At 42.2% G+C, this 288358-nt stretch overlaps 8 protein-coding genes and 2 long non-coding RNA genes across 24 annotated transcripts in view; 4 read left to right on the forward strand and 6 right to left on the reverse strand.

The window, feature by feature from the left end:
• Positions 1-2185: 2185 nt before the first annotated feature.
• On the forward strand, positions 2186-38764 carry EZR (ezrin). Its single transcript, XM_081905715.1, has 14 exons — positions 2186-2342; positions 4209-4305; positions 17261-17344; positions 22049-22144; positions 23618-23892; positions 24048-24131; positions 25089-25235; positions 28504-28600; positions 31649-31812; positions 32697-32827; positions 33835-33995; positions 35337-35429; positions 36325-36576; positions 37331-38764. Exons 2-14 carry the CDS (start codon positions 4294-4296, stop codon positions 37493-37495), a joined length of 1761 nt encoding a protein of 586 aa, XP_081761841.1. The 5' UTR covers positions 2186-2342; positions 4209-4293; the 3' UTR covers positions 37496-38764.
• Positions 38765-39653: 889 nt separating this feature from the next.
• On the reverse strand, positions 39654-75372 carry SYTL3 (synaptotagmin like 3). 3 transcript variants are annotated; one of them, XM_081905713.1, is made up of 16 exons: positions 74593-75372; positions 71950-72417; positions 70972-71181; positions 69956-70020; positions 66914-66968; positions 63263-63329; positions 62102-62174; positions 54093-54220; positions 53457-53594; positions 52749-52927; positions 50158-50260; positions 48274-48444; positions 47584-47710; positions 46452-46560; positions 43938-44143; positions 39654-40575 (listed from the first exon to the last, which is right to left on the reverse strand). In XM_081905713.1, the coding sequence occupies exons 2-16, from the start codon at positions 72057-72059 to the stop codon at positions 40445-40447; spliced, it is 1872 nt and encodes a 623-aa protein (XP_081761839.1). In that variant the 5' UTR covers positions 72060-72417; positions 74593-75372; the 3' UTR covers positions 39654-40444. The 3 variants fall into 3 exon arrangements, with proteins under 3 accessions (XP_081761839.1, XP_081761838.1, XP_081761840.1); XM_081905712.1 differs by having other exon boundaries at positions 71950-72422; XM_081905714.1 differs by lacking the exon at positions 74593-75372 and having other exon boundaries at positions 47614-47710; positions 71950-73772.
• A 5040-nt stretch (positions 75373-80412) lies between these two features.
• On the forward strand, positions 80413-86232 carry DYNLT1 (dynein light chain Tctex-type 1). The gene is made up of 5 exons (XM_081904707.1): positions 80413-80580; positions 82241-82282; positions 84657-84780; positions 85052-85129; positions 85839-86232. Exons 1-5 carry the CDS (start codon positions 80554-80556, stop codon positions 85907-85909), a joined length of 342 nt encoding a protein of 113 aa, XP_081760833.1. The 5' UTR covers positions 80413-80553; the 3' UTR covers positions 85910-86232.
• Positions 86233-94314: 8082 nt separating this feature from the next.
• TMEM181 (transmembrane protein 181) lies at positions 94315-122122 on the reverse strand. 5 transcript variants are annotated; one of them, XM_081904702.1, is made up of 18 exons: positions 121540-122122; positions 111702-111746; positions 110033-110136; positions 106107-106162; positions 104820-104910; positions 104358-104488; positions 103488-103595; positions 103146-103226; positions 102616-102715; positions 101605-101735; positions 100970-101061; positions 100124-100181; positions 98694-98796; positions 98538-98589; positions 97155-97237; positions 96564-96653; positions 96104-96170; positions 94315-94597 (listed from the first exon to the last, which is right to left on the reverse strand). In XM_081904702.1, exons 1-18 carry the CDS (start codon positions 121683-121685, stop codon positions 94519-94521), a joined length of 1617 nt encoding a protein of 538 aa, XP_081760828.1. In that variant the 5' UTR covers positions 121686-122122; the 3' UTR covers positions 94315-94518. The 5 variants fall into 5 exon arrangements, with proteins under 5 accessions (XP_081760828.1, XP_081760830.1, XP_081760832.1 ...); XM_081904704.1 differs by lacking the exon at positions 121540-122122 and adding an exon at positions 119542-119641; XM_081904706.1 differs by lacking the exon at positions 121540-122122 and adding an exon at positions 118324-118348.
• A 1571-nt stretch (positions 122123-123693) lies between these two features.
• On the reverse strand, positions 123694-232575 carry TULP4 (TUB like protein 4). Of its 5 annotated transcripts, XR_014167182.1 has the most exons (16): positions 232344-232575; positions 199316-201623; positions 155184-155312; positions 154394-154555; positions 148080-148260; positions 144712-144846; positions 143777-143943; positions 143110-143334; positions 141625-141859; positions 140803-140947; positions 138649-138793; positions 138194-138287; positions 137239-137382; positions 131540-134196; positions 127186-129306; positions 123694-127103 (listed from the first exon to the last, which is right to left on the reverse strand). XR_014167182.1 is itself a non-coding variant. In XM_081906769.1 (15 exons), exons 2-15 carry the CDS (start codon positions 199565-199567, stop codon positions 129190-129192), a joined length of 4788 nt encoding a protein of 1595 aa, XP_081762895.1. In that variant the 5' UTR covers positions 199568-201623; positions 232344-232575; the 3' UTR covers positions 123694-129189. The 5 variants fall into 5 exon arrangements, 4 of the variants coding, with proteins under 4 accessions (XP_081762895.1, XP_081762896.1, XP_081762898.1 ...); XM_081906769.1 differs by having other exon boundaries at positions 123694-129306; XM_081906770.1 differs by lacking the exon at positions 232344-232575 and adding an exon at positions 232015-232207 and having other exon boundaries at positions 123694-129306.
• LOC309366189 lies at positions 159234-178425 on the reverse strand. Its single transcript, XR_014166561.1, has 4 exons — positions 177919-178425; positions 162750-162841; positions 161079-161175; positions 159234-159877 (listed from the first exon to the last, which is right to left on the reverse strand). It is a non-coding gene; the product is annotated as an uncharacterized lncRNA (long non-coding RNA).
• An 8868-nt stretch (positions 232576-241443) lies between the features above and the next one.
• LOC309367570 lies at positions 241444-241680 on the forward strand. Its single transcript, XR_014167227.1, has 2 exons — positions 241444-241511; positions 241542-241680. It is a non-coding gene; the product is annotated as an uncharacterized lncRNA (long non-coding RNA).
• Positions 241681-242649: 969 nt separating this feature from the next.
• Positions 242650-246140, reverse strand: GTF2H5 (general transcription factor IIH subunit 5). Its single transcript, XM_081906985.1, has 3 exons — positions 246002-246140; positions 244745-244802; positions 242650-243301 (listed from the first exon to the last, which is right to left on the reverse strand). Exons 2-3 carry the CDS (start codon positions 244777-244779, stop codon positions 243121-243123), a joined length of 216 nt encoding a protein of 71 aa, XP_081763111.1. The 5' UTR covers positions 244780-244802; positions 246002-246140; the 3' UTR covers positions 242650-243120.
• A 74-nt stretch (positions 246141-246214) lies between these two features.
• SERAC1 (serine active site containing 1) lies at positions 246215-269481 on the forward strand. Of its 3 annotated transcripts, none has more exons than XM_081906854.1 (17): positions 246215-246296; positions 248035-248126; positions 249701-249737; positions 252018-252154; positions 252634-252723; positions 253472-253603; positions 254762-254883; positions 255991-256119; positions 256844-256957; positions 257122-257284; positions 258362-258512; positions 260431-260572; positions 261041-261141; positions 262560-262657; positions 264871-265053; positions 265573-265716; positions 267705-269481. In XM_081906854.1, the coding sequence occupies exons 1-17, from the start codon at positions 246289-246291 to the stop codon at positions 267839-267841; spliced, it is 1980 nt and encodes a 659-aa protein (XP_081762980.1). In that variant the 5' UTR covers positions 246215-246288; the 3' UTR covers positions 267842-269481. The 3 variants fall into 3 exon arrangements, with proteins under 3 accessions (XP_081762980.1, XP_081762979.1, XP_081762981.1); XM_081906853.1 differs by having other exon boundaries at positions 246218-246375; XM_081906855.1 differs by lacking the exon at positions 249701-249737 and having other exon boundaries at positions 246219-246375.
• Positions 269482-273896: 4415 nt separating this feature from the next.
• SYNJ2 (synaptojanin 2) overlaps positions 273897-288358 on the reverse strand; it is a 52552-nt gene continuing 38090 nt past the window's right edge. For all 3 annotated transcript variants that reach the window (XM_081906780.1, XM_081906779.1, XM_081906781.1), the window contains exons 18-27: positions 287865-287982; positions 286153-286371; positions 284598-284676; positions 283258-283426; positions 282568-282747; positions 281377-281511; positions 279250-279362; positions 278206-278314; positions 277681-277883; positions 273897-276308 (exon numbers count right to left, since the gene is read on the reverse strand). In XM_081906780.1, the coding sequence (XP_081762906.1) occupies positions 275511-276308; positions 277681-277883; positions 278206-278314; positions 279250-279362; positions 281377-281511; positions 282568-282747; positions 283258-283426; positions 284598-284676; positions 286153-286371; positions 287865-287982 (2123 nt within the window). In that variant the 3' untranslated portion in view covers positions 273897-275510. The remainder of the gene's footprint in view (positions 276309-277680; positions 277884-278205; positions 278315-279249; positions 279363-281376; positions 281512-282567; positions 282748-283257; positions 283427-284597; positions 284677-286152; positions 286372-287864; positions 287983-288358) is intronic.

The raw sequence follows: 288358 nt of genomic DNA on the forward strand, positions 1-288358 counted from the left end.
GCCTGAGAGCCCCATCATCTCCACCATGGCCCGCTACTCAGGACCCCAGCCAGCACAGCATCTGGCTGAGCTGGCTTAACATAGGTACTATGTGCATTTGTGTATTTGAATGAACGGTTATGAGTCATGGGGCTGCAGAGATTGTGTGAATGAACTTAGTGCTTAGCTTCTATTTTAATTGCTATTTTGTTAATGTTTTAAATATTGTTTAAAGGATTCTAAATGCTGCATTGATTTGTTAATCACACGACCTGCCATAATTGTGAAGTTTAGCTTATTTTTTAGTTGCTGTTCTGTTAAGTTTTTATAGATTGCAACTGTTTTATTGATAATTTGTTAATTATTTTATATGATGTATGCTGTATTCACAATGTACTATTATGTTTTATTATGTTATGGTTATTTATTGGTTGTAAGCCACTTTGAGATTCATTTGAATGAAAAGTGGCATAGAAATACAATAAATCAAATCACTTTTTTGTAACTTTTCAGTTAGGGAATTCAGAATTTTTGAAACGGAAAGTGACACTTTAACATTTAGCCATGCATACCAGTATCACATCTCTCTTCTTCACTTATTTTGTGGGTTTCTCTCTTGGGGGGGTGAGGAATCTGTGGCACTCCGCATGTTGCTAAACTACAAATTCCAATTTATTCATTAGTTGTTGTGTTGGCTGAGCTGATGGGCTGATGGGAGCTGGGAGCCCAACAACATATTGAGGGCCAAAGATTCCCTGCCTCTGCTTACAATGATCCAGATTGATGGATCATAAGTTGTGCAGGTCTGGGCGAGGAAGTTCAGCTTCTTGCTCAGCTAGGAAACTCAGTATGTGACCTTGAGTCATGTGCTCTTGCTTAGCCTAGCCTACCACAAACACTTACTGTAAGAATAAATTAGGGAAACCCATGTATGCACCTGGAGCCTCTTGGAGAAGGGAGGGGCATACTGGCTTGTTTTCTGTGAGCATGTTATGCCATGGCACCCTTTAATCAAATTCCCAGGCTGATCAACATTAAAACGAAAAATGGCAAGTTTACATTACAAAACACACACAACTCTCCCCTTAAGAAGAAAGCAATGTCTCAAAGCAGCATAAACGCCGTCAATAGAATCAAAATTTAAAACTAATTGCACAATCCTGTGCCTCTACTTAGAAGTTATTTGAGTTTATTACTTGCAGGTAAGTATAAAAACCAATCAAAAACTGCAAAGAAATGTGCAAGATTTCAACTTCGGCAGAACCGGATGATGAGCAAATAAATAAGCAGTGAAGAAACAAAAACAAAAGCGTGGGAAAAGCAACTTAATCGTCCGTCCCCGCCCCCCCTTCTGTTTTGTTTGGGCTTCTTTTTCCCCCTGGTTGTGGTTTATTTTGGAGGAGCGCTCTATTTGCTCAGTGTCGAATTTGAGGAAGAGTTCTTGCACACTTCTCCTAATTTACAACCTTCTGCATTAATACCGCTCAGCTGGTGCTGATGCCTAGGTTGCAAGTTCGATCCCCATATGGGACAGCTGCATATTCCTGCTTTGCTGGGGGTTGGACTAGATGATCCTCAGGGTCCCTTCCAATTCTGCAACTCTTTTTTACAGGAAATGGGGCAGAACCGAAACTTAAACCTTCAGTTGTCTGCTGTCCGGGGACCTTTATACAGCACTATCAAAACTTCTGGGGTTCTGGTTTGTGCCTGTTTGTTCGTTGTCTCCAAGAACCCTGTTGCTAACGAGCATGATTGCTGACCCCTTAAAGCCTCGTCAAGTGGCAAAGGAGTTCCGCAGACGCCTGTTTCGCAGCAACAAAGAAGCGTGCAGATTAGGGCTGTAGTCTGGAAGATTAGGACGCCCTAGAAAACAAACCACGCGAGAGGGGGGCTTGCAGTGCAGACGCCGCGGCCGAGCTCGCTCTTTATTCGACTTTTCCGGCTCCTCCGTTCTTCCTGCAGCCGTCGAGCCCCTCCCTGTGCAAATCACAGGGCTTCGTTAGCAGGGCCCGCACCATCTTGCAGGCGCGCTCGGTCTCCTGCGGCGGCGTCGCCTCCGCCTCTTCCTTCCGCAGGTTCGCAGCGCTCCGAGCCGTCGAGGCGGGAGGAAGGCGCAGCTCGAGCGCGCGCGCGGCTCGGGCTGGCTGGCGGAGGGAAGGCGGGGTGAAGGGCAGGCGAGGCGAGACCTGTGGCGCTTGCCCGCGCAGCGGCGCGTCAGCCATATTGCAGCAGCAGCAGCCGGGGAGGGGCAGCAGCGACGCCCACACGCCCAGAGGACCAAGAGCGCAGCCTGAGCGGACGCCCAGTACCAGCCGCAGCAGCCGCCTTGCCTGGTCGGAGCCACACGGACCTGCCGCGGCGAGGTAAGGACCCCCGGACGAAACCCCGCCCCACCCTCGACGGTCCACACGGGAGTTGGGGGGGGGGGGACCGGGAAGGAAACTTGGCGGCGACCAAGTGGCGCGAAGTTGCTTTTGTGGCGCTGCAGCCAGCCGAGGCTTCGGCAACAGGTGGGGCGGCGGGGGATTAGCGCCCGGCTCTTCTTCCGAGAGAGGAGTTGGCGCACTTATTTAGCGCTTCTCGAAGCGGCGCGTTTGCATTCTGCCCAAAAAGCCTCGTTAAGTTTTTCTCCTCCTGCCGCTTTCCAGAGACTCTTTGGGCTTCTTGAAGCTGAACCGGAAAGTGCTGCTTTTCTGTTCCGCCTCGTTTGAGCCGCCCTGCCTTGCATAGCCCGGCCCGAGTCAGCCTCGTGGGAGAAGTAACCCCCCCCCCCCACTAGTTCAGCGCCTCTTACGCCCAAGGAAGTGGGGAAAGGATTTGCCGCTTAAATCCGCGCCCCCTCCCTTGGGAATGCCCGCAACAGGATTATTACTCACATCCTCTGCAAACCGGCCTATTTCGACTCTGGTCTTGAATTCTTTGGATCTGGGGGTATTAAAGGAGTGACCGAGGCAGCGATCCGAAGCGCGCTTTCCTGGGAGTCGGCCCCATTGAATCCCACGGGATTTATTTCTGAGTAGAGGTGGCTGGGATTGCGCAGCTTGTTCTTACTTGTCCCGGGGTTGGAGAAAGGGTGGGTCCCCTCCCTGAGCCAGGGATGAAATATTGGGGGGGGGGTCAGGTAAGCGATCACAATAAGCGCACGCAAACCGTTTGGATGGCAAAGTTCGGGGAGGGTGCTCCCTCGAATATCTCCTTGGCGTTGGCTCCTATGCCTCCCTCCCTTTCCATGCCATGCACGCAGGTGGGGGTGGCGGGGTGGGAGCGAGTTTTGCTTCCCGTAAACGGGAGTGAATACGAAACTCCGTCGGCGGCAACTCATTCCGGAGTGATTAATGCAAGTGCAAAAAGCAGAGCTACTGATAATACGCGGGCCGGTTCTTCCTCAGCGTTTCGTTTGACGAGGGGAGGAAGCTGAAGCAGTTCCTGTCTGTGGGTGAAAGACTGCAAGTTACATCAGACCTACATTTTGAGCTACCGGGAAACTCCCCTTGCCCTGCCCCGTTTCGAGGCAAAATGAAGCCTTGACTCTGTAAGGTTGTTCCCCGCCAGCTTCAGCCCTTTATTGAATGTGGGGACTCGGTAGAATCATTGCCTGCAACTTGCTTGCTTCAGAGCAGTCTATATGCGGGAAGGGAGGGGGGCGGGGAGGTCCCTGGTCTTTATTTAAAAGGGCTGTATACCTAGTGAATTACTGCTATGAGGTCTTTAAAGCAGAGAGACTTTGAACGCAGACCGTTTCCCTTTAAGGCTTAAAGTTTTAAGTTAAGGGGTTTAGTTGATTCCATGTTGCTTGGATACTTGTTCTGTAAGAGACCACTGTTTGGAAAAACTTGAAATATGATTAACTCTCCACACACACGCACACACATGCATGTCCTTGAACATTTTTGAAATTGTGGTTGTTCCTATGGGTGTGGCTGAGCAAATGACCTTCTCTCCTTGCAATCAGACTCCTCTTTCGCTGGGTGAGGTTGCTGGCTTTATGTTTTTTTCTATAGGGGTTGGCGTAACTAAGTAATTATTGGTCATGAGTGAATCATCCTTGCTTACTTAACCTGCTTAAAGCTGCAATCCTATGCACATTTATATGGGAGTGTGTCCAACTGAGCACACTGAAGAGTTACACCTGAGTAGGCTTAAGTAGAACTTCTCTATTGAACTTGTCTCCCCACGCCTTGCACCGTAGTTTAACTTTAGTGTGTTATTTATTTGGATTCTTTGCGCAGATCTTGTAGAAGAAAGGAGGAATATCCTTAGGCTGCTGCATGAATATTTGCTTTTGGACCAACAGGAACACTTCAAGAACCGAAAATGCCAAAACCAGTAAGTGCTTCCACAGAACCTTACACTGTTCATTCATTAGTGCTCCATTTAGTTGTTTTTCTTAGGACAAGAATTGTAGAAGTTACAGAATTGTAGTTGGAAGGGAACCTGAGGATCATCTAGTCTAACCCCCTGCAATGCAGGACTATGCAGTTGTCCCATATGGGCATTGAATCTGCAACCTTGGCATTATCTTAAAGAAACTATACTTTGAAAATTTATAGCACAGCTGTCCCTAAATATTGTTGAACTACATCTCCCATGATACCTGACTGGCTGAAGCTATTGGAGTTGAAATACAGTAATATCTGTCCAAATTCAAATAACATTTTTGTTCTGTCAAAAAGGTGACATAAATTATCCTTATACATTCTAATGAAATTATTATGAAAGTTAAAGTAAAAAATTCTTACCTCTATTGTAAAAAACCCCATTACCTGATTGAGGCTATATGGGATTTGCCTCTGAGTAGGCATGTTTAGGATTGCATTGTAAAAAAAGAACAAACAGCAGGAACTTGTTTTTTTCATATCCCACAGAAGGTAGGAGTTGTGTTTACATATGAACATCGGTCCATACTGATGCTTTTATGAGTCTGCCATGTTTTATATGTTTACTCTCTAACTTTTATACTCGCTGGCTTGAAAGTTAATTGAATCTAAATTTAAGTTTGTTATACTTCCCACCCCCACTGTGTAATCGCATTCAGCAGAATCCTAAACATGTTTACACAGAAGTAAGTAAGCACTGTTCAATAGGGCTTACTTCATAATTGCACTTAGGTTTGCATTTCAGTAACAAAACATCAAGCAACTAATACTATCTGTATTAGGGCTTAACATCTCCTCTAGCTGTGGCCCCTTTTTGACCTTGCACTGTGTGATCACACTGAGAGTGACTTTTCCTGAATTACTTTTCACACCAAGTCACAGGTTGCATGGAGACAAAGAATTTGCTTCTCCTGCAGAATTCGTATCTAAGGAGCAGTTTAATAATGAACTTGGATTTCAGAGGAATGGCAGAGTTCATTAGCTTGATAAAGGGTGTTTTCTTCAAGAAAGAAACTATAAAGTGTTAATTCAGCCTGCGTAAATGGGTTATAAAATGACTCAGTTACTTTACCTAGAGATTAACTGTACACATTGGATGTTCATCAGTTCAGTTAAAACTCCATGGATGCCATGTGAGTTCTTTGCCATGCCTATGGGGAGCTGGTTTGTGTGGCGGTGGTGTCTTGCAAATTGCCACACTCAAGTTTAAGTTCTGGCTAGCTACCTAAAGACTTGGTAGCACTGTAATCTGCAAAAATTATTGACACTCTTTTCTCCTTTGACCTCATAACTGTTGTGGCAAGAGGTTATGAATAGAGCAGGGTCGTTTTTTCATTCTGAGGGCCTTTTTCTTTCATGGACAGTTTTCCAGGGAGCTGCATGCCGTTGGTGGGCATGGCCAGAGCAGCCCATGTGTCGGTTGTACTATAAGCTACATTCCAGCTACACAAAAGTCAGAGGTTTCCATGCACGCATCCAGGCAAGCAAGAGGCATTCTCACAGTTCAAGGATACATTCCAGCCATGTAAAAGCACCCAAGGAGGGTGCAGAGCAGGCATAGTGATGGATTGGTCCGGGGGAAGTCCTGGGGGTCAGATAGAGTGGCCTGGAGTGCTGCATTTGACCCCCAGGCCTGAAATTCCCCACTCATGGCTTATTAGTTCTTCAGCCATTTATTTCAGCTTCCCACAGGGGGGAAGTTGTGGCTGAAAAGCTGTTTGTGCTACTGTTAAGCAAAGGAGCTTTTCTCTGTCCTGGAGATCAATCCTGTGCACACTTACGTTAGGTGTAAGTTCCGTTAAACTTGCTGGGACTTAATTGTAAGTAATGTGTAGGATTGAGCTGCTATAGCAGAGATATGTTGGTCTAAGATGATTTGATTTTGCAGAAAACATTGTGAAACACTTCCCTTCTTCAAGGAAGCTTTTGCCATTGCTGCTGCTAGTCTAAATCAAGGACATTTGTCACTACATATGTGTGAGCGAACAAACAGAATCAGTCCCCTCAAGAAATTAGGACCAGCTCCCAAGTCATTGAAGTCTGACAGGGCTTAGTGAAAAAAATGTTTTTGTAATTTTTCAAATATTAATTATTATTTAAAATGTTTTTAAACAACTCAACATCCTTACAGATCCCAAGGCAGCATACAAAGGGCATGGCTGACTAGCCATACCAAAATAAAACGCAGTAATACAAAAACCACAATCAAATGAAACAATACATGTCCCAGTCCTTTGTTGCTGCCAAAATGCTGGTGAGATCCATTTTCTTGATTTGAACTCTTTGATAAAGAGCCAGCAATAAATAAATCACTGTCATCTTTTAGACCATTAGGAGGGTGGGTTAAAATGGCAGGATGAGTTTTTAGTGAGAAACTACTTCCACTGTAGATGGGTAGGTTTTTTTCCCCCAGCTGCTGCATTGCTTCACAGGTGTGGCAAGTTGGAGTGATGTGGATTGAAATGGTTAAAACTTTGACTTGAGAAAAGGGAGATAAATATGTTTGCCAATTGCTGATAACTCCGTTTCCACCCTTAGAAACTGAAAGGTTTACTTCATTATGTGTGTGACAGCTAGCTCTCTGTTCAAGGCAAGCTACTCTTTTTGTCCACATTTCTATTAAAAAGTTGTGACTAGAGATGGAAGAGAAATTAGCTCTGAATTTTTACGTGAATACTTCAGAAGGGTAGCTTTCTTACCTTTGAAACAATCCTCAATAACTGTTCCCAGTTTAGAGATGAAGGAACTAAAACTTGAGTGTGAGCTGCCCATGGCTATCCAGTTAACTCAGAGTTTTGAATTGGTGTGTTCTCATCATGATTCTGAGGAGCAGCTAACCTGTTGCCCTCCAAGGGTTGTTGGACTCCAGCCAGCATGCTCAGTGGTCAGGCATGATGGAAGTTGTACAACAACATGGAGGGCCATAGGCTAACCAGGCCTGCCATACAGGTTTGTGGAGAAGGTGTGAGGTCACTGTAATAGAAATAGGTCATTGCCTGAAACTTGTAATGGGAACAGAATGTTTATAAGTCTGCCATAAGCACAAAATACCTTTATTAGATTAATATTGGATTCATACTGATACTTTCCAAGACAAAATGCTATACCTTAACTTCAAGGGTATCCATGCCCCCCTACATTTCCTCCTTCCTTCCTTCATACTTTTCCATTCTCCCACTCCACCCCACACCCGGATGTTATTGTAGTGATGTTAGAAGTCCACTTCCTATGTAATCTGAGGCTTTCTGCCATTTTCAATCCAGCTGGATAGAGCAGTTAGGTGAATTAGAAACTCAAGTTCTGTGAGAATGCCCTACCTCGACATGACCTCCTGGGCTCTGGTTAGTTACACAGAAACATTTCTGTAGGTTGAGGAAAAGTTCCTTCATCTAATCATCTAAAGCTGCTTACAACTGTGTTCTTAATTGTGCCTGAGCTTGACCTGTCAGCTGACAAGTAGAGCAACAGCTAGTAGAGGTGAACTTGTTCTTCCTTCTCTTGCAGTCAACAAATGTCTTGAGAGCTAAAATTCTGACCTGGTCTGCAAGGTAAATGGGGAAAGCCAGCTATCACCTTTCCAGTAATTTCTGAGCTGTGTGGTGCTGCTGGGGATTTACAGGCATGGATCTGTGATGGTTCCTACCAGAGCAGTGTGTGCACAGCTTTCTACATAATCAGCAGTTAAGTAGCTCTTTGACTGATACAGTTATTAGGAAAGGAGAAAAATCACCATGGGGGATTACCTAGCTTAAAGTTATTGCTGATCCACCCGTTTCAAAAGAGCGAAGTTTAGTTTCGGAATTCTCCCCTCTCTTTGCTCCAGCTCTACCCTCTGCAATTGCTAATACCGCTGAAGAGAGATGCATATTTGTTTACAGGCTCACAACTGGAAATAAGGTTGCCTTTGCAGAACTGAAGCTGCCCAGAATTCTTTACAGGCATTTGGGCATCCAAAGATTCCTTCCCTTGGATAATGGGACTGTCTCTATAACATGGGCTGGGAACCTTTGGTCCTCCAGATGTTGCTGTAAAACTCCCATAATTCCTGGCTATTGCTTATGCTAGTCTGAGCTGGAGCTGGCAGGTGTTGTAGGTCCAGCAACATTTGGCAGACTACAGGCTCCCCAAGTTTGCCACAGAGAAGCAGAAGCTATGGGTGCAACCCACCTTTATCCCAGCTTCAGTTCTATGAAGTTCATTGCCGTTTTCAGTTTAAAGATGAGGAAACATAGGCAAGTCACTCTGCCAGCCTGAGGCTGTGACCCTAAACACTAGGAATTAAGCCCAGTAGAACATGGGGGCTTATTTCCAAGCAGTGTTATGGGCTGAAAATCTCTCATAAGTTCATTAGTAACGATGGATAGATGCCAACTGTAAATAATACCATATTAGGCAAGCTTGGACGTTTCAACTTTTTTTTTTAGCTTAAGTTGTTAGGAGCTGGAATCGGGTGTAGGTCAGCAATAAAAAAACCAACAACAATAAAAAAACCAACAGCAATAAAAAAACCAACAACAAAAAACCACTGTGTCAGTTAAGTTAACTCCTTATTCAAAGAAACCAAAACAGCGCAGGGCTAGTGATCCCAGCCATGGGCGTAGCCAGGATTTATAGAAGAAGAGGAGGAGTTTGGATTTGATATCCCGCCTTTCACTCCCTTTAAGGAGTCTCAAAGCGGCTCACAATCTCCTTTCCCTTCCTCCCCCACAACACACTCTGTGAGGTGAGTGGGGCTGAGAGACTTCAGAGAAGTGTGACTGGCCCAAGGTCACCCAGCAGCTGCATGTGGAGGAGCGGAGACACAAACCCGGTTCCCCAGATTACGAGACTACCGCTCTTAACCACTACACCACACTGGGTGGTGAACCTCAGTTACTTAAGTATTTTTATTGATTTACCTTGGCTATGCCCATGATCCCAGCAACTCTTCCCCATAGGTCTTTCCCCAATGAGGCAGTTGTGAGAACTGAAGTCTGCCCCCCCTTCCCACAGCTGCTTAAGTCCCCCCTCTGAGTTACAGTCTCAGCAAATACAAGTAGATACTCTGGGATAAATTAGACTGAACTGATATGAATAACTTATTATTTTTTTTAAAAAAGGATAATCTAGCAAATAAAAATTGGTACTGCACTAGGGAACAAAAAGTTAAAGCCCATATCAAACATGAGGATATATTTCCCCATGGTAATCAGCTTCTGTAAACCACTATGGTATTTTTTTAAAATGGAAAACAGTTTAGACATAAGTACTCTCACCGAGGTTCCAATCTGCACTGGGCCCGTCACACCTCCTGTATAAAAAATTATTCCCACAACTGTCCATTTCATGAATGGCTTCATATCTGGTATGGTGCCTAGACATTCTTGTGTAAGACCGTCATTTAAGACCTGTCTGAAAATACCAAGTGCTAAAATAAAATTGTACACTGATTCACAGGGCAGAGCTTGTTGAAAGGCAGCTTAAACTTTAATTCAAAGCAAATGCATTGAAGTAAAGAAAATATTAAGGTACAAATACTAATATGAGACAGGCTCTAGAGATTTTTATATTTGCCTATGTATGAGGATATCTTTACACAGGCTGGGCAGAGCCTAATGAATTAGTCTCTACTTCCATGTACAATATGTCCTGCTTTTCCAGCAATAGCAAAAAGTGTGTACATGGAACACATGGATAAAATTATATTTGGCCCTGTTCCTTAAGAGGGTTGACTATACTGTTATGTTCATGAGAGCAGGAGGTACTGTTGAATTGGGCATATGGTGGAACAGTTTTTCTCTGCGTATTAGCCAGAAGGATGTAATTACTAGCCTATTTCCAGTGCCTGCCATCAAATGATTGCTGCTTTCTTTTCATTCACCACATAGTCTATACGCTTTCTTTGTATTTTAGAACACTTCCTAAATAAAGCTTAAGCCTCCATTCTTAGCATAATCATCTCCTTTTATTAATGAACTACCAATCTGCATACAGCTGTTGCAACAAAGAAATCTGATTAGGGAGGAGTTTGGTACAGTCGGCTGCTGCTTTTCTCTGTGTTTGGCCTCGTACAAAGAGTTTGTTTAGTCTCTTATAGTATGTGTGGCGCAAAGGCACATGAATCATTTGTCACCCAAAACTGGACAGTACTATCCTAATCTGTGTAGATATAAACATTTACCATTTTACAAAATGATGCAGCTAGCTTCATCAGAGTTTTCTTCTACATTGAAAATCAGTTCACATTAATTTAACAAGCTCTATGGGCTTGGGGGAATATTAATATTTTGCAAAAGTAAAAAGTCATGACTTTAGTCCCAAATCTTGGATGTTAACCACAGCAAAAAGTATCTCTTAGAAAATCCCATGATATTTGATCATGATACATACCACCAGGTGCTACATTCCCTGGTGACATAAAGTATGTAAGCAAAGATTTCTCCCAAATATGATGAAGCATCATAAGTTAGAATGACAGTTCTTCAGTCCAGGTGAAAGGCAGTTAAAAGGAGGTTTATAATTTTTTTTAAAAAAAAAATAAAACACCCGCTAACGGTGCCTCAGTCTTATATGAACTTTAGTTTATTGGCTCTCATCCAGTCCACTACTGAGGCAAGACAACTGTCCAGCACTTCCACCGCCACTCCTGCAGATCTAAAGGAGAAGCAGAGCTGTGTGTCATCAGCATATTGCTGACAACATACTCCAAAACTCCAGATGACCCCACTAAGTAGTTTTATATAGATGTTAAACAGCATGGGGAATAAAATTGAACTCTGAGGAACCCCACATTGAAGGCTCCATGGGGCCGAAGAGCACTCTCCAAGCATCACCCTCCCGAAGCAGATTATTCTCTTTTTAGACACCAAAAAGCATTTGATAATGTGGAGAAGCAGCATTTTAATTGTTTCTTGAACCTTTAAAAATTAGCTATTTTAGATGTTGGAATCTGTTTTCAGTAAGGGTCTTTTCAACAATCAGGTTTTTTTTCTGGTTTCTGTTATACAGAAGGGCATGTCAAAGTTACTCCTCCTCCTGTTATTATTTGTGCTTTCATTAGAGCCTTTGCCAATTGATACTAGGAAGAACAAGGTGACATTTGCAATATAATGTTATCCCTAGTGTGTCTGTGTTACCCGATCCTAAAGCTGATGGGGTTGAGGGGCAAATAAGTTCCAAAATATAAATTACAGTAAGGTTGTGGAAAATTCTGGCTCATTGACTGGAAAAAGAGTAAGCGAATTAGTTTATTGCTTAGAAAAATAGCAGCTATTTATTGTGTAAAATACTTTTTCTTATTTATGAATATTGCCATTCAGGTTAATCTTTCTATCTTGGAAATGTATCTTTTCTTTTTTTTAAATTTAGATGGGCAAATATGTCTCAACAGCTACTCTAGGAGGTTCTTTATCAAGTTAATAGAGGAGCCTAGGAGTTCTTTATATTTAAATATACCATCAAGCAGTTGAACTTGCTTCAGTGTATGACTGGTTTCATCCATTTGAAAAGCAGAACATGATTTATTTTTTTAATGACTCAACTTGTTTGCTTTGGTTTCAAAAATGGTTACGGCCCATGATGTGTCAAACCTGGATTCTATTATTGCCTTATTTACATTAGCGTTAACTTAGATCATGTTGAAGACTATCATTATTTACTTCTGTGCTATTAAAAAAAAACCAAGTCACAGAAGTTCTACAAAATCTTTGAAAACATTACAACATGGAAGCACATATTTAACTTTCCTGTACCAGGAGTAATGTAGAACTTGTCTGAGGTTGGGGGCATTCAACAGAACTCCAGATACCCAGTAAAGGAGTGTGTGTTGGCTATAGGTGGCAGTGGTGAGATATCGGGCCGGAATCTCTTTATCTTAGCAGTTCTTCTCAAGCCATTCTTAGAAACCCTGAGTGCTTCTTCCAGTCAACACAGTTAAAAGAAGCAGTGAAAAACAATGAAATAACATTGGATAATATCCTTCCTACATCCCTCTCCAAAGCACTGTCATTGGAAGTAAAAAGGATAAGCATTCCTTGGTTGGAAGCTACAATTTTTGTCACCAAAGTGCGTGCACGCACACACTTTCTTCCTGCCTACCATTTCCTTTTATGGAGAACTGGGGAAGAGTATCTATTTTTAATGATTTTCTGTGTCCCTCCAAAGCAGACTTTCCAAATGTGGTTCCTTCCAGACATTTGGCCTGCAACAGCCATCAGTCCCAAGCAGCATAGTCCATGGTCAGGGATGATGAGAGTTGTAATTAAAACCATTTGGAGAGAACCACATTGTAGAAGTGTCCCTTGAAACTTCAGGAGTGGCCTGGTTCACTTCAGACTGCTCTGGACAAGGTCTGAATCTCTGGATGTTGGTTTTGTCCAAACTGAATGCATAACCCTAGTTATTCCTGTTCCGGTAAATAACTACTGCAAGAAGAAGATTGAGGCTAGAGCATGAAAAAGCTGATCGTATGGTTGCATAGTAATTATTGTATTGCTAATAGGAGCTAATAAAGGTGACTGTTGCATTGTGGACAAGCAATGTCTGTAAGAGAGTTTTCTCCATTTGCAGAAGCCATTGTGAAGTGTTGTGTTGAGAACTGGTGACATGTGTTCTGTCTTGTAGCCATTATGCCCAGGAATAACACTGTGGTAGTTATGATGAGGCTTGTAAGCTTTCTCCTGGGGTTCCCAGTTATCTTGCTATTCCATTTTCAAGGGATATATGGAGGAGGTAGTCACTGGTCTTCAGTTACAACTTTTCCCATCCTGCCTTGTTCTTTGTACTGGTCTAAAGGGTCGTTGTAGATAGGCCCTGTAAAGTTTAACCTTGGGATTTTTAGTTCCATTGAGAATGCTGAAAGTTACATTTATTTATCTACCACACTAGTGTCCACAAAGGGTTCCTTCTGTTAACCTCCAACACAGGTATGTGGAAATTTTGGCCCTCCAGATGTTGGTGAAGTACAACTGCCATCAATTCTAGACAGCATGGCCAATGGACAGAGATGATGGGAGTTCAACAAAATCTGGAGGGCCAACTGTTCTCTATGCTTACTCTATGTATAGGAATCTGCTTTTGAAAACTGAGCAACCCTATCTATGGCAAAAAAAAACCCCCACACGTGTTATGTCTATCAAGGTACTGCTTCATTCTTGCTTAAGACAGCTGAGTAGGTGATAATGTTTTGGAGTGCAGTAAAGGAAACAATAAAGACAAGCATAAGTATTCACCAATTCTGTTTCTTGCTTCTCCACTAGCTCCATTATTCCTTCTCCTAATAGCCAACTGTTCTTTAACCTGCTCTCAGAAGATGGTCCACATAATGTTCCTGACCTTGATGGACCTGGTGAAAGGCAACCTTTGGTGATTCTGAGATGCTTTTATATTATTATATTGTATATGCCTTTTTATTTATTAAATTTGTATACTACCCTTCATCTGAAGATCACAAGGTTGTTCACAATATAAAAATACAAAATGAGAACACAAAATACACAATAAAACATAAAATCCCCCTCCCACAAATGCTTTTAAAAAGCCATAGGATTTAATCAGCCAAATGTCTGGTTGAAGAGAACCATTTTTGCCTGGAGTCTAAAGCTATGTAATGGAAGGACCAGGCCAGCCTTCTTGGGGGAGAGCATTCCCCAGGTGGGAATGCTCTTTTCTACCATAGAAAAGACCTGCTCTTGAGTTGCCACTCTCTAGACCAGTGTTTCCCAACTGGGGGCCATGACCCTCTGCCCCCCCGAATATTCCAAGGGGGGCACAGGTGAAAATTACGTAAATGGGGGGAGCCACAGCATGAGGCTAGGGGGCCACAGGGGGAAGTGAGAAGAAAAGAATTTTTTAAATATATAACTCCTGATTGGCAGGCTACCTGCTTAGCATGTAAGGAGGCAATCCACCAGGGGGCGGCCTAGAGCTTCTTTTTTGCCACATGCATTTTCTTGGAACAGTCAGTTTCCAGCGGGAAAGGGCAACTGCTGAGACTCCCATTTTGACCACTGCTTGTAGCTGCCGCCAGTGCTGGACCAGGTGGCAGCCTGGGCCTGACTCCACAAGGCAGGTACAATCCACCCTGGCGCCTAGCAGATGAGGGTCTTTGGATGTTGCCGAGGGCCATCAGCCTGGCTCTGCCTGGCGTGGGGCGAAATCCACCCCAGCGCCTAGCCGAGCAGGGTTGTCTGATGCTGCTGGCTTGCATCCAGTAAATAACTAAGTGTCTGCTCAGAAGAAAGCTGCACTGAGTTCAGTGGGCCTTACTCCCAGGTAAAGGTGCGTGGGGCTATGGTGTTTTATATAGACAGCCTGGGCTCCTTCGGATGACAAGATCTTTTTGCATCAGGTCAGTGAGGACCGCTTGTTTTTAAAATTCTCCCATATATGCAGAACTCCCTGTGCGCCTATTGCAGACCCTTCACATGTCCCTGTTTTCCAGGGACCAATCCCGGATTTACAGAAGTTGTCCCAGTTTCTGGTTTGATCCCAGACTGTCCCACTTTTCCTTAGGACGTCTCTATTTTCACCAGAGAAATGTTGGAGAGTATGGAATTATCTGACCCCCACAAGCCATCTGAAGGCTGCCCTGAATAGGGAAGTTTTTATAATGTCAAGTGTTGTATTATGCTTTTATATATCTTGGAAGACGCCCAGAGTGGCTGGGGCAACCCAGTCAGATGGGCGGGATATAAATAGTAAAATTATTATTATGGAATAGGACGTCCTTATTTTCATCAAGAGAAATGTTGGAGGGTATGCCTTTGGACTGTTATCTGTAGGTTCCCCCCTCTGTGTCAAATCACTGGGGTCAAATAAGTGTTGTTTACTTTTTATAATACATGGAAGATGGCTCTCCCTCGGGAGGTTCTGGACTCTCCTTCCTTGGAGGTTTCAAAGCAGAGGTTGGATGGCCATTTGTTGTGGATGAGTTTAGCTGAGTTTCCTACGTTTCAGGGGGTTGCACTAGAGAGAAGACCCTTGAGGTCCCTTCCAGCTCCATGATTCTATGTTTTCCTGATTCAACAATATTTCATTATGTTCCTATCATTTTATGTAATTGTATTTTGTATAAATTATAAAAGTTATAACTAAAACATGTTCTGTTTACAAACAAAACAGTAGTTGCTAACTACAATATTAATGTAACATCTAGTTTGACCATTTTAAAGCACATTTTGGATGGTCTGTATGTGTAGTGGGTTAATCTGTGCATTTATAACTAATTTCCGAGGTTGGAAACATTACTGTTGTATGTATGATTTCAGGTTTAGCAGGTAAAGCCTTTTTTGTTACATAAAATGATGGAATAAAAGGTTCAGCTAAGGAGGATGTCTATACTCGGACTCTTAAGGAAATGCATACGTCTTTTGAACTTTCCTTAGTGGTTTAATTCAAATTTGCTTTATGTGGCTATTGGTTTTCTCCAGGAAGTGTAAACAATATAAGGGAGTTGCAGCTTTTGTGCTCTGTAAGGAGTATGATTATGTGCATTCCTTAAGGAGAGGCTAGAAATAAATCTTATCAGACCTGATTATGTGGGGGTTGGAAGGAGGTTTTCTTAATTGAAACGCCTTTAAGATTTATATTGAGAAATGGTTTGCTAAAGCCTTTGGAATTTGTTAAATCCAGTCACTATATTTCATGGATATCCTGGGATACACACAGAGAGAGACCATATTGCTTAAAAATAGCCTTTGTTAAATTGTGGGGAAGTGGGTGTGTGCTTGGAATGAGGATTAGAAAAACCCAAACATTCTTTAACACTTCTTCACTCTTGGTTTATCACACTAAAGATTAGATATTGAGAATGCATAATTTGCATGTATTCCTATAATACCTTCTTTTTAATTTAGAATGCTCAGAATAAGAGTTCTGACCACAACTTTCTGATGCTTGAGAGTAATGAAAAACCAGTATGATTTATTTCCTAGTGTTAATCTACAGAGATATAGAACAGGACAAATGCTTGATTAACCCATTGTGCCATATTGTCTAGCAGCCACTAACAGCGGATTAGAACATTTATAGAGAGCAAGTTTAGGAATGGAAGTTGGCCACCATCTCTAAATGGAGTATTCATGTTCAGATATACTATACCTCTAAGATCCAAATACTAGGTACAAACAAGAGGTGGCCTTTACCTTTATACCCTCTTTGTGAGTTCTGTGTTGAAACATTAGGTTGGCCATTATGGAAAACAGAATTCTTGACTAAGTGGGCTTTGACCTGATACAGTAGTGATCATATTAACTTCTGACCCACTGGGGTCTTCTTATCTTGGATTGCAGAAACATAGGTTTCTCATGAACAACATTAGCTATACAGAAATGTCAGTTGTCATCACGCTATGTCCGCAAACCGCTCTCTGCTCATTTTCTGCTTCAACCATGCTCTTTTAAAAGAGGCAACATAACCGTATAGGGAGAATAATTAGCATGCTTTTACCTCTTTAAAAACCCAGAATAACTCCAACTCTTAATATAACAGGGAGACCTGTGTTGTAATTTAAAAGCCTTCCCTTAATGTGGTCAATTCCTTGCCCTAATTCTAAAGGGATGTTAATTAAGATGTCAGGCTTCATACTAATCGTAGCCCTGGCTTAGCATAACACTATGCACTGGAAGAATGAACACTAAAATGTCATTTTACTTAAACTAAAAAGCTCAATCAAAGCCAGGAGCTGCAAAGCAAGTAGAACACTCAGGATAATGTCTGGCAAATTACCTTGATAGACCAGCATCTTGAAATGTTTGTAGCACTTATGCGCTTAAACACTATGGTGATTTTATTTTTCAAAATTGTTTACTAGCACATAGCATCTTGTATACACTTCAAATCCTGAACCACAGTTCTAAAATCTGTTATACAAATTACAGTGCACACTGGCTCTGTTTTCATATCCATTACTTTAATTTCTCTTCTAGGTCAATGTTCGAGTTACCACTATGGATGCAGAACTGGAGTTTGCCATCCAGCCTAACACAACAGGCAAACAGCTGTTTGACCAGGTCAGTATATAGTGTGTAAGTTTTCATGGAAGTTTTCTGCAGGGAGGGTGGATCACCTGAGACTTTCTCCTTTGCTCAAGGAACCATTCACTGGGTGGCATGTTGCAGATCTGCCTCTGTACAAATCAGCAATAGAAAGCTGGTGTTCCTTTAAAAATCTTAAGTTTGCATGTGCCTGAAATCCTTAAGGAGAGGTAAAGGGGTTTTCCACCTACTCTTCTGGACATAAAGAAAAGGGAGAAAACACCAGCACTCTGGGTCTGTCAAGTAAAGTTGTTAGATCAAAATTTAATCCGTAAAGGAATATAGCAAAAAGTACTATGTATTCTGTGACCTTGCTGTGATTTAGAAAAAAGAAATCTGTAGTCTTCATTGAAGCTATATTGCTCAGGTGTGAGGGGAAAGCCATTCACTTCCAAAATGGGTAGGAAAATATTGTGTCAAGATTGTTTATTTGCTACACACACACACACACACACACACACACAACTTTGTAATGTAACAGTACTCAGTTAATAAATGTTTTTAGATTAATTGGCTGCTAATAAATTATTTCTAGGGTTCAAGTACAGGTTCTGTTATATTGAATCAACATGAGTAATTGTAGAAGTGTGTATTAATCATACTTAAACTGCTCAGCACCTGTCACTGCTGTGGGATTACCAAATGGGGAGAAGAAAATACCCTGTATTAAAGGGGATGTGGTAATGACTTAATGGAGCATATCCCAAAGAATATTGGAAAGGCTTTAATATGGTCAATCTGTATACTTTGGAAATGGGCTTCCACTTTGTCATTTCTGCTTAGTAAAGGTCACCACAGAATTTGCAACAGGAAAGCTATGCTATTCTGCCTTACTAGTTCCTTAAGGTTTATAAGATACGCTGTGTCTCTAAGGGATTTGTCTGTTATTGGTGGCTGTTGTAAGAAAAATGAAAGACAATTGGGAATGATCAATAGAGTGTAAACATTCATAGATATGATAGATAGCCCATTCACCTTATTACCGTGATTGAATACAGGTGTGGGTAATATTCCACCTGCATCCAGTTTGCCATTTATTTTGATATCCTCAGGCAGAGAGGCAATGACTGCAAGGCATTTGACCTATGCACATGTGGGCCTTTGGGTTAGAGACTATAATGAACTGTGTAGTACAGCAGAGGGTCTGTATATTTCTATTATTGTGAAGTCAGAGAAAATTGTACAGCGCTACAAAGAATAAAATCCAGTTTTCCTCTTAATATATCTTGCAAATTCCTATTTTATTTTATTTTTTACAACCAAGGAGGGAAAGCAATATTGCACCATCCATAGCTGTATATTAACTACAGTAAAGTTTTAACTATTTTTTGAAGTTGTGAATAGGGAGAGAGAGTTTTGTTAATAAATAACAAATATGAGAGGTTAGCAGTCACTTTCCTGCCAGCGATTTAACTCTTTCACAAGGTTTATGTAACAATATAGGATTTGAGAATTTAGCAAGTTTTCCTTATGTAGAAAGGAAAGGCAGCATGTTGTGGGGTGTCAGTTCTGTGCATTTTATGAGGGAAATAACGTTGGAGGCTGTCAGTGCCACCATTTCTCTCTGTCTAGCTAGGAAGCTGACCAGGTAGTGCCAGCAGCCTGCTTAATGCCGAGAAGTGCGAGGCAGAATTGTTTACAGGAATGGCAGATCGATAGTGGAATAACCCTCCTGGGTCAGAGGAAGGTTCATCAGTTCCCACATTCTGCCTCCCAGGGATGTAGAGCATGTGTCACATTGAGCGTCCTCACCTCCGGACCTGACATTTGGATGTAACTTGCTTCCATACAACCGAGATTCCTTTTAACAGCTAGTTTATTTAAAACTAAACTATCATGAATTGCCTTATCTAGTGTGGTAATTAATTCCATGTTAGGTTTTGGATGGGAGAAATAAACTTTATTTTGTCTGACCTGAACCTACTGGGAATCAGTGCCTTTGGATTTCTGTGTGTGTGTGTGTGTGTGTGAGAGAGAGAGAGAGAGAGAGAGAGAGTGAGAGAGAGAGAGAGAGAGAGAGAGAGAGAGAGAGAGAGAGAGAGATTTTCTACCTCATGCTTCCCCACCCACATAGTTGTCTCTTTTCTAAACAAACCAACCAACAAACAAAGCCCCAGTGTTTTAATAAGGGAAATGTCCTAAGGCCTTGCCAGTGACCCAACTGCAGCCCTGTACCCACACAACCCTGTCCCTGCATTTAAAAATAAGGTATTCTAGAACAGAGTCTGTGGAGGCCTGACAAGACTTCTCTGTAGAAATGATGCAACATCTCCTCTCATTTGCCAATATGTACAACCAGATCATAGTCGCTTTCCCTCCATAAAAGGGTCTCTTTCTTGGCTTTTTCCTTCCATACCATCACTGTGCCTTACGTAGGTATTTTCAGGATTTGGGTAGTATCAGTCTGTTTCTGCTGTTAGCAACATCAATAAGCCTGGAAACCTTGCCCGCCCCCCTAAAGATGTTGGAAGCAGCAGAGGGAGGATGAAGATATATGAACAGGCCTCAATTCCCAAACAAAGTGTAATAAATGGAAAAAAGATTAAGTACCACTGCCCTAAAGGGGGCAGATCTCTGAGGAAGTTGTCCTACAAGTGTTTGCCCCTTTGATCTATATTCATAACGAAGTTTATGCTGTCGGTTCATCCAGTGTGTTTAAAGCAATTATAGTGTTCATTAAATAATTTATCAGATCTGGAAAGAGCCAGACAACCCATGGTCCAGAAAGTCTCACTAATTATGCTCAAACTGTACTGGAGAATAGATTTAAACAAAGCCCTGCAGAACATAAATTAACTTAGATTGGTACATTACTGAGGCTAAATACTGCAGTTTCCCTTGGTTGCAAAACTAGTTCTGAATGCATGAGACTCGTCTAGAATATATAATTCCAAATGTTCATTTTATCTCTGGCACTGAGTGTGTGTTTTCTCCTACATTCAGTGCTTTTTACTGGCTTTGAAGATTGTATTGAAATGGATTCACATTGCCACCCTTTATTTCCTTGCCAGAAATATTTTGAGCAAATTCCATTTTTTGCTTCCTTTAAAATATGTTTTGAGTATCAGAGTTGTGAAGCAACAAAACTGCACTATACTTTGCAAATCTGAGTGGCATTCCTCTCCCACTATGTGTTCTGTACTCTTAATCTCAAGATTTTCCATAGCACGTAGTAAAGATTTGAAACTTTTCCAGGTGGAATATGGAATGCTAAGAGAATTATGTGATAGAATTGTAATTAAACATTGGTGCAAAAAATTTGTGTTACTTCACCTAATTCTTGGGCATATTTTTGGGAGTGAGGCATTTTATTTTGTTTTGACACTTGGTTTAAAATAGTATTTTCATTTCAACTATTTCAGTAAGCAAACTGAGGTTACATGAGGCTGGAAATTTTACTTAATTCCAAAATGTCAAAACAATTCATTCTCTCTGATGCATTTCCAGACAGTAAAAGCATAGTCTTGAGAGTTGGTCTTGTCTTTAAATAGGGCATCTTTCTTTTATCTTTTTGTAAGCTCTTCCTTGATTTCCATTTTGTCTCCCATTACCTGTCATTGATTTAATCTGTTAGATTATCTGTCACTAATAATCTAATGCAGCTGAAGGAGACAATCCCCACAGAGTGTTAATTAAAGGCAAATGGCATAAATATGTCAATTGGCTATCAGGGCAACTAGTAGATCACAGTAAGAGGAAATCACTGCAGAAGGAATGTCATTTTAACACATGGCTAGCTTTATGCTACTTTTAATCACTGTTACTATTTTATTATTGAAAATCACCCTGAAAATATATATTTATAAAAAATATGTGTGTGGTATAGAAAACTATTAATGGGGAAGTCTTTGACACCTTAAAGCATCTTCCACCCCACAAAGCAGATGCTGCTAATTCATTCGTTTTTGAAAATTTGTAGTATTGTAGTTTTCTTTTTTTAAAAAAATCTTATGTGATTGCTTTTGACGGGAGAGCAATTACAGTTTTGCATGAGCTAATAGTTGTTACACTTGGCTGCTCATCTTGTTTAAATTCCAATATCAGAATTAATTACAGGAAGCTTTTACAGCTTTCAAGCAGCTTTACAGTTTTTATTAAGGGAGGATCACATTTCAGAGATACAGCTCCTCCTAGCTGAGCCTTCTTTCTCTATCTGGGTCTTTTTGAACCCTGAGACTCTTCTTAAGAGAGGCATCTAGTTATGCTATTACTGATGATAGCTAGTTATGCTATTAGTGATGAGACTGCACCAAGCAGCTCTTAAATTTTGGAGTGCTTTAAAAAAAGAAAGAGCTATAAATACCTATCGGTTTCATTGTCTGTTTTGCCCACTGATTAATCTGACCTCTGATAATATGAGGCAGCAGGCAACTGATCAGCATGTCCTTTGTTCAGCCTTTCAAACCAGCATTTTTACACGGAAAAAAACCTTACCAAGCATTTGCCACGTTCTTCTCTCAGCCTTTTGTTTCTTTCCTGTATTGAATGGGATCAAATTCCATGGGATCAAGTAGTCCTGGCAAAGCTGGCTTTTAGAGGGTCTTGAAATTTGCATCTTTTTCAGAGGTTGGAGTTGGCAGTCCACATATTCAGGCTTACATGCTATGGCAGGAGTCTTAGAAAACAGAGGTGTTTGACCTTTTTATTTCAACTCTTCTGGCCTCCCTTCTCATCTTTTAGGTGGTCAAGACGATAGGCTTACGCGAAGTCTGGTACTTTGGTCTTCAGTATGTGGATAACAAAGGATTCCCAACCTGGCTGAAGCTTGACAAAAAGGTAAATGAAATGAACTGAAATGGAAAATACAGGCACAGCTGTGCACTAGCCGCCTTAGCTGCATCTCTGCATTACTTTATTATACAAGAAGGGCACACAGATAATATTGAGAGTGTGAACTTGGTCAATATTAGTCTGCAATGGGACTTACAGTACAATGAGACATTTGGTTGGGCCTGGCAGATACTAGGGAGCCATCTACATCGGGAGTTCAATCCAGTAAGCCCAGCAATTGCTGTGGTGACTTCCATAGGTTAAAATGCTTAGTATGGGAAACTCCATTTAAGAAAAAAGAGATGCAGTATTCAGTCCTCTGGTGACTAACGGCCTGGCAAACAAGAGTTCTTGCTTAATTTCTGAATACTGTCTGTTTGTACATAGTCTAGTCTCAGCTTGTCTGTTGCCTACTCCAAATAGCTGTCTATTGTGTTTATTTCAATTAGCGGAACTTCTCGGTATACATTGCTTAATCTCTGCAGGAGTAGTTGCCAAATTGCCTAGAATAAATTGTTCTCGCAGATTAGTGAATTACCATGTGGAGACTAGTATAGACCTATTCCTTGTTCTAAAGCCTTCAGGATTTTTAAATAAAACAAGCCGTGTGTGTGCCTGTGTTGTCATAGCTTTCTCTTTTCCAGCCTACAGTTGCTGTTACGGCTGATGCTTTGGTGAAAAATACAATAGCATTGTACTGCAGCTCTGTTCTGTCTGAGATAATTTATTTCTCTTGCCATCCTAGCAAACATTCAGCATGAGCTGTACATAATATTGATATACCTTAGGAATGCTGATGCACTAGTAATTTGGTCTGGCATTGTATAATGAGCAAAGTGGCTGAAAGCATGCACTCATTACTTCATCACACATCTAAGCATCTATTTATTTAATAAATTATGCTCCGTTTTTTCACCATGCATCTCAAAGCTGCTTAAGAAAAGGCAAAACATACATCGTTGCATCCAGGTAGTTACTATGAGGCTGCCCTTTGACTTAAATAAATGAACAGCCCCGATCAAAAGTAGCACCAAAGAATGGAGTACAAAGTAGGATGTGAAGAGCAAAATCGCCTCTTGGCAAGTGGGAAGCCTTATGGTCACAGTGCTAAGGACAGTGTTCAACTGAATAATTGTGTGAGTAGAATAACACCTGCTTGTGCAACTGGACTCCACCACCACCGTCACCCCATGCCATCCTCAGTTATACTCCAAAGGGATAGGGGAAACCACAGAACAAATTTAGGAGGGGTGTGGAGTAAGGGGAGGAGTCCTGGTGTGCAAGCAGAAGTTTTTCCTCTCACACAAGGGGCTATTTAGAGTTTCTATGCAACTCTAAGGCTGACAACCAAAAGACTTAGCTTTGAATAATGTGTTCAGAAATGTTAATAGTCAACAAGAAATTGCTAACATTCAATTGTGTTTTGACATGCTGCTCATGCTTTGCTGCTGCTCCCTCCTTGCCCCCGCTCCATTTCAGGTCTCTGCTCAAGAGGTCAGGAAAGAGAACCCTCTGCAGTTCAAATTCCGTGCCAAGTTCTATCCTGAAGATGTATCTGAGGAGCTGATCCAGGACATCACACAGAAGCTGTTCTTCCTGCAGGTGAAAGAAGGAATCCTTAGTGATGAAATCTATTGCCCACCTGAAACTGCAGTCCTCCTTGGGTCTTACGCTGTGCAAGCCAAATATGGAGACTACAATAAAGAACTGCACAAGCCTGGATACCTCAGTTCTGAACGCCTCATTCCCCAAAGGTGAGAACGTCTCATGGAAAACTTAGGGACAGGGCTTCTCTGGGGAATTTTAAGCCCATTCTTTAAAACTTAGACATACACAAGTTTAAACTAGAGCTTACAACTTTCTCACCTCATGGCTTTTTTTTTTGTTTTTTTTTTTTTTGTATATTTAGAGTAATGGACCAACATAAACTCTCTAGAGAACAGTGGGAAGAACGGATCCAGGTCTGGCATGCCGAACATGGTGGAATGCTCAAGTGAGTTATGGCACTGAGGGGGTCTGTCTGTTTTCTTAAGCCCACATTTTGCATTCCCATTCCTCACCAGTTCTTAAATGAAAGGTAACTCTGTAGAAAAGAACTTGCAACAGGTTCTTTACATATATCCTGCTCTGGCCCATCATCTTCTCTACATTCCTGATACATAATTGTCCGTTGATATATGTAGAAATTCCCGTGCTGGGCACAATGTGTGGGTGAAGCACAACATGATAGACTGGAATTTTTGAAATCCTCTTGAAAGTACACAGGTGGGGCTGCATTCAGTGAGTGTGTAAGCAAACACGTGTAGTGTTCAACGAGTGTAGTGTCTATGTACCTGTGCATACAATAGAGATGAGTTGTACAAATCAACAATTGCACACTCCTCCACCCAAACACTTGCACCTGTGTACAGGTAGTTTGTATCTGTTCAGTGTAACAAGCTTATAGGCAAAAGTTTTAGAGTATTAGCAAAGCTGGAAATTTATTTATGGAAGTATTTCTATTGTACCATATCATAATATATCATAAAAAATAAAAAAGCCATTAAAAGCAATAGAAAAAATAATTGTGGTGAGTGGCTAGTTAAAAAGTTGTGAAGGCCTGTTGGCATAAAGATGTCTTCAAGGGATGCCTGGAAATCCAAAGGGAAGGATGGCAGCCCATCACGGCTGGAAGAGTGTTCCACAGGATGGCATCAGCAATACTAAATGTCCAACTTCTAGTTAAGGCCAGTTGGGCCTCTGCTGTAACCCGGGTACAACTAACAGGTCTCATGTTAGACAAGAAATAAGTAATATTGTAATCGTTTTGTAGTAAGGTGGTGTTTCTGTTAGTCTCCTCCTGTTACCCCAATGAGTGCATTTATTTCCCCAATGGCACAAAGGTTTTGCATCAGTCTTAAAAGAGAAACATCATCTAACATTTCCTACTTATGATTTCCTTGTCACCCAGAGAGAATGCCATGCTGGAATACCTAAAGATTGCCCAGGATCTGGAGATGTATGGAATCAACTACTTTGAAATCAAGAATAAGAAAGGGACTGATCTCTGGCTGGGAGTAGATGCACTTGGGCTGAACATTTATGAGAAGGACGACAAGTAAGCGGATGTTTTATTATTCCTTTGAGGTTGAAGAGCAGGCATTAGTGCCAGATAATTCTCTCGTTATCTGTGCTTTGTATTTTTATGGCAGCCTTATCAAAGCAAGTCACCTTGGTGTGCTGAATGCGGTGGTGCTGGGAAACACGTGGCCTCAAAGTGACTTGCCTTTACTATCTCCAAACTGCGACCTGTTTTCCCCTTAACTCGTATACTAGCCCTTTAGAAGGGCAGGCAGGGGTCAAACGGAAGAATCCATTATATGGTGTAAAGGTAGGCCATATATCAGATCTTAATGATAGGGCTGGCAGAAACTTGGATCCAACTTCATCAAAACATTGTGCACAAGCAGAATTAATGGGGAGGAATTCAACATTGCACTTTGGCAATCATTCTGTCAGGGCAAGCATTTTGGCTTGTCAGATGGAATGATTCCCCCTTCACCTCCTGAACCCCCAGAGCCAATTTTGAGGGGTGGGGAGAAGGAAGAAAGCCCCTTTGTGCAAATTAAGTTATTGCATTCATTAGTTGAATCCTGCCCATTATCTCTTAACTGATCGCTGGTATGTGTCTACCAACACCTGAAGCAGACAGGACTCTAGGGCCATTCAGAGCCAATATACAATATATTCAAGTTGGAGAGAGCACTTTAACTCACTTTTCTTAGTGGCTGGCTCCAGCCGTGAGCCATTTGTGCGCACCTGTCCTTAGATGGCTAGGTCGGAGTCAAACTGGAAGCAAATTAGGTTGTGTTCTCTGCCATACACAAATTTGTAGCTGATCCTCTTTCATTAGGTAGCTGTGAGATCTCTAGTTTTGGAAGAAGGGTGGGGAAACAGCAGACTGGTAATCAGGGAGCAAAGAGAAGAAACTTAATGGGGACAAAATGTAAAAGAAAACTAGTCGTATTTACGTGCAGCAGAGTTAAAGGATATGAGTTTGGAAGAATCTGAAATAAAGAACATACCTTTCTGCCAGTACTAACTTTGCTTTGTCCTCTCAGTTCAAGGTAAACCATAAGCCCATATAACTAGAGATGTTCAAGCAGTTTATGGAAATAGGATAGAATAGGTCTTCATGTTGATTTTAAATGAAATAGTCTTGGGATGGTAGAGTAGGGGAGAGATTTTTCTGGAATGCTAAGGTGCACCATCACCCAGAAAACAAGGAGTGTCACTCTAGGTATTGCATGAGTGAAACTACTTCTAGTTTTAGTGTAGCCATAGTCATTCAAACAGGTTTTGCAAGCTATCTATGCTTCAGAAAGGAAACTTTGCCTCTGAAGGAAAATCGGGGGAGGGGCAAACATGCATAGCAAAGTAAGCGCTGGGACACCTGAAAATTAACTCATAACCTTCATGATATGAAGAGGCTGGATCCCACCCTCTCTGTTTATGAAGTTAGATGTCTGTGTGCTTAAATGAATTGGAGCTGGGTTGCATGTGAAGGGCTGTAGGTAGGAATGGCCAGGTAGGAAAAAAGAGAAGGGGCCCCTGCACATTTTATTAGTTGTTTAGAGCAACCTTCTCCAACCTGGTGCACTTAAGATATTTTGGACTACAACATTTGGAAGGCAACAAGTTGGGGGAAGTCTGGTGCAGAAAAGGAATTTCAGCAGGTTTAGCTTGCATAGCTTGTCATGCCTGTTGGAATTTCCTCTTCTACACAACTGTGTCAGAACCTAGCCTTCTTTCTTTATTTCCCCTTTCTTTTTTTTCTTTCCTTTTTTTGCATCTGGCCACCTTAGCTGCAGGGCAGAATAGGGCAGAACCACACCTGTGGTTAACAGAGCTTAACATATAAATATTAGTGCCACTGCTTTTCATAATGAAAACAAAATTATAGTTCTTCTGCACGTAATTATTGTGTTGGTCTTTTAAAGTGGCAGACAGAAGGGATACATTAAATTTTAGTGTTACGGTTATAATTTTATAGATTGTCCTTCTAGAGATGGGATTGAACAGAGGGAGCATTTTGACACCTTTCATCATAAGAGATGTGCAATACACATATATAAAGTAAATGGGTATCAACATACTGAGTGGGTCTTAATAGTTTTGCTTTGCTTTAAAGCAGAAATTGTGATAATCTGCCACTAACTGGAAGTGAATTTTTGACATGAATAAAACCTGTATAGAAATGAATTGATGGGCAAGGTGCAACTAAGCTTCCATAAGATAGTTTCTTTGGTTATTTTCAATCCGCTTGTATCAAAAGGACAGGAAATTTAGGATGGTTGAACACACAACAACCCCAGAAAAAGTATTGCATTAAAGCACCAGTGAATAAGCACTAAAAAATGAGGATGCAGATTTACATAAAGTTGCTATGCAAATTTGCATAAATATACTTTCAGAAATAATTGCCTCTCACCCTAACGGGGAACAAGACTTTGGCCATGTGACCTGCGCGTTCTGCAGGTGGGAAACCTCCATGGGCAAATTCAAAGCGACTGTTGCTGCTCACCCTTCATATGGTTATTTATATTTTCACCAGATTTGGACTGGACAGCCTTTCAAACAGAAGACTGTCCTCCCTAAAGTAGGACACATGGCTGCACAACTGTCCCAAAAGGCAAAAATCAAAAGTCACAAAAACCAAGCAAAAGTCAACCACCACAAAATACCCAAACAATAGCACCTCTCAAGAAACAGGCAAATCTCCACCCGCGAAGGGGGAAAGGAATACATATACCCCACCCAGAAAGGCAGCACACAAGTGTGCATACTCACAACAAAACAAAAGGCATTCTGCACACAATCCCCCAAGCAAGCACCAGTAGGATCCCTTTTCTTAATAATAATAATAAAAAGGTGACCAGCCCCTCCATTCCTTTGTTGAGAAGAAAGTCTTTGGTCTTAACCTGAGCCCCAGAGGTATTCCAAGGAAAGGAGACGAAGAGGGAAAGAGACTGAAGATCTGAACTTCTGTTTTCTAGCCAGCCCAGCACTGGCCAAGTTAAAAGAAGAAAAAGAAAAAAGGGAGGAGAAAGGGACCTCCAGCTGAGGGTGACATAATATCTGTGGGGCCCCAGATCTAAGAAAAATTAATACCTAGGTTTAGAACTACAGGCCCCAGCCCTGAGATGAAATTGAAAAATGGTTTGTTTTATGTAATTGCTTGTCTACATAGGACCAAATCTGATGGTAACGATGCTGTAGAGATCTGACCCTTTTTATATTTAAGCATTGTCATATTCGAGACAATTTATGTATAAAATCAATGTATCTTCTTGAAAAACAAAACCTTAATAATTTTGTGCTTGCAGATTAACTCCCAAGATTGGCTTCCCTTGGAGTGAGATCAGAAACATCTCTTTCAATGACAAGAAGTTTGTCATAAAACCAATTGACAAGAAAGCCCCAGTAAGTATAGCCGATGAGGAGTATTCCTGCCAAATCGAGAATATTAACTTCCATCTTTACTCTGATACTTTTTATGCTAATAGCTCAGTTGTGGATTGTATGTGTCAGCAATCCACCAGTACTTCAGCTCATAGGTATTAAATTGCTTATTAAAGGATTAAGAAAATAAATGGTGGCATAAAAAGTAACATTGACCTAATAGAAAATTATTGCTGTTCAGTTGTGTCCCCTCCCCCTTTTAGTATTTTCTCCAAAATGTTCTTTGTGACCTTAATCTGTAGTATGTACTTCAGAGACCACAGGAGCAATGACTCATTAACTCTTCCCAGTAACAACTCAGATTACTGTTTCCTGTATCTGATGGAAAGATTTCCTCCTGAGGTTTCTAAATATCTCACCCCATAGACCACTTGCTGTAAATAATTTGTATTTGCTAATTGCCTTTGCCTTCCCCCTAAATACCCCTCCAATGTATTGGTGAGAGGGCTTGGTGAGTGAAGTTGCCTCCCCTCCAGACTTGCTGCTTTGCTGCACTGAAAGCCTTTATTTCCATGAGATAAATCTGATTGGCAACAATGAATTCATGAAACGCTCCTTTATTCTTGTGTGCATAAGCTTCCCATGCCAGATAGTTGTTCATTATGTTGTAATTTATATACAAAATATTTCCTAATCTTGGGCATAGCCGGTCTTGTACAAACTGGGATGCACTTTTAAAAAGAGATTTTTCATGAGGCTATTCCAGAAATGGTTGTTGTAGCCCAGGGAAGGGCATTGAACTCACAAAATGCTTCGCAGTCTTTGACTCTGACACGCGATGAGTACTAGCAAGGTTCTCCTGTTGGCAATTGTAGAGGAAGAAAAGCCTTTGTGTGTGCAGGGCACTGGATCACAACCCACATGGATCTTGGGAAAGTGGGTCCAGAAATTCAAGGGTTCTCTTTTTTTTGAAAAAATTAATTTTTATTCAAATTTCCAATAACCATTCCGTTTATAATTAAACATCCAATTTAACTTATACATTCTTTTAGACTTCCATCAGCCTATCTGACAATTTTCATATTCATCACAACTTCTCACATTTCCTAAATTTATGTTGCACTTTAACAATCCTTATTTTATCTTCTCTTTTAAGCGACATTCCAATCTATTTTTTCACAGAGCTTCTTGAAATCCAACAAGCGTTATTTCCTGATCACACACAGTTTTCATATACTCTGTAAATTTATTCCAGGGTTCTCATGCCTTTTACTTAAAAAGAACTGCTATTAAAAGTCAATTTCATACACAGTAATCTGCATAAAAGGATACTCTCTCAAATGAAATGCACACGTCTTTATAGCCATTATGAAAGCTCAATGAATGTCTTTTCTCATGAGCATAGTAGTCTGTGAAAACCTTGGTAACAAAAGAACTCTCAACCACTGCTGCACTATTTATCCTATTAGGAGTGGGAATTGAGAAGCTGTATAGGCATCCAGTTCAGAGAAACACTGGAGACATGGTGACCTCTGTGCTTTTAAAAGAAACATACACTGCTTTGGATGATTGAGGCATGCCTTCTGTTAGGTTAATAGAAGCTTGGAATTATTAGGGAACTAAGAGCCATTGAGGTGTAGGAATTGGACTGAGGAAGTTGGACTGCAAATACTTAGCTCAGCTCTAAACAAACATGACTTGCCCCAAGTCACTATCTACCTCAGCCTAAATTGCCTCACAAGCTGTTAGGCTAAAGGGGGATTTTAATTCTCATTACTGTGAGGTCCTGACATACAAGAAAACGTAACTGCAGTTCAGGGGAACTGGCAAGCTGCAGGTTTGTGCCAAGTTTACTTTGGTGAAACAGCAGTGAAGTAACTTGTTTCAATAAAAACTCAGTGTTGGCAAAAAATAAATGTGATAAAAGTTATCTCCAAAGTGTTGGGACACCATTTTGTTTAAACATTTTTCATAGCTTTGAAATACACAGTCAGGGAGAAAGGCAAACTAGTAGTAATAGTATTAATTAACAACAACAACAACAACAACACTGTTTTAAAGCTGACTGCTTGGAGAAGTGGAATATTTGTTTCCTCTGCCACATGAATGGTTTTGTCCAGTTATTTGACAAAATGCTCTCATTTCAGTCTACATCCCATGCTGAGTATATTAATTGGTGCAGTATATCACTTCAGATTAATAGGAAGATTAAAGTATACATCTCATTCACACACTTAAAAACAAACAAACCAGAGTCATAGACACTTTTATTGTACTGTTTTTCTTAACTTTAAATTCCATTTCCATAGTACCATCAAAATCTCTAGTCAGCATTTCAATTCAAAATCCTTTATTAGGCATAACACACCACACATTAACTAACAAGCATCATATACAGACTGTATAAAATACGGGCTCAGCAAACACAGTTTATCCCAGTCTTATTCTTAACTCCAAGAAATAAATCGATGAACATAGATAATATAATACAACATAGCAACATCACCTACCAATAAAAACCACTAAGTCTCTTTATCATGGCCCATTCTTTCTTCATGGACAGCAATTAAAAATTCAGCTGCTATTAAAGTAATTTGGTCATCGCTGTCCACCAGCAGGTCCTGAACAGTTGGTTGTGTAAAAATCTGTCTATTAAATTTTAGAGCCTCAAATAATTGTCCTCTGGCACAACTGCCAAAATCACAGGAAAAGAATATATGCTCCAGAGTATCGGGTTCCTGCTTTCTGCATTTGCAGAGACGCTCTGATTCTGGGATAGCTAAGTATCTGGGATAGCTAAGCATTTGCTTCCCCTAAGTTCTCTTCTCTCTTCTCAATATTTGGGCCTTGGCTCATCATTCTAAAGCGACACACCATGTGTAAGTTTCAGGAAAAGAACAAGGCCCCATACAATAAAAACACATAAGCTGTTGTAATAGGTTGCTGCCTGTGTTTTCTATAACAAAGAACTAAGGACTGACTGAGTGGGGAAGATGAGAATGCTTGTGGGAAGCCCAAGTAGATGATGTTGTTTTTTTACTTACTTTCCCCACTTCCTCCTTCTGCCAGGACTTTGTGTTTTATGCTCCTCGTCTAAGAATTAACAAGAGGATCCTGCAGCTGTGCATGGGAAATCACGAGCTGTACATGCGCCGTAGGAAACCTGACACCATTGAGGTCCAACAGATGAAGGCCCAGGCCCGTGAAGAGAAGCACCAGAAGCAGCTAGAAAGGTGCCCCTGGTGGTGGTGGACAGTGGTGGGAAGGGTGTGGTTCACTTGAATGGAGAAAGTGGCTGGGCCTAATGTGTTGTCTTCAATAAAACTTGGCAGAGGTAGAGATTGGTGGTGAGGGTAAAATGCCACCACTGCAAGGGTAGAAATCTAGAGAACTCAGTTTTTCTTGCTAGATGTAGGCATCCACACTTAGCTGAGAAGAGGTGACATAAAGCAATAGATAACTATTTAAAGAAATTGTTGTATGCTTTATTTTGCAAACTGCCTTAGGTGCCTTTCCAAAAAGGCCATATATAAATGCAATAAATGACTATTAAAATAAATAATATTGGATCACAATAGAACTGTGACGTCCAGCATTTTGTATCCCATATCAAGGTGCTCCAGAGAGCCATTTTAATCCATCTTAACCACTATAATGCAGTAATATGGCAACTAAGCAGAACCAAACCAGGGAACTCATCCTCTTGGAATCTCTATTCTTCATCCTTTATGAACGCTTCTTTGGATAAACAACACTCATTATCAGTTTAGCAATTAACCCTGTAGCATATTCTATGTTGCACTGGTGCTGCCTACCACGCTCCCCCAAATAAACTCAAAGATGCATAGAGTCATCCCTATAATGTGATGTCTACCCAGAATGGAGCTAACAGAAGTCATATCTGCAGTGGGTAAAGCCTAGTGAGCAGCTAAATTCCCTGATTCTGTCTGGCACAGCTCCATACTTTGTAATTTCTTCCTAGTTTCTTAATTTGAGAGCTTGTGACACCTGATTGTTGCTGTCTCCCTGGATGCAGCCACAGGAGTGCTTGAATGCCATATTTTCAAGAAGCTTCTGTCTTTGTTTTGAAGCAAACTTATTTTTTGATCCGTTACAGACAACAGCTAGAAAATGAAAAGAAGAAGAGAGAGACAATTGAGAAGGAGAAAGAGCAGATGCTAAGGGAGAAGGAAGAACTGATGATGAGACTGCAGGAGTACGAACTGAAGACGCAGAAAGCAGAAAAAGGTACAATTTGCCTTCATTAAACAGGCAACCGGAATCCATGGTTCCACCACTTCCTCACATTCTGAGCCCTGCTTAGACAACCAGCATAGCAGTGTGTTGGCACACTATAATATCCTAACAGTGCTGTCGCATGAGATTTCATTGGGTTTCATGATAGAAATATACAAACCAGGATAACATCTACTTCACCAGAGCACAGGAATAGATTAATAGATGGAGGTTTTATAGGAGCTTCCTTTTAGTCCTTGAATCATTTATTGTGCATATTGCTCCATAAATGCAGCTGGCATTACTGCTATCTACTGTTAGATGGCTGAGCTAAGCAATTTCATAAAAACAACTTCTAAAATCTCCCTCAACTATTAATCAAACTATTTAAAAAATACAGTAGGCGCCTTGTAATCTTGTTTTACGATTATATAGATTATTCAAGATTAGATGTCTGCCATAATAACCCCAGGAAAATGTTATTGAAAACCCAATCTGATGTCCTATATTTGGCATATGTGGCTGTAAAGTTCCTAAAATGTCTGCACCCAGTAGTGGTAGTTCAATTGACAGGAAGCTTTTCTCTTTGCCTAAAGGGAAAATGTTAAACTGCCTGCATTGGCGGATGTTTTCTCAGCAGACCAGCCGTGAGATCTGATGCAGTGCACTGTAGTTTCCTTTACATCCTGATCTGGCTGAGCTGATATCTCTGAACAAGATTATGAAATTTAAATGCATAACATGCCACTGCCCTCCCTTTATCCTGTAACAATCCAGTGCTTTAGAATCCATACTTTTCCTGCATCCCTGTAAGCAGCATAATGCAAAGCTCTACCTATTAAGCTTCAAAGAAGAATGTTTTACATATTGATAAGACCTTGGAATTGTCTTGGCTTTCAGAAAGCAAGCTCCTCTTTGCATTTGCAGGTAGAAGACACCAGATTTGCTAAGTATCTTTATAAGGCTGGAGTTTACACAAACACAACTTTTTATTGTGTGGCTTTTTTCTCCCGTTCCAGAGCTCTCAGACCAAATCCAAAAAGCCAGGGAGCTTGAAGATGAAAGGAGAAGGGCTCAGGAGGAAGCCGAACGTCTAGAGAACGAGCGCTTAGCTGCTCTGCAAGCCAAGGAAGAACTGGAGAGGCAAGCAGCCGACCAGATGAAGAGTCAGGAGCAGCTGGTATGCATCCAAGGCACTTGGGAGATAAACTCTGACAATTATATAAACAGTAGCAAACGAGTTCGGCTGAATGCTACGTTTGGGGGGCAAGAAAAAGTTACTGACCAAAGTAAAGCAAATCCTACAATACAGGACAAATTAATACATGGCTGAGAGTCTGTATTTCTGAGCAGTGAGTCTTGAGAATGAAAGGGGGAAATCAAGATACTGTACAGTATGGACATTTGTTTTTCATGGAATCTGTGTCCTTCCTTGCCACTCAAAGCAAATTGCAGCATGTATAAAGTAGAGTAATAGAGGGAAGCATTATAACCAGAAGACATTCAAGCAATGTTTAAGAGACAGGACAAAGTGATCTCACAAAACAAATTCCATAATCTGGGCATTACCGTGGTGAAATCTCCCTCCTTGTTACCTCTAGTGAGATACGCAGCAGGCCCTAATAGTAAGTTAACTCCTGCTGGAGCATCGGGCCAAAGGGCACCTGATCCAGCATCCTGTTCTCAGTGGCCAGTCAGATGCATATGGGAAGCCAGCAAGCAAAATCTGAGTCGTCCTCCACTGTGATTGATTCCCAGTTACTGATATGCGTAGGCATATTGATCATAGCCATTGTTGCTGTTTTTATTTTCTTACTATTTAAGGCATTTATATGCTGCTCAATCATTAGCATTTCTAGGGGTTTGCATAAAAATAAACCATACAGGGGAAAATAAGAATTCATAAAACCAAATAGAAACCTGAAAGGCAACCTGAAAATGTCTGCAGGAATAAGAAAGTCTTTGTCATATGCCTGACAAAGGGTGCTTGTCTAATCTCAGGTGAAAGGGCCCATAACATTAAACACAACTTCTAGTAGTTGAGTTGTGCATCTAAGCTATTGTGGTGGCACCTAAGACAACCCCAAAGATCTCGGTGATATTAGGGATCAGGCAGGCATTAGGAAATCATGATCTCAGATTGTTAGCTAGTAGACATTCATAGCATTATTTTCTTAAATGCATCCAAGTTGGTGGCCCTCTACTTAAGGTTGTCCCTCTCCGTCCAACTGAAGGGCACTGGCAGAATCATATTGGAGATAAATACCCTTTCGGTATTCTAGCTCTAAACCACTTGAGGCTTTAGGGACATAACCAGAATCTTAAATTGAACCAGGAGTGGAATAACATGCTTCCCTAGAGCTGGTTCCAGCTAAAATGCAATGGCATTTTGTACCTGATTTTTCATCAGTAGAACAGCGTCATCCAAAATGGGTTGCTTCCCCGTCTCTAGATCTTACTGACCAATAGTACTTCCATCTTCTCCGGATTATGTTAAAATGCTTTTCTCTCTGTCAAACAGGCTACAGAGCTTGCTGAATACACAGCCAGGATTGCACTGCTGGAAGAGGCAAGGAAACGCAAAGAGAACGAAGTAGAAGAGTGGCAGCACAGGGTAAGTGCTAAGTTTCTTTAGAGCTACGTATCAGTCTGTTTGGCCTCCAAGGGTCTAGCAGTTTTAGTCCTGCCTTGGAACTTTCAGTGCCATTAATCTGAGAGTATGGGCTACACAGTTCTGTCGAACAGTAGTTTTTGCTACTCTTCCAGCCGTAGAAGCGTATGATGGGATTGTGTGGGATAAGACCATATTGTTTGTTTGTATAATGCTTCCGAGGTGCTTGTCTCAAAGTGGTTTGTATAAAAATGTTTACACAATAAGTATTTGTAAAACTGCTTTATTTATAAAATAGTTTACAAATAGCCTTTTACAATCCATCTCAAACCAGTGTGTACAAGTTAACATAAAAAAATAGTAAAATCACAGTAATTTACTATAACGAATGGCCCCCAGGACACCATTCATCCTGAAATTAAACCCCTGAAATGTTTTGAGCACTGAAATATGACCCGTATGGGTGCTTTCTGGAGCTCCAAAAGGAGGTAGTTCCCTAGGCTACCACCATAGAGGGGGCCTTCCCCATGGCGGCCATTGGCAGGATTACAATGCAGCTAAGAGAACCTCCAACAGCTGAGCACAATGTTCAGACAGGGCAGCAGAGAGAGAGGCTCTCTTTTAGGTATCCTGATCCTTGGTTTGGGGTTTTCGAAATTAAAACCAAAGCCCTGGTACTTGGGCTGCTAGCTTATTACTAGCCATTCACCTCTTTTAGGAGAAGTGTATTATGTCTGTGATGGGGCATTCCACTGAGTTACCTCACTGCACCACTTGTGGCTTCCAGACCAACCTCAGGCAAAGCCCCACAGAAGAAGAGTGCTCCTTGTTCTGTACCCACCGGAATCCTAGTAAAAAATATTTTGTCTAAATTTTCTTTCTGGTTCCATTACAATAGGCTATAGAAGCCCAAGAAGATCTTGTAAAAACAAAAGAGGAGCTGCACTTGGTGATGACTGCTCCACCTCCTCCACCCCCACCTGTGTATGAGCCAGTGAACTACCATGTCCATGACAACCTTCAGGACGAAGGAACCGAGTCCTCTGGCTACAGCGCAGAATTCTCCAGTGAAGGGATCTTGGATGATCGTAACGAAGAGAAGAGAATCACTGAAGCCCAAAAGAATGAGCGTGTGCAAAAGCAGCTGAAGGTAAGATACACCTAGATCAGTTTCACATGACTAAGATGACTGCTGCTCTTCATGGTTGATGTTTTTGTGCGAAATGGGGCTTCAGTCCCAGTGTTTCCATCTAAAACCATACAGTAGCCCCTTCATGAAACTGATTGTGTGGATCAGTAGCCACCCAGTTTGTGCTCAGCAGCATCCATGTTGCCCAAGCTATCATATGCAGCTGTCCTGCAGAAGATGCCATGTTCAGTCCCTGGCATCTCCATGCAGGACTGGGAGAGACTTCTGCCTTGAATGTCGGAGAGCTGCTGCCAGCCAGTGTAGACAAACAGAGCTAGATGGACTGAGTGGACTCACTCAGTAGAAGGCAGCTTCCTTTGTTGGTTGCTCCAAAGAGCTGAGAGATGTTTATATCTGCTTCTTTCACTGCCCTTGTACTGAATTCTGAACCTGTTAAATGCAGACGCTAATAAATGTACCAGGAAGCTCATATGGAACTGAGGATTCTTATATTTCATTTAATAACTGTGGGTCGTTATTGTAGGCCTCAATTGCCTATCTAAGGAAGCCTGGCATGGCTAGGATTGGAAGAAATCCAGAATCTTCTAAATTGCCCCCAGGCTCTTATTTTCCTACACTCCTCTTGTTGTACCACTTCTAGTTGTCCTATTACAAGAAACACCGTGGCAAAGATTTTCATATAGTCTTGTGTGCTACCTCATACTCCCCTAAGTATCTGTATGTCTGTGTAACTTGAGTGTTTTAAATATTGCAGACGCTGACTGATGAACTAGCCCAGGCCAGAGATGAGAACAAGAAGACACAAAACGACCTCATTCACACAGAGAATATGCGGCAAGGACGAGACAAGTACAAGACACTGAGGCAGATCCGACAAGGCAACACCAAGCAAAGAATTGATGAGTTTGAAGCTATGTAAATGCATAAGGCAAGACTCTGGGAAAGGCAGGTTTTCAATGCTGACCTTTCTTTCTGAAGGGTCACTGAACAGTCATACCAAAAAAATAAATAATCCCCAAACCCTCACACCTGTCAGATGCTACCTGATTTTAGCTTAATACAACATCAGTTTTAAGCATACAAGGATAGCCACCACAAGGTTTTCAGTCAAGACTTGGTGAAATTTGGTCCTATGCTAGTGCCAAAAGGCTTGTCAGAATTGTTTCTTTTCTGTGTTACTATTGTGCTGCTTGTTACACTGCTTGTCTGCACCCATTTCCATAGTGTGGTAGGTATGTCCAGATTGGGGAATCAACCTACTAGTTTGCTGCACCAGGTTGTTTCTTAAGCAGCACAGACAATTCAGGGTTGTAAAGATCTTCATGGCGTCCATCTCTTTCCCCCTCTTACACTGTTGACATTTCTACAGTGGTGACAAGTAGTAAGTCTGAGGAAGCTTATTAATTGCACTGTTGTATTGGAGAAGTTCCCACAGTGATCATTCAGAAGCTATGCATTACAGGCACAATTGGATGCTCTTCTTACATAACAGATAGGCAGGGATATTGTTGGCCTTCAATGTTATTGAAGTGTGGTACTCCAGCTTAACCAATCAGCTGTAGTGTAGTATTTATATATACCTATGTTAAAGATGCAAGTGACAGATATAATTCTAGTTTGAAAAGGGAGGATAAAAGTTTTTTGCTTTGTATATTTTGTTACTACTTTCAGACTTAATATGAAAAGAATAATGTAAAAAATAGACAATAATTTCTAGTCTCTGAAGTCAAGGCAGTGTAGGAAACTATTTTGATCTAGAAAACATTTGTAAAGATGATTTTTTTTTTTACTTTAAAACAAATTGTGATAACATGGCTGTGATTCAGTATATACAATTTCACTGTACCTATTTTTTTTCTAACAAATTTTCTAATTTTTTAAAAATGATATAGTTTCAGACTCCAACCATGAAGGGACTTTGTCAGCTTATTTTCTCTATTAAAGAGAATTTCTATGGATTTCTTCTACCACTGTGTCCATGTTAACTTCCACCCATGAAACAATCCCACCTCAGGCTTTGGAAATCTGCTAGAATGTCAAGTGAACAATACATTGTTAGCTCTGTTCAACATGTAACTCCCTATGCTGCTTTGTACTCAAAGACGTTTTAACCGTTGTCTCCTGATAACAGTGTTGTGGGATTTGTTTGTGTAATTCACCAACAAATAAAAAAAAAATCTGCAAGGCATCATGTGTTTGAAGTTCTGTGTGATTTCCCGCCCTCCCCCCCCAATACTTTCTATTCCTGCCATCAAAGATATTTGAAAAATTAATGGATGGCATTGGTAAATAAAATAGCTCATCTAGTCACACTACATTGGATCTCAACTTCCTTCTATAGAGTAAGTTAATGCCCACGTGTGCAATGGGTCGTCTTCCACATATCCCCATAATAGGCTCCAGAGGCTCAGACTCTGTGGACCAGATGGGGCGCATGCAGAGAACTGGAGGTGGGAGAAGAGAAATCAGAAGCTCCATTGTAGATGCTTCTTGTGTAAGCAGACTTGCTTCACTGGATGTCACTTGGAACAAATGAAACAAAGGAAGAACAGAAATCATTGTAGTGGTTGTAGTATTAATTTATTTTATAATTGACATATCCTGTTTCCCCCACCCTCCATTTTATCACAATAAATTAAGTCCCTTGCATATCTGGTTAAAAGACCCTTAGATTTCCTTAGACACTAGGGAGCAGATGCCTGTTAGGGTAGATAATACTACATTAATTGGCTTAATAGTACTGGGCAGTTATACAGTGGTACCTTGGTTTATGAACTTAATCCGTTCCTAAACTGAGGTGCGCTTTCCCTAATGAGGCCTCCTGCCACCGGTGCCTTTCTACCGTTCGACTTCCGTTCTTGGACCGAAGTAAAGTTTGCAAACCAGGACACTACCGGTTTTGCGGAATTCGTAAACCGAATAGTTTGTAAACACGGCTGTTCTTAAACCAAGGTACCACTGTCTATGGAACTAAGCAAAACGCCCTCTTTGTGGTATTTTCCAGTTAAAGAAGAAATAAGTGGTTTACAAAAACAACTTTCAAAAAAGGATACATGTGTGTGCTTGTTTCCCCTAGCCCAACTAATTACATGCATAGATAAAATGTCATACATTGGGGTTTTCTTTTACTTCTGTAGATTACAGATACCAATAAATCAAAGATTGATCTCAAACGTTCATTGGAGGAGTTCTGTTCTTTGATGCTGACAAGCAGAAAGAATAGGTTGTCCAGATGCTGACATATTTTGGCTGCAGTTATAGGCGTCATCTCAAGTAATTGGTGCACAGTGCTGCTGAATTTACAGGCATAGCCAGATTGATTTAGGAGAACAAAGCTGAGACTGTCAAAGTAGAACAGAAATATGGAGAAAGAAAAAGGTTTGGGCTGATTATGAGAGAGAAAGAGAAGCAGGCAGCAGTGAAAATGAACAAGGGTGTTACAGCAAACATTCTTGCATTGCTTAGTCCTAGCCTTTGGAGTTTCCAAAAAGAGATGCAACCATGAAATAGTCCATCAACAGCAGCATTAAATTCCCAGTCTAATCTTGCTATTGCTTGAATTGTGCCAGGAAATAATGCCTGCTGCTAAGGCTAAGATACCCAACTAGTTTCCCAGAGAAATAGGTGAACTCTAAATTTGTAGTTAACACTTCTGGTGTTTGTGGATCTGAGGTTCTTTCACACATGCACAGCCTGACTGGCTGTGAAGCTCCTGACATACACAGAGATCAGTAAAGTTGTTCCCTTGTTCTTTTCATTCATTGTTTACATTTCTTGGGGTTAAAATAACTGGCATACCATACTTGTCTGAGCAGGCAATGACCAATGCTACACATAGCTTTCCATATGTTGTTAAGGCAAGACACATTCAGAATTTAAAGGCAGGAGCATTAGGATACAGTGAAAGTGCTATGTCTGTCCATGTGTCTGGGCTGCTTAGCATCTTTTCCCACTGAAGACATGCTTGGGAGGTTGCATCCACTGTACCGGTTGATGTTTCTGGAAACATAAGAAAGGGAAAGTGACTCATCTTGACTTTGTCCATTTAATAGCTCTCATTTTGTTAAGAAAACCTAACACCTCATGTCCTGATAGAATGCAGTACATGAATTACAATCAAGAATTAGGCAAAGGCTCCTCACATCTTGAGTTTCAATAGATATCATTATGTTTGCAAAACAGAGCATATCTGGGGTGTGAGAGTCAGACCTAGCAGTTTCTTTGTTTATCTTACATGCAAACTTTGGAAGCAGAGCAAAAAGTTCAGTCTACTCTTCCAACTCCCTTTGCAGAGATGTCACATCTATTTATATGTGACAAATAAAACTTTGTGCTTTAAACATAGGTAGCCGTGTTGGTCTGCCATAGTCAAAACAAAAAGAATTCCTTCCAGTAGCACCTTAAAGACCAACTAAGTCAGTTCTTGGTATGAGCTTTCGTGTGCATGCACACTTCTTCAGATACCAGATTCCAGATGTAACTGGAACTATGGAAGGCACCACATTGAGCCGCATGAAATGAAAGTCCATGGTATCTGAAGAAGTGTGCATGCACACGAAAGCTCATACCAAGAACTGACTTAGTTGGTCTTTAAGGTGCTACTGGAAAGAATTCTTTTTGTTTTGCTTTAAACATGTTTACATTCTACAAAGCCCTTTCCTGAAACCATGTCCTTTGAAGACAGTACAGTGGTACCTCGGGTTAAGTACTTAATTTGTTCCAGAGGTCTGTTCATAACCTGAAACTGTTCTTAATCTGAAGAACCACTTTAGCTAATGGAGCCTCCTGCTGCCGCCGCACCGCCGGAGCACGATTTCTGTTCTCATCCTGAAGCAAAGTTCTTAACCCAAGGTACTATTTCGGGTTAGTGGAGTCTGTAACCAGAAGCGTATGTAACTCGGGGTACCACTGTACATTCGGAACCAGCTCTCTGAAATTTGTTCCTACAAAGTTTTGAGTACTGAGATTCAGGCTGCTTCATGCATTTATCTGGTCAATGGGTCTCTTTTGCATGGTGCAAGTACACAGTGGAAACACACACTCAAAGCAAGGGTCCTCAATCTTTTAAAATTCCAGGACCAAAATAATGGGAATCCCTGGCACCCCAAAATACCATTTTGCCAAAGAAAAAACTGGCAATACTCAGTGAAGCAAAATATTCATGCACACTCCAAATAAGCAGAAGAAACGGGCAAACAAAAAGCAAGTTAAACAATAAAAAGCAGCCAAAATACCAGGAACCTCTCCCCCCCCCCCCCCGCCACCCCAATTAAACAGCATGCAATCTGGGGTATGAAAAGGAAGAGTGCAGGGCAGCTGGAGGCCTGCACTTCTCTTTCCAGCAAGATTTAAAAGCTGGAAAGGAGCTCAAAAATGTATTCAAAAGAAATGGCAGGGGGTCTGGGGATGCCATGATGCCCACAGGCACCATGTTGGGGGCTCCAGAATTAGAGTACAATTGGCCAACTAAGTGTGTGGATCATGGTTGAGTATAATCTATTGCAAGCAAACGTTAGAAATTAATCAATGCTTGAAGTGTTAAGACAGACCTGTGTGTATTAAATTGTGTGCTGGGAAATGCTAAACCCCTGGAATTAACAAGTGATGAGAACTAATTAAGATAGGCTAAACTTCCCTTGTCCAGAAAATCATCTTGGGGTGGGGGGATGAGTCATTTCAAAAGCCAATGGATCAAATGAACTTTGTGTAAGATGGCAAATAGATCAACAGATAAAGAGGGCTTGCAGTAGCAAGAGTTAAGAGTGATGTCTCTGGAAAGTTATGTGGGCAGAAGCTAAAGAAAAGCTGCAGGCAGGCAGAGAGCCATGGCTGATGTTTGACTCCTAAGCTACACCTATGGAGGAAGCAAGAGCCTCTTGAAGTATAATGCTGGGAACCTCTCCATCATAGGGTCAGGTTGTATATATGTGTGAATAAACCATATAACATAAAGGCACCACAGTCATTGCTGTGCCTCATTCCTGAAACATGAACCTTAGGTAAGCATGCCTGGAACCCCTGGAATATCACACTGCTTGGCAATTGGGGTGGCGTGTAACAATACCTTTATAACAAATGCTGTAGTTCTCCCTCATTTACAAGAGATGTATACATTTTTTAATAAACTATCAGATTCTATGCAGTTTACGAAATGATCTTTTGCAGTTGAACTGGGTTTTGGAGTAGTTTGCTGGTCCTGCTATATTTTTTGTGTGTCTGTCCAGCTTTTAATTAGATGGGTCTTTGACACTGAGAAAAATAATGGCTTGCCACAGGGAAAGCTTAGCAGGATACAACGCCTGCTGCGAGCAATTCCAATTAGTGTTGCTAATGACGTGTCAGCAATGCTCTGTCCCTTTGATTGTTTGTCTCTTTGCCAAAGAGAAGGCTTTTATGACAAACTGAGGAGAGCCAAAACAAGGAAAAACAGAGAATACAGTGGATTAATTCAGCAAGCAGCAACTAGGTCAGTGGTTCTCAACATGTGAAGTGCTTCCATAGTGAACTATGGGGGAGGTTGGCGTTCCCCTGTGACATCCTCCTAGTATACTGTATGTTCTAACTGGGCCAGAAGGCAAAGTTCCAATGCTTGTGTTGATTGGCTGTGCCAGGGACCAATAGGGTGGCTATCAGTGTGTTCTCCAAAGCTTCCTTTTAAGGTAGTATGGTGGACTTACGTGCCCTATTTCCTATGTTTAAAAATTCATCACACGAAATGGTCCTGCTGAAGGGAGAAGTATCATATAATAAACCAGAGCATTCACATTAGTGTGTGGACTCCTGAAGCCCATCAGATGCAATTTTTAACTTCACCACTTTTTGAGGGAGTTATTATTTAAGTGAGGCTTCCAAAGGACTGAGCATCTGCATGAATGCTCCAGCTCACATGGTATCTCCTCAATGTAGCTATGGCAATGGGACTACTCTGTGTAGATATTTAAATGAATGAAATGGGGCTGTGGATCTCTGGGCCCGCTTCCTTTTCATGTATGTATGGCCAGGGTAGTTCTCAAACAGCTATGAATCAAGTCACCCCTGGTTTGAATATCATAAATTCACTGAGACCAACCTCAGACCTCTACTCCTCAAAATGAAGATAAAACTGCCCTCTCTTTACATGGGTGCTGTACAAATTACAAGAAGATAATATATGTGATATGCTCTGAACAGACTTGAAGCTCTGCATAAACACAATACTTAAATTGAATTACTTAATTCAACACACGTGTTGAGCTGGGGTGAGGAACCTGGGGTCTTCCAAATGTTGCAGGACTCTTGAACTCTCAATAGTAATGCAACACTGTGCTATGTGGGGTGACTGTGATATCTATCAGCACAAAAGTCTCATTTTTTCCACTTACGTTTTCCGAGTCTTGCACCGCCCAAGAACTGATCACGTAAACCAAACGATGCTTGATCCCAGACAGTTAAGTCCAGACAAGATTGCTGCAGCTGAGATGCGGTAACCCCATTAAAGACAAACAAGTGGTTCCATTGTGGCTGTGCTTGTTTCTTCAGCACAGGAGTCCTTTGTTTTAAGTCACGTTGCCCCAGGATGCAAAGGCAGCTTCCCAAAGAGAAAGTTAGAAACCATTCAGTGAGATTTATGACAGGGAAAAGGTGAGGGCACAATCCAGCTAAAGTTATGCATTTTCAGTCTCCTTGATTTCAGTGAGGAAGTTGAGCATGCCCCATTTGAAAGCAACAGGGACTTTAAAGTGCTCAACTTTGACTGAACTCTGCCCCTACTTTGCAGAACAAACCAGTATCTCATGGCACCTTGAAGTCTGACATTTATCGAGGCTTGAGATACAATTAATGCAGGCATCAAATGAAGCAGGCGCTAGCCTACAAAGGTTCATACTACAATTCATGAATTGTTAAGGTACCAAAATACAATGCCATTTTTTTCTTGCCACTGACTAACTAACGTAACTACTCTTCTTGAATTACTTCAGGAAAGTTTTATAAAATACCTTACAATCCTTCAATTCTGTTGGTCTTTCTGTTTTTACTATAGGAGACTTTAAATAAAGCAGGGGAAAGGAACCTTCCTCCTGCCAACCTAGCAGTTTGAAAGCACGTCAAAGTGCAAGTAGATAAATAGGTACTGCTCCGGTGGGAAGGTAAATGGTGTTTCCGTGCGCTGCTCTGGTTCGCCAGAAGTGGCTTAGTCATGCTGGCCACATCACCCAGAAGCTGTATGCCAGCTCCCTCGGCCAATAAAGCGAGATGATTGCCGCAACCCCAGAGTTGGCCACAACTGGACCTAATGGTCGTCCCTTTACCCTTTACCTTTAAGGAACCTTCAGTGCATGGGCATAATTAAACCTGGCACAGATCACAGTTTGGCCAGAGAGGCAGTTTTGCAGCTTTTCACCAAACCTTGCCCACCAAACCTTGCACATGATGTCATAAATGACATTGGGTGGGCAGATAAGGGCATGGCCACAAAAGAACAACCATGAGCTTAACGTGAGCTCTTGACTACTCCTTTGCATGTAGGGCTTACTGACAACATCAGTCAACTGATCAGTTGATCCCAGCTCATCAGGCTGTACTAACTGTACTAACTACCAGTACAGGGAGCCCCTTTGAACTTTGACAGGTGGGCAGGGCCTTTTGTCTGTTAATGCTGGAGGGGCCAGATTAATCTGGCCCCTGGCTGGATCCAGTTCCCCACTCCTGAACTAAGGTCTTGTCCCTCATCCACACCCACACCCACACCCACACCCACCCACCCACCCACACACACACTTGTCTTCTTGACTTTGGCAGTTACGAGGCTGTACCATTTTGGGGCTGCTAATCACTACAATTCTTACTGGGCAGTAGTACTGCTTCTAACCATTTCCCCAGGGGTAGCACACAAGGACCTGCATGGACAGGTACCATTCCTGTGCCACAGTACAGTGCACATCATCCCCCATCTCTTGGCAAAAGCTCTTTGCCTTTCATGACAAGTAGCTTCAGGGGGATTTTGCAGTGAAAAGCAGCGGGCAAGAAAAGAGTTAAGCACCTCCTCATTCTACTGCATCATTAGCTATGCCCAATTGTTTTTCTTTCCTTTTTTCAAAGAAAGTGTCAGGATTCTGTTATACATGTTTAAACTGGCTAAACTAAGTCTGGGAGGAAGGGAATACTAAGGCTATGAAAGCAGTCTCCTCTTTATATTCTCCCATACAGACAAGGCCGGCGTTTCTTAGAAATGCATGTCTGCCAGCCTTTTGGCCAAAATCAGGACCTGACATGCATGCGACTAGAAAGGAATCCAGCCTCTGGAAGAATGAAGCTGCATGCTCCTGGCAACTCTCTTTGCAGGAAGAAGGCAGCTATATTTTGCATCACTTACAGTTACTAGCCAACTGAAGATTTCAACCTTGATCACACCTTTATCTTCAAGGCCTTTTTGGTGACAAGGCGATGCTGCCAATTGATATAACATTCTTATCTTGTACATATTTTTACTTCCTCCATCTCAGACATCTGTCAACTACAAGCTAACCACCATGGTCACTATATCTTTTTGCATTTTAAACCCAAGTCACAGAATTAGACCAATCTTGGGCTCACTCTGTGATGCCCAGAAATATTCTGCCATGAAGATGATAATGTCTACAATCCAGCTATAGTTAAACAGCTTTAACGCCATCATTTTGACAGGAGATATTTAAGCCCATACTTAACTATTCCCACTGAAATGAGAAGAATTGCAAAGGGTGTACCAGTGGTTTGTTGAGCATAAGGTTAAGCTGCACACACTTAACAGTTACCTGATTTTACATATAAGGTTTTCTCTTAAACTAACTTTCAAAAAGTTTAATGCATGATAAATAATAAAACAATTACATTTTAAACAGCATTGCAAACCATACCCTTTAACAAATGTGTTCAATAGGCCATCAGGTCTTAGCATAGGCAAGTTGTGGGCTCCAAGAACTAGAAGTTGAAGCTGGTACTCAGGATGTGCTTTTTCTTCCATCCCTGAAAGAGGGCAGAAACCCGCAGAGAGTCATCACAGTGTTTAGGGTAAAATGTCTAGGTTCTATCAGCTGCCATTACTGTGAGCAAGGAGATTATGAAAAGAAGACCAAAATGCTACAATGTCTTACAGACTAACACAGCTCTCCAAACCCCCAATCTGCCATGCTAGAGGGAGGTTTGGAGTGGAAGTGTCCTTTCATATAGCCGCACCACTGGCAAGAGAGTTTTGTTGATGAGGAACACTCCAATGTGCCCTCCCAAATGGCAGACAGTGGAGATTCCAGAAACAGAGTGCTGCAGGAGTGTGGAGAGAAAGGGACGGGCTGGGCAGGCACAGGATGTGCTGGATCTTGAGCGGGCCCTGCTGCTGTCAGGAACAGTCCTGATCTGGGTCTCTTTGCTGTACCAGCCAGGAGCTGGCATAGTATTTTTCCTGACCCCACCCACCTTCCAGTGCCAGCAGTGAAACAGTGATGGCTAGGCTACTCCATTGAGACCTACTACTGCTAGTCAAGGGTTTGGATTGCTCCCTAAATAGTTCAGTGCGGGGGCAGCAAATAAAAAGTGGGTACCTGCACCCACACACAGCACTCAGAATCACCCACTTTAGGTGGTTGCCTTATTCTCTCTGATAGTAGGGCAAGTCCTGTGCCAGAGATGAATTAAGACTAATGACTTCCATCATAATCCATAGAATCATCAACACTGCTAGAAGCCACATCACAAATGGTGAATGCTATGCAAGAGCTATTTGGCAGTCTAAATCCCTAGAGTGATAAAAACCTAAGACCCAGGGACAGAGGGCTGAGTATATGTGTTGTTGCTGTGCCCCATGACAGCCATTTTGTGTTTTGCCACACACCCCACAGCAGCCATTTTGTGACCGGTGCCCACAAACTTTCCTTAAAATTCCAAATATGTCCACTGGCCCAAAAAGGTTGGCGATCCCTAAACAAGTGAATGTCACTTTTGAGGACTTTACATAAACTGACACAGAGTTTTAATAGCAAAGTTAATACATACGGTGCTTTGTATTTTCTTTCCCATGCTCACCATATTGGAACTTGTTACGTAGGGAAGGTGAAACCAGCTTTGCACGCACCAGAAGTTCTCCACTGTACTGGAGTACATTATCTCCAGGCTTTTCGGGCTACACAGAAGTTGAGAGAAGAATACACACAAACATAGTTGACAGCTTGTGATTGCCCTGTGCCTTTCCTCTCTTCTCATAATTAATTCATATAATCAGTTGTGACATTATTCTCAAATGATAAAACAGGTCAAGCCTGAAAGTCTACCTGCAATAATCACAGTTATTAGACACTAACAGGAATAACTGATCTCATATTTCAATGACCCATACTATAAAACTGAATAAGCAGCTAAACTTTCATCTAGGGCAAGACCACGGATCCATAATTTTCTTTTTGTTAAAAATATAGTGACAGGTTAGGATGTGACTCGAGGTGACTCAGCTATCAGGATGAATGTCTAAAGACTTAATCAATTTCTTTGATGACACTATCCATCTTATTATAGTGGACAAAGTAAGTTTGCATCAGAATGTTGGGATTTAAAAGCATACACTGTATATTCATATGCAAACATACTTCTCTCTCTCTCTCTCTCTCTCTCTGTGTGTGTGTGTGTGTGTGCGCACGCGCGTGCATGTTTGCTGGAAAATATGTAGCTCTAATACAAAGCTGGAGTTACCTTTGCTTTGAGTTGATACCAGTTGAATGACTGAGTTGAACTGTCTTCAAAATCCCAAGATTCAAATGGGATCACCACTTCTCCAAGGAATACTTGATGTCTAAAAGTTCCAGCATGCCATACAGATATTTGCAGTTGTCGACTTTCCAGCTGCGAGTATTCAATCTTGTACTGTAAGCATCAAAAGTACCACAGTGCAATGCATAAGACTAACATATTTTTATGAAGTTGCAGCATTAAAATCTGCCAGATTAATGATGGAATTCCCTCTGCTGTATAGCTATTAAAGATAAATGAGTGCTGTGCTCCAGTAAGATCAACCCATTGTGGTCTACTCACCTGGTCAGTTAATGTTTTAAAAGAAATCTGCCCATGTACTTAATCAGCATCAAAGCATGCAAATATCTTCTGAAAGTTCAGAAATCAAGTACAATTCCCTCCCTCTATGATATAAGGATGAGTATCCTGAAACACTGCACTGATGCATCACAGCAACAGCTAGTGGTACTGACTTTTCATAATGCCTTTTAATGTAACAGTTGGATTTTTTTTTTTAAGTTAGCAAGTTCAAACAGCAATGTTTGAGACATTCATTGTGAAAAGAGGAAGCTGGCACAATAGATTTTAATTCCTTTCAACTTCATAAATATTCCATCCAAATCATGATTCACTTCCTTTAACCTTTGAAAGAAGAGACATTTGCTCAGGCTCTTAAAAGCAAATAGTTGTCCTTTGAACAATACACAACCTTATTTTGGTTAGGATTTTTTCAAGTCCAGTCTATATAGCTCTGGCCACATCATAATTCAGAAGACAGGCAGCTATTTTAATAGAGCTATTTAAAGGCCAGGCTGATTCTGATATATTGGAAATATATCAGTATACTGATGATACCCAAGCTCAGTCAATCCAAGTTATGCAGTGAATCTGTGCAAGTGCTGTGCTGGTATCTGGAGGTACTAATGGGCTGGATGAAGGCCAATAAACTGAAGGTGAATCCAAACAAGATGGAGGCACTTTGGGTGGGAAATTAGGGAATAAACCTGTCAGGATGTGGTTAAACTCCTTCTGGAGAAGCAGGTCCATAACTTGGGGGTACTTCTTGATCCAGCTTTGTCACTTGAGACCCAAGTGGCTTCCATGGCTAGTAGTGCCTATTGCCGACTTTGGCCAATTCACCAGCAGCGCCCCTTCCTGGGTCAAGATAGCTTAGCCACACAGTGGCCCATGTTCTAGTGACTGCTAGGTTAGACTTCTGCAATGTGTTCTACATGGTGCAATCTCTGAAGATGGTCCAGAAGCTGCAGCTAGTGCAGAATGCTGCCACTAGGCTACTGTGTGGTATGAACAGCCAAAATCATATTACACCTGTCCTTCAGAAGTTGTGCTGGTTGCCTATTCACTACTGGGTTCAATTCAAGTTACTAACAATAGCATATATTGACTTAGGTCTCAAACACTTAAAGGATAGCCTCCTCCTATATACGCCTATTTGGCCAGATATGGGGAAGGCCCTTCTCATGGCCCCATTGATGGGCACAGCCCCATGTATAGAGCTATAGGATAGGATCTTCTCCATGGCAACGCCTCAGTAATGGAACTTCTTTTGGAGATATGATTCACAATCTCTTCACAAAGGCATTCAGGTGAGGACTGTGGGCCAAATGTTTATTTTAACCTACTCCTGAACTGTTTAAATGCTTTAACTGGGTGACTGCTATCAATTTTATATGTGGTTTCATCTTTCAGTTAAGCAACATTGATATCTCCTTCGCAGGAAGCTCTGCTTCTAGATCCACTAAAAGCAGGAGTTTAGCTGTGCACAAGAGCGAGGGTGAGAGTGGGAAACGTAGAAATCTGGATTATAAATGTTGCTTAGTGTACCTTTAATGTTTCTTGGAAGGTTGGATCCAATGTGTTCTTTTTCACAGAGGTCTTCCGTTTACTTTGAGAAGATTTGTCAGGCAGCAAGCGAGTCTTGATGTACCTTGCAAACAGAGATGGAAACAGCAGTTAAGAGCCGAAGAAAGAGAGGGAGAGGAAATGAAACTACGTGCTTCCTACTACTTAATCTCTGTAGCATTTACCGGTAATTTTTTTTCTTGCAGCATTTTAGGCCTTTCTACATTATCAGCTTATTGTTAGCTGCACACATCAATATATATTCCCTCAAGCTAGCTGTTCCATAAATATTACATTTTTCTGAGCCTTCAAAATGTAGTCTTTTGCACCTGAGGAAGAATAGAAGATTACCCCCAGCTACCACTGAGGGAATTCTTGTGCATCCATGATGATTTGTGCCTATGATGCTATTGGAGCAGTTATATGCAAACCCCCTTTTAATACTGCTTATGCTGCCAAATGTTTTGGGGCAGACATACTGCTTCATTTCCAGTCTTGTACACCCCATAGTTTCCTGCTGAAATCCTGTAACTTTTCATACCACAAAATAACCCAAAGTGGTTGTTATTTTGTCCTGCTTTCATTGAGTTACAGTGTAAGAGGGCTCCTCTAAATGGCAATAATGCACACCCAGGATCACACTCAGTCAGTACAGCAGGAGACTCTTAATCTCAGGGTTGTGGGTTCAACCCCAACATTTGGCAAAAGATTCCTGCATTGCAAGGGGTTGAACTAGATGACCCTTGTGGTCCCTTCCAACTCTACAATTCTGTGATTCTAACTAATAAAGCAGAATGAAGTGTGGAAAGTCCAGTATAAAGTCACCACTAATGCACATCTTTTTGCATCAGTGCCATGTTGCAGAATATATTCACACACCAGAAGCCACTGATCTGGAGGAGCTCTGAGTTTCTTTTTTTTTAAGTGTGCAGGTGCAGAATTCCCCACTATTACTCAACCCAGCACTATCATACAATCCTTTTATTAAGCCTGCCCCCTCCCTTACAGATTTGTTTTTTTAAAAAAAGATTTCCCCCTCAGCAATGCAAAGTCAATTTCTGAATCTGTTGTTATTTTATTTAACTTCCTTTTGTTCCTGTTTCTCCTATTCAGGGCCTTCCACACTTGCATTATGATCATCTTGATGGCCTGTAGGTTTGTATGAAGACCAAGTCCGTTTGGAAGGGCTCGTTTGATCACCTGGCAATGGAACAGATTCAGCACCAAACCCTGGGAAAGTGTTAGGGCAGTTTTGAAATTCCAGAATGCTTTCCCCATTCTGCTCAAAGGATGACTTAACATGAAGCTCAAGTGCTACTCATTACACACATGCTTCTTAAAAAGCAAAACATCTTGCTTTAATCCTAGCTTTAGCATAGTCAAGGAGTAGAAAGGGCTCTTGAGGTTCAACATGACTACAATCCTGCAATTAAAGTCAGAATCTTAAGCACTTATTCCAGAGTAAACTCCATGGAACTCAGTGGAACTTATGCCCAAGTAAAAATGTCTGTGGCTGGGCTTTAAAGCTCTCTGGGCTTAAACAATCCTCAAAAAGATACTTCCAGGGAAGTCCAGGCTAGACTCTACTTGATAAAAATCCATTTCCCTGGAAGTAATTTCTACAGTTTCACTTCTTAAAATCATTACAACAGCCTGTAGCCCCCTGATGGTCAGTAAGAGTTTGCAGTGAAATAAACTTCTGCAACTACATCCAAGCATACCTAGAAGTGACTAAAATATCTGCATTGATCTGTAACCTCTCTGGTTTCTAAACAGCATGGGAAATAGTTGTTTTCCCCTTCTGCTTGATGAATGTATGTATGTATGTAAACAATGAGGGACGTGGGTAGCGCTGTGGTCTAAACCACAGAGCCTAGGACTTGCCAATCAGAAGGTTGGCAGTTCGAATCACCACGACGGGGTGAGCTCCTGTTGCTCAGTCCCAGCTCCTGCCCACCTAGCAATTCGAAAGCACATCAAAGTGCAAGTAGATAAATAGGTACCGCTCTGGCGGGAAGGTAAACGGCGTTTCCATACACTGCTCTGGTTCGCCAGAAGCAGCTTAGTCATGCTAGCCACATGACCTGGAAGCTGTATGCCGGCTCCCTCGGCCAATAAAGTGAGATGAGGTGGGATGACAACTAAAGCCTGTATGAAGGACAAGAGGCAAAGTGGGTCATGCTTCAACCAAGAATATTTATGTTGGATGTTCACACTTAAAAATTGCATTGGACAATGGAACCAGACTGGGGAAATTGTTTGGTATAGACTTTTGTTGTTGTGTTATGGCCCTCTGTCAATTAAAAGAAAATATAAATAATCTACCTATTTTCTTTTAATTGACAGAGGGCCATAACACAACAACAAAAGTCTATACCAAACAATTTTACATAATGCAATTTTTAAGTTGTCATCCCACCTCATCTTTTTGGTAGCCATTTATATGAAAACTGAAAACCACTCCAAAGAAGGAGGGAGGGATGTTTGCAGGAGTCAAAGCTTCAAGCCCCAATTTTACTTGTATCAGAATTTCATGCCACAGGCTTTGGAAAGATAAGCCTAGACAAACTTACGGATTGCATTTTTTCTTTTTCTCCTCTCCATAAGCCAAGTTCTTGCAGGCTCTGATATATACCTCTAAAATGCCAGATTTGAAGAGATATCTGATGGCAACCTCTATCTCACCACTGACATCAGCTTGCTCAAAGTTGCCAGCCTCAGTGCAAGTGCTGTTAATGCTGAATAAACTACCCTGTAATGAAGAAAATGAATTAATACAATGAAAAAAGACATAATTGCTTGCTCTATAGGGTTAACAGTGGTGCATGATAATGTAAGAGCCTTGAAATATTACAACCATCTTCATTTCTTTAATAACAACAACTATTATTATTGTTATTGTTATTATATTTGTACTCCACCCATCTGCCATCTTTATCATAAGATTCTTCGTGTTTCTGGAATTCCCCAAAGATAAGCAATATGTTGTCCAATATAGAACATCACTGCATTTCTCTGTGAATTTTCCACTGTTAGATTACAAGCAGTGAATTGCTAAGCTTCTACAATCTAACACAGTGACAAAAAAACTGAGTTAAGGAAGAAATGTGTGTGTGTGTGTGTGTGTAATATCTATAACTTTCTTAAATTAATTTTCTATAATTTCCTCCCTTAACTGAGTTTTCTGGTCACAGTTTTTGGTTAAGAGTTACTTTTCCCTTAAGCTGTTTGCATATTTCCTTCCGTAGTGAACATAGGATGAAAACAGGATCACTACTTACACTTAGTTTTCCTGAAGAAAATAGGTCACTTATGGCACTGGATGGAATTAGCTCTTCACTGGATTTCCTTTTGGCAGCAACTCCATTGACACCTTGATCTCCACTTATGAGCCGTTGAAGACTTGGGGCATCATTTACCTGTAGAGAGATGTACTAATGGGTTTCTATTACTTTCCTCAATTAACTGTTCTCTGAAAATAGCTGCCCACTCCAGCAAATTGCAGCAGGTACAAGACATGCACTCATGCAACGTATTCTCCCATTTCAAAGGATTACCCCATGTACTTCAATGGAGGAACACAGATTTGCAAGGATATTCATTTACAACCATGGTTACCCCTCCATTAAAGTTCATAGGGCAACTTGCAGTTCACATGGACACTTCTTCTGATTTACATTCACTAGCCTTGGGGGGATCAGTGGGAAGGGAAATAAAACAAGTAATTCCTAATTATAAATCATCACAATCAAGAAAGGAGAAACTATGTGTATTTTATTCCATTCAAAGAATCTTCTGTGTTTTCAGGGAGCAGAATTAGCAGAGTTTACTTTCAAGTGCAGAAAGCTAAGCCCCGTGTGTATATTTGCTTGTAAACAGGCCTTTAAAATATACTGAATGTATATCCAACTGAATACCCTGGATGAAATATCAATGGCAGTGTCAGAAAGGCTTCTCCTCTCCTTCTTTGGATCCATTGCTTGCCCATAATCTGTTGTTAGCAACCCTTTCTCAGCTGTCATATCATTCTGGGACTTTGATATTTCTAGAATTAATAAAAGGAGAATTAAAAAAACAAAAAAACCCACCAAACATACTCAGTTTGTTTATGAAGTTCATCTATGGTCTTGTACACTACTTTGTACTATGCAAAAGATAATATTAGATTCATAACTGAAAGCATGGCTGATATTTATGATACAATGAACATACAAAATTGAGGTGTGAAGGAAGGGTTAGGTTTTCAAGACCTGATATAAACCTACTAATAAAGAAATCAAAGTATTGCCATAAACTGGGAATGTACAATACCCATATTTCCCCTAGGATTAGTCCCATATAGGTGAATAACATTATTTCATTGTATGTAATACTGTCCTTGTCACAAAGAATATCAGAGACTACATGTCATTTTGATACCGGAAGACAGGGCCTTGAGCACTTTTAAGTCCACAAAAGAAAGGAAATTCTGAGTCATGTCTGACTTATGAAACCATTCCATCATTACCCTTTATAACAATCAATATTTGTTTACCCATTGCTTGCAGTAAATGGCCCATGAGACACACAAACAGTTAAATCAAATCTGATCATCTCCTGTAGGAAATGAAACATGTCTGTTTAGTTATTATTCACTGTCTGTGCCCATAAGGTGGGTTGAAGCTGAGGGGCAGCTGCTGGTGGAGCAGCATATAAAAGCTTCTGCTTAGAGCCTCTCCACAAAAACACAAGGTCAGATATTGTTTGATGCTCTGTTGACATTTCCAACATGGGTGATACTGGAAAAGAGCTTAAACATACTGAAGTACAAAATGCAGAATTGATTACAGAACTGAACCAATGAGTGTAAGAGCAGAAAGTGTATTATGTCCAACAATCTGTTTTCTACAGCAAGCTCCTGTATTTGTTATAACAATGAATAAAAATGTCAATTGCAGGGAGGGGAAATCTTGTTCCAGACATGCTCTTAGGCAGTGTATGAGCGATACCTTTCAAGCACATTCAAGGCACATTTCCCCCCTCAAAGAATTTTGGACACTGTAGTTTGTTAAAGGTTGTTGGGAATTGTAATTCTGTGAGTCTACAGTGTCCAGAATTCTTTGAGGAGAAAAATTGGCTTTGCATGTGCTAAGATACAGGATGTATGCAGCCTTAGAGAGGCATATATGCAATCTTAATTTACAGGACAGCATTGGAATTTACATTTGAAGAAACTGGCTGGAATACATCACATTAGGTCACCTCAGCTTTGAACACAACACAGCTAGAAGTTAGTTCCATTTCAGTGGAACACAGTGCTTCAAGAAAGGGGTTCTCTGTTACTGACAACTTTGATGCACAACAAGCCTGGAGTACTGAAAACAGGAATAATGCTAACTGCCATTACACTGCAGTAGTACCTACTGTAAGTTTTCAAGTTACACATAGGGTAGTTATACATATGGGTCACATTCAGTGTTTTTCTAAAAAAATGTTTAGGGGTACTCTCATTTTCCTACTCATATTGAAATACTGCCCCTCAATGAGGCCAAACCTAGATTCACAAAATGTTTAGGAGTATGCGTAACCCTGTGTCCCCCCAGAAAAAAAGCACTGGTCACATTGCATAGTGGTTTTCAACCAGTGTTCCACAGAGCCTGGGGTTCCCCAGAAGTTTATCTTGGATTACTTGACCAATAAATAAAAAATAAACTCCAAAACCCCACACTAAGAAAAACAGCTTGTCCTCCATTATCAATTTTTCATTATCATGTAAGAGATGTGACTCCATCGCGATGAATGAACTAAAACAAAGAGAAGTGAATTTAAGATTCAGACAGATTCCGGAGTTGCAAAATGAAAATATAAAAGAAAGACTAATAAAGGAAGTTGCACAGTGGATGGAGCTAACGGAAGAGGAGGTAGCAAGGACAATACAAAATGCATGTAGGATGAAAATCAAATCAAATAAAGCAAGAAAATTCCCAGGCGATTGCCTAGTCACTTTTAAAGACAGAGACATGAGAAATTTGATTCTACAAAGGAACAGAGAGAAGAGACTGTACATCGATGGGAACTATGTAATTATTTTTAAAGATGTACCAATAAGGCTGCTGAAACGGAGAGAATCCTACAAACCACTGGTGCAACTACTCAAAAAGAACAGGATAGATTTTCGCTGGGAATTTCCGGAGGGCGTCTCTTTCTTCTACAAAGGAGTTAAAAGAAGATTAACAAACCCAGAGGAAATAGGAAAGTTTACCAGAAGATATAAAGAACTCCAACAAGGGGAAGAGGAACTGAAAGGAGCAGAAGGTGGAACAAGACAGAGGGCAGATTCAGAGTTGGGAGAAGAGGAAGAACAGAACAGAAGAAAGTTAGAGGAAGAAGAGGAAGACGAAGAAGAGGAAGAAGAAGAAGAAACAGGAAGAGTCTAGTACATAACTAGCCGGGGGGGGGGGAGGAGAAACAAAGTAAAACAGAAAATAAAGTAAAATGACGTTAAAGTTATGGAGTTGGAATATTAATGGGATGAACGATAAAAAAAAACGGAATGGTATAGAGCGTGTGTTAAAAAAGAAGAATTTAGATATTATATGCCTCCAAGAGACACACATTGCAAGGAGACATAGGAAAATAATGATTAATAAAAGGCTAGGGAATGAGTTTGTATCTTCAGATAAGGGGAAAAAAAGGGGTGTAGTACTATATATAAAAAACAAAATTGAAGCCCACCAATTATTTAAGGATGAGGAAGGGAGAATAATCGCGGTGCGCATCAGATGGCAAGGTGAAACAATGATAATCGTAGGGATTTACGCCCCTAACGGAAACAAGACAGAATTCTTTAGCTCACTGGAGGAAAAGTTATTCGAATATGCAAACCAAAAAATCATAATCATGGGAGATATGAACGATGTGGTCTCAGTAGAAATGGATAGATTAAGAAAAGCAAAGAATAACGAAGGGAAACTACCTAAGACATTTTTTACGTTGATTAAGAACTACAACCTCATAGACATATGGAGATTAAAACACCCTCTAGAGAAACAATTCACTTACCATTCGGAACCGAATCAGTCGTTCTCAAGGCTTGATCAAATATGGATATCGAGTGAGCTGACACCAAGAATAAAGAAAATCGAAATTCAGGCCAAAGTTCTAACAGACCACAACCCAATAGAAATGGAGATGAAGGGAGTAGAGGAACGAACTTTTAGATGGAGATTAAACGATAACCTATGGGATGACCAAAAATTTATAGAAAGAATTCGAAAAAAATTAGCGGAATACTTCTGGGACAATGTAGATAAAGGGGTGAAAATAAGTTCAGTATGGGATGCTAGTAAAGCCGTAATGAGAGGCCTCTGTATTCAACAAAATGCACTGAAGAACAAAAACAAGGAAAAGAAGTCGAAAGAGATTTTGGGACAGATTACGGAATATGAGCAAAAATTGATTAAAAATCCAAATAACGAAAAGATTATGCAGGAAATAAAATCCCTTCAAACCCAATTTGCAATGATGATAAATAAGGAGGTCGAGTGGAATATTAAAAGGTTAAGACAAAAAAACTTTGAATTTGCAAATAAGTCAGGAAAATGGCTTGCGTGGCAAGTCAAAAAAAGGAAAGAACAAAACACAATTAGTAAAATAATAATAAACGGAAAAGAAACAACTGACCCGAAAGAAATCAGAAAAGGATTTCAGGATTTCTATGAGCAACTGTACAGATACAAAGGAAGGAACAATAAGAAAAAAATAGAAAGATATTTAAAAGGAAAGACGGTGAAGAAGATGTCTTCAGAACAAAAAGAACAGCTAAATGCCCCAATTTGCAGAGAAGAGGTAGAAGAGGTGATAAAAGAGCTAAAAAGAGGAAAGGCCCCAGGCCCAGATGGATTTACATCGAGCTATTATAAAGAAATGAAGGATATTTTAATGACACCGCTAATCGATGTAATGAATAACATATTGACAGAAAAAGATATTCCCGGTTCTTGGAAAGAGGCCTTTATTACAATTATTCCAAAACAAGACTCAGATTTAACCCAAATTAAGAACTACAGACCCATTTCCCTATTAAATACGGATTATAAAATCTTCGCCGGAGTTCTTGCTAAAAGATTGAAAAAGATACTAATAAAATTAATCCATAAAGATCAAGCGGGCTTTCTACCGGGAAGGTCTATAGGAAACAATACAAGAAGTATAATCAATCTCATAGAGTATTTATCTGATAGATGTGACAAACCAGCAAGTTTAATTTTCGTGGATGCGGAGAAAGCTTTCGATAATGTAATTTGGGACTTTATGTTAAAAAATCTGGAAGTCACGGAAGTGGGACAAAAGTTCTTAAACGGGATGAAGGCAATTTATACAGAACAGAAGGCGAGACTGATAGTGAATAACGTTATTACTGAGGACATAAAAATATGCAAAGGAACAAGGCAAGGGTGCCCGCTCTCGCCCCTACTCTTTATAATGGTTCTGGAGGTGTTATTGAATGCAATAAGACAAAACAAACAAATTAAGGGGGTGACATTAGGCTCCAATGAATATAAGATTAAAGCTTACGCAGATGATGTGGTCCTTACGGTGGAAGAACCGCTAGAAAGTATAAGGGTGATTTTGGATGAGATGGAGGAGTTTGGGGAGCTTGCAGGTTTCAAACTGAATAAGAGTAAGACCAAAATGATTATTAAAAATATGGATCAAGATAGGGTGGTAATGGTACAACAACAAACCGAAATTGAGGTTGTCAAAAAGATAAAATATCTGGGTATCTGGATCACCAACAAAAATATCGACTTATATCAAAATAATTACGTACCGGTCTGGAATAAAATCAAAAAAGATCTGACACTCTGGGCCAGGATGAAGCTATCATTCTGGGGAAGAATCTCTATGGTGAAGATGATGCTACTACCCAAGCTGTTATTTTTGTTCCAAACCCTACCCATATTAAAAGGAACGAAAAATTTTAAAGAATGGCAAAAGGCGATTTCTAGATATGTCTGGGAGGGGAAGAAGCCCAGAATCAAATTCAAGTTGTTAACAGATGCATTAGAAAGGGGGGGCTTCGCCCTACCAGATATGAGACTTTACTACGAAGCCTCATGTTTGTGCTGGCTTAAAGAATGGGTGAGGTTGGAAAACAGAGAGCTACTAGATCTAGAAGGGTATGATAATAGACAAGGGTGGCATGCATATTTATGGAAGGATAAAAACAGAGGACTCAAGGGATTCGGCAGGCACATCTTTAAGGGCCCTTTAATAGAGGTTTGGGAGAGATACAAAAATATACTAGAGCCAAGAACACCACATTGGCTGTCTCCGCAGGAGATGACAAGTGTAAAGAAGGTTAATATGGAGGAAAATTGGGGGAAGTATGGAGAGATGGTAACTTACGAAGGAGGGAAGTGGAAAATCAAACCATACGATCAGATTAAAACGCTCACACAAGGCTGGCTGCATTATTTCCAGATAAATGAGATGTTTAAATCAGAGGTGAAGGAAAGAGGATATGAAAAAAAAGAATCAATATTCCAAAAAGAGATAATAAACAATGACCATAAGAACCTTTCGAAAATGTATAAAATATTACTGGAGTGGAATACGAAAGATGAGGAAGTAAAGTCAGTGATGGTACAATGGGCAAGGGATCTTGGTTATAATATTCAAATGGAAGATTGGGAAAGACTGTGGAGAGTGAATATAAAGTTTACAGCTTGCACTCAGTTGAAGGAAAACATAATGAAGATGCAATATAGATGGTATATGACTCCGGCAAAGTTGGCGAAGATATACAAGATAGATAATAAGTGCTGGAAGTGTAAACAAAAGGAGGGGACGTTTTACCATCAATGGTGGGAGTGCAGGAAAGTAAAAAGCTTCTGGGAAGATATCTATAATGAATTAAAAAAGATGTTTGGTTACACTTTTGTCAAAAAGCCAGAAGCTTTCTTATTGTGTATTATGGGAAAGGATATTAAGAGAAAAGATCGCAAGCTCTTCCAGTATGCGGTCACAGCAGCCAGAATTGTGATAGCCCAGAGATGGAAGCAGGAAGATATGCCAACTGTTGCGGAGTGGAGAGCAAAATTGATAGAATATGCTGAATTGGATAAACTAACAGGGAAAATAAGATATTTAAAAGATCAAAAGTTTATTGAAGATTGGGGAAATTTTGTGGGTTATCTGGAGTGTAAATGTAATGTAAATACAACGCTAGTGGGTTTCAAAGAGGCACTGTAAAAAACCAATAGGTATTGTCTAATAGAAATAAGATATAAATGGAGGAATGAATGGCAATATGAAAGGATGAAATGCGCTTAAAAGATCTAAACTCGAAGGAATGTCAACGGCGCGGAAGGAAGTCCAAGATGTATGAGAAGTGTTGAAATTCGGATTTTAATGTATTACAATGAATTCAATAAAATTTTTAAAATGCAAAAAAAAAAAAAAAAAAATATCATGTAAGAGATGCAGCAACAGAAAGGGTTGGCAGAGTTCTAGCTGGTCCTCTTGGTTTATGCAAAGTGTGTGTGTGTGTTGTACAGTACCTGCACACCTATTCCTGAGTATGCACAAGGCTATTTATTTATTTTTTCTGAAAATGAAGTGGGACACAGCTTTCCAGGTACAAAAGGCAATGTAAGGTAAAGGTAAACTGTAAAGTCCAGTCAAATTTGACTATGGAGTGTGGCACTCATCTCCACTTTCAGGCCAAGGGAGCCAGTGTTTGTCTGCAGACAGCTTTTCCAGGTCATGTGGCCAGCATGACTAAACCGCTTCTGGCACAACGGGACACCATGACAGAAGCCAGAGTGCACGGAAACACTGTTTACCTTCCTGACACAGCTGTTCCTATTTACCTACTTGCGCTGGTATGCTTTCAAACTGTTAAAACTAAGCCAAAACCGTGGTGGCCTTGGTATGCAATCTAACAATAACTAGGCACAACTAAGGCCCAGTTCTCACATCGTGATTGAATGCTCCTCCAGTGTGGGGGGGGGGCGTACACATACATACATAGAAAAATGTAATTTCAGGACCAAAAGAACTCTGCTGGATCAAATCACAGGCCCATCTAATGTAGTATCCTGCTGGCCACATGCCTCTTGTAAGTTCACATGCAGGGTTTAAGAACAACAGTTCTTTCTGGTTGTTGCTCCCCAGAAACTGGTATTCCAAGCTATAGTTCCTTTGAATCTGGAAATTTCATGCAGCCATCATGTTAATAGCAAGGAAGAAATCTAGGAAAGAACCCATTTCTCCAGTATTTAGCTTTCTGCATACATGGGGGGGGGGTCCGATTATGGAGAAGAATTTAATCATGTCAGCCTCCAACTTGCAACATTATGTCGTACAGTTAAGGTACAGGCTTACCACTTCACTAGCTCTACTAGTGAAGTTGAAATCAACTGAGTATTTGGGTCAGATGTGCAATCTATTCTTGAGGACTGAACTCAAGTAAATCACTTTTGCCAGCTTGCAGCAGAAGCTGGCTATATACAGTAGCAATTGACTGGCATCCATGCTGTTACCAAATAACGTTCCCTGGAACAGTTTTCAACTTTTGAAAACCTCATTGTTATTTTCACTAAAATTAAGGTGCTGAATGAATACTTCAGAGCATAAATAAACAAGCTGCACCTTAAGCAATTAAAAAATAGCCAGCATGTTCCAAACACAATGTGGGAGGATCACAATGTAAGACTAAAAAGTAGTACTGGAATCAGAAGCAAGTGTGCCTGTTATTTTCAAAAGTTTGCCATGGGGAGCTGCTTCCCTTCTTGGACCTTGGAGAAAAAACCACCAACTCCTCTACTTAGAAGAGGTTGAATTTTCCCCTCTGCTTTCCATTAAATGGCCTGACCCGTCCTCTCAAGCTGAAACATTTTACTGCTTGCTTTAGAATAGCAAAGTCCTTAAGAACACTTACTTTTTATATGTGATGTAAATGTCAGAAACAGATTTTCCATAGACCTGTGGAAACTTTTAGTCTGGTCAAGTTCCTGCAATACAGGGTGAAAATAAAAAGATAAAAGTGATAAAAGAAGGAGTTGTGTTTTCAAGGCTTCTCAAGTCACATGCTCTTAGAAGCCTACCAAAAAAAAAGTGCATGTGTGCAAACAGAGCTATCATATCTGTAGCTAAGCAATTAAGGGAAATGTTTTGGCATGACTTGAGCTGTCTGTGTTTGCAAAAAGGACACACAGGTCAGTTCAATCCTTTTGCATCTACCACAGCACAAATATGCTGTAATGATGTTACAAATAAAAGCAAGTAGCTTATCAAATGGAACATATTTAGGTGAAGAGGTGCAGCTCTGTGGTAGATCATCTGCTTTGCACGCAGAAGGTCCAAGATTCAGTATGGGAAACCCTGCAGAGAGATTATTTGACACTGATTGAACTTCTACTCTGATTGCTGGGGCAGTAATTTATTGATATATTTACTTATTTGTACATATAGCCTGCCCTTCACTGAATGGTCCCATGGCAAATTACATAAGATACCACATTTTAAAACAATATACAGCTTTCGTTAAAATCAGTAAGTTAAAGGGCCACAAAAATTCACATAATCCTCTGAATGGCAAAAACAACAATACAGTAGGAGGGGGAAAACAAGGGTAAAGAAGTATATCTTTACCACTTGCCGAAAGGTATGCAATCTGGTGCAAGACGCATCCTGGTGGCTTATAAAGAAACAAAACTAATCTGTATTGCAATCCTATATGTGCCCATTAAAAAACAAGTCCCACTGAATTCAATGGTGTTTACGTCCAAGTGAGACAATATAGGATTGCAGCCTTAACAGCCATTCAGTCAGTCTTCTGCTCCTTGCCACTGGTGGACAATAGGACCGAGTCAACCTTCTTCAATCATCCCTATTTCAAAAACATTCATATTTATCTAGAAAACTAACAAACAAGTTCAGTGGCGCTTACTGCTAGGACTGCACTCTGAAAAACATAAAATGCACTCAGTGGCACAAGTCTGTCAGGAAAACAAAAATTAAAAGAAAATGTGCTAAACGGGAATAATTGTGCTAAAAGATGTGGTGCCACATTGAATTGAAAGATAGAAGTATACATTACCACTGTATTATGTTCACTTGTGGATTCAGCAAATGGAGGGGGAGTTGGAGGAACCACTGATATGTTACTGAGAATTTAAGGAGAACAGAATTTTACCATAAAGATGTAAGTTCATTTCTGACATACTGTATTCACTATATCGCCTATACTCCATTTTAAAACCCATCAACCACCATTTCAATGAGATCAATCACCCCCCAAAAAATCAATAAAAATATAATAGCATAAAAATAATCACAAAAATCAATCAAAGCAGAACAGCACTAGACATTAGAGACCAACAATGTTATATTTAATGTAAAGGGTAAATAAGTTTATTTTAGGAAACAGAGATGGCTGCAAAATTAATCAATCGTTTACGTGTATAAAACAAAAAGCAGATTATGTTAGAAGTAACTGGATGCTTTAAAGGTTACTACAGTAGGTAACAGTAGTATTTCTTTAACAATGTTTAAACAATATTTATTGGCATTTAAATTTATACTTATATGGTTTATGGTTTATATTTAATAAAGCTGGAATATATTTATTTATAAATTAGGTGGCATATGAAAGGACAGTAACTCGAATTTGTAAGCACACTATCTTATCATTCCCTTTATTGTGTTGATCATTTAATATAATAACAAAACCCATGGTAATAAATAATTGTAGAGATTAAATATGAAAGGAAAATAACCAGGGGAATGGCAGACATTCCTAGAAAATGAATTTCATATCGGAGGTGACAAAACTTGTCATACTATAAATCCCTCTCAGCTTAACCTCCAAAACAGATAAGATCCGTTAGATAATCTGGTGCATCTATTGACTGTGAAATGAAGTATACCATCACAGTATTGGATGCAGCTTCTGTATATTTTGACATTGGAACGAATTCTGTAGGCTGTCATGGAAAAATACCCCAAAACTGAGCAAAGCAAATTTTATTAGGAAGTTGTGGGAACAACTAACATTCTGAGGTTAACAACATTGAAAAATAAGGAGAAATACCCTGAAATATTATACAGATAGAATCCAATGTCTTATTACTTTACAAGAAAATCAAGGATATTGGGAAGTCAGATAAATTATATGTTGCTGTAGAAAATGTTGACATTGTACAACAGTGTACTAAAATGTAAGTAAGAATTTTATTTTACTGTATAAGGAAAAAAATGGTGCAAATAAACATTTAAGCCACTTTATTCTTCTGTTATTGTGCTATTACTAACTGTAATACTGATTACGCTTTTGATTATTTTGTATTACATTGAATAATAATAAAAAGGTTTTGCTTTATGTTGTATCATGAAATCTTTTGAAAATAGTGGGAAAGGGAATCTACCAAATATTTATTCAGGAGAACTAAGGCAGATCCTGTGATATTTACCACCAACTAAGGGCCTAAGTTACATGCAGAGTTAAGCATTTTGCTGAGAAGTGACTTTTCAGCCTTAATGCTTAACTTAAACATTCAATAAGCATTCCCCCTACAACATATTTGCTGCTTGTCTGTCACATTCCTGACAGTCTTGGTAATTACTTTTAACCTTTACTCTTTCAGCAGAGCAAGGCATTGAGCAAGATTTTACTGAAAATTAACAAACCACTTAATCTGTCTCAGGGTTAAGGGCCACCATACTAATGTGTGAGGTCACAGCTAGCGGTCTGGCAGCGCAGGTGGGGGTGGGAATCCCTGCTCCACCACACTGTGAGCACTGCAGTTCCCCATGTGATCACCCCAAGAAGCCATACCACAGTGCCACATAGCGGTATCTGGCTGTACTGCAATATTGAGGGAGGCAGAGCTTTGTATGGGCATGGCTGTAATTGAGTCACAAGCCTACTAGGATCAAAGGAAAGCTGGCATAATTCCATGCTGGTCGAAGAATGGCAGACAAAGGTGATCGATTTCATGGGACTGGCAGAGATGACCAGCAGAATCCGTGACCAGGGGAAAGAGACAGTGGAAGAAGATTGGAAGAAATTTAAAATATATCTTAAAAATTGTTGTAAAGTTGAGGAGTGTTAAGATGTCAAGGAATAAGAAATAGAGAATTACAGCTGTAACTAATAAGTTAAAGAAAATTTAATGAAAGGGAATTAAATAGTTAATTGACTGGAGGAGTTGCTAAAGAAATGTAAAACAAGGATGCAGCGAAAGGGAGGTATGGGGAAGTCAGGGGAAAGAAGGTGCACGAAAATAAGATTATGAAATTATACATGTTTAAATGTTTGTATGTTTTTGTTTTGTGTTTTGTTTGTTCTTTATTATGTGTTTGGAAAATGAATAAAAATTTATTTTAAAAAATAATAATAATTCCATGCTGGTCTTCCCCAGGATTTAGGGAGCGAGATCAGAGTTGTTGAGTTGGGGTTTTTTGGTCGATCTCTGGAGATCAACAAGGATTGACCAGGGACGGCCCGCGATCGACGGGTAGATCGCGATCAACCGGTTGGACAGGCCTGCTATATTAGATACAGGATTGACTACACCACTGTAGCTAAAGTGAGCCCATAAAGCAGGCTTGCCTGTCCCACTGAACAAAACTCTCACTCTGAGACCCCCTTAAAAAAATCATAGAAAGCGATGAGAATGTAACCAGGACATTTTGCTGTCCCAAACCACTGATGTGTGATCCAATAGATGCCTCCCATAATCTTTGCAGTGTTGCACGAATTGTCAGCAACTGCTCATGATCTGGGCCTTCCGTCACATATCTTCTGAGATGCTGCAAGAGATCTTTTGCTACCTATCGAAAAACTGACTGCTCCTTCACTAGCATCTCAATAAATATCACAGCCTCCATGACAGTACCTTGGCTTGCTTGTACGGTGGAACTTTGATGAACATACACCCAAATGGAGAACAAGCTGAATGATCTGAAGCGTGGAACCACATGCTACGAAAAACATGGGGGCTACTACCGAAAATGGCAGCCCTGCGCTAAGCTCCCTCTTCTTCCTCCATAACATCTAGTGCAACTTGCCTTATATGACCTAACAGAATCAAGTGATTCTGCCTCATAATTGCCTACTAATGAGAGTGGCAGGGAAACAGACCAAGTAATGACAACAAGACATGGGATAAGTTGTACAGGACATTACAGGCAGCAGGTAGATAACTTGACATGGGAATAAAATAAAATAAAATAAAAAATTCATTCCAGTAGCACCTTAGAGACCCAACTAAGTAACTAACTTGACATGGGAATGTCATTTTTGGTGGCAGCCTTGCTTTTATTATATTATTACTTTTATACCCCACCTTTCTTCCAAGAAGACATTCATGGTTCTTCCACTCCCCATTTTATCTTCACAACAACCCTGTGAGGTAGGCAAGGTTGAGAGACTGTGACTGCCCTAAGGTCACACAGTGAGATTCACGGCTGAATGGGGATTTGAACCTTGGTTTACCAGGTCCTAATCCAATACACTAACCACTACAATATTCAGCCCCTGCTAGGTTTTGTAGTATGCTAACTTGTTTTAAAAGCACAGCAAAAGCACCAAAATTAGTTTTAGATTTCTGCTTGCTCTATTGCAAGCTTTTAAAATTAAACCTTGGCATCTGCAGGTAGCTTCAGGGGGCAGATTATTTTGTACTGCACAATACACTCCTTGTACTGCATCCACCTCTCTAGGACAAGCTCACCTTCTTGTCCTTACCTTAGTAGTGCTTGATAAGAGTCCAAGAGCTTTGCCCCAGCAGTTTCATATCTACCTGTGAAGCAAGAGAAAGAAAAAAAACCCACCAAGGTCATTTGCTAGCAATAAAATTCTATTCACAAACCAGTTCTTTGTCACAATTTTCTGTCATTTATTGTTGTCAATATACTTCAATTTTGCCAACCCTTAAAAGTGCTCAAGAGATTCTGTGACCATTTAGAAAAATGTAGTTTTACATTTACTTACTGGTATTGATTCAAACAATGTACAATAATGGATGGTGGAAACTTAAATTACAGCTGAAAAGTGCAGTAATATAAGCAGCACAACACTATTTTTAAAATTCAATTGATTCATTGAATTTACATTCCACCCTTCCTCCCAAAGGAGGCAAGGGTGACAAACACATTTGCAATTTTTAAAAAAAAGGATTCTAAAACAGGGAAATCATTCTAAAATAGTTGCAATTAAAATCATTATTTCATTCAATGATCTCCGGGTTGCCAGAAACAGTATTCTTCACCTGCAAAATGCCTGAGTAAACAAGAATGTTTTCCAATTCCTCCTGAAAGCTAACACTGACAGAAAAAGATGCACCTCATTAAGGAGGGTATTCCACAAACAGGGAAGCACCTCTGAAAACGCCCTGTCATTACACAATTTCATTTGTGTGCAGGAACGTAACTCCCACATAAGAGGGGGGAGGGACACGTAGGCCTGTTGAAATAAACAGGCTTAGGTTTGTTGATTTTAATGGGTCTACTCAGAGTATGACTTCATTGGCTATCACCCAACCTGTATAACTAAGTACCAACTATGTAAATCATAGTATTAAAAAGAATAATCTTTCTGCTTATAAAACGGTGGACAATCAACTAAGAGCAAGCGATCCTTCTGTCATCAATCACGTGTAACAAATGAATTGCACAGATATATAGATATATATATAGATATATAGATATATATATAGATATATAGATATAGATATATGTGTGTGTGTGTGTGTGTGTGTGTGTATACATATATAAGCACAGGGCATTAATCTCAATATGCTTTTACAGCTACTTACAAAGATAATAATTCTGCAATAGATCAATTATTAACACTGTATAAAGTAAGTCTCTGGCACAATCAACAAAATTGTTGATAAAAAATATTTTCTCACAATGACTGCCTGATATTTCAGGCCACGTTATGCCAGCAAATAGGGAAGTGGTTGCATATTTTACAAGAACCCTGTTGCAAGCATGCTCTTAATTCACTATCTTATGTCTAAAGGCCACTTCCTGCCCTTCCTCATGTGCCAGCATAGGTTGGAGGCCATTAAAGAAATGAAATGAGAAACAAGCAGACTTTTACATGTTCTTACGGGTTGTACCCAATGCTGATCTGTTCCACTTGTGCAAATGAACTTCCCACTCCTCTCCTCTCTAGCCCCCACTAACTCAAAATCTGTTCCCTATACTTGAGAGACCCTCCAAAGCAGATTGAGGGGCTGCATGCTTTGTGTGCAGAAGATCCCACATCCAATTCAGTCAACAACAATGTCTAACTGACAGTACTAGTTTCTAAAGTTTCCTGTTGAAATATTGTGCCACTTATGTCATAAGTTTGTGTTGTCTTTGAAGGAATTACCATGGACTGATTGGTCACAGAGGCAATTAACAGAGAACAACAGCTATAATTTTGGTTCATCACTGTTAATTTATTCCTGCTCCAAGAGAGTCACAAAATAGGAACATTGGCTGTAATCCTGCACCCAAACAAGCCAGTTTGAATTCCACTGACTATTGATTTATGCAATCCAAGCATGTGCAGGACTGCAGATTTTCACTGGATCAGCTTCAGCATGCTTTCAAATTATAGTTACCAGCCAAGCACTCAGACTGTCTTTCACCAATCGAAATAAACTCCAGTAAAATGATCTCATATTTTCTTTTCTATACATTTCTGTCTCATTCTCTAGTCTAGGGCAAAGAAAGCAACATCTCTCTGTGCAAAACTATTGGTGAGGCTGTTTAACGGTTTCATTTGAATTCTACAAAATGTTGACATATGGGCAGATGAACTTTCTGTTGTAAGTCCATAACAAATCATTTTTAAAATGGCACTAATAATATATATAATAATTAACTGCTTCAGGACTCATTAATACAACAAAAAACAAAGAGGGATTAGTATCTGAATCTGTAATTTAACACAGCATCAGTATCAGTTCAAAAGTTCAAAAGAAACAGTTATTCTTAGTAAGAGTTTACAGCCAGGGTAGAGTGCATTGTAAGGGACACGGGTGGCGCTGTGGGTTAGACCACAGAGCCTACGACTTGCTGATCAGAAGGTCGGCGGTTCAAATCCCCGCGACGGGGTGAGCTCCTGTTGCTCGGTCCCTGCTCCTGCCAACCTAGCAGTTTGAAAGCACGTCAAGTGCAAGTAGCTAAATAGGCACTGCTCCGGCAGGAAGGTAAATGGCGTTTCCATGTGCTGCTCTGGTTCGCCAGAAGTGGCTTAGTCATGCTGGCCACATGACCTGGAAGCTGTTCGCTGGCTCCCTCAGCCAATAAAGCGAGATGAGCGCCGCAACCCCAGAGTCGGTCACAACTTGACCTAATTTGTCAGGGGTCCTTTACCTAGAGTGCATTGTACTTAGTTAAAATTATTTTTATATTAAATTTGTGTAATGCCCTTCATCCATAGAGCCCAAAGCAGTTCACAACACAAAAATACAAGATAAAAAACACAAACAAAATACATAATAAATAACTCCTTCACTCCCACATCTAAAAGGGTATCAGAGGCTAATCAGCCTAAGGCCTGGTTGAAGAGGAACACTAATGCCTAGCACCTAAATACTTCTACATTGTAGCCAAAGGTAACTGTTATGTGCTCATATATTTACTTACTTACTTATTTACTTACTTACTATTACTTATTTCCGATTATACATATCTTGCGAAGAGAACAAATTGTGAAATAAAAATAACAGACCATCAATTTATCTTGCATTTAATAGTGTAGCTTCCTGCTACTTTTTAAAAGCATTACCTTCAGCTGGAAATTTCTTTGATCGCTGCTCAAAAAACCACTCGCCTGCTTTCACTTTAAGTTCCCTGCAAAACAAAAATCTTTTACTCAAAGATTTTGAAAATCACCTGTAGGCTCATCAAAAAAATTCCATCATTATCGTGTTGGAACCTCAACTATTACATAACCCAGAAGGACATTCCAGAATATGCACAAGAATAGAAAACCCATAGAATTTGGTACTGGGCATAGAATTCAACTTCCTGAGAATCTTAGCTTTCATTTTCATTTCATTTTTTAATTAAGTGAAAAATACCTATGTGGTTCTAGGCTTCAAATATACACTACATTACAGGAAAGAAACTCCCATCCTACTGAAGGTACATGCAAAGGAGTCCCATGGCTCCGACTACCAAGTGTTGTGTGTTAATTCCACAGCAATATTGCCAGTGTGCCCGCTGTGTGAACCTCCTTAGACGCTGCCTTGTCACACGGAGGGGGGAGGTGAGCCCAAAATTTGATGCCCCCCTACCTAGCCCTTCCACTACATTCCCAAACCTGGATAAGTGAGGTGCTGGGGCCGGGCTTTGGGAAGGATATAAGGCTCTGGCAAAGTTCTAAAGCCATCCCACCTCCTTCTCAAAGCTGGGAAAGTGCTAACTAAGCTTTGGGAAGATGGAGAGAGGGCTCTAGGACCCTGACAGAGCCATCAGGTCTCCTTCCCAAAGCTCAGCACTTTGCTTACCCAGCTTTGGGAAGGTGGTGGGAGGGCTGCTGTGGTGTGTGTGTGTGTGTGTGTGAAATGTTGCCAAGGGCCTCCAAAAAAGCCCTTGAGGGCTTCATGTGGTCCTCTGGCCGTGCATTGGATCACACTGTCCTACTCCCCACCAAAGTATATGCTGCCTCTGTCTCCTTCTTCCTTGATAGCAGAGGGCTGCTGTGAAACCCCTACAGACCTGATCCTCATGACATATGCAACTAAGGCATAAACACCCACAACGCAAATATTACTGAGCAATTTCTCTAGAATTTCTCACTCATGGGCGTAGCAGACAGTGCATTTCCACAGGTAGCGATTCCAAGTGATGCGACATCTGGAGCATACTTGGTGACTGCACCCATTGCACACTGCACCTCTGTTGATTAGCACTCCAAGAGGTTTCTGACAGCGAGCACAAGACTTATATTCCAGGTTTGTGTTTTTTGTCCCTTTCCATCGAAGTTCCTGCAGCTGCAGCTTCAGTTTCCTGTTCTCAGCCAGAAAAAAAAATGCACATATTTTATCAGGTGGGAGTGAAAAAAATGAACAATTATTCACACTTATTCTCTAAGTAGCTGCATGAATTCACTTTCATTAATAATATGCTGTACTTTGAATAGCCAATGTAAACCAAAAACAAGAGGTTAACCTGTAATTTCACCTTCCACCACATTTAAACAATATAATACCATGCTGAAATAACTGGCTGACCTATGGAGATGAGTGAGTGCGACTTCCTTCTGTGTTGCTTTCCTAGATAACCACCTTAATTTTTAAAAGGGGGTTGGAGGAATTTACTAGTGAACCTTCCTACCATACTGAAACATCATAATTGCTTTCCAAATCTTGCTTAGAGCCCTTGGCAGGAATTTGGAAAAACTCTAGCAGGTCAACGCTATGTTCTTGCTGTGAAAGATACATCTGGATTAGATTGGAATATAGGCTCACATTTTAATGCCAGCATCATATAAATGCTGGGGGGAGGGGAACTGCATGCATGAGGAGCATGCACAATAATCACCCATCTGAAAACACCCTTAGTGCAAGGAGTAGGGAATGTACAAAACTACTGTAATAATAGTCATGACAAAGCCATTCAATAAATTTCTTCCTGCAAAGTATTTAATCTAGAATTTAATCACTAGAATGGTCTAACAAAGAATCTGAGAAAAGGACTTTAGCAAAGAATAGATGAAAAGAAGAAAATAAAACAGGGAGATGCAATGGCACGCTGTATTCCAAAATGGCCACATACCTTATTCGTTCTTCGTCCACCTTCCTCAACATCTGATCACGGTTCAGGACATCTAAAACAACTTGTCGTTCCAATCCCTTTAGTACACTGAGGTCAAGTTCCTGAGTCATTTTCTCTTCTGATTCTTAGAAGGTTTTTATTTGTTTGTTTGTCTGATTGTTTTGTTTTTTAAAGAATTTTAATCTTCTTCAGCACCCCCACCAAGGAAAGTTGGAGCTTAAAGCTAGGGGCAGGGTTCAGCAACCAAAAGATCTATGAGTCCCTTTAACTGCTTGCATACATCTTTCATCAGAGATACGTTTGAACTGTGTCATAAGATGGAAGGGAGAGGAAAAGAAGCCTTTTCCATATACGCCATAATTTTCAGTCTCATCACCTGCTGAAGGCACTTTCTTTGCTGGATGAAGGCAGTTTATCGTCTTGTATAAATAAAATGACTTCAGGCTCCCAATTTGCTGCTGGTAGTTTCTAAACTGATAAAAACGAGAGAGGTTTGGCTTAGATCCACCATTCTGCAAAGAAAATTGGGGTATGATTCAAGCTGATAGGCAGCAGCAGGTGTAAGGGGGAGAAACTCCACCTCCATTGCTTTAAATTCACAAATTTCCTATTAGGAAATTAGGATTGCATTTCTTAGGAATGCAGAAAAAAGAACAACCTACTTCTCCTTTCTTATTCTGCAGTAGATCACTATCTCCTACTTTTCCTGGAAAACAAAAGCTACATCCTGTCAGCATATCGTTTCATAGTATGCTTGGGCCACAGTTGAGCTATGAAATATGATTCATCATCTTTCAAACAGCCTCGTTTGAAACATTGCCCATCAGCATGTTACTTACCCTGGTGTAAAAAGGCCTGTATAAAAGCCATTTTGCTTATGCGGATTGTGCAAAAGATAATGAAAAATGCGAATAACAATAATCCAAATAATAAAAGGTGTCATGAAAAAATTCAGTTGATTGCCTCCTAGTCAACCACAAAGATAAATGTGCCTTAACTGGAATACGATGCCCTCTGACTGCTAGCTGTTGAACCTTTTATCCCATGGAAGTAAAACTAGTATGGTGTGAAGGCGAGATGTTCTAAAGTAAGTCTTTAGTATCAATCAATTATTTATAGGCTTTAATAGCTAATGGGCCTGCCATCTGAATCGTGTCTAGTTTGTGTCTGTTCAGGCAGATAAAAAGGTCTTGCAAAAAACAGTGTGGTTTATCACTGAGACAACACACATCCCTCACAAATCTAGAAGATGTTTCAGGCATTATGCACCAATACCAGCTTATGGTTTCACTTTGTGCAGACACAAGATGAACAGGAAAACTCATATGGACATATAGATGACACAATAAAAAACCAGAAGGACTTTAAACAAGAGCCTAAGGCAGTTGTGAATGGATTTTGGAGAGACTGTGCCCCACTATCACCTGCCCCAAATGAGTGAAAAATAGATTCCAACTGACTGAAAGGCCACTCACCTGATGTTCTGCTATTGTTTAAGGTCTTTGTAGAGAGTCCTTCCTTACAAAGTCAGAGGAGGCACAAGATGTGGGAGGGATCAGGTGCATTGAATCTGACAAAAGCAGATTATGGCCCTGCCTCCATGCAAGTTACGGTAATTTAAACTAGATAGTTCCGTGCCTAGATTGATGCTGGCACTGTTAGCCAAACAAGGCAGATCACTTACTTTCTGCAGTTGGGAGGGGGATATTAGTTTACACCCAATGTCAAAAAAGCTTATTAAAACATGTTGCAAAATTAAGCAAATATTCTACCATTTGCTGCACCATCAAAAACAATTGGGTTCAGGACCACATGCTTAACCATGGCAACACAACATAAGATGAAAAGTTGGTGAAGAACTAACTCTGACGGAATTGTGTCTCTGTCTAATTACACCTAAATGTAAAGTCACTGGAATTATAGTTGTAGTATGATTTTATACAATAAATAAACTGATCAAAGGATCAATAAAAAGTTCAGAACGCATTACACACATTGATCCTATGCACAGCTTATTATAAGACGACATACTACAAATCCCAAAACTTAACATTTAGAAAGCAAGGCCTTCATGAAAGATCCCAGTGTCATATATCCTTCTCTGAGATTTTTATTGGGCTTAACACAGAAAAATTGCCTATCTTGGACACACCAGAAGATACAGTGTGGAACAATAAACTACTTATTATAGACACATACACATGAACAGGGTTACTCAAAGTACAAGGTTTGGGGGGTGTGCAGTGTTAGAGAGCTAAATATACAGTACAGAGGAAGGAATCAAAGTTGCACAATACATTAGTCCATGCTATGCTACCATGAGGAAATAAATCTCCATCTTTTAACGGCAGAAATTCAGAGGCATCTTTTAAATATTTACATAGCTTTGAGAAACAGATACACAGCAATAGTAGAACTTATTTATTTGCATTCACCAGTTTTTGAATGTTAAAGCAATAGAAATGTCTAAAATAATTTGAGATAGGGTGTTTTCCAATTCAATAACCCCTAAAGATCAATGTGTCCTATCTGCTAGGGGAACGAAACCCAGCAAATAATCACAAATAAGAGAGGAATGCAAGGCCCTTGCCTTGCAAACATTTAAACATTTTCTATGCCTACCTTTAGCAAACACTGACTTACCTTTTACTTTCATAGAAGAAATGCAGGATGCTAGTTTTACTGAAGAAAAAATGGTATCTTCTTTCTCTCCGTTTCCTTCTTGCTGGACTGAAGTTTGACACAGAATACTTCAGTGCACATCATCCTATGATCCTACAGCCCTCTGCACTGGAAGTAACTGCCACCAATGCAGTCTGCTATCAAAGAGAGGCTTTAAATAATGCCTTAGTGGTCTGGGAGGAAACAGTTCACTGCGAGAAAAGACAATGTTTTTTCTTAAAGTGTACATGAAACCTCTAAGCTAACAGGAAGAGTAGTGGCCATTAAGTATGATACTTTCATGTGGTTTCTCTCTGTGTCACTCGCTTATGTTAGATGTGTGCAACACTGCAAACCTCAACTTCCGCAAGATTCAGAGCGAGCATTTACTAGAAATGGCAGATCCCCCCTGACCGCTTTGATATCTCAGGGGGCTGTGGACTGCATGATAATTAATACATATTGCTGGTATTATTAATATGAATAATACAAATACAGTACCAGTAATACCAGCATAAATAGCACACACATTTTTAAATCCCCAATGCTTTTAAGCTATCAAAGGGAAGGCTTTATTCACCTATTTTTCAAGTAATATTACGTACAAATCAATCCAAACCCAAATCTAGAAATATCTGAATTGGAGGTTCCATTTTATCTTATTACATATGCTTCATAAGTTTAATAGCCAAATATTCATGTGTGTAGAAACCTTTTCCATTTTTAAAGAGAATATTCATATTCCAGGCCAAGCTCGGCTTTTTTTGTTATCTGTTTTGTTTTGTTTTTTAAAATATTTTTATTAGTTTTTACACATATTAATGACAATACAAGACAAACACAAACATCAAAAACAAACAACAAAAATTGACTTCCCCATGCCTTCCCTTCGCCACATCCTTGTTTTACCATTTTTCGAGCAACTCATCAATCAGTCTTTAGTTAAGTCCCTTTTAAATTTCCTTAAGGTTTAAGATTTACAGCTGTAGTTCTTTGTTTCCTACCCCTTAACATCTTATCAGTCCACAATTTTACAGTAATTTTTTAGATATGTTTTAAATTTCCCCCAGTCCTCTTCCACTGTCTCTTTCCTCTGGTCACGGATTCTGCCGGTCATCTCTGCCAGTCCCATATATTCCATCACCTTCGATTGCCATTCTTCCAGAGTAGGTAATTCTTGCATCTTCCAATACTTTGCCAACAGGATTCTTGCTGCCGTGGTTGCATACATAAAGAATGTCTTATCCTTCTTTGATACCAATTGGCCGACCATGCCCAAGAGAAAAGCCTCCGGTTTCTTTACAAATGTCCACTTAAGGACTTTCTTAATTTCATTATAGATCATTTCCCAGTAGGCCTTAATCTTTGGGCAGGTCCACCAAAGATGGTAAAAGGTACCTTCAGCCTCATTACATTTCCAACATTTGTTATTGGGCAGATGGTAAATCTTTGCAAGTTTGACTGGGGTCATGTACCACCTATAGATCATTTTCATTATATTCTCTTTCAGGGCATTACATGCCGTAAATTTAACACCGGTGGTCCATAACTGTTCCCAGTCGTCAAACATAATGTCATGACCAATATCCTGTGCCCATTTAATCATAGCTGATTTCACTGTTTCATCCTGTGTATTCCATTTCAGCAGCAAATTATACATTTTAGATAAATTTTTAGTATTGGATTCTAACAATTCTGTTTCTAACTTTGACCTCTCCTTCTGAAAACCAAGTTTCCTGTCCTGATTAAACATCTCATTTATCTGACGGTAGTGTAACCAATCTCGAACTTTATGCTTTAGCTTCTCAAAACTTTGTAGCTTCAGTCTTTCGCCATCATATTCTAAAATTTCACAATACTTAGGCCAATTAGAGTCCATGTTAATTTTTTTCACTGCTTTCGCTTCCATTGGTGACAACCACCTAGGGGTTTTACTTTCCAATAAATCCTTATATCTATTCCAAACATTATACAATGCTTTCCTGACAATATGGTTCTTAAAACTTTTATACACCTTTACCTTGTCATACCACAAATATGCATGCCAACCAAAACTATTGTCATATCCTTCCAGATCAAGAATGTCTGTGTCTTCAAGAAGTAGCCATTGCTTCAACCAGCAAAAGGCTGCTGATTCATAATAAAGTCTTAAGTCTGGCAGGGCAAAGCCCCCTCTATCTTTTGCATCGGTTAAGATCTTAAATTTTATTCTGGGCTTTTTGCCCTGCCAGACAAATTTAGATATATCTTTCTGCCACCTCTTGAAACAGTCCATTTTGTCTAGAATCTGTAGCGTCTGAAATAAAAACAACATTCTTGGCAATACATTCATCTTGATAACAGCAATTCGGCCTAACAAGGAAAGTTTCAGCCTAGACCATATGTCTAAATCTTTCTTAACTTCTGTCCAACATTTTTCATAGTTGTCTTTAAATAAGTTCACATTTTTTGATGTCAGATTTACCCCCAGGTACTTAACCTTTTTTTCTATTTCCAACCCAGTTTCACTTTGAAACCTATCTTTCTCCTCTTTTGTTAGATTTTTTTCCAGCACCTTTGTTTTCTGTTTGTTCAATTTGAATCCTGCGACCTGGCCGAATATCTCCATTAATTCTAAAACTCTTTTGGTGCTAGCTTCTGGCTGTTGCAAAGTTAGCACTAAATCATCTGCAAATGCCCTTAACTTATATTGTTTAGATCCGACCTGTATTCCTTTTACCAGCTGGTCCTTCCTAATCATGTTTAATAAAACCTCCAGGACCGATATAAACAGTAAAGGGGATATAGGGCATCCCTGTCGTGTACCTTTCTCTATTGGTATCTCATCCATTACCACATTGTTCACAATTAATTTCGCTCTTTGTTCAGAATATATTGCACCTATACCGTTTTCAAACCCTTGACCTACCCCCATCCCATGGAGATTCTTCTTCATAAATTTCCAAGAAATGTTGTCAAAGGCCTTCTCCGCGTCCACAAAGATCAGAACTACCTTCCTATTAATGTCCACCTCTAGCATCTCCAAAATATCTATAATGTTCCTCACATTTTCTGACATATGTCTCCCTGGGAGAAAGCCTGTTTGGTTCTTATGAATCTCCTCCATCAAAACTCTCTTAAATCTTTTTGCTAAAACATCTGCAAAAATTTTATAATCCACATTCAAGAGTGATATAGGGCGGTAGTTTTTAACTTGATGTTTCTCAGTTTCTGTCTTCGGTATAAGTGAGATAAATGCGTCTTTCCACGATTCAGGAGCCTTTTTCCCCTCTAGTATCTGGTTGCATACTTCCTTCAATGGCTGTATTAGCCATTCTTTAAGATCTTTGTAGTATTTTGCAGTCAAACCATCTGGTCCTGGTGATTTCCCCAATTTCGTATTCTGGATGGCACCCTCTATTTCTTGTTCTGTAATTTTTTCATTCAAAATCCTTTTATTTTGTTCTGAAATCTTTGATAGTCCATATTTTTTGACGAATTCTTCTATTTCTTGTTCATTTGTAGGCCCTTGTGCGTAAAGTTTTTTGAAGAAACTTTGAAAACAGTTGCTTATTTCATTTGGTTTATTGATAATTTTCCCATCTATTTCCAGGGATGTCACCGTATTTAACTTTTGCCTCTTTTTCAGTTGCCATGACAGCAGTTTCCCACATTTATCTGCCGATTCAAATGTCCTTTGTCTCATTTGCTTTATCTTCCATTCTATTTCCTGATTCATCAATTCCATGTATTGCGTCTGATGGTACTTTATTTCTCTTAAAATCTCGTGAGACTTCGGCTTAGATCTCAGTTTCTTTTCTCCTTCCTTTATCTGGTTCAAAATCTTTTCCTTCTTCTCATTTTGTTTCTTCCTTTTTATAGAATTTTGCTGAATTAGGAATCCACGCATCACGGCCTTACTTGCGTCCCATACTATTCTTTTTTCCACCTCAGTTCTCAAATTTATTTTTGTTATCTGTTTTGGACGTGTTTGTGTTTGATTGTAGAAACATCTGTAATAACCATAGCCAAACATTCTGTTTTCCACAGCAACCAACAAGAAGCATACTGCCTCTGAATCTGGAAGTCGTAATGACCAATAGCCATTGACTCATTGATTTATCTCGCCCACAGGCAAGGTTAGCTTCCCACACCACCTTCTCGTTCCTCACATTTTGACTCTGATATTGTCGTCAGTCTTACCTAGGCTACTGAAGTGCTTGAATGTTGGAAGGATGTGGAAGTATTCTTGAGAAGTATTGCAATTCTTTTGAAGCATTTGAGGAGACTTCTGTTGAAGCATTTGAGAAGCAAAGCCAAGATAGTAATCTACCCTCTCTGAGGGGGTGAGCTACGCATCCTGGGAAATGAAACGCTTCAAACTCTTTTGCCAAGATAGCATGATAGGGAGGGGGAAACCCAATTTTGTGTATAACTTTTAGTTATTTGTTAATCAATAAGCATAAATGTGATTTAATAAATATATATGGGGGAAATAGTTTTGAAGGGTGGAAAGCTTTGTTTTTGGATTCTGAATTGGGAATTTACAGCTCCCAAAGTATCGTTGAACTGTAACTCTCAATTCATTGGCTGTATTGCCTGGGGTGATCATGAGAGTTGGCATCCAACACCATGCAGGTTCTCCACAGTGCCGCATTATTGCACAAGACCCTATTTTACAAGATGACACTTCCTTCTGTAAAAAAAAAAAAAAAAAATGCCTCTTCTAACATGGTGTCTCCTGAAATCCAGTTTTTGTTTTTTGCTGTGGTGGCCAGTCAGGTGGTACACTATTCTGGCAGATAAAAAGCCTTCAATACTAAGCAGTGAAAGAGGTGATGAGGGCCCTACATTTGCAAATGGATGTTGCGAGTGCTGTTTTTCTAGAAAAAGAGGTGCTGGAACTCACCGTGAACGCCTCCCTTGTTCTCTTATAAAGGCAATGGTACCCACCTGAGAGGTGCCGGAACTGAGTCCGGTGAGTTATGGTTGAAAAAAAGCCCTGGATGTTGCAGGACAACAGAGGCATGGGAGCTGCTACATCTCAGTGTTGGTTATTGTTGACTCCCCTCCATGGTACTGACCTTGAAGTCTCCAGGGGACACCCTTGGATAAGGGCTTTGGGACCTCCCCCTCAGTTCACTGCTCAGCAGCAGTCTCTTTATTCCCCATTATACCATTTCACTGGCTGCTTCCATTTCTGTTAAGGATTTCTATTTAATTTTTTAAAAAATTATCTATAAATTAACTTTGGTCAGACCTCCCTTCTGCACCCTTCATTTTAAGGTTACTGACAAAATAGAAGGCATCCAGAGGAGGGTGACGGTCGGATATGAGGAACCCTGAGCCAGAGACTGCACTCCAGAGGGTCAGACTAGATGTCCTTTTGGGTTCCTAAGTCTACAATTCCGAGACTGGAGGAGCTGGATATAGTGAGCCTGCAGAAAAGGCTATTAAGAGGCGACGTATCATCTTCAAGCACCTGAAGGCCCAGCCAGCATGGAAGATGGGGAGTTCTGGAGGAGCCACTCCTGTATTCTAAATAAAGTAAAATAAGCGAAGAATGTGTGCTAACCCTCCCTCCCCTACGGTCGCTAAAGCGCAGGCTCCTCAGCTCAGCGCGAACCACACGCAAAAAACCCCCAGAAACGGCGACTGGGGGGGGCACTTTCCACACCTCTTATTAAACAACGGAAACCGCGCGCGCTCGCCCTTGATTGCGCAAGCGCGCGCGAGAGAGGGGGGGGAATAAAGAGAGAGCGTAGCTCAGCAACGCTTCCGGTACATTTGCCAGCGTCGGGTGATTGGTTGGGAAAGCACATGAGCGCACTGCGCAGCCGCGCAGCTCGAGCGAGAGAGAAAAGAAAGAAAGAAAGAAAGAAAGCGCTGCTGTCTGCGACCGGCGAAGAGTCGGTTGCGCATGCGCCGCGTTGGAGTCGCTAGGCTGAATTGCTGAGGAAGAAGATGGACGAGCTTCAGTCTGCAGAGGAGGTAACGGTTCCTAAGGACAGCGGCGTCCCTCCTCCTCCTCCTCCTCTTGGCGGGCGGGCGGGCATGGAGGGAAGGGACGGCGTGCCCCTTTCTTCCGGAGCTGCGGGGACCTCGGTGGGGAGGGCGGTGGCGATGGCGGGGTCCGCCCCTTTGCCCATTGTCGGCCACGTTCCCGTTCCTGGAAGGTCGCCTGGCCCTCCTCTCTTGCCAGCCCCGGCGCTCGCGCCGCTTCCAGCCCTTGGGCTGTGACGAGAGATGCCGCCGCCAGCCTGCCTTACAAGCCCCGGGGCAACTTTTCCTGCTGGCGGTGCTGCATCTCCCCGCTCCCCCCGTGGTAGGGATGGCTTGTGCCAGAAAGCGCCGCTCTTCGTGGCACGCGGGTACACGCATTTGGGAGGTGCGCCTGCAGCAAGCCGAATAAATAAATCTCTTGCCGGCTGGTCTAATGGCCCAGGTTCTTGTCCGAAGGGAAACTTCGCAAAATCGAAGAGGGAAGGGAATTTGCCCCTCTTAAAGGAGAAGAGAAGGAAACTGGCAGGTTTCATCTGGGGTGTGGCATTCAGAAGTTACTGTTCCATCAAATCCATGGTTATGTGGCTATAGAAAAGAGATCCTCAGACATTCTTTCAGTGTTCAACTCAATGTCCTAACCCTAATCATGATCAGGTAGTAAACGTGGCCCAGGGTCAAAGGTGAGATGGAGCCTCATGTACTCCTCTCTGCAGATGAGCTATGTGTCTCAGCGAGTCATAAACAAGTATTTCATAAAATTTATATACCAGGATTGAAAAACAAAAAACCACCGACACCTCAAAACCTTTATTATCATTTATAGTAATGTTTATTATATATGATAATAAAAATATAAAATAAAAAAGGGGGGAAGATAAGAGTTGCCTTGATGCATGAGTGCAAGAAAGGCCTCCACATATTTATGAATAGATTGTAAATGGGGAGTAAAGGTAAAGGGACCCCTGACCATTAGGTCCAGTCGCGGACGACTATTGGGTTGTGGCGCTCATCTCGCTTTACTGGCTGAGGGAGCCGGCGTTTGTCTGCAGACAGCTTCCAAGTCAAGTGGCCAGCATGACTAAGCTGCTTCTGGCGAACCACAGCAGTGCACGGAAACGCCGTTTACCTTCCTGCCAGAGCGGTACCTATTTATCTACTTGCACTCTGATGTGCTTTCCAACTGCTAGGGTGGCAGGAGCAGGGACCGAGCAACAGGAGCTCACCCTGTCGCGGGGATTTGAACTGCCAACCTTCTGATTGGCAAGCCCAAGAGGTTTAACGCCACCCGTGTCCCTAAAAGGGGAGTAGTTGTGGCCTTTTATGCGTTCCCTGGCCACCATATATGCCTGCCACCTCTATTCTATAAGTGTTTGAAGGGATGTTAAACATATGCTTTTATGTGACTGCTTAAGAAGTTCATTTGCTGCAGTTATAAGCATTAAGGAATCGCTTGGCACACTTTGCGATGGCAGGATTCTATGTCTGGTGAAGTAGAAACACAGCGTTAGATGCTTAGGGAAATAAATCAAATCTGATTGTTTGAAACATTAGCCTGTTTGTTAAAACTACATTTGTGTCAGTACTGCAAATTGCTTACTTGGTTTAAATGTTATCTCTGGCTTCTTTTTCTCTTCTTTCCCCCTGCAAGACTGCGTTTATTGTGGATGAAGTAAGCAACATTATAAAAGAGGTAGGATGGTGTTTATGCTACATATATCCTCATTCCACAGCACCTGCTATATTTCCACTGCACCCCGTAACTCCCTTTAAAAAGTTAAATATATCACTGCTGCATTGTGGAAAATACACATTGCACTGAATTGTAAGGCTGCAATCACTCACACATACCTAGGAATAGGTCTCATTGAACTCAGTGGTACTTCTGAGTAGACATGCCTAAGTTTGTGTTGTAAGCCCACATTTAAAGTGGCAACATGAGCTATGTAAACAGCCTATTAACACACATTGCAATGTGAATTATTTAAATTTTGCTCCGAAATATGTGTGGGTCTGTGTGCTCATAATTTTGTTATTGGTGTATACGTTTTGTACAATTACATACAGATACATATTATTTCATTTGAAACATTTCTAGGGGGTTGTGACTCGCTGGCTCTGTTTTGTGAACATTTCACCTCTCCAGCTAGTGATATAGTGTCTTAAAAGTATGAAAGCGGCAAAGCAGGGCAGTTCCCACAAGTGAAAGGGATGGGAGGGAGGACCAGAATCTGCAGAATCTCTTGAATACATAGAAAACATTTCTGCATATGCAGATTGTCTCTCCGAGGGGAAAAACCCACTCCCCCAACTTTACTTTATAGTCCCTCATGCTATGTTGAATTCACTCTGGAGGTGACTCCTGATCTGCAGGGATGATTTTTCTGGGAGTATCAAGAGCTGCAGTGGGAAGAGGAGTAGAGGCTCGTTGGCCTTATGTCATACTTTTAATCCCAGCCAGCCTGTATAGAAGAAACAATCTTATTTTGATATCCTCATAGAATTGCATTCATAAAGGTTTTTACCTCTCTTTTTAAATGATTAAGCATATCAGATTTTGGACTTCGTCTTGTAATATGAACTGACTTCTGGCCTAATCTGCAAGCTAGTTAAATCTACTTGAATCACCGTGGTGACATCAGTATTTAATGTATGTACCTTGGCTTAAATGGAGTGGACTGTTCTATTTCATGAGATTCCAACTTCAGGAATAATCTTTTGGTGACTTGCAGCTATAGAATTAACATAGTTAGTAGATTTAGAGCAAATTTACTCTAGTTATGTGTTACCTGGGTACCAGTGTCTTGTTTGCTAATCCTCTGTTGTGGCAACCTTCCTGGCGATTAGTGAAGGCTTAGGAGCACAAGCTAAATATGTTGTACATGCCATTCTTTGTTAAGCAAATATATGATTGGTAACTTACAACTCATCTGTGTAAAAAACCTGCATGCCTCCCTTGCATGTTTTGTGGTGGTGGTGGTGTTTATTACTCACTTTTCACCCTAAAGCCCCAAGGCAGGTTACAGCATTAAAAACATTAAGAACAATTTAAAATAATAGGGCTATTAGGTGCTAGTACACTCTGCTACAGTATTGTTTGCAAACATAGAATCTGCAGGAAAAAGCACGAAAGGACCACAACTTGGTGACATTCAATGAACAGCCACTCCCTTGTTCTCAGTCTTGGCACTAATGCTTTACAGAGTGTGAAATCTATGCCTACAACTGCAGGATAAGACTGAGTGAGCCAGACACCCATTTATTACAGAGGGTATTGATTTTGGCTGTTTAGCCTCTTGTTGCAAGATCTCATTGTCACTCCCTCTGTAGCTTCAGGAGTGGAAGACGTCTTCCTCCCTCTATGTGTTTCTGGTGATACATTAAATGTTGTTCATAACGTTCCTAATATTTTTTAGGTACTGGGGAAAGACCGAAAAGCAACACAGTCCCTGCCTCCATGCTTACAATCTGTCAAACACAGCACAAAAGAGATGAACAGTAACAGGTGCCTGTGCTCACCTGAACACCGTCACTGGTGGCACTGCAGCTCACCATGAGGGGTGAGGTTGGCACACTGCTTGGATCCTAGGTTGCCTCAATCCCACCCCTGCTGCACTCCCAGAACACCAACAGTGCAGTTACTGCCCACAGAGCTTTTTACATGCATGGCCTTCGTAGTGGACATTGTCTCCTACTGGCAGAGAGGTGTGTCTGCTCGACTGTAATTAGGATTGCAGTTGCCTCAGAATAAATATGAGGCGCCATATTGTTGGTTACCTGCCCAAATCATTCTTGCAAAGGTGGGAGGGGGGTCTTTGTGTGTTTGGAACTCTTGAGATTGATCCACCACCTCACAGATGGCAGCTCAAGCTAGCATTTCAGTGATCATTGCTTATCAGTATGACTGTTAATTGGTTCTGGGTTTTCCTTCTTGTTTGATGGTGTAATCTGTGTTGCTTGGAAAAAACATTGACATATTTATTCTAGCTTTTGAAATCAATGCATGCTTTTTAAAAAATTAAAATTCCATAGCAGCCTGGTGGTAATTTGAACCTCTTTGTTTGCAGGCCATAGAAGGAACAATAGGTGGCAATGCATATCTGCACAGCAAAGTGAATCAATGGACTACAAGTGTTGTAGAGCAAATTCTGAGTCATCTCACAAAGCTGGGGAAACCTTTCAAATATGTTGGTAAGTGAATGGGTTTCTGTGCTCATTGTATTATTGTTTTGACAAATGGTTTTGAGTAAAACCGAAAATTAAACTCTAAAATGGAAATTGCAGGTGAGGGGGCAAAAACTCTCGGTGATTAGTTTAATAACTGCTGTGACCCTAAAAGGTCATTTAAGATAAGAGATGTTTACATCGGCATTTAAGGCTAAAAACAGATGTGGATGTAACTGTGTAGCTTATGCCATGGAAACATTCCATTTTCTAACAATACTATATCTTCAATTTACAGTGACATGTGTGATTATGCAAAAGAATGGTGCTGGACTTCATACTGCAAGCTCTTGCTTCTGGGACAACTCTGCTGATGGTAACAAGAATGTTTTAATACTTTGTCTTAGTTTCTCCATTGAAATGTTTCACAAGATATTTGTGTGACTCCAGAAGAGAAAAATCAACACACACCTGTTCTGTGGTAATAAACTTCTAATACTAGAAGTTACAAGTGACCATGGGGCAGGTTGTTCTTGTTAGAAGTGCCTTATTCCCTTATTTCCATAGGGTAGCTAGTAGAGCATTTCTGCTTTAAAATTGAAGGATTGTAGAGTTGTAAGGGGCCCCGAAGAGTTGCCTCTTCCAACCTCCTGTAATGCAGGAATCTCGGCTAAAGCATCCATCACAGATGACCATTCAACCTCTGCTTTAAAACCTCCAAGGAATGAGAGTCCACCATCTTCCACTGTCGAACAGCTCTTACTGTCAGAAAGTTCTTCCTGATACTTAGTTGGAAGAATCATCATCACCAGTGAATAAACATATATGCTTCCTGTGGAAGAATAACGTGTGACTGAATATCGGTATAATGTGGTTCAATAATTTTAGTTTCCACTGCTCCAAATTATGGGATGTTGCCTATGTGGTACGGAGTTGGCTGAGGCTTAAACTTAGCAAGTGTGGCTCAAGATGCAATAGATCTGTTCTATGTGTTCTTTAAATTGAAAGCTATGAATTTTATGATCTGATGTAGTTCTTCTGTATATAGTATGGCCACCCTGATTGACTGACTTCTCTTTTTGTAGGAACCTGCACTGTGAGATGGGAGAACAAGACTATGTACTGTATTGTCAGTGCCTTTGGACTCGCAATATAATTGCCTTGGAATTCTTCAGCCTTTGTGTCATCCCTTCCATTTCATATATCCACTAAAACTGTGAATTCAGTGAACAACTTTGTTTTTAAAGAACTTCTGTCTTCTTCCTGTGAGAAAATGGGGAAGCAATTTCTATGCTGTTACATAAACACATCACCTCTTATCCATATCAAATCACTCTCTGTCTTAACACTTTAAGGACTCTTTTCTCAAGGTGCTAAAACCTGAAACATGCTGCACTTCTTCAGCTTTATTGCAACTGGTTTGAATAAGACTAATTTCACACAATGCTTTTGTTTGTATTAAATTATTGAAGTTCTGAACTTGTGTATGTGCATTCATAAAAGCTGTACATTCCACTAGCGTGAGGTTAACCTCACATGCCTTTAACAGCTTGGCCCTAATGGATCATTGTGAAGTAATGGGGATGCAGTTATTCCTTAAGCACTCGCTCAGCTGCTTAGTCCTTTTGGGGGCTTCTGTGGTACCCTAAAACTCCCAATAGAGCCACCAAAGCTCCAGTTGTTTACACTAGACAACTGTAGGTATTTTAAACATTCCCATATAAAGTAACTCCAGTTTTAATGGCAGCCAAAACTTTTAGGTGCATGGAGGGGCTAACAGCTAATTGCTCCAAGGTGCATAGTTCTCTTTAAAGTAAAATTGAGCTTTATTTTTTTAAAAAAATCAGTTTAGATGGCTCTTTGCTCCCTGATCAAACATATAATAAGTAGGAGCGGCCCCAAGTTAATTGATTGTAGAGAAAGTACTCCTTATTTTACTCCATTCTCAAAATGGGAGACCAGCACACCTCACAGAACAGAGGCAAGAAGCAGCAGAATGTTGATCCATGCTTGCCATAGCACAGGGCACATCCTTTGAATGTAAAAGATCCAAGGCTCCATCTCAGGGATCTCAAAGTAGGATAAAGACCCTGTTTCTTAGTACACAGAAGCTGTCACTTAAGGAGTGAACTGACATTTGAGAGCCTCTTATTGAGATGGTAGACTTGTACCAACCAATCAGAAATCCACTTCACTGTAAGTTCTCCTGGAACAGTAAATTGGGCTAAATGTTAAAATAGCCACATAATAAGTATTCCACACACCCCAAAGAATTGCCAAAATGCAATATTTTTCATCAAAGTGTTTTTCAGAACACTCCAGAATGAGTGAGCTGTTTTACTGTAAAGTGAAATTGACTGTATTGCTGCACTCTGCTTAAGTGTCTGTATAATTAAGTGGTCAAAAACAAGAACTGCAGTTTCCAACTAGTGGGATTGTTGCTAGCGTTTGTGAATGGACCATAGCACAGTGGGAGAGGTGCATGCTTTTCATGTAGCTTCAATCCCTGGCATCACTCATTCAGTGCTTCTTGGGTTGGCAGGGCTGGGAAAGTCCTCTGGCTGAGACTAGATGGAGAACAATTGTGTGATACAGTATAAAGAAGCATAATTTGTTCAGTTGGGACCCCTGGGAAAACTGAGTAGGACAGACTAATGTTAAATAGCATGTTACTAAAATAATTGTTTAGTATTTATGGCCTCATTGTGCTCCAGAGTTTCTGAAACCACAGGGTATTTAAAAGCCTAAGAACAAAACATACTGCTTTTCCATTAAAATAGCAAGCTTATCTGAAAAATTCAAGCACACAGGTGTTCGCAGGTGGATGAGAGAATTCTCCCCACCCCCACTCCAGGGCCAACATAGGCCCTGCAAATCCATATCGGCAAACTGACGTTTTTCTTTGTTTATAAACTCGTGCTCATTGGCAGTGCTCTCACTGCGGCAGTTTCTGGGGGAAAGGCAGTGGTGAGACTGGACCCCGACAATTGCAGCATCTATCATTCAGTTGCAAAGTTGGTGGCAGTTCAACAGCATGCACTTCAAGAAAGATTGTTTGCCAGTTATCTTCGCCGGGAAAGAGAAAGGGGGCGTGCACCCCCATTTATTGTCCTTGAGCACTTGGCAGAGTTTGGTGCGCATGCAAGTGAGGTTCCAGTACTGTGCCTGCTCATACCTCAGTTCCATCAAGTAGCATCAAGGGCCTTCTGCTTGTCCCCCTGGAATTTTGGCTGGTTGTCCACCATGCTTCCTGAAGATATTTAGAGTCAGACGTCATTATTTTGAGCTGTGTCATCATTTGATGTCACTTTTTTTTCCAAATATAGACAACAATTTTGTTTTCCTCAGATGCATTTATATCTATTTCCATAAAATTCAGGTCAATGAAAAGACAGTGAAATTGAGAGTTTTTTCATCCAGAAGCCAGAGCAGTTTTAGCTTATCTATTACATACCACCAAATGAATTTCCATACGCACACATGGAAATAAACGTGCCACCATTTATTGTGTATGGGGAGGAACAATACTGAGATAGGCACAAAGGTTCTATATAAAACTTTATTGTGAATGCATTGGATTGGAACGTAATTTTACTATGCACAGTCTCCAAAACATCTCTGCGCCCAGTAATTTACTGAAAGTAAACTGACTCTTAAATTCCTGCTCAGGGAAAGTTAATCACCAATGTTGCTAGTGCCCCATCATTACAAATAGCATCTACCCTGAAGCATGAAGATGACACATTAAGGTACCCCATGCATACCCTTCCAAAAGCAAAATTATAGTTACAACTTTTCATTAACGTAAACATATACTATGAAAAGGTTCTAGCCACGTTTTGGTAGAAAATATTTTCTAGAGGTTTATTTCATTTTACATCTATTTACAAATGTTGAGTTCAGTTGTACAGTAGCATAAGGAGCTTTTCATATCAATTACTGGCACAATTGGAACATATGGCTAAAAATGCAACAGATGTGACTACATCATTTAAATGCAGTAATGGCCTTGGGCACCATTTAGAACTCTCATTGTAAGTAAGGCTTTGTACCTCATGTGGGAGTAAGTCTGATCGACCCAACTTGGACTTGCTTCTGAGTAAGCACGCACAGGATCAGGCTGCAAATTTCTTGCTAAACTTCTTTCAATGTACCTTTATGTAAACACAGATTTCCTGTTCTTTGGCATGATTCTACTGGGTTTACACTTATGGCTGAGCCAAGATTACTCAGAAAAAAATTGTTTTCCGTGACCCTTTCGCCAGTGCTTTTTTCCCTCCTTTTCTATAATCTGTAGAAATCTTTGCTTGTTTAAACTTGCCGCCCCTCAACCTCAGCGATATTATAGCACAGCCACATCTGATTGGCTACAAGACAGTATGGCATCTTCCTCCTTCACTATCTCTGGCTGGAAGATGATCACTTATGTGACTAAGCCAGGAAGAAAGAAGTGGTGGGTGGGTGGGAAGATCCTAAAGCAGCAGCAGGGAATCCCACCACCAAAACCACTAGTTTCTATTTAAAAAATTGAGAACACTACAGGCTACTTTCCCTGAAGGCGGAAACTGAAGGTTGCAGCAGACAAAACACAAGATTATAGCTTGTCTGAATGTTGACCACAGTCCTAGTTACATTACTGCCTCTTAGCTTTACTGGCACATCGAAATTTTAACCATAAAAGCCAGTGTGTACAAACTGCATATTTACCTAAACAGCGCTGCAACTGACAATCACAACTGCTAAGGCAAAAGTGATCCATGTTAAACAAGGGCAAAGATAAAGTAGGCGAAAACTACAAGCACTTTGGGGGAGGGTACACCATATGTGGGGCACGGAGGGCAATGCTCATATTTTCTTTAGAGATGTTTTTCACCAACAGTGGGCATCAGCAAGCCTTTTTACACACACTACAGAAGCCATTTCAAAAGCAGCAACCTCTGCCAACAAAAAAGATGGGACACACATTTTTTTTAAAAAAAGAAAAAACCACAACAAAACAAAATATATGCTTTGTAGTGGGCGATGTTCTCCCACTGTAGAAGAATTACTGCTGCAGTTGTCCACTGGGAATTATTTTATTTGATGAGGGAATCTAGCTCATATTCACTCAAAAGCCCAGCTGAAGCAAAATTGCTTGGCAACTGATCCTTGTGGAAGCCAACTGAACACCATATCCAAAGGCACTTTCATTAACAGCTCCCTCATCCAGCTGCAGGGCAGTGATTCCCAAATGTTTCCCCCCATGGACCACTTGAAAATTGCTGAGGTTTTTGGCAGACCTCTAAATGGTTTTTCTGCTTGTAGCAATTGTAACGTGCAGTACTACATTGCTGGATGCTTTTAAACTGCATTTTTACAGACCCACTGCAGACTACCTGCATGAAGCTTGTGGTCCATGGAACAGAGTTTATGAAGCCCTGCTAAAAGGAAAACAACAGCTTTCCCAGCGACTCTCCTATTCAAAGGGAACCCCTTAGCAAAAAATAAAAATACAACACACCTTGCTCAATTATCATATCTGTGCAAAATAATTCCAATTAATAAACCTGAAAATAGTCTCTACTACTACCTCGTGTTTCCCTCAGTTTGCAAAATGACAATTTTAAATGTTCTGGGTGTTTAACACTGAGCATTTTAAACAAGTTCCAATGTGGCATAAGAACAAATGGCACTAAAAGTGTAATGGGAAACACAGCTGGATGCTTGTTCCTGGGACTCGTCAGATGAGTGAGATTAGTGGAGACAAATGCAATAGTAGCCTTCAATTCCTAAAGTTTAATGAACTTCAGGGACATTTAATTAAAAAATTAATTCTCAGTTATTCCTGAGAAATAACTCAGGAATTCATTTATTTTCTCCAGAACTAAGGGAAAAGGTAACTTAAGTAAAATTGAGTGATTGTTCTGTAAGGGCAAGCATTCAGACTTTGTAATGACCCCGCCCCCTCTTGTCCCCCTGAATATTGTTCTGCAAGCAGAAGTCCTCACACAGGGCTGACAGGACTTATTAATTGAATATCACCCTAGGTATTTAAAATGTAGAAGAAAAACCAACAATAATTTAAAAGAATATATACATCAAAAGACAAGTAGTACAATTTTTCCACATGATTACTAGGGGTCAATATCAAGCAATATAAAAGATTAGGAAAAATACACATCTAGTTTCCAAAGTTTTACAATGTATTTTAGGCAAAGTCATACTCAGATCCACTGAAATCAATGAACAAGTTACTGAAATCCATTGATTTAAATGGGTCTACTCTGAGTATAACTAACATTGGATATTATCCATAGAATATACTCCATGCCTTGGTTTTAATTTGCTGTTAAAAACAACAACATTTTACTAAATACATATTAGCACTCTAACTTGCTGATTGCCACAGAACAAAACATCTGAAATGGTTTATCAGAAACCTAGCAAAAGCAAACTATTACATTTAGATGATTATACTAATATTATGTCTTGTACTTTTGATATGCAAAGTGCATGACACTCTTTCGTAGCTTTAATATCAGTGTAGATATTTACTTTCAAAAATAGCCAAACAAATCCTTCACAGTGCCATAAATTCACATGTCACACTAAGCCAAACCGTGGTTTAGGACCAACAAGCTCCCAGAATGGGGATCACAGCTGCTTTGCTTGTCATGGCTCATTTTGCTGCTGAGCTAAGCCATGGTTTGCCTTATCGTGTTGTTCAACCCAGAGGTCATGGTTCAGAATACGCAGTAAGGCAAACCATGGCTTAGTTCAGCAGCAGCAATAGCAGCAAAATGATGGGGGGAGCAAAGCAAATGGGACCTCCTCAGGAGGCTGTATGTATACACTAAGCCATGGTTTGGCTCAGTATGATGTGCAAACTGGGTCAGTTTATTCGTAGCTTGAGGTATCAATCACCATATACTTGTCTATGGCCAGGATTCAAAGCGCTGTGTTTTTTTGCAAGTACTAACCCTTTCCCAGAGTAACTCCTTGCACATACTGAAGAGCCAATACTGAGAAAGTCCCCCCCCCCACATCAACTCTCTCATATACCCACAGAGGAAAGTCCTTTCCACTAATGCACAAGGTTCTTATTATCCCAGCCTATTTTCCTAAAAAACAGTAACAGCAGAATGAACAAGTAACTACAGGTAACTTGCATCTGACGCTTATTTAACAGGCACAGTCTCAGCATTATGCACGTTGCCCAAAAGTGGTGCAAAAATGGCAGGCACAGGGGGAAAATAAGAAAATGGTATGCAAGGGGGAAAGAGGGGGCATGAGAGCAAGGAGAAAGAGCCAGCAGCCTTCGTAAGAGTGTTTAGGCATAGAAGGGGTGGTTGCAGAGGGTGATCAGAGGTGGCCAGAGAGACTTGTGGAGGGGTTTGGAGAGACAACTAAAGGGTGTGGAGAAACTTCAGACTGCAGAGTTAACTGAGGGCCAAACAGGTATTGACTGCTGAATTGCTAAAGGAACTGGTCAGCTCAAGTTCAGTATGCGAGGCTGATGATGGAGAGCATGGGTCAGCAAGTTGGAGCCTACAGAAATTTTCTCAACTTTTCTACGCATATGATCTGATCCCTCCATGGAATGCATCCCCAAGATCATCTGTGGGAATACAGACATTCTGAGAGCATGCAAGGAAATGTTTGACGAGCCCAAGAGACAACAGCAGCACCTATCAATCACCGTGTTCCTCACAAAGAAACTAGCAACAGCAGATGTGCCCAGGCAACCCACCTCTGGATCTGAACCACAGCCAAGCACTTCTTCCGGCTACCAGTCAACTCTCCAGGGTCTTCGTATCATCTGCAGCAGCATCCAACAAGGGAAAGGATGCACAAGACGAAGAGCCACATTCGTCCCTCACCAGTTAAGTGCAGTGATTTTAAAAATGGTTGTTGAACGGCTTGCTAGGGGTCTTTTGGGGCTTTACACAATTTTGCTTGTACCTGCGATGGCTAGGAACGCGACCCCTGCATAAGATGCAAGTTACCTGTAGACTGTTTCTGCAGCTTGAATTATGTTAGGACAAGGTTTGCCAAGCAAGAGATGCAAATAGCAATTCAAGTGTGACCAGCAGAAATGCACTGAACTTTTACATTCAACTCAAAAAGGGTCTTCAGTCCTTGCATATTGGTCATTTTTGTTTTGGTCAGTGATATAACAAAGTGTTTCTGCAAAGGGAACCTACTGGAGTTATTTATAGGCAGGAACATGGGCTTGAAAAAGCACATGAAAATACTGACAGCTTCTGTGAGGTAGGAGGGCTATCCACGATTTCCCCATCATACTATTTTAATAAATCCATTCAAAACCAAAACTACCAGGGTGGGAGAATAAAGAGGCATTTCTCAATAAACTGTGATTGGAAGCACCATTCTGCTAAACTGTATCAACTTCAGTAGTGCACATTTCCAGCATGGGTAAGAATGGAATACACGAAAGCTGCCATTTTAGGTGTGTCTGAAGATGAGCTAAAAGAAATGCCTATCGCAAAACAGAACCCAAAATGGCTCAGATCATACCTTTCATTGAACCAACTACAGTCAAGTACACACATCACAACCACAACATGGAGGCTTCACCACACCATTGCTGCAATGTGTATAGTGGCTTGGTCCCATTGTATGCACGCAATGAGGATGATTCATTCCATGTTAGCCATTGTCTTCTGCATATGTGGCAGGCATCGTACAAAGGCTGTTCAAGTAGCCTCCACATGGTCATAACATTCCGTCACGTTCCAACAATTATTGCAGAACTCTGAAATCTGAAGACTTCTCTGTAATTTGAAGGCTCCAATTTACTTTTCTGGTTCAACAAAATGGATCATCCACCATTTTGGATCGTGCTCAGTTAAATGAAGAGAATTTCCTACCCAAATATCTCCAAGAGCCCACCTAGGTTCACATCCAACACATAATGTGTTTGTGTTTCTATACTACTGGCTATGAAATACCAAACTATTTAAAACACCCTTATTCGGGGGGAGGGGGAAAACATTTACAGAATTTAAGGGAATGTGTGTTAAAATTATATATTGTTCCCTCTTAATTAACAGCAGCAAGCAGCATTCAGTCATCATTTACACAGGCAGAAGACACTCAGGTGCAAGGCTATGCCTTTCACCGAATGTGACTGTTGTTTTAAGATAAAGCAGCCTTAGAACACCTTCTTTCTCAAATTATTTTGCTCTTCCAATCAATTATATAGAATTATGTCGGTCTCAGAAGAGGCTGAACTGGTGTGCTTAATCGCAATCACAAAATCAGATAACTGAAAAAAAACTCCTTCATTTAATTCAAGTCACATACAGTGCTGAATCACAATTGCAATTCCCTCCCACCACCTTTCAACCCCTGAATAGGAGAACAGAAATTGAGGTTTCTCAAGGTGTTGGAAGTGCCAACCAGATTCCAATCAGAGTAAGTTTGGGGTTGAATGACGTTGGGAGCTGGGGCATTTCCTCTCTCCCCTTCTCTGCAAACGCGGTTTGCAAATGTCAAAATAAAATTATTTTGGAGTAAAAAATAAGCATCTCAATACTAAATTCCAAGTAAATAGTTCAAAATAACTCTTCCCTAAAAATTATATTCTCTCCCCTCTCCCACTTCAGTTTTAGGTTTGTAAACAGAAAGGGAGAAACAGGAAATCCTTCCACAGACGTCTATGATAAGCTAACAGTAGACTTAGGAAAAAGACTTTTAGGGGGGTGGGGGGAAGAGTGTCAAAATTGCTTTTGTTCTCATAGAGCAGGTCACTTCTACGAAAACTTAATCGCTGTCTGATTCCTCCTTGAATTTGGCTCTGATGGCTTGACCGTTCTGAAGTGGCATTTCTTCATAATCACTCCTGTCCCCCCAAAAAAGAGATATTCAAGATCATCTTAAGACATAAATAGCATAAAACAACACTTATTCTGGGCAAGTAGACAAAATTAGTATGCTTTCAAAAGATTTGTTATTCCTTCAAACATGAACCCTCTTCAGGTAGGAATGAAAGCAGTATTCTTTAGCTTCCTTCCATTCTATCTAAAGAGTATGGCTTCAAAATCTGACCATATTGGAAAGTTGGTATAAGGAGCTTGCTTTAATTTTAGTGTTCAAAGCAATTCATTTGTTTTCAAGGCATCCTAAATGTAACACTGATGGCTCAGTTGGAAGTGTACACTTGTCTTGCTTGCTGCTGAATTTGAGACAGGACCAAAAGACAAGGAAACAAGCAGGGACACATGCTTTTCTCAGAAAAGAAAAGCAAAACTCCATGGGGAAGCAGCTGAACATCCCCACAGTAAGGGTTGTTGCATAGCTGCTTACACATAGGACAGGCTCAAAAAGAATAAGGCAGCAAATTGATACTCTTTCTGCCCCACACAAAGATTATTCATATGTTGGAAAGGGTTGGGGTAGAATTTGCAGCTGCACTTTCCAATACAAACTGTCATTACCCTTAAAATTACATTATTTTTGTAAACTGGTGCTTAAAAACTTTATACTTCTGAATTAAATGGCTAACAAGTTAGATAAATAATAGTAGGCACAATGTCTGTATTAGCACTTGCTTTCCCTGCCACACGTACATTTCACTCACGTGGCTTATCTCACAAATTCAGACCTCGCTCCCTAGAACGGCGCCCTCTCATCTTCTAACCAATTCTGTGGCTATAAAACCCTGCGGTCACAGAGGCTATAGAGAGATGTTAGGTTATATGTGAGCAAGTGAGCACACTGGGACCAGAGCAGAAGAAGAGCCTGCTGGACCAGGTCAGTGACCCATCAGGATGCCAATGAAAGCATCCTGTTCTCACAGGGGACAACCAGATGCCTGTGGGAAACCAGCAAGCAGGATTCAAGCACAAGAACACTCTCTCCTCGCATAGTTTCCAGCAACTGGTATTCAGAAGCATTACTGCCTCCAACTGTGGAGGCAGAGTACAGCCATTGATAGCCCTCTCCTCCATGAATTTGTCTCATCCTCTTTTCAGGTCATGCAGGCTGGTGGCCATCTCTGCCTCCTCTGGGAGTGAATTCAAATCACTGCTCAGCCGATGAAGCTCACAAGAGATCTACTGGCCTTTCACTCTCTCTCAGGCCAACCTACCTTGGTAAATTGCCATGAGGATAAATGGGGCAAGGGACCACATATGCCACTTAAGTTCCATGAGGGAACTAATGGAAGCTTTTAAAAAATGTTTGACCTCATACTATTCCTACCACAAGTACTAGATTCTTCATCATTTGCTTCCAATATACAGCTATCACCAGTGACAGGGCAGTCCTTTTTAAAAGGAAACCTCCACGGCTTATATGAGAAAAAATATTAAATTAATACTACTACTGTAAGCCTTACGTTACTTACCCATAGATCACATCATCATCTGAGTCGTTCAGCATAGAGAAGGCAGGATTATCTTTCAGCTGAGACTCTGAAAGTTTATGCAAAGGAAAATTTCACTTAACAAGATATCTCTCCATTATAGGACCTTTTCAGTTCAGCTTATTTGAACTTTCAGAAAGCTTTCGATAGTCAAGATGAGTCTTTCAAGAGAGACCATAAGCCTAACATTTTGGGGAGGAGGGGAATACGTCTTCTTATGGAGCACCATGGAGGGAAGCAAGACTCTGCCAGCATGGCGAGTGGTAACAAATGATGGGAGCTTGAAGACAACTTGTAGAAAGCCACAAGTTTCTTATGCCTGCTCTAGGGCTTAAATCCAAATAGAGATAATACCTGAATATGACATGCAACCTTTTTGCAATAGAATAGAATATGGCAGAAAAAGAGAGGGAAATCAAAAGCCGAACTGAGGCCAACTTACCATACAGGGCATTTTTTGATGGTGAATATACGAAGGCTAATGTGTATAAATAGAAGTTCAATAAGCCGTAGAACGATAAGAATTCTGCAGGTGGTAACGGTCAAGGATATCAAGTAAAACAATTCAAGATGCATACCTCGCAGCACACAAATGTCATTCTCCACATATATGTAGGCAGCTAACCTGGACATGGTCAAAACCCTAGCAAAACATCTAGGAAAAAGTTATCTCCAAATTTAAAAGTCAAATCTGCTTTACAGCTGCCTCACCTATAGGTAGAGTCACAGACAAAAGCAGTGCTAATGTTCAAAGCTGCCCCAACATACAAAAAGCTAAAAGCCAGCCTGTCTACTAAGATCATAGAGAGGCTCTCCTTCACATGCCACCAGCATCTGAGCTATGTATGCTTGGGATGCCGGAGAGGGGCTTTTCTGTGGGTGTGCCATTGCTTTGCAACACCCCGCGCAGATGTGCTTGCCTTGCCTATGCTTTGATGGCCTTCATTATATAAGGAACTACAGTATGCTAATCCCTCAAATAGAGAGCTTGACTGAAACATCTCAGTACCACGATGTCACAAGAAAAGGATATAATTATGATAATGGGTCGACAGTTCAGCCACAAAGTTGTCTTGCAGAACCTGGGCTCCAAAACGCAGATAAAGTATAACGATGCTGCAGTTAAGGGAGAAGAAACCAAAAAGCCACTCAACATTTTGTAATTACTTTCTAACCAGAGTTAAATGAAACATTAAATTAGTGCTGGGGCAAATGTTAAAAGGTAAAGGTAAAGGTAAAAAACCCCTGACAGTTAAGCCCAGTCATGAAGAACTCTGGGGTTGCAGCACTCATCTCGCTTTAATGGCCGAAGGAGCCGAAGTTTGTCCGCAGACAGTTTTTCCGGGTCATGTGGCCAGCACGACTAGGCCACTTCTGGCAAAACCAGAGCAGCGCACAGAAACGCCGTTTACCTTCTCGCCGGAGTGGTACCTATTTAACTACTTGCATTTTTTGGCGTGCTTTCGAACTGCTAGATTGGCAGGAGCTGGGATTGAACAACAGGAGCTCAGCCCATCACAGGGATTCGAACCGCCAACCTTTAGATCGACAAGCCCTAGGCTCAGTGGTTTAGACCATAGCGCCACCCGCATCCCTTAGGGCAAATGTTAGCCTAATTAAATCTAGGGCAAATGTTAGCCTAATTAAATCTACTGTCAATGCACAGGAACACCCAGATTCTCAAAAGATGAGTGCACGGGAGGGGATGCAGTTGTGAGAAGGATGTGGTAATTGTGCCAATGGAAGTTATTATTTCATATATTTATATACTACAATACCAAAACAGTCTAAGTGGTTTGTAAAAACCAAAAAATATTACATTTATATATGCCATAAAGTATCGGCATCTAATATAGTCAAACCTTGGTTGTCGAACGTAATCCATTCTGGAAGCCCATTCGGCTTCTGAAATGTTCGACAACCGAGGCATGGCTTCCGATTGGTTGCAGGAGCTTCCTGCACTCAAGCAGAAGCTGCGTTGGACATTCGGCTTCCGAAATACAGTGGTACCTCAGGTTACAGATGCTTCAGGTTACAGACTCCGATAACCCAGAAATAGTACCTCGGGTTAAGAACTTTGCTTCAGGCTGAGAACAGAAATCGTGCAGCGGTGGTACGGCGGCAGCGAGAGGCCCCATTAGCTAAAGTGTTACCTCAGGTTAAGAACAGTTTCAGGTTGAGAACAGACTTCCAGAACGAATTAAGTTCTTAACCCGAGGTACCACTGTACATTTGAAAACCAGAGCATTTACTTCTGGGTTTTTGCGTTCGGGAGGCAAAATGTTCCAAAACAGAGGCGTTTGGGATCCGAGGTTTGACTGTATGTGCTTTATCAGAAATTTGTAAGATGCTAATCTGCACCTCAGCAGAATGATTTCTGTATCTAGCACCTTTCAGAAAAGAATTAGTATCTTACCTAATGACAAGAACTACAAATGTCAATGCGGTCAAGAATTTTAGCCTGAGATCTGAGGAAAGGAGAAGAAAAATGGTTATCTGAAAGTGAACACAAATATCTCGCTGGTAGAACATTGCCATGCAGCAACCATGACTGGCACAGAACAGAGCTTACCGACATAGGGCATGTTACGGAGTTCTGAGCATGCCCTGATTATCAGGAACAAAAGGTACAAAATGTACACAGCTGCCACCACAAGGAAGAAGATTTTCATACCCTGTTACAAAAATATATACAAAAGTTTTAAAAATATTATTCTGATGACGATTATGACAACAACATTTCTTTCCTATCCTTCATGATGAGGTCCAAGGGCAGCTTACAAGAACGTAAAAATACAATATCAAAGACAGTTAAAACAAATTACAGCTATGAGAATGGGATGGGCCCTAAAATATATGTCTCCAGTGTCAAAGGTGCATATCCAGCCTTTCACTCAGGCAAAAGTGCCTTTAGATGAAAGCCTTTACATTTGAATAACCATGGCTAAACGTAATCCCAGTCACTATATGCTTCTTGGATAAGAACAGTTTTACATGATTTCCAAAATGCTGGTCAGGCTAAACATAGGGATGTTGTGCTATCAATCCTGTTTCTCTATGTGTTTCCCCTGATTTGCATACCTGATGCACAGGTGGTCACATGTTTTTAAAAGAAGCTGAGAACAGTGACTTTATAAGTCACTGCATTTTTCCTGTTCTGTTTCATTTTCTCTTAATACAATTATCTCCCAATATTTATTGTGTTGTATTAAGACATCCTCACGTGATCTTAGAAACAGCAACTGGACTTCTAAGAATCTAAATGAAAGATATGACTGATGACCAACAAAGAGTTATAGTTTACAGAAGTGGGCAACAAAAGTCTTTCAACAAAATTAGAATAATAGAATTGTACAATTGTAGAAGGGAAGTTGGAAGGGAGTCCAACGCCTGCAATGCAGGAATATCAACTAAAGCATCCCTGGAAGACGGCTATCCACCTCTACTTAAAGACCTCAAAGGAAGGAGAGTCCATCATATTCAGAAGGAGTCTGTTCCAGTGCGAAGCTGCTCTTACAGTCAAAAAATTATTCCTGATGTTTAGTCAGAATCTCCTTTTTTGTAACTTGAATCCATTGGTTCAGGTCCTATACTCTGGAGTGGGAGAGAACAAGCTTGCTCCATCTTTCATGTGACTTGATTTTGTTACATGTGAGATTCTCCTAATTACAAGAATCTGTGTGAGATGGTTTTTTGCAAAGCTTTTGTTGTGATCAGGGGAATCTTACGCGTAACAATTTCAAGCTTCTAACTCTGAATTTAAGTGGGTTCTCACCATTCTTCTGAAGGTTCTTCCAGGGATATCAGAAGTCCCTAGAAACTAAATGTAAGAAAACCTACAACCAATATTTAAGTGACAGCCTGTTACCTATCGTTTTGCAGTTGTGTCAGCATAGGACATCAGCTGGACAGATGGATCAAAATAGCTCAGTGTTTTTCAAAATCTGATAATCCACACAGCATTTCTCATATAATCAAAAAGGATTGTTCACACTAATTTACCTGAAAGTTGTTTGTGTCAATCCCATACTGGTATGTTGGGTCATGTAGTTCATTGACACTAAAAATAATAATAATAAGATCATTTAATGTAAGAATTTGTATGCACCATAAAACTAAAAATAAATCCATAGAAACTAACATGTTTAAAAAATTGGCCATTTCTTCCCCCTCAGCCTAATAAGATACAGATTTGGGCTCTCTCTACTACAGTTTCCAAGAAAAAGCCAGAAAAAATTGATTCCAATTTGAGTTTGTAATTATGTTTTCTATTTATGCAGAACTGAGAAAGCTGGAACAAACACATTCAAATACACATACACATAGCACTAGGAAAATGTTTTTTAATCCTATGACTACTCAGAGCTGAATAACGTTTGCCACTTCTTGAGTATCCAATGCAGTGCTTACCCATGGAAGAAAATAATTCCTCGGCAGAATAGGGGAGGGAGAGAATTTTCAGTGATTCCTCCTTACCATGAAGGTTCCTGGACTCCCTCAATCTGTTCCAGAGGGTACCTCAACTACAAAGAAAGTGGGCTCTCTCTATGTAGTAGGAAGACTTTATATTCTGATCATATGCTAACAGACTGAATAATCTATGCAGCTAAGGAAGACTTTAGTCAGATCTCAGGATACAAAGCTATCTCCCAATATTTACTGCAATTTCAACATGTGCTTTACATTCTCCAAATGGTGGACTTAGTCTTTGCTTTTACTAGAGGAAAAGCAAAAGATAGGAACTATTAAAAAAAATCCTGCTTTCTTGTTCAAGGCTATTTAGTGATCAAAGAATTTAGTGATCAGAGAAAGGAAAAGAGGAAAGATGAAAAGAGAGAAGTTACTCACGTCTGCCATATTCCTAATGTAACAGAAGCCAGCCACAAAAGACCAACAATAAGGAGTTTAGGAAAATAGAACGTTATGCACCTCCTTTCGCCCTAACAAAGAAAAGGATAAATTAAGAATATTAAACTTGGTTTTCAGACATCAGTTAATTTACAATATTGTGAAATATTGTTGTACTTTTTTTGGAGGGACAGCAGCAACAAATAGTTTAATTTTGAGAAACTCACACAGAGTTTCTGGGTGGAATCCAAACTGGGGATGCATGCAAGAGGGAAAAAATAATTCATAAAGTTCATAGGGTATTTGTAGGCTCTCTCTAATCTACTTGGCTGGGAAAGAAGGGGAGAGGCTGAACTACAGCTTTCTGAATTCAGCAGAGGAAGGGAAGGATTAAAAATGCTACAAATAAAGTAAGTTTAACTTGTTCTTTGACAAGTGAGACCATTTATTAACGTTATTTATTCCTTTGGTTTAAGATTTTTCCAAAACTGTTTATTTGGAATAGGTTTTAATGGGTGACTTAATGAGTGTTTATCCAGTAAAAAGCAGTAAAGCGCACACACATATGCACAGAGCAAGAGATAAGTGTGAAAGGCAGAATGTAGATAGCATTGAAATATGTGTCTCCTCCTGACCTGCACTCTGATCCCATGGTAGACACAGAGCCAAAACAGCAGCAATGCACATAAGAACAGCGACTGGAAGAGGTCATCTAGCATTCCAGGAAACCAACTGTTGATTAGGAATGAGAGGGGGAAAAATGGATCTGCAACAAAAGAAAAAGCGTCACAAGACAACCACGGAAATTGTTGTTCCACTCTACACTTGGACACTCTTTTGCAGCCTAATTGTGTGTCAGAGTTGCGACTCAACAGAGCCTTCTCAGTGGCTGCACCCAGACTATGCAAATCCTCTCCTAAGGAGTCCTGTCTAGCTCCCTCTCATATGGACTCTAACCAGCAGGGAAAGAGTTTTGGCTTTTTCAAACAGGTTTTTAGCTTGCCAAACTGATATTGCTTTCCTGCAACTCTATGATGGTAGATGGCGAAAGCCAGCTGCTGTTTTTTTAATCTGCTCCTGTTGTTCAGCCACTTGTTTTATACATTCTAAACCATTGTATTGTATTGTATTGTATTTTTGTAATAATTTCCCGACCCCCCCCTTTTCTGGCTGCCTTGGACACCTGACTGTGGAAAGGGAGGATAAATAGTTATTTTTAAAAGCTAGTATCAGTGAGAACTGAAATTCTCCCATGCTGACCCTGGGTGCAATCCAACTGGTACACTTGTACTCACACAAAAGGCTTTTTTAATCAGCAGATGCCTCTGCTAACAGAAGAGGGGGGGTGATTTTTGCCAGCCCCCTGCAGTATCCAGTGCCCCCAAAATTCAACTGCTGGAAGTTTTTTGGGGGGACCACCAGAGGGAATTGGCAAAAACTGAAGAGGGGTGAAAAGTCCTTCGTTGAGAAGAGGGCATCACATGGATCCTGCCCTTCCCCAAACTTATTTCAAAAGAAAGGGCTTGTACTTATTTATTTTTCCTTTCCTCCCCAATCTCACTTATGTGAGGAGGGCGGGGGAGAATCTGCCTTATAAAGCATGGCCCCAGGAGCCGATCACAGCATGATGTAATACATATAAATACCATTATAGAGCAACAGCAGGGGGAGAAGGATCGACATCCACTTCTGCTCTATTCCCCAATCTCGCATAGAGAACTTGCGCAGGGAGTGTGCAAAGAGACACTGCAAAGGAACATAAAAAATAATAATCAGCAAAGATTATGCAGTACCCGTTTGTCTTCAGATAAAAAAGGAAGAATGGCGGCAGAATGTAAGCTGCGGCACATGGGCTATATTAGGCAGCAAGTTCTGCAAGGATTTCTTGCACTTCAGAGAATAGGTTGGCTGATGCAGCCCCAGGAGAACAACAGTGCCCCAAAAACCCAGTGAACAGGAACCACCTCAAACCATGTTGGGGAGGCATCACATACCAGAAGACCTCAGTGTCTTATATTTCTCCTTGTATTCACTTCACTTTTCTAATAGCACTCCCTCTTTTGTATCCCACCTATGTCTCTTGCCATTATCCTTCCATCCCTCTAGCAATGAAGTCTCCCTTCCAGAGCAACGTCCGTATCTCATACAAAAATAAAACTGAACAATCGACACTCACTGTGACGATGAAAGTAAGGACCACAAAGACAAATCGGAACCAGATTTCCACTTGAGAGAAGGCTGAGTTATAGGTTTTCCACTGAAAGAAAGAAATTAGAATATTAACAAAAAAGCTAAAGGAATGTAGATGGCATCAGTCATAATAGTTTATATTCAGTATTTTATTACTCATTTATTTATTGGTGTGATGTTCTGGATTTAACACTGGAACCAGTATTTCTTGTGGGTCTAGCCACTGAAACTTCAAGGGGAAATAATGTGCCCTTTAATATTACAGCCAACGCAAGGATTTACAGTTAAAACTACACTTTCATTCTATGTTTGCCTTTACTTCACTTACTGTGAAATTGTAATGCTTGATTGGAGGAAGGTTTTCAAAGGCGACAGTGATCTCATAGCGAGTGTAGTTCAGATAACCAAGATGGACCACAATAAATTCAGCACATTGCTAGGAGCACACATTGGAAGAGGGGAAATTGGGAGGGGAAGGGAAAGAAATTCAACAGTGAGAACACCATACGCACACCAAGTACAATCAGGTTTTTTTCTTTCTGGGCTTTTGAGACATTTAGGGTTGGCCCAACCATTGCAAAAAATGAGTTAGCATATCAGAATTGATTTAATGGCGAAATTCAGTTAGGGTATCCCTGCCTTCTTGCATGATACTCCCTTAGACTTCTCTGCTGTTTGTAACAGCACAGCTGCCCTAAGCTCATAAGGCAAAGGAAGAATAAAGACTCATCTGGGACCTCTAGTTGCATTCAATAGAAGTGCTGCTTTGTAACCACTGGATTTCAAGGAAAACTAACAAAGCAAACACAGAAACTGTTCACTAGCAGATCGTTAACAGCTGTAACCTTGATTTGATTTGTGGATTCCAGAAAGAGGAATTGGAGGTTCATACTTCTAAAACATGCTCTCTGCAATTCCTCACTTTGTTGTTAACAAGAAACTAGAATCAAAAAATTCATCCACCTAATATAATATAGTCAATCCTGCCTGGCAACAATTTTCCAGGACCTCCAACAGAATTATTGCCCATGACTGCTTCTCGAAATCCAACGTTTGGAATGTGGGGTCAAATACATTAGCTGATATTTTGTTTATGAATTTCACCAACAGAGATACTTCCTCACCTTGCCTCAACTCTCTATCATGCTTTTAAACCACAGAAATAGCTCATCTGTAAGAAATGGTACATTGCCATTACCTGTGCACAGTTCAGTGTCCTTGTTCGGTTGTGAAGTTCCTTGTTAAAATACCTGACGCTTGCATTTTCTATTACACCACTTATTGTAACCAGCATATTGAAGTTTTTTTTCAAGCCATTCCATTTGTTATCTGAAAAAACAAAAGTCCATTCAGATGCTACAATCTACAGGCTAGAGTATACATATATATATATAAGATAACAGATGCGCTAACAATAACAAAATGAATGGATTCTATAACAGAATCAAGAGGACATTCCAACCCTCAATAACAACTGCTCACTGAAGCTAGTACATTGTGGTAACAAATTGCATTGTTTAACTACGCACTGTGTGAAGCACTGCTTCCTTTTATCTGTCCTGGTGACCTTACATTGTACAGGCAAGCAATATACAAACATTTCCATATGTGGTTGATATATACATAATTAATATAATCATATAAGCTAAGTAACACTTACCAAAACGTTGGTCCAACTCCACTACACATGTCAGCCATAATTGCTGATTATAAGTAGATAACGGCGGTGAACTTAAATTAAATGGCCTTATCTAGAACAAAATGGAAGCAAGAGTTAAACCACAGTCATTCATTTTACTATATTAGCTTCTCCAAGTTTTGTGAGCAAGTTTTGTCTGTGAGGTTGTTATACTATGAGATTCCACTGGGCTCCATTTTACCATCCATGCTATTTCATAAGTATAAGAAACTCCGAGAGGATTGGGAGATGTGGACTGAGATGTGGTGCAATCAATATGTGGATTACACCCAGCTTTCTCTCTCCTTTTCATCAAATCCAGACGAGGCAGTGGGTGTTCTAAATCAGTGCATGAGCAGAGTAAAGGACTGGATGCAGGTCAATCTATTCTACCAGGGGTTCTCCAGAAGACTGGCAGAAATCTTACAAGCACTGCTATACCAGAAATTTAACCGAATATTTTTGGGATTGAATCTGGGACCTTCTGCATGCATAGAATGTGTTCTGCTACTGAGTCATGGCCCTTCCTCATCAACATGCAGCACAGCTAAAATGCTTGTTGTAGGAAAGGTGCAGACACTGTTTTCTTGTTCATAGTGTTTTCTAGAAGAGCAAAGCAAAGTGAAGGAATTCTTATAAGGCACAGCAAAAAAAACTAGGACACGATGAAAAAGTGCTATCAATCAGTTCTTAGGCAAATGCATGCCTCTCTTTTCTGTACGTCACAACTGTGGCAGGAGCTCGGAGGAGCATCCATACCAACTGTTGATATCATTGAGATTAGACTGTTGAGTATGGCTACCTGCAGACGACCTTTGAACCCCACACCCTACACAAGGTCTGCAGTCTAGGTTCTGCTTCGCTCTACAGGGTCCTGAAAATGCCCCATGTAACATGACCAGCTCAAGAACTGATGAAATAAGTCCTAAGGCAAACTCCCACAGACCTAGGAAGGATTGTGTTGAATACACCAAAAACTTGAGGCTACGTGTGGAATTCAGTGTTGTACTCTTCCTATTGTACCAGCTTGCCAGGTGAAATGACTCTCCCTCTCCTCCAACTGCACACAGTTCTGGGGGTTCTCCCAACCTCTCTCTCGGAGCCCATTTCATGAGGCTCAGGTGGGAGTATGAGAGGAAAGCCCCATTGCACAAGCATAAGTCCTTGTGAAGGGATCCCCTGACAGGGTTTGTTAGGTGAATCCCACCCTGAAATATTTGTGTGTCAGAACAAGCATGCACAATCTATAAACAGTATAAGAAGACTTACCTTGGAGCCATTATTCAACTGAGATTTCACTTGAAAGGGTTCAATGACATTGGGACCTATACAATAGACAGAGACATGAGCTCAATATGCGACTACCTGTTGTAGCCTAAATTTTTAATGATGACCGTTATTAGCTGAAAATGTCAGGAATGATAGACAGATAGAGAATGTTAAATTACACAGAAGCTCCTGTTTTACACATGCATCAAAATTAAGGGATAATTTCTTATCCACATTGCCGATAGAATTCAATTGGACTCAGAGTCAAGTTCCACATTCACATTACCATACACTACAGACGTCAAAGGATCTTTAGACATATATCTCACCACAGAACAAAACTGGACTATAGACTACATAGCCAGAGACTGTTCTACTTTAGAGGGCGTTTTTGTGGAGGGTTGAATGGTCCTCCCACTTTTAAAGCACACTCTATGCACACAGGAAGCGATATGCCAGTGAAAAGGGTACCAGCCTAGTTCCCCCCAGTATAGCAGCTTTCTATAAGTAGGTTGTTTCCTCTGGTGGGAGAAGAACAGGTCTATCAATAACTATTAGCCATGATAGCTAAATGGCATCTTGGTATCAGGGTTGGGAACATGCATTCCTCCATATGCTATTAGACACCAACTCCCATCAAGCCCAGCCAGCCTGGACAATGGTCAGGGCTCATGGGAGTTTTAGTTCAACATTTGGACAGCCACAGATTCCCCAGCCCTGCTGTGAATTCAGGTCACATGCAGAATTCCAGATGGCAGGCACAAGAGACAGGAGATTTGATTTGCCTGCAACAGGTTTGCAACCAGATTTTCTTTTTGTAAACCACTGCAGCACAATGGAAGAGAGCAGCCTTGAGAAGGTTTCTATGATATCACAGTCCAGCAGCAGGAAGAGGGATTGCCCACTGCAGTATCTAGCATAGCCTCAGAAACAACTGGACTGAAATAATATTTGAAGAGTGGGAGCAGGTGGCATCTCTCAAGGCCCACCCTTCCTTCATGCTCATCACCACCCAAGGGTCTACAAATGCCAGTTTGCCACTGGCCAGAGGATGGTCTGGAAAATATGCAGGAGCCCTCCCCTATGCAGAGAGATTTCCCAGTGCTTTCCTGGTGTCACTGTGACTCAGTGCAAGAGGGAAAGCCCCTCAGCTCACTTTCTAGCTCAGAGGGCAGGGGACCACAGGAACTCCCACCACCACACAGTGACTTTGGATCTTGAACATGGCATGATCTCAGACGAGACCTTGCCCCCTATGTCTGAAGGGCAGGCTGGGATGTGTCAGCCACAATATGTGGACTCGTCTTTGCCTTGCAGAAAATCCTGCTCTTCTATACCGCACCCACAGCTATGCCTTTGAGCTCTCATTCTGCTACAGTCTGGATTCTCATCTTGTTTTAAGAAACAGAAGTCTCAAAAAAGTATTTTTCTTTTTTAAAAAAAACAGCTGGGGCATCCTTTATTGCTACTGAACTCTTTAAAAGTAAACTATGTATATCAGTAAACTGGGCTCAAATAAACCAGTCTGCCAACATAACAGAGTATGGATAAAGAAGCTACAGCATCAACAGTTTCACCACAATATCAAAGGTCAGGTCCACCATTCCAGCATGGTACAAAGTACCATATGGTGCTTGAGAGCAATTCTACATGATGGAATGTAGCTCAGATTAGTATGTAGCAAAACTATTGACTACACAGTTTCAGCAGAGAATTGAAATTTACTGAAAGCAGCACTCCAATCCCAAGTGTACCAAGGAAATTCCATTATAAGACACTTCTAAGTATGCGTGTTTAGAATCGCACGCAAGAAGCTTACAGGTTACTGTCTTCAGATAACTGTATTCAGTTCAGAGTTTGTATTCTTTTCAACAAGTGTTTTCAGTGTAGACTAGTCTCTATACTAAATATGTAAATAACATTTGAATAACCCAGCCGATAGAGAATAATCAGCAGTGGTCAACCTACTGTGGACCAGATCGCACTCCCTAGTGAATCTTATTTGGAGGGCAGGATAATATCTATTCAATAATAATGAGAAATTAGAACTGGAAGGTTCTTAACTTCTTTCCTCTATGTCTGTGCTGAATGGAGACAGGGGAGCAAGGGAGCCTGAGGCTCACTGTGGCTCAGTCGCATCATGACGCATCATGAATGGCTCACCTTTTGGGAGCTGATGGCCGCACTCTGATGGCCTAAGGGAACATGCCTAAGTTTCATGGCCAAAGTGTAAAAGTGGCTGTGATGAGAACTGCAGTTCTCAAGCTTGCCTTCAGACGATTTTTTATCATTCATTATTAAATTCAGTTAAAAATATAGGTTTTTTAAAGCCACGTTTTGGGGAAATTGGGTGTGTGGGTGTGACAAAAACCTTTTCATATCACAGAATCATAAAAGGGGTCCTCTGTGAACAGTCGGGGGAGGGAATAACTTTTAAAAACGGATGAAGTTGGGGAAGACTAAGGGGCAAATAAGCCTTTTGCATTACGGGAGCAGTAGAAAAACAAGAGGTTTTTTTGAGGGGGAAAAATATTAAAAGTTTTAAACAGTTTTGTATTTAAAAATGAAAAATTAGGTGACACGTTTTGGAGAGTCTTCCCGGGGGGGGGGCACAAAAGCTTACAGGAACAGCTGCCAGTTTGTCCCTCCCCCTGGTATAAACCATAGGTTACAGTGATGTTCAAATGCAGCCACTGATTAGCATCAATACAGCCACCCTCTTATGAATAGGGAGGGAGGTGGAGAGAGAGCTTGCAGGAATTATCCTGCTTGGCAATGTGACTAACTATATACATACATGTTTTGAATGGAAAGGCATTTCTTTGAAATGTACAAGATTTTTATAATATATCATGCACACATTTTATATTATGGGAGTTAGCCTGGTGTCCCCATAGTCAACTTTGACTGGACTTAACTGTCCAAGGGTCCTTTACCTTTTACTTTTTTTAAGCAGCCATATGTGCTTTACCAAATCTAAGCAAGCACACACATTTGGGTACAATCTGCTATGCAATTTCCTCACTAAAATTTATTTATAATATGTAAAACACAGTCCCTCACTTCCCCAAGTGTGTGGTCTGCATGGGTTTTTGCTTTCAATTTCAGTGCCATCCCTAAGATACAAGTACAGCAATGTACTTGTAAGTTTTAGCATTACATTTTGAAATGTCTCAAGACCTGCAGCTTGACCCTGGCTGCTTCCCACAAAAGTATCAAGCCAAATAAAAAGGGTCTATCACATCAAATGATTTTAAGCAGTTCAAAAGCTCAATTTGAAATCACCAAGAAATTGGATGAAATACCAAAATATCACCTTAAGGGGAAAAAACCATCAAAAGAATCACTTTTACTAGTGATTACACTTTTACTAGTGATTACTCAACCTCTCCATAAGAAATCAAGACATCACAATTGAGAGGCATGTCTCTCCAAAAGAAAGAATGTTCAAGCATGCACTAGCCACTTCTCACAGTACATAGTACATTTGAGAAGGACTATCAACGGCTGGATAAAATTGCTTCAAGGAGCAGCAAGCTGGTCCTTGACTACACTGTTTGTAGTTATGTTTTACTAAAATCTAAGTCCAATATAATTTCAGGACGCAGATTCTGGACTATGTATGGTGAGAATGGAGACACAGGCTAATTTGTAACCTTGCAGTGGTCAGGGATAAGACAACATAAAAGGGAAAATGGCTCCATGGCTGGGGCTAGTGTGTAGGATCTCTGCTCCTTGTCAGTTTTGGGTGGTGCCAGCTTCTTTTAAACACTTGATAAATTTCAATCCCCACCACCAACTACTCATTAAAAACCTAAGGAAGGGGCACAAATTCAAGCTGTATGTCTTGATAGCAAAACAATGGGAAAGAATAGGAGGCAAGTAAATAGAGAAAACAAGCATTAACCGAAAAGACAAAATCTTACCTGCAATACCTATTAAAACGGTTAAACCAAAACAAATGAAGAATACAACGAAGACCAAGACAAAGTGGCGTTTGGACAGCGTATACAATCGCATCGGGGCCAACCTGCAAACAAGGAGAGAAAGAACAAGTTAGCAAGTTTCCCACACCAAGTATCCAGTTAAAAACACTCTATGTTTTGTTTGATAAAATGTGCCATCAGAAAGTGGAAGGCTTTTTTGAAGGCTGTAGCCCTATACACAGTTACCGGGAACAAGTATCATTAAGCTGAACCAACAGGGACCAGGACTGGCAATAAAGCACTGCTTTGATTGGCAGCAGGTTCATTCTGACCACATACCCCACACATTGGTATGCCCCATAACAGAACCGTACATAAAGCTAAGCAGGTGATACGAGAAAGCACATTTGTATCTGTGGAATATTGGTTATATCTTCTCAAAGTCGTCAAAATTCTGAAATGTATGTGCAACCTTTTTTCTAACTTATACACTACAGATATGCAGTAGCTGTGATATCAGCTGCTTAATACAACTTGGTAACAAGAGGGATGAATTAACATTTTCTACATGCACAGTCATGAACTGACATTAAGATTGTGCTTGAATCAATAGGAAGGCAACGCCAAGATACATTATGGAGCAGACTTTCAAACTATAAACAGTTAGCCATCTATAAATTAACCCATCTATTACAGGGCAAAAAACAGGTTGGACACTTTTAGCATTCAGCCTATTGGGAACTCAAAACAGGACTAACATGTTATTTTGAAACACTTTCCTTGTTGAATGAATGCTTCCACTTCTGCGTTACAGGTATTCAAGGAAATCGAAAAGCATGTCAAAATACATAGATAAGAAATTAGGAGATTTTTTTGGTAATAAATAGCAATTCACAAAAAGAGGGGGGGAAACATCCTCTAGGAAATTATCTTCAAACTCAGCAGCAGCAAATATGAGGCAAAGGAACCAAACTGCAAAGCATGTAGTGAGAGTGAGACTGTCTCTGATAGAAGCTGTTTTCCTTTGGACACCCACCCAACTGTTTTTCTTCCAATTGGGTTCCTAGAAATGGGGGTGGGGATGATTGGGGTGATCACAGAAAGAAACCAGCAAGTGAAGTATATACACCCCGTTTCCCCTGCAAGTTATCCCTATACACCCTGCTTACAACGGATTAACTTTATTCCACCTCATAAGTAACGTAAACTTGCCCTAGTTGTCCATATATTTTGCCCTAGTTGTCCATATATTTTTTTTCACTTAAGGACAGCAGGACAAGAGCAAGGGAAGGTAACGCAAAGTGTGCAGAAGTCTTGCCTCTTTTTTCATACCTTGCAGGCAAAAAATGGTTTATATTGACAAAGCCGGGGTTTAGAGAGCGCAAAATGCCACTCAGCCCACAAGCAGCCTTTGGTTTGCTTCCTCCCATGCAATGCAGACTGCAATGTACAAAAGCAGAGGAGCAGAGATACACTGCAAGAAGGGCTTACAGAACTGCTGCTCCAGATCAGCCATGCAGGCCAGCCAAGCTGCAGTGAAAGACAGAGGGGAAAACCAACACCCTCAAAAGGCCACGATCCCATCTGATCCAAAAGGGGGGGGGAAATCGTTCCTAAGGATGTTAGACTGAACACAACATATCCACAGGTTTAACCGTCCTTGATTTACCTCTGATGCAACAGTCCTAAAGAGAGAGGCGTCTTAACCCCATCACTCAGCAGCATCAGAGAAGCAGGAGAGAGAGAAAACAGAAGATTTAAAGAAGGGAAAAGATCTAGCATTCACTTGGAGCACATGTAACCAGGAGTCGCACAGTACACCCGTACCTGTCCCAGGATCAATTTAGTATGGGCAATAAAGAAGCAGGACTATTTGTTATGTAGTGTAGTTTCACCCTGGGCCAACAGGGGGATACTGTATATAGTTTTCACTCAGGTCTGTAGATAGTTTTCACTCAGGTCCGCAGCAGTTATTTTAGGCGGGAACTCTGGGCTGTGGTTGTTACAATGTTGACAGCCGGCTGCCTATAAAAGCAGGCCGGCTGAGCTGTTTGCAGTCAGTTCTATTCCAGCTACAAAATAAAGAGCTACTTGAAGAAATCGCTGTGCCTGCTGCTATGTCAACCCACAACATAACACTGGCGACGAGGATGGGATGGATGGACATCAGAGCACAGCCAGATGCGGCCAGCCTCTGAACTGAGCTGAATCACAGAGCGAAATCACTGAGCGAAATCACTGGGCAGAACCAATTCAGAGCTGACTGTTCTGGCTAGAGCACTGTCTTCCATCCATCGCCCTTCACGCCGGCATCGGAATCATGGCTTCACTTGTGCCTCTACTGCCGTTTGCGCCAGCCTCTGAATCATGGGACTCCTACCTCGCTCGGTTCGACTGCTACCTCCAAGCCAACGAGCTGACAGCAGTATCAAAGGATCGGAAGCGGGGCCTATTCCTCAGCCTCTGTGGGCCTGAGGTGTTTGAGACGGCCCGAGCATTGGTTGCGCCTGAAGCAGTCCAGGCAACACCATGGGACACGATCCAAGAGAAGCTCCGCAACCACTATGCACCAAAGCCGTCCAAGATTGCTGCCCGCCATGCGTTCTACCACCGGAACCAGGCAGAGGGGGAGTCAATCAACAACTACACCACCGCCCTGCGACAGGCTGCAATGCACTGTGAGTTCCGAGACTTAGACGATGCCCTGATGGATCGAATCGTCTGCGGGGTCCGGGACATCCATCTGCAACGGCGTCTCCTAGCCAAGCCAGACCTCACGCTACAGAAAGCCATTGAGGAGGCTGTGGCCTCAGAAGCTGCTGAACGCTCCGCCCAGGAGATCCGCAAGTCCAGCAGCCCGCGTCTTGCTAGGGAGCCAGTTCCGGTGCATCATGAAGAGGCCAGCAGTGATGAGGCATCCTCCAGTGAAGACGATGACGTGCACCAGACAAAGCGGGAGCGCAGGAAGTTCCAACAGAAGTCCAAGGGCCAACCGGAATGTGCCGGCTGCGGAGGCAACCATTCCCGTGCCAAGTGTCGATTCAGAGACGCCATCTGTAGGAAGTGTTCCAGAAGGGGCCACATCGCTAAGGTCTGCCGATCGGCTCCGTCTGACACCCCCCCTTCATCGACTCGCAAGTCCAAGTCTTCACTCCAGTCTGCCAAGGAAAGTTGTTTCGCTCTCACCAACTGCCACTGCCCGTCTGGAACCACAATTGGCCAAACCGACTCGCCTACGCGACGCAAGCTGAACGTCACGGTGCTCATTGAAGGAGCTCCATGTGACATGGAGATCGACACCGGGTCTGCCCTGTCCATCGTGTCATGGAGCACCATCAAAAGACTGGTACCCAGAGTGTCCAAGAGGCAACTCAACTCCCACCGCGTACACCTGAGAGACTACCAGGGAAACGACATTCCCGTGGTAGGCGTTGGCCGGTTCCGGATCGCCTTCAAGGATTTTTCGGGCCTGCTCCGGTTGGTGGTGGTCGAAGGTCAGCGGCCAAGCCTCCTAGGGCTAGACTGGTTTGATGCCCTCGGCCTGGAAGTCACCGGCATCAACTGCATCTCTAACGCAGAGACTGAGGGTCTGGTCAAAGACTTTGCCGAGGTTTTTGACGGCACCTTGGGGCAATATACAGGTACGCCCATCTCCTTTAGCCTTGATCCACAAGTCGCCCCCATCAAGCTAAAGCCACGCCGGGTTCCCTTTGCTCTCAAGGCTAAGGTGGACGAACAACTGGACAAACTGATTGCCCAAGGAGTTTTGGAGCCGGTTGACCACGCCAAGTGGGAAACCCCCATCATCACGCCTGTCAAGCCAGATGGGTCGGTGAAAATCTGCGCTGACTACAAGTGCACGATCAACAAGGCACTTCAGCAGCACGCTTATCCGGTTCCTGTTGTCCAACACCTGCTGCATTCCCTGGGTGAGGGTAAGGTCTTCGCTAAGCTGGACCTTGCCCAAGCATATCAACAACTGCCAGTTGATGATGCCACTGCTGAAGCCCAGACGATCGTCACCCACCGGGGGGCATTCCGTTGCCGCCGGTTGCAGTTCGGGGTGAGTGTGGCTCCTGGAATCTTCCAAAGCCTTATGGAGCGTCTCCTGCAAGGGCTTCCGGGCGTGGTACCATATTTTGATGACGTCTTGGTGTCTGCAGACTCACACCAGCAGCTGTTCGAGCGCCTCCGTGCCGTGCTGACCAGGTTCCAAGAGGCCGGGCTCAAGGTAAAGAGGGAGAAGTGCCAGATCGCCGTTCCACAGGTAGAGTTCCTGGGCTATCTTATCGATGCCTCCGGCCTTCACCCAACCACATCCAAGATCCGCGCTATCCAGCAGGCCCCCACCCCAAAGAACAAAACGGAGTTGCAGGCATTCCTGGGGCTGCTGAACTTTTATAACATGTTCCTGCCCCACAAAGCCACAGTGGCTGAGCCTCTTCACCGACTCCTTAGCACTAAGTCACCTTGGGCCTGGGGTCATCGGGAGACAGCGGCCTTCAACGCGGTCAAGGCTCTCCTTTCTTCAGACAGTGTGCTGGTACAGTACAGTGAATCCAGGCCGCTGGTCCTTGCCTGCGACGCCTCACCTTTTGGCATCGGTGCTGTCCTTAGTCACCGTTTTCCAGATGGAAGAGAAGCACCGCTCGCCTACTTTTCCAGGACACTATCTCCGACGGAACGGAATTACAGCCAGCTCGACAAGGAGGCATTGGCACTTGTGGCTGGAGTGAAGAGGTTCCATGAATACCTCTATGGCAGGACTTTTGACCTCATCACTGACCACAAGCCACTCCTGGGCCTCCTCGCCGGTGATCGTCCAACTCCACCGGTCCTCTCGCCACGCATGCTGCGATGGACTGTTTTCCTGGCTGCCTACCACTACCGGCTCATCCATCGCCCGGGGAAATCGATGGGCCATGCCGACGCCCTCAGCCGTTGCCCTCTTCCAGCATTTGTGGAAGACCCGGCTCCAGCTTCATCGCTCCTTCTGATTGAGGATCTTCCGGCAGCGCCTGTATCAGCTACCACTGTGGCCTCCGCGTCTGCCCAGGATCGCACCATCAGCCGGGTGCTCAACTGGGTGTGGAGGGGGTGGCCACAAGGGCCTTTTGCATCGGAGTTCCAGCCCTTCGCAACCAGACAACATGAACTCTCAGCTCATCGCGGCTGTCTGCTGTGGGGAGACCGCGTCGTGATTCCCCAGGGACTCCGTCAGCGCGTCCTGGAGGCTCTGCACGTTGGCCACCCGGGAATTGTCAAAATGAAGGCATTGGCTCGGTGTTACGTCTGGTGGCCTAATATGGACGATGCCATCACTGCCTGGGTGTCCGCCTGTCAAGCGTGCCAAGAGTCGAGGCCTGCACCACCGGCAGCTAAGGGACACACCTGGGAGACGCCAAAGACACCCTGGTCGAGGGTGCACATCGATCTGGCTGGCCCCTTTCACGGCCGGACCTTTATGGTAGTGGTGGACGCCTATTCCAAATGGCTGGAGGTCGCCCTGATGCCCTCCACCACTACCGAAGCTGTCATCCGGGTGCTGCGAGGCCTGTTTGCAACGCATGGGTGTCCTGATGTCCTTGTCTCTGACAACGGACCGCAGTTCACGTCAGGCACCTTTGAGCGGTATCTTTTGGGACTGGGCATCCGCCATGCCCTAACGGCACCCTTTCATCCATCCAGCAACGGGCAAGCGGAAAGAATGGTGCGCTCGGCAAAAGAGGCACTGGCGCGCCTGGACCGGGGAGACTGGCATGAGCGGGTCGCCGAATACTTGTTCGTGCAACACATCACCCCTCATGCGGCCACAGGGAGGAGTCCTGCTGAACTGCTTATGGGCCGCCGCCTCAGGTCACCGCTCGACCGGCTACACCCGGACTTTGCCGTGGCTGAACCCCCAGGCTGTGCCAACGCGCCACGGTCATTTGTCCCAGGAAACCAGGTCTTTGCCCGGAACTATGTGGGGGACATTCCTTGGGTGCCAGCCACAGTAGTGGGAGTCACTGGACCTCGCTCGTACCAGGTGGCACTCGAAGATGGACGCTTGTGGCGACGGCACATAGACCAGCTTAGGCGCAGGGTTATTAGTGACTTAAAATTGTAGCTGGAAGCTCTAAGACCGTGTCTTAGCCAGTGATGTGGGATGGGGGGCGGATAATTTCAAATCAAGGTAATCTGCATCTGAACACCTTTTGATGCCCTAGAGCAGTGATGGCCAAACGTGGCCCTCAGCTGTTTTTGGACTACAACTCCCATCATCCTTAGCTAACAGTGGTCAGGTATGATGGGAATTGTAGTCTCAAAACAGCTAGAGGGATGAGTTTGTCTTTCACTGCCCTAGAGACTAATCCAATTTAGAATGTTTATTTTACCTGTATTTAGCAAACAAAGCTAAAGATTTGAAAGCACCAAGGTTGCCTAATATTGCATTTGCAGTTGGCATCCATTCATTGCTACTACTGAAATTATCAAATGGAACCTTTTTCACAGAAAAACAAAGAACTGGAAAAATGTGCCCTTTAAAAAAAAATTCCGCCCCACATCACTGGACCTAGCAGTCAGTTTCCCCATTGGCAAACAAGTATTCAGTTAGAGTCCACCCCCCTCACTTTGCCACACCTCCCACACTTAATTCTTAATTAAGTGCAATGAGGTTTTCTTCTGAGTCATATGCTTAGGGTCAGGCTGCACGTTGCATGAAAAGTGCAGAATGACACCTTGATGTGACTCAAGGCAATTCACATTATTTGTTTTACTGTGCTTTTTTCCTGCAGTACCACCAAGCTTTCTCCAAAAGTAAAACAAAGAAACACAGAGAGATTTTCCTGTTGTTCATGCTGATTATTGGATATCTGAATCTTCTTCCACATACTTGAAGATGTGCAGAGGTGGAGATGTAACTAAAAAGAGCATATCGCAAGTGAAGCAAATCATATATCCTGAAGCAAAGCATATATCCTGAAACGTAGTGACTAAGAGGTTGAGCTGTGTACCAGAAAGTGTGGATCTAATCCTACCTCTGGTTGCTACAAGAACTATTACTATTAATAGCAAAAATTAAAGCAATTTGTATAGTGCTTTCAAGTGTTCAAAGCACTTCAAATGCTTTATCTAGTTAAAATCCTTACAACAACCTGCAGGGTAATTCAGTATTATTTTCTTCCATATTGCAGGCAGCGGCCGGAGGCTAAGAGAGAGTGGCTTATGACCAAGGTGAGCTACGAACCTGGAATTTCCTGGTTTGTAGCTCAGATTCTCTTACCCACTATGCAATATTTTAAGTAAAGCTCTTTCAACACGTTAAAACACTATATAAATGCTAAAATATTACTCAATTCCTGAAGAACATGTCAGGTACCATGAGTTTTCAGTCCAGCGTGTTGTCTAAAACTTATCTACTTTATTCATGGCACTGGTTTTCAAGCAGCCATTGTGAAAATCTGCTGCGGACAGAAAGTAATACCACCTCTTACAGCCATGGTCATTTTGAGACACTGGTTAACTTGCTTGCTATGGCAGAGATTCAGTATGCAATAGAGAAGCGACCCAACATTTAAGTTGACTTTTCTACAGAGGAATCAGCCTTCAGGTCCTCAGCAGGAAACACAAAAAGGAGAGTCAGTTTCCTTGAAAGGAGAGCAAGGAAATGATCTAGTGGCCTTGAATCATAGCTTGTGTGTGTTTGTTTTAAGAACTTTAGAGCCAAAACCAGTTTTGTGAACTTTTGTCCACACATTTTATAAAGTTGCTTCTGATAATTAGGCAGAGAAATAATTCCATTCTCTCTAAAGGTCACAAGCAGAAAATAGGTATTTGTTAAATTTATGAAGTATGAGGAGAAGCAGAAATCAGAAGCACCCTGAACTCGGCTTATTAAACAGATCTTTCCTAAGACATTTGCAAACATTGTAAATACCACAGCAGTCCTACTAAGAGTTAGTTTCAAACTATCTCATAGACAGTTCATACATTTAAAGAAACAAGGAGTGCAAAAGAACAGCACTTCTCTTTAACGTGTGTGAATTGAAGCTTGAGGGAAGCTTTCATCTACAGGAAGATCTAGAGGGTCTCAGCTACTTTTTAAACTCCTGGATCTCATCACCAATAAAAGTCCACTTTAAATGCAATAGCAGAAGTTATAGAATCATAGAAGTACAGAGTTGGAAGGGACTCGTAATGGTCATCTAGTCCAACCTCCTGCAATGCAGGAATCTCAACTAGATTATACATGACAGATGGCCATCCAACTTCTGCTTAAAAATCTCCAATGAAGTAGAGTCCACCACCTCTTGTAGGAGTTTGTTCCAGAATACTGTTCTTCCCGGTGTTTAGACTGACTCTCCTTTCTTGTAACTTGAAGCCACTGGTTCAGGTACTGCCCTCTGGAGCAGGAGAAAACAAGATTGCTCCATCCTCCATGTGACAGCCCTTTACATATCTGAAGATGTGTGTCTTATCTCAGTCCCCTCTTTTCCAGGGTAAACAAACCCAATTCTATCAACTGTTCCTCATAAAGCTTGGTTTCCAGACCCTTTAGCATCTTGGTCACCCTCCTTTGCACACATTCCAGCTTGTCAATATCCTTAAATTGTAGCACCCTGAGCTGAACACAGGACTCCATGTGTGATACCTATGTTAAGACATGTGGTACCTGAAAATGTCTTATCCTGCTTCACTGTAACATTTGAGCTAGCTTTTGTATGTCATTATAACTCGAGCCAACAACTGTCCAGACTCCAGCCTTTACATTGGCATGGCTTTGGGGACGATGTGAGCATTTCTGAGCATTTCTGTCAAAAATAAGTTTACACTACCCAGCTCACCAAATGCACAAAAGGCCTTAATGAGTGGTACAAATATGACACACATGCTCAGACATCTCTCCCTGCCTCTCACAATCACTAAGCGATAAAGGAGCTAGAGGAAAGAAGGATCCATTCCTCAAATGATTTGTTTCTAAAACGAACGGGGCTGCGGCTCAAAGTCTGTGTCATATTCACCTGACACCGGTCACCTGCTGACCCAAGGCTCCGACACGAATTATAAAGGCAAAGGGGGTGGCGGCGACTATTCCACAATAAGCAAGCAGTCTGTGTATGTTCAGGGGAACTGCTGCCTTCCAAGCTTGCTCTGATTTAGATAAAATGGGGAGGTAGTGAGGGAGCTGTTCCCATTCTGCTCTGCTTGTGAGCTTCTGGGACACTGTTATTAGCAGGTGGCTGGGTTAGACAGAGTTCCTCGTACAGCCTAAGCCCCCCCCTCCCCAATTCTTGCCAGCCCCACAAGGCAGGGAAAGAGGAGCGTTTTCCTCCTCCAAATCTGTGCCTAAAGCACTACACGCTCCGGCTTATTACGCCGGGTGGGGCGGGGCAACACTCGCTCAGCAACCCGTGTGGTCCGGCCAGAGGAATAGGCTCAGGTCAGCCAGTGTTCCCTCCGCGGCCTGCGCAACTACCGCGCACCCCCCACCCCTCAGCGCAGGTCCCGCTACCCCCAAAACTCACAGATCCATATCCATGCTGCGCATGCGCGCCGCGCCGCCTCCACTCCGACAGCGGATCTCTCCCAAGCTAAGCGGCAGCTGCCCGCCCGCCGAGCTCCGTGGCAGCGCCAGGTGCGCACATCACTTCCGCGTACGTCACCCAACGTGCCAGCTCCGCCTCTCGGGCGTTGTAGGGGGCGGGGCCGTGACCGGAGGGGCGGGGCCGCAACACCTCGGAAACACACCCTCTGAGCGCCTGTCAGTATAGTGTGCCCGTAGGCACCGAGGGTGTGCGCCTGCGCGTTGCTCCTTCTGCGAACGGCTGTCAGTTTGAAAGCCGCCAGGGGCGAAACTACCTCAGGGCAGTTAGTTCCATTGGCAGTGCGCCTCGCAAGGAGACATGGGAATTGTAGTTTTCAAGTCTCTCAATCACAAAAACGCACACAGAGCTATCTCCCATGGAAAGAGAGGCATATATTTAGTTCTCAGCAACGCCACTCAAATCTTACCTTCTGTTTCCCCACACATACACATACTTTAAAAAAATTAGTTCGTTTTAATAATTAACCCTCCAATAGCCTTTATCTGTCCTAACGGTACAAAAGGCAAAATGTGACGTGCCACCCACCAGTGATTCAGATAGAAGCAGGCTTTTCCTAGCTCATAAGATTGGACCTGGTAATTACTTAATTTCTAATTTTATAATACTTCTTAAGGTTTGCATCTCCGTTTTTATTATACAGCAGACCCGTAATTTACAATACAATCCCTATTAAGCACAGTGAAACTTAGCTTCTGAGTAAATATGTACAGAGATGTGGCTTTCATCAAGGGATAAGAGCTAAGACTGTAGGTAAAGGATGCAATTCTCATTTTGTTGAAGTCAACAGCAAACCTCTCACTGGATTTAGCGGAGCTGGATTTCATCCAGTATTACAAGGAGGGCTGTTGTTTTTTAATTGTATTTCTTTATGGCTAGAGTTGCTGGAACCTGAACCACATGGAAAAATAAAATTCCGCAAAGACTTTAGTTAGTAATGCATGTAGTATGCATAGGTAACGGTAAAGGGACCCCTGACCATAGGAACCATCTATTTCATGGAGTTCCACACAGAGGACATTCCGTGGCTTGTGGCTCAGGGGGACACCTTGCTCCTGTGATTTTGTCGAACTCTGAAAATTTTGGAAAGGTAGTTTTCTTCTTCATATGAAAGGGAAATCAGCTATTAGGTGGGAGGAAACCTGAATATGGGCAGGAGAAGGTTTGGGGAAGATTGAAGAATGAGCAAAGAACCCACAGCTCTTAGATCCTGAGGACTCATGGGAGAGAAGGTGGAGCCCTGATTATTTACATTACAACCCCATGTAACTACAAGAGGATCGTGGGCTCTTTCGGCGGTGATGGGGTGGGGGAAATCCCTCTCAGCTTTTCCGGGCAGGGTGGTGGTGGAATATGATCAGAGTCGAGAAGAATCCCAGACCCAGATTCCACATTTAGAAAATGCCATCAGGAAGGTTACTCAAGCAACTCTTTTCCTCTCCCCCTTTTCCTTACACGAGCAACTCGTTGCCTTTCAGGGACTCTCTGAAGTGACTCATCAAAACCTAATCGCAAAAGAACCAAAAAGGGTAGCTCCGCTGGAAGAAGGTAACTCTCCTTTTCCCAGCAGCCATATTGAAACGCTGGACCATCTCCATCCTTGGTACTGAGAAAGCGGCGGCGCGGGAGGGAAAAGGCTGTCGCAGCCGGCCAGGAGGAGGAGGAGGAGGAGGGGTGGGTGGGAAGGCTTCACTCTGCAAATCACGTCCCCCAAAGTGCGTGCAAATAAGGATTCCCCTGGGGATTGCTCATAAATGAATAGCTGCTTCTGAATCCTACGTGCTGTATTTAAAGAAGCATTTTTAACAGGGCTTGGCCAGACCGCTGATGCAAACAGCTATTTCCCTAGAAAATAAAGAGGCCTCTCTTTCCCTCTCCATCCCTCCGCGCGCTGCTCCCTTCGCCCCCCGCTGCTCTTACCTGTAGTAGCGATCATCTTTGTAAGGGGTCAGGTCCTCTTTGATCTCCTTGTAGGTCTCTCTGATCCTTTTGCAAATGTGCTTGAGCTCGCCGCAGAGCGGGTTCTCAAAGGCGGGGTAATCCGCCTCCATCCCGCACCCGGACATCGCGCCAGCCCCTCCTCACCCAGCCAGCGGCCGCGGAGACAGCAGCAACCCCCGGGGGCCCCGCTCTAAGCCCGCCGCCGCCTCCCGCGCTCGGCCATAGAGACCCCGGTGGCGCCTGGGCCTCGGTCTGGAGCTCCTCGGCGCTGAGCCGGGCTGCCGAGGGGGAGAGAGCTGCAATGGCCGAGAGGCCGCCGCTTGAAGCGACCCTCCGCTTTCCTCTCTTCCTTTCTCGGCAGAGCGCCGCCACTGGGCGCCGAAGGGAGTTTTGTGGGCGGCGGCGGCGGCTCCAGCTCTGCTTTGGCTGCTGAAGCCCCATACATTTTCTAAGGGGACGCGGAGGGCTTCTGTTATTAAATGCGCGCAAAGAGCAGGCAAGGCGAGGCTGGCCGTTAATGTATAGCGGTGGTGGTTGTTTTTAACGAGATAAAATCCCCATGGTCCACGGACCAGGTGGAGCTGGAAAAGAATCAGCACCGTGGACAGCGCCACTGGGGACTGGTGGCAAAATGGCCCCTGGGAAACTGGTCCCGTGATGTTTTTCAGGCACGTTTACACATGGCATGGTTTGAGGTGGGGCAGAGGCCCTCATTTGGCAACTTGGTATTCCTCGCAACCAGAGCGGTTTCTCCATCATCTGGTATTTTGCCCGATATATGTTTGGTTCCTGCCCAAGGAAACGCCAATGCTACTGGTATATCACCTTTCAGTAACCTTCAGACAGTTCAGAACATGAGGCTTGATTCTGCTTTGAGGAACACATTAGGGCAGCATAGAAACAATACCTACAGCTGCCTGTCAATTTTAAAGCATCAGTTTCCAAGCAAAGACCAAGCAAGTGAGAAATGGGCAGTTCTTGAAACTGGTGTGTGTGTGGGGGGGGAGAGAACATAAGAGACCCACTGAATCAAACTAAAGACCCACCTAGTATTTCTGTTTTCAAAATTGTCAACCAGATGCCCACAGGAAGCCCAAAAGCAGGGCCTGAGTGGTTCCCAGCTACTGGTACAAAGGCATATTTCCTTCAATAGTGGAATTAGAATAAAGCTTCATCCTCTATGAATTTGTCCTGTCAAACTATAAAATTCTGGCTCCGCCTACATTTCAAGTCTGACCCAAGTGGCAGAATTCTACCACTCCAAATAGTTGGCTTGCATCGAGAGCAAAATCAGAACCTGTGGCCTATCACTCAAGCTGCTGCTTATGTGCCCACAATTGAAAGCATAGAATGCTATAAATTGAATTCCTAACCCTTAGCAGCGCAGCCAATAAAACCTGTTCCCCATTGGGGTTGAAATTCCACCCTCGTTTGAAGCCCTGCAGTACCAAGTGCTGTGTCAGTCTTGCTGTTTGACAGAGTCTAGAGAACTGAGACCTTGCTGTTGCTGGCACCTCAATCCAATCATCTGGGATTTTTATAAACTCTAAGGCATCAGCCTTACATAGTTATGTTTCTGGAGTGTGTGTGTGTGTCTCAGAGTTTTAAAAGGGCTTCTTTCCAATGGCATCCAAAGTAGGGCTTCACTACGGTGATTCAGAGGCAACAGCATATGGACTGTACTGGTTCCACTTGAGAAATATGTGTTGCATCTGCATCCAGAAAGGTTGCCCACTAAAAGAGGGTAACAATCTTGCACCCCAGTACTTTATTTATTTACAGAAAAGGAAAAAAATGAAGGCTTTCTTTGAGGAAACACTGCTGTTCCTTGCTTATCTACTTTTTAGTATGAAAAGAAACACAAATCCCATTGGGATATCTTCATCAACTATCCAGAGGAAACTGGCTGTTATCCAAAATTTGGTTATAGCAGAACATTATTACAAGGTTTCTGGTCCAGCATCATGCTGCAGGAATGACAGCAAGTGTGCATCAGAAAGAACAAGAGGCACCTAGATATGCAAATAAGAATAAAACAATCTGTTACGAATATTGAGGCTATACATTGCATACTAAAACACACAAACATTCAATATTCTCAGTGTGAGACAAAACACCAAAATCAACTCACAGTTTCTCTAGTTTGCCAAAACTTTAATAAGCAACACCTGGACAACTCTTACAATTCCAAACCATCAAGGAAAATAGGGCAACTGACCCCATCTCAATCATGTAGACAGTCAAAATTTTGGACAAACCACATTTTTGAAAGGAAACCATTTAATGCTTTCTAGGTACCTTCTTCACAATCTATTACACAGGGCACATAACAGGAGAGGCAGGTCAGGGCAAGGTTCAGAATTACAATGGAAACCCAGGTCTGAATGGCATATTTAGAAAAGAAAAACAAAACAAAGGCCATTAAAAATACTGCAGGTGGTCAGATAAGTGTACCATTTTCTCTGCAGAACTGAGATCATCATGCAGGCTTTGCATGGTTAGGAAATCCATGCACCTGACTATATATTTTTATTAAAACTTGGAAGAAAATAAAAATAAAACAAAAGCAATCCTCAAATAACATTTTTAAAGGCAAGTAATAAATTCAGAAACAATTACCAAAGTTACAGTACCCAAATAATGCATTTATAAACAAATGCAAAATTAAAAAATATCACCCTTTTCCAGTAAAGATTACAGTGCCTTTTCAACCCTATGTATCCCCATGCAATTCCACAATAATACAAAAAATTGTATCTACAACAAATAGCAAGAGCTTAAAACCCTCCTCTGCTAAATAACAGGAGAGGATAAAAACACAGACTGAGAGGGGTAGGGAAAATTAGAACAGAAGACCAAATGGAGACAAAAGAAAAGAGAAACGGACCTGAAATGACAAGAACAATGGTTATGACATGAGCTCATTGAGCACTATTTTAACAAAACACTGGAAATACAAGCATCTTCTAATATTTTTATCCATTTCATCTTAACACACTATTTCAATGCCTCTTTCAGTTAGCCATTTATAAAGACAGAGTAAACATTCAACAAGTGAAGACCTTCCTAACTCTCCAGAACACCTCGATCAGATTACAATCTTTTGGGTTGTATGCATTGGTTTAAACAGAAATCAAATTTATTAAAAGGTTTGCATCAGATTTCTCTCTCTCCATCCCAATAATTTTGGTGTGAAACAACAATTGCTGCATAACATGGAATGCAATCTTAAAATGTATCCATTTTAGCCAATTCTTCCAGTAATATTCTGAAAAGTGTTAATTTTTAAAAGTTCCTCGTAAACTATTAACATTCCAAATGACATATTTAGCATGTCCCATCACTCTTGTAGAGAGGAAGGGACAATGGACAAGAGGATTTGACCAGCTCCTGACTGCTATGGCTGTCTTGCCCTGATAGAAGTTACATGACAAGGCAGGGAAGAAAATTCCAGTTGTACCCAAAAGTGCTGGAAGGACTGGAAAAGGATATATTCCAGCACACTCAACTTTATAAGCTACTGCCACATGTGATCAGTCGGTTCAATATAAGGACCAGCTCTAACATAACTTTCTCCTACTCTTATCTTTTCAGTTGCTTTTGAGAGCCACTTCACACATTTCATTTAGGTGCACATCCAAAAATGTAACCTGCAAATGAAAAACACAGGTATTATACAGGTGCACCTGGCAGGGAGTTATGACTCCCTGCCAAGTATACCTTTGTTGGGCAAACTTAGGTTTCATACAGTGTATGAAATGCCCTTGAGAAAGCAGGGGAGGAAATGGCCAAAGATGCAAAACGTTGCAATGTCAAATGCAAAGCTCCTCAAAGCTGGTACATGAACTCTATGTCAGATTATATTGCCATCACAAAGACTCCATCTGGTCTTCAGGCAAAAAAACACACACACACCACTTCTATACAAAGCTCTTAAAAGATACTAGAAGGGGAAAGTATGAGGGACATGGGCCTTAAAAATATTTTCCCTGCACAAGATGCTATACTGTTCGCTGAAGGAAACCAGGATTTATATATTTAATTTATATCCCACTCTTTACACTCCACCTTTCTTCCATGTACATTCAAGACAGTATATATAGGGTTGCCCATCCAAGCACTGATCAAACCCAGATCTGCTTAGCTTCTACCAAGTTGCTGCATCATGTGACTTTAAGAGTACACCTTGAGTCTCAAGAGCCAGTTCTACTATTTAATCAGCTGAGATTCTGCTGCAGCACCAGCATGGCCTAATAATGTATGGACTGCAGTCTCCAAAAGGCACTGGGTTCTGTTTTGGTAGACCACTGGATCCAATTCAATTTTGCAGAGATGTAAGGGAACCAACCTTGCTCACATGAGCTGGAGCCTAAGGCTGCAGAGTTTAACACAAAAAGAAAATATGGCGCTTTTTATTCCATCATTTTGTCTTCTTACTAGGTTAGTTGGTCTTGCCTTTCATTTCACAAACACAACAAAAACAAGCCACAGCACCAATATTTTAATTTTTCTATACATCTTCCAAGACTTCCCTTCAAATGAAATGTTAGCTAGGCCTGGGTTCTGTATTCCCAAGGTTTCCTTGTAAATAATATAATTCAAGTTTATGAAGACCAAAAAAAGTAAAAGATTATGTCTTTTAAGACAATATATTGGGGGAGTTCTCAGACATGTATTATAAGCGTCAATTACAGCCAGGAGAGGATCACAGAGCTTGTTTCATTCCAGTAACAGTCTGGAGACATTTCACCAGTGACCTGTGTAAACCTTCCTACTGATTCAAATTGATCTTACACAGCTGGGATCTATTCTTAATTATCTTTGTTCGTACTCCACTTTGCAAGGATACTTTTATTAAAAAACAATCAGCCCTAAGGCTTTAATGCTTCTATATTTGCTTCTCTTTATATTTGCTTTATTTTCTCTATAGGGTTCCAGATACTACATTGACACATGATTAACATGTTCAGGGCCAACTCCAAATTTGAAAAGGCACTGGGCAGCGTCCTCTAGTGGCATCAGTCTGCTATCAGTAGGCCCTAGTGGACTTGCCTGACAGTGATAGCAGTGCTCTGGTCACTTAGATCTAGCTACCTTTTAATTTCCCACAATGCTCAAGAACAATTAGGTTGGGGGGCATTGTGGGAAATGAGAAGGGTGGCTAAATCCAGGTGCCTGGCAGTGCTCAGAGAATCAGACCAGAATTTCTTTTAAAGAAAAGCCCAGAGCAAACATCATCAGTGTGCCATGTCAGCACACAGGTGCCATGGCAGCTGCGTAAGGATGTCAGATGCTGATGCCAGCTGCGAACATGTTGATTTTTCTCCCCTGGTTTTATTTTGAAATGTTTTAGATGAAATGTTCTAAGTGTGTTTCTAGGATATGTAGCACTGCCAAATGCCGTTCTCCTAAATGTCATATAACTGTTTATATAGACCTGAACTTAAAAGCTCCATTTCACATTCTAAATCAAGAGACAATTCTCCCACTTACGGAATAATCCTGACCAGAATTCTCTGAAGAGTTACATATTCCTAATTAGCCTTTCCACTATTCTGGTGACTCTCAAGCTAGTCTTTAGCTGTGACTGCAGTAGTAGTGGCTGGAGTTGTGGAGTGGAGCAGCCCTCTGAACACTGGCATCACTGCAACTTACCTGGATGTGACTGGAGGCAGCCAGCAGTGAGGTTAGGGCTTTGTAGACAAACCTGTAGAGCCAAATGGCCATTCTCACAGGCACATCCACACAGCCCTTACCCTGCAGGCCAGGTAAGCTGCAGCAATGTCAGCAACAGGAGGGCAGCTCCACAGCTCTGTCCCACCCAACAGCTGCTACTGGACAGCAAGTGTAGCCAAAGAAAATGTCAAAGAAAATGTCAATGTTCTGGGAAGACTGCATTAAGGGTTAACCTACTGCATGCTATTGATTAGGAAGCAATGGAGGAGACACTTGGCCATTCATTTGTCTACAGGCTCTGTTCCAGAAGGGGTTGCCGATTCCATCCAAGTGTTTTATTACCTCTTATGTTATCCTGTGCAAGTGAAATGAGAGAATGCACTCCACCAATCGTGTGTGTGTATGCACATTATCCTCTCAGTTTTTTCTTGATTGCAGCCTGTTTCATATAGAAGAATCAACAGAATCAATCGAGCAAATGCACACAAAAGATCTTGGTGGCCACCTTTGAGAAACCATGCTCTGTTTCATTATGTGTGTGGAGAATTAAAGTCAAATAAGCCTGTGAGCAAAGGAAGGGTGAATATTTTTCTAAGGTTACAATCAAAAATTCCAATGCTGAATGACTTAGGCTGCTATTTTCCATGGGGAAGGTGTCATGGTCAAGAAGTGCAGCAAAAAAAGATTAAAGGTGCCAAGATAGATGAGGAAACTGACATAAACATGTCACTTGCCCAATGCATTTATGTAGAAAGCTACCTCTGGGACGCAGAGTCCCTGACAAAGAATCTAAAATTCTCCAGCAGGGAAACACGTCTTCCTGCTAGGTTATTCCAACAAAATAATATTCTTGTGACCCCAAGGAACGTTTCTACTGAAATGCATCAGACAACTGACACTTTTATTAAAGATTCCTCATATATTCTGGGACAGTATTGGGGTTTGTCACTTTTTCATCTTCCTTCCTCTTTCTTTCGTTCTGTGTTAACCCAGGGGATTTGTCATAATGTTTCCCACTTCAGGCCTTGCTGAGTGATAGCATTGGTATCAATCCAAACTAATGATTTACCAAGAAAAAAACCTTGCTTACAGCTCATGGCTTGTTTGGAGTTAGGACAAACCACGAGCACAGGTTCACATGCAAACCATGGCTTTGCTCTGGGTATCACAGGAGCAGCAGGAGCAGGGGAGGAGTGAAGTGGCCACAACTTTTGCTCTCTGTAGCTGCATACTTGCTTATCCAAGCTATGTCATCATCTGTCTTAGCATTATGTGCTGATCAGGCCATCTTTTGCAAGCGATCCAACAGGTAACAGCTCTGTTTTTCTTTTGAATAACATTTTGGAAACTAGGTAAGGTTTCTGAAAAACCTCCATGGTGCGTACAGTGCTCAGTTATCAGAGAAGAAACACGTGTCTTCAAGTATATTGTAGCATTTTTGTTGTTCTTTTTTTCTTTTTTTGCTGTAACTATTGATGAAAATAGTACAAAGTGGTCCAGGGGGAAAGAAAGTTGCATTCCCTGCTTTAAAAAAAAACCAGCATGGTATAAGGCAGTCTATAAAAGAATGAAAGAAAACGAAGGGCAGTCTTTTAAAATCCTTCTATCAGCTATTTTTTTTGCAGCAAACACAGAAGAACCGCCACAACAAGCCAAAAGCCACATTTCCCAACATAACACTGAATAGCTCTCCTCCTTGGCTTGCCCTGAAGAAACCAGCACATATGTTGATTCAAATAAAATAAATCCCAAACCACAGAGTCCCCACCCCATCCCCGATAATGTTTAAAGTTGATGCCCTCCTTTGGGCACTCGCTCTTTTCTTCCAGTTGCACTTTCTTCTTTACTTGCAGAATCCTTTGCACGTCTCTGCCAGGCCTTCGTGGGTTGGCCCTTATGTGAAAGATTTAGCAGGGTTTCTCTCCCTCCCCCTCTCTGGTCTTTTTCTCTTTTTCATTTGAGGCGCTGAGTCACATTAGCCAGAGCCACGGCAAAGGCCTGCACCGCTGAAAATGGATATTGAAAGTCCAAAATGTAAGCATTGCCATCGATCCTCCCAAACTGCATGACCTGGAGGAGAAAGTGGCGGGGAAAGAAATAAAGAAGAGGAAAAGTTGGTAAAGATAAACAAGAAATCGAGCAGCAGTTAAATATGAAAATTGGCCCATTAAAGCAAGGACGGGGTGATTTCACAACTTCTTGCCTCATATGAGAGCTGCATTTCAATTGGCAAGTGGCTCTGCCCAGAGGAACTCAGTTCAGGCACCTTTCAGGTGGGCAGCATTGCCGTTCTAAGAGAATGAGGGAAGTGCTCATGGTGAGTTCTGGCGCCTCTTTTCTAGAAATATAGCACTGGCTTCGCCTATTTTCACAGGGGAAGTTCAGAGCCCACAATGATTAATGAGGTTGAATATTCTGAGGAGATCATATCAGCACAGCAGGAATTTCCCATGATTTTCAGCAGACTGAAGCCGTTATGTTCTGGTGGATCTTGGTTGTTCTTGGACAACGTCGATGCAACACGACTGCAATCCCGAAATAACCTATAGATATCACAATTGAATCTACAATGACTTGTCTGCTCAGCCTCCTGGTGGATCAGGGAGATTGCAAAATTACACAATGAAGCAGAGCTAGCTAAAGTGCCATTCCAATCCTGGATCCCAGAAAATAAAAGCTGCCTAAGGTTTGTACAATGTTTTGCACCTCCTTTCATACATCTTTGCTATAGAATGCACCAGGGTTTTTTATGCTGCAGCAGCAGCAGGGCTGGGGAACTGATGATTCTTGAGATGTTCTTGGACTCCAACTCCCATGAGCCCGAGTCAGCATTGTGAATGGTCAGGGACAATGGGAGTAGTAGTCCAACAACATTTGGAAGGCCACAAATTCACTATACTTGCTCTAAGAGACTGAAAATAATGGCCAGGGTTTAAAGTTCATATATTCCCCCATCACTTTCACCTTACACATACATTACTGTTGCCTGTTTTTCAGACTCTCATGACCTTTGACAATGGGTTGGTTGGTTGGCTGTTGTATTAGTCTTGTAATCATGATAGAGTGCCAAAAGGCTGTTCTCACATTGTATTATTTTCATGTGAAATGTGCATCTGTGGTATGACATCAGCTGAAGATGACATCATATTTCTATGTTCCTTATAGTTACATGGGTTCATATGTTTCTATTCACTGTGACATTTAAATATCCCATAATCTGTTATAGCTCCTCTGAGGCACAGAAGCCACAATTATAAGCAGCTACCATCAAATTTCTTCTTGGTGGAATAGAATAGCTTTGGGTTTATACAGTCAAGGGAAGGGAAAGGAGAATGTTAGCCGCTTTGAGACTCCTTAAAGGGAGTAAAAGGCGGGATATCAAATCCAAACTCTTCTTCTTCTCTTCTTCAAGATTTTTATGCTGCAGAGAAGTTGCCTGTGCCTCAAAGGCAATCTCTGTATGGATTGTATTCAATATTTGTGAAATTGTGAGAGACAAATGCTCTACAGATGTTACACAAACGTATGTCCAATGCCCTGGGCAGATATTGGCCACCCAAGGGATAAGGCATCAGGATGCTGTTTGCACCAGGCCTTTCACATGCCACTATTTCCTGCAAATTAATCTGCAAGAAGGTGTGTCTATTTGAAAGAAGTCACATCACACTCCATTTGCAGGGCCAGCATTCCTGTAGAAAGCAAACTGAGGCAACTGTTTCTGGTGGTGGCAGTAGGAGGTGGCAGATTACTGCCCCCAGGTCCTCACTCGCTTGTTTCACCAGTCCATCCACCCAGCTGTCACCACTACCCAACCACCCAGTTGCTTTGAGCTTTCCAGACACTTGCCTCATCCTCATGCTTACACTGAAGGGGGTCCATCCTTAGAGCAAAGTATTCTGAGTAAGGTGAACTGGAAGAGTATCTGCCCCAACACTGCTTTGCCACAACAGCTGGACTTTAAAAAATAGAAGTTCTGGTGATTTGAAACCTTTAATTAGCCAGCGAGGCAAAGTGGTAGTGGTGCAGGCACTTTCCAAGGCCACCTCGCCCAGAATGCCTAACTCTAAGGAAGGACCCCTTTCCCCAGAGCAAGGCAGAAGATAGGGGTGGGAGGAGATGGCGAGTTCTGCCACCATGTTAGCAGCAGCAAAACTTACAAAGCTGGAGGGGAGGGGGAAGGAGGAGTTGGCAGTGGCAGCACTCGCATCAGAGGCACAAAGTCTTGGGCCAGCCCTGTTCCTCTGGCGCACATGTCAAGGCCTAACACAAGAAGCAGCCTGTAATTTCCAACTCGTTATCTTACCTGTCTCCCTTCCAGCTCAATCTGGAAGTTTTTTGCAGATTCTTGGGTCACTCTCCCTCCAAAGTCCAGCTGATAGACTTGTGTTGCCTCATTCCACAAGGGCTGCTTGTTAGCCATCACGTACACAAAGCCCTGGCTTCCCAGCCGCCCGTCCTCCTTTTCGTTGGCTTTCCGGCACTTAAACTCATCCAGTTCACTGGCTGTTCTCAAGTTCCTTTTTGTTTTCCATCCCTTTTTACTGCCCTGGCTCTGGTTCATTAGCTCATCCCCGCTAATAAACAGTTCAGGCTCACTTTCTGAGCTGTCCTGAAATTCGTTCATCTTGTTCAGTTTTTTGGACTTCAACTGGTCCTTTTGACTTTTGACCTTCTTCTTCTCCCTGCCCAGCCTAGGGCTGGATATCAGCGAGTTGAAGTCGGTCAGAGTCGTCCTTGCCTCCTTCTTGACCTTTCCCTCCGTAATAGCCTGCATATTCCCTTCATCCACTCGGCTATCCAGGCGCTTCCGATTCTTCTTCCCAAACTTGTCTGTCCGCTGAGGCACGGGGCTCTCGGTCAAGGACAGGACTTCTTGGAAGTTGTCTGCTGTCTCCGCCATCGCGTCTGTACCCGCGTGGCCTTGAGGCTCCACTGGTGGTGGTGGTGGTGGAGGAGGAGACATGACAGGCTTCTCCACCACCAGCAGCGCCTTGGGGGGCAGAGTGCCTTGGGTGCTCTGCGCAGCAGGTGGGCATGTGCTGTAGGAATTCCACGGGTGCAAGGCCATTGGTGGCAGCTGTAAACTCGAGCAAGTGCTATTTCCAGGGTACAGGGGGGGCAAAGGGCAGTAAGCAAGGTTGGAGGGGTAACCTGGCTGAAGCACAACCGTTGGCTCCTGTTGTGCAATCTGGGGTGGGGCCAAAGCTTCTTTGGGAGAACAGGGGACCTGCATTCCCTGAAGAAGAGGAGGGGGAGGAGGGGGAGGAACACCGTAGTTCCCCAAGTATGGGGCTCCAACCCCGTAGCTCATCTGGAAAGTGGCAGTGGGACTGGTTGGAGATTTGGGGGAAACAAACGGTGCTCGGGATATATCCAGGTGCTGAGTTTGGCCAATGACTAAGGGGGCAGGTTTGGCAGGGTGAGGCAAAGTACTCGGAGCTGTCCTTTCTTGAGGGACCCATATCTCCTCACCCACCATTGGTTCCCACTGATAGGGGGGTGGTCTTTTGACACCAATGCCTGGCTCGGCCATGGCCACAGGCATGTGGCGCACCGGTTTCTCCACGGGGCAGTGCTGAGAAAGAGCTTCATCCTCCATGAAGGCAGAGTTCACATAATCTGTCCGTTCACGAGAGCTGTCCAGTGGGCTAAGCAAATTGTAAGAGGACTGGGAGGCCAGGGGCGAAGTACTGACGGAGTGTGCGATGACCGAGCTATGCTGAGAGCTGCTCCCGGTCGTCATGTCCGGTCTCATGCTGTTCATGCCGGACGTGCTGCTGTTACCACTGATGCCACTCATATTCCCACTTCCGCTATTAGGGTTGCCGCTGCCACCGCCGCCACCACCGTTGTTGCCACTGCCGCTGCTGCACTGGCTGCAGGTGTAGAGTGCCGTCGGTACCCTCTGCTGGTACTGGGCTGCCACAATGTTGCTCTTCAGTTTCGGGGGCAGCTGCAGAGTGGCTCTCTGGCTGTCGACCAGCTGGGCCATTTTCAGTGCTGCCTCTCTGCTGTTCCGCCGCAGAGTGGCGTGGATTATGCTGTTGTCCAGTCTCTGGGCCATGCCGCGACCTTGAGACAGCTGGGCTGCGATCTCCGGGTAAGGTGGCGGATCCCCGGTTGGAATGGAGTAACGCGGCACCGTGAGCCTGTTTAGGGTGGCGCTGGTACAAGGCTGCTGAATCTTCTTCTCTGAGGAAGTGATCCTTAAAGTGGCGGAGCTGCCAGGCCCTGGCAGAGTGTAAGTGTTCTGGGCGCACAGCATCCGCGTTCGAGGCCGGCAAACTTCCTCCACATTCCCACTGCTGTCGAAGGTAGTGATTCTTTCATAGCCGAGAGGGGTTTGATAATGCCCTGTGGAATAAAGGGGGAAATCTCCCTTTTTCAAGCAGAGATCTATGGGAGGTTGGGGAGGTACCGGAGGAGGAGGAGGAGGAGCTGTGGTGGGAGCTGCTGGTATGGTTCCAGGGTATGGAGGGGGAGGATTCATTTTGTTCATCTGAATTTCCTGGGCAGTGGTGAAGACGGATGCTTCTCCTTCAGCTGCCTGTGGCACTGGACGCAACATCTTGGCCTTCTGGAGGTGTTCGTGGTCTCTGTCCCCATCTCTGTGGTCCACAATTGCCATCTGGATTGCACCCTGGGGCGGCAGGGGGAGCTGAGGGGGTGCCTGGATGATGCGCCCCATTTCAACTCCTCCAAAGATCACTTGGCCTGGGTTGGAATACCTGCTTGGGATTGGGTAGTGGACTGCGTTGTCAGTCACATGGTCCGCCGCTGCCACAGCTGTCGTCTGATTGGCGAGGACGTCCAGCTGCACATTCTGATTGGCCAGCAAAGACTGAACCAGCCCTATGCTCTGTGTTGGTGACATTGCTTGTGCTGAGCTGTGAATAGGAGCAATCGGGATGTTTACGGTGCAAGGTGGGTTGTTCTCGGGAACTCCAGATGTTCCAGTCACTGGGACAAAAAGATATGAGTATCAGAATACATCATCACAGCCTTCATCCAAAAAGAGATATAACGGTACCTCAGGTTAAGAACTTAATTCGTTCTGGAGGTCCGTTCTTAACCTGAAACTGTTCTTAACCTGAGGTACCACTTTAGCTAATGGAGCCTCCTGCTGCCACCGCACCGCAATTTCTGTTCTCATCCTGAAGCAAAGTTCTTAACCCGAGGTACTATTTCTGGGTTAGCAGAGTCTGTAACCTGAAGCGTCTGTAACCTGAAGCGTCTGTAACCCAAGGTACTACTGTATACTAAATTAATTCTGCCATCTAGAGCATTAATTTCCATTTTAAAGGTATTGGAATCATTTGTTAAATACTGATTATTTAACTTTTGTACTTGTGCTGTCATATTAGGTCAGTAATATTATCTCCCACCTCACTACAGTAAGGGTATTAAGAGCCAGATCTGAGAACATGCAGTCCCTCCACAAAGCCCCTCACCTCCTTGGGGTAAGTCTCTCTTTCTCCATGGTCCTCAGTTCAATAACCTGGTTTAAGGGAAATCCTGGCTAGACTTAATAGCGGTAAGCATTGGAGCCAACAAACTGCTTCGTCATAACAAAGGACTGGGAATTTGCCCCAGAAAGGGTTTGGCTTCCAATTTGTTGACCACAGTTAGCAGGAAGCCAGCACTGTATCTGCATCAGACCTTTATCTCAGAAGGAACAGGAACAATCTAGTAATAATAATTTAATAATAATAATTTATTATTTATACCCCGCCCATCTGGCTGAGTTTCCCCAGCCACTCTGGGCGGCTCCCAATCAGTATTAAAAACAATACAGCATTACATATTAAAAACATCCCTAAACAGGGCTGCCTTAAGATGTTTTCTGAACGTCAGGTAATTCTTTATCTCTTTGACATCTGATGGGAGGGCGTTCCACAGGGCGGGCGCCACTACCGAGAAGGCCCTCTGTCTGGTTCCCTGTAACCTCACTTCTCGCAATGAGGGAACCGCCAGAAGGCCCTCGGCGCTGGATCTCAGTGTCCGGGCTGAACGATGGGGGTGGAGACGCTCCTTCAGGTATACAGGACCGAGGCCGTTTAGGGCTTTAAAGGTCAGCACCAACACTTTGAATTGTGCTCGGAAACGTACTGGGAGCCAATGCAGATCTCTCAGAACCGGTGTTATGTGGTCCCGGCGGCCACTCCCAGTTACCAGTCTAGCTGCCGCATTCTGGATTAATTGCAGTTTCCGGGTCACCTTCAAAGGTAGCCCCACGTAGAGTGCATTGCAGTAGTCCAAGCGGGAGATAACTAGAGCATGCACCACTCTGGCGAGACAGTCTGCGGGGAGGTAGGGTCTAAGCCTGCGTACCAGGTGGAGCTGGTAGACAGCTGCCCTGGACACAGAGTTAATCTGCGCCTCCATGGACAGCTGTGAGTCCAAAATGACTCCCAGGCTGCGCACCTGGTCCTTCAGGGGCACAGTTACCCCATTCAGGACCAGGGAATCCTCCACACCTGCCCGCCTCCTGTCCCCCAAAAACAGTACTTCTGTCTTGTCAGGATTCAACCTCAATCTGTTAGCCGCCATCCAACCTCCAACCGCCTCCAGGCACTCACACAGGACCTTCACCGCCTTCACTGGTTCTGATTTAAAGGAGAGGTAGAGCTGGGTGTCATCTGCATACTGATGAACACCCAGTCCAAACCCCCTGATGATCTCTCCCAGCGGCTTCATATAGATATTAAAAAGCATGGGGGAGAGGACAGAACCCTGAGGCACCCCACAAGTGAGAGCCCAGGGGTCTGAACACTCACCCCCCACCACCACCTTCTGGACACGGCCCAGGAGGAAGGAGCGGAACCACTGTATAACAGTGCCCCCAGCTCCCAACCCCTCTAGACGGTCCAGAAGGATGTTATGGTCGATGGTGTCAAAGGCCGCTGAGAGATCCAGCAGAACTAGGAAACAGCCACTCTGTTAAACCAGACTCTGATGCAAGTGGGTGGAATGTATAATAAGCTATAGTCCATGTCATGAAAAGCAAGCAGTTATGAAGGCATGAATGACAGTAACCCAATGTGAATCTGAGGAGAGAATACAACCTGTTCACCTGTTGACATTTGTGAATGCTTCTGGCTACCACTGGAGCCTTAATTCCCAGGCACCATGATGGATTCCTGCCACTCTAAGGTTGTGCAGTTAAGTCACCATTGGAGATTGAACCTTTTCAATTATGAGTGCCTCTATATCACTCCAGGTCTTTTGATTGTCTGCTTGTGTCAATCCCCTTGCAGATTTCTAAAATGCGGTTAATACTGAAGCCTCATAATTTAATTCCCAGTTTAACAGATGCTTCTTCTCAGGGGATTAATGGACTCTCTCTGGATCAAATTCATACCTGACCCATTTAAAATGGATTAATTAAAAGGACATCCACCGGACATCTAAACTAATGGTGGTGGTTGCTGCCGCTGCCATTTACAGATTAATTATGAATTGTCAATAGGCCCTTTTGAGCTGTCATCAGAAACTTGTTGGAGCCAAGAAACACCCCTCCACCCAGCAGCCTGCACTGTTCCTGGGCTTGCCTCATCACCCTTTTCAACTTCACATTCCTTTCAGGAGTCAGAGAAGAAGGTTCCATTAAGGCTTTAAATGCACCATGTATGTACACCTGTGTCCGAAGCCTTCCAGCTCCCCTGATCTTAAATGCACTGTTCACAACACAGGGCAAGGGCAGTATGGTATGGAATGCCCACACAGGCTGCGAAGGGCACAGGGAGCCCTCCAAGCTCTACCAGGCTCCCAATGACAACACCGGAAGTACACAGGTCTTTCAAGCCCTATTTTGCAGTTCCCAGCCTCACCACAGACTCCAAAATGGAAGTCAAAGAGCAAGCTCCAATTTGGCCTCTCCACCACAGCAAGCATATCTTGCAAAACATGGAATGGACTCATGTGCCTTGGGCTTTTAATTACAAGGAGAGTCAATCTTCTTACAGAGTTTCATAAAATTTTAGACAATCAGTTCAATCTCACCTGGCAAATCATCTTCATCTTCACTAAAAACATTGGGGTTGAAGACAGGAAGGTTTATATAGTCCATGGAAATCTTCCGCACTTCTGGAAGGTATATCGTCATTTGCCTAGGCTGGAGATGCAGCAAGCTGGTTTTATAGATAACTACAAAAAGGATGCAAGGAAAGGGAAGAAAGAAAAGATCTGTGATGCAGAAAATACAAAGGGAGGGTTCAGCATTACTAAAGGAATCAGCCAATTAGAGGGATTTCAACCATGATAAAACTCCTGCATGGAAAGCATGTCTATTTAAGAAAGAGGATGCAATATTTGGATGACTGCATGCGACAAGCACACACAACTACATTTTGTTGTATGTACATGCACCAGGAAGATAACAGGCAAACAAGGCTTCCCAGTGATGCCACACAAAGACAAAAATATACACGTATCCGGAAGTACTTTCTATTTATGTATTTTTTCATAACTGAAGAAGTCTCTAAGCAAAAGGTCTAGTATGATTTCATTCAATTACTGAAATTAAGCAAGTTTGGGCTTGGTCAGTGTCTGGACTACTGGGAAACCATGTGGATGAGGAATACAAACATGACCACTCCTCCAAAAACTAGTGGGGAAAATCAAAAGAGCTACAGATGTGATTTATTTACCAAGCAAACAGATATAAAGTATATCCTTAACATGGCAATGAAATAGGCTCTGGAGCAGAAGGAATTTCTCCCTACATGGAATGTTTTTCTGGTATACTCCCACAATTAGGGACAGTATCCTTTTAAGCACCACCTCTATGGAGTTTTGACCCAGTAGAAGATGCCACAGAAATAGTCCAAACTGTTTCATGGCTTACAACTCCATGACAATTAGATGCAAAATTTTAACTACTGTTAAAGAACATTTGCACACTTTTTCTGGTCAGGAAGGGTCTGAAATGAAGACAGTTCTTAAAGAGTTAATTTACCTGCACCAAGATTGGTTGGTAGGAAAGCAGCCAAACCCACGATTTTGAATTTGGTTCCCCAGATATTTGACGTGACCTGAGCAAGGTAGTTGTGCTGCAATAAAAAGGTATGACAGAACGACGACAAGCATTTATATAGTATTCACAAACATTATCTTAATTATCCTTACAATAGTCCTGTTAGGTCAATCAGTATGATTATTTCTATCTTCACATTGACAAGGGCAATTCCACCAATGAAAAAGAGTGAAGGACATAAGAAGGGCATGCTGGATCAGGCCATAGGCCCATTTAGTCCAACATCATGTTCTCACAGTGGCCAATCAGATGCCTATGGGAAGTCCACAAATAGGACACGGGGCCAAAAGGGCTCTCCCATTGTTGTACCTTAGCAACTGGTATTCAGAGACATGGTGCCTCTGTTTCTGGTAGATAATGAGATAGCCATGCAGTACCTGAGTGATATCATCCAAAGGAAACTCTCTACGAGTTAGGCTTGGTGAACCTATGGAAGGCTTCCTTATCGGTAGCCTGGGAGATCTTGATATCTCCTGAGCAGCTCGTGACAACTTTGGAGATTTGCGAGCTTCTATATTAATTCTGCATACAAAACAAAAATGACAATAATGAGGCAGGCACAAATAGGTACTCTCTGTCTCTCTATACAAAAATAGAACGTGGAATACAAATTTAGGTGGGTGGTGGGGGAAATGCTAACAAGGTTTACCATTCGAAAGTAGCTTCAAGAGCAAAGACAGAGTTAATATGAAAAGAGTTCACAGTGCATCCTTCGGTCTGACGTTGCAAATGGGATGACAGCCACACCAATGAACAGGACACCCTGGCTTAGCCATCAGACTTGTATAGGTTTCCTCCCCCCTGGAAAAAAGCTGCAAGGATGTTCATGTCCCTTATTAATTAAAACGGTAACTTTAAATGCAAAAGGGACCTGAGGATTGGAGGGAGGTTTCTTGGTGATGTTACATGGAGCCTGTCAATTGGCATAGCTGCTTTCTGTCTCATACTTGCAAACTTTTGCAGAATGACTCTGGAAAGGCGAGGGGCATTGGGACTGAATGCAAAAAGAGCATTTCGGACCGGCCCATTACTATAAAAGATGTCACATCTGTCTTCAACCTAACATACTAGATAGTCCAAGTACACTTTGCCCAGCAGCTCTAATTCTAGCAAAACAGTAAACAGAAAGATAACATATGAAGTCCCATGGAATTTTTGTACTAGAAAAGTGGTTCTATTTTAATAATTGGTAAGGAAAGCATTTCCCCCCCTTGCTGGCCTGTTTCCAGGTTCAGGAGCTAAGGATCATAATAGGCTTATGCCTATGCATCAAACCAGAGCATCGGGCTTAATACCCTGCTAAAGAGCATCACAGGGACAACAGCTGTTTCGAAAGAACGAGGGCATTATTTCTCCGACACAATGCCCATGGCTGGTGCTGTGAGCTTTGGAGGAGCATCACTCACCTTTTAGAAACATCAAAAGGCAGCCCTGTTTAGGGAAGTTTTTAATGTTTAATGCTGTATTGTGTTTTTAATATTCGGTTGGGAGCCGCCCAGAGTGGCTGGGGAAACCCAGCCAGATGGGAGGGGTATAAATATTATTATTATTATTATTATTATTATTATTATTATTGAATGGAAAAAGGGATATCTAGCCCAGCCCCACAAAGATCAAAATACACAACTCAGACCACAGTGTCCCATAAGCAGAGAGCAGAATAGTGCTTAGAGAACATGTTTCTCAGGGAAGGGAACTAAGCACTCTCCTAGCACCAGTAGCAAATCTGGAACCTTGCTCTCAAAAGTCTGAGCAGGGAAAGAGAGAGAGAGAGAGAGAGAGAGAGAGAGAGAGAGAGAGAGAGAGAGAGAGAGATTCTTGTAGATTTCTTTATGTTGATATATATCTAGGATATATAGTAGAATACAATGGTGGTTCGAGGGTGGAACTTCAGCACCCTGGGTTGTTATCATTCACTGGTCGTTGCCCATACTATATACCTAGAATTTATTCCCAAACACTGATTTTCTCAGTGCTTGCCAATTATTCCAAATTTTTGAAAAGCCAATCTTGGAACCAGGACACAGTATGTAAACTAAGTCAACAAATTAAAATCCAAGTAGGTGGTTTTATCCTAATCACAGGATTTGATTTATTATTATTTTTTTGCACTGTGCACATGTGCGCACGTTTTCACACACACACACACACACACACACACACACACACACACACAATATATAGAACTCTGCTTAAAACACTTGCTAGTAGCAAGCAAATAACCTAACAAGTACCCAGCACTGTTATGTGCTGTTAAACATTTGAAACTGTCAGGGACAGGACACCAGAACTATAGGGGGATTATGTCTGTATTATGCTTGTAGCTAATCACAGAGGAGAACTCTAGGGGCCTTAATAATGTTTCACAGCAAGAAGAACCCTAACATTTCTGAAGCAGCCCGTTTCTGATGCCTGTATGAAAAGGTTCCCCTTTGTTCTAAGTGTATAGGGTGCCCTCTCAGCATAAAAAAGGAATTCAAAGACCCAGGAGAAAAAGGAAGGTGGAGTTTTGAAAATACCAAAATGATTACCTGGGAAGTTTGGGTGATTTGCTAGCTCGAGTGATTTTGGGAGACTTTTTTGCAGCCCAGTCATCGCTCAGTTCAATATCGCTGGAATCAGAGCAGTTGCAGCTGTCAATCACGGTGGAAATCAAACTGTTTCCATAGATTTCATCTGTCAACACAGGCCCCATTAAAAAAAAAAATGTTTCAGAAACCAAATCCCAATTACAACTGTCAATCATTTCTAGGATATCCTATAAGCAATAGCCGAGATACAACCGCAGCAAGGAGCACGGAGTATTCTTTGAAACTCATGCAGAATCAGCAATAGCCTAAAATCAAGCGGATGGTGCTCAATTATGCTAGTTGACAGGCATCTCTCTGACACTGAAAAATGTCTACAGCTAATTAGAGAATCTTCCCTCTCCTGTCAGGACACTGAATATTATAATGTACTGCAACTTGGAAGATGACTTGAACTATGCCTGTTACTGTGTCTCTTTCAGAATGGCTGATGAGAGCAGGGAAATAGTACTGCCATGGGTTCTTGTGTGGATGCACGATTTTGGGGCATTAACAGGATACACATCTCCACAACCCAATCCACTAATTTGTTCCACAAGCGGGAGCTCCAGTGAGTACATGATGCTCGACCGACAAAAATGACACATTTCAACAAAGAGCGTATTTGTGGGCATATTTTTTCTCATGTGAAGATCAGTTACATACAATAAAATCAACGAGGTTTGCACAAGAAATTCACGTGCAGTAAACTTGCAACACTTGAGGGTCTCTGCACAGGACCGGAATCTAGAAATCGGCACTAAAAAGTTGCCTAATGCCTTGTACCTGCTTTTCCGTCAGTCTTTGGATCCATGATGACAAACTCAGGCCGCAGTTTGCTAATTCGGCGCCCTTTCAAGATAGGCACCAGACCCCCTAAGTATTCCAAATACAGTGTATAGCAAGGCCCTCCAACCTCCGGGTCATCTTCTGTCCGCTTCATTGTGCAGTGAAGCCTTTCGTTGCCAGATGTTGGGTAGCTAACAAAATCTCTCATGTTGTTGGGGTCTGGGATAGGAGGCTGAGTTAAATATAGGAGGAAAAATTGTGAGTCACACAAAGAGTTTTCCCTCGTGTTGCTTTTTCATGCTCCTGATTATTATTATTATTATTAATGACTGCAGTGGTAAATTCTGCCTTTAAATTAATAAAACAATAAAAGAAATCAGGACCACAAAAAGCTAGCTACATTTTAAACGAGAAGTGACCACTTCTAGAATGATGCACCAGAAGTGCAGAGAGACCAAGAAGCAGCCACTTCAGTAATACAGTGGTACCTCTGGTTGCAAATAGGATCCATTCCGGAGGCCCGTTCGCAACATGAAAAGAGCGCAACCTGAAGCGCCATATCTGCGCACGTGCGTGGCATGATTTGGCGCTTGTGCGCGTGCGTGAAGCGCAATTTAGCACTTGTGCGCATGCGGCGAAACCCAGAAGTAACCCTTTCCGGTACTTCTGGGTCGCCGCGGGACGTAACCTGAAAGAACGTAACCTGAAGCAAACGTAACATGAGGTATGACTGTATGTGCTTGCTTCTTTTACAGAAGTATAAAGATTGTCAACAGCACAGGGACTGGGATCAGATTTCTCAAGAAGTTCTCATAAGAGCCAGACAAAAGGTGTTGCAATCTAGCTGGTAGCTTTTACACCTTGTCCTGGGAAACCTTTAAATAAAGGCCCATTCACCAGGCTCTGTTCATGCACAAAGTTTACACCTACCCCAAAGCAGTCCCACCCACCTCCCATACATTTGCATGGCTAATATAATGTGTGAACTTTCTAATCATGGATACACTTGGCCACAACTGAAGCAGATGTGGAAAATGTCATTACAGCCGCAAACTGCAGCTGGCAGCAGTTGTGATTGACTGGTTTTATTAATATGTTCTCGGTACACGAACATGCCTGAGGGCAGTCTGGACTGCTTAACAAGTAAACTACATTTGTGAAACAGCCCTTAGTCAGGTTGCCCTGCTCTGCTCTTCAAACGGCCATCACGACCCTCTCAAAACGACAGTGATAAAACCCTACAAGCTGTTCCGAATGGTTATGCAACCCTAGGTGTATTTACTCAGAAGTCCCAAGGCATTCAAGGGGACAGAGTCCCAAATAAGTGTTTGAGATGGCAGCCTCAGAGTGCAATCTGAATGTTTATTACCAATCAAACATTCCCTGCTTGTGCGCTTTATGCCTCAGCTGCTGTCAGCTGCTTAGCTCCATCTACCTTTGTCCACTGACCCTGATACACATAACACCCAGCCATTTGTTTACCTTGATCGTTGGTGTAAAGGCAGTGGTGAGGTATGAGCAGAGCCTGGGAGGCAGAGTCAATTTACTGATATCTTTGTCATCCCGCAAGGAGCTAGCGATGGTTTGCTGGCACAGAAGCTGTAAGCTGGACACTCTGTGCTCCACTCGGACAACGTAGAGGGCAGGACCAGAAGCCATGAGCAGGCGGGAGTCCCTGTGACCCCAGCAGATTGAGATTATGGGACGCTGCATGAAAAGTAACAATTCAGATGTTTTCCTCTCATTGAAGCATATTTTAAGACCCATTCTATTTTAGAAAACCCTAATGTCTCAGGGCTTTTCTGTATGTTCAAGTAGTAGCATTCTCTGGGGACTGTACAACTTACAATTTCACTAAGATATGGTATCAGTTTATTACAGTGACCAGAAGACATTTTGTTTTAAAATACAGATTTCTTCAGTATTTTTCATCCTTCATTGAATATTATAGTAACTAACAGCATGGAATCAAAACTTATTTGTTGTGTGTGGGGAGACCTACATATAAAATTGCAGTATCTAAATTATAGTGACTGTCATCCACTGGGCAAACCTCCCTTGATATAATATCCCCCGCTAGCGGTTGTTTTTGTGGGCTGTTATTCTCCCATGCTCCCGTTTCAATATCTCACTTCAGAGTAATCTTTACCTGCACAGGAGTCTCCAGGGTATAGATATGTTCTCCGTGAACATTGTAGAACTTGACCAGTGCACTTTTCAGGAAGGAAGCACCGCTGAGTTCAGCCAGCTGGCTTAGCTTTTCCATGCCTGCAACAGCCAGCAAGTCTCCCTGCGTGCACCACTGAGCCACTACATCTGAAATCACAAAGGGGAGGGGGAGGCTCACTTTACTACACTTAGCAAATAGGCCCAACCCCACACACCTATACACTCAGTAAGCAGGCCAGTGGAGGCAGCGGGGGCCTCCACTGCTCCCCTGGCTGACCAAAAGCACAGGTTACTCCCTCCACCTCCCTTTCCCTGCTAATTTCTACAAGAGGCAGCCCTGAGACTAAGGAGGAGGAAGCTGAAAGGCCATGCCACCTCCTGGTCTGGTTGTAAGCAAGGAGGCAGGCAGGTGGGGTCTGGCTAAAGGCAGGCTGAGGTTGGTGGAGCAAGTCTTCATTCACTCTACCAACTGAAGCTACTGCTTCAACCGAATTAAACCTGAAGTTCCACTTTTAAGCCTTTGGAAACATTGCCTTAAACTAAAATAACTGTGGAACCCGCCAGCCTTCCGGCCTTGGTTCCCAAAACCCTTGAAGGAACACAATAGAGGAGAGCAAAACAAAATTGGTCACTGCCTAAAGCTGGAGGTTATTTTGAAAAGCACATGGTTCTCATTTGCTGCTGTCGAGCGCCAGAGAATGTAAGACAGGCTACCAGTTTATTTCAGAAGGAATCCCTTTGTTGAGGTGTGCTCTTTTCACCAGCAGGCGTCACTCTTGTTAGTGGAAATCGCTGCAGATGGATGTTGCATTTCAAGAGACAGATGCTGAAATATTCATGTCAAAGCAATCAAGATCTAAAGCAGAAAATGAAGCGGTGGGAGCAGGGCAGGAAGACAAGTCTCCCTTTGCGTACCTTTCAACCCTGAGCGGATGATGGTAGGAGACAAGTCGTCATAGTTGTTCATTAAGCTAATGTCTCCTGATGTGAAGCTGACAGTGAGCAGCGGCTTGGTGTTCTGCACCAGAACTGGATATGCAGCTGGACCATCTGCAGGGTGGGGGGGAAAAACTTTTAGGAAGAAGTTTGAACCAAGGTTCCTAGCTCATCACCTGTTGACTGTGCAAAGAGCTGTGACACTCAGGGGATGTTTTCCTACCCTGTCAAGTACTGTTAAGGAATAAACCCCACCCTCACGCCACAGAACTGTGGTATGGTCTCTGCAGTGTTATGCAAATGACACAATTCTTCTATTGTGCCCTCAGTGATCCTGCACAGTGGGAATATTTACATGTCCCTGGAGCTGTATGAGGAAAAGAAGGGAGTCAGAAGCAACCATCCTGGCCCATAATGGGCGCAAACACAGAGGCAGTGCCAACCACGCTAGGAAATAAAAGGGTAGAGGGGCCTCCGTACAAAGTGTCTGTTCAGTTTGCACCTCTCTGTGATACCTAGCAATGTTCAGCCTCTAAGCCAGGGGTAGCCAACTGGCAGCTGTGGGCCAGACCTGGCCCTTGAAGTAGCGCTACTATCACCTTATGAAAGTCTAGTCAAGGTGGGATTCAAAAAAGCAATTTGTTCACAGCTTTCTGTTGAAAGAAAAATAAGCAATGATGCACCATGTTCATTTCATAAAAAGTTTCTTGCACTGCTGTCTCGTCCACATGCTCAAAAGCCAAGGGACTATTACCAATTTGACTCAGTATTTTCTTTCAAGAAACACGTCCCCGTCCTCAGCCCTCCAGACTGAAGAACTCGTGGTACTGGACCAATCATACTTCAGCTCTGTTAAGCCCTTACTGCTACATGACACAGACTTTAATATAGAAACTGGCCTTCCATAAGGACTGGATCCCAAAATGGGAGTCTGGAGCATCAGAATGGGCTTATCTACTTGCCCTGAGAACACCAGTTGGCTAAACCCTATTCCATGCCATTATAAAAGAGAGTCTGGTTTTGACAAGATCATTCTCCAGTGTTGAACTTCCTTTGTATATAATATTAAATTGCCTACAGCATCATCTGCAGCATTCGCTATTTCATTCTCTGTTTTATGTAACTAGCTTTGACAGAAGGTGCTGCTGTCCCAAGAGAAAGGCGCTCTCCAGGCACCAGTTAAGCATATTCTCACTAATCATACATTAGGCTACATTCAGTTGTGAACGGAACCAAATGTTGTTATCCATGTGCTTATGTGTTAAAATGAGGTAATTGAACTACAGGGAAATTGTGCTGTGGACGGTGACTTAAAAGCCAGGACCATATAATTGGTATAGTTTTAGAAGTAAGTAAAATCCAATTAAGCCCCTCCTAGTCATGTATGTGAGTCAAAGGCATGTCTCCTTTGAAAGGTTTATGAAGAACAAGTGATACTTCACAAGGACACGTCATATCAGAATAATTATTGGAAGCTACCAAGCTCACCCACTCCTGATTGACTCAGCATCAACTACACACTAGCCTCCTTCACTCATCTAAAGGGATGCACCAGAAGTTACAATGTTCTTGCCTAAAACAGTAAATCAATCTTATAATAAACCTAATATCACCACTCTCATTAATCACACAGTCCTCTAAGGATGTTGTGATATTTGATTTTCCCTCATGAATGCATTTGCCATTGCAGGGAAGTGTCCTAAGCAGGCAAAAGGGTTTGTCAACAATAAGCCAGTTGCCCCCCAGGCTAAAGCACACTGTGGGGTGTTTTTGCTCCTATTGTCCTAGAAGAGCGAGTGAGGAATGGAAGGGTCCCTGGCCCTTGCACCCAGATGCCTGCTGCCCCAACCAATAAAAGGCAGGAACTCCAGGTGCATGGAGAAAGACTTACTTCAGGTGCAACACAATTCAGAATAATCATTCTTCAAGGGCCCATTTTGTACTCAGTTCCCAACCTATACACCCTGTGTTGAAGCAGGAAAGGTCTGAAGGACGCTTTTGCTTGTGTTCACTCAAAGGTTGAGTAGAGCCCTCCTTGCAGTCGGGGAACCCTGATATTTCCCCTCAACCTTCTCTCTCTTTGCAACGATGACACTCAGTATGAAATCACAGTTTGAGTCTTGAAGGTATGTCATGAAAGTCACATTCATGCAGTACATTTTCCCCAGTGTTGTTTACCTTCCTCAAAAAAATTGAAGGAAGTTTTCTCACTGAAACTAACATTGTCAAAAATGTTTCTTTCTTACAGTTGCACCTGAAGTGGACCCAGAATTGTAAAGGTTTGAATCTGTGATGTTAATTCACAGTAAACTTTGTTTCATGCAAGCTTTTAAACCACTTTGTTTTGGTTGTGCATTTTTTTTTCTGTTGTAGAAAGTATAGAAGTAGTCCATTCTATCTTGCTTCTTGCTCTGTTATTAAAAGTCACACATCAAATTTGGAGTTTATTCTTTTAACTAGGGGCAGCAGGTCATTCTCTGGAGAAGAAAAATGTGTTCTCAGATCCTCCTTTTGATTAAGTAATATGTAAAAGCACAACAACTTAATCTCTATTTGATTTGAACATCTTTGCACCATTTCTGGTTTTCTTGCATTAAGGAGTAAAGGAAAGGAGGCTTCTTACATTCATCTTATTTTTAAAAATATATAACATAGCAAGAAGAAAACAAGTAATTTAAGGATGTCAAGGGGAAGCTACATTCTTCAGGACCACTATATTCTACAAAGTATGGGTAACTGCAGATTAACCATAAAGGATATCATGGTCATATATTATCCTGTGCAAAACTTGATGCCTTGTTAATAGCAATTGCATGATGCTAATGCCATTAAAAGCACTGTCAATACAAACATGCTGTATATGTTAGGTTTACCAATGCAATCTGAATCTTCACTGGATTTGAAGTTTTCCATGAAGTTGTTTTAATTACTTGTTTATATACGGAATTGTTTTCATTGTTTTTATATATGGAATTGTACTTAAAGGTTTTCAGTGTTGATGTTATGATTGTTAATCGCTCTGAGATGTTTTGAAGGAAGCAATTAATAAATGAAATTAAATGAATGAATGAATGAATAAATCATTTTCACTATAGTCCTTGGCTGCATCATTTCAATCTGCAGCTGCAGGCTTACACAACCAAATGCTCAGAATAACAATAAATCCCTCTTCATAGAAAAGCAGACAACAGGGACAAGAGTTCTAGCCTACCCTTCGATGTGGAGTTTTTCAATGTGGAAAGAACATTTTTCTATGGAATGGCATTCAAGCATGTCACACAACTTTACCATTTCAGTGAAAAGCAGGCCACAGACATTCAATGAACAAAAAATGGAGGCAAAATGACCTTGAGGTGGGGAGTAGTCATCTGAATCAGTGTCACTCTCACTACTATCTTCCACCAAAAAGCTCGGGTAATTCCAGGACATGCTCAGGATGCCATCAGATTCATGAAGGAGAACATGTGCCAGCATTCGGCCATGGCAATCCATGACAATAACCTGACCATCAGCAGTGCCAAAGAGGACCTGGCAAAATAAGAAAGCATCATAGTTAACAAGAATGCAAATGCGATTAAAAATAAAAACAGGCTGAAGAAGACAGTTCTCTATTATCATATTTCAAGCAATCTGAAATGCTAAACTGCCCACATCCACAGTGAATACAAGACAAAGCAAACAGCTATTAAAAATATATATCCTTATCAACCAGGAATAAGTGGAGTTCCTGATTCCAAAAATCCGTAATCCCCGTTAAATTCTCTTTTAGGATTATGGGCAATACTGGGTACCATGTCATAACAACTACTCTTCCACAAACAACATCTTCTAAAGCCATCATGACTGAAGCCCTCAACTTCTTCATCCCTGCCATTTCTTCTGCTCTTTCCCACAAACTTGCTTCTTTCTCCATTTCACTGATTCCCATCAGGCACTTTTCTCCTTTCCAATTCTACATCCCCACCTGTCCTGTGGTCATCCTGTAGCTAACCCCACCCCACCCCCACCCTATACTAGTTATAAAATATTGACTTTCAGTTTCCAGATTACAGAAAAACCTTCCTTAAATATATCAGCATAAACCCAACTGGTTTTATAGAAAATACGTCCTTGAAATCAAATATTTAAAGAACATGAGACATCATCAAAACAATTAAAAAGAAAGAACACAAACAGTATTGTCCTTGATGCAGACAAAGCGTACAATATGTTAGAGTGGGCTTATCTAATAGAATATTTAAACTAATTTGGCTTTGAAAAGAATTTAGATATTATTGCCTCTTGTTGGCATCACTGTTCATTATCTCAGTTTAATTTTAGCAGATGTAATTAGGCAACATGAACAAATCAAAGTATCAAGATTTGTTAATGTAGAGCATAAAACCAGCCTATTTGCAGATAACATAGCAGTTTTTTTATGAAATTTGTTAATTTATTAGCATACAAAAATATGGATATATTATCAGATTTAGTATAAATTATAGTAATATTGAAATCCTGCATTTATTTTTTAAGAAAAGTGAATGGTTGGGGAAGATTAACTGGAAGAAGGAGGAAATTCAGTATTTAGTGATAAATATTCATATAGAATATAGCAACAACTTTATACCTCGAATAAAATCAATGTAGGAATATGTTTAAAATTTCTAAAACTTGAAAATGTCCCCACACTGGGGAGCATAAATGATGGGAAAATGATACAACACTGCTACAATTATTTTAACTGTCATCCAGGAGCAATTTACAGATGGTTGTGAAGTACAAGCATGATGGGATGCTGGACCAATGAGTAGTCAACCATCGAAGACCAATGAGGATGCCTATCCCTGGAGCAAAATTGGCAAAAAACAACTTGACTCAATCAGGTAGAATTGGAGCATTATAGCACAGGTGGAAAAGCAATGTGTTACAAGCCTGACAGCAACAAATAAAGGAAAGTTTCCACCTAAATACAGAATGGAGGAGGCAAGGCTTTTGTGTTGTTTAAAATAGCAGTTAGCAAACAGCCAAGGTACATCATCTAAGATAAGGCTGACTGTAACCTACAGATATCTTCCCCTTGGGCATGTTTTGTTCCCTGATGTATTGAACAAGCTCTGGCTTGCACATTTTGGCAGGTTATAGAAGACATACAACATAATCCAGGAAAGGGCAAATGCATTAAGAGCATCATGCCTGGAAAACTAAACTCTGCCCTACAATCTTAGTCACGCGTACTTCCATTTCAGTTCCAGTCCACTAATGTTAAAGGGCCCCCTTTCACATGAACATTTTTAGGATTCGTTTACGCAGTATGGTTGATTGAGAATCTGAATATATTCAAGAGGCTTGCTCATTCTGTTTAAGGAAATGAAGAGCACTGACTAATCTCCCATTACATTATGTTCAATCATTACTGCAGCAAAAAGCTAAATCCAACCACTGCTGAGAAATCATGGAGGATTCTTTTAAAAAGGTGTCAGTGTGGAAAACTGCTAACTAGCAGGATCCAAGAATTATCAGTATAGAATTGCTGGTATGGTTAGTGTGACACCGATGTTTTCTGTTTTAGGAGCTTACTAGTTTTGCCTGGTTTGTTTTAATTATGTTTTAAATGAGCTTGGAAGGATATTTGGATCTTGCCATGTTATGTTGACTGATGCTTTAAGGAAGCTTATGGATCAAAAGATGGGATTGCGCAATCCTATGCAAACTTAGATGGACGTAGGTCCCACTGAACACGGTACAACTAACTCCAGAGTAAGAACACGTAAGATTGCACTGTAAGTCAACCAACTTTTAAGAAAACAAGAAATAAATGAAGTTCTTAGGTTGCAGCCATTCTGACAGGAACGTTTCAAGATCTATATCTTTGTCTCTGCTTAGTCATTCAACACTACAAGGCCATTGACAAAAGAATGCTGTCCTTGGTCAGTGATCCAAATGGCAGCTATATTGTGTAAGCTGCCTACCTCTTCAGTGTTTTGCCCGTTAAAAGATGAGGCCTTGACTGATTGGAGGTTTTTAATAATTTGCAGACAGCTGTGTCTTCTAGATCAGCTGTGCCTTATCTTCCCTGCCTGCCTTCCCCCAGGCAGAGGCATAATTGTTAGAGATGGTGGAGAAAATCCATGGATGAAGAATACTTGCTCACAATCAAACTCCACTTGGAAAAAGGCACTCCTTGGAAAGGAGACAATACGTGAAAACCACATCTGTTTTGTCAGAGGTACAATGGCAAAAGGATTAAAGGGAATCTCTGTTTGCTTCCCTTCACCCATTTGGCCATTTATTAGTATAGTCAGACCAGAAAAATGACTCTACAGTCTTCACAACCGTCTCATATTCAGTCCTTTCACTATCCAAGGTACATAAACTATGAACTGATTAAAGCCCAAAGCACACCTTTAAATCAAAGCAGCAGGTCCAGGCTTAGGTCCCAGGGGGATGTACCTCATATCAAGAGTGTGAGTTCTCCAGCTTTAGAGTCCCTGAACATTCAATATTGGAAAGGGATTTTTGTTCTTGCAGACTACTACCAGCTATGACTTGAGAGCAGCTGGGGCAGGAGATGAGCTACATAAACTTTTTCAAGGCAATTTTAAAAACAAAAAAACCAGCCAGATTTTCATATTGAAAATGCTCTTTCCAGGTTTAAATGGTTGCAGATCCTTTATGCACCAAAAGTCTTACAGCTTTTCATCAGTACTATAATCTCAAATTCTTGGGAGAGTGTGAGAGACACTCAGAACCTACTGGTTGGATTGTATATTTAAAAAAAGGCTTTCCTCCTCTTTAGGAGAGTGTCTATTAATCCTGATTAATAAGTGACTTAATTACTTCCCATAGGGAGAGCCAGTGTGGTGTAGTGGTTAAGAGCAGTAGTCACATAATCTGGGGAACCGGGTTCGCGTCTCCGCTCCTCCACATGCAGCTGCTGGGTGACCTTGGGCCAGTCACACTTCTCTGAAGTCTCTCAGCCCCACTCACCTCACAAAGTGTTTGTTGTGGAGGAGGAAGGGAAAGGAGATTGTTAGCCGCTTTGAGACTCCTGAAGGGGAGTGAAAGGTGGGATATCAAATCCAAACTCTTCTTCTTCTTCTTCTACTTTGTTTGACTGTTATATGTAAATCCACTATCACCCCCATGATATTTATATAGGACACAGAATGCACTATACTGATCTGACAAGAACCACTGAACTCATCAGTTACTGGTTCCCTATTTAAAAGAAAGTTTTATGCTTTATACTTCAAAGCAATCCCAGAAAAACATCTTTGGCTGATGACAAGAGTAAGCACTGCCAAGGCAGCAGTGATTTTCTTGACTCAGAGTCCAATCCTATGCATGTCCCACTGAGTTCATTAGACTGCAATCTTTTTACACATGATCTATTAACCATTTCACAGAAACTCATAAAACAGGTGACTGAGCAAGAAGCTAAGCAGTGTTGTCTGTTTCCATAATTTATAACTATATAAAAGCAGGCAGGTCTCACTAAAATGTAAGCCTTCTATATATAGAAAGAAAGCCACGTTTTCAGTCCAAAAAGAGCAGCAATGGAATATAAAACATTCATAAAACTCTTAGCATGAGCAACCAGAGGTCATTAATTTTAAATGCCAAGACTAACAAGAAAACCTGAAGTAATTCTAAAAATAGCCCAAAATATTATATGCTGGAATGTTTTGTTTATACAACAAGAGAATCAAGATGATATGAGCTCGAGTATTCTTCCCTTGTTATATTTGAACTCCCTGAATTGCACTGTTATTGGTTATACTGCTCTATTTTACACTGGCAATTTGGTCATTGACTCCATTCCATGCAACATTAAATGTACTGCCTAATTAATTAAAAGCTTTCTGCTTGCTATTTTGTGTGGTCCTAAGAATCAGAAATGTAATAAACATAGGGGACTGAAGAATGCTTTTGGAGTTACTGCTTGCAAAACATGGTGTTCGTATTTCTTGGCATTTTCAGAGAACAACATTGAAAATAGGTCTAAGCTGCCGTATGGCTCCTGGGGGGATAATGGCTTCCAGGTAGCAAGCTGTTCTTCTAATGTTGTTGCTTGATAGCTGAACCCTGGCCTAGATATTTTAAGGGCTCTGGCCGAAGAAGGCTCACGCTGAGGAAGTATCTCGGAAAATCAGAGGGCATTTCCACCTTCCCCATATCGATTAACAAAGAGCATGATGGAATCTCATAATGTTAACCATGTGGTGTTAGGAACTGTGGATTTGGCATCCCAAGAGAATTTTGTGTGAAAAGTCTAGGTGAGAAGTTTCTGCGCAAGGTTTGATTAGGCCCTTGCTATGGCCACATGCTGCCTTTGTATATCAAATCTCACCTCATCCCACTCTCTAACAGAATATAGCATATTCTGACTAAAATAATAATTTTAAAAATCGCCTGCCTTCAGCTGCGGCTTCATCTTACCAAGCAGCAGCTGCACTGCCTTCATTTCTGTGGCTCAGTCTTGCGATCAACCTCCAAGACACATGCGGTGTGGCGGCGTCAGCAGAACAAGTAAACACGGCCTTACTAAAAAAGTATTTTGCTTTGTGACAGGATTTCAAATGCTATCAGCTTTTCCCTGATTTTTTATTTTAGGCAGCAGAAGCTGCGGCGAGCTCTCCGTAAGCAAAACAGAAGTGAAAATGAGAGAGAGAGCTATGTTTCAGTCAGGAAAGTTGATACTAAAAACTGAACAGCAACTGCAGGTTAGCAATTAAAACAATACAACTGGGAGCCAGAAGATCTGTGTTCTGAACCCAGCCTTTTCATTTAATTGTGGTCACTGAAGTCAATGAGAACTTTCTTATCAGCTCCAATGAGATTTGCATTGGTTCGTCCCAGGGAGATTTTTTAAGCAAAGCAAGCGATTTCTCTTTCTCTTTTCCCTCAACATCAAAATGAGCAGCTGAGAAGGTGCACCTTAGCAAGAGTGGCATAAAGATAATTAATTCCCTCTTCAAAGTGATACGAGACCCACAGAGAGAGCTAAATGTTAAGTGTTAGTATAATATTTCATTAATATTTCATTATGGAATTCTGCATTTGGTTTAGATTGACTGGTTTCTAAAATAGAACACCCTGAACTGGGTTTGAGATTAGGAGTCCACAAATGTATTTGCTAGCTCATCTGGGGTGAGCATGTCTTTTAAGGCATGGTCTGATAGGCACAAAGCAAGAGATGAGCGGAGGCTCATTTCTGACCCCAAGGTGAGCTTCCCTCCCTGAATCTGTGCTGAGAATGTGTTAACCCTTTTCCTGCCTGCCTATTCTATCCTCAGACACCTTCTTTCCCCCAGTAGAGGAAGGTAGGATGCTGCAGCAATTGCCAAGCTCAGGACTGGATTGGGCTGGCTGCATTTAAAAACAATGCTACTGCTCATCAAATATGTCTACTACTGAAGGTGCTCTCAAGCAGTTTTCAAGCATTTCAATACTCAATATACATATGGCTGGAGGAGGGTATATGTAGCCATGTGATGTGAATTACCACTGAACACTTGTGTAGCTTGACATCAGCTACAAGAGTGTGTCAGTCATACAGCTAAATTAATCTACCATCTTCTTGTCCTGTGTGCAGCAGGAAGGTGCTTACCGATTAATGCATAGTCAACCCTGACATACACACAGAGTGTGGCAATTTTTGTTTTCAAAGCAACCTTACCTGTAGATCATCAGGAGTCCATATGCCACAGGTGATCTGACTCTCCAGGTTAATTTCTGAAGACCAATGTCTCTGTCCACTGACTGATCCAACTAGCACAAACCCATCTCTATAGGAGATCAGTGCTTGTGTTCCATCATGGCTCCACGTAAAGTCACTCACCTTAAAACACACACAGACAAGAAGAGGCTAGAACATTATTCTGACAATGCAGCCCATATGTAAAAGAAACAGTGCCCTATAGAAGCAAATGAGACTAGAATCAATTGGTACCAATATGTTTAGCGGGTTCCGGTTAAGTGGCTCGTGTGCCCCCACTTTTTTTCTTTTAAGAGAAGTTAACACAAGTTTGGCCAACAAGCAGGAAACATTAATGCCAAAGCATCTGCTGCATCCACCATCTTGCATTTCAGATTTTCAAACCATGCTATAAAAAGTTTTTTTAAAATAAAATGAAGTTCAATCCAGACAAGGGTGGTATCCAGCTATAAACAGTTCTGCTGGTACAACTGGGTTCATGTTGTACATAGGAGAGGGGGAGCACCCCACCACAACCCCTACCTTGTGTAACGTATAGTTTGCAGAAGAGTTCTGAATAATTAAAAAATGTGCTCTCTATCTTGTGACGGTTTTGTCGGTCCTAATAAAAGTATTGCCCAACTATGGATTTTGGAGTTCAATTAAAATGCTGCTCTAACAATTGCTCTTTCCACAATTTACTCTTTCCACATGGAGTGAGAACTTTAGTGGTCTTTCTTTAAAATGAAAAAAGGAGGGAGGGGATACTAACCTGTGCCCCACGGTCATTCACAAGTTCCACAGACCATCTGCCTTCATACTGAATCCAAACAAATATTCCACCGTCTGCATCACAAGTTGCAAGCTTCTGGAATGGTTCGTTCCATCTTACCAGTACCACCTAAGAAGATTCCAGAAAACAGAACTTTTTCCCAAGAGTCTATACAAGGTTCCAACATGCAGCTCACTTGAAATTTCATTATCTGATATAGCAAAAATATATTGCCATGCTTAAATTATAAATTAAGGCTACAAAAATTTGAAATGTTCAGCCGATGAGACTTCTCTTTAAGAACAGCAGGATGTGTTTCACTGCTGCCATAAAAGCAACGGAGAATCTTCATGGGCACACTTTACTGAAACCAAGGACTTTTAAGTCCAGCTCTCTCCAATGTTTTCAAATGGAAACAAATCAAGTTCCTAAAGGGTTGTCAGCTTTCTCTAGGTTGTAAAACACAGATGTGCTCTCTGAGTTCTGCACACACTCATTGACCTGGCTGAACAACACACACATGAAACCTCTCTCTGACAGACTGCAGACTTTGGTGGGAGTGGAAGGTTCTTGTGCAACACGTTTGTGGAGATCTAGAGAGATGGCAGTTTCTTGAAAGGATTAATGTGCTTGGAGTCATGGGCCTTTCCAGAGATCAAAGCTGTTTGATGTAAAAGCTTGAACAGGGACCAACAACACGGCACCTCCTCTTCTCCCTCAGAAAGTCTAGCAGTCCAAAATGGTGTCATTCCACTTTCACGTTCCTCTGCTCCACTTCACTAGTGGGTACTCATAGGGGCAGGGAAACTTTCAGTGCAATGACATGATGTCACTAGTTTGGGATTACCAGGTGAAAGGAGAAGGAAAATGAAAGTAGCAGCCGCACAACTCTTGTGATGTCTAGTATCAGCCATGGCCCTACTGCACTGTAGCTACCAGCCATCAGAGGGACCCTGCTTCTAGCTGCAGAGGAATCTGTTTGGCTTATCGTAGCTAATAACCACTGACAGATCTATGCAATCAATTAATATTTTATTATATAAAAATAGCCACACTAGTGTCAGTTACCATATATACCAGAAGCACATTTCAAAAGTCAATTATGGAGTATAGGAAGAATTTATTTTTGTTGGCCCTGAAACTACCCCCAATCAACTTTGTTGGGTTGCTCTAAATCTTTAATAGTGTGTGAAGAAGTGCTAGAGAAGGGGACAGCCAAAAATGTCTACCAGTTGACCTGGTTATAGTCAGCCACTTCATAAACTAGTGACTGATATAGGAGAACCCAACCATACAATAATGGTGAGGAACATAATCTGCCCTGTCTTTAAGATGCTATAAGACTCTTAAATTATGTTATGTTGTTTTAAATTCATATGCGCTGAAGGCTTAAGATAGTATCTGCTGAGTATTTACAATGCACTCATGAATCAACGCATCGTTTCCAGAAAGCATGACAATGCTCCCAACAAAGTATCATGACAGCTATTTGGATTGTTATGGATTTAGATTGTTGGGTGAACGTTTCACCTTGTTTTATGCACCAGGATCTTTGTTGTAACCCAGGGATGACTAAGAAGGCATATCCTGATGCAGTGTCAGTTTCACTCTGCAGCTTTAAGTGAATTCTGCCTGCTAGCTAACAGGGGCATCCCACCATATAGCTAGCAATGTTACACAATTTTGTCAGGAAGGGAGAGATGCACTGTCTCATGTGCTGCCTCTGTTTACAGGAGAAGCAAGGAAACGATTGCAATATTGTTGCTACGAACTGTTCTGCAGTTGGGCGGAAAAGCTGCCAGAACAACTCCATCCCACATATGCATAATAAGCTCAAATTATGCATTTCCATGTATAACAGCTCTTCTCTCTCCCCACCCCCAACACCACACCATGCCTTTCACTGTTTCCTACAGGCAGGCAAATACTACCATCACCCCAAAGTAACTGCCTCCTCGATCCCTGGGGTGAAATGAAGCCACACCATGACAGCACATACCCATGACATCCACAACAGTATCAAGGAGGAGGTGAAGAAAACATCTTGCTTACTACCTAGAAAAGCACAGCATGAAATTGATTTCTCTCTCTCTCTCGAATAAAACTCAATGCCTGCACAATTCCTACTTGCTAACTATGGTTGTGGGTGGCTGGGCATTTTGAAAAATAGAGCCTTTTAATACCTGATAAAAGAGAAAGTAATGGGACATTGGACAAATACAATAAAGAAAACTGCAGGGAGGAAATAATGCAGAGATTATAAGATACTCACTCAACTCATGTTACAATCCTTATCCGATACCAAAAGAAGCCAATACATTCAACCCAAGGATGTCATAACACAGCTGCTCCATAAAGGCCAATTCTTGTAATATTTGCTTATTTTTCAGGCAGCATGTAATTGCCACCTGCTGAAAAGCGTCAGAATCTAGACTCTAAAACGCCAAGTCTTGCCAGTACTATACTGAATTGTTACAGATACCTGGTGCCTTTTCCCTGCGTCCTTTCTTGGTAATGAAGTATGAAATCAGTGGTAGACCTCAGGATCTCAAGGATTTCAGGGATGACCTGACCGTTGCCAAAATTCAGTGAGCCCCTTCCCCAGCCTCTCACCTTCCATTCTATACCATATTCATGGTGCCCCCCGGGGCTCTGCAACGTAATTCCAACTCTGATAGAATTGAGCGACATGACGACAGAGGAAATCTATTAGAATGCTCTATCTAGACACTACAGATAGATCATTCTAATAGATTTCCTCTGTCGTCATGTCGCTCAATTCTATCAGAGTTGAGCTAAAGGCTGGACTGTATCAAAGAAGGGCAAGTCTGATTCACACATAGATCTAGCGTGCATGTTCCATGTGCAGTGGAGCCCAGCAGTGGAGCCTCCCTCCCCCCCACTTTGGACACAACACCTTATGTAACCAAGGGCCTGCGTGCATAAATTTGCATGCAAGCTTGTAGTTAACCCACTGCTTTAAAAAACAAAACAAACAGGTATCAGCATATTGCATGGGCAGAGCATACTTCCTTACGAAAGTGCCCATGTAGGCTCCAGTTCATACAAGATATTCCACATGCAACGTACAGGCTGAAGCCATTTAACTTCTACATCAGCCTCTTACAAGCCCTTTCAACAAAGCAGGTTCCTCAGCATACAGCACAACAGCAAAGCCATTACTGATTATTTGATCACCCATCCATCATTAAGCATCACTGCAGGACCACAAAACTGAAAGGAGGGTAAGCCCCAGCCCAGAAGGAAAGTGGAGTAATTCAATAATAGATTTTATTATTATTATTATTATTATTATTATTATTATTATTATTATTATTATTTCATTATCCCTTTTGTGGTGAAGGGGTGGAAGTGGTAGATGTATTACTGAAAAAGACATGTGCTTAGGCTGAGTCAACGTCAATCTGTGTCAGCCAAATAACTACAGGACAACAGATGGCTAAAATGGGTGTTTTTCAGAACGCCCCCACAAAATTAGCATAAAGTACTGTCCCATAGCGGTGGAGAATTGAACAGCATCCAAAAATCAACATAGATTTTCTACAAAACACTCTTCATACAGACATAAATTCTGTTCACTTGCCATCATCTGCTCTACTCAGTTCCAACTGAACGGTCCAATGGATGGGATTATTGACTCCCCCTCTCCCAAATTCTAAAGAGAGACTTAATTGCGATGTACAATGACACATGTCCAATGCTATTGCCTATTGCAGCCTCCTTCTCTTCTCTTAATTCAAGTTCGGGAGGTCTTTGTCGAGATTGCTTGTTTATTTCATCTTTCTCATAATTAATAGCTATTCTTTCTTTAGATATTTGTATTAGTTGCAGACACTTTCTGAAGCAGATCCCAGTTTAAATGTTCTTAATAATTCTCCATCTTTGACTATATGGACTAATTTGCATAGCCCATCTTAAACATGGATTATTTATTTATTTATTTATTGATGCTAAAATAAGCTTATAAGTGGTTTATATGCATATAAACCAATGACATCAACATTAAAACATTAAACTCCTGAACTTAAATACACAATAAAACAAGCGTTGAAAACATTAAAATATAAACATCATCTCTATATCTACATCTATGTATCTACTGTGTAGCATTTAAAGCAGGGTCAATAATTTTGTGTGGTGGACTGGCTGTCTGATCAATTGGCCATGAGCCCAGTTCACTGGCAAGCTTCTTCTACACAGTGTGGAAAAAGGTCCACACTGAGCTCATCATGTGGTCCTGATGAACAGCTCAGGGCTGATTCACCTGGCTTGTTTCAAACTGGGCTGACCTTTTCTATATCACCTGTTATGAGCCATCACAAAGCAGCCAGCCAAATGCATACCCTTAACCCCCCCCCCCAAAGCACCAGAACTTTTGTGAGCTGCTTTGCTCAGAAATCCCAGAACAAACCTGCTTGTGCGATGAGCCTCTGCATGTGACCAATCTGACTCCAGCCAAGCAAATGTCAATTCAGTTTTAAAATAAATCTCTATAAAGCTGTTCTACTGTTCTACACAATACACAGAATGTCACTGTAGAATTGTGGGCTTAAAATCGCTTCAGATTTCAGGTGGGAGGGTGGTATCTTTAAATGCCCCCATGTGTAAATCCCTCTGTGTGCATGACAGAAAGAGGACTTCTCTGAATTCTTCTCCTTAATCTTCTGGTTTAACTACATGGAAGAAGTTCAAATGGCAATGTTTGAAAATATGACTACCTCACTCTCATGCACAGTCTCTGCAATCCAGAATTCCGCCATCCCAATCTTTTACTTCATTCTGCAAGTGTAGTTCTGCTACACTTCAGTGTCAGGAGAATCAGCCTTCCAAACAACAAAACCAAAAGAGATCAATATCTACACACACACACACACACACACACACACAAACTTTATAAACTTTCCCCGTCAAGCTTACGCAAAAAATAAGCTTCCAAATAAATTATTTGGACTTGCTTCTCACTTTCATTTTACAGTGGTACCTCGGGTTAAGTACTTAATTCGTTCTGGCTGTCCGTTCTTAACCTGAAACTGTTCTTAACCTGAAGCACCACTTTAGCTAATGGGGCCTCCCACTGCCGCCAGAGCACGATTTCTGTTCTCATCCTGAAGCAAAGTTCTTAACCCAAGGTACTATTTCTGGGTTAGCGGAGTCTGTAACCTGAAGTGTATGTAACCCGAGGTACCACTGTATATGTTCTGTTTGCAGAGGCAGCATCTAAAGATATCATGGAGGAAATGCTGCAGGTATGCGCTCCCAATGGTGAAGAACAAACTGCCTTCTGCAGATTGTCTTACAAAATCTGATCATGACATGCGATGGGAAAAGGTGACTTGCAAATGGCTCAATGAAATGAGCAAAACCGTATCTTCCAAAATAATTCTGAAAGGAAAGGGCAGTGGGGAAGGAGCCTGAGAATGTGAGCCAGTAGGAATAGATGGAAAATATCTTCCTAATTTCCCTCCTGCCATTTTCCATTGGCCAGTGAAGACCTTTGTTTTACTGGCAGGCTTTTGCTGCACCATCTTAGGTAAAGGGTCTGTGCTGAGGACTGGTTTTTATCTGTCACACTTGTCTTCCTTGCATTTTACTGATAAGACTTGTTGTGATTTTCATCCATATCATCTGCCCATATCAGTATCACAGCCAGATGGGTAGGGTACTATTATTATTAGTAGTAGTATTAGTAGCATTATTAGTAGTATTCGTATTTAAAAGCAGTACTGCCTCTGATCATGGAGACAGAGCACAGCCCTCATAGCCATTTTACTTCTAGCAAAGTCAGTCTCTTATGCTGCAAATGCAGAGGGCATACGAGAGCATCATTTAAATGCCGAGTCATTCTAAACTGTCACAAACACTCACATGCCTTACTTCTTCACTTTTTCCTATTGGCTAAACAAGTTTGAATGCTCAATCAAGGCTTGTCAATTCTCCTGGACTTCATTGACTGGGAATCATTTATCAGCTTCTGCACAAAAGGAAATCGCATGCATGAAAGACAACACAGAATATATTATCCTTCAGGAAACAGCATTCATATGTTAGAGGAATGGTGGGGGGATATCCTTTAATGACCTTAAACCACCGGAAGCAAAGGAACAAAAACTGTCACCGACAAGTTCCACTCAGAGTGACAGCAGTGCAGTTGCTTGCAAACCCCGAAGGCCGCACTGGACAATGGCCTCCAGTTGAACTCACATTTCAGACACTTCCTCTTATGTTTATAGTTTTACTTTGGGAAGATGAATTATTCTGCCAATTACTGTCATCTTTGGTTTCTTCCTCTAAAGAGCAGATAATAAATTATGCACATATTATCGCAACATGGGAGATAAGGAGTTTTAAAGCCAAATGCTGCAATTAAAACATGTTTTAAGAGCTATTCGATTAGAAATATTTCTTGGATTGTTTGCTTTTTCCCTTTCTCCTCCCCCTCTGGAAAAAAATTCAATAAAAATGAGATTTCTTTATTCACCGCAAGGAGCGATCTACTGTGGAAGTTGAACAGAAATGAAGCTTTAGTGACCTATTTATGATCAGAGGTTATGATGTTGAATATTACAGACACAATTCTATTTCAGCTGGTCAGTGGGATTAATTTCAACCTAATAAATAATCAAAGGTGTTCAAGGTTGTGTGACTTCTTCTGTGAAACCTTTTTTTATTTACCCAGGCCTTTTAGATGCCTTGATTTTATTTCTGTCCTATCCTGGCCTTTCTGACTGCTGTGCTTTTTTGACTTCATATTTATTGTTTAAGGGTTTTGGCATTATTATGATTTTGCATATTTTCCATAGGTCTTTTATTGGTTGTTTGTTTGAGCCGTTTTGGGCACAAATCTTCATGGAAAAGCCTGGTATCAATTTTGCCAAGCCAACAACAAAGAAAGAACTGGATAATTGTGGCTGACTTGTAGCAGAATGTGATCACAAAAGATAGCCGCTATCCTATTGTAAATTCTACAAGCATTGAGTTCTGTTCAGTTATGGGTTTTCCTTCAACATCTAGACCAGACTGGGGGCTGTGGGAGCAGGAAGAGGAAAGGGAGAGGATGTCCTGTCTTAATTGGATGGCTTCATCAAATATAATCCTCTCATACCCCATTGTCACGGTTGTTAAGTGGGTAACATGTCAGGATTGCCTATGGGGAGCCCAGTCCAAACGAAGGTTACTGGATGGCTTTGAGTAAGTGACGACAGTGAGAAGAAAGGGACTGTGTACCTCGCAGGGTTGTCATGAAGGCAAAATGGGGGGGGGGGTGAAATTAGAGACATGGTCATGTGGTTTAGGCAGTTTCTCTTGTAGGATTTAAGCTTTGTGCTCATAACCTGTCATCTTTTGCAGCTTTCACTCTTGGAAGCAGGGGAAAAAACCCATTCCAACTGCAGAGTAGAAAAGTGGGAGACATTTCTTTTTTCACAGTTATGAAGAGCAAATCAGCTTACTGCTTTGCAAAGATGAAACGTGTATGTCAGTTCATCATGTGTTTACTTTCCTCTTGTAGCAGAAAAAAGAAATAGGCGAGTTATGAAAGTATGAAACCTGTATATTTCAGTAGAATCCTGAAGGGGATTCTTTGGAGCGAGATATGTACATATTTCCTGCCTCAGAACAATGGCTTGCCTCCTGAGCATCTGGAAAGTGACAGAGGGAAAAACCTGCTGAAAGAATGAATTATATTTAGACAAGTGAGACCATACCTTTCCTCTCATTATCCTCCCAGTACTATTTTCCTCCCTCCTGTCATGTTAAAAAAAAAAGCCATCCCCCAGGCAACTGGCTGCTCCCTTTCAGGCGTTCAGTAACTCAGACGAACTGGAAAGATGCGCCAGGGAAGAAGAAGCAAGTTTCTGTGAGATTGTCTGAGAGAAAGAATTACTACCGTATATACTCGAATATAAGCCGACTTTTTCAGCACATTTTTTATGCTGAAAAAGCCCCACTCAGCTTATACCCGAGGTGGGTGGCGGCGGAAGGACTAGCAGCCTGAAAGGAGCCCTTTCGGGCTGATTGTTCTTCCTCCACCGCTGCCGCTACCACCAGGTTTGGTGTGTGGTGAACCAGCTTATACGCGAGTCAATAAGTTTTCTCAGTTTTTTGTGCTAAAATTAGGTGCCTCGGCTTATATTCAGGTTGGCATATACTCGAGTATATATGGTATCTTAATAAAAGGAAATACTTGAACGGTTTAAAAGCCTATAGAATTGTTGCCACTTTCAATATGGCAGTAGCCGAAGTTTAGAGCTGGAAGCCCAACTTTACAATTTTGATGTAATTCTTTTGCAACAAAGAGTCTTGTGGGACTGCCCTTAGGCCTGGTTCAGAGGCTGGGGCAAAACACTGCAGCTAGGATGTTGACAGGAAGAGATACTGCTTAGAGATTATTGTGATTAGGTGGCAGATACATTGACAAATACTGCTGCTGCCACTGCTACTAGCTAACAAATTGATTACGGCTTAAGTTTTCATGGACCAGAATCTGATCCAGCTTCACAATCCATAGTTTAAAAGTCGCTTTAAAAAACAAAACAAAAGAAAACCCTGACCCCTTTGTTTTCAACCAGCCTTGGGTTTATACACACAAAGTGCTAAACCTTGGTAAATACTAACCACGTCCTTCTGCTGGCCAGACAAAACAAGGAAGGGGGGCATCAAGCCCAAGGCTTCACTCAGCTCATTATAGTGAACCTAGTGTTAAACTATGGCTCAGCATTACATGCAAGCCAGCCGCACATCATTCCATTCCTGTGCACTTTTAATTCGGCCCATCAGTTATTCCATAACAAATATTCCACAGAGCCTCATAAACCACCACGGAATATTTGGAAAGTGGTCTTCACTCAGTCCTCTGCATTGCATATTTTGTTTTTGTACTCAGATGTTGAATGATCCCACAAGAGGCACTAAAGGCCACCAACCTGGATTGCTTTAAAAGAGAATTAAGACAAATTAATGGAGGGTGAGATTTTCAGTGGCTACCAGCCACAATGACTATACTCTGGCTCCACAGTCGGAGGCAGTATGTTTCCATAGGTATCATCCAAAAAACATTTTGAGTCAAATCACACTTGCTTATAAGCTCTCTTCCTCTCATTCACACACTACATATACCTTAAATATAGTACTAATATCATCAGAAGATTTATGAATTTAAGCACCCAACAGAAACTAAAAAAAAATCACTTATGTATGTAGGCTACTATAAAAATATTTAATAGTAGAAAAACCTGTTTTGTTTACAAAAACACTCCTTATAATTAGAAATAATCAATTTCTATCTCCCTTATTTCCAATTCTTGCTTAATATATCGCATGACTAAGTTCAATTTATTTAAAGACTCACTGGAGGTAGAGCATAACACTGATGTTAATTTTATCAGCCCTAACTGCTCCCATCATTTCCAAATTAATTCCTGTTTGATTGATGCTTGTTCTTTCTTCCAAGTCTTAGCATATAATATTCTTGCTAGGGTGAGTACATTCAACACCTGGGTTTGAAATTTCTCAAGAGCTACCACACATTGCGATTAATTTAAAAGGCATAATGAGAGGAAAGTAATTAGACTAACCTGGAAGATTTCTTTGATCATATTTATAGCCACTGACCAGAAGCTTTTCGCCTTCTGGCATTTCCACCAGACATGGAGAAAATCTGCCTACACTTCTTGAACCAGCATTTACCTTCTCTGGTCTTTTCAGCCATCTTTAACATTATAGCACATACCATGGGGTCAATCAGGTTTCCTGTCACATCCCTCCACCCCACATGTTCTCCTCCTGCATGTGATGAACATAGGGAAGTGCATTATACTGAGCCAGAACATTGGTCCATTTAGCTTAGTACTGTTTGCATTGATTGGCAGTGGCCTTCCAGGGTTTCAGACAGGAGGGTTTCCCAGCCCAACCTGAACATTCCACGGATTGTATCTGAGAGCAGCGGCATGCCAAGCATGTGCTCTACCACTGAGCAGAGTCTTTCACTGTAGCTAGGATGGAAAGGATCATTTCCTTCACAATTAGAAGGCTTTGCTAATGTGCAAATTAAACCACACAGCATACAATGACCAGCAATGGGGTCTCAACATTTTGTAATAATTTGTCTTTATTAATGTTATGATATGGAGGAAAGATTAGAATCTGTCAAGTGAATTTAAATACAATAACGGTCTTAAAAGAAATAAAAAAATTCCTTCCAGTCACACTTTAGAGACCAACTAAGTTTGTTATTGGTATGAGCTTTCATGTGCATGCACATTTCTTCAGATACAGTATCTGAAGACGTATGCATGCACACGAAAGCTCATACCAATAACAAACTTAGTTGGTCTCTAAGGTGCTACTGGAAGGAATTTTTAAATTTTGTTTTGACTATGGCAGACCTACACGGCTACCTACCTGTAACTAGGTCTTAAAAGAAAAACTAAACAACTGGTTTGTCCTTTGAAAGGACAATAAAGATCACACACTCACACACACACACAAATAAAAATGCACCCTATCATTAAAGCAACAGCTTAACTGTATTAGTCAGAAATCTAGTCGAGCCAAGCTATTTTTTTCTTTTGTACTATACTATTTTCAAAAATAAAATATACACAAGCTTTCATCACAACATCTGTGACACTCTCAAACTCTTCACAATGCTGGTTTTGGAGGAAAGTTGCTCCTCTTTGTAGGCAGAGAGAGTTAATCACAATCTTTCCACATGTGCTGGACTTGTTCTATAAAAGTCAGAGGCCTGTGGGGTTTTTCTATGTCTGCATGTAGATCAGCAAAAAGACTAGCTGTCCCTCCACCAGGATTTCATCTGTGAGTTTCCCTTAGTTGTGCTCATGCCCTACAGCAGCTTCTGGAAACAGCTTCTCTACAAACCCAGATTATGATGGACCATTAAACGGTGCAAGTTAATGAAAGAGTCACTAACTCTGTCTCTACCCACTCCCAAAAACTCAGAATCATAACCTCAGCACTTGATAAACATGGTCAGTTTTTCTACATCAATGTGATAAAGCTATCTGTATATAGAATAGAATCATAGAAGGGACCATGAGGCTCTAATCCAACCCTCTGCTTTACCAACGGAGCTTTTCATCTTCCCTATTCATGGAGAGAGAAAGAGGTGGGTAGGACTTTCTTCTATCCTGCATCCAACTGCTCAGCCTACCTCTCTCCAGAACGAGTGCCTGAATGGATTGCACCAGCAATTCTGGCCCCATAATTCCTTTTGTCTCTTTGTTCATAGTTACGTAAGTGCAAATGTCAGCATAGTTCCTATGTCATTTGAATGAACAGGAGAGAGCAAAATCAGCAAACCCAAGTCCTGCCCCCAACATCATGCGGATGTAACATGAAATGACCTACGAATGTGCATCCAGACCCTTTGAAGAATGAGTTTTCTGCCCTAGAGGTTCTCAAGGTGGCAACAAGAGTTATGTTAGACTATTTCTACTTACCTACCATTCCCAAAATAGCTCTGATCACAGGGTTATCTTTTCCCACCCCCACAGATATTTTTTTTAAAAAAAGGGCAATGCCTGGGGTAAGCTGACATTTATTTTGAAGGCCAGCTGAGGCACCATAGAGTGTTATATGGAAACAGAAAGTTCCTGGCAGAAGATGTAGACCAGAGAAAATGAAAGGGCTGGGGAAACTGCCACTGGTTTCACTGGCTCTGACCCACTTTTAACTCTATGCAATTAGACAACTAATGGTGCACTGGCCACGTCTTGCCAATTCAGTGTGGGCTGGATGAGCATCATGAAAATGAGCACGTTTTCATCTGCATCAGCTATGCAAGTAGAAGGCTGCTTCTCTCCCCTGCTGGATAGATGAAATCTATGGTGCTTAAAATCATGTCTTCCTTAAAGTCATGGCCCAAATAGCATCCTTTCCCTTTGAAAACCCTGGAAGGATCATCAAATGCCATTTTTCAGCTGGCACTGGTTTTCTGCCAGTCTGCTGATCAGATTTGTATATTCATGGGGCCAGCACAGTCGGTACAGTGTGCATCATCCATAATGTCGGTTCCCTACATAAAATTGCATAAAATTATAGCCTTTGTGCCTATGCTTTTTCCCCAGGTACCCAACTGTTTTCATGCTCTGGATTCTCTGAGTTGAACTGATTTCTGACATGTTCTGTGAACAAGCTGGCTGCGTATGGATGCTATTTGACATAGTTATATTAAAGGATACTGTTTTGCTTTTAATCTGATTAATGTGCCTTGACAGTTGCCCCATGCAATGCAGCAGCATTTTTTTAAAAGAGCACAATCATGATTCTTGATGCTGTGAAGCCTCCTGCTGCAACAGCAAATGAAATGAGCTCAGGTACTCTGTCAACAGAGGAAACCAAATGCCAATGTTTTTTAGTAAAAAGTCACGCAAGTTGTTAGCAATTTTGCTACCACTTCTCACAGAAAACAAGGCAGGCATTTTATGTTTTTTTTTAAAGAGCACATTGCCACACCATGTACAAACCCATGCAGCAGCTATGTCATTATTTGTAAACAACTGACACCCCCAAGTTTATTTTAAAGGAAGAATAACCCTGAATGAAACTAGATGTCTGAAGGAAATGGCAATCCCTATCACAGGGTGATATCACAGGGTGACGCGGGTGGCGCTGTGGGTAAAACCTCAGCGCCTAGGACTTGCCGATCGTTAGGTCGGCGGTTCAAATCCCTGTGGCAGGGTGCGCTCCCGTTGCTCGGTCCCAGCGCCTGCCAACCTAGCAGTTCGAAAGCACCCCCGGGTGCAAGTAGATAAATAGGGACCGCTTACCAGCGGGAAGGTAAACGGCGTTTCCGTGTGCTGCGCTGTCTCGCCAGATGCAGCTTGTCACGCTGGCCACGTGACCCGGAAGTGTCTCCGGACAGCGCTGGCCCCCGGCCTCTTAAGCGAGATGGGGGCGCAACCCCAGAGTCGGACACGACTGGCCCGTACGGGCAGGGGTACCTTTACCTTTTATCACAGGGATCCGTAGGTAAACTGTTCCCTTCAGAGAAGATACCAGTGTAGAAGCCTAGTTCAGCTACTGGTGAATCTACAGGTGGCAAGCAGAGCTGTTGCATAACTGAATCAGAGGAAGAGTGAATTTCTCTTACTCAATTTGGTCACCATCTTAGACCATGAAGATAACCCAGCCTTCAACAACCTGAAAGCTCCCATTACAGCCATGCTGGGTAGTTATAGTGCAAAACATTTGGAGGCCATATTGTTGTCGAAGTCTGGCTTAAACCTTCCCATGTCAGCAGTTTCTCCCCTGACATGAAGAAATGGCTCTCTTAGGCACTTTTCTTCCAACCACAGCAAAAATGCATCTAGACACCCTCTCTTATTATTTATTAAGATGATAAGCAGGGGTTGACAACCTAAGACCCATGGGCCACAAGTGGCCCACGGGGGTCATTTAACTGGCCCACGAGCTGTCCCTGAACCGAGCCACCCGCTCAGCAAGTCCCCACGCGCTGTGCTAAACCAGAGCAGCGCAGCGCGGGGACTCACTTCTGCGGCGCTGGAAATTGCGTCTGCGCAGATGCCGGAAATTGCGTCTGTGCAGATACAGATGCTGGAAATTGTGGGTCACAGAGGGATCTCTGCTGGAGTGAACTGGCCCAGGCGAGGTAAACCTTGCCAACCCCTGATGATGAGAATAGAGGGGAGAAACCGAGGAAGCATGACACACGTTTCCACTGGTTTTCTTCTGCCTTTCTTCCACTGCTGCTAGATAACTTGGGAGAGAGCCAGGTTCCCAGACAGATCTTCTGTCAAATATCACGTTTGCCTCAAGAAGAAACACAGGAGTCAGCACTGGTTGTGTAGCAATGGTGGGAGTGTGGAACTAGGACAAGGAGGGCACAGGTTCAATTCCTCACTTAGCTATAGAATTCAACAGGTAACCTTGTGACAGTCACAATTACACAGCCTAATCTACCTTACAAGCTTGTTTTGAGTATATTAATGGTGGGCACGGGTGAACCATTACACAACTTTCAACTCCTTGGATACAAATGTAACAAACAAACAATCCCCCATTTAAAGCAGAGGAACCGAGCTTCTCCACCCATACCGTACCATAAAACTTCAAGAACAAAAGTGCAGGACCTTAGGTTCATCAGCCAAGAAGCACCATATTTCTCCTGGTGTGGATGTTATTGCAGTTGGCTTACTCATTTAAATATTTGCGTATGCATGCACCATAGCACTGTGGAGGGGTCTCCTTCTCTTCTGTACTTTGCACAAGTAATCTAACCAAAATAATGTCTGTACTGGCTCACTGGATCCCCCCCTCCCGGGCAACATCACGAACCTTTAAGATTGTATCTAGTGCTGCCAGTCCACTTGTGCAGTAGAATTTCCCCCATATCTCCACTCTCCATGCCTTTCGGGCCCCATAAAATCTGCTCCAGAAGATCAAGAGACACTCTGGAACATACTTTGAGGGTGCATGGGGGAGAGGAGAGAAAGGGGAAACCCTGTTGAGCAAGCAAAAACCTGTGCATCTCATGTTAAGCACAGTCAAGTGGGTTTTTATTTTAACTGTTCAAAGTCTCTGCACACCACATTTCCAAGCAGAGCTCTTAATTCCTGTGATTCCTTTTTTTTAAATTGTAAGCAGAAAGACAGCTATGTCCCCAACATGATATTCTGCCTTCCTGCAATGGATAGGTAGAAGCATCATGCTATCTATTATAGAAAGGCAGAATATCATGATGCTTATGATGGATCTAGGAGAGCTTGAACATAGTGCTAAGAGAAAATTGGTGTTTTAAATCATCCAGAGATATCTGAACAGTATTGAACCTGTAATGTATTATCTTGGGTTCCCACATCTAGAAGCACCACTTTAAGTTAATTTTTCATTTACAGTTTTTTGAAAGGACATCATCAATAATTCTTAAATCACGGGATGTATACTTCAGTGATTCTGTGAGGCAATTATTTTATATCATAACAAGACTAACTCAAGTGTCAGATTATATTATATTACTATATTAAGCATATAAACATTTGTTTACCTACCAACATCTAAACATTTTAATTTTGAATACTTTGGTCACAGATCAACATTAGCTACACAGTTAAAAAAATGCATCTTGACTCCTTGAATACAAGAAATTGACTTATCATTAAATAAATCCACAGAATCAAATGCCTAGTTTTCACTGAAGGTAAGGGTGCCTGGGCGCTATATTCTATTTTTTTTTTTTTATAAATGTTTTTATTGGTTTTTTCACATAATAAGAACAAACAAAACAAACACAAACATTAAAAACAAACAACAAAAATTGACTTCCCCATGCCTTCCCTTCGCCACATCCTTGTTTTACCATTTTTTCGAGCAACTCATCGATCAATCTTTAGTCAAGTCCCTTTTGAGTTTTCTTAAAGTTTAAGATTTACAGCTGTAATTCTCTGTTTCCTACCCCTTAACATCTTATCAGTCCACAATTTTACAGTAGTTTTTTAGATATGTTTTAAATTTCCCCCAGTCCTCTTCCACTGTCTCTTTCCTCTGGTCACGGATTCTGCCGGTCATCTCTGCCAGTCCCATATATTCCATCACCTTCGATTGCCATTCTTCCAGAGTAGGTAATTCTTGCATCTTCCAATACTTTGCCAACAGGATTCTTGCTGCCGTGGTTGCATACATAAAGAATGTCTTATCCTTCTTTGATACCAATTGGCCGACCATGCCCAAGAGAAAAGCCTCCGGTTTCTTAACAAATGTCCACTTAAGGACTTTCTTAATTTCATTATAGATCATTTCCCAGTAGGCCTTAATCTTTGGGCAGGTCCACCAAAGATGGTAAAAAGTACCTTCAGCCTCGTTACATTTCCAACATTTGTTATTGGGCAGGTGATAGATCTTTGCAAGTTTGACTGGGGTTATGTACCACCTATAGATCATTTTCATTATATTCTCTTTCAGGGCATTACATGCCGTAAATTTAACACCGGTGGTCCATAACTGTTCCCAGTCGTCAAACATAATGTCATGACCAATATCCTGTGCCCATTTAATCATAGCTGATTTCACTGTTTCATCCTGTGTATTCCATTTCAGCAGCAAATTATACATTTTAGATAGATTTTTAGTATTGGATTCTAACAATTCTGTTTCTAACTTTGACCTCTCCTTCTGAAAACCAAGTTTCCTGTCCTGCTTAAACATCTCATTTATCTGACGGTAGTGTAACCAATCTCGAACTTTATGCTTTAGCTTCTCGAAACTTTGTAGCTTCAGTTTTTCGCCATCATATTCTAAAATTTCACAATACTTAGGCCAATTAGAGTCCATGTTAATTTTTTTCACTGCTTTCGCTTCCATTGGTGACAGCCACCTAGGGGTTTTACTTTCCAATAAATCCTTATATCTATTCCAAACATTGTACAATGCTTTCCTGACAATATGGTTTTTAAAACTTTTATAAATCTTTACCTTGTCATACCACAGATATGCATGCCAACCAAAGCTATTGTCATATCCTTCCAGATCAAGAATGTCTGTGTCTTCAAGAAGTAGCCATTGCTTCAACCAGCAAAAGGCTGCTGATTCATAATAAAGTCTTAAGTCCGGCAGGGCAAAGCCCCCTCTATCTTTTGCATCAGTTAAGATCTTAAATTTTATTCTGGGCTTTTTGCCCTGCCAGACAAATTTAGATATGTCTTTCTGCCACTTCTTGAAACAGTCCATTTTGTCTAGAATCTGCAACGTCTGAAATAAAAACAACATTCTTGGCAATACGTTCATCTTAATAACAGCAATTCGGCCTAACAAGGAGAGTTTCAGCCTAGACCATATGTCTAGATCTTTTTTAACTTCTGTCCAGCATTTTTCATAGTTATCCTTAAATAGATTCACATTTTTTGATGTCAGATTTACCCCCAGGTACTTAACCTTTTTTCCTATTTCCAACCCAGTTTCACTTTGAAACCTATCTTTCTCCTCTTTTGTTAGATTTTTTTCCAGCACCTTTGTTTTCTGTTTGTTCAGTTTAAATCCTGCGACCTGGCCGAATATCTCCATTAATTCTAAAACTCTTTTGGTACTAGCTTCTGGCTGTTGCAAAGTTAGCACTAAGTCATCTGCAAATGCCCTTAACTTATATTGTTTGGATCCGACCTGTATTCCTTTTACCAGCTGGTCCTTCCTAATCATGTTTAATAAAACCTCCAGGACAGATATAAACAGTAAAGGGGATATAGGGCATCCCTGTCGTGTACCTTTCTCTATTGGTATTTCATCCATTACCACATTGTTCACAATTAGTTTCGCTCTTTGTTCAGAATATATTGCACCTATACCGTTTTCAAACCCTTGGCCTACCCCCATCCCATGGAGATTCTTCTTCATAAATTTCCAAGAAATGTTGTCAAAGGCCTTCTCCGCGTCCACAAAGATCAGAACTGCCTTCCTATTAATGTCTACCTCTAGCATCTCCAAAATGTCTATAATGTTCCTCACATTCTCTGACATATGTCTCCCTGGGAGAAAGCCTGTTTGGTTCTTATGAATCTCCTCCACCAAAACTCTCTTAAATCTTTTTGCCAAAACGTCTGCAAAAATTTTATAATCCACATTCAAGAGTGATATAGGGCGGTAGTTTTTAACTTGATGTTTCTCAGTTTCTGTCTTCGGTATAAGTGAGATGAATGCTTCTTTCCACGATTCGGGAGCCTTTTTCCCCTCTAATATCTGATTGCATACTTCCTTCAATGGCTGTATTAGCCATTCTTTAAGATCTTTGTAGTATTTCGCAGTCAAACCATCTGGTCCTGGTGATTTCCCCAATTTCATATTCTGGATGGCACCCTCTATTTCTTGTTCTGTAATTTTTTCATTCAAAATCCTTTTATTTTGTTCTGAAATCTTTGATAGTCCATATTTTTTAACAAATTCCTCTATTTGTTGTTCGTTTGTAGGCCCTTGTGCATAAAGTTTTTTGAAAAAGCTTTGAAAACAATTACTTATTTCATTTGGTTTGTTGATAATTTTCCCATCTATTTCCAGGGATGTCACAGTGTTTAACTTTTGCCTCTTTTTCAGTTGCCATGACAGCAGTTTCCCACATTTATCTGCCGATTCAAATGTCTTTTGTCTCATTTGCTTTATCTTCCATTCTATTTCTTGATTCATCAGTTCCATATATTGCGTCTGATGATATTTTATTTCTCTTAAGATCTCATGAGACTTCGGTTTAGATCTCAGTTTCTTTTCTCCTTCCTTTATCTGGTTCAAAATCTTTTCCTTCCTCTCATTTTGTTTCTTCCTTTTTATAGAATTTTGCTGAATTAGGAATCCACGCATCACGGCCTTACTTGCGTCCCATACTGTTCTTTTTTCCACCTCCGTTCTCAAATTTATCTCAAAGTAATCCTTCAATATTTTTTGGGCCTTTCGATAAATTTCTTCATCTCTAAATAGGGTGTCATTCATTCTCCATCTGAAGGTTCCAGCCGTTGTTAATTTCATTTCCATCTTGACTGCATTATGGTCGGAGCAGGTTTTTGTGCAGATTTCTGTTTTTTTCACTCTTGGTGCCAGACTGCTAGAAATCCAAATTTGATCAATTCTAGTCCAGGTCATTTTTGCTTCCGAGAAGAAGGTTCCCTCTCTTTCCAGAGGGTTCCTAGTTCTCCAAATGTCAATCAAGTCCATAGTGTCAGTGAGTTCAAAGAAGGTCTTTGGTAGTCTCCCTGGGCGCTATATTCTAGACCAGGGGTGGAGAACCACATGCCAAATGTGGCCCTTCAGAAGACAGTTGACCCTCAGGTGACATCCCACACTTGCTCTGCTTCACACCTAAACGTTTTTGCCTGGCTGGAATGTGAGCCTGAACTCTGATATTTCCTCTTTATTGCCTGGATGGAGTAAAGAGAAGAGGGTGTGCAGCACTAGACCACTGTAGAATAGCAATTTTTGTATTTGTTGCTATATCCACTTTGGCATTTGGCCCCATCCACCAATGGCATGTGGCCCTTGGAGGTTGCCCACAAAGGAATGTGGCCCTCGGGATGAAAAAGGTTTCCTAGCCCCGCTTTAGATTGCAGTTTAGGGTGCATATAATTGAACGCTCCTCCAGATGAAAATGTGACTTTTGATGAAGCGGTGGCCCTTCATATTTTGTTGAACTCCACCACCCATGAACCCCAGTCAGCACTGCCAATGGTCATGATGTGATGGCAGCTGTGGTCCAACAACATCTGAGGGGCTCCAGATCCTCCATCTTTGCTCTACAGAAAAATGTGGATTTGAGGGACGAGAGCCTTCTCCCTCACATGCTACCTTTCTATGTGGAAGGAATTTTGTTCAGGGGACAGGGGAAGCTAGAGCAGCTTTCAGTCCTATATGCTCCAAGCTGCATCCTGAAGTGCTATACCCAAGACCCAGATTTACCACATCAAGAATGCTTGTGGGGCTGGCCTGGCCCTGTCTGTCTTTTCCCTTCAGGTTCAGAGGACTCCTCCTCACCTCCAGCACCTGACAAAGAGGAATCTGATTCTTGGCCCCTAACGGTTTCCATCTTAGGCAACAAAACGTCTTGGGCTGGCCCTACTGAATACTCAGTAGATAATGTAATGATTTGAATGTAATATTAACACTGTAGGAAAGGGAGATGTGGGTTGGCTGCCAGCAGCAGTGTCCAACTGCTCCGCTGCTGCTTCTGACATGAACAAAATGTGGTTTATCAACCTTGCTCTACTTAGTTATGGCTAACTCCAGAGAGGAATGTATATTCTTGAGACCATTCAAGTTATTTTTGGCTTCCATTGTCAAACAGCTTTTCCTTTCAGCGCAGCACAATTTACTTAGGCTTATTCAAAACCTGGATATGCTGACACGGCAAAATAAAATAAAAAAGAATAAAGGCAGCGATTATTTTTATACAAACATGTCTCAATAGGTGATGACCGCTCAAGTGTGGAGAAACATCAGTGCTGGTTCAGTTTTCAGGAGGGCAGTCTGCAAATGCACAATGGCTGGTCTTGTGTGCAAAACCCACAAGCAGCGGTGAAAGCAGATACCTGATCATTTTAAATAAATCAAGGTAATGCAAAAAAACAAAAAGGACATTCAACCAAAGCAGAAATTATAAGAGCAGCAATATGGCTTGCTGAGTATTCCTGGTGGTGGTTGTTTTAAAGCTGTCACTCAACTGTCAAGTGGGGGAATGCAGTTCTTTCATTACAAAAATGACATTAATGAGCTGTGTGTTCGATTCTCATGTTTTTACCACTTTTCCAATTAAACTATTTTCTGTGATGGTGAACGGCTTATAAAATTGTTTCTTCTCTGAAATAAGTAACGAGCACAACTGCAATGTGCTTTTGGCATTTAACAAAAAGTGTGAAGCATCTTCAGGTCATTGCCCAGTCCTTTGTAGCTTTCTCTAGTTATTGCAGATGTTGTTATATTTTTTCTTTAATGTTAATATTACTGAACTTGTTTCATTTTTCCTGTGAACTGCCTTGGGATTTTTAACGAAGGGTGGTATAATGGTGTTTTAATTAAATAAATATATAATACTTAATGAGGGGCTGGTTGAGCATCCATTTCTTCAGTCACCCATACTTGTTTCTTTCCTTCTCCTCCTCTGCCTGCCACTTCAACAGAATTAAGGGGAAGTGGCAGCAAATGTTTAATACCCCTCTGATGAACTCCTATACTCTGATGTAGCTCAATAAAGCCTCCAAGAACTTCTGGAAATCTCAGAAGAATGGCGAGTAAGCATATCCATAAACTATGAGCAAGCATATCCTGTCCTTTATCTTCGAATAAGCATCCAGCAGATATAGCTGGTTTTCACAATGGTTCAACAGGACTGAACCGGTTAAGATCTTTAGTAATGTAAGTTCAGAGTCCTTAGGGAGGTGGAACTAGCCTTACAGTAATTTTCTGATTGGCCAAAAAGGCCCCTGACATCAGAGATGGAGCAAATTTCATGGAAGGGTTCAAACAACAATTCATCTTGGGAAGGACATTGGCTTCTACTGGTCTCTTATTCTTATCCATATGTGAGACTTTACTTTCTACTTTTGACTTCATGGAAATGTCCAAAGATGCTGACTCTCAGAAGCTCTCTTCTACAAGGAACTCTGAATCCCAAGAGCCTGCTCAAGCAGATAGGATGAAACTAGAGCTAAGACCGGCTTTATTAATATATTTGAATGCGGCCTTCCCTCTTCTTCCTTTCCACATTTTTCCTAATACAATTAATCCAATTTGGACATTTGGCTTTGTTAAATTTTAAATAGCAAGCAGCTATTTACAAACTGTTCCTAGAATGCGATGGTAGCCCTGTCAATGTTATTTATTTATTTATTTTTACACTGCGGAATAAAACTAGCCTTTTCCATGTGTCTGTGATTCTCTTCGATAATAATCTAGTTAATCCCATATTTGGCTATGATTATATTACCAGACAGAGCATTCCACACTGCAAAAAAATGCAGAATAAAATAAATATAAAGCAATTATAGTTAGGAATTAAGCTTCAGGATAGAATCTAAGTCATGTGACCCTTTAGCAGCCCTTTGATCTATGATACCAAAAATTTGAGTTGCAAAATGTACATTCAATAACTTCCATTTGTTCTCATTCCCTAAGACTGAAGATGTGCCACAATACAGTATTATAACAAAGTTCTCACATCTGCTGATGTAACCACAGTCTTTCATATCAAATATTTCTAGCTTAGTATATATTTAATGACAGGCTTTATTTATACTTGGAATTTTTAAGGTTTTAGCTCCTTTTTTGTTACCAACATCTGACTTTTATTGACAATTTTAAGGTATGTTTTGCATTCTATGTAAACCACTTAGAGGTTCTGACAATTAAGCACTATTGAAAAGATGACAACAACAACAACAACAGCAGCAGCAGCAGCAGCAGCAACAACAACAACAGCAACAACGTATTCTGCATGAGCTCCACTGGAATGAATGGAGAGCTGAGCAAGAAAAAATTATTTTGAAACACTATGGTCACATCAACAGACATAAGAGCTGTGTTATACAATATCTGGCATTTTTAAAACCTCGATGAAGAAAAAGATTGACGGTCCATTTCTCAAATAAAATCATAAGTCTCATAGATTTCTAAAGGAACGTCCAAGTCTCATAGCTTTCATTTCCATTCTGTAAATTAATTCCTAACTGTAATTTCTTCCAGTTATTTTTGGCAGAACCTCCTAAGATGGAATGTTTTGTTTCTTTCTTCTAGCCCAACCCTGTCTAAGAGGATAATCTTGAAAGCTTGCAGCTGTAGTTGATTAAAGCAATTAAATCTTTTTTTAAAAAAAAGCAAAAGGTATCCCCAATTAATTGTGCAAGCCGTTTTTTTTAGAAAAAATATTATTTAAATGCAAGCTCTTATGAAAGGTGCAGGTGACAGGCACAACCTGAGAAGAGACGTTTCCCGGTACAGTGGTACCTCGGATTAAGAACTTAATTCGTTCTGGAGGTCCGTTCTTAACCTGAGGCACCACTTTAGCTAATGGGGCCTCCCGCTACTGCCGTGCCGCCACCATGCAATTTCTGTTCTCATCCTGAAACAAAGTTCTTAACCCGAGGTACTATTTCTGGGTTAGCAGAGTCTGTAACCTGAAGCATCTGTAACCTGAAGCATCTGTAACCCGAGGTACCACTGTACTTTCATTTCTACAACATACATAAGGGAATATCTCTTCCAAAATGGCACTTACTGCATGCAACGCAAGGGTGGGCTAACCTGTTTTAGGCCCAAGGACCACAATCATTCTTGGCTAACTCTCTGGGGGCTTCATGTCAGCTGTGCATGTGGCCAACACACAGACATATTCTCACATGAACGCACACCGTGTACACAGGCACACAGTCTCCCCCACCTCAACTGACTTTTGCATCCCTCCCTATTCTTCAGGTAACTGAGCCAATGAGCAGAGAGGAGGCGATCTGCATCCCCGTTGCAGTGCTGAGCTGGGCAGCTGAGGTTTAAACTGCCAGTATGGGGATGGAAACCACTCCATCCCAGCTTGACTCTAAAAACAAAGGCATTATGCCTCTTTGTTCAAAAAACTAACCAACAAACTGAAACTGACACGGGGACAAATAAAAGAAGACGCCTTCACCCTGGTATGGTTACCCTTTATCACATACACAGCCCAACAAGACAACAGCAAGAACTTGCCAACAGCATTCAAATCGATCTGGCTAACCTGATCCAAAAACACGTGCACCCACTCACACACGAAAACATAGTTCACCACAGCCAACCAAAGACAACCAACTACACCCCAGGCCGCCCCCAACCTCTCTCACAACAAAGGAATACAAGCGTATTAGTAAAGAGAACCCACACAAGTGACGCTGACCCAAAACCCCACACATATACTAAGTCAGGGGTAGGCAACCTAAGGCCCGTGGGCTGGATCCGGCCCAATCGCCTTCTCAATCTGGCCCGCGGACAGCCGGGGAATCAGCATGTTTTTACATGAGTAGAATGTGTTCTTTTATTTAAAATGCATCTCTGGGTTATTTGTGGGGCATAGGAATTCATTCATTCCCCCCCCCAAAAAAATAGTCCGGCCCACCACATGGTCTGAGGGACGGTGGACCGGCCCACGGCTGAAAAAGGTTGCTGACCCCTGCACTAAGTAGAATAGAAGCACTGCCACCCGACTCCACCCTACTCACCATTCCCCCCCTTTCCCCCTTTTCTTCCTAATGTAACACTAAAGTTTCACAACAAATGAAACTGATCTGTAGAAAACACAACTTGAAAAAAAGAGACAGTGCACATACTTTTGTAAACTAAGAAATTTTTAATAAAAATATATTTTTAAAAACCGGCTGTTTTATTCATATGCAAACTTATGCCATATTATTGATTGATCTATTAAAATAACTCAGGCTAATGAAGAATGCTTGCTTCAGCTATGCGACAGTCCTATTAAAAAAATCTCATGTAGCCTAATATGAGGTTAATGAGATGACTATCATGCTTGTGTGCAGCTGCCTTTATTCCAGGCATACCTTCCCCATAGACAGGACACTAGGTAAGGCAGAACCTCAAGCTGATCACCTGCCCGATCTTAAATGCATCAACAAATTCAAAATGCCAGCTGAAATGAAAAGAATTGCTTGAGGGGTTCTTCTTGTTGCCGCTGCTTGCTTAAAAAACAACAAAACTAATATTGAATGCAAGTACTGTTTCTATTCTCCATCTCTAAAATTAGGTAAACCACCATATGGTTGCTTCTTTGCAAAGCTATAATTTCCCCACCCCCCTCAAATGTTGACTGAGATTCTGGCAGTTCTTCTTTAAACATTAGGCCTAAAATATAAACAAACAACTCCGGCAATCATTCATTCGAAAGATCCTTTTTTATTATTTTTTCTCAAAACACAGCTCTCCATAATGAAAAGGAATAAACATGAACCAAGATTGCTGTAGTGCAACCTATAATCCTCTTGATGGAGGAATGGGGGGGTGTCGGGGGGGGAGCACTGCCGCCCCTGAAGAAGCAATGCTTGATTTCTGGCAGCTTTTTTGAATTGGGCTGGCGCATAAGCAGCCATCGAGGGAGATCGCTGCGCTTCCTTACCACCCCCACAACTCCAAACAATATACAAGGGAACAAATGTACGGCACAGCTACTCAACTAGGAAGTCTACGGGGATGTTCTTCCCCAAGCAACTGCGCACATGGTGAAAGGGAAGAGACAGAATCCTTTACATCTAGACAACGGATCATTTGTAGAACGATTCTATCACATTTCTTCATAAAAACAATGGCTGGCATTCACTCTTGGGGGAGTGGGTAAGCACTCTGGGACACAGCCCCTGACACTGGGATGCCCGGCCTCCACTGAAGGGGATTTGGGGGTGGGGGTGTTATAGAGCATACAGAGATGCATTGTGTGCTCCCAAGAGTATCTGCAACTCCCAAGAGTATCTGCAACTTGCCCTCCCAGTGGGAATTTTCCTAATTTAAGTACCAGTCCATGAAAATGAGGGATGCGGGTGGCGCTGTGGGTAAAACCTCAGCGCCTAGGGCTTGCTGATCGCATGGTTGGCGGTTCGAATCCCCACGGCGGTGTGAGCTCCCGTCTTTCGGTCCCAGCTCCTGCCCACCTAGCAGTTCAAAAGCACCCTTAAGTGCAAGTAGATAAATAGGTACCGCTTTATAGCGGGAAGGTAAACGGTGTTTCTGTGTGCTGCGCTGGTGCTGGCTCGCCAGAGCAGCTTCGTCACGCTGGCCACGTGACCCGGAAGTGTCTCCAGACAGCGCTGGCCCCCGGCCTCTTAAGTGAGATGGGCGCACAACCCTAGAGTCGGACACGACTGGCCCGTATGGGCAGGGGTACCTTTACCTTTACATGAAAATGGGTTAACTCAGCCCTTGGCTTACAGACAAATACAACAGTAGCACTGAACCACTGAGCTGGAGGGGACCCTGAGGGTCATCTAGCCCAACCCGCTGCACTACAGGAACCGTTTGCCCAATGTTGGACTTGAACCAACGAAGCTGAGATTAAGAGTCTACCACCTGAGCTAAGGGATTTGCCCACTGGGATTTACTTTTCCCCGCTGTGCTCTTTTCTCCAGTTTGCCTCCCTAAATTAGCTGTTAATTTGTGGGGTCTCGTCTCTTTATTCTTTCCATGCTTTTTAGTGGATGAAACTGCATCAGCTATGTGATTAAGACACAAAGATTCTCAAAACTAAAATCCATTGTGAAATGAAAATTCTGGCAAATCAAGGAACACAACCAATTCCTACTGAGAGCTAGCTACATTATTTAGTTGTTTTTATCATAAAATGAGCACATGGAGGTATCTTTCCCATACATCAGTGAAAGATACAGATAACCCTCTGGGATGATCATTAAATCAGTAAGAAAAAAGCAAGTCATGGCAATACTGCCACATGTTTGCTTCCACCAAGATATTTCTCTTTCTCTCTCCTTTGCTCAAAGGTCATCACCATACTTCATTCCTTGTTCCTAATGATACCAGTGGGTGTGCTTTTGATGTTTTCTCCTAGTCAGAATGATATATGGCATTATTCACCCCACTAGTTGGCTTTCTCGCCTTGCAAACAAATATAAACATTAGGGGAAGAGAAGCAGCCACCTGTAAAATTGGTGAGAAAAACAAATACATGTCCTCCAACGCAAACCCAGACTGGCAATCTTGCAGCCCTTGGAAATGCTAGAAGGGCTGGTGTACTCAAGGGTCGGGGTATGTGTCAATATCCGTGGGGGGAAATATTGCATCAAATATATCGGGCCCGTGCACAGTCCTTGGGTTTATTTCTTGCATTTACAAAGTGCTACTTTGGTTTCACTGGCTGGTATTCTGGGAAACAGAAGGAAGATGGAAGGTTCTTTCTTACCCATCAGTCACTTAGAATGGAAATAATAATATTTGGTGTGTAGTATGCTAAAAAGCTCTTACACAAGGGGAAGACAGAAGGCCATGATCCTTTTGCTGCAGATTCTAGAGGAGTTTGGTGCTGAAATCCAAAACAAAGAGCAACCTCAGTGTTGATTTTATACTCCACAGGGATATGCTTCCCAATATCCCAGTTAAAGTACTTGTATTTAATCTGACAGTAGTTCTTAAGCACAGCTGCTTCTGGAAGAAGCCCCAAAGGTCCCCATGGAACTTTTCTCCAGAGTAAACTCTGTAGGATTGCATCCTTGGCGGATTTGAGTCTAAACAATTTGACTTAAACTGGCCAGCGTGAAAGGGCGACAAAAACCAACTTCTCTCTCTTTCTTTCACCACCTTTATTCTGGGGGGAGGACCTAAAACAAAACCCTATTATAAGATTTAGAACTACCAAAGAATAGAGAGGGATAAGACTCAAACTTTACAGCATCATATCTGAAAGGTGCACCTTCAGGTTGAACAAGGAAAGGGGAAAAGGGTTGAGAGAAGAAATAACAATCATGGGCAACATAGACACATTTTGAGAGAATGTATTCATTTTCATGAAGTCTGCTTTCTAATGCTTTGGAAGGGGTAGAATTTTCTGTGCTTAAATCAAGAGTAGTGGGTTGAAGTGGAAACATTAAAGGAGCAAACTTCAAGCCACACAAACTGGGGCTGCAAGAAGTGACAATTTTCCTGTTTCTTCTTTCACTGGTTGTCAACAACAGCTTTTATCTGAATGCCTCAGCTGGATCAGAAGCATTCATCACATTTTTGTTGTTGTGGACCAACTGCAGATGCTATGTATCCCTAGTATACAATCTGAACTGGGACTGGTGTGCTATAAATGCCAATGCCAGTTCTTAATCCCAATTCATTGTTGTCCCCAAAGCAATGAATAGAAACTGTTCTGTACACATGCAAGCATCTACGCTTCATCTCCATTGCTTAGGCCATGTATGTATAGTAGTTGGCAGTATTTTCTCCCTTTACCACATATAAGCATAGGGCAGGATAGCAACCTTCTTTGAGCAAAGACTTTCACTGGTGGCCTCTAGGGCTAGGTGATCTATTCGTACATCACCCAAATCCAATTTGAAGTCCATATTGTGATATCGGTTTCATAGTTCTTGACCTGGCAATATATCGTGTACCATGATGTGTGTGTGTGTGTTATGCAAAAATCACAATGTGGGAAAAACCGTGAAGCCAGCCAATGCCTCTACATAGGTAAAGGTAAAGGTACCCCTGCCCGTACGGGCCAGTCTTGCCAGTCTCTGGGGTCGTGCGCCCATCTCACTCAAGAGGCCAGGGGCCAGCGCTGTCCGAAGACACTTCCGGGTCACGTGGCCAGCGTGACATCGCTGCTCTGACGAGCCAGAGCTGCACACGGAAACGCCGTTTACCTTCCCGCCTCTACATAGCTCCATCCTTATTTCAGACACTGTGATATATCAGTATATTGCGATGTTTAGCTGGTGATGTATTACAAAGCTGAAAACAAGCTCCATCCTTATTTCAGATATCATGATATGTCAGTACAGTGGTGCCCCGCAAGACGAACGCCTCGCAAGACGGAAAATCCGCTAGACGAAAGGGTTTTCCGTTTTGGAGGTGCTTCGCAAACCGAATTTCCCTATGGGCTTCCTTCGCAAGACGAAAGCCCATAGGGAAATCTCCAGGGACAGCGGGGAAGTGCAGCGCATCTTCCCCACTGTCCTCGGACCTCCTCCGAAGGCTGGCGGTGGGGCGGAGAACCCTCCTCCCCCCGCCAGGCATCGGAGGGCTTCTCCGAAGCCTGGCGATGGGGCGGAGAGCCCTCCTCCCCCCGCCAGGCTTCGGAGGGCTTTTCCGAAGGCTGGCGATGGGGCGGAGAGCCCTCCTCCCCCAGCCAGGCTTCGGAGGGCTCTTCCGAAGGCTGGCGATGGGGCGGAGAGCCCTCCTCCCCCCGCCAGGCTTCGGAGGGCTCCTCCGAAGGCTGGCGATGGGGCGGAGAGCCCTCCTCCCCCGCCAGGCTTCGGAAGGCTCCTCCGAAGGCTGGCGATGGGGCGGAGAGCCCTCCTCCCCCCGCCAGGCTTCGGAGGGCTCCTCTGAAGGCTGGTGATGGGGCGGAGAGCCCTCTTCCCCCCGCCAGGCTTCGGAAGGCTCCTCCAAAGGCTGGCGGCGGGAGGAGGTCTCTCCGCCCCACCAGCAGCCTACAGAAGGCTGCTCCGAAGGCTGGCGATGGGGCGGAGAGCCCTCCTCCCCCCGCCAGGCTTCGGAAGGCTCCTCCGAAGGCTGGCGGCAGGAGGAGGTCTCTCCGCCCCACCAGCAGCCTACAGAAGGCTGCTCCGAAGGCTGGCGGCGGGAGGAGGGTTTTCCTTCCCACCGCCAACATTCAGAATGCTGTTCTGAATGTTGGCGGTGGGGAGGAAAAACCCTCCTCCCACCGCAAGTCCCGGGAACAGAGGAGAAGCGCTGCGCGCCTTCCCCTCTGTTCCCAGACCTGTCCTGAAGGCTTGCGGTGGGAGGAGGGCTTTCCTCCCCACCGCCAACATTCAGAATGCTGTTCTGAATGTTGGCGGTGGGGAGGAAAAACCCTCCTCCCACCGCAAGTCACGGGAACAGAGGAGAAGCGCTGCGCGCCTTCCCCTCTGTTCCCGGACCTGTCCTGAAGGCTTGCGGTGGGAGGAGGGCTTTCCTCCCCACCGCCAACATTCAGAATGCTGTTCTGAATGTTGGCGGTGGGGAGGAAAAACCCTCCTCCCACCGCAAGCCCCGGGAACAGAGGAGAAGCGCTGCGCGCCTTCCCCTCTGTTCCCGTACCTGTTCTGAAGGCTTGCGGTGGGGAGAAAAGCCCTTCTCCGCACCGCCAGCCTGGCAAGCGGTCTCCATAGGAACGCATTAATTGATTTTTAATGCATTCCTATGGGAAACCGTGCTTCGCAAGACGAAAAACCCGCAAGACGAAAAAGCTTGCGGAACGAATTAATTTCGTCTTGCAAGGCACCACTGTATATCACAATGTTTAGCTGGTGATATATCGCAATGTTGAAAACCAGATCTTGCTCAGCCCTACCTAGTGACCTCTGGGAATATGACGTGTTTGTATGATTCTTCTAACTCCATTTTTTATTTATATAGTAAAGACTTTCTCTGACTGAAATGCTTCAGACTGCAAGTGAGGAAGGGATTGCATGTGTGCTGCCTAGGAGGGAAAAAAAGAAGTTTCCTGCCCATAGAAAAAGAGCATAATCAGGAAGAAGGTTGGGATGAACCCATCTCTTGTTTCTTATATGTAGTAGGTGCTTTAATGCGACAGCAAAAAAGCAATCCTCCTTTACTTGCAACCTGAAAGAACTCAGTCCAAGGAAGGGGAAATTGCCATTTGATTCTGCTGAATGTATAAACTGGCCTTGGCCTAATTCACTGTGGTCTTTGCTAGAAAAATGGCTCCACTACTAGTCTAGACAGTCTGGAACTACCTTGCATCCTTTTGGCTGCTTTTCCCAACCACCCCCTTGCTTCTGTCTGCCAAGCTTTGGACTGACTCCTGCATTCTTGTCTTGACAACTGGATCTTGCACGCCTGCTGTAAATACTATGTACAAAAACTCCAACTGCCATCCTATGTGCTCTCCGAAGTCACCCTTTGCATGGCGTGAAGAGTGAGTACTCTACATTGCCGAACACTGTGGCTACCCCAGCTGTTTCTCTAGCACTTGGTGGAGATGTAAGCTCAGATTGGTGCTGCTTTTCTAGAGATACAGCAATGCTGCCCACATATATGTGCTCTGTCTCTTGGCTTGACAGGACTGGGTCTTTTAATGCCAGAAGAAACTAAGGGTTCCAGCATGGTGTTGTGGTTAGAGTGCTGGACTAGGACCTGGAAGAACAGGGTTCAAAACCCCACTTAACCATGAAGCACACTATGTGACCTTGGGCCTGTCACTGTCTCCCAGCCTAACATACCTCACAGGGTGGTTGTCAAGATAAAATTAGGAAGGAGGAGAACTATGCAGGCAGCCTTGAATTCCTTGGAAAAAAGCTATAAATATAACAAACAAACAAACAATAAATAAATAAATAAATAATGAATACAAAGTTCACAATAGCTTAAAATAAATAAGTGTTTTTGCAGTGCGTACTGATGGCAAATGAAATGTATCCTAAATAAATGAATTTTCTCCAAGCAGAAAAGTATGTTTTGATTATCAGAGGATGAAGGAAGTTTAGCAAACTCACATTATTCAAGAAATGGGTGATGTGTTGGAATGAAGCAATGCTACACAGAAAGATGTTCTGCTTATTTTGTTTGTTTTTGCAAGATGTCTGCCTATCATTGTCCTGGAAACGATACAATAATCTAAAAGCAAAACAGGATGTAAATATCTCTGGCAACTGACTAGAAGCATTACTTCAAAAAAGATTAAACCATTACAAGATTACAGCACTGTCCTTCATAGGACTATACATATTTGCTTTTAGAAAGTTGTGTTTCATCATTGGCACAACACACCTCACTTTATCAGTGATACAAACCTACATTCACACTGCCTCCTTTCCATAGCTGTACTTCTCAAGTGTCCGCATTTAAGAGCCCTCTCTGAAAAATGTGAATACCTAACACAGCACACAGAGAGCAGGTCATACCAAAACTCAGCCACAGGTAGGATTGTGAGTAAACCACAATTATGTGTAAGCTGAAGAGAGACCACGGACTGATGCATGGTGGTCATCTTCCTACCAACTTCATGTTTCATTTAGAACAAACATGAAAATAAGCTTCTAGCCCTTCTAGTTGGTGAGCAGTGTTTGAAATTAGCTTGGCGCCAGACACGTTTTGTGACTGGCTGGCAGGTCCAATTGCGACTACGTGGAGATTTCTGGGTGCCAGCTTGGCAGCCACAGTTTAAAAACCTCTTCCTTAGTCCATTGTTAATATCGTTTCCATTTCCACTGTGTGTGTTTCTCCTTCCTGTACTGGGACAAGTGAATTGTTGTAAGAGCAAGCTACAGTCAAGCAATATAGCTGAGATCATAGAATTGTAGCATTGGAAGGGACCCTGAGGGTGATTTAGTTGACCCCCGAGTGAACAGACATTCCATTGTGGTGACTGCAACCTAGATTCAAGATGCCATTTGGCACCTAGCTTATATACCTGAATTTCTAACACTATAGAGATCTCAGAAGAGAGGAAGGCAGTGCCTGCCTGTCCTTGCATCAGGTATCACTGGTTTTCTACCTCCCTCTAGAACAGCGTTTCCCAACCTTGGGCCTCCAGATGTTTTTGGCCTACAACTCCCATCATTCCTAGCTAGCAAGACCAGATGGGAATTGTAGTTCAAAAACAGCTGGAGGCCCAAGGTTGGGAAACACTGCTCTAGAACACTGTTCTACTAAGTATAATATCTAGTGCTGAGCATCAGCACCACAGTGGTGACTTCTGCAGAAAAGGCTATCTCCCCAAGTTCACTGCAGCCTCAATCAATAGGAGTCCATTTGCAGACCAGCCACAGGAACTTTGAGATGACTGTGGGAAGTCCTTACTCAATATCCTAAGAATAGAGTGCAAGCTCAATAGAAAAGGAAATGTTTTGAATACAGAAGTTCTCAGGCTTAATCCTTGTCACCTTCAGTTAAGAAGGAAACAAGTAGCAGATGATGTTCATGATATCTGCTTGAGACCCTGGACAGCCATTGAGTTGACAATACTGGGCTAGTGCAAGGCAGAGGCAGATGCAGGCAGCAGATCATCTTTTCTGAAGCCAAACAATGACAGCAGCCTCTCTTCTTTGGACCCCTGTTTTAGATGGAGAGGATTTTCAGTTCTGAGCATGCTCCCTCTTAAATGAATGTAGGGTTACAATCTAGATTAACACTGGTCTAGGTGAGAGCTGGGAAAGAAGTCTGGTTGGTTGAGAGACATACCACCACCACCTGCCATGGTGGGAAAGACCTTTTGGGCAATTCTGGAGGTCTGTTTTGTTGATAAATTGCTACTGGACTGGGTTGCAATGCTTTGCTTTTAATAACTGGCATAGTATTCCTCTTTTTAACAGCTGCTATGTATTACTTTAAAAACACCTGGGTGTTGTGTTATATAGCTCCTGGTGTTCTTATTCTTCCCTTTTATGAGAAGCACATGCATTTTAACAAGCTTAGGGAGGGCAACGTGGGCCTCCCAATCATCAGCATTCTCGGTAGGGGCGATAAGGTCATTGTGGAACACAGATGGGCCCATTAAGGGAAATGGGGATTTTTTTTTTTTTTAAACTTCAAGGCTACCCTTCATCTGGAAAGATTCCTGGGTGGTTTACAAGGAATTAATAAAGCACAATTAAAATCATGAAACAAAGCAACCATTTTAAATAATGCAATACAAAATGGGCAAATAACAGCAGCAAACATAATACACCCAGGGCTTCCACAATCTAAACAATTCCACGAAGGGCCAGGGTGAACAGGTATGTTCTGACTCAGTGCTGGAAGCACCAACTGCACCTCCAGTGGAAGGGAATTCCACATTTAGGACACCACTGCAGAGAAAGATCTTCCGAAAGGTTGTATCCCTATTCTCTTATGATGTTTGGATTCACAGAGCTCCATGTTGCATTTTATTCTGCCTTGAAAACAATGTATGAACAATTCTGGCTTATGCATGGACAGTCCAAAACACTGTGGATGGTTTGTAACACTGTTGAGATGCTCAGTCCCCACTGTCCTCAGGCAATTGTTCATCTACTTAACCAAATCAACCTTTGTATTTAATTTACCTTGTGCTGCACTACACACTGACCTCATTCTTTCTATTTTTGACTTCATCCTTGTTGTCTCCTGAGTTAGGCTTCGGTTTCTCATTCCCCCTGGTTGCAGTACACAACAGCTGTTGTTGATTTCTGCTGCAAATGCTCCAAAGATATGTTTTGCAAAACAGACGGTAGCATTACGTATGGTCTGTTAGCAGTTTTAAAATGTGCCTACAATGGATACTGTTGTCCCCTTCATGCAGTAGAACCACCATTAGTTTTTCATTCACTTTATTCCGAAAAAAGGTGGCTAAGCTACCGCATCAGTACCTCCAGACAAGCAAATCCACTTGGAACCATTCTAACCATTGGAACCATTTAGTGAAGGACCAGCCAGCTGAGATCAGTGATGTGCAAGCAAGACTTCAGGTTCCATCCTTGACATATGATGAAAAATCTCACAAAGATGTAGTCCAAAATAACTGGAAGGCACCAGGTTTGCAAAGGCTATGCTAAACACATGTTTTCTGCAAATTATGATGTGTAAGCACACACCACAAATCAGAGGGAAACAAGGGATAGTTAGAAACACTGAAATGCAGAGGATTTAATGTGGACGCTTTGTAAAAAGTGAGAGAACAAAAGGCTGAAATTCTACCGGGGGGGAAAACAGGACTGAAACATGTTCTGAGACAACCAGAGCCTTCTGACTGTAGGGACTTTGAGGCTGGGGGAGAAGTGGCTGGCTCCATGCTCTCTTTCTTCTATATTGCATTTCCTAATGGTACTGCGAACGATGGGACGATGGGTATCTCTCTTTGGTCCCTCCAAACTTTCAAAAGAGACACAGCCATCTCTTTTGCCTCAGTACTTCCCGGTTCTCTAGGTCTCAAGGCTCATCAGTCCCATGTCCCTTCTAAGGGTCACTGTGCACATGCCCCAACCAAGTACACCACTGATGCAGGAAAAGGACAGTGGGGAATGCAGAAAGAAATTAAAAATGAACATATTCCCGAATGAAGACAGAGTAAGCACACATTCATGCACCACTAGGTTATTGAAGCTGGCCCAATCTCAGTAAAAAGCTAGCTATAATGGTCAAAGAAACTTGACAGAAGAAAATAGTTATGTCTTGATATAAAACATGATAAAGGCAATAATAAGACCTTCCCTGGTTATAAAACCAATTTAAAGTAAAAAGCCTGTGACAAATGGAGCCTATGTACATGCAGGCATTTATGATTTAAAGCACAACTGGCCAAAGACTTTGTACTAGTGAAACCTAACCAATTTTATAATTATCTTCAGTGAGACATGAATGCGATGCACTAAGCATAAATCACATTTTACCGGTAATTGCATAGCTACCTCATCTTTTCTGCACGTTCTGTTGATACATTAACTCCCTGCTGCCAACTTCTTGCTGTTCATATATCAAAGCCTTCCCCTTGTCCTTGTCTCCACCCCTGTACTCCATTTAGTTCATGTAGCAATCTACTTCCCTGCTTTCTGTGCCTGTGGACAGCTAGCATCCCCAGGTGGTCTCCCATCCAGACAAAGGTCGGGATGGAACCTGCTTAGCTTCTAAGATCAGATCCATAAATGTATCTCTGAAATTGCCAATTTCCTAGGAGTTATTGGTCAATGCAGCTCCTGTTTGTAGTCAGCACAAATTATGACAGCACTGTACAAGAGTAGAATTTATTTCTGACTCCTTAGCAATGGTATCTCATAAGGAATCAAAATTTGCAGAGGGGGCCTTATTGGTTAACCCTCCTCTTTGCAGCACACAGACATCCATTTCCCCTCCTTTCCATATCCAACCGTTAAATCAGGGGTGGGAACATTCTGCAGCTGGAGGGTTACATTCCCTTGTGGGGAATCTTTCAAAGGTCATATGCTGGTGGTGGGTGGGGTGAGAGATGAAAATAGGGCAAGACAACGTATGTGACTTTGACATGTACACTGTGCTATGTTCCAGTCACGCAAAAGTGTGTTTCTGAAAGCGCATATGCACACACCTCCATCCAGGCAAGCTAGACATTATCATAGTTCAAGGACACATTCCAGCCAGGGGGTGGTGAGGGGTGTGGACTAGGAAGGATGTGGGGCTTGTGGAGCGCTCCAGGGGTCGGAGAGAGAAGCTACCATCTAGTGGACCTACACAGAAATATTGATTGCCCTCAAGTCATAGGAAAGGTATCACAGATTTCAACAGCATCCCAGTTTCTGATTTCTTCTAACTGGTAGGTGCTCTTCTAGCATTTTCAGATTATTGTTCTGAAGACCCCCCTCAGCCTACAATCCAAGAACTTTTTGGATTGCCAAAATAGTAGCATCCAAATAACGTTTTTCCATATATTCTAGGTCTTGTATTTAAGAAGCCCTGGAGGGTTCTAGTTATGTACTCTTTAGATACCGGTCAGAATTCGGCTGTATAAGCTGACAGAATACTATTTAAGAAGTCAAAACAATTGAATGAAGACCGCACCTGCCTGTTGGCAAGATGGCCTAAGATACCAATAGCATGAAACACTTATTGCTTATGCATATTTCTGTCCTATGGGCTCTCTCTCTCTCTCTTACACACACACACGCATTCTGGTTTCCTACAAATCTGATCAAGTCTTGCGCAAACATTTTGATACATTGTATATATTCTTTTAGATGCAGTGATTATTTATTAATTCAGTTTAATAATATTTTTGAAATCATTTGTATCTGACCTTTCAGGCCTTTCTCTAAAGCGGCTCACAAGAAGACAGAAGGAAAACATGACAACATCCAGTCAAACCAAGTCCAGAACAAAATTAGCCAAAAAGCAAGGATAGAGATCAAACATTCAAACCAGATTAAAAGCCAAGCAAAATACAACAAAGTCTCAGCAACTCACTTAAAAGCTTAAAAGGGAGCCAATCTAATCTCTCATGGAAGGGAGTTCCACAACTGAAAAGTTTCTCCTAACATTTCGTTGAAACTTGCTTCAGTGCAATTTCTACCTGTTTCCTGTGCTCTGGAGCAACATATTCTGCAGAACAGCCCTTCCGACATCCGAACGCCCCTATCACATCCCCCTTTAATCTTCGCCACACCAACCACACCCAACTCTTTCAACTGTTCCTCAAAGGACTTAATTTTCACACTCCTCGCCATCTTGGACACCTTCCTCCGGACATGCAGGAATGACATGATCAATGTAATGTCTGTACATTACAATGTCTTACAATGTGGAATTCAGAACACCATACTTCAGATGCAGTACAGAACAGAGTGGAACTATTACTTTTCATAATCTGCTCCCTTAATACTGCATTAGCTTTTTATCGCTCACATTGTGTCACTAGCCCATGTGCAGTTTATGATCAGCTAAGTCACCTAGATGCCTTTCATGTGTACTGCTGCTATGCCTGGCAGCATCCTATATCCTATATACCCATCCTATATTGAAGATTTTGATTCCTGGTTCCAAAAGGCAGGATTTAACATTTACCTCTATGCAGCATTTGCTATAGCATTTCTTCTGTGTAAGGAAAAAGCAAGCACAAAATAGCACAGGCATGTGGGTTTAGAAGCATAGCTTTAGACTACGGTCTAGTTCTCATTAAGCTAGTAAACCTATGTCTGACTTACACCTCTTAATTGCAAGTATGCCTCAATATTTCTACTTGCAAGAGAGAAAGGCCCAAAGAGGTAACAAGGCAAAGAAAAATTAGTAAGAAAAATTGGAAGGAGATAAGCTATTTGTGTGAAACAAGCCCTTGTTGATGCATGCGCTGTGTGTGCTTATACTTTGGTGTATCTTCTACAGAAGGCATTTTGGGTGGATGTTGAGTTTTGGTTCCCTTCATTCACTAGGAGAAAAATAGTTGTCAGTTCTAAGGTGGTAAAACAGGAAGACTCAAGACAAACCTGTTCTTCGTACTGCTCTCATGAAACAATTACACTCTGAGAGATTAACCAAGAGCTTATTTGTTGTTAGTACAAGGACAAGGGCCTATATAATTTGCTCCCTGTCCTAGAACAAAACAGCTATTGTACCGACTGGCAATTATTTGGAGGACTGTGATCAATCACACTGCGAACTGTTTCTGGTGTTTAATTGGGTTCTTAACCATTTAAACTATTAGATTTCATCTTTAGACAAGTCACTTTAATCAAGGTGGAATTGTTTTCTAGCTATTACGGCTCAGAAATGCAGCTTCATCCTCAGTACTTCTCCCCTGGGATAACTGGTAGATTGTATAATTCAGCTTTTGTAAAATGTTCCAAGATATGGTCAGATTTGTTCTCATGTTGAAGGATCTCTCACAAAAGCAAGCAGGTAGGTAGTTTACATCTCCCTGGCCAAAAGGCCTTCTGGGTACTCTCCGACCCTTCACAGAAATTAATGTCAGCCTGTGTAGATTCACTCCCAGAAATCAGTTTTAACAGTTGAGCAGAAGTTAAAAGCAAATTAGTTTTCCATTTTGCTGAACATGCTAACAATTTTTGTTTAATTCACAAAAACATGGTCACTTGTACGTAGAAAGGAGTCACTGGGAAGACATATGCAGAACCTCACACTCCATTTTAGTAGGACAGATTTAATTCTCAGGCAGGCATACAGAACTCTACGAAACACTGTTAAATAATCAGAAACAACATATTTTTTATTAAAAACAAAATATGTGTGAGCAAAACCAATCCTTCAAAAATCTTCACACGAACACCAATTGTAGGACCTCTTCTCCAAGCTAGAAGTAATTCCAAGCCAAGTAATTTGCTCTCTGGTGGTCACTCTCTGCATTCTTCTCCAGCGTAGCCCCTAACACTACTTTCTTATACATCCCAAATCCAAACAATAACCTTTTCATTCTGCCTCCCCACTCAATCTCTCCCAAACAACCATGATTCCAACTCACTTGTACTCTCTGGCTTGTATCCAACCAAGTTTTACTCAGAGTTGTGTGGTTTGGCTGGTGCCTTCATCATACACTTTTAAGCATCAGGCGTTCCTCTTCAACCATGCCTTTGGCTAATTAACATCCACTACCCTTTTAAACGTGTTGTGGGAGGGGAGAGTATTGGTTTGTTTTTGCTCTTATTTTTATGTATTTTGTGGTTTTATAGTGTACTTTTATGTTGTGAACTGCCCTGAGATCTACAGGATGAAGGGTGGTATACAATTAATTAATTAATTAATTAATTATTAATGGACCAAAAATAGTCATGTTCATTAATTTCAATGGTCCTATGATGAGTAGGGCTAGCATTGGATACAACCCTTTGTCTTATTCTCTAGATTCCCCATGGCTTTTTCATTCCAAGCAATGCTCAATTCTACTTTTAGAATTGTACTAGAATCCCTGTATATTCATCTCAGCCCTAAACAGAAGAGCAGGCAAAAGCCACAACTTGTTAGAATCTCAGCAACAAGGGGGATGGAACGGGGGACTGCTCTTTAATTAGTTTTAATTAGTTTTAAGGACACTGGTGTTACTGCAGCAAATGTTAAAAATGTTTTTATATATTTCAAAGTGTTTTAAAGGGGTTTTTACTTTTTACTTTGTTGTACCACTGTGAAGGGTGGTTTTTATTGATGTATTTTTATTTTGTTCCGTTTTATTTTGGTTTGGGGTTGGATATTGAGTGGGGTGGGGATTTGTTTGTTTGGTACAATTGCTTTTGGTTTGATTTGTTTTTCTATTTTGTAAATGGAGGTTGGTTTGAGGCTTGGGATTGCTACCGTAGTGGGGCGAGGGAGGTATGGCGGTGGGGGCAGATGTCATAGGCGAAGGGGATTAAGATACGGATGTGCTCGTACCCCTTCCAATCTGCGCTCCATCCCGAGGGACGAAGGTAGGGTGTGATTCTCTCCCCAATGCTTTTTAACATCTTTATGCGCCCCCTCGCCCAGCTTGTCCGGAGTTTTGGGCTGGGTTGCCATCAGTATGCCGATGACACCCAACTCTATCTGTTGATGGATGGCCATCCTGACTCGGCCCCAGACACACTGACCAGATGTTTGGAAGCTGTGACTGGATGGTTACGTGGAAGCCGGTTGAAGTTAAATCCTTCGAAGACAGAGGTCCTCTGGCTGGGACGGGGCGATATGGGATTGAGGGGGCAACTCCCATCTCTTGGGGTGCAATTAGTGCCAGCATCGTCCGTTAAGAGTTTGGGTGTAATCTTCAATACCTCCCTCTCTATGGAGGCACAGATTACAGCTATAACAAAGGCGGCATTTTTCATCTCCGCCAAGCTAAGCAGCTGGCTCCTTATCTCTCTTGCCCTGACCTAGCCACTGTGATCCACGCGATGGTCACCTACAGACTGGATTATTGTAACTCGCTCTACGTGGGGCTGCCCTTGAGACTGACCCAGAAACTCCAGCGGGTGCAGAATGCTGCGGCGAGACTCCTTATGGGGTCTTCGCTGAGAGATCATATTCATCCGCTACTATACCAGCTGCACTGGCTCCCGGTGGAGTACAGGATCAGGTTTAAGGTGCTGGTTTTAACCTTTAAAGCCCTATACGGCCTAGGACCCTCGTACCTACGGGACCGCCTCTCCTGGTATGTCCCACAGAGAAATTTACGGTCTGCAAATAAAAACAATCTGAAGATCCCAGGCCACAGAGAGGTTAGGCTGGCCTCAACTAGAGCCAGGGCTTTCTCAGCCGCGGCTCCAATCTGGTGGAACACTCTGTCACAAGAGACTAGGGCCCTGCGGGACCTGACATCTTTCCGCATGGCCTGCAAGACAGAGCTGTTCCACCAGGCCTTTGGTCAGGGCGCAGCCTGACCCCCTCCTCTGGCAATCTGCACAGAATTTTGCTTAATGGTTGCCATCAATTTGATTTTAATTAATTTTATAATTAATGTTTTTACAATGTTGGATTATTTTGATTGTTGTTAGCCGCCCTGAGCCCAGCTTCGGCTGGGGAGGGCGGGATATACCGTATTTTTCGCTCTATAACACGCACCTGACCATAACACGCACGTAGTTTTTAGAGGAGGAAAACAAGAAAAAAATATTCTAAACGAAACAGTGGATGTATGATTTTTGTGGTTCATGCTGTGGCCACAGACATGTGATCTGACTGTGAGTTTGGGGTAGCCCAATGCAAAAATCCTGAGGATCCATGTGGATCCATGCTTTGTAACCATGTTTTTGCACCATTGCGGCCCCATGAAACAGTGGGTGCGTGTGTTTTTTGGTGCAGGCTGTAGCCATGGATATGCTATGTGATCTGATGGTGAATTTGGGGTGACCTAGTGCAAAAATCCTGAGGATCCATGTGGATCCATGCTTTGTAACCACGTTTTTGCACCATTGCGGCCCCATGAAACAGTGGGTGCGTGTGTTTTTTGGTGCAGGCTGTAGCCATGGATATGCTATGTGATCTGATGGTGAATTTGGGGTGACCTAGTGCAAAAATCCTGAGGATCCATGTGGATCCGTGCTTTGTAAGCATGTTTTAAGTGGGGAGGGAAGGAAAAGAACTCAAGGGACAAGGAGCACGCGTGGGGGGTGTGGAGAAGGATGCTGCTGATAATGCAGGAGAGGCTCCTCTCTGGCGTTGCTCCTTTAGAACAAGCAGGCTCTGCGTCTCTCCCTCCTCCCCGGCAAGGAAACCATGATAGTAACCACTCTGAGAGAAATCAAGAAAAATTACGACCAACACTCTCCCCCAACAAGCGCAGTGAGGTCAAAACACACACACACACACACACAGAGAGAGAGAGAGAGAACTGGCCCTAAAGTCACAGGGCGCTGGAAGTCGCAGGGACGCTGAGGGAGTGAACGGGAAGCAAGAGAAGGAGAAGGAGCCCTCTCTCACACACACAGACACACAGAGTGTCAATTCTAAAGTCGGAGGGAGAGCGCAGGGAGAGTGAACGGGAAGCAGGAGGAGGAGAAGGAGCCCTCTCTCTCTCTCTCTCTCTCACACACACACACACACACACACACACACACACACAGAGTGTCAATTCTAAAGTCGGAGGGAGAGCGCAGGGAGAGTGAAAGGGAAGCAGGAGGAGGAGAACGATAGCTCAAGCACACACACACACAGCCCCTATAGTGGCTAATCCAACATCGGACAGCAAAAAACTGCAGGCAGGGACAGAGAGCACGGGGTTGTTTTAAAGCAGCCAACCCCGCTCTGCTTCTCTCCCTCCTCCCGGCTAGGCTGGCTGAAAAGCTTTGCAGCTACTTAGCAGCTCAGTGGGGAGGAGAGAGGTTGTTTTAAAGAGGACGGGGTTGTTTTAAAGCAGCCAAGCCCGCTCTGCTTCTCTCCCTCCTCCCCAGCTCAGCTCGCTGACAGGAGCCGCTTACACCCGCTTTGCTGTTTCAAAGCGAGCCACGGACAGCTCACAACTGCAGCAGATTCCCCCGCCATCTCTAGGCATTCGCTCCATAACACGCACAGACATTTCCCCTTACTTTCTAGGAGGAAAAATCTGCGTGTTATGGAGCGAAATTTACGGTAAATAAAATTTATTATTATTATTATTATTATTATTATTATTATTATTAGTTGAAATTGCCTGCCACTGTTTGGCCAATTCCTCTAATACACATATTGAAAATGCAATTATATTATTTGGTTTTATGATTAGGTTGTACGCCACTCTCGGTATTTTTAGAAGTCCGGGCAGCTGTCTCCAACCTTGTATCTCCCAGATGTTTTTGGCTACAGTTTCCATCATTGCCATCATCATTGCTGTCTGAGGCTGATGGGAGTTGTAGTGCAAAACCTCTGGAGGTCCCCAGGTTGGGGAAGGCTGAACTAGGAGAAGCACTTCTGCTGATGCAAGGCACAGCCCCTGATTTCCACCAGTTCCTCCTACCCAACAGCCCCCTATAAGCTTCTCCTGAGCTTTGGGTGGCCTTCTGTAACAGCATGGGACAGAGAAATCAACCGGGTGTCATTTTTACGACATCTTTCTGTACTGAATTCATTACAACCCTTTGCACATACAAGACACTCCTCTATACATCATTATTTCCACTTCGTAAATGTAAATTGGAAGCTGAGGGATAATGGACTTGATAAAGCCATCCAGTGGCCTGGTTCGCACATAACACTAAGCTATAGTTAATGTTAATCAAGCTTTATAAACCAACAACGATTTACGAACATGGTTTGTCTGTGGTTAAGAAACTATGGTTTAGCTGCTGGGCTGGGTTCTGGAGATCAAATTAAAGTATGGTATAAGTGCTATGCGCAAACCAGGTGTGTTCATGGATGAGCTGGTCTCTCATGTTAAACTCCCATGCTAAATTTCTATATATCAATCAAGATTGCCCCTGATCAAAATCTAAAGCAGTACTTTTATGGCCATTTTGGACCTTGCTTTAAGTCAAGCTGATAAAAGCTTTTAAACCAAGTTAGGGTTAGCATAAGTCTGCTTTAGAATGAAGCATTATCTCACAAAATACAACAAAAGACAATGCTTCATTCCACACATTTTTATATTGGTACATGTGTGCCATTTTTAAAGAGATTTTTGGATTGCTCGTAAGAATAAGCCATTTTCCAGTTTCAGGCTCCAACCATTATTTAAATGTAATTACCTTGCAGTAGTGGTTTTGTTTTGTTTTTTAAGAAAAAGCACCACCACAGCTGCACTGTGGAGGCTGTCATATTCAATTGCTTATGGCTCTATGAGTCATTTAAGAGGTCTCTGTTCCAGGCATTCAATGTAATCTGTTATCAGAGGGTCTTCCCTAGAATTGGAGAGGAGCATGATTGAGGCAGGTTTCTACAAGTGGCTTTTATTGGAATGCTTTCCATTATAATTCTACTATACAATAAAGTATTCAGCAGCATTTAATTTCCACCTGCATTTTACAAACAGATTCTAAGGGACACTATGCCCACATTTTCCTGCAATTATAGCCAATACGATTTTATACAGCATTAGACAAATATAACTAATACAAGCAGGCAGTAATAAATTAAATACAAAAACAAAACCAGTAGGATCAAAAAGCAAAGAAAACAGTTGCAGAATCAGTCCTCATATCTTGGAACATGAGTTTCACTGCACAAAGGCATCATTCTCAAAAGACCTGGTACAACAATAGTACTTTTGTTTGCCTCCAGAAAATAAAAATAAAAATAAGGAAGTGCTTATGCCCTGGGGGATGAGCAGTACTAGAGTAGCACATTAGCAGATCTTAAAAGTTCACACACCAGAATGGTGCTGACAGCAAAACCCTATATTCTGATGTAGATGTTCCCAATATGCCATCTCCAATCAACTTCTATGGAAGTTTGCAACACAAAAACATCCTGCCTCTGGCATGCCCACTGTAGCCGTAGTTCCTTACATATACACATTGGATTTCACACCTGTACACAGCCCACATTTTATGATGTATACTTTGGTCCCTATATATTCTTATGCGAACAGGTTGTCCAATGCGCAGGTGTCGGGAGAGCTCATGAGGATAGCAGGGGGGGGCACAGGCCTCACCGTGCACCATTCCTGATCAAACTTTGGCATGCATCTTACATTTCCTTTTTTATTTGGAACCTGTTTGGTCTTGCTCTAAAGGTAAGCTCAGGCATAGCAAATTTAGTGTCCTGCAGGTGTTGTTTGACTCCCGCTCCCTTTGTCCCTGACCATTGGCCACATTATCTGGGGCTGAAGGGAGTTGGGGTCCAACAATATCTGGGGAAGGTAGAGACCATGTGGGCTACGTCTGCTTTCTCTTTTAAGACAACCAATGCATACATTACAGCAAGGCATTACCAATGATAAAGATTACGGCAAGGCATTGCCGATAATAAACTTTAATCCATCACAGTTATTTACTGAAGCAGGCGGGGCGATGGCAAGCAGCAATTCCATTTATTTTCCTAAGGCTTTTCTGTAATCTACTTGGCACAAATGCCCTTTTATCAAAACAAACCACTGTGTTCACCTTTCTAAACTGAAACTTAAGAGCTTGGCATTTACTCACCTCACTGTTGTGGCCCCTTAAATTGAAGTTGATGCGTTGCGGAGTGTTCCGGTCTCTTCTACAATGGCTGGAGGTGAACGTGACACCCACAACTCCTCTGCCATTGCCCGTCGCCAGCCAGCCTTCCTCATAATATCGCCTGCGGCATACAGGCTTCTCCTTCTCACTTTTAGGAACCCTGCCTTTCCAAGAGAGGCAGAGGATGTTGGAATCACTACAAAGAACAGGCCCATGTTCCACTGCGGCATACATGCTTTGCTATATATTTCCCTTTTGGCATAAGAAAGTACTATGTCTAGTGCAGAAAATGTAAATCTGACGCTTCTGTTTTATTGATAAGCTCAAGAGTTTCGACAGATCAGAATACGAAGTGGGGAGGAGAGAGAAGGTCAGTTTTTATAAATATCCACCAAATGCATAGTGAAAAATTTCTCTATAAAAGATGACGACAGTCGGCTAAGAAAACGTAATGCTTAAAAAAACCAAAACAAAACCAGGTTCATTTTGATTTGGAGTCATTGGAGTGAGGGTACACTTATCCTTTGGAGAAACAGCTACTGCAGAAGAGGCGTTCAAGGAAACGGCAAGCCGTCTTTTTGCTCAATTGGATATAATCATCGTACAGCCTGAGATTTCCAGTATAGCATGATGCGATTCCAGAGACAAAGGTTTGCAGATGTGTGGGTTTCAAGTAACTTAAGGCTTTAAAAATATTTCCTTCAGTTGGATTTTCACACGTTCATAAATATCGGACATTCATCTTTCCTCAAAGCCACCCTCTGGCAGATCTTCCCCATCAGATGAAATTTCTGCTGCTAAAGCTGAAATAGATTGCATAAAGGGGTGGGGGGAAAGGCACACAGACCGTGCGAGACCAAACACCAGAGTTCTGTGCAGTTACCAATATGCCAAGTCAGGTGGGAAAGCCCTTTCTGAACTCAACTGCTCACTGTTCAACCCAGCAGTCTCTGCAATCCAAAGGCTGCCCCATTTCCTTTGCAGCTGGCGGCTTCCCCACCACCTCCAATGGAGTCCCTGTTTATCACACTGCCTTGCCTGCTTCCTCACAACTCACAGCCACATGCAGGCATGAAAAGAAAAGCCCCTTTGCACTTAGCTGTCGTTGTGTTCTTGTTGTTCCTTAAACGCTCTGAACCTTTTAAGCTTCTCAAACAAAAACATTCACCTCATGTAAACTCCAATAGTTTGGGCTGTTTTTATTTTATTTTATGCCTTTGTCTTTTCCCTTTTTTCCACTAGGAGAGAATTGTAGGACTCGCTTTTCATCCTCTTGTTAAAAGAAGTGCCAGAGCTGAAAGCACATCAAGTAAGCGATTATTTGCAGATCCTGATGGCTTCAAGAAGGCCAATTAGAAATAGTCTGGGGAGCCGCACAGAAAATGCAACTTCCCTTTCCTTCTACGGTTTCCCATCATGCCTCCTCTGCGCATCCAATAGGTTCCTTCCTTATTGATATTTCTCCAGAGTGCAGATTCATAATTTTAACACATTTGCAGCTGTAGAATGCGTTTAAAAAGTGTTCCAAATGCTTTGAGTAATATTTATTATCAAATATTTGTACCATGATACAAGGAACCCAAATAAGAACTGCATTAACAGTAATCAGGAGAAGAAAAAGCAGCAAACTGAGCTGCAAAACTCAATACAGGATGATAAAGTCTGTGAAGCTCAATCCCTAGATCTGTCCCACTGCTCCTAAACTTGCCTGCTTCCAGTCATCAGCACACGATTACTTGTCACAACTTAACAGGCGGACATATGAAAACCCCACTGCATCGATCAGAGTCCAGTGCAGAAAAGCACCAGAGATTTGCGCATTATTCCGCTTTCAGGGATGCCAATATCAATCTCCCCTCCACTCAGACTGTTTTATTTATTTCATAGAGGTATTTGTGTAATTTGCTCCATGCAGAGGGTGTTTTTCTTATGCTGCTTCTTGGAAGGGTTTTTTCCCCACTTGCCACAGACCATATGGCAAACTGACCACTAGTAGCAGATGGCATTCCATGGGATTTTGGTCTTTGTGCTGTCAGGTCGCTCCATCTGGTGCTTGAATTAATTTTCATCCATGGCAAAAACTCTCCAAAGTATGCAACTGCCAGTCTGTGGGTTTGCAGAAATGTGTTTGTATATATGTGTGTGTGTATGTGTATGCATACATACAGTATGTACAGGCACTCCCTCAACTTGGCAATTTGGGCAGCATCTGGTGCCGCAGTTTGGCTATGGCAGTCTAGCAAGCCATCTGTCACTTATTTGAGTTGGGACTCCTTGGGTGCTTCCAATTCTGTAAAATAAAAAATAAAGAATTATATATACACACATGTACCGAAATAGCAGGACTGTACAACTGTGCACATTGAAACTGAGGGTGCCAAATGAGATGGCAGTTCTTGTTCAGTATCATGTACTGACAATATACTCTCATTTGACAACTTTGGTGTGAAAAATATTTCAAAACATTTTTTAAAAAAATCAAATCACATAACATGCAGGACGTGAAAGCGAAACAATAGGTTTTAAATAAAAGTAGGAAAGGTGGGTGGGTAGGGTAGCAGAGTGGGAAACATACATTATAGCGACCACTGATTCCAAAATGATGAATGAAACTTGTCAGCAAGTCTGTAAACTGAGAGACAGTGTAGAGTGTTGGACTAAATGCTGGGAGACCAGAGTTCAAGTCCCTGGACTCAGCCATGAAGCACACTGAGATGGTCACTGCCTCTTAGCCTAATGTATCTCACAGGGTTGTGAGAATATCATCAAGAGATGACACAGAGAACCATCTACTAAACCTTGAACTCCATGGAGGAAAGGAGGGATAAAAACGCAATAAAACAAAACAAAATAGAACAAAGAGGAATAAACGGGTTGTCAAGCCTCCACAAATGAGTCTTTTGGCTAGCACAAAGCAAAACAGGAAGAGGAGATAATTATTTCTTCAGCTATTATTCCTCGGATAAGAAGCTTCAATTCTTGGGATTCCTTCGACAAAATATTTCTCAGCAACTGCTACTTAACACAAGACTCAGCGTTAGCTCCAAAAGATTAAAAGGTCCTTTTCTGTTTGACTTTAAACATTTGATTCTCAGAAATATGAATAAGCTGTTCTTCAGTCACACCATTACTTACTCACACTGTCCAGGGTTTTGCTATCTTCATCATCATCATTATTATTACTACTACTACATATAAATGAATTTGCTCAAATATGCCTGGTATTAAAAAAGAGGGCACTATAATCCCCTATCTAATACTCAGTATGTTCAAAGGAGCTTTAGTGACTTACCAAGTACAAAAACGGGAGAGAAACAGAGAGCAGAGAAAGAGCAACATAATAATGTTCTGCATTTGGAGATGGAAAAATTCATCCCTGGGTGTATCGGTGTGTTATCAATTTTTAATATGTTAAACCAAGAATATATACCAATCACATCCCGTCTCATTCTATTTAAATCCGTGGTTCTCCAAATATGGACCTGGGATTTCCTAAGAAGAATAGAAGCAGTTGCTATGTAAGGCCCAAGCTGCTCCCTGATGCAATCTATACTGTCTTAATTGGAACCAGAAGAATAGTGTCATGTCAATGTTGTGGACAAAATAAGTTGACTGACAGTGCAAGAATCTAATAGTGCTAGCTCATGTTCTTTGCTTCCTTGTGCACCTTCTCATCTAGCATCCTGATGTAGCTTTCTAGCAGATACCTATCATATCATAGAATTGTAAAGTTGGAAGGACCCAAAGGGTCGTCTAGTCCAATCCCCGGCAGCATCAGGTATGTTATTCTCAGTCCAGAGATATAAATACATCAATAATCTTTCTACTAGTCAACTACTAGCTAATCAACCCTTATTTTAAAAAAGGTAAAGGTAAAGGTACCCCTGCCCGTACGGGCCAGTCTTGACAGACTCTGGGGTTGTGCGCCCATCTCACTTAAGAGGCCAGGGGCCAGCGCTGTCCGGAGACACTTCCGGGTCACATGGCCAGCGTGACATCGCTGCTCTGGCGAGCCAGAGCTGCACACGGAAACGCCGTTTACCTTCCCGCTGGTAAGCGGTCCCTATTTATCTACTTGCACCCGGAGGTGCTTTCGAACTGCTAGGTTGGCAGGCGCTGGGACCGAGCAGCGGGAGCGCACCCCGCAGCAGGGATTCGAACCGCCGACCTTTCGATCAGCAAGTCCTAGGTGCTGAGGCTTTAACCCACAGCGCCACCTGTGTCCTTATTTTACTTTGCCTCAATTGCTTTTGATCATGGCTAGTTACACTGTGCAGCATCCAGCTCATCCCATGTACTTATTCACTGATATTTTATATTTTCCCAGTTTGCAGGACTGCTGATCTCATTTACAAACAGAGTAGCTGCCACTGCTGACTTTTTCTGAAAATAATTATCTGATTTCTATCGTTGTTGTTGTTATTAAATTTACAAACACAACAGAAATACTAAAACCAATGATAATAAACACAATCAATAGGTGAAGAAACACCACATTATGCAAATATGAGAGGTCTAGCAGATTCTGCCTCATCCAAAGATGCCACAAACACTTTAAAACTTCAAATTAAAGGCCAAAAGCATAGGTAAAAATGAAAGTTCTGGCCTGTCGCCTAAAACTAGATGTAGTCATCTCTGCTACAAATATAGCCACCTCTTAAAAGACAACCTTTTAGTAGTGTTGTGGTAAACGCAGGATTCTCCCAAACTTGAATACCACACAGTTTTTAAAATGTTAAAAACAAAGAACAGGTCTTTGCTACATAGTTGAAACATAAATATTTCCCAATTTTAAGCACAGGGAGCTAACTGATGTATACCTAATTCAGCCACTTATCCATCTAGCTCAGTATTGTCAACACCGGCACTCCAGAATTTCAAGCTGTGGCCTCTCCCACTCCCAGCCCTAACTGGGGATGCTGAATGGAATCAGTCCTACCCTATTCCAACAGATTGTTCAAAACAGACCATTTTAATTTCATAGATTGTGCTTTACAAACTTCTAGGTAAAACAGCCCTCCATCTTTTTCTTCTTAGCGTCTAATCGAAAAGAACAATTCTTCTCTGCCAATCTTTGCAGAGCAGAGAAGCTTCTTTACAGCCAATAAACATTAATCCCCCCCCCTTTGAGTGGTGTTTTTTATCCAACAGAAATTAAGTATTCTCAATCCCTTCTGCTGTTCCATCTCCTCTTTATCCTCATTAAGTGGTCCACCAACCCTCAGAAATTTTCAAGGGACCCAATAGTGGGGGGGGGGGGGAGAGAGTTTGGAAACTACCGTACTTATCTAGCTCAATCAATAATTCAAATTTACTAGAAAAGCAGACATTTATTTTTAATTAGAATACATACTGCATGCATACTAAAACTGTACACAACATTGTTTGTAAATTAAAAAATAAAATAGAAATAATTTTAAAAGCAAAATTAATGTTTACTCTTTTTCATTCAAATGCTAAGAGCCAAGATGCTCCTGGAGGTAGAATTCTGGAGTAGAGATCTAGTTTCAAATACATGCCAGGTCATGAATTCTCCAAGTGGACTTGAACAAGCCACCAGTTGTCAGTATTCCATTTGTAAAATATGAGTAACAGTGACCTAACTTAAAAGTTTGTTGTGACAAAGTCGCAAATGGGGATTTAAAGTTCTCCCACTATCATGCAACACATGATGAACTGGACACTCCATTGATATTGCTAGACTTGCCTACTCAAACGCATGACCCACTGAGTTCACTGGGGCTTACTCACAGGTAAGGAGGTATGGGATTGCAGCAGAAATGTTTTGTAACATTCACAGAATCATCATGCAAGATACACTGGATTCTTTGGAGTTTGTGCATGCATGCTCCCCAGTGTAGTCACAGGAGAACTGAACATCAAGACTGCCGCTTTTGATGAAGCCAGTAGCAGCTCTTAAAAGTTCCCTGTTGCTTTGTTCTCTGCCTAGAAAGGTGACTAGGTAAAGGTGTCCTAGTTTGCTACTTAATGCTCTAGATATTTTTTTTTAGAGTGCGCAGATGACTAATGATAAAGCTCAGAAGAAGAAGAGTTTGGATTTGATATCCCGCCTTTCACTCCCTTTAAGGAGTCTCAAAGCGGCTAACATTCTCCTTTCCCTTCCTCCCCCACAACAAACACTCTGTGAGGTGAGTGGGGCTGAGAGACTTCACAGAAGTGTGACTGGCCCAAGGTCACCCAGCAGCTGCATGTGGAGGAGCGGAGACGCGAACCCGGTTCCTCCCCAATGCAAAAGTGAGCACTTGTGACTTTTTGCAAAACAGCTCTGAAACAGGTTTCTTCCCATTTCATTCCTCCTGCCAAGTGAAAAGCTGGCAAAAGGACTTACAGGCCTAGTTTCTGGTACTACACAAGACCCCACGGTGCTTACAAATGATCAACAGCTGGCTGGCACTGTGCAGAGGAACCCCACACAGTCACTTTCTCTCATCGACTATCAATCTCATGACTGCTATCTGCTAGAGAGTCACAGCTTTGGCCTTATCTATGGGAGAAAAGAAAAATGTTAAAAACTGGATACGGTATATATTCTGTCATTTATTTTTATGTTTATTATATTTAGTGGTTTCCAATTAATACCTTTTACCAGCCAAAGCCAACCAAACTGTTAGAGGAGAAGACCTAGCATGTTCCTGATTTATCCCCTTGTACTCACTACAGGTTAGAAGAGCACACATTTCTAAGCTGCCAGTAGTGTGTGCAATGGAATAATTCAGGTGGAATCCACATACCTTTGAAATCGAAAGCAGAAGCTCATAATGCATCTGGAATCTGCTCTGAAATTGTCAAGTGGGTACTGCAGTTCACAGCAGGCAAAAATACCTGGGATTCAATAGATTTAGGTAACTATATTTAGACCATAAATTTTAACATATTTATTAGAAAGACAGTTCCATTTAAATAAATGGGACCTTCCCCCAAATGTAAGGCTTGTATGTTAGAAATTTTCACTGGACAGCACCCAATAGGCATCCTTCAGCACAACTCTTGCAATACATGATGTCCAACAGCTAATACCATACTCAAAGGTATTCTTCCACTTAATTTTGTTTGTATGTTCATTAGTGAATTCTTAATGTTAATTAGTGAATTCTTTTTTATTTTATTATTTAATAAATTTCTATACCACCCCTCATCTGAAGATCACAGGAAAGTTTAGAATATAAAAATGCAACAAAAACAATACCCTCCCACAGTCTAAAAGGCCACAGAGTGTTTAATTAGCCAAGGGTCTTGGAGAAGAGGACTGTTTTTGCCTAGTGCCTAAAGATATCTGGTGCTTAAAGAGTGGCTGGGAAAACCCAGCCAGATGGGTAGGGTATAAATAAAGTTGTTGTTGTTGTTGTTGTTAAGCAAAGTGCATCAGGCGAGCCTCCCTGGGAAGAGGGGAGCCACTGCAGAAAAGGCCTGTTCTCATGTTGCCACCCTCTGGACCTCTCATGCAGTGGGTACATGAAGAAGGGCCTCAGAGGATGATTGCAGCGTCCGCAAAACATTATTTCCATCCCTTCTCCAGACCCACCTTCACTTTCCTCCTTTCACCTCCCCTTTTTCACAAGGGCCAGCTCTTAAGCAACTGTTTGTCCATTTTGGTCTCCAGGGTAAAAGAGAACCCCCCCTTTTTTCTGGATGTCTATGCAGGCAAATAAAGGTTTCTGTATACTTTTAGGCTCTTTAAGAGGCTTCTCCCAGCCTGTGGGTGGCAATGTATAATACTGTGAAGGCAGATGTTAAGAAACTAGATTTTAAATAATGACATGTGGCCATGTCAGCTGCAGGTAATCAGTTCCTAATTTTAGAGTACCAACCGTGTTGACATCCACTTTGCTGATTAAAACCTTCTAATCAGCCCCTCTGGCCTATATGACCTGATAGTAGATGGGTGATTTTGCTTATTAACATTCCAGGAGCCTTCTCCTGTTTCTCCAAGCCTACATTTCATATAAATGTAAGTACTGAGGACTTCTGGAGGCTTCAAAATAAACAAAGATGCTCTGATAACATTTAGAATATTACATCTGATACAATCATCCTTATGAGGATTTTCTGTGACTACATGGTGGTATCTCACCCACACATTAAAAAATAATAATGAGGTGATAGCTTGGTTGTACAAGAAGCTGCTATGCCCCTCTCTGCACATGGCCTTCAAATAAATAATAAATAAAAAGTACCAAATATTTGGTAACAAGGTCATCACAAACAATATCCTGTTGGTTCCAGAGTCCATCGAGCAAACATGATACTAATTTATGAACTAGGTCAGGAATATCATGTCCCCCTCCCCTGTCCCCCATACAAGATATACAATGCACACTCAGAAAATAGAATATCTCCATGACAAAAGTGCTACTCTCAGGGAAACTGGCCATACCATGTACAACATATGAGGGGAAATGTGCATTTATTGCATTAAAAGAAAGTAAAGAAAAAGATCCTTAAATATTACTTGCACAGTTGCTTTACACAGAGAAGACGTTAAAAACCCATCCTTCAACAGAGAAGGATATTCAATTTATAACACTTTAGGGCCAGTAAAAAGAAGATACTTTCCAATCATAGTACATGAAACCAGCAGTATTTCCTACATAGAAGAATCTGAAAGCAAAAGCGTATGCAAAATATTCAATTTTCTGGTTACGCAGAACAAGGCAGAATTTCCTCAGCAGAAATAGTCTTATACTGTAAGATCTCTTTTTACAAAATGAATAATGCTTTTGCCTACATTGCACAGAGATAATGCATGGAAGTGAGTATACTACCTAGCTTTTGGACTTGGCAGATCTGGACTTGGCAAGCGTGCATAGCTACAATCACACTGCACACAGAAAAGCCCCACTAGTGCGGCATTTAAAACCAGTAAAGTATTATGGATGATACAACTCCACAACCAAGCCCTGTACACTGAGTGCTCTCTCCACAAGACTGTCCACTTCTGAGAATGCTTTTTGTTGTAAACTGTCCCGTGATTCTTGGATGAAGGACAGTATATAAATAAAATAAAATAAAATAAAATAAAATAAAAATAAATAGTACTATTCCAGAGTCTTTCCCAATGCCTCCTACTTATAATCAAGAGGCTCTGAGAAAATCTGAGGTTCCCAAAGACAAGTGGGAGGAGAGGAGAGGGAAGAATCTATGCATTATCTCCCACTCAATCAGTTGTGGAAGTCTACAAAAGCAAAGGCATTTATGTGCTTTTCCTTTGACTAGTCTTTCTCAAAGACTGGAGGAAAGGAAGCAAAATTTGTGATCCTACTTTTAAAAGCTGCTTTCTCTTCTCTCTCTCTCTCTCTCTCTCTCTCTCTCTCTCTCTCTCTCTCTCTCTCTCTCCCCCCCCCCCCCCCCCGCCAAAGCAACTGGAGCTTCCAAGTACAGTGGTAGCTCTAGTTACGAACTTAATTTGTTCCGGAGGTCCATTCTTAACCTGAAACCGTTCTTAACCTGGGGTACCACTTTAGCTAATGGGGTCTCCCGCTGCTGCCATGCGATTTCTGTTCTCATCCTGAGGTAAAGTTCTTAACCCAAGGTACTACTTCCGGGTTAGCGGAGTCTGTAACCTGAAGTGTTTGTAACCCAAGGTGTTTGTAACCCAAGGTACCACTGTAAATGCTGCTTGCTTCCAGGGAGCATGCACCATCACAATTTACTTTGAATGTATCAGTTTAGGGCCCCCTTGGCTATCTAAATTTGTTTTTGGATGGGTAAATCTTTGTATGATCTAATTTAGTATGGAATACATAGAGTTCAAATTGCAGGTTTGTTTTAGTATAATACTGTAACATATTGTTGAGGAGTGCTCTTTTTATGAGGAACTTGGGATTTGATCAGCTTGAATAAGAAGCTGATAATACTACATACAGCTTGGTTTGGTTGCTTTAACTGGGTTTCATCCATTAGAGGAAACAAATTGAAAAACCAATTTCACCTCAACACATCTTGTATAGAGACACAAAATATGCCCAATTGTTTAACCAGTATTCCATGTTGTTCCAAGCTGCCTGATTTATTTGGGCAATTTCCTTCTGAATTAATAACATGTGTTATTTATATCAATTTATGACACATGCAAAGAGATGTGAAGCGCATAATGGATTAAAAAAGAAAAGGGGGAAACGACCAGCAAGGTTTAATACCATCTTGTACATCAAGCTCTTGAGCTGTGAAATCATGATTAAGATTTAAGGCAAAGTACTTTCTGAGGCCTCAAAGTGACAAACAACAAAGAACTGAGAGCCATGGTCATATCACAGCTGCATTTCAAGTCTTGGTTAATAGTCATGTAGCCAGTTGGTGAACATTTTGCTCTGCATTTCACACAGCTGATGTTGATTGGGCAGATGCTAGGTGGATAAATTTTACTATACCTGTGTATGTTAATGGGGTGTATGTAATTGAGCAGGCTTCATCGTACCTACTACTTACTATACAAATGATTTTTTCATGATTGTGTCCATCAGAATGAGGAGCAGGTCAGAATTTTTTGTCTAAGAAAAGGAAACTGAACAAGGCCAAAATTTCAGACCGGAGTTGTGTAATCAGGACAGCTGTAGCTCAGATGCCTTTGTAGCCTGTGAAAGCTCAGAGATCTTGCCATCATCATATCTTTACAGGGCAGTGACCAAATCAATTGTTGTTGTTGTTTAGTCGTTTAGTCGTGTCCAACCCTTTGTGACCCCATGGACCAGAGCACGCCAGGCCACGCCAGGTGTGGATCAATTAATTAAATCAATTAACAAAGACAAAAACTACCTATTCGAAGAGGACCATCAGAGTTATTTGAATGACTATCACAAGTTATTTCCTTTCCTTTCCTTAATATATGACGAAGATAGGGCACCTTCAGTTTATAAGCCATGTGGACTCTGCTCTTCAGTGTTCCCCAGCTGGCCACAAAGGTACTTCCATAGCTAGTCTACTGGTCTACATGGACTTATTTCATCTCCCAGGATATAAAAAAAAAGTAGGCAGGACCACACCATGTATGTGAGAAACCTAGAGCAGCCTTATTATATACAATGGCTATCGGGACCGGAATCCATTCAGATGCAATGCCAGCACTGGAGATATGTAGCTATATCAGGGTAGAGGATAAAGGCGTTACTACTAATTCTAGGATAAACAATGACTTTTGCAATGGTCAAATAAAGGTTAAAGGCTTCTCCATCTTCATTGCTAAAGATAAAGGCCTAGTTGCTTGATATTCTTGTCTTGACTTTACTTTTCCTCTTTAGAAATTTAAGCACCTGGTAAACCACAACAGACGGTTAATAAACTGTGCAGCCTTTTGCAACATCTCCAACCTTCAAAACCTTGTTGCAGAAGTGACAGGGGAGAATGCACAAGCAGAGGTGCTTCCAAGCAACAGCTGATGCTTTTTAACACTATGGTACCACTAATCCAGGCTTCCTCAACCTCGGCCCTCCAGATGTTTTTGGCCCAGAAGTCCCGTGAGCCCTAGCTAGCAGGACCAGTGGTCAAGGATGATGGGAATTGTAGTCCCAAAACATCTGGAGGGCCGAGGTTGAGGAAGCCTGCACTAATCCCAGTACTGTTCAGTGTTAATTGTGCTTTACTTAGTCCCCACGTAAATGTAATCTGTCCATAATTAAAAGAAAGAGTGGGAGTCTGATCTGAACTAAAACTACAGCAGAGTTACAGCCTGGACTGTTTGTCTTGCCTTGGTAATGGACTGGATGAGAGACAGTAAACTGAAGCTCAATCCAGATAAGACTGAGGCACTGTTAGTGGATCATTCCCTAGGCTGGATGGGTGGAAGATTGCCTGCTCTTGAGGGGGTCACACTCCCTCATAAGGAGCACATACGTAGCTTGGGGGTGCTTCTGGATCCACTACTGTCACTTGAGGCCCAGGTGACCTCAGTGGCGGGAGTGCCTTCTGTCAGCTTCAACTGGTGGCCCAACTACACCCCTATTTGGACAGGGATAGCCTAACTTCTGTGGCTTATGCTCTGGTAACATCTAGGTTGGATTACTGTAATGCATTACACATGGGGCTGCCTGGCACAACTGCACTGGCTGCCAATTAGTTTCTGGGCCCAATTCAAAGTGCTGGTGTTGCACTTAACATAACTCAGCACTTCAATACCTTAAGGATTGCCACTCCCCATACAAACCAACCTGGACCCCGCACTTGTCATCTGAGGCTCTTCTCTATGTGTCTGCTCCGAGAGGTTCAGAGGGTGGCAACAAGAGGATGGGCCTCTTCTGTGGTGCCTCCCCAATTGTGGAATGCTCTCCCCAGAGAGGCTCATCTGGCACCATCATTACATGTCTTCAGATGCCAGGCAAAAACACTGCTTTTTGCCAATGGCTATTAAATAATCTATGTCCTGTGTAAGTGTGGGGGAGATTATTACAGTGGTGCCTCGCAAGACGAAATTAATTCGTTCCGCAAGTCTCTTCGTCTTGCGAGTTTTTCGTCTTGCGATGCACGGTTTTCCATAGGAATGCATTGAAAATCAATTAATGTGTTCCTATGGAAACCGCCTTCCCCCGACCTCTTCTGGCGGGCGGCATTTTAAAATCGCCCGGGACAGCGGAGGACTTCTCCGCTGTCCGGGGCGATTTAAAAGCCCCTGGGAAGGCAGGCAGGGGGGACAAAGACTTTTGCCCCCCGCCTGCCTTCAGAAGAGGTCCAGGACAGGCTTCGCGGACCTCTCCGCAAGCAGCGGGAGCGCTCCTTGCGGAGAGTTGCCAGCGCGCCCAGGCTTCGCGGCCCCGCCGCCGGGCTTCGGGACATCGTTCCGAAGCCGGGCGGTGGGGGGAGGCTTTCCCGCCCCGCCGCCGGGCTTCGGGACATCGTTCCGATGCCGGGCGGTGGGGGGAGGCTTTCTCGCCCCGCCGCCCGGCATCGGGACGATGCCCCGAAGCCGGGCGGCGGGGGGAGGCGTTCCCGCCCCGCCGCCCGGCATCGGGACGATGCCCCGAAGCCGGGCGGCGGGGGGAGGCTTTCCCGCCCCGCCGCCCGGCATCGGGACGATGCCCCGAAGCCGGGCGGCGGGGGGAGGCTTTCCTGCCCCGCCGCCCGGCATCGGGACATCGTTCCGATGCCGGGCGGCGGCGGGAGGCTTTCTCGCCCCGCCGCCCGGCATCGGGACGATGCCCCGAAGCCGGGCGGCGGGGGGAGGCGTTCCTGCCCCGCCGCCCGGCATCGGGACGATGCCCCGATGCCGGGCGGCGGGGGAAGGCTTCAAAAGCCGTCCCGGGGCGATTTAAAAGCCCCCGGTTATGCAGGCAGGGGGGGCAAAGACTTTTGCCCCCCGCCCGCCTTGGGAAGAGGTCCTGGACCTCTTCCGAAGGCGGGGGGGGGGAAGTCTTTGCTCCCCCCTGCCTGCCTTTCCGGGAGAGCGGAAAAGGCAGCGCTGCCTCCCGCTCTCCCGGAAAGGCAGGCAGGGGGGAGCAAAGACTTTTGCCCCCCGCCCGCCTTCGGAAGAGGTCCAGGACCTCTTCCCAAGGCGAGCGGGGGGCAAAAGTCTTTGCCCCCCCCCTGCCTGCCTTCAAAAGCCGTCCGGGATAGCGGGAAGCGCTTCCCTGCTATCCCGGACCACTTTTAAAATGCTGGCGGTGGGGAGCAAAGCCTTTCGCCCCCGCCGGCCTTCCTGGACCTCTTCTGAAGTCCGGAGGGGGGGGAAAAGGCTTTGCTCCCCACCGCCAGCATTTAAAAAAAGGTCCCCGAGATTTCCCTATGGGCTTTCGTCTTGCGATGCAAGCCCATAGGGAAAATCGTCTAGCGAAGCGTCGCAAAAACCGAAAAACCCTTTCGTCTTGCGGGTTTTTCGTCTTGCGAGGCATTCGTCTTGCGGGGCACCACTGTATTTGCTGTTAGGCTGTTTGTCAGCATGCATTTTGCTATGTTTTTATCATTGATGTTTTGTAATGTGTTTCTAATGCTGTACACTGCCCTGAGAGCTTTTGATAAAGGGTGATACATAAATTGAATAAATGGTGTGGTGGTGGTGATGGATTATTCACTGGATGTCCTTGAGTTCTAGCATTACAAAACGGGGGGGGGGGGTTCTCTGCCCACATTCTGTTCGCTAACACTTCCGTGCTAATACTTCCGTGCATATTTTTATACACCTCTATCATATCCCATTTCACTTGCCTTCTCTCTAAATTAAAGAAGCCCAATTATTATAGTGTTTCCTCATACAGGAGATGTTGCATCCCCTCAATCATTTCAGTTGCCCTTTTCTGAATCTTTTCCAGCACTACAATCTCTTTCAATCTGTTCCTCTGCCAGCCAGCACAAGAAACAAATGGGATTCACCAAAGAGAAGACAAAATTACATTAACTGCACCACCACTGCTGCTGTTCTAAAGAGGGGACTTGTTTTTAAATGGAAATTTGAGTGCCCTATCACTGTGAAACCAACAAGGCAGTTGTGAAACTGACATACAGTGGTACCTCGGGTTAAGTACTTAATTCGTTCCGGAGGTCCGTTCTTAACCTGAAACTGTTCTTAACCTGAAGCACCACTTTAGCTAATGGGGTCTCCTGCTGCTGCCATGCCACCGGAGCACAATTTCTGTTCTCATCCCGAAGCAAAGTTCTTAACCCAAGATACTATTTCTGGGTTAGCAGTCTGTAACCTGAAGCGTATGTAACCTGAAGCGTATGTAACCTGAGGTACCACTGTACCTCCCTCCCCACCTGCCACACACACCTTGTCCGTTCCACTGGCAAGCTGAACGGAGGGTGGGGAAGGCAATGATAGAAGCGCTGGGAGATGACAAAGAAGCAGAGTTGCATGCTGTCACCGGCCACATCAAAAGCTGCACCTCAAGACTCGAAGAAATAGTAGTGTGCTCCCATCTGAAAGCTTTGTTCTGCAGTTGTGTCCAAAGCGCTAACATTTCCTAAAAACTGGAGAAGCAACTGCAATGCAAGACACCAACAGGAAAAAGATATGAATGCAACTGTGGTGGTGAAAGATGTCAAATGATTTCTCAGGGATTGTTCCATGGGTGAATAGTAGGCGAGTGGTGAAGAATTTCCATGCTTTCTAAGCCTCATGTGAAGGGGAAACATACACACCTGTTGATGTTGAGGACTTTGCATCTAAGTTATTGCATTACTGCCATGCAACTGGCACTCTTGTCACCTGCTAAATGCAATAACGTTATCACTTCTTATCTCTTCACTAATACTTCCATGGGAAAAAGCAATTCAGTCTAGAGAAAAGAGCATGGCCAAATTGCCTTAAAAGCCTTGGGCATGGCTTCATATTGATTATTGCCAGCAGAACTTCAAAAAGCCTTACAAAGTTAATACATTCACATAATTCCTTTGCAATGGACAAGCTGTTTCAAAGCTGATGAATCACATTAATGGCACGGTAACAATACGCCGCAATTCAAGAGACTGTTGAAGACAGGAGGGTTCCCTAATCATACTTAATGCACAGCATTAATATCCCAGGATCATATTCCAGGGGATTGTTACTCATATAAAATGAAAAGGAGCCTTGTTTCTCAGCCATAGCCATAAAAAGTGGCTGCTGAAACTCCACATGGAATTTCAGCACCGACTACTTCACAGCTGCAGCCTACGACTGGAACCATCATTGCTAATCAGACTTTTTGCTAACCAATAATGTACAGCAGCAGCAGCAGCAGCCCTGCCAAAGAATATTGCATCCCTGATCACCAGTGCAAAGCAGGGGACAGGAAAGGCATGCAGACATACGCAGAGAATCATCGGTTTATCAGATGCAGACCCTATCAGAAGGCTAGGCAAGGGACCTTGAATTAGGAATCTCTTTCAGTTTAGAGAATACTTTTATTCTGCCATCTGAAGCAAGAGAGATTGGGGGAAAGAGAGAGAACATAGGAATGGCAGAAGGAAGATATTCAACAATCAGTGACAAAATATCCCCAACCCTGGAGAAAGGAGAAGCAACCCATATTGCCCAGGCAGTATTCACAGCATGTTCAGAATCTGGTAATTCAAGGCAGAATGTGACAGTGAGAATTTCTTATTTATTTGTAGAAACAAATGAACAGCCATGACCCAAGTTCCCTACAAGCAACTAATTTGTTTGGGGGCAAGGGAACTATGGATCCTAGGTATTTCGCTTCAAAACTATGTAAAGAGGCATAATGCCAAGGCCCCAAATTAGCACCCGGCACTTCCAGTCCCTTCACTTCCAGAACGTATACAGGAGGAAACTAGCAATCAACTCACTAAAATGGGAAAGTAACAGCTGGATTTACTTAATAAGCTGAGGCAGGGGGAGGCGGGAGAAAGGGAAACAACTCTGGTAAAATACAATTTAAGGCAAGTATTTAACCTTAATCCAAAAAGGAGGGATGAATCTCAATAAAATTCAGAGTCCCAGATGGTGAAGCTGCTGCTGGATAAATGCTACCAGGTTAGGTGGTTTCATTTTTCTCCTGCTCTCTTAGGCTCTGGATGATTCTTTTTGCTAATTCTCTCTGTTGCCTCATCCGCCCTCTTTTCCTCTTTCAAATGTTCAAGCCTCCTTCTCTGAGACTCTTCAACTCCCATTTCTTAGAATCTCCTCACCATCTCCTAAACCACCTGCTACACAAAGTACCTTTTAAAGGGCAACCTACCACAAGAGAATGGGCCTTCCACAATAGACCATTACACAATTGTAGCCTCTGCTTTTGTACAACACATACACAGAAAAACACAATTTCTTGCTGCAGACCCTAAGAGCAAAGTACCCTTTTTTCATAGCTTTCCTAAAAATAAGGAGCGGGGGGAGCAAACAACACAGAACTAAAGAAAATAAGGAAAATCAATTGAAACCTTCAATATGCTGCTTCATAACATCTGGAACAAGATAGCTGGTGCACAGCATAGGCCTTGACATGCCCAAGAAAGGATTATTCACCAGCCATTTAGAATTGGGTAATTAGGGATGTTTATTAATTACCGAGGGATTTCCTGGAAGCTGCTATATATTGCCAGGAGTCTTGAATCTTGGGGAAGCTATGGGTGAAATAGCTCTGGGTCAGAATCTAAGGCAATGGTTACAGAGTTTTCCCAGGTGCCTGTCTAGATGAAGCAACATGGACAGGTGTAAGCTATAAGCTTGAGAGATAGGAGGTTACTCTAAGTCTAAGTACCTAATGCTGCTTGCGAGAAAGCTCTTCCGACTTTTTTTCCCAACACTTGGATGCATGTTCCTTTCACGGGAAAACATACACCAGATAGTACAGCTGGTATTAAAACAGCTTTTCTCCCCTACCCCCACCCCCGAGATACATTAGGAAAGCAGTCCCTAAATACATCTGTTTGCTTTAATCATCCTAAAAGGCAAATTTTATTACTCAAGAGTGACAGATATACCATTTCTGTTTACTCCATGTATGTGCAGGTATCCACTCTTTCCAATAAATGATCAATTTTGCTTCATTCTAACTACAAAGCATGTCAGACGATGTATTTATTTATCAATAGCCAGAAAACAGGGTTTGGGGCATAATTCTCTCACAATTGCTCAAGCAATGTATACAATTGCTGAAGCAATTACTTCCTTCAGTGTATGTTCTACTTTCAGTTCCCAATATTAAGCTTTGATTTTCATTCCTATTAGATTTATGACACTAGCTCTATGGATTCTGGTGTTCTAAGCATACCTAGGACTTTTCAAACCTATTGTCAACTAAGGTCAGAAGCAAAAGGACATGCAGCTATAGTTCTATCCAATCCGTCTAGTTCAGCTGTAAATGGAATGTAAAAGGAATGTGTAGGCATCGAACCTGAGATTTGTGGCCCAATATGCTGTCACAGTGGAGCATGGAGGAACAAGTGCCCTCTCCAAGTAATCCATCAATAATTTTATTTCTATGCCACCTGTCCAAAATTAAAACCATGCTCAAGGCAGCTTACAACTTATAAAAACTTACATAGCTACAAACATACCAAAAGTAGTCCTAAACAATAAACAAAACATCAGAAAGCAGACAACGAAATTTAACAATTTCTACATAAATTGTAATATCCAAAATAAAAATACAAAAAATTAACACCAGCAACCCCTTCTAAATAGTATCCCAGCCCAAGATTCTGTTCAGCAGCCTCTGCTTTTGTAGCTGGAGTCGGCCAGGGCCCCACCCTCCCAGGTCAGGTCCTGCAAGGCAGGGAGGAGGTCTTTCAGGACTCAGTCAAGGTAATAAACAGGCAACAGAAGACTGGGACAACCTGGTTAGAGGCAACCCTGCTAGGACTGGCATCACCCAGTATAAATGCTGGGGGAGATAAGCTAGAGGATGCCCTGCTGCTCCTAAGGCTCTTATTCTTCTCTTGCTGTTCCTGCCTGTTCAAAGATTGCTCTTAAAAACCCATCAATACCAAAACCTTCAGCTTCTCTGCTTTCCCGACTCTCCTCCCTTTTGGCGTTTCTAGGCTTTCGCCATTGTATTCCCTTACTGTCTAATTGTTCTCTCTTCGCTTTTGGATCTTAATTCAGTTTCTGTTCTTCCCTTGACACTACTATACTAGGAGTAACTGGCTTTCCAATTCCAACTTTGCCATTAGACTTGCTCAGTGAGCAGCAGCTCAAGTAGATGTGAGCGAACTCTACCCTCAAACTTGTAACATCTTGCTCTAGCCTCCTCTAATTTTAGGTAAGTCTTTTTAAAAAAGAATTTATATGTTGATTTGTAAGTTTGTTTTAAAAGAGGGTTTTGCTCTAGATTTGGGGGTATAAACACTAAATACAATTTTGGCAACATTTGGTACTTTCCAAGAATGGTAGTTTTCTGCATTACCTTCTACCAATAAACATGCTAGGATTTGGCACACAGTATTGTGTTAGACACAGTTATTGGGGACACAGGTGGCGCTGTGGGTTAAAGCCTCAGCGCCTAGGACTTGCCGATCGAAAGGTCGGTGGTTCGAATCCCCGCGGCGGGGTGCGCTCCCGCTGCTCGGTCCCAGCGCCTGCCAACCTAGCAGTTCGAAAGCACCTCCGGGTGCAAGTAGATAAATAGGGACCGCTTACCAGCGGGAAGGTAAACGGCGTTTCCGTGTGCAGCTCTGGCTCGCCAGAGCAGCGATGTCACACTGGCCATGTGACCCGGAAGTGTCTCCGGACAGCGCTGGCCCCTGGCTTCTTGAGTGAGATGGGCGCACAACCCCAGAGTCTGGCAAGACTGGCCCGTACGGGCAGGGGTACCTTTACCTTTACCTTTTATTGTGTTAGACCACTGACAAGTACCTGCTTTTCTTGCACAAGATATAATACCTCATTAAAAAGGTACCAACTTTTAATTAGTCTGAATAGAATTCTCATGGCATTGCATTTTTGTGGTCACTGCCCTGTCTTTCCTCTATTGGAAAATTCTCCCTTTGTTTTTAATGAAATTCTAATCTGCATAAGTGAGAGCAACCTTTTTTTACTACAGCACACAGGGAATGGAACTCCTGCCATCCAGAGATGTGGTTGGCTCTCTGTTTTGAAAGCTTTAGATGGGCTTTTAAGAGCTTTTCATTCTCCAAGCATTTAATAGTTCATTTTTAACACAATGCTAATCAGGGACACTTTGTTCCTCCTTTGGTCTTGCTGCTGTTAACTAAGCCATGGTTTGCACTAGCCTGTCCCTGACAAACCACAAGTTGTAAACCAGGAAGGTAGAGCAGTACAAACCATGAGTCTGGGTTCAGAGGCCACGCTAAGCTAAGCCAAACCATAGCTTAGCTCACAGCAGCACGACTGGAGGAAGAGCAAAGCAGTCACAATCTCCTCCCCAGAAACCTGCACACTCACACATTCATGCTAAGCCGGGTCAATGCAGATTAGAGTTTTTGCATCCCTGCTTTATGTGGAATTGTTTTCATAAAATCAAAGAGCTGAGTGTAACCTTGGATGTCATCTGGACCAACCTCTGCTTGGCACAGGATCTGTTGTGCAGGATGCATCTACAGCACCTCTGACTGAATTGGCCTCAGCCTGAATACCTCCAGCGACAGAAAACCCACTATACCTCTTGCGGTAGGTAGACTATTCCACTGCCAAACAACTCTCATCATTTTAACCTGCTCTTGGTTTTATAATACAATATTGACCTCAGATATTTTGGGTTTGTTGTATTTATTAGGTTTTATATTTTTGGGGGGAACCTTGCAAGCCCCTTTGATTTATTTATAATGAAGAGCGGCAGCATTTTTGAAGTCTACCAGTTGTAAGTACTGATCTAGAAGTGCTACTTGTTCGGGATTAAATAATACAGAGTACAAGGGTATGCAGCAGATGAGATAAAGGAAACAGTGTGCAGTATTAGGAGCACAGCCACTAAATGGTTTTACCATCCCATCGCTATTCAATGGCCTGCAAGAGGGAGCAGAGGTTTCTTCTGCCTTTCTTTCCGTGTATGCAGAACAGACACCACACTTTGGGAGCTATTATTTGGATTGCAATATGAAAGAGTCCAAGCTTTAGATGCCCTTGACATATAATTGAAATCCTAGCCCAAACAAACAGACACGGTAAGCAGCAGCTGCCTTGTTCTAAGTGAAACCACTTGACGCAAGTAAATTTTTCACACATCACTTTCCTTGACGAAGCCCTCGCTTAACTTCGAAGCGAAAGCAAATTGTATCCCTGTGGCCATGCTTTGTTCAGGTTCAGGAACAGCGACTCACCTGGCCGGCTGTTTTGACTAATAAGCACCTACTGACAACCAAACAGGGAGGTTTATGTAAATTGAAAGAGTTGGTTGTTATAAGAACATAAGAAAAGCCTGCTGGATCTGGTCAATGGCTCATCTAGTCCAGCACCCTGTTCTCACAGTGGCCAACCAGATGCATGTGGGAAACCAGCAAGCAGGATTTGAGCACGTGAATACTCTCCCCTCCTGTGGTTTCCACCAACTGGCATTCAGAAGCATTGCTGGAGGCAGAGCACAGCCATCGAGGCTTGGAGCCATGGATAGCCCTCTCCATCATGAATTTGTCTAATCCCCTTTTAAATCCATCTAGTCAATGACTAATAAATGTGGGCATGTGGGCTGGTAAATGGACTAACATGCAAGCCTGCTTTCTTTTGCATCTTTGTCCGAGAACGCTGGCTTTAGACTATGTCTTTCAATCCAACGAATTTCAGTGCTTCCCATCAAAAGAAAAGCAATTGTACTAAGCATCTTTTAATAAGCTGACCCACAGCTTGAGTGCTCCTACAGAACAACAGTGGCCTGATGCACCTCTAGAGAGGTGATGTACTATGTACTCACCGATTCTGAGAATCTAATGAAATACCAAAAGGGATAGAATGCATTTGTTATTGCTCCGCAGAGAAATATATTTGAATGTAGTTGTACTAGGGGGTTTTTAAAGTAATGTTAACTACAGAGAGAAAAAGCTTGGCACGATGGATATCCTTTAAAAAGTAAGGGGGGGGGGACACTTTAGGCTTGTGGGTTCTTTCTTTCATTTAGCATTCCACCCTTTATCTGTAGATCTCAGGGCAGTTCACAACCTATTTTATTAAAACTAAAAGCCCACCAGCCTGAGTCAGGTGAACAAAACATTGGCTGGGAAAGGCAACACCCTCATAGAATGAAGGAACAGGGTGCTTAGAATTTTTTTCCAGTAACAAGACTGAGCTCCCAGTCCTGGTTTTCCCCTCCCAAGATTTCTTCATCTCAGCCGCCTAATTTAGAAGAGAGGGAAGCCTTTTGCTATTGTCAAGAATCAGAACCCTTCAAATTGCTTCCAATCACCCAGAGATCTACCAGAAGCTCACACCCACTGTAAACACCAATACTACAATTATTCCCTCCCAGTCTTCTCGAAACAATAGCTAAAGGAGCTGTCAGAAAAGGTATGGCCATACACTAAGTGGAAGAATAGAAGCATCCCCAGCCCAGCCCACCCCCACCCTCCTCCTCTTTTCTTCCCAAACTTATACTGCATGCGACACTAATGTCTCACAACAAATGAAACTGATCTGTAGAAAAAGCAACTTGAAAAACAGATAATGCACATGTTTTTTGTAAACTAATAAATCTTTAATAAAAATTATTATTATTATTATTTTAAAAAAGAAAAGTTATGGTGACCTCCCTTCTATAAGATGGGTTTTGAGTTGGACTGGCCTGCAGCAGCAGGGGTCAGGAGCAGAGACTGCACAGTAAGAGCTCTCAAAACAAACTTGCTGGACCCCAAATAAACCCAATACAGTCGTACCTTGGTTTTCAAACAGCTTAGTTCTCGAACGTTTTGGCTCCCGGACGCCACAAACCCAGAAGTGACTGTTCCGATTTGCAAACTATTTTTGGAAGCCGAATGTCCGACGGGGCTTCCGTTGCTTCCAGTTGGCTGCAGGAGCTTCCTGCAACCAATTAGAAGCTGTGCTTCGGTTTTCGAATGTTTTGGAAGTCAAACGGACTTCCAGAACAGATTCCATTCGACTTCCAAGTTACGATTGTATAGGCAATATATTTTACTTTTATGTATTTATTGTTAAATTGCGACCCCACCTTTCCTCCAAGAATCTCAAGATGGCATACATGGTTCTGCATCCTCTCCACTGTTATCCTCACAACAACCCTGGGAGTTAGGCTGGACTGAGAGACTGGGACAACGTCACCCAGTGAGTTTAATAGCTGAGTGAGGATTTGAATGCTGGTCTCCCGGGTCTGAATCCAGTTCTCTAACCACTACAGCTCTCTCACTGCACCTCTCAAGGGGAGATGTGTTTAAAAAAACCAAAAAAACAACAACCAAAAAACCCATGGCTGGCTGCCCATCTGTTCACCCAGTATGAATTAGAAAATATAAAAAGTGAAATGTGTATTTGCAGCCTTCCCAACATCTAAGAGAGAGCTCAGGTGTGTGTGAGCATGCACAGCACTCAGGATCAACGTTTCCCTTTCTTTGCCCGTGCAATTTGTGTGTGTGAACCCCGGAGAGCCCCAAGCCATTTATTCCCCTGAGACCTTGCTCCATCACTACCAGAAGCAGAGAGCTTAGTCTGAATCAGAGTTATATTCTCTAGCAATCGTCAAGAAGTCTCCTTGCAAGGAGAGCTAGACTCATCGGCTCCTGGGAAAAGGGCTCATGTCAAGCAATTGCTCAACCTAGAAAACGCACGGCAAATGTCAAAACACATCATCCTTCGCCTTTCCACCCCCACAAAACAAAAGCATAATCATTCATCTGAACACACATACCAGAAAAACCCACACGCAACTCATTACGGGGTCACCAGCAATTCAGGACTCTCACAGTGGGACACCCACTCTCTCTGTGTGTGTGTGTGTGTGTGTGTGTGTGTGTGTGTGACTATATTAAGCTCAAAATTCAATGATAAACTGGTGCTAATGAGATATTTTAACAGAAGGGCCAGGGAGTGGATTCCAGTGAAATATGGTTCAATTTTAATAAAGACTCTTAAAATAGCTTTGCAGTTTTGAAGCTGGCGGCTCGTCCTCCTACACAACGCATTATCCAAAGGGGTTGCCCATTATTAACTCCAGCAAACTGGAGTACTAACTCTTAAATGCATGTCCTTCTTGTCAACACTGCAGCAGGAGCTGGGTTATTTGGGGGTAAGATTAGCTACTCCCAGGCAGTTTTCTGGACCCCTGAGTTTGTTGCTTCCTCGCCTGTTTCTGTTACTGTTCCTCAGCAACACATAGGGCTGGGAATGTCCCCAGACAGCTCCTGCCAGTCAGTGTAAACCAGGGGTAGCCAATGGGATGCCCTCCAGACACTGTTGGACTACAATTCCCATCAGCCCCAGCCAGCATAACCAATGGTGAAGGATGATGGGAGCTTTAGTCTAACAACATCTGAAGGGCACCAGATTGGCTGTCCCTGGTGTAGGCAATGCCAAGTTAGACAGACCAATGGGTCCGACTCCATAGAAGGCAGCTTCTTATGTTCCTACATAGCTCAGTTGGTTAGAGCATGGTGCTGATAACACCAAGGTCACAGGTTCAATCCCTGTATGGGACAACTGCATATTCCTGCATTGCAGGGGGTTGGACTAGATGATCCTCAGGATCCCTTCCAACTCTACAATTCTATCATTCTACATTGCTTCATGCAGCTTTTTCTGTTATTTCGGTATTGGACTAATGCAGAAAGGTGGAAGCCCACCAGCACAACTAGTGGCCCAGCGAGAAATACATGCGGAAATAGGTAAGGAAAACCCAACTGTTTTCCGGTGACTCGCTTGCTGCCAGTCCTCCTATTTCCTCTCTCTCTCTCTCATATCAAATAATTGAATGACTACTGCAAACTTTAATTGGTTCAATCAGTGGATTAATCAGCTAAAGATTTAAGATCAATTTTAATCAGTGAGGGCAACCTTTAATTGCTAGGGCTGAGAGTTAAAGACACACTTTTTGAGGGTATTTTGATTCTGGTGTGTTACTGTAAGATAGGAAATGAAACAAATATTAAAAGACAAGTCTTTCCTTCAAATTGTGATCAGTAGATTTTGTTTATTAAACAGTAAGTTGTTTCACAGTTCCTTTAGTATCCCAAAAATGGAAATTTGATGTGTTCTAGAGGTGTAGCTTTTGAATTATGGTGCTGGAGGAGACTATTGAGAGTCCCATGGACTGCAAGAAGATCAAACCTCTCCATTCTGAAGGAAATCAGCCCTGAGTGCTCACTGGAAGGACAGATCGTGAAGCTGAGGCTCCGGTACTTTGGCCACCTCATGAGAAGAGAAGACTCCCTGGAAAAGACCCTGATGTTGGGAAAGATGGAGGCCACAAGGAGAAGGGGGCGACAGAGGACAAGATGGTTGGATAGTGTTTCCGAGGTTACCAGCATGAGTTTGACCAAACTGCGGGAGGCAGTGAAGGACAGAGGTGCCTGGCGTTCTCTGGTCCATGGGGTCACGAAGAGTCGGACACGACTAAACGACTAAACAACAACAACAGAGGTGTAGCTCCATCAATTTGTTGCAGCAAAGACTAATACACTGCTTGTGGACCGAAGTGTACTTTGTGAGATGCACAGACTGTGAGATCATTGGCTGGCATATTTTATACAAAACACAGGAGCCAGTTATGGTAAAGTGCAGGAGTGGGGAGCCTCTGGCCTGTGGGCCAATTCTGGCCCACCAGGAGGTCCAAGTTGGCCTGAAAAGCCATTCTCCTCCCCCCAACCATGACCTCCTGAGGGGGCAGAGTTCAGTCCTGCTGGGTGCTGTTTCACCCCTGTGTTCCTTGCAGGGAACATGTTGCTGAAGCAGAGTCCACTCCCCACAAGCACAAGTCACCATGATGCCAGATGACTGGCAGGCGGGTAGCCCCACCCACCCGTCAAAGTTACCTGTGGGGGTGGAGGGAGATGAACATAGGGCCCACAGGGCCAAAAAAGGTTCCCATTGCAGTATAGCAGTTGGACTTATACTGCAGAGGGCCTGGTTCAAACTCCTACTCAGCAACAGAGGGCACTGGGTGACCTTGGGCCTAGCACTGCCTCTAATTATAACCTACCACACAAGGTTGTTGTGAGGTGAAAGGAAGAACAATGTAGGCTGCCTTGACTTCTTGTAAGGAAAATGTTAGTAAGGAGTAAAGACAGAGGCATCAGGCAGGGAGAACATTTCATGAAGCAAGATTATAGGGCCCAGCCCAACAGATAAGTGAAACGCATGATCTTTTTGAGAGGGCAGCTGCTTGCCCCATCAGCCTCCCCCACCCCAACTGCCAATGTACAAGTGGCCACATACCAGGCTGGGCTACACATTCAGCCCACATGAGAAAAGGTCCTACAAGCACACAGCTGTGCATACAGAGAGCACCTCCACATGGGGGGGGGAGTGTCCTCTGGGTTAATCAGAATCTGCCCCCCATGTGGAATTCTACACGCATACATTGGTTCATGTGTGCATATATCCATGTACGCTGAATGTGCACATGGCCAGAAGGAGCATAGCTCTGGGATACGTAACTGGTAGGAGCCAAAGCCAGTCCAAGCTGCCCTATGGACACCTCACACTTTCTTCAGATGCATTTGGGGATATATTTGAACCCCCTCCCTGAAACAGAAGATCAAATCAGAGCAAGCAGCCTATTCCTAATTGGTAATGAATGGGCAATGCAACACAAATAGTGTACACTGGCACCTAAAAAGGTGTTCGCAGTGAGTTAGTCTCATGGGTAATGGCTAAGTATGATCATTTGCAGATTTTACAATAATTCCAGTTTCATGCTGGAGAATCTCTTTGAAACTCTCTTTTTTAGGTATGGCAGCTTTCAAGTCTGCTAGAGAATGCCCAAGGGGATTGAAACATTTCCCCACTATTATCAAAGTGTTGGCATCTTTAATGACTGGTTTGTTTAACTTATTCTCTTTGCACTGAGGCAGTCTGGCTTGTCCCCTTGAAACAGCAAACTGGCAAACTGATGAGCAAGACTGATTATTTATTTATTGTTTGTATTTATTAAAACACCTCTTAAAATTGTTTCTGTGTTATGTGGGAGTACCACTGAGGCAGGAAAAGTCAAGGTCTCAAAGTACTATTGTTTTATTATTTTTTAAGCCTGAGAGATCAACATTGGCCTTGCACCAAAAGGAAAATATGGGTGCCAGGCAACCATCCCTAAAGAGATAATTTTATAGAACAGGTTGGGAAACATCTGGCTATCCAGATGTTGCTGAGCTACAACTCCCATCATACCTGGCCATTCTTACTGCAGGTGATTAGAGTTGTAGTTCAGCAACATCTGGAGGGCAAACTGTTCCCCACGCCTGCCATATATTACCAGTTTAGAAAATGTGGTATAGCTGATGTTGTTGGCTCCTGTGCTTATGCCATAATACATTTGTTAGCCTTTAAGATAGTACCAAACTATTTTGTCTTTGAGATATTGAGTTTTGCATAAAATACATATTTAATACATCAAATTAATGACTGGTCTGTTTAAAAAGGATAATATTCATCAAATAAAAGCTAATTGATCAAGAGCTCTCAGTTTAATAAGACTATCTATGGGTGCCATATATGTTATGTGCCACGGCATTCTCATCTTACTTTTAAATGAAGTTTCTAGCTCTCGGGGCTATCAATAAAAGTTGAAGAGATAATCTGAAATGTAACAAGATCAGACACCCATTCTTAGGATGCTGAATTGCCATAACACAGAGGACAGCTTGCTCAAATGTAGCCACAAAACAGTGCGCTAGGAGAAGTAAACCCAACCTGCACATGCAGCTTTCCTAACTTAGGATTGCTATATGTGACATTATCAAATACTTCAATTCCCAGTATTGACTCTCCCCACCCCTTCAATCCTCTGTGAACACAGCCCTTAAGATCAGTTGCAGAAGAACAAGCTCTCTGTCCTGTTCATAAGCGAGATTAGGTGAGAAACCAATATTGTGGAATGAATGCCCTCTCAGTGGAGACCTGCTGGGCTCCCTCTCTGCCTGTCTTTCAGTGGTTAGGAAGTGCTTTATAAACATTCAACCTAATTCTTAATGCATGATCTGCTATTCAAAGAGTTTTAAACCTATACGCTAGAGACTTGAGTTTTTAATAACTGCTCTCTTCCAAATGTTTTCAACTGTTGTCATTTTTACTGCTTACAGCGGATTTAGTGTTTTAATTTTGTTTATTCTTGCCTTGATGTATTTTTATCCTTTTTACTGTAAGCTACTTTAATTGTTCCTACAGAAAAGCAGGATGTAAATAATAAACAAAAATGAAAAAAAACTAAACTGAAAGGCTTTGTGCAGTGCTTTTATTCCACACTGGACTAAAGGTCTTATTGGAACAGCACTGAAATTTTGAAACTTCTCGGGTTGGTGCCATACCACAGGTCAGAACTGTGGCCTGGAGTAGCAGTCACTGTATCTCAGTTTTGTTGGCACAACAAGCTACTTGGATCAGGCCATTAGAAACCAAAAATGGAAATGAAAAGACAATTTTCAGTTCATTATCTACTCATCGGCAACTCTACTCAGAAGAAGCAAGTCACACTGAGTTCACTGAGCTTATTTCCAGGTTGAACTGGAGCCCATAGGTGGTATTCAAGTAAGTAGCTCTGTCAGCGCAAGGATTTATATTTGTCCCTGGGGAGAATCCTGAGCGCCAGTGAAAGAGACCTGGAGACCATATTTGGTCCACAGCCTTAGGTTTCCCACCTCAGTCTGCACTGACTGGCCACAGTCTTTAGGGTTACAGACAAGGGTCTTTCCCAGTCCTGCTGCGAAATACCAGGGGTTGAACCTCAGACATTCTGTACACGAAGATGCTCTACTACTGAGCTGCAGCTCTTCCCCACCAGGGCAGTGTGATCAAACCACTTAGTCCCAAAGCTGCAAAAGCAAGGACCTTTACACTGCCAATCAATGTATATGGTACTGAATGAGAAAGGCAGTGGTTTGACTCAGTATAACATAGGTTTGTATGTAAGAGATAAATTAAAGTACTGGTGAGGCACACAACACTGCCCTCTTATAGGACTTTACATCCTTTAAACCAGTCTCCCCTGCTCTTGCATCCTCTTGTTTTGGACTACAGCTCTCATTAGTCAACATGGCCAATGCCTAGTGATGACTGATGCCAAGGTTCAATGTATCTGGAGAGTACCAGGTTGAGGAATGATGGTGTAAGTTAAGCAAACTCTGTCTAAATCACAGAGGTCTCTCCACATCCCATAAATATTCTCCATTTCATTTTTAAAACTGCTCAACATACAAGGCTATGTAGAATCACATATAAGAAAGTTAATAGTAACTATTACTCACTCTTCTAGGTGTTTGACAGTTGCCTTCCACAAAAGTTGATTCGTACATACCAATTATTTTCTGAATCACTCAATTGAAAATTGCTCTACACAGCATTTATGAAGTGAAGATTGCCCATCATAACGGTGACAGAGAATAAGTTAAGTTGTAATTTTTTATTTTTTTACTGGACCCATCAATTCTGATATTTTGCGAGATTTCAACCCTTTTCCTGAATAGCAAAACAGATTCATGGCAAAAAAGGGGGGTGGATTTATTACCCAGTCAACTGGTTGGGCTGCCCTGTGAGCAGATTATGGTGTTGGCCACATGAAGTTCACTTCAATTTGCATCGCTGTGAGCTTGCTCTACATTTGCAATAAGTCACTAATTTAATATGGCAAGCCCAGAAGGATGTGCTACCACTGGGGCAATTTAACAGCTTCCATGGAACTACTTGCTAACACAAACTGGCCCTTCATTTGGCAAATCAGAGGCTGCTATGCCTTGCTTGAAGAAAACGAACAGGAATCGGCTCTCGGTGAGCTCTTCACAAACAATGCAAGGGGCCACAGCATGTGGTAGGAGACCTGCTTTGCATGAAGAAGGTCTCAGGTTCAATCCCAAGCTTCTCAGATAAGGCTGGGAGAGACCCATGTCTGAAGCAGCAGCTGCTAGTCAATGCAGGGCATACAGTACAGTTGTACCTTGGAAGTCAAACAGAATCCGTTCTGGAAGTTCGTTCAACTTCCGAAACATTCGGAAACCAAGGCACGACTTCCAGTTGGTTTCCAATTGCGCAGGCGCGCTGGAAACAATAGCGGAAGCTACACCGGACATTTGGCTTCCAAAAAAAGTTCAAAAACCGGAACACTCACTTCCAGTTTTCAATCGTTTGGGAGCCAGAACGTTTGACTGCCAAGGTGTTCGGGAGCCAAGGTACAACTGTACTGAGCTAGAGGGACCAATGGTATGACTCAGTATAAGTCAGGCTCCTTTGCTCCTAACATAGCAACTTTTGAACTAGGCATTTCCCTATTTCCTCTGCGATAGAGCAGGGGGAGCCAATATGGTGCCCTCCAGTTGTTCTTGGACTACAATTCCCACCAGCCCCAGACAGAGGTGATGAGAGTCGTAGTCCAACCACAGCTGGAGGGCAATACGTCAGATCAAGAGGAATTCATGTGAGAAGAACATTAACTGGAATGTCAGATCACAGTGACTATCGCCTCACCCTTGTACAATGGTACTAGCTTGCACCATATGTAATATGAAATTCATAGTCTCGTGAGACTCTGGCAACCATGCATAGAACTGCCCACTCCATATAGGGTAAGGGGGAAGAAAGGTGAGGAGAACTGTGGCTGACACAGGCAGGCAAAATAAAATAAAATAATACACTGGATACAATCATAGCATGCCATGGACTTAAACCAGGAACACTGTGTTGTGAGGCTGGGACACATCCTACAGAACTACTAAGGACTGTGTGTGTTTAGGCCTCAGATACCTCCTCTTGTGTGGGAGAATAGAGTTGTGCAACATCAGCTTCTGCAGTTGGTGGGCAGGATGATTCCTCTCCACTGGCCACGTCTGCTTCTACATACCAGAAGCCTTGCTTTCTGCCTTTGCCTATTCAGAAGGGTAGTATGTCCTGCCTGCTACACTTCAAGTTCCACTTTCCCCAACTCCACCCACTAATCTCAGCGCACTGACCTGGAAAATATGCCCTCTAGGATTGCAATATTGCCACCCACAACCCACCTTGTCCCAACAGCACATTCATTGTCTTCTACCTAATCCTTTACAGCACAGAAGTTCTCTGTCCCACGTTGTTGTGGCCACACAGTCACCCTCTTATGATTTTACTTGGGACATTATGCTTAGGGCGCGATGCAGTAAATATTCCCGCAATTCCCTCTTTCTCTATCTTTCTAGATTGGCGTTTCCCAAAGTTGGGTCTCTAATTGTTGGACTACAACTCCCATCATCCCTAGCTAGCAGGACCAGTGGTCAGGGATGATGGGAACTGTAGTCCAAAAACACCCTGATCTACATCAATAATAATGCAGTCATTATTATTACTACTATAATACTAATATATTTAGATAGCACATTTCCTAGCTCAGTGAACAACAGCCCTGCATCATACTCCAGTATTATTATCCTCATAACACAGACAGCACACTGAGCCTGAAGTGTAGCTTAGTTGTCTGCTAAGTTCATAGCAGAGGTGAGATGTGAACTGGGACTGTCCTAGCCCACAGATGATTCTTAATCCATATGCTATTCTAGTTCTCAGCTAGAGTTTATGCAAAACTATGATGAATAAACCAAATCTTATTTTTAAAATTATTTTTATTTAAAGAAAAGATCAATATAAATGAAATATTAGTAAAACTATAAAAACTCTAGGAACCTCATCAGAAGAATCGTGAACATGAAATAATTTTCAGAGCTTGCAACCATACTATGCTAAATGATGATAGGGCTACTTTTCTTATTTTGATACCATCCATTTAAATCTGATTAAGTGGGAGGGATGGGGGAGAATGAGGAGCTTTTAGTTCAGCATCTTCCGCTTCACAAACTTGTCTTGCAAAGGCTGGCATTTAAAACTAATTTTGCCAGTGTCTGGTTTCTGATGTTGCAAACCCCATCAGAATACAAACACCAAAGCCTCTCATTTGAGAGCACAGCATGTGGCTTAAGAAAGGGATGCCTTGGGCAGACAAATTTCAGCATGATAAAATGGACCTGCCAGTGAAACATGCTGCATAATATATAGTTGTATGGCCAACAGTTCTCATCAGATGACCCTTTACATCCTATTGCCTACCTAGTCAAAACTATTCCTGCACGTTGCAAGAATAACTAAACACAGATACATGTACCAGCTATGGGGGGGGGTAACCTGGAAAGTCTATCACCAACTCTCCTTTTTATTTGAAATAAACAAGAATTTGAAAGAAAATGACAGGGCTGGAGATATTGCCCATTAACCTAGAGCTGAGAAAGTTATCACACTGTCTGATTAATTGTAGTAGCAGAGAAAGCTCACAGAATCTTCTTCCCAGGACCTTATTGATTACTTGTTCCCTATCTCCTAAGTTTTTAGGTAAAAGGTTTAGTGATCCCATCTTCAAATTGTGCAGAAATTAGCATCATTTGTAAGAAGTGAAACACGGTAGCAAAAACATCCAGATCAAAACAAGACTTAACCATAAGTTCAGCACTGACTTAACCATAAGTCCAGCACTACAGGTAAATGACATCAGTATTTTTCAGACAACAACTAATGCTGTTTCTCCTCCTTTCTTCTGTCCTTAAAGCTGGCAGCTACTGCCAGGTCCATCTATAGCAATGCTGTATATTCCATCCAGCAAGCTATATTACACAGGAAGGTTCAGAAAATCAAAATTCCTTCAATGGCGTGACACATAGGAAGGAAGCACAGGGAAGGGGTTTGAGAAGAGGAAAGAGGGGTGGTTTTGCTGCAAACCTACACCACAAGCAAAACAAGGGGCTCCATTCCAGTCACTGCCTCCTTTCCTACATAGCCTCCTGGATGGTTGGCTAGTTGGCAGGCAAGACTGTAGACAAAAACAGCGCACCCTGAAGGGGGGGCAAAATCAGGTGGTCCATCAGAACAAAAGAACCACAAACCAGAAACCACCTGGCTCCTTGCATGACACAACAACACACAGCCACCTTCCCACTCACCCACCCACCCACCCGCCACAGCCACCACCCCGACCCCAATCGCCTCCACCCCCACACCTCTGGGCAGCCTGTTTTTTTGCTGCTTTCAGAGGTCCCACGCTCTTCTCCCCCACCCTCTCATTTTAAAATAATAATAATAATAATGAATATAATAGAGGAAATGAAAATGAAGCCACACGAAATCTCTTGCCGAGCGAGAAGCAGCCCTGCTCCATCGCGAGAGGAAAAACAAACAAATAAAATACCTCAACATTCACAAGCAGCCGGAGCATCTGATCTGATATGGAGGGGAGATGGGCAGGATTTTATAGGCACCAACATCAGCCCTGGCGAGGTTCTCCCGCCCATACACAGAGATCCTGCATCCTCCTCCCGCGGGGAAGGGAGAATCATACCGCCAGGAGGGAATGCAATTGGAGGAGGGGGGAGAGAGAAGAAGAAATAAAAGAGAGAGGGGGATCCAGTGTCCACATAGCAGCTAATAGGGTGGGTGGATGCAGTTAAAAGAAAATGGGACACACACACACACACACACACACACACACACACACAGATAGACAGGCCAATTCCTTACCTCCGTCCAGGGCGCAGCAGACTAAACAGGCAGCGCCGGCGGCAGCCACTAGAGCTCGTCCTGTGTGGCTTCCGCCCCGCCAGCCCCGTCTGCCTGCCGTTGCTCCTCCCCAACCAGCCCGGAGTCCAGAGTCTGTCTGTGTCTCTGTCTCTCGGTCCTGCTGCTGCTGCTGCTGGGCCTGACTCCCCTTTCACGTGACGCAGCCACATGACCCAACATGTTACTTGCTTCTCTCTCTTTCTCTCGCCGCCCCCTCCCCACCCGCAACTCCGCCTCGGCCCCCTCCTCCTCCTCTTCTCCGTGCCGGGGTCTCTCGCTCGGTGTCACGCGAGGAGGGCCAAAGGCGAGCCGCGCCTCTGAGCACGTGCAGAGCGCTTTTGCCCCTCCGCGCGGCGGGGCATCGCAGCCGAGCCTGTCCACCCCGCTATACGGGAGCGGAGGCAGTCGCTTGGGGTCAAAGGATGCGGCTTTCAGGCCTCGGCCTGGTGCTGCCTCAATGCGATTCCTTTATTTTCATCGCGAAAGGCAGATTCCGTTATTGTTTTATCATTTGCCACTGCGTTTTTTGAACGTTTGTAATAACATTAATAACTGCATTGCTTAACAATATTCCCGTGATTTAAGACATCGTTCTGGGGTGTTGTGCAACTTCCCCAGGGGATGTGTTTTCTTTGTGGTATATTTATGTACAGATTCTTAGGTGGTTTATAGGCCGTTGGTTTTTTCTGGAGCAACAACTGCAAATTCTGTCTTATTGCTGCTTACAGCGCCAACCTTGATCCAGCATCAATAGCTTTATAACTGTCATATATAATGGGCCTCCCAGGATGGAAAAGGGTGTGTCCTCGCTTTCCTAGTTCCTAATTGCAGCCATTCTGCCTAATCCTCTATAATTCAGAAAAGATGTGTCTGTATTTAGAATGATTGTTCAGAGGCAGTTTTAGGGTAGCACTACCAGTTCAGTTGAAGGGACGCGGGTGGCGCTGTGGGTAAAACTTCAGCGCCTAGGACTTGCCGATCGTCAGGTCGGCGGTTCGAATCCCCGTGGCGGGGTGCGCTCCCACTGCTCGGTCCCAGCGCCTGCCAACCTAGCAGTTCGAAAGCACCCCCGGGTGCAAGTAGATAAATAGGGACCGCTTACTAGCGGGAAGGTAAATGGCGTTTCCGTGTGCTGCGCTGGCTCGCCAGATGCAGCTTGTCACGCTGGCCACATGATCCGGAAGTGTCTTTGGACAGCGCTGGCTCCCGGCCTCTAGAGTGAGATGAGCACACAACCCTAGAGTCTGGCAAGACTGGCCCGTACGGGCAGGGGTACCTTTACCTTTACTTACCAGTTCAGTTGCACTGGGCTCTGGCACTGCAAGGGTCGCTGAAACAATAATGTAGAATGGGCAGGCCAAATTTTAGCATTGCACAGGGCACCACAGAAATTTGAGACCCCCAAGTCTGCCGCTGGATTTATAAATCATTTAATCAATGTAGTATACATAATAAAATTTTAAAAACAATAAAATAAAATAAAAACTTAAAAGAAATGTAAGGTAAAGGTACCCCTGCCCGTACGGGCCAGTCGTGTCTGACTCTAGGGTTGTGCGCACATCTCACTTAAGAGGCTGGGGGCCAGCGCTGTCTGGAGACACTTCCGGGTCACGTGGCCAGCGTGACGAAGCTACTCTGGCGAGCCAGCACCAGCGCAGCACACGGAAACACCGTTTACCTTCCCGCTATAAAGCGGTACCTATTTATCTATACTTGCACTTAGGGGTGCTTTCGAACTGCTAGGTGGGCAGGAGCTGGGACCGAAAGACGGGAGCTCACCCCGGCACGGGGATTCGAACTGCCAACCATGCGATCGGCAAGCCCTAGGTGCTGAGGTTTTACCCACAGCGCCACCCGCGTCCCAACGTTGTTATTACTAGCACCCTCATAACTTGCATTGCTCTGGAATTCTAATAAAACAAAAAATCAGTGCAGTTTTGAAAGTTTGGGTCCGCCTTCTTGATTCAAAATGGCAGGCAGTTGCATCCTCACAGATGAAAATCCACTCCTTGATCTCAATAACCATGCACATTTAGGTTACATCTTATGAGGTGTCCAAACACAGAGCGAACACACCACTGCAAAATGATGACGATTTAAATTTCTTACTTGCACTTCACCATAAGGTCCCAAGGCAGCTTACCGTGGTTTGTCAATGCAATATTAAAAAAACAATTTAAAACAAAGTACAGCCAGGAATAGGGTGGGTCCTTAATAATATACCGTATCTCTAAAGGCCAGGGTGAAGAGGTGCATCTTCAGCATTCGATGCATAATAAATTCAGACACACCTCTCTGGAAATAGATTATATGTTTAGGTAGGCTTGCTGAAATAATAAAAAATGGAATTTACTAGAATGCATATAGCTTCTGTTCCAGCTAATTTAACTTTGAAGGAGAATTTCACTTTAAAATGACAAGTAAGAAATAACATGATGGGGACATTTTAATAATCGCTCAAATGTTGTCGACATGGGAAATAGACAAACTATTATCCTTTGAAGTTATGAGGCAGAAAGTCGCAAGTGCCCTGTTGATGAATAAACTATTAATTCAAAGAAGATTCAGATACAGGTTTAAAACTGGTATGAGCTGTGGATAAAACAAGTAGGAGTACGGGCACAGGTTCACAGACAAAGGTGCGATGGAAACCCACCTCACTCCCTGAAAATAAGGAATGGTGTTTTTATTTGTATAGACATGTTATAGTTTGTATTATATTGAAAGTCTGGAGTGTATTACTGGTGTCTGCACCCCCGCCCCCTCTACTTTGATATTTTAATACCTGTTTTCTGTGATTATTTTGTTGTATGCTTGATTTAGCATTTTAATAAAATAAAATAACCTGGTATGAGCACTGGAGTTAGAGAGGGTGTCTCTGGAGTGGAATGGATTTCTGAGCAATAGTTACACTGAAATTTAAATCAAAAGAAGAGCTGAGCTAGATCAGGCCAAAGACTCATCTAGTCCAGTATCCTGTTCTCTTCAAGGCAAACAAGATGCCTATAGGGAGCCCACGAGCAGGGCCTGAATACAGCAGCATCACTCTTATAATAATAATTAAAATTTTATGCCACCTTTGCACACACAAAAATCATGCACAAAGCAACTTACAACAAAAAGAGCAGCAGTACGTCTCAAAAACGACAATCACAAAAAAATTCATACTAATAAAACAGCACTATAATAGCATATAAAACATCATACAAAGAACATTTCAATGCTACAAATATAATAGCATAACAGCAGAAACAACAAGAGAGCTTGAGAGTTTCACCTTCGTTCCTTGAAACCCCTCCCATGGAGAAATCCAAACCGCCCCTCCCATGATGCTGCTCGCAGCCCCTTTCCTACAGTGGCATATTACAAGGCTTCCGAAAGGAGGGGTTTGGGATAGCTGGAAAGACCCTTCCCATGGTGTTGCTCGCAATCATTCCTTGCTAGTATTTCCTAGCAACCGGCATTCAGAAGGATACAGCTTCTGACAGTGGTGGTAGAACATAGCCAACGTGACTAGTAGCCACTGGTAGTCTTATGCTCCTTAATCTACTGAAAAAGTCTTAGTCATTGTTCTAGGTACAGTACTTGTTTTTGCTTTTTCAGGATATTGCTTGACATATTGCAAAATCCTGTAAAATTGGTTTCAGCAAAGTCATGGTGGGATCTTTGCAGCAATAAGCAATGACAGCCTGGAGGAGATGTTGCATGTTGTAAGTTGTCTTCTGTTAAAAAACACACACACTTAGCTCTCCTAACTCGTAGCATACATAATCCAGCACTGCAACTTTGTTGGATTGAACGACAATAAGCATATTTGAGTTTTGCCTTGATTGTATTATAATTCTTGCATAAACACCATCCCAGATAAAATCTGTTAGAGGGCAAAACTAGATTTCTCTTGGTTGCGGAATGAGTGTGGCATATTCATCATGGATCCTGTTTCCATCTCTCCTGTCCTACTTGCCTAGCAGTATCCCACTAGTTTGATTATATTTTATGCTATTGGATTTTTCAGAGTCTTGGTATAAAACCTCACTAGCATACAGTGGTATCATGTTACCACATCTGTTGACTGTTGAATCCCAAGATCACCTTTTCTAATAACAGGAGAGTGATTTCCCTGACAAAAACAGTAACGTCAATACCATTCACAAATCCAGAAGAAATTGCAAATTTCAGAACAAATCATGTCTGTGGCACAGAATATCTACCATATTTTTTAATGGGAGTGATTTGTGAGTGCCCTTCTGTGAAAGTAACAAGTATTATCAGAAGCAGCTGTGAGTTGGTGTCAATCTAACAGTTGTTAACTGATCTGTTAAATGAAAGGAAGTGGGCTGTCCCTCAGTGAACATTTTTAAGGAGAGGCTGTAGTTCTGTAGTTCCTTCACTGAGCAAAGCTTGGACCAGAAAGCCCAAAAGGTACCCTCCAACTCTATGATTTTATATAAGATATAATCATTTTGGATGGTATCAAATGCTACTCCTATTCAGAATTAGGCCAATGAAATTAATAGACATGCATGACTTAACTTAGGGTTATTCATTTCAGTGGGAGGAGTTCAATACTGTATAGCGCTATGGCAATCGTTCTGTCAGCGCAAAAAAATTCAGGTTGCCAGACAGAACGATCCCCATCTCCTTCCATGCTTTTCTCAGGGTTCGCTTCACACAGCCAATTGCAGAAGGTGCATGCATAGAAGTGGGGGAAATCCCATTGCTCTAGCAGAAGTCCTTGCATAGGTTTCCACAAGAATGACGCATTAGTTGAATCCTGCACACGGAATCTACTGAGTACAACTCCATCTCTCCACAGTCTACTTGACACAAGAAATAGGAGCCCTATTCACTTGTTCCTCCTGTGTGTAGGAACCAGGGTTTTTTCAGCCGGAACTCAGTTCTGGCACCTCAGGTGGCCGCCATTGCCATTATAAGAGAACAAGGGTGAGTTCATGGTGAGTTCCGACACCTCTTTTTCTAGAAAAATAGTACTTGTAGGAACCAAACAAAAGAGGTGAGCAGGATCTCATCTGTCTAGCCCGGCTGCTCCCAATATTACCATGGCCAACTGTCTGTGCTGAAAGAAAAGGAGATGCACAAACACTTGTACACACATAGATTCTCCACATGTTTGGAAATCTCAATCGTGCAGAGTTCTTGAACTTGTGGAAAGCCTGAGCATGCATCTAGCAGTACAGATATAGGATCACCTTTCAAACATTGTGCAAACAACTTTAGTTGTTAAAGACATTACTCTCGTCCATGCACACCTTTGATCTATCATGCTTGTTAAAGCCCAAGCTTAAAAATGGGACACATGCAAACACTAGCCATGACAAATGATGTCAGCCACAAGTGGAAGTGTTTTGAGTCCTGAGAAATCTGGAAAGGCTACTCTTCAGCTTTCTACTCACTTCTTGTAATACCTGATTATCCGGATTAATGATTGCTGAGCTGAACATCCTGCCTCACCGAATTAGTTTCCTCTCATTTGTGTTATAAGCATAAAAATCAGCATAATACAGAACACGCACAATAGCAGTCTGTTCTTTCTTTTAAGATATATCTCACAGACCCATGATATCTAGAGTGAATTGGGATAGCCCTTTGCAGTTGCTCAGTTCAAGTTGTTACATCTGGATAATTATGCTGTAAACTGCCCTGTGATCTTTGGATGAAGGGCTGTATATAAACTTAATGAATAATAAAATAAAATAATAATTGTCTGAAATCAGCAAATTAAAATTTTGTATTACACCATTTAGCTCCACAATGGAGCTTCCAAATTAGCTAACTTTAATAAAGAACAAACACAAACAGAAAAAAGTGAAAAAGTAGAGAGCAACCACCAACAGCAAATACTGAAACCAACAAGCATCTAAATAAGAAATATTTTTATTGACACTGGAATGTGCCAACTACACATTATAAATCAAGAGGGAATAGCTAGAATTCTCATAGGGAACATTTCATAGTCCACATCTGATGTCATATTATGTCCAATGTGGAGTAGATGGGCTGGATTTGAGGACTTTTGGTGCTAAATTGATGTTAAATATATATGCATTTGGGGGGACAAAAATTCAGGCCTTTTCACCAAAATTTGAACAATGATACATACAGACCACCCCAAACACTGAAGATATACCCCCAAACTAGAAAAATGTCCCAGGTTATAGTCATCAAATCTCTGATTCAAAATTCAATGTCTGTCCAGTGACATGAATATTTGAAAGTGGAGACTTGTTTCCCCAACATTAGTTTCTGCTTTTAAAATAGTCCAGAAATGTACCTCATCATAGCTGAGAGGAGGCCTTCTTGATGCTCCACTGCTAGGTGAGATTTCTTACGTGGTGACATGGGAGGCCTTCTCAGTGGTGACACCCCATTTGTGGAATGGTCTCCCTCTTGGGATATGACTGCTGCCATCTCTTCTTTTGGTTTTGTTCCCAGCAAAGTGAACATACATTTATTTGCTCAGGCATTTGTGAAGTATTACTATCCAGACTGTGTTAAGATATAGTTATTTCTGTGGTAGCTCTCGGTATTGATTTGTTAACTGCTCTTGTTTTATGGTATCATTAAGGTTTTTAAATGTTTTATTGTGCCCTAACCATAGATCATTTATGATTAAGGGTGGGCTAGAAATAATAAAAGAAACAAAAGAATACCTTTTCTTCTTACCACCTGATGACATACTTGGGTGGAAATGCTATGCCACTTATCTGGGAACAAACCCCATTGAACTAAATGCTAATTAACTTCAGAGTAAACTTGCACAGGATTGCTCTGTTAGTGTTGCCTACTTTTATTACTGCCTTTTTTATATCATACTTTTCAGAGACATTGTTTCTTCCTTTACATCTGTATCAGCCTAGCACTATTGGCTGTGATCTAAATATGAGCCATTGGCCCTTAATACAATATTGAAATAGCAATAGCAATGTTATAGTGCCACAAATATCGGCCTACCTTCAGTGCCTCTCACTGTTAATATTAATATAAATTACACCCAAGCCTCCCAGAAAATTGCAGTAGTCACTAAGTGAAAAACTTTAAATGTTTCATGCTATATGGAGTTTTCACCAAAGTGTTTTTCATCTCAAAGTGAGGCATCATGATGCAAGCTTGCTGCAATGGAGATAATACTCGGACAACAAACAATTAAAAAACGTATTTGTGAGGGTAGGGAACAAGAAAATCTGTTGAATATCAATACCTACAAATAAACAGTGGCTTTCTGTAAACCAAATAGAACTGTACTACCAGAAACCCAAATGGAATTTACTGTTTCTGACTTATTTTTTGCCAGCAGGGGGAGACTTGCCTCCCTCGTAAGATGAGGGAGTTCCAGCTGCTCACCTCAATTTCCTTTGCTCAAGGTCCTTGGGAAAATCGGTTGCCTGGCAACTTCCAGCAGGGCAAGACTTCCCTCCATCATGGGCTGAGTTCTAGCTACTTGACCTATTCCCATGCCTCAGAGTTCTGATAATCAAAGGGAAACACCAGGGAAGACCAAGGAGGGCAGGTAACGTTGCTTGGATAATCACGGCACCATATGAGGACACCATGTTACTTATACAAAAAGCAAAAAAAGAAGCTATGTTTGCCTATAAGATAAATTCCAAAGGCCTATCAAAAGGTCACAAAATAGTGTGCAAGCCTTTTGGTTCTCCAGCTTTTGTTATGTTGTCATTATGTATATTTTTCATGTTGAAAGCTGCCTTGAGCATGGCTTGAACTATGGAAAGGCAGCATACAAATAAAATTATGTATGTATGCATGTATGTGCTGTTTTATCAAGTTCAGTGGTGAACAAAGCATGGTGGTGAAGCCATCTGTCTGCATGTGGGAGGATGAGAGGACGTAGCAGCCATTCAAACAAGGCTCTATTGGGTGTTGTGCAGGTTTCAGGTTATACCAGTCTATCGGAAATTTAAAAACAGAATGGTCAATTCCCCATGTCTGGAAATACAAAAATAGCTGTTATCCTGCTATGTCTATTTATGTTTCTGATGCTACACTTGAGTGGGATTGTATTGTGCAAGTCCTTTGCAAGCTGCTTTGAGCGCCTCTCAGGGTCTCAGCAGGATGTAACTTCTCTGAATAAACACATTTCTTCCCATCTTCCTTTTATATAATAGATTAAAATCAAGCACCCTTCCACTATGATATCACTCATAATCAATACACACATATTGATTAGTGTAATTCCTGACTTTAAAGGCACTTATTTTGTTTTATTAAGTCTCACCTTGCCTACAAAGGGCTCAGAGCAGCTTATATATAATTCCCAACAGGCTCTCACCTGGACAGCTTCCAAGGATACAGATTCATCAGAAATGCATCACTGCATGTGCCAGCAGACCATTCTCTGAGCTGACAATGGAACATGCTCTTTTGGATATGATTAGTCTAGGAAGCATAATAAAAGAAATATGTGTCTCGGGTGACTTTCTACGTTCTTGTGTTGACTCTTTGTTCACTGCTCTTTTTTTTTTTTAAAAAAAAAGATGGGTCATGCAGATGACTTATTTGCCAAAGGTAAACAATTTCCGTGGAAAACCTGCTCTTGCCCTATTTCTGTTTGCATGCACCTCTGGAAGAGGTGCACAAGTGTCTTCAGAGAATAGCATTACAGAAGCCAGCTGAATGGGAGGGACTGGAAAGAGATCTAGAACAGCGATGACCAGCTGCTTCGTTCTAATTTGTGGGATGCTTTTTTGACCAAGGGGCTCAGAGTATGAGTATCACATATGCACTTTATAAACCGAACGTATATAAAGCAGGGAGGTGAGAGAGAGAGAGCACAAAAGGAAACTAACAGGGGAGGGGAGAAGGAAAACAGCATGAAAGCAGAGCCAAGTAGTGGGATCATGGATGCTGCTTCCTTGCATGTAGTCCCGAAAGCTGGACAAATAATCTCATAGGCCAGCTGCTGCCTTCAAGCTGCTTGTGGGTCATTCTTGCCCTAGACAATTCCCTTGCACTGTGTCAGGATTCTCTTTCAATGTGCATGAGAAGCCAAAATTATTAAACTGGGAAAACAAGAGTAATAAAACCCCATTTTAATTGCTTAAGCATGTTACCAGTGCTTGAAAAAGTGACAACTCCTTCCTTTTTCCTTAAGTAAATTAAATAATTTACTTATTTCATAAGTAATGAACTAACTGAAAGAAACCATGCATTTGTTTAAAATAAAATACATCTCAGATTTCTCACTCTCCTTTTATAAGGAAAGCAACAGACTGGAGGGCAAGGGAAGCAGCCATGCCATTCTTTCAATTTGTTTTGGATTTTTTAAAAAAACAAATTGTTGTAAAACCTGGTAAGCTCGCCTTACTGGTATATTTTCTCATTGATAAGGCTTTTAGACCAGCAAGTGTGTTTGATTTAAATAAGAATCTTAATAGATTATTGGTGCTATATCAAGCATATGAGAAGAAATGGCTTGCTCTTTTCCCTAAAATTCACATTCTGATTTCTCCCATCCATGCACAGCAACAAGCTGAAGCTTAGAAATACAAAAAAAAATTGTGAAAGGAAGAGAGGAAAGCCTCTTGACACAATAAGGGATTGATATGGCCCACTAGGTAGGGCATTGACCTTGGACCCACATACAAAGGTCATGCTACCCAGAGAATGACTGCATAGCCTTATGCATCTTCATCTTCCATCTGTACAATAGGAACAACCCAGGGCTTTTTACCCTTAAATATTACGAGTCCAAAGGCATTAAACATGATTTGTGTGTTATAACTGGTAACTGTGTTGCATCACCATAATAGCCACTTAGCAAGTGACATGATTTTAAATTAATGGGAAAACATCTGCATCGGTAGAAGCAGGTGCAAGTAATGCATACTAACCTTATCAGTGCCCAAAAGTTTAATTCCTTCCTGTTTTTTAGATTTCATAATTAGCTATAAAATCTTTATTGCACTCTATTTTTACGCAATATTGTAAAAGCTTGAATAAAAGTTTCAAACTTCATTTCAGTAGGGTTCATAATGAACCCTATAAATCAAAAGAAGAAAATTCCTGGAAATGCTAAAAAATAAAAGCCTGACCAAACCAAGCACAAGAACACTTTCCAACAGTGCAATCTCTACTCAGAAGTAAACCCTACTGAATTCAACTGGGCTTACTCCCAGGTAAGTGTGCCTAAGACTGCAATCCTATACACAAACCTGATGAAACTTAGTGAAATGTAGTTCTCTAAAAATGTATAAGACAGAGCTATAAACCTGTTGAAAATTATTCAATGTTATGCAGGATTCATATTATTGTTTATTTTTCAATGTCCATCACATGAAATTTGGTAGTCTTCTTTGGTCCTGTAAAAAAGTGGCACAATCCATTAAAAACAGAAGGCATATGTGCTTTAAGGTTATCTTCCCTCTAAAAGGAAAGTTACAAAGAATAAACAATATGAACATTGATTTCCCTCACCCTCAATAAAGCATAGCCTAAAGTTCAAACAAGTAAACTCTAAAATCACTTGCAGTGGCAGACACTTTACTGGCTATCAGAAAACTATACTTCATAGTCTGTAACTACCACAGCAAGAAAAGCAAAGAGACTTTTTGAACATACAATCTAATTAAATAGTTTATTTGCTATAGTGACTTTTGCTTTTGAATCCCCACCAAATCTATTACCAGGAATATCTACACATAAAGTTTCAGTTCCACATTTATTGATTGTAGTTAGACACAGACAATTCCAGTCCCATTTTCTATTTTTGTGTAATGGGAAAAGAGTTCTGGTCCATTAACTCTCCCACTTTCTCCTGCAGGAAGTAAACCATCTCAGCTAACACAAAGACATGTGTTTCATCCAAGTCTTGTATGATGAACTTCTTCCCCAGGGCATTTGATTCATCCAAGTACAGCAGAAACTGCTTCATGGCTGGGTCACTGTGGAGGCACAAATAAAATGGTCACATCACATGATACTTTAACTGAATTAAATTTACACTCTTTTGGAATAACTGAACTATAAAGCAGCTCAGGAGTACGTTTTCAGGACTGGTTTGTTACTTACCTCTGTAGTCATGGAAACTGGATGGTCTTCAGAAGCATTACTGAAATCCCCAGAGTGCTCTAAAGTTATTACATAGCTGGTGAGCTTCAGAAAAAGAAATTGGGAGTACTGCAGTTAAGACCCCTTTTGAAAGCCAGGAGTCTGAGCAGCTCTTTGAGCTTAACCTATCAAAATACAACTAAAATTCAGTCAAGCTGTTTATAATGTAAAAATCTGGCCTTCAAATAGGCTGAGCTAGACAGGGAACACAATCATAGAGCTATGGTAGTTGTATTATCATATGGCTATGGTAGTAGGCTGTATTACAAGCAACAATACTTTTCAACTAGAGGGGAAAGGAAATGTGGTATAACGCACAAAAATTAAAGCATAACATATTGCAGGGTGGTTCAACATTTTGAATGAAGATATTTATTCTGTATCTCAAGAGTCTTGGATTTAGGAAAGGCCATTTTTTCTAGTCTCCTACTTTTATTCATACTCCATGCCAATGATTTCATTCAGGAATTATAATAACCAGTTTCCAGTTTCACTTATGTCATTTCATTTATTATTGTTTATAAAATTTGTCCATCGCTTTAGCTTAGCCGGGGCAACCCAAAGCAACTTTCAACCAGACAGACAAACCCTCCTGCAAATAAATACATTAAAACCAAAAGGAAAATGAAATACACTTAAAACATCCTGCTCACTTAAAAAGGCAAGATAAAGAACAAAGGCCAGGTTATAAAGGAAAGTTTTTGCCTGGCACATAGAGATATATAATGAAGGTGCTTGGTGAACCTCCCTGATGAGAGCATTCCACAAACAAGGAGCCACCACAGAAAAGGCCTGTTCTCATGTTGCCACACTTTGGACCTCTCACAGAAGAGGCACCCAAAGAAGGACCTAAGATGACAATCACATGGTCCAGGCTGATTCATAGGGGGAGAGGTGGTCCCTGAAGTATTGTTGTCCCAAGCCATTTAAGGCTTTATAGGTCAAAGCCAGCACTTTGAATTGGGCCCAGAAACTGATTGGCAGTTAGTACAGTTGGGCCAGGATTGGTATTATATGCTCAAATGCTCTTGCCCCGGTGAACAACCTGGCTGCTGGATTCTGCACCAGCCAGTGGCATAGCGTGGGTTGTCAGCACCCGGGGCAAGGCAAGTAATTTGCACCCCCTAACCCGTGGATTTGCGCCCCCTAACCCTAACCCCCAGATGTTGCGCCCGGTGCGGCCGGCCCCCCCTGCACCTCCCACGCTATGCCACTGGCACCAGCTGAAGTTTCTGAACCATCTTCAGCGGCAGCCACACATAAAATGTACTACTTACCATTCTATAAGAATTCCTTTCAAAACATTCACCATCTTCACAAAAGATTTTCAGACTCCTAAAGAAACCAATAAATAAAAAAAGGAGTCAAAATATGTGTGTGACACAGTTTATAGAATTTTTTTTACTGAAGTTTTAAGGCTTCAGTCCTATGGAGGAATTCAGGAAAAGAAGCCTCATTGAAACCAGTTAGGTATTTTGCATGCACAGAATTGCACTCTCAATCACCCTACAGCTAGTAAATCAAGTTGCTAACATTATGCATTACTGGCTGTTACGAGAAGTTGCTGAATTACAACTTATTACTAAACTGAAAACTAGGGAGAGACCTGGTCTGAATAGCGATATTAGATTCTTGTCTCGTTGCATATGCTAAAGCTATTTTAGGTCACCTGCATAAAATCCCTTGCTTCAACAGCATTACCATACCCACTGAGTCAATCACCCATCTCCTACTACCCTTCTGAGAAAAACCCCACCCCACCCTCCCACTATATACTGTTATGTAAACTTTGGGATGCACGCATGGCAAACCTGGAAGTATTTTACTAGGTTTCGCAGCACGCACATGCGGAAACCTCGGGATCTGACTGGACCTCCGGAATGGATCCCATCCACAACCGAAAGTACCACTGTATAAGGGTCTGGTGACTCCTGTTTCAGTGTACAGTATCTGAAGAAGTGTGCATGCACACGAAAGCTTATACCCAGAACAAACTTAGTTGGTCTCTAAGGTGCTACTGGACAATTTTAAAATTTATTTATTTCATTACGCGTTAACAAAATTCTGAATGCATACCAGTATTTAAACACATACTAGCACTCAACATAGAATCACAGAATTGTAGAGTTCGGAAGGTCCATCAGGGTCATCTAGTCCAACCACATGCAATGCTGGAATTTTTTGCCCAACCCACAACCCTGAGATTTAGAGTCTCATACTCTACGTAAGTAAAAAGTAATATTTTAAAGAAAGAAAGGGGGGGGGAGCTATCATTCATGAGCTAGAGGCTCTCAGGTTTAGAATCAGGTGGCGGGGGCAAAGCTGCCTTAACCCATTCGCACATGTCAGCGTTGGCCACCAGGCATCACATCAGCCTTTCTCTACACACAACACTACAAGAGGCCACGTGAGGCAGGAGGAGGAAAATTGAGGGGCGTGAGGAAGAAGCCGCACAGCTCCTCTGGCCGAGGGAAAGCGCTGGCGGCGAACACGACAAACAAGAGGAAGTGGGGGGGGGAGAAACACCCTCTTACGTTTCACACAACCGGCAGCATCACCTCGGAGGCGGAAAAATAAACCAAGGTCTCGCCTCTCCATCAAACCGGAAGAGGCGGGCGCAGTTTAAGCCGCCGAGCTCCCGCCCACCACCCCACCCCCGCGCGCGCGTCTCGGCGTGGGATTGGCTGGAATCTGCCGGCGGCTGCTGCTGCGCGCGTGCGTGCGTGCGTAGGGGGGGGCTGTGGGCGGACGCAGCGCCCACCCCAGAGAGCGTAGGCGGCGCCGAGAGCGTCTCCGTTCGTTGAGAGCTGGGAATGGGCAGATGGGCAGGTAGGCGGGGGCGCGAGGAGGCTGGAGCTCATGGGCGGCCGCGGGGATGTGGTGCTGAAGCCGGCGCTCCGGAAGGCAGGTGAGGCTGCGGGGGGCGGACTTAGCGCTGGGGGAGGTCACACGCGGCTTTAGCACAGCTTTCCCCCGGTCCCAGGCCCGCCCGCCTGCCTGCCTGCCGGCCGCTGCTTCGGACAGTGGCGAATGCTTTTCGTCGTCCAAGACCTCAGCCCTGTGCGCCCCCCTTTGGGAGTAAAGCCCCCCTCGCCCTCTTTTGCCCTTAGGGGTTTCATTTCGACGGAAACGTGCCTGCATGGATGGAAGGGCTCTTTGGAGAGACGCTCCTCTTCCATTCCGAATTAAAACCTTTCTCCTCCCTTCATGTCGACACTCATAAATTCGAAGTTAGTCATCGCCCCCACAGCCGCCAGGCTTGGATGTGTTGCTCCGGAACCTTCGCTGCGGAGCAAGTTAACGCGGTTATAACATAAGCCACTTTACTGAAGCGTCGCGTTTAGGCGGTTTCGATGGCTTCAGAAGTCAAAAGGCCATTTTTGTAAGGGGTGCTTTAATTGGCTTAGATCAGTTTCAAGTGGGCTCTTTAGCTGTCTGCCGTGTTTGCAACAGTGGCGGGTGGCGCATTCCGGATTGCATCGTTCTCACGGAGTCACTCGTGCAAACGCACAGGCAGGCCCATCCCCACCCACATGTGCCTCCCTAAATACTAAGATTTGCAGTGAAGGCTTTTTTTTGGGTTGAGTGGGAGGAAGGAGGCTGCATGCAAGAGCATTCTAACCACTGGATCCAAGCAAGTGTTAGACTATAAAGCAGACTAGTTTCCTGCATTGAGGTGATAGACTGGGTGATGGGCCATTAAGAGAACAAAGGAAAAGGGGTTCTTTGGGAGAGACCAAATACAGTGGTACCTCTAGTTACGAACTTAGTTTGTTCCGGAGGTCCGTTCTTAACCTGAAACTGTTCTTAACTAGAGGCGTGCTTTCGCTAATGGGGCCTCTTGCTGCCACTGCGCCACTGGCACACGATTTCCGTTCTCATCCTGGGGCAAAGTTCTCAACTCAAGGTAACTCTTCCAAGGTTAGCGGAGTTGTAACCTGAAGCGTTTGTAACCTGAGGCGTTTGTAACTCAAGGTACCACTGTAGGTAGACCCTCTCCCTCAACTCAGAGATAATTAGGAGGACGAAAACCAGCATTTGAAGTAGAGTTTTGGGGCTGTGATTTGAACTAGCTGGAAAGCAGCAAGCTGCAGAGTCAATCAGAGCAGCATGTTTGATTCTTGTTTGAATCCAAGGCTGCCGCTATGGGAGAAACAAAACCCTTTTGGGGTGCTAATGCTGTGAACCCCTCCATGATAGGCTCAGGTTGTATATATGTGTAAATAGACCATATAAAGTATCATAAAGACACCACAGTCTCTGCTGTGCCTCTTTTCCAAAAGGAAACATGAGCCCTAACCAAGTGCTTGGAACCCCTGGAATCTCACACTGCTTGGAGATTGGGCTGGTGTGCAACAGTACATAGAAAAGATAGGGTTTTCTCAGTTATTGCGCCAAACCTGTGGAATGCCATCTCAAGGGACACTAAACAGGCACTTTTGCTGCTAGCCTTCTATTGTGCAGTTAGATTGACATGCTTTATCACCATTTCTTTCTCTTTTTTTAATGTATTTTTATTAAAGATTTTCTTGGTTTACAACTTTATCACCACTTCATACTTTTACAGAATGTCACTGGTTGCTTATTGTGGGATTTGTTGTCGAAAGATAGGAACTCTTGGTTCAGCCCAGAAGACTGACCAATCATGGAAAGACATCCGTAAGTGCAATTCCATGATTACTAGGTTAACGGAAAGACATGAATCATTATTTTTACTGATGAGTTGTTTCCAGATTGGCTGATCATCATTTTACGGGAACGTCTTGTTTAAAACGAATAGATGATACAGTATCTACAGTCAGCTCTGTTTCAGTTGGGGTTCTCCAAAGAAAGAGGCTAGCCTTTATGTTACAGTATTTTTTGGCACTTGCGAAGAACTTTTTTATTTTCCATTCATTTTAATCTGAAGATCTTTTAGTACCTCTAGCTCTGTTGTATTAGTGTTTCGCTGCTTCTGGTTTTATTTAAACTTACACTGTAATTTTTCTGCTTTGACTTTTCATTTATAAGCTTTAGTTCCTGTTAAATAAATAAGAAATGTCAATGAGTACAAGTCATATTTCATTGTCATTCTCCTTGTCATTGGATATTTTCCGTTGCGTATGCTACAGTGGTAGAGGATGAGAATCTTGCCTTTGATCAGGCCATGTTTGTTGGTTCTACATCTGATAATTCGACTAGATGGCCATCGTGATCCCTTCCAACTCTACAATTCTGAGATTCTTTTATCATAGTCTTCATCATGTTCTGCCTCCTACCAGCAGATGTGACTTCTTTATAGGTCAACTGCAATCAGCTGATGAATCCTAATTCATAATCTGTGACTTTCTGAATTAAAAAGTATTTTTAAAATACAGAGCATCTTAAATATTCTTTTCTAATGCAGAAACCTAATATTAGTGATGGATAAGTTTGCATGTCTTTGAGATGCTGCTGAACCATAGCCATCTGGGGAAAAGGTGAACAATGCTGATTAGAGTAATCAGTAAAAGTTAAGCACCTTAATACAACTTAATCCTCCAAGTACCGACTGATGCTGTTTAAGTGAAAGTAGCTTCTGGTGGTGCATCCCTTTAATCATGATTAGTAATTTTAAACTTATCAAAATGATGGTAGAAGGAGCATGTCTGTATAAAAAGCAATGAAGTTGCTTCTGCTAATGGAAACAAAAATGACTTTACCAGCCAGATCCTATGCATGTTTATGTAGAAGTAAGTCTCATTGAATTTTTAAAGCTTTATTGCTAAGCAAAGGTGCCAAAGATTGCAGGATTTGTACAAACTTCATTGTGACTTACCCTTCAGATAAATGTGTAAGATTGCAGCTTTATTTTTTAACTTTTTGTTTTATTTATTAAACATGAAGAAGCAAAATATGGTCACATACAGAATCATAACAGAACACAATCTAAGGCAAATTGTAAAACATAGTCATGAGAGCTGCAGCTTTAACACTGTTCTTATATCTACATTAGGTTGGAGCCAGAGAAAGTTAGTTGCTCTTGGTTCGTAACTTTTCACATTGACTTGGGGCCTAAATTAGCCATATTAACTTACCTGGGAGTTACCCCAAGTGAATTTAGTAGGACTTATTACTGAGTAGACCTGGTTAGGATTGCACTGTAAGGCTGCATCCATCTGATTACTGTTTATGATGTGATGAATAATTCAATATTTTAAAACCTGTTTTTTTGCATATACAGTGACACTGAGTTGTTGTTTTTAATTTTTAAGGGAAAATTGCAAAATTAACTGGCTCACTTATTTTAAGGTAAGTTTGAATATGCAAACATCCAAATAGTTAACAATGAATTTAAATTGAATGTAGATATGTGTGTGTGTATCTGTATTTCCGGAAAATACAGTGGTACCTCAGATTAAGAACTTAATTCATTCTGGAGGTCCGTTCTTTACCTGTAACTGTTCTTAACCTGAGGTACTACTTTAGCTAATGGGGCCTCCCGCTGCTGCCGTGCTGCTGCTGCACAATTTCTGTTCTCATCCTGAAGCAAAGTTCTTTACCCGAGATACTATTTCTGGGTTAGCGGAGTCTGTAACCTGAAGCATCTATAGCCCGAGGTACCACTGTATGAGCAAATGCATAATAATAATAATAATAATAATAATAATAATAATAATAATAATTTATTATTTGTACCCCGCCCATCTGGCTGGGTTTCCCCAGCCACTCTGGGCGGCTTCCACAGAAACCAAAAATACACTAAAATCACACATTAAAAACTTCCCTGAACAGGGCTGCCTTAAGATGTCTTCTGAATGCCAGGTAATTGTTGATCGCTTTGACATCTGATGGGAGGGCGTTCCACAGGGCAGGTGCCACTGCCGAGAAGGCCCTCTGCCTGGTTCCCCTTAGCTTTGCTTCTCACAATGAGGGAACCGCCAGAAGGCCCTTGGCGCTGGACCTCAGTGTATGGGCAGAATGATGGGGGTGGAGACGTTCCTTCAGGTATACTGGGCCGAGGCCGTTTAGGGCTTTAAAGGTCAGCACCAATACTTTGAATTGTGCTCAGAAACGTACTGGGAGCCAATGTAGGTCTTTTAAGACCGGTGTTATGTGGTCTCGGCGGCCGCTCCCAGTCACCAGTCTAGCTGCCGCGTTCTGGATTAGTTGTAGTTTCCGGGTCACCTTCAAAGGTAGCCCCACGTAGAGCGCATTGCAGTCGTCCAAGAGGGAGATAACTAGAGCATGCACCACTCTGGCGAGACAGTCCGCGGGCAGGTAGGGTCTCAGCCTGCGTACCAGGTGGAGTTGGTAGACAGCTGCCCTGGATACTGAATTGACCTGCGCCTCCATGGACAGCTGTGAGTCCAAAACAACTCCCATGCTGGAGATGTAGTTTTTAAAAGAGATAAATTATTGTCAAATGTTGCATTTAATTCATTGTTTGGAAATTGTACCTTCTAATCTTAAAAGTGCCAAAAACAATTTATTTAGACTTTCTGTTGGCTTTCCACTTTGTTTCTTAGCCATTAGCAATTTTTACCTTCCTAGTTTCAAAATGGACATTAAAAAAATTAATCAAACTTGCGCTTTTAATACTCATTTTAGGAGTAGGTCAGCTGTGTGTTGCTTACTCCAGTGAAAAGCATTGAACATAAACTGTGCAGTTGTGTGGCATGTGCTAAGTACTTCAATGTTGTGACTGTTCCTTTGCCTCCCTGTTTGGCAGCTGAATACTGTGAATCCTATTGCCAAAGGAACTTATGTTACTGCTTCAATCAAAGATTGCTCAGACTTGGAAATAAGCAGGGGGAAGTGGCGGGTTTGGTGGTAGTTTGCCCTCTTCTGTACTTGTCCAGGCGTCATTGCTGACAACAGAGATCTTCTCTTCTATATTTTAAAATTTGTGTTGGAGATGATCCATCTAAAGTTCCCAGACTGCTGTAAAAGAACTGCTAGGATGTTACAAGATGAATCTGCTTGCTGCACATCTGCATGGTTCACTGGTCAGGCCTTTCCTAACCATGATCTGAGTTGCTGGATTTGAATGTCACAGGGACACTCGTTTAAGAAACCAAATTAACTTTGCTAAAGCTGGGCACAACAGTGAGAGGTGATGAGGCAAGGAAGATGGGCTACCCTTATGCTATTCATATAATCAGTTATCAGTAATCAATATATTCATATATGCTCACACATAATCAGGGCTTACAGTATTTTATAATCCATTTTGAATCAAAGGGAAGCTGTGCCTTAGCTAACTGCAAACTGCTTGAAACAGCAAAATTAGGAGCCGACCTTCCCCCTACAAACATCCGTGTACCCTGAACAAGGGGAAGACGTGAATCAGAGATACTGGTGCAAAATCCCCTCAGATACAGTGCATCAGTGAGGAGGGAGTGAATGGGCAACAGCTTCTTCCTGGGCTGATAAACCATGGTTTATTGGACCAGATCAGTATGCCTGAACCAGCCCATCATGTTTAAAATTCAAAGAACTGTACATACACATGCTTTCAATTTGCATCTTAAGAAAAGTCATTTTTGAATTTTTGTATTAATACTTAAACTGATATCTTTCTTTTTAAAGTGGTTGCATCTTTGCTATATATGAAGTTCTGGCTTTAAGGAAGTTGTTCTCTTTTGATACCCAAGTGGTACAGCAAGAAAAACTGAAGTCCTACATTTATTTACAAACAGTTTCTTTAGATCCCAGTGAATATCAAGGTAAGAGACCATTGGGCTTTTATGTTATTCAAGAAATAATGTAGAGAACAAAGAGGGGGGAAATAACATGAATTCTATGTTTGATAACTAATTTTATAATGAATGATTTTAGATTGTTGTTTGTGAAATGCATCTTCCGACTGGAACTTTTCTTAGTCTATGTGCAGACCTCTTAAGAGTGCTGCTGATGTTACGAACATTCATTCCTAGATGCCAGGGCAAGCAGCCAAGCCCCATTAATCCTGAGTTATACCTGGGAACCAGCCATTGCTTGGCCTGCAGCACTGTACACCTGGTGCCATTGTACAGTTTTTCCTGGTTGGCAGGTTTTGTCATAATTGGAGCCCAAAGAAATATGTGTGTGGGAGGGAGAGTTTGTAATAGGACATTATCTCTATGAGAAATGCGCTTAATATGACAGCAGGCTTTATGTATTGTATGACCCTAACTAAATCTGCACTTTTGTTGTTTTTTAATAGGGATTACTTACCAAGTGAGAAAAGAACTTCACAGAGCAGCAAGGAAAATACTAGAAACAAATGCTAGAATTTTCCGAAGACCATTTGATGGTAGGTTTGATCAAATCTGCTATACCTTAAGAGTGTTATTCCTAGGTTTAGCTATTTAACTTTGCTCTTTGTCTCTGACAGTGTCCATTGAAATGCCCTTACTGCCTTGCCTTTTAGCTCTGCTTACCTCATTCACTCCAAACCAAGTTCCTTGCTTTCCTGTTCTGTAGACTGCTTATCGGGTGTTTTCAGTTCTGCCCTAGCTCAGCTAGGTCTGCCTGCCTCAGAATAACCATATTTTAAGGTAACAGGTTTAGAGCTACATAATGGCAAAGCTGTGAACCAGAAAGGTCCCAGTTTCAGTCGCAGCTCTGGCACCAACTCACTATATCACAGCAAGATGCAAATGATAATACTGACTTGCTGAACAGGATTGTTGTACGGAATATTGCACTTAGAACACTTTTAAGCACAGCTTATATGCAGAGCATAATTAATTATACAATAATGGTTTTATCAGTATACAGCATACATAACTGTTTCTTCTGTCCTGCTGCACTTTCAGCTCATTTCTGTGCACTGTTTTTATTTTTATTGGTAAACTGCCTTGAGTCCCTGTCAGGGTGGCAAGGCAGAGTTTAAATAAGTATATAATAATTATACTGTTGTAGAAATAATGACTCCATCTGTTGAATAATATGCTTTAAAATGCCGCTTCTGGAAGAATTTCTCTTCATTTTCTGCTGATAATGCAAAGTTTAATGAACAACTGCAATCATTTGGTTCTTATTTTATTTTTTGAGTAAAGAACGCTTCAGTACTTTTGACGCAGATGAGCATGAGTGTGCCTTGTGGCTCCTTGTGAAAAGAAGCCAGTCAGAAGATAAAATGGTCCGATTACAAGCTGTGCAGGAATTAGCCTCCAATTGCTACTGGCATGGTAAGGTATTCTGTTATGAAAGCTAGTGTTTTAACTTGTGGCCCTTAAATCACAGTTATTACTGTGGAAAGAGCCCTCAGGCTAATCTAAGATAAAGTTCTCCTGTGAAGGAGATTTGTGCAGGAGAGCATCTTAGTATTTTGTTTTTTAAAATAGGGGTTTTTGTACATATTTAACTTATGCATATTTTGTAAATATTTAAGTTGGGTTATGCTCACACTAGTGGGTGTACATTGGATAGATTTCCTATATACTGGAGAATCACTGCAGCATTTTAATATTTGGCATCCTGTTTAATCTCAGCCTTCAACATGGGATCAACTTCTGAATTATTTACCAGACCTATCATCCTTTATCCTTCTGTCTGCTGTTTATTTTATCAATCTTTATCTTGCTCTTGAAATCTTAAACAAACAAATATGGTTGTGCAACAATATGAACAACCTTGAGGCATTACCCAAATCCTACTTGGTTATGAAGCTCACTAGGTGACCTTGGGTCAGTCACTGCCTCTCAGCCTAACCAACTTGCAGCATTGTTTTGGAGATTAAATGGTGGTGGTGGTGGGGATAACCATATATACCACCTTGAGTTCCTTGGAGGAAAAGGTAGAATATAAATGCACTAAATAACTGTGATTTGTATTTTCATTTTGAAAAATATAAAAGAAGAGGAACATTTTTAGTTGTCTGCCATCTGCTTAGAAAAAATCTAGCACTGAATATCCAGTTTTGACTTGGCACTACAACCTACCCATTGAAGTCCAATGCTTTAAGGATTATATCAATGTTCATGTGAGCACCTGGTGTATAAATTTATAAATTGACAAGCTAAGTTTAAAAAAACTAAATGTGGACACTAGGGTTTCAAATCAGTGCTGCAGCTATTCCCTACCACCACCCTGAAAAATTGATTAATTTTTTTAAATCCTATATGTGTTCAACACCTTAGTGCATACAGTCCTTTCCAAACAGAAGGATGGAAAGTCTCTCCCTTTTCTGTTCCTCCATACATTGTGAATTACCATATGTCCTCACTTGCATTTATTAATTGCAAATTTGTATTGCTTGCTTACTTGCATGGACTTTACAAAACTTTATAAACAAAGGCAAATATTTCAAGTTTGTTTAAGTCCTAACTCTATTTGTTCTAATACAGATTATCACTACAGGACAGCTGCCCAAGCAAGTGATCAGAGAACTACTATTGGTTTAGCTCGAAGTAAAGATGTTGACCTGCGGTTTTTCCTGCTACCCCATCTTTTACCAAAACAAAAAGATGTACGTATTATGAAATCCCAACTTCACCATTTTTCATAAAAGTATTTTGAAATCTAGTGTCTAGGAGTCGACCCATATAGCTGGTCTAACATAATAACTGATTTACATTTTCATCTATGTGGATTAACAATATTTTGATATCTTAAGAGTTGGTTTGACATTTCCTAAGTTAAGGAAGGTATCTTTCATTATCCAGTCCCTATGGCTGATGGTGACTTCAAGATCAGGGCTTAGATTTAAGGGGCAGAGTCATGGTGCAGCCTGGAATGAACAGAGAGAGAAGTGGAGATGAGATCAGGGATATGTCAAGCCATGCCATCCCTGGGAGTGTAGAGGCAGGGACACAGAAATGAACTGGTCTGTAGGCAAACAGGGAGGAATTCAATGTATGACAAAGGAGGTTGCTCCGTTAATACGAGCATTGCTGCTTGCATGATGGAACAATCTCCCCTCTTGTCCTCTGGTGTGCTGTTCTGGGGGTTCTCCCCTCCCAAGCCAATTTGGGGAGCTTGAGAGGTGTGCCGGGGGAAGGGGAAGCTCATTTGTGTAGGCCTCAGTTAGTAGGAGCAGTCAGTTGAATCTAGCCCATAGCAGGAAAAGGAAAGATTGAAGGACAAAACACAGTGACATAAAAGATTAATTGGAATGAGTGCAGAAGGTGAGGAGTGGCAACTACTGGATGCTCAGAGTGGGGTCTGCAAACTGTCCTGGAAACAGTTGTACTTTGCAAAACTTAGGGCACAACTGAACTGCATGACAGACTGCTCTTCCAGGCAGGCTTGGACATAGCCTTGGCTAGAGCTAGCAGTGAGCAGAAACATCTAGAGAAATCCTCATCCTTGTACCACATCTGGAAGTCAGTTCAAATTGCTGTTATTGTTAGGTGGCCCTTGCTGTGCATATTATGGAGGGCAAGATGAAACATATGGAAGCAGTTTCCAAGATATCTAAGACCCATGGCATCTAGGGCAGTAACTTCAGTAGCAGTTAGGCACTACATTTTTCTGATGTGAACTGGTCATTTCACACGGTTCATTGTTTTTACATAATTTCCTGGTGCCTGCTGTTGTGGGAGGTGTTAACAGGCGTTTTTGGTTTACATTACAGGCTTGTTATTCAGAAGATGAACTTCTGTTGTTGCTGGCAGCTTTACCTCAGACAGATCTTGACCCGTGTGTACAATATTTTACATCATTGGCTTTAAGAGAAAGCAGCCAGACCATCGCTGCACGAAAGGTGTGTTCCTAACTCTAAATATTTTGACAAAAATGGAACAACGCATGCTCTGAGTTACCAATGAAGGTGGAAGAGGCTTGACAGAACAATTTTATCCTGAAGTCTGTGTTTACCTAATCTGTCTACCAGTTAATGTGTGAAACCATTAAAAAACCACTCTGTCTGCCAGTAAGTTCTTAAATTTTATGTACCATTCTGTGCTAGCTTGCCTTTTTTCTTCTCACTATTATTTCCAGCTCTTAATATGTTCTAGGAATGGAAATTCCTTGAATCCATCTCGTTGGGTGACTCCTGTCACACACAGTAACATTCTTAAGGAAATATATATTTTTTTGTCTTGAGAAACAAAGTCAGGATAGCATAAAGGCTGGTGATTATTTTTTAAAGAAAAAAATTATCAAAAATTCATTTCCATGTTCAATAGTTTAATAGTTTGGGAGGTAATCTTAATAGCAGGAAAGCTCTGCAGTGCTGCTGGCCTTCCTGTTTTGCTATCTTGCTAACTAGTCCTAGCTATGATAAACAGGAAGCATTAGCCAGTACATCTTATGGAGGCTGGAAGTTGGACCTCTCTTCCATTTGCCCCGTCAAGTTACCAAGATGGCCTAATCCTTAAATGCAAATTTTACAAATCTAGTTGTAAGGAAAGCTTTTAATGTTGACTTCTCTTTTTTGAAACGAATTGAAATATATTCCTGAATATATACATATTTTTTAATTCCAGGGGGGCTTATGGTGTTTTGGTGGAAATGGGCTTCCTTATTGTGAAAGTCTCAGTACTGTTCCTTCAAAGGCTGTGGAACTCTTCTGCTTACAAGCCTTAGTGCATCATTCCAAGGTAATTCAGTAGCAACACCACCACCTTCTTAAGCCTCTGCAAATAGATGCCTGTTCCCTAGATACAATTTCTATAATGATTTTTATCTGGATGGAAGACAAAACATGTCACAAACTATTTGCCAGCTAAAGATAGTCATGATAGTACTTCCTGCCTAATTTCAGATTCCTAGTCATTGTGATGAAATAGAAGCAAGTGGGGGGCTTCAGCTGCTGCAAAAACTATACCAAATCCGCAAGGATTCCCCCAAAATACAGAGGAGCATCATTCACATAATTGGGAACATGGCACTTAATGAACAGCTTCATTCATCTATATTTCGTGCAGGTAATAGCAAAGCTTATGGTCTCTGAAAAATGGAGAATTAACGATGAAAGAAACGGGACCCTGTAGCTTTTTCTTTATAATAGTCGCAGATGCTTTTTATTCTGTTGGGTTCAGTGGGGCTTGCCTCCAGGTAAGTGGGCAGAGGACTGTAGTCTGAGATAATGTGCCAAGTGGTCCGAGGTGAAAGGAATTCATTGCTGGATTATGAATGAACCTTAATGGAAGAACATAATTATGCATAAGTATAGCCTACTAATGTAGGCGACATGTTTCCTTCTATTATTGAACACTTTAAGCCTATTTATACAGTCAGCCGATTATCCATTCTTATCTGTTGAATATCTGATGCATTCTCATTCTGAGAACTGCATATTAAATGGATGTTTAGAAAAGGGTGGTGGTCTCTCCGTGCGCCAATACTGCAGTGATTCCCGAAGTAGGGCAGTTCCCTACATTCTTATCAAAAGTGGATATGAAATAATTAAATAAAATAAAAAGATTTAAGAACTGCAACTGGTAAGGCATTTTCATCAGTGGGCTGTGTCAGGTGGAAGGCTGCTTGTTCAAATGCTCCCCTGCAAGCAGACAAGTAGCATATTGGAGGAAGGCTAGGCTGGGCCCTTTTCCCTGATATGCTAGTTCTAAAAGTGCAAGGAGAGTTTTTAAAATAGGGAAATATTTGAACAGGCAACCCCTCTCGCAGACTGATCTTGTTGAGTCCAGAAAAATAAATTTTACCGTGTGATTTCTGCTGCACATATAGACTGACCACAATTAATCTTTGACATATTGAACTTTTTCTTATAAGAACACCTTCATTGCACCTTTAAATGATGAGCTTGAGAAACAATATCCAGCAGAGCATCACAATTTTATCTTTTAGACACCAGGAATCTTATCAAACTTGATGGAAACTGTCAAAGAACATACTGCAAAAATCACTGTGTGTGTTTTTGTGTGTGTGTTTCCTACTGTACAGTAGCAGCACTTGTTTCCCTTTTAAAATGTTTAATAAATGGATTGCCCTTTTGGTCAGTGACAGGTGATGATACATATGCTTGCTTGATTCAATCCTAGGTTGGGTTTCTGTACTTGCTCATATGATGAAGTCTCCACGTGTCATGGAATCCTCCCATGCAGCAAGAGCCTTGGCCAACCTAGACAGGGAAACGGTGCAGGAGAAGTATCCAGAAGGAGTATATCTTTTGCACCCACAATATCGAACCAAGTAAGGAGAGTGCTTCCTATATACTGCCTCCTCCCTCCACTACTACCACTTCATTACTCGCAATAAGCCTCTCCATTCTAAAGTTCACCCGTTTCTCTGTGGATAGATTCCTCTCAGGGCCGGATCATAAATGCTTGCTCCTTACATGATGGCTTGTAGGTGAACATTGGCATGTATGAAAGGTACCTAAGAGAAATTGTTTCTGGAGAAAGTTGCTGTGCAGCTATTCCATTTGACCCTACCTCATGTACCCTTGCAACAGGCATGCACATGTACAACCCTGCTTTGGAAAGGCTTAGGAAAAAATATGTCTGCCTTTATGACTACCCTGTAACCAGGGACAGCCCACCTGTGAGGCAAGGTGAGGAAACCGCCTCAGATTGCAGGATCCACAGGGGCATCGCATCCAGCCTCCAAAGAATGCCTTGCCCACGGCTGCTGCCGTGGTGGCAGTAACAGCTGCAGTGCACTCCTTGGAAGCCAGACCTGCCTCTTCAAGGCTGCCTCTACAGTGGCCTCTTGACAAATAGGAAGCACTGCTGGTCTCCTCCCACCCTTGTTCTCGATGTATATATTTGTTTCCCACTTGTTCCTGTTGTAGATCTTCACTCATCCTTATTTCCAGATGGATCAGCACCATTTTGTGGTTCGCCTCTGGTGCAAAAATGTCTTAGTCCAACACTGCCCATACCATTTATTCCTCATAGCTTCTCTGATGGTGGACAGTACTTAGTGGTGGATAGAGTGAGAAAGAACTCTAAACATATTAGTGTGAGTGCAATCCTATGCATATCAACTTGGAATCGAGTCCCACTGAGTTCAGGGGGGATTTCCCCAGAGGAAGTAGATATAGGATTACAGCCCAGATTGTTCCGTTTCATTCCATCTTGGGGCAGAAAATGTTCCCCCTAGTAGAATACATCCTGCAGTTGTTACAAAGTTCCTTTGTCTCATTGAAAAGAAAGGTTCTGCAATGCAATGTTTTAGTAGCAGGCTCCAGTACAGAGAAACTTTAGGTATTCCTTAATTTCCTTAAACTCTAGGAAGATTAGACACAGTCTTAACCATATATGTAAATCTCACTAAGGTCAGGAGTTTGTCACCTTAGCTAACATTTTCTGGATTTGCCCTGCTGGTTCCAAGGACCAAGTACTTGCTGTTTTGGGGAGCAGTGTAAAGCTATTTAATACGTTGCAGCTTTGGGAAGTGTAGGCTGTAGAGAAGCAAGTGACAGGGAGCCCAGGGGCTGAAAGAATGGCACAGAAGAAGACTTTTGAAGAAAAAGGCAGAGGAGGGGGAAAAGTGAACCCAGAAGGGGCAAAGAAGCTTCACAACACTTAAAATCGGTCTGGGATTGTGTACTGTGGAGGGTGAGGGGTGAAGATAGGAGTAGTGGGGTGGTTAATCAAAATACCAGGTGGCTCAAAAGAAGTGTCTTCTAAGCCTAGAATCTGTAGGGCTCAGTCAATGTATGTAGAAACTAGCTGACTGTACAAAAGTAAAATTCACATTTGCTACTGTGCTTTAGCATGTGGCCCTCAGAAGGTTGCCCAGAAAGGAATGCGGCCCTCCAACTGTAAAAGGTTACTCATCCGTGCTCTAGATTATAATGGGAGAATTCTTCCATTATGGCCTTTTCTATTGCTACAGCATTGCAACTGTGTCAACCATAAGGCCCCACTGAGGGCCCCAAAATACATTTTGCTTCTGCCCATTTTAGCTTCACAACAGCTCTGTGAGGTAGGTTAGGTTAGGAGCGAGTGACTGTAAGCTTCACGACTGTGTGGAGATTTGAACTGCGGTCTCCCAGCTGTTAGTCCAAAACTCTAACCAGTACGTGTGATTTGGTAGCAGTTCTTTGGATGCCAGCTTCTAGTAATGCATACTCCCTTTTGCAACTTCTTATTTCCACTACCAGTGAGCCCATTAAAGCTGATGTCCTTTTCGTTCATGGTCTTTTGGGAGCAGCATTTAAAACATGGCGGCAACAGGACATAGAGCAGCCTGCTGTTGAGAAGGAAGTGGATACGGAAGACGATTATACAGAGTGCTGGCCAAAGGTATGGACAATGCTATTTTTCTATGTAAAGAAGTGGCAGAACTCACTATGAAAGCTTCCCTTGTTCTCTTATAATGGCAGTGGCGCCCACCTGAGGGGCGCCCATGCAGAGATTTAGTGGCACACATAACTAATCAACCATCCAGAATGACAACAGTGCTGTGGCCTGGAGTGAAAATGCTTACACAGGTTTTTTTTTGGGGGGGGTGTACTGTGGTGGGGATACCTTGTATGCTAACACTGAATTAATGTTTTTTAAAAGAAAAATGAGTTCAGATTATAAGACATCTAGCAAACTACTTCAGAAAGAAGCTTCAGTTTCAAAAGAGCATACTCTATAACCATACTTTACTCTTCCAATTCACTGTCTGTCTTGAAAAAAGATGATTAGTTTTGATTTCAGTGCCTGAAACCCAATAACTTTTGTGAATCCAATATTCTGTCTTGTTTTCCTGTATTCTCAATGTAGACATGGTTGGCATCTGACTGCCCGTCACTTAGAATTATATCTGTGGAGTATGATACACATCTGAGTGACTGGAGAGCAAAATGTCCCGTGGACAGCTACAGGTAAAAAATGGAGGGCACACAAATGGGGTGGGAAGTAGAAACTGTGTGATTATACCGAGGCAGACATGGCGATTTCCATTTCTGCTTTGTAAAGCATCTTGAATTGTTTAGGAACTAATGATGGTGACAGTTGTAAGCAGCCTAAATCCACATTTGCATTTGATCAAAATAATTGATCGTTTTTTGTAAGCTCCAGTTTCGCAGAATTGGCTGGGCCATCCTTTGGCACGTACGAAGCTGCCTTATACCCAGTCATATCACTGGTCCTTTTGCTTGGCGTTCTCTATTCCAGTGATCAGCAACTCTGTAAAGGCTCGCAACAGAGTTCCCAGCTTGCTCCCTGAGATAGTTTTGAGTAAACCAGTTCTGATAGTTCTGAGTAAACCAGAAATGCCAAGGGTCTGAGCCTGAGTCCTTCTGTATGCACAGTCTGTCCTCTGTCACTGAGCTGTGCCCCCTCCCTCAAGTGTCACAGGAGGCACAGTTACTCTAAACCCAGTTTGATTGTCCTTGACGGTTTTAAAACACCAGCTTTGGCGAAATCTGCAAAAAAAAAATTCTAATCATAACTGCATGCACAGCAAATCCCGTGACCTTAAGACTAAGGTGAACTGTCGGTATAAATTCACAAGCAGTTCTGGAAAGTTTGCATTGCTATTTATAAGCATGCCAGCTTTTAAGGAATGAATCTGTAATGCTGCCAAGGACCCTTGAGACGACATCTAAGGACCCTGCTGAATTCTAGAATTTAGTGTGCTCTTCTGCTTTGGAACATGTCCCCATAGATTTCTTGAAGTTTTAACTTAAAAGGCCTATTTGAATATTTGGGTCAACTCTGGCTGCAATCCTGCACACAGCTAGGCTGTATAATTCCCATAGACCTCAGTGGGATTTTAACAGCCTCAGCTGTGTGCAGAATTGCACCCAAAATCTCTTTAGCATCCATGCTGATTGGAAAGGGGCATTAAGTAGCTGCTTGCAGTCAGCATGCACAACCTAGCTGGAATGCATTGAATCTATTTTTGCTTTTTAATAACTGCAGTGGTTTTGAAACGTACTATTCTCAGTAAACCCTTTCCACATCAGCTATTTGTGCATCTGCCAAAGGACCCCAATGTACTGCAGAACATCCTGAGGCATGTTCTAGGGCACCCATGAAAATAAGGTGGGGCCCTGGCCAGACCTTTTGGGTCTCAGTATTGCCCTGCTTGATCTGAGAATGTGGCCTAGAAAACACCCATCCCTCTCCCATGACTGTAGGTGGTGCACAACTTGTTTCTCAGTAAAGCTTGCTCACCAGTACTGACCTGATTGAGGAGCCCTTGCAAGCTTCCTTGGCTGTCCAGTGTTTCCCAGAACAGGGTTTAAAAGCCACTGCCTTTGCATCTGCTACTTGGTTCTCTCTCCTTGATTTGCAGGGAGTCTCTTTCCTACAAGAGCACTGAGCTTCTCAAGAAACTGCGAGCTGCTGGTGTTGGAGATAGACCTCTTGTATGGCTGTCACACAGCATGGGGGGCAAGTTATTTAATTTTTTCTTTAAATTGCACTGTTCTGCAATTTCATGTATTTCAACCATGTTAACTAGGGGTGCTTGAGGAATTTGACCTTTGTGAACTGACCTAATCCACATCACCCTAAATTATGTTATAATTATGCTTCGGATTTCACATTTCCCCCAATTTTGCAATGTTCTTTTAAAAATGCACATTTTTAGGATAAAACATATTTAGAAATGCATGATAAAATATATCTAGGAGTGCATGTTCTGTGAGAAATTACTTTCAAAAATAGGTATTTAAATACCTATTCAGAGACAGATATTTTACAAAGATGGCATGAACCAGAAATAGGCTGACATGTCCATCCATAATGTTAACTGGGTGTAAAAAGATTGCTTCTATTTGAGGACCATGAAATACTATATATGTTTCGCAAGAACTGCCACAGGACGTGGTATCATGAACTGGAGGGCCAACAGCATTTTTCCTGACACACATGTGGTTGGTGCTCAGACAGTGGAGGCTTTTTCCTGTGCCATTCGTCGAATTTCAGTTTTGGACCCGATTGTCTCATCTGTACAAATGGATAATTAGGTTGGCAGGCCCAGTTCCATGGGTTTTAGGGTGGGGGGCGGGTTATGGGCAGAATGGCATAGTGGTCTCCCAGCACTGACCACTCTCTTACTTGGGGCTCTGGTGGGGCTGCTGCAGCTGCCGGCCTTGTATTTCACCCTCATGCTTGTGAGTGGGGTTACCTAGTAACAGTGATGTTATGGGTAGGATTCAAGCTGATCGGAATCCATTTAGCTCTCAGCCCATTATATCATTGCCACTGGGGGTGCCTGCTTCTAAGAGGGAGACTAGTCGCCTCTCCCTCAGAGAGCCAAAATGGCAGCTAGCGGGGACCCCAGATGAGCAATTGATCTGCTGAGCCCTGCTAGGGTGGATATGCTCCCAATATGCCATGTGCTGACATGTCTCTGCATTGGCATACAATCATTTGGATATACATCTACCTTGACATTACCTGTCAATAGTTACTTTAGCTCACCATTTTGCCTGTCAACTGCATTCTCTTTATAAAAGACCTGTGGGTATAGGGCAGTATATAAATTTAATTAATAATAATATGTGTGCCTCCCTATATGTGGCGACTGTTGTCAGTGTAATAATGCCGGCTGATTGGGCATGGTGTCCTGGGTTGGCTGTGGTATCCTCACATGGGATGTTGCCACAGGCTGCACCTTTGCAGTTGCTGCACCTTGTCTTTAACGTTTATTTGAAGAGAGTGTTCTGGCAACGATCAAGTCATCAACATGTAGAAAGTTTAGATAGGCAATAAGGCCACATGTTGTTAATTTTCACAAAACCATTCTTCAGATTTTGAGTAATACCCAACTTCCAGTTGGTGCAAAAAACCACAGGGCATATATACAGTTAATGTTCATAAAAACCAACAAGAAGTTCTTAAATTCTCTGCTGTTCTACAGTATGATTGGTTAGGGGCTGCATAGAATATATTTGGGTTTTTATCAGTGTTGTTCAAGGATTCACTTTTCCCAGTAGTAGAATAATATAGTAGCTTGTTTTTTAAACAATGTAAGCTCTTTAAGTCAATTTACTGTCTTATTCAATCCCTTGATAGTTACCTCATATTTTCTCCAGAATATTCTCCAGTAGTGGGATCTCAACTATTTTCCTTGCAGAGATTCTGAGGAAACTAAATTAGGGAATTGAAAACTGCATGTTAAGTGTAGGGATTTGACTCAGATCTGTTTTAATTGAATGTTACATTGGTGGAAAAGCAAAAAAGCAGTGGTTTTTAGCTATACACATCTTTTTTCTGACATAATGAGCATACCAGGATGATAGTTATGGTTGGCTAACAGACCTTTGAGGTAAAAGTAAAACTTCACTAAAAAGGAGCAAGTGGGCCCCCCATTTTTATTTGCAAATAGAAAGAAGAGGGTTTTAAAAAAAACAAATAAATCAAATCACGGCAACAAAAAAACATTGCTAGCTGGCATTAACAAGAATAAGATTACATTCTTCTTATTTAGTATATTACCATATCTGCCTAACTGACAGAATGTATTAGTGCTTTTCTGCATTTTCATCTTCGGGGAGCACATCTAACAGATGAAGGAGAAATAGGATAGGATGTTTTGTACATTAATTTAAGCATCATTCTTGCATTGGTCCTACTTTATAAATATATTTTCTTGTCAGGTCTCCTGGTCAAGAAGATGCTTCTGGATGCTTCCAAGGACTCTGATATGGATTCCATTGTAAACAACACCCAGGGAATTGTGTTTTATAGCGTTCCTCATCACGGCTCCAGGTTGGCTGAATACTCAAAAACTGTTAGATTTCTGCTTTTCCCCTCTGTGGGCGTTAAGGAACTCAGCAAAGGTATGCTTTGGTTGCAGTAATTTAATATTTAGAGAGTTTGCATGCACACAAACCATTTGCGTTGTTTTTACCTTGCTCAGGAATGTATTTATTTGTGGTGCTTATTCCCCGCATTTCCTCAGTTGAGCTCAAAGCAGCTAACAATAAATTAAAACCATTTAGACAACTATAAAGTAACAATAAAAGTAAAACTTCACTGAAAGGACAACTGCTCAAGGCCCCAAAGCCTTCTTGAAGAAAGTTCATTGGAAAGAGTTCACAACACAGAGAGAATATAGATATTGCAAATCTGACTGAAAAGCGAAAGGGAACTGTACAGTGATCAGTAAATGGCACGCTGTCTAAGACTGTGTTGCTTGCCTGTGCCATTCTAATACTAATCCCTCAGAAGCAGGGCTTGACAGCAGATGTGCCTGTCTGAACTTAAATCTAGTTATTCCAAGTGCACCTTTCATAGGAAAATGCTGCATGCAGACACAATCAGAAATATGCATTTAATTTTCTTTCTTGTTCCCCTAGATTCTCCTGACCTTAAAGTACTGAACGATGACTTTCTCTCATTTGCCAAGGATAAGAACCTTCCTGTGTTGAGTTTTGCTGAAACAATGCCAACACGAGTCAGCAGAGTTCTGAGCCTGCATGTAGTACCAGTGGAATCTGCAGGTGTGATATTCTCAGCATTCCCTTTTTAAAAATGTATTGATCTGGCAAGATATAGCCATGCGAGTTCGGTGACAGAAACATCCAGAAATGGATGCAGATAGAAAAGATGGTATAAAAAACCAGCGTTTCAGATAAATTAATGATTGACGTCTTTCTGGTGTAAGGCTGGATCAACCACTCTCAAAGAAACCCTTCTCCCAACTTCTTCCTCTCTTTCTCATTACACATTGCTTGCATTTAAAGTGCTGTGGGCATAAATTTATATGAACACTTTCAGTAGCACAGTAAAAAGGTTGGAGCCACAGTTTCCATGCATTGTGTATTAAAAGTTAAGTACAGTCGTACCTTGGATCCCGAACGCCTTGCAAACCCAGAACTGAGTGTTCCAGTTTGCGAATGTTCTTTGGAACCCAAATGTCCAACAGGGCTACCGCGGCTTCTGATTGGCTGCAGGAGCTTTCTGCAGCCAATCGGAAGCTGTGACTTGGTTTCTGAACACTTTGGAAGTTGAATGGACTTCCGGAACGGATTCTGTTCAACTTCCGAGGTATCACTGTACATGGATTTATTTAATGTAATTAAATAAAACAGAGCTCCAGCAGCCATACGTAATAGGAATAGAGGTATCAGTGGCTGCTATTGATGATAGTTAACGTGTTGTTTCCGGTATCTCAGGCAGTAAGTCTCAGAATAGCAGTTGCTAGGGAGTGCAAGTAGGGTGAATTCTACTGTGCTCATGTGGCTGAGGTGGATTGCAGAGTTGTGGTGCAGAGTAGGGATGTGGCTAAGTTTTAAAATATTGAATCTTTGCAACTGGAAAACTCCCCCCACCCCAACAGCTAAAACAGAAATGACAAGAGAAACCCCCAAGACTATATGAAGCTATCAGATTTGCATTTTTTTGGTACAGAAAGTATTGGATTAAAGTGTAGAGATCTTTCCTATTCTAATTAATTCAAGAGGGTTCTGCTCTGTGTGATCCAAGCTGATGCAAGCTGGAAGTTTCTAGCTAACAAGCAAGTTTCTATTCTGTCTGGAAACAGGCAGAAGGTTCCTGATGTTTGGCTTATTCCTTCAGAGAAGCTGAACAGCTGGTTTAAACTGGTTCTATTACAGTGGTACCTCGGGTTAAGAACTTAATTCGTTCCGGAGGTCCGTTCTTAACTTGAAGCTGTTCTTAACCTGAAGCACCACTTTAGCTAATGGGGCCTCCCACTGCCGCCACGCGATTTCTGTTCTCATCCTGAAGCAAAGTTCTTAACCCGAGGTACTATTTCTGGGTTAGCGGAGTCTGTAACCTGAAGCGTCTGTAACCTAAGGTACCACTGTATCTCTTTATGTCAAAGTCTATAATAATAGGCCAGAAGGAGCCTGAGTTTCACTTTCTGTCTCTCTTTCCTTCTAGTGTGGTATTCTGTATATAGTATGCTAAGTGTTAAGATCTTAGTCTTATTGTAAGTTTAAGTTAAGTCTGCTGCAACTGGATTTCTTACGGAGTGTGCCGATCCTGAAGATGTATGTATTTGTGACCGACATGGTCATTTGCCTTCGGTAGTAAACTCTGCTGGATGAAATTGCCTCTGGTCTATTATTGGGAATCCTGCAACATGTTTGTGCTTTACTCTGCTAACTGTACATTGGGGTCTGCTCTGGATCAATATGAGCAGAGTCAATGACAGAAGCTTGCTCACTATACCTTCTGTGCCTAACGCATGGATTACTGTGACTAACATACATTTTAAGGTGCTCTGCCTGCATCATTTAAAACCTGGTTCCAAGGTAAATTATTTGCCCTCTCAAAATTTTTGCTTAGCTCTGATCCATAGATAATTGTTGGCACACACAATAGAAGCACGACTGGTTGTCCCCACATAGCAAATGGGAAAGTGCATCTCCACCAGTATCACAAGGTGGGTGCTGCTGTGTATCATTTGTGTCTTTTCCTTGACATTCATTGGTGCTGACTTTAGTTTTTTGTTTCCCCCCAGATTTAGGCATAGGAGAACTCATTCCCGTAGATGTCAGCCACTTGAATATTTGCAAACCGAAGAACAAGGACTCTTTCCTCTACCAATGCACACTAAAGTTTATTCGAGATTCTTTAGAAAGAAAGCTGGGAAACTGAGGGACTGCTCACCAGAGCTTTGCTTCTTTGATGTAATTCCTAACACATTCTTGGACTGAAACAGGGGCTGAATTGACAGGTACAGCACAAGGTTTTTTTGCTGTCAATTGCTTTTTAACAGCTCCTCTAACTGCTGACCTTGGCATGTATCTAGGATATGAAATGGCCTTTTTACCTGAAAGTGACCCTTCTTCCCTTGAAAGAGATGACCCTGCTTGCTGCTGCCTGTTGGAACCCTGCTGTGCAGACTCAGACTGCATTTTTCCTAGATTCGTTTTAGCCAGACCCATGTACTTGCTGGTTTGGGGTTGAGCACATGCTGAAACGTAATGTGTGGGTGTACTGTGAGGAGTAAATGTGCTGTCATAGTACACCGTAAGGACACGCGATTACCCATCAGCAACAGAAATGCCAGTTTTATGGTATGATTTCTTATTAGACAAATTGGTGTGATAAAGAAAGACCTAGTGCTGTCTGTAAATAACAGAGAAAGAATGTATAGTGACATCTAAACCTGCAAAGCTAGACTGTGCCCTTTGCATCTGCTTGCCAAGGAGAAGCAAGAATATCCCTCAGAGTGTAGATTTGCTACTGCATTTGTTTTGGAAGCAGGGAAAACACTTCAGTTGCTGAAATCCTGTGTTCGCTTATTTCAGAGAAAGCCCTCTTGAGCTCAGTGGAACTAACGTCCAATGAAGCACACATAAGAATTTCTCTTAAGGACTAGTTCATTTTATTATTCCCATTGCGATGGCCTTTTCTCTAGTCATGTTAAATCAGAGTGTTGTGGGAAAGAACGAAACTTTAAAATCATTGCTTTCTCCTGCATGCAAGGCTGAATTAATGCAGATAGCTTTCTAAACCTTCACTGTCATTGTGGTAGCATAGTAGGTGTTTGCCACATGCATTCTAAAACTCAATGGACACAAACTTAAGGCCTACATCATCTGAACAGCTCAGCCAATTCTATACTGTAATATTCAGAATGCCAAGCACTGCAAAAGGGAAGGATTCTTCCCTTTGAATAAATGCCTTTTAAGTATTTCAGACACAGTTATTTAACAGTTCTTCCAGTCTAAGAACTGATGTTTTGATCAACTCTCAGTGGCCCAATTGAGACATGCCAAGCCATGGTTTGATAGCACTACACAATATAGAAATTTCTGGTGTGGAGTTGTGTTGTTCTATAGTCCATCTGCTTAGCATTCTCATGTTAGCTGCTCTGGAGGTGAAGTAAAAGCCATTATTATGAATGGTCTAACCAGAAAGCATGCCAAACCATAATTAGCACAAACCCACTTTATTGATTTGCCTGCTCCTATAACAAACTGTGGTTTGAACATGGTGGCAAACCTTATCTAAGCTTCCTTAAACATGGTTTGATTGATATCTGAATAGAGGCATTTTGTATGTATCAAAAAAATCTCCCTACAAGGCAGAATGGGGGAGCTCTTTATTAGAAACAAGCTACTGTAGTATTGCCTTGCACAGAAAATGTTTTATCTATAATGTTGGAGCCGTTTGAAGCAGGCCATGTTCCCCTTCGCCCCTTAAATTAATCACATGTGGTTTATACTGTAAATATAATTCGTGTGGTATCTGTGTTTCGGCATTTTCAAATAAAACCAAAACAATTTTAATGTTTGGAGATGCTAAACTTTTAAAGCTGCTTAAAAGTTAATGTATTTTATATTAAGCAATTACCTGCAGTTGTAACATAATACACCTAAGACAAACATGGGAAACTTGTGAACCTCTCATCATTCCTAATCCTGCCTGAGTCCAAATCGCCTGTGGGATTGCAGGTTCCTCACTCTTGGCTTAAAGGTAAAGAGTATAAAACACAGCTGCACTCTTAACTCTCACAAAACTCTCAACCAAGCCTCACTAACCACTTGATGGTGCATGATGTCATTTCATTTTGGAAACTAAGTAGGTCAGAGCCTGACCAAGTGCAGACCAAAGGATGCTGCCTGGAAAGGCTCATATCTGCCTCTGGACTTGAGAGTTCAAGCTGCCAGATCAGAGACTGCCAAACATCCATCCACCTCCACCCCAAGAATCAGCTTAAAGTGCTTACTGAGCACAGTGAAGCTGGCTGTTGGGGCCTCCAACTTCTAGCCCTGCTCCCGTGCCTTTAATAGCCTGTAAAATTCATAAATTAGGTAGCTAAAACTTCTGTCAAACAGTCTTTAACAACAAGACTCCAAGGGTCATCTACTCCAGTCCTCTGCAATGCAGGAATCTCAACTAAAGCATCCATGGCAGATGGCCATCCAACCTCTGCTTTAAAACCTCCAAGGAAGGAGAGTCTACCATCTTCGGAGACAGTTTCATTCCACTGCCCAAACAGCTCTTACCATCAGAAAGTTCTTCCTGATGTTTAGTCGGAATCTTCTTGCTTGTAACTTGAAGCCATTGGTTCGGGTCCTAGCCTCTAAAGCAAAATTCACATATAACTTGGTGCTGCTTTTTAAGACACACACACAAATCAACCATCTCTGAGTAACATAGCATATGAGCTAAGAAGAGCACACGATTTTTTGCTGTAGTCATTTCCACGAAGATGAATGTACAGTGGTTGTGGTGTATAACAATAATTTGGGCTAGTCAACCAAATGCTGACTTCTTCCTGTCACATGAGCCAGTAGCTTACAGATCTCGGGGGGGGGTCTGTTCTCCATTCCCTTACCCTTCAGCCTTTGGTTAAGCTAGCAGTGAGGACCCTCTGCCCATGGGCCTAATTGAACCCATCAGGCTTCTGAATTTAGCCTGTGAGACCATATGGGGCAATCCGTAGCCACCCATCAGTCATATGACAGATTTCTGCACCTATCTCTATTAGCATTAAGTGCTCAGATCAGAGATAAGGGATTTCCTCACACGACAGCACTAAGATGGGAGACGAGCCTCTTCTTGTTACTTAATAGTAAAAAGCATCAGTAGAGGCTTATCTCCAGTCTTAGTGCTGTGGGACCAGTAAGCTTAACCTTTCAGCTCACATCTTGTTATGTGGGATCGAGTGTTCTCTTTCCATGTGCTCTGCAGGGCAGGAAGGAAGCGCTGTTCTGTGTCATCCTTTCTGAAAGATGAGTGGCTGAAGAAACTTGGAGAGGTAAGGGGCAATAACTTGCCATGCTCTCTTCCTACTCTGTTTTGCAGTCTTGATAAAATGTTAAAACTAAGGCCTAGCTCACATGTGTATGTACATCATTTAATCTCTCATCACATGGTTGCTTAATGCTTGATGGCTGATAAGCTGTGAAAACTGTCACGTGAAATACCTTTTACACCAAATTTGTAGAAAGTATTGTGTCTAACTGACTTGTGATTTGTTTATGATACTTCACTTTGACATGACGCAGGTGATGAGTGGACAAATAAACATGTGACCTTGTCCTAAATTGTATAATGGGTAATAAAACGTCTTGATGAGGAACAACCATGAAACTGAAATTCAGTCTTCCTCTCCTATGCCATGAATTATTGAAATATTTTGTCTCTTATCAGATGTGAGAATGTATGTGGATTTATTTAGACACAGTTCTCTGTACGTCTTTCTAGAGTTGCATCCTTAAGCACAATTTTTAGTCTAGAAATCAAAGTTCTGATTTCCCATCAAAAAACATTTTAAAAACAGTCAAGCCACTTGACAGCTTTTTTTATTATACCAATACTTTTTTAAAAAAAATTGTATTTGTTCAGACTGAGCAGCGTGAACTGCAATTGATTGCACAGAGGACCCTACTGGCAAGATCTAAGTTTTAATGAGATAGCTCACCAGTGAGCCAGTTATAGGATATAGTGCCAAAGGCCAGATACTTCACTTCTTCAAGCAGTGTAATAAAAATAACTTTTATTTGCAATTTATAAATCGACTTAAATTGGTTTTCCTTCTAATGCTTTTATTATCATGCAAATGAGCTGCCACAAAGCTGTTAAATTATCTTTGTTGCAGAGAATATTGGCACTAACTTATAAACCATGCTCCTTTTTAAAATAGGCATTCATGTTTTATGTTGAAATGTCGCCATAAATATCCAGTGATAACTTTTTTATTTCTTCATTAAAGAGGAAGGGTGAGGGGTTTCGTAACACGTTCCGCTGAAGATTGTCATTTGTCCCTACCTACCTTTCATTTGTGTGGGACACTCAAAATAGCCTGTTGAAATCCTACCTTTTGCTAAGTGTTGAGAATGAAAAGGATAGGTGGAAAGTAGAAAAGGGGTTGGGAACTGGAGCTGGCTAGTGGGCTGGATCCTCGTCTCCCCTGCCTGCTGTGAGCCATATGTGGCAAGTGGGCATCACACATGACATCAGGCAAGTGGTGTGACTTGTGAACCAAATGGCATCACCTGGCAAGTCTAATTGGGTCCATGAGCAGGATGTTTCCCACCACTGCAGTAGCATTTCTGTTCTAAGTCCTGATCCAGAAATGTACCTGTGCAGAAGTAAGCTGTGTGCATGGCTGCTTAACTGCCCAGTGCTTTGAGAATACTAGTGATCCCTTTTGGTGAAATGGAGTGCTTAAGCACAAGACAACTTTTAAGCCCATCAATGTTGTTTCTTATTATAAAATATACTTTTACCTTCATGGCCTACTTGTGAGCTTCCCAGAGTCAGCTGGCTGACCACTGTTGGTGATGAAAAGTTGCAGCAGACTCATAGGTCCAATTCACCAAGGACCTCCGTTACTTTATGCTGAAGTGAAGTGCACACTAAGCAGTGAGGTCTCTAGCAGTTGCCAGTTTCTGTCTATACTGAGTAGCAAACCCACTTTGGGTCCACGCCTCATTTGGTGAGAAAATTTGCCTTGGTTGTGCTGATAGATTATGTTTTTCAGGTGGGATGAGGAGTAGGACTCTGTTGATTCTGCTTTGATATGGTAGGTCATGTTATCCTCCTGGGCCATCTCTGTGAGTTGGGGGCAGTGGTTTATGGTGTTTACAACCCAAACCAGGCTTTTCCAAATAGTAGTATTGGGTGACTGTACCTCAGGCCTTCTCAAAATTCATCTGCAAGCTGTTAAAATCATTAGGAGATCTTGGACAAGGTGTCACCAGCTCCATTGTTCTGTAAATCAGCAGAGGCGATGTATGTCTGGAAATGGTGTCTGGAGGCAATTGTGGACTGGATGAGGGCTATTGCAGCTGAATCCTGACAAAACGGAGACTCCGTGGATAGGTGGTTCCAAGGTCTAGGAATTGGGTTGTGTACCAGTTCTGGATGGGATTGCAATTCTTCAGAAGGAGGAGGTGTGTAGTTTGGGGGCGGGGGCATGTGCCTAGATCCATCAGTGTCACTAGAGGCCCACCTGACCTTGCTGCCTTAGAGCACCCATGGCCAACTTTGGTTGGGGCAGCGATTTCAGCACAAGGATGGCCTTGTTACCGTGGTCCATTGATTACTAATCTCACAGTTACTACTGCAATGCACTGTATGTGGGGCCATACTTGCACCTCGTTCAGAGGCTGCAGCTTGTGCAAAATGCAGTCCTTAGGCAGCCAGTGCAGATCTTTCTAAGCAGCCTATTAGCTCGCAAGCAAAAGTCATGGTTTTTGGGTCTCTAAGCAACTTGGGGCCAATTGTTAAGATCATCTGAGGAGAACCTGCTGGTTGTTCCATGACTAGAAAAGTGTGACTTGGTGACAATGTGAAAGCAGGCCTTTTGAGTGATAGCACCCACCCCATGGAATGCTCTCCCTTGGGTATTTCATAGATACATTAATGACTAATCTATGCCTCTTTAACATTTATAAGTTTGCCCCAGCTTTCTTGGACTCATATTTTTGACCACTGCTCAGTTTTGTAATGTACACTTGAGTTTTGTTTTTAATCTTATCTTTTCCCTAGCTTCTTGGAAACATTATTAAATGTTGTATTTTTATTCAGCAGTATAAACATTGATTAAATAATCAATGTTTAGTCATTATTGTGTATCTGATTCCCTCCTCCTTTTATCTAATTCATTGAATCTAATTCATTGAATCATCAAATGAAACATCTGGCCTTTCAGTTTTGAGGACAATATAATACAAAAACAAAATAAGCCAAGTTCAGTTTCATAAAAAAGAAATTTAATGATATTATTTACAGCCTCAATACAAAAAAGGATAGTCAAATACTTTATAGTTCCCCCCTCTTCTGATCTTTACTATTTCAAAACAAATTAAAATCATGAAGTATGCCACTCCATCAAAAGTGATTCCATCCTGTCACTAATAAATTACCAGTCTTAAACAATCACCTGATTCTATAACTCTGTTGCACATGTTCCCATATTATTTAACAATTATCGATAAAATTATCCTCTGCCTTTTATGCTCACACTACATTATCTGTCTGTTCTCTACAATAGTTTCCTTGAGGCTGTATTATGGCCAAGGTAACTTTCACTCTCAGGACTGTAGCTCCAAAGGGTGAGAGCTGGGGGAACCTTGAGTACAGAAGTCTCTCTCATGCGTACATTGATGTTTCTACATATGCACATTTAGACTTGTCTTACCCTTGTCCAGCCTTCACCAACCTGGTGCTCTCCAGAGGTTTTGGACACCAGCTCCTGCCAGCTGGAGCTGATGGAAGTTGTAATCTAAAACATCTAGAGGGCTTCAGGCTGGGGGAGACTGCCCTAGGCAATATATGGCCTTCCTGATCACTGTGAGCCAAAGAGGACATGGGTCCTGTCAACAGGGTGATACACTAGGACAGGAATGGGGAGCCTGTGACCCTCCAGTTGTTGGACTACAATTCTCACTACTGGTGCTCAAGCACAAGGTCCCCACCCCTGTACTATGAGAGACATGTGTGATTGGCTTCCCAGCCTATACCCAACCCAGATATGAGACTGCAGCCACATTGCTCAGAGTTATACATTCTAGTGCTTTCATATAACCATAGCTTTAGTTTTCTCTGAGATACCATTTTCTATTTATTAGCTGCTTTATCGCTTGGGACTCCTACATGGCAGTCCTTGGTACTACCAGCAGCACTACAGCTACAGCAGCCTTGGTTGACCATCTCCACATTATTCTGTTGTCATTAGGCACAATCTGCAGGTAATTTCCTCCCTTTCAGGCCTTGGTGGAAAAAAACAACAGAGCGCTTACTGGCTTGAGCTCATTTGGTTTAAGCTTCCCAGACTCTGCAGATGTTAACAAGCATGAAAGGGAAGATGCAGAGGCAAACATACTGTGAGATCTTCAGCATGTTTATCTGGAATCATGTCCTACCCAGTTCACTAGGTCCTCTCCTAGGAAGTGTGTTCAGCTTTTCAAAGCAACTACCGCTGTGTGCCCAAACAGACACAAAATGCCTCTTTAGACATAATGCAGAAACCTCCATGCTATCCTTTTCACAGCAAGCGAGTACTATGGGACAGACAGCCTTGGTATGAAGTACAGAAAGCAAGCAAATTGCAAATGAGAAGCAATTGTACCAAAAGGCATTATAGCATGCACATGGAAGAGAAAGTTGCCACTTACCATACAAATTAAATCAGAATTCATTGGAGGCAGCGTGGAGTATGAAGTACCATAACAACTCATTTAACTCAGTCCTTCCTGTACCAAAGGCTCTGAGAATAAAGCAAATTGTTTCAGCATAATTCCTGTCCTGTTATGATTTGTTTGTTTGTTGTAGAAAAAGCAAAAGGGGGGGGGACGATCCACGCTCATAGTTTTAAACTGGTGTTGGGGTCCACACAGGCATTTTGGTTCGGCTTGGACGCAGCCAGTACACTAGGACTTTCAGAGATGGTGCCGCTGTTGCCCTCTTCACCAAATGTAACCCAGTGGCTGAAGTCACTTGCACTGGGGAGTTTCACATCTTTTGGAGCGTGTGTTGGGCTGATCGGCAGCGGATGAGGGATTGACTGATAAGCAATGAAGTCAGTCTCCAGGTCTAAAAGACTGGTGCTCCCTCTAAGAAAGTCGTCGTCTGAAAGCTGCTGGTGTTGCTGCTGGAGGCTCATGGGCGGAAGAACCTGCAGGCCGCTAATTAACTCTGAAGTCATGAACCTCGAAGAGTCGTCTATTGGGCTGGTCATGGCTCCTGCTGCTGCAGGTAGAAAGGGCTCACTTGGAGAAAGTGGGATGGAATCAGACTGAGTGTGAGACGGATTGTTGTTATTGTTGGAATTAAATGTTAACCCCTTGAGAAACAGGCTGTCACTGCTCTGGATTACTTGCAGATGAAAATCGGGAGGGGCAGATTTCTTTCTCCTCGGTGGAACTCTTGGAGCATGGGTAGAATTCTGAGAAGGAAGACAAGAGCTCTCCTCTAGAAGACGCAAAGCAGCCGGGTACCTTTCGCTGCTCCTTCTCCTCTCAAGGATTTTGCCTGGGGGGACTGTTCTTGGCTTAGGAACAGGGGCTGCTCTGGTAGGACTTGTAGCGATGGCTCTAGCCTCAAGGCAAGACTCTGGCAGCGCAAAGGAGAAGTGCTCAAACTGCTCTTCTGGAGAAGGAGGCTAAGAAAAGGATGTCATAATGTCAATCAGTTGCTATTCAACCAGCCCCATAGTGATTAAAAAGAGAGAGAATCGCACATACCCACCCCCAAAGCAAAGCTGATGTATTCTATACAGAGGTAAGATGGCCTTCTCTAATTCTGTACATGCAGCATTCTAAAATCTTAATATATCCATTTAAAAATGTGCTTAAAAGCTTCAACATTCCAGAGAAAGAATTACGTCCTTTCCATGGTTCTCATTCCTCCTGCTAATTATGAACTCTGTCTCAGAGTGCTAACAAGCTTTGAAGCCAAAATATGGCCATCAAGGAAGAGGAGGTGCCTACATGCTCAGGTGAACTCTCAAGTTTGCAGATGTACAAAAATCTTTTTTAAAAAAAAAAAATCTGAAGGGGAAATCCCTCACCCCCCTAAAAACAGACCAGTGAGGATTGTGCATGCTTAGTATCTAGTTGGAAAAGATAAATGGTCTGCGGTGGAGAGACAGAACACAGCTCAGTTGGCTGTGGAATAGCTGAACACAAGGAGTTAGAAGCTGACCAGCAACATTGACTCTAATTTACTTAATTTATTTTAGCAATATGTAACCCACCCTTCATCCAAAATTGGCATTCAAGCTGTTTAAAATACTGCTTTTTTTGCCCCTCCCCTGCTGCTGTGGTGGTGCGGAAGTGCAAAGGTGAGGGGGCAAGAGCAGAGGCGGAGCTAGCTGCTCCAGCACCTGGGGGCAGGGTGAGCGTCCCAGCGGGGGTGGGGTGGCAATTTCACCCCCCCTCAAGGATGACACCCAGGGCGAACTGCACCCCCTTTCCTCCACCAGTGGGCAAGAGAGAGGCCACCTGAAAGAGAAGGCTAGAGAGCAAAAGGAGTAAGCAGGAGAGTGGAAAGTAGACAGGGCCATCTATTTGTCTCTGTTGGCATTTACTTATTCTCCCTTTTTCTCCTTTTCCAAGAGAAATGGATATATAAATACAAAATGGGCAGAGGAACCCTCTCAGTGTCTGTCTAGGTGATTTCCTGGTTCACACAGAAAAGCTGTTTTTCATGTCCCCAGAACAGAAGTGAGAACTTCCCATAAAAAACCAATGGAGAAATCCAAGGTATTTCTCCATGTAGCTGGGATTGAGCAAGAGTGTGTCCTGGCTATTCATCTCACTCCCTATGTAGCCCAAAGATAGCAGTCTTCTTTCTGCTTGATGGTACTCTGGGGGCACAGTTTTGGAGATGAAGGGACTTTTGAAGGCCACATACCTATTAACTCGGCCCAATGACAAGTTCAATTGCAGACTTCTACCAACTGCATGTGCAACCCCCAAATTTGCCCTCTGAATATTGACTGAACCCTATAGAAGCATCTAATGGAGACTTACACATCCTGGCTTCCCTCCCATCCTCTGCATGGGTGCTGGTTTCTTAATAGAGGGAACCTTTGGTGCTGGACGCTGAGGTATGAGCACTGGGGGTGGTTGCGGGCTGTGAAGTTGTGCAGACTTGGCAACACCAGGGAAGCTTTCAGATTTAGTGACAGTTTGGGTCCTTCCTGAAATGGGTGCCAAGGCTTCCTCCGGAGTTACTGAAATACAGAATTGTAGAAATCTACTTATCCTACATGCCAGGTAAATTCAAAAGTTTTATTTGCCCAAATAGTCTTATTCACATCAACAGATCAGTTTGAAAATGGAGGAGTATGTTCAAGTTGAAACAAAAATACAAGCAGTATTTTAATCCAAACTGACAGCTCCTCAGGTTTCACTACAAGAAATGAGAACAGCAGTGATTAACATTTTAAGATGGCGCCCAAAAGAGATGTTTCTTAGGCATGCTTATGTAGCTCTGAAAAGATAACATAGAAACAGATATTATCAATGTTCTTAACTGAAATTTGTTCATGTTACCTCCTTTTGCTTGCATCAGGCATCTAATCGCTTCCTCTGCTTCCTGTGGGGTGGTGGTTTTGATCTGCTTGACATTATATGGCTTGCTAATTCCAGTCCGTGATTTTGGCTTACAAAAATTTAAAGGAAAACAAATAAGACGGAGTGAGCCCAGAAGAAAATCATGCATATGCCACTTTCTAAAGCAGAGAATAAACTGGGAAGTAGCCTTAACATTTTCAGAGTGGTTAGTTTTTGTCTACCAGCCGTGAATTAATGTCAATAAATCCCTCTCACAAGAAGGAATACTTTTATATGCTTCAACCCACTCTCCCATTCCACTATGCCCTTAGGTCTTCCAATAGCTCCTGTTTAAGGAGCTGCCACCACTTGGTGTGCTGATTAGGCCTTGGGCAGGTATGGGGAACCTGGTGCCCTCCAAAAGTTGTTGAGTTCCAGATCTCATCAGCCTCAACCAGCCTGGCCAATGGCCAGGGATGATGGGAGTTGTAGTCTAACAGTATCTGATAGGCCACAGGTTCCCCAACCCTGATCTAGGGGCTTCACTGCTGGGGCACCCTAACCCCAGAACTGTAATATTTCTAGGAAAGGTCCTATACAAACATGTTGTTTCTTTACTTTAGCAAATTGGCAAAGGATGTACTTGGCTGTCATATATTGGCAAGGTCATGCTGTGTGAGGTGCTCCTGAAATGACTCTTTCTAGATGCATGCACCCATGCATGAGTGTTTGTTCTGGCTGCCCCTTTAACGTCTTCATCCCACAGATAATGGTTGCTATGCAACTTCAGCATCTCATAGATGACATTGGAGATTTCAAGCACCATGCACAAAAATAAATAATTACACATCTGATGTGTCTGTTGACTTCTTAATATGTTGAAATTGTTTGTGATGTTTAAAAAAAATATGTTGTATATGCTGCCTTTGATGGATTTCTATCCAGAAAGGCAGGATATGCGTAATTGTAAATACACAGTTTTCTATTTCGTCTCACCTCTTGCCCTCCACCAAATGACTCAAACAATTGTGCTGAACTACTCACTGGTTGCTGAGGTGCCCCTGGAAGAAGCTTTGCAGTCTGCAGGATGGAACACAGAGAGTGGCCTCCTGAAGAGATGAACCCATCTGATGTGGATTTTTTAACAGATACTCCAGCTGGAGGAGAGACACATGCATTGATTTCTGACATTTTGCACGTGCGTGTGTTAAAAAAAAAAGTATCAGTGAAAGCACTACAGTTCAGCCATTGATTTAAACAATTCTGGTCCTTGGAGCATGCAACATGTAACAGGTCAGAGGGCAGAATTCTGCCCTAAGCTAATAAATCATTTTAGGTGGAATCTAGCATTGTGTAAGTAGACTTCGCCATCTTTTCTTCCCCAAGCACACCCTCAAAACCAGTTCCAGGATGCAGGAGGAGGAAGACAGTGGTGGAAGTCCCACTGCAGAAGCCCCTTCTGCTCATGCAGAGCACTGGATACAGCCCTTGTTTGCTCCAGTGGTTAATGCTCCAAGATAGGCTGGGCTGTATCTGTACTTGGGGTTCTTGCATAGAGTGGCATATGCAGATTCCCCCACAGCAGCTGGTACTGCTGCTAAGTCACCAGATTGCTCTGCTCCTGCTGCTAACCCTGCTCCTCTCAGCTTAACCTGTGGAGTGACAGCTGTGGAAGAAGCACACAGATGCATCTTTCACGTGTGAAATGGTGTCCTGCAGTTTTGCTCAACAATCTGTCTCCTTACTGTGCTTGCATTAGTAGACACAGTTCAGCTGTGTGCATTAAGTAAAAAACCTGCACCTTTGCAGTCATGAATGAAGAAACTTGTGGCACCTTAAAGGTTAATAAATGTATTAGGTAAAGGTAAAGGTACCCCTGCCCGTACTGGCCAGTCGTGACAGACTCTGGGGTTGTGCGCCCATCTCACTTAAGAGGCCGGGGGCCAGCGCTGTCCGAAGACACTTCCGGGCAGCTGCATCTGGCGAGCCAGCGCAGCACACGGAACGCCGTTTACCTTCCCGCTGGTAAGCGGTCCCTATTTATCTACTTGCACCTGAAGGTGCTTTCGCCATCATAAATTAGTTATCCATTAAGTTGCCGCAATTTCACTGCCCTATGGAACGCCTTCCCATCAGATGACAAAGAGAGAAAACAGTTACAAGCAGTGCTATTTTTCTAGGAAAAAAGGTGCTGGAAGACATCTGAAGCCCTGTATTTTTAATATTTGATGTTTCACTGTGTTTTTATATTTATGAAGTTGCCCAGAGTGGCTGGGGCAACCCAGTCAGATGAGTTGGGTATTAGTAATATATGATGTTGCAGCAACAGCTCTGAAACCGTGACCCCTTTGAAAACTGTTACAATTGTCTTTTCCTTTTAACTGAGTTTCACCCACTTGGACAGTACATATTACAAAGCATTTGGTAGGATCTTTCCATTCAAAAGCCACCCTTTTCTATCAGAGCTTAGGGAGTTAAAAGAAAGAAAGAATGGCATGCAAAGGCAGGACGTGATGTCAAATATCAGACAGTTAACACCCATGCACATTTACTCAAACATTCTACAGAGTTTCATGGGTCATGCTCCCAAATGAGTGTGATTGCTGCTTTTGTCAGACTAAAACTGCAAGGATTTATACAGCCAATGACTCAATCTTATGTAAACTGGGCCAAGTTTGCTACTGGGCCAGGTTGAAAGTTCTTCTGCTAATTCACAAACCTGTAAACAACCTGGGCCCAAAGTACCTCAAGGACCATCTGAATGCTTATGCTCTTCCTTGATCATGGAAATCATCTGATGGTGGTTCCCCAATGCCCTGAGGTCCAGCTGGCATTTAGCAGGGACTGAGCCTTTCATGTGGCTGGTCCCACCCTATGGAATTCCCTGACAGGAATCATCCCTGCCTACATTTCCTGAAAACTCTGTTATCCAGATAGGCCTTTGAAACATGCATTTCTTTTTCCCAGCCAGTTTTCATTTATGTTTTGGGTCTTATTGTAATTTTGTATGTTGTCTTCTGCCTTGCAGTATTTTTTAATGAAATGCCCGCAGGCAATAAATCTCACGGGCTTCAGCACACTCCTTTCAGTGTTCTGGCTATGCTGTGGCTTAGAGGAGCCAGCAATCCAAACACTGTTTTCCACACAGAGGGAGAAAATGGAGCCCCCCACCTGGAGGAGGAGGTCGCTGTGGTGGCTGAGGCTGCCGAGGCCTGCCTGGGACAGAAAGAGACCTGCTCGGGGAACGATGGTGAAACTCCCCACCTCCGTCCAGCTCTTGTTTCGGTTCGATCAGGTCAGCATCATCTAGGGAATGTGTCAAAATGATTAAAAAATAGAAAACAGACCAATGCAAGGAAAAAAGCCATGATATCAAAAAACAGATGTTTACCCATCAAGGAAGGTAAGCTGAGAAATGAACCAGGAGAAACTTCCCAAGTGTTCAGTGACTCAACATTCAATCACCCTCTTCTGTCAAGCGGCAATGTATCAAGCTTCATCAACTGAGCCGTTTCTCCCTCTCATTTTGGGGGGAATGAGTTGCAGGGAAGTCTGGCTAGCAAATGAAGTGGCGTTCTCTCTTAAGCACTGGGCAGAGGTTTCTGAAATTTATTTGCTTTCAGTGGCATGGAGTTTGGGTCACATGGTTTGCTCTCAAGGGACAGTGAGACAGAGCTTTCTAAAAAGGACCAGATGTATACTCAGTGCATATCTAAAAGGCACACAACATACATATGGTGTACTAATGCCCTTGCAGGTCCCATACCATGTGCAATGGAGGCTGGGATAATGTGATGAAAAGCAGAGGCAAACCGATCAGGTGACTCCAGCTTGCGGTCATGGGAAGCCTAATCCCAAACAAGGAATTCAATATAGATTGAGATCAAGTGACAAAAGGCAACTGAATATACCTTTCTATATGAAGGACATATTGAAAGAAAGAAACCCATACTTATATTTTGCATGGAAGTATGTGTCTGTGTTATATAAATTTAGCTCCTTCATTTTATTATTGGTTTGTTTTATACTAATAACAAAAACATTGCTTTTTTTCTGTGTGCTGCATTATATAGCCATGGATGAAAAATACTTTGTTCAACCAGTTTCAGTTCAAAGCTTGTAAAAAGTCAATAAACAAAATGCATGCGCACACACACACACACACACACTTGATTGGGCTTGACTCAGATAATGAGACTTGACAAGGAACCATTTTTTCTCTGGGAACAATGACAATTTTAACTTGGTCAGCAAGCCACACCCACAGAGTAACTTGTTCATGGAAGCCAGTTTCAAAAGCCCAATCACTGTGCTTTGAACGCACCAGTTGTCTAGTCAGCTACTATCCTATAAAGATATTACCTTTATACAGATGCAGCTTTCTTCCAGCATGGTGAGATTTGTTTGCATGTACCGTGGATGCCACCATCAAACATTCAGGCCCATCCAGCAAATCGTCCACTGCTAATGCCACTTCTGTTGTTAGAGGTAAATGTGGCGGCATGTCATCCAAATCATCATCATCATCATCAAGGATATCACCTAAATCAGAAGATATAGCAATGGAAATATTGGTGGGAAACTGGACTATCTGTTCTTGGTTCTTACTCTAGTTGCAATTTGTATAAAAAGGAAGCAGGGATGTTTAAAAGTGAGGTGTAGTGTCATTTTCCTATAGAAAAGGGCTGTGAGGGGAACCTTTGCACATCGATCAGGGCTTTTGAATCCCTCTCCTGAATGTAGCCCCATCATATCGCTTAACAAAGCTCTTCCAAAACACTTTCCAATGCAACAAGAGAAGCAGCAGAAGCAACAACAACAAGAAGAAATAGGGAAATCCTTCTGCTAAATGCCCATTTCTTTTTCTGCAGCTGTCTCTGGCAGCAAGTCTCACTATAGGAAGTACAGTGAAGAGGAAGGTTAGCAAATAAGTGTTGCAGGAGTGAATCACTGCTCACTTTCCTGATTCCAAAGATACCAATCAAGAGCACACAGAGAGACTTACAGAGAAACTGAGGGCTCACACATCTAGCTACAGTCCATGCCACAAACCTTCTGATTCATAATCTAAACTTGTAAAATCAAAATTTTCCTCTAGTAGACAGGAGTTTGCTGTGGGTGACATGGGGGCGATGCTGTCTCGTTTCCTAGTGATTTCCTCCTGAAGGCCCTTCAGCCAGTCCTGGGTTTTAGGCCAGATCTTCACTGTCTTGCCTTTAATCTGCATTACAAAAAGAAAAAAGGAAATTGGTTAATCAAATCACTACGCACAAACGAGACCCAACCTTCAAAAGAATATAAACTGAAAGCCTAGTTCACAGATTGAAGACAAAAGCTGTCAGCTAAATATTCTGAAGAGTAGGTGGAGCTCTTGACTGGCTACTTTTGATAGCTGACATGTAGAGGGAAGGTACTATGACATTTTCCTCACTTTTGTAATACTCTCTAAGGTTTTATTTTGTCTTGGTGGTGGCTGAAGTGTGTTCAAGGGCCATTTTCACTGTGACGCTGATGGGGGACTAGCCCTGGTTACATAAACAGTACGTTGCCTACTCTCTAGAAGCTATGGAATAATTATGCAATTCTTCAGTGCCTTATCAAACTGCTTACTTGCCTAGTCTAATCTGAACTCTGAAAATACTGCTACTCCACTGTTAATGCCCTTTTCCCAGCCACTGCTGATTATGGTAAAACCAAGAGGGCCAAGATGATTCATCTGTAAAGTAGTACTGCATGCCTCTCCCTCTAAAGAAAGTTGATCATTTATATTACCGACTAATTACACAGCACATAAGAGTGTTTATGTTAATGCTAGGTAGGGGGATTTAATTTGTGTGAGTGTTTCCTGGAGAAATTTGACCTGCTTTTCAAAGTCCAAGTGTGCATAGTATTGACTTGATCCACCCATATTCACATCACTGACATCCTTAAAACTGAGGATCCTTGAAGTTCAGCCTACAAAATGTCACTCTCATACAAAACATAAAGACAATGAGTCCTGCGGAAAATTAAAGACTAATGGATTTATTGTGGCAATGGCATGAGCATCTAGTGAAGTGGGCAAGTGCATGCCGTAATAAATGTATTTAGTCTTTAAGGGATGACAGGAGTCTTCCTTGTCTGAGTAGTCACATCCACCAGCTTATAGTTTTCAGAGATTCTCTCTGGAGCTTGTATTAGTAGCTGACTTTATTTTTTAAAAAAAACAGTCAGCCTGAAACTACAAGCTGGTGTTCAGGGAAATGTCAGTTCCATATTAAAGATGTGGTCCAATGAGGACTGTAAAAATGCCTGGCATTCAAAGAAATCAAAGAGAATAGTGAATGTCAGCTCTCTCTCCAATAGCCATTTAGGTACCTAAAATAGTGCAGGGAATTTTTTATTTCCCTTACCTTGGCACCATCTACATCAAGAACTTGAAGAGCAGACCTGCTTTCTGCAAATGTTACAAGCATCTGGCCTCCATTGATCCTGACAAGAATAGAAAGAAAGAAAGAAAGGTGGTCAATCAACTGTGCACATGCCTATTACTTCCTGCACTTAGTCTTGTGAATAATATAATTGCCTCCAATGCTTTTAGGGCAGATGGTACTAAATTTCTCATCATGCTCATTCAGAGTGAATGATTCTGTATCTGTGCCCAACTGCAAAGCTAAAGAGAGAATGTCTGATATGTTGTTTCAATCACATCTTATGTTCTCACTCTGCTTAAAATTAGAGCAGATTTAAGCTGAAATGGGGAAGAGGGGAAGCATGAATGGCTTAGGTGACTTCTTTTAATGTTTCTTAGGTAATATCCAGATGGGTTCTGGCTGTTGCTCCCCAGCAACTGGTACATTGCCTCTGAATCTGAATCTCCTTTGTTTTGAGATGTGTACATTATATGTGCATATAGCTTTCATGACTTGAAACTTTTCATTTTCTTGATCCTGTATCCTTCAATCTGCCACAAGTGTTGCTGGGTATCTAGGAGAGCTTATTGAAAGGGGGCTCAGCACTTTTTGGAATGGAGTTGTACTGCCATATACTAAAGGACCACATAATGTTGATCATAGAAAACATGTATTATTTCTCCTTTGGCACACTTCAGTGATTGCTATGATGATACACTCACAATTGGGGTGACTGAAGGGTGGTAAAAGGATGAGTTCTTTCAAAGCTTCAGCGCAAGGCATTAGGAATTCTATTCCACACTGATGATCATGACAAATAACTAGGTTGTGGGATAAATTCTGGGACAAGTAATTTATACACAAGGATGGTGGTGCCTTTTGACTATGTGCCAAAGGTATGCAAATTTGTTAAATAACGTGAAGATCCAATACGGAGATGAGGCTGCATTATTTGCACGCATACACAATGCTCAGTGTATGTGAGGAGAAACAACAACACATTATATCAGAGTATAAAAGCTTTTTGTTTCAGGCAGCCAAGAACACAGTGTTCTGACCCACCTGTGTTTGAATTAGGGTTAAGTCCATTCAGCATAAATAATTCAGAAATATACCCAGAACGCAAGAGAAGTGTGTGCATTTTTAAGCTGACACTTTAGTTTGCCCTAAGGTACTACTTCAGGGTAAGCTGTCAAGCTTGTCTGACCAATTCTCTAGAGGAGACCACTAGCTCTCAGGAGCCATTTCATCAGATAAACATACAGGAAAGCTGACCTGCCATTTCCTAAGCACAGTGGCTCAACTTTTTGGTCTACTTCACTTTGACCTTCCGTTGTTATGGCTGTGATTGTTGATATTAACTAAAAACAATGCTCAATAAAATGTATTACTTGGAAAAAGTATTGTGGCACTGAAATATCCTCTAATAATTATTATTTGTTGTCACATGGACAAACTTCCACACTTCACAGAAACTCATTTCAGTCACAGGGGCAAGAAGTTAGAATCCAAGCCACTGGGGTGTAGATTTTTTTTATGAGAATAATATTTGTACCTTACAAGTACAACAATGCCATAAGTCTCAAAGATTTGCATTAGTTCGGTACGCAAGTCCTCTGGAAATTCATCTCTCTCTTCAGGTGATGGTGCCTGCAGAGTCACCACTACGGTGGCATCCAGAGGACCCTGGAAGGATGACACTTCCTGGAAAACTTTCTCCCGAGCCGCCACATCAACTTCTTGGACTTCTACTTCCACAATAGCTAAAACAGGCCTAATCAGAGAAATAAGAAGAAAGAGATGGATGAGGGAAACTAATAATTCCAGGGAAAATAAAGAAGTAAGAAGACGGAGGGAAATGTTGACTTGTTATTAAAAATTGTTGGCACAATCAAAGCAATTGGAAATCAGGCCTGTTTAACACACATAGTTCATTGCTTGGTTTCCCAATATATCTGATGGGGCAACTTATGCAACACTTTATTTTATTTTAAAAAATAACATATCTGTCCACACAATCATATAAGAATCTATACAAAGAGTTGGTCAACTGGGGAAAAGCCTATAGCCATAGGAGACTGATGGATGAAAGGCCTTGTTCTTCACAGTGGCAGACCAACTCTAAAAAGACAAGACAAAATTCCCTCCTCTGTTGTTGTCAAGTACCCATCCAGATACCACCGTTACTGGCAGCAACCTCCTAATGGCAGGGCAGCCAGAGAGAGGATTACGTGTGTCTGCAAATGACATATAGTCCTTCAGCCTACAGGTGCTGTCTAACAGGCAAGATTTCTGTCTTCTGATATTTTTGTTACATTTTAGGGAAATGCAGATACTAAAAGTAGTGGGAAAATAAAAAACACAGCAAAAGTTATTTATGCTTTAATTATTTTACGAAGGAAACAAATCAAGTGTAGAATCAAAGCTTGAAACACAACATTAGCCTCTTTCTCTTTCTTTCGCTACATTTTTTCATAAAATAAAGTAAGCTTCACATGTTTTTATCCTTAAGATTTGCCATCACAGACTATCTCCTTTCCCCTCTGGGCACCCAGTGAGCACAACTGACTTTCCACGATGCAGCAAAATGGTGGCACAAGATTACAGCAGGTGTGGAGTCAGAGAACCAATTACAACCATCGGCTGGGTCACACAGGGATAGGTGGAGGGGTAAAATTGCATATGGGGTTGCCCATGTTGTTTGTAATGCTTTAGTTTTGCACCAATCATTAATTGATCCAGAATTATGGATTCATATGACAATTTCAATTTCAACGTGACTGGCTTCACGTGACCAATGCTACCTGCTTTTTGGTGTTCTGATGACCACATAATATTTTTTTTTTATGAGAAAAGGCTCTAGGATCACACTGATAGCATAGGGTGCCACAAAGGGCTAACTGGGATTCCTCAGAAACTGTCAATGCTGCACACCTAATCGGCCAAAGGATTTTGTGAGCATGAACCAAGCACACACTCCTTTATAGTGAATTAGGTCAATCTCACCAACTATTGTCTGCTCTGCCTGGCAATGGCTCTCCACAGTCCTGGATAATTTCCTCATAATCTTTTTTAAATCTGTGATATTTTGAATTAGAGATGCTAGAGGCTAAACCTGGGACCTTATGCATGCTTTGCATGCCGCTTTCCATATGAGCTACAGAAGCATCTTTTACTATGCAACAGTACAGAAAAGCATGACAATCACAGAAACAACAGCATCTCTGCCATTTCAGAAGGGTTATGCTTCTGTTGATGTTACGGTACCTGTGATCGCTTGCCTGGAGTTCAGCTCTTCCATAATACATCAAGGCACCAGGAGACCAAATGGGTCTGATTTTGGTTTCTGGACTGAGATCAGTGTCAAAAAGATTGATCTCTCCAGCTTTGTAAAAGAAAACAGAATTCAGTTTCAGAGTTTAAAATCATTAGAGCAAACGTTCAATAGAATGTTGGGACTTCAATCACTTTTTATGGTGGCTTATAACTTATGTGGCACCCAACTGTCAGGACGCAAATTATTATTATATATATTATTTTAACACATGAGTGCTGCAGTGGTATGGGCAACAAAACACAATGCATTGATGGTAAATAGTAATTCATTTATGTCCATCCAGGGTGACTCAAATGGTAAGTATGGCAATTTTGAGTTCTCTGCCCCACAGAGGTGCCCGTTGACACAAGAGGATCTAACTTTGGTACCCGTCTATAATTAAGCTATTACAATACATATCTTCATTTCGTGATCCAAAAAGAAG

This window comes from Podarcis melisellensis (genome assembly GCF_964234715.1).
Source record: "Podarcis melisellensis genome assembly, chromosome: 3".
In the NCBI taxonomy this organism is placed as follows: Eukaryota; Metazoa; Chordata; class Lepidosauria; order Squamata; family Lacertidae; genus Podarcis; species Podarcis melisellensis.

Excerpts from the sequence above, each read along its gene's own strand:
- GTF2H5 (XM_081906985.1), bottom strand. The coding sequence starts at position 244,779 with ATGGTGAATGTTTTGAAAGGAATTCTTATAGAATG. Across the intron at positions 243,302-244,744 it reads AAAGGAATTCTTATAGAATG|TGACCCAGCCATGAAGCAGT; the intron begins GTAAGTAGTACA and ends GTGCCTCCACAG.
- TULP4 (XM_081906769.1), bottom strand. The coding sequence starts at position 199,567 with ATGTATGCCGCAGTGGAACATGGGCCTGTTCTTTGTAGTGATTCCAAC. Across the intron at positions 144,847-148,079 it reads TGACTACTCCCCACCTCAAG|ATGGTCCAGCTGCATATCCA; the intron begins GTCATTTTGCCT and ends CCCACCCTGCAG. Across the intron at positions 143,944-144,711 it reads CATCCGCTCAGGGTTGAAAG|ATGTAGTGGCTCAGTGGTGC; the intron begins GTACGCAAAGGG and ends TTGTGATTTCAG.
- SYTL3 (XM_081905713.1), bottom strand. The coding sequence starts at position 72,059 with ATGACTCAGGAACTTGACCTCAGTGTACTAAAGGGATTGGAACGACAA. Across the intron at positions 53,595-54,092 it reads CCATTGATATTTCATCCAGG|GTAAATGATGCCCCAAGTCT; the intron begins GTATTCAGTTGG and ends ATCTCTCTACAG. Across the intron at positions 46,561-47,583 it reads GAAAGAAAATACAAAGCACC|GGATGGAAGAAAAAGCACAT; the intron begins GTATGTATTAAC and ends GCCCTCTTTCAG.
- EZR (XM_081905715.1), top strand. Across the intron at positions 17,345-22,048 it reads GCAAACAGCTGTTTGACCAG|GTGGTCAAGACGATAGGCTT; the intron begins GTCAGTATATAG and ends CTCATCTTTTAG. Across the intron at positions 24,132-25,088 it reads GAACATGGTGGAATGCTCAA|AGAGAATGCCATGCTGGAAT; the intron begins GTGAGTTATGGC and ends CTTGTCACCCAG.
- DYNLT1 (XM_081904707.1), top strand. The coding sequence starts at position 80,554 with ATGGACGAGCTTCAGTCTGCAGAGGAG. Across the intron at positions 84,781-85,051 it reads GAAACCTTTCAAATATGTTG|TGACATGTGTGATTATGCAA; the intron begins GTAAGTGAATGG and ends TTCAATTTACAG. Across the intron at positions 85,130-85,838 it reads CTGGGACAACTCTGCTGATG|GAACCTGCACTGTGAGATGG; the intron begins GTAACAAGAATG and ends CTCTTTTTGTAG.
- TMEM181 (XM_081904702.1), bottom strand. The coding sequence starts at position 121,685 with ATGTCCGGGTGCGGGATGGAGGCGGATTACCCCGCCTTTGAGAACCCG. Across the intron at positions 98,590-98,693 it reads CCGTAACATGCCCTATGTCG|ATCTCAGGCTAAAATTCTTG; the intron begins GTAAGCTCTGTT and ends TCCTTTCCTCAG. Across the intron at positions 96,654-97,154 it reads GTCGACCCATTATCATAATT|CTGCAGAATTCTTATCGTTC; the intron begins ATATCCTTTTCT and ends GACCGTTACCAC.
- SERAC1 (XM_081906853.1), top strand. The coding sequence starts at position 246,281 with ATGGGCAGATGGGCAGGTAGGCGGGGGCGCGAGGAGGCTGGAGCTCAT. Across the intron at positions 246,376-248,034 it reads GCCGGCGCTCCGGAAGGCAG|AATGTCACTGGTTGCTTATT; the intron begins GTGAGGCTGCGG and ends ATACTTTTACAG. Across the intron at positions 258,513-260,430 it reads CACCCACAATATCGAACCAA|TGAGCCCATTAAAGCTGATG; the intron begins GTAAGGAGAGTG and ends TTCCACTACCAG.